Raw genomic sequence first — 244786 nt, 5'->3', positions numbered from 1 at the left:
TATACTATTGTCGCTGGTATCCAAACTGATTTAAGATAATTCTGGCCACACGCACAATTTGATAATTTTGTGGATATTTATAAAAATAATGAAGGCTTAATTACGTAGTAGGTACTTCGTGTAAATCTGCTAAAACATTAGGAATTCTTTCCGGTGGACAATACAGTGGCAACATCTGTTCTGTGATTCAATAATTATTATCATCTCAACAACTTGACTTGTGTTAAAAAAATATTTATGATAAGTCGTAAACCCCAATTTTCACAATGAATAATGAATGATTTTTTCTACAAAAATGTGTTTGGGCCATTGATGGTTTGGGCAGAAAATATTGAATAGCCTTCTGCAGAGTTTATTTATTTGGGACGTTCCTATTGTATTACAATTATTATTACATGCATTGTAGCTTGTGACTTTAAAAATAATAGAAATAATACATAGGTAGTGTGGAGAGAACTTTTACTTAATTTTTGTTTGTAAATTTGTTTAAAAAAAATATAGGAATATCCTTTAATAAAAATGTACGACTATCATAATATCTGTATTGTATGTAGGTACCTATTATCATTTCCATGGCAATAATAACGTGAGTAGGGAAGGACAAACAATATAGATTGAATCGTTTAGAATAAGTAGGTACTAACAAATTAGGTACCTATGTGTCCAGTGCGGACATCTAATTATCTTAGGTGGTGGTAGTCATAGATTATTAAATAAATACGGTGGTAGATGTATATTACAATAATTGTAACCAAAGCATCACCATTGTAACATAACATGCATACAATACAATATTAGTCCTTATAATGTTGAATATAGTAAGTACTAATTAATGACAATTTTATATTATTCTATAAGAATCGCGCTTAGCAACCTGAGTTTCACCTTCCGTCATGTTTTATCTTATATAAATGAAAATGACACACCATTGGTAATTTAATTACAAATAATGCTATGTTTACGTTGTTTGGATGACTTGAAACTTTTATTAGATGTAGGTACGGCCTTCTTATAGTGGAGAAGGTTCAAAATAAATCTTTGAGAATCCTTTAAAGCTGTGTGGATAGTGGATACTATCCATGGTTTTATCCGATTGATTTCTCAAGACGTATGCTTACATACTGTATTCTGAAAGTTAAAAAGAGAGCTAGGTATTTAGGCTACGTACTTTTTCCAACTTATATCTACCCAGTACAGATGAGAACTCTGCCATTATTGGTACTTAGTATTGATTTTATTATATATTATTTTATAACTTTCTTGATAATCTAAGTTGTTTGTTCTGCCAAGGTGCAATAATTGCTAATGATAATTGGGCAGGAAATAACTATGTTCAACCAAATCGCTTCGGATAATCGTATATTCCACCTGCGTGAGAACGAGTTTATGTGAACGCTATTTTATAAATTCTTGGTATAGGTAGGCACTTACTGTTTTTTCTAATACTATTTCTTTATTTTTTAAACACTATTTTAATACTATTTCTTGATGTTTGATATTCTGTGCTCGTATTTAAATGGAATTTGTAAAATTTTCTATAACTACGTAAATATTTTTTTAATTTGAATCTATAAGGTACTTATGTGGATATGTTGTTTGTTATGACTAATTAATTACAAACTTATCTATCCCAAATGAGACAGTAAGTTATAATCAGTGACGAGTGGTGGTAGAGGTATCATGCACTGGTTATAGTGGTAGATAAAATAAAAATAAAGAATAATACAATTTTTGACGGTATACTTTGTTAAAACAAGATTATTTCGCCTGCGGCGCTGACAATCCTTACCAACCTGCCCAATATAGATCCACGTAAGAAGTTTAAAGTTTATTGTTGCATTTTTATATCAAAAGTACGTACGTACGTAAAGAAAGGATTAGCATAAGTACTTAGTTTCGGAAAATTATACAGCGTTCCTGTTCGTGAAATTTTCCATTTCGAGCACTGGGGGGCCATGATCATAGGTACCGAAACACGAAGGCTATGAAGGCAGAATGATAATATTATATTATGTACAAGTTTATTATTGTACCTAATGTAATACTTATATGTAATGTTACTTTATTTGTTTAATTGTGGCATCAAACCTTTGGAGATTAAAGTTTTGTCAATCTTATTAAAATATGTTTTGTTTCTTTTTTTACTTCTTTCTGAATCATCCACACCGGTGCCGTGAATAAACAGAACATGAAGAAATAGAACGGCGACAAAACAGAACAGCGATAAACAGAACAGTGACTAAACAGAACTATGACATTTCAGGAAAAATATAACAATTAATATTGAAATTATTGTCGTATCTCCATATGTTGTAGGTACAGAATTTTAATAACACAGGATTTCAATACGCCGTAAAAAATATAATTTCTGCATTCCTAATCGCTGGAAAACCTCAATTAAACGGGACTCAGCTCGGTGTTGGTGTTGCCGGCAAGCTAGATATTTTATCTCGTCTTAATCAATATAATAATATGTTAAAAATGCTTGGGTGACTAGGTATAACGAAATAACGAGTTTAACAATTCCGTGGAGTTAGTTCTGTATGATTATCAAAATCAAGCAGATAAATTGAGTTTTTTACACCGAAAGGCAGACCGACATGCAGTGATTATAATAAAATTAATATATTAAATATTTATACTTATATATATTTCTTTTTTTACACCGAAAGGCAGACCGACATGCAGTGATTATAATAAAATTAATATATTAAATATTTATGTATATATTTCTTTTAAAATCTTAAGTTTAATAAGTATTTAATTAATAAATAGATACGACAAAAATGAATGTTTTATTTTTCCACTGGATGTTCTGTTTCTTCATCTTCTGTTTATTCATGTTCTGGTTTTATCATGTTTCTTCTGTTTTGTCCGGTTACCATCCACACCAATCCTATGAAAAGTTTCACACGACGAACACGGTGCAGTCATACGTCACGTAGATTGATGTTATTTAGGATTTAGAATTATTTCAGTATGCAATTGGAAGAGAAGCTTCTTTGTCATTTCATATAATTTATTATTATCCTTCATTTCACATTAAAATATCTATAGAAGTTTTGAAGAATACCAAATCTGTCTGATAAATAAAATAAAAACATTTTTAAAGTGATACCATCGATTGTCTATGAGATTTTTTTTCACTGAACCGTTATTTTTTTAAATATTTGATTTTTTTCTAAATATGGATATTCAACCTAATTACATCCAAGGTACATTTTCGATACACATTCCAAACTGGTACAACTAATTTTATTATAGCATTGATTCTGGATTCTATTGCTAAAGTAAAGCTATAATATTCTCATTAGCTAATAATGAAGTTTGTGCGCGTTTTATATGAATCTGTGACTATATTTTCGTAATATTATAAAGTAGTCCGAATATAAGATAGTCGTTGAAATGTTATCGGAATCTTGTATACCTAAAAATATATTAAAATAAACAAAAAATTCAAGGCCGAATTTACTAAAGAGCTGAAGCGGCTAGACGTAATAATATATAGGTATTGCTATGGTCCAGGGCCCAGTGACATCCCTAGACGAAATGCCGCCCTATTTGTTATACAATCTTTTTTATCATCCCTGCTCGTGTCGTTTCTGGTCACCAAGGACATCAAAGGGCAACGGAAGTAAACTAGACATCGCAAACCCGACAAAAAAACAGTCCTGTTAAACCTTTTATGTTAATCAATACATTTTGTTTCCAACCAGTGAGCTGATTTTTTAAAAGGAAAGATATTTTCTTTATTAAGTAGGTACTCAGCTTACGTACCTATTTCTATATATACCAAATTATTCTCCTCGATTTGCCGCCCTTCGAGTAACTGTCACCCCCAAGCGACGCTCAATCTGCCTACCCTCACGGGACGTCACTGCCAGGGCCCCCGGAGCCCGAAAAATATACAAAAATCTACGAAAAACCTTGACGCAGAAGAAGCAGCCGCCTCCACGCAAAGCTCGATAATTAATAGTTAAGTAAGTATGCAGGTCGGTACTCTAATTAAAATATAATATTGAAATCATTAATTAATTAAAACGAAAACACGGCACCGGAAGAAATATTTATTTTACAATGCAAACCTCATAATATAAAAAAACATAACATTTTTGGGTAAGTAACTCAAATTATATTGAGAAAGTCTCGTGTTGCATTATTAAGTTGTTGTTTTTACAACTTCAGCATGTGTAATTTTTACCATATCCGATCCTAAGAATATAGAGAAATGGATGTTAACCACTTGCTCAACTTATTAGGTCCATACTCTGGTTTTGGACCAGACGCACATTGAAAAACATAATGTGAATTTACCAGTGGGTCTGTTCTATACTTATCGACCGCTAAAGTGAGTGATAAATATTATCAAACTTAGGGTAGGTTGTTATCAAAGTATTTGCACTTATTGTAACAATTGCAATAATTTGGTTGTAATTGTTGCAATAAGTGATATATTTTAACAGCACCTCTCTTGGCAGTGATAAAATTTAGAGCGAGATAGACACTTTTGACAGTTAAGACGGCTAACTTATTGTAACAATTATAAAACCTACCTCAATACAAATATGTAATAAATACTATCACTTTAGCGGTCGATAGTAGCCTTAGCCGGCTCGCACATCACAACTCGCCTTGTGTGCCTGACGGCCATAAATCAAATTTTATGAGACCGCCGACGAATGTTGCTTGCTACAACCTCGCACATCTGCCTAGTGGCAAACGTCAAACGCGAAAAAGGAGAGTCTCTCGTCTGTCATTTTTATTGTGTTGATTGTATGAACAAACGTCAAACGCGGTGACCAGCGATGAGCGAGCAATGACAGTGTAGACAGAGATAGAGACAGAAATGGCCGATGGCCGCGGGCTGTGCGCTTGCGCGGACGAGAGACTCTCCTTTTTCGCGTTTGACGTTTGCCGCTAGGCAGATGTGCGAGGTTGTAGCAAGCAACATTCGTCGGTGGTCTCATAAACTTTGATTTAAGGCCGTCAGGCACACAAGGCGAGTTGTGATGTGCGAGCCGGCTTATGTGTACGCAGGACATTATAAGCCGACGCAGTAACCATCGGCCGTCGTAAAAATTACGAATAGGAAAATATACAATATTTTTCATGTAGCAAATACATTATTCTTATTACCTATTATATATTTTTATAAGTATAGCATATTAATAAGTTGCATAAAAAAAATTGCCGTTTAATATTTCGTTTTTCAGATAGGTACCTAGGTAAAGCGAAAATTTTTCAGTTACCTCACTAATAATAATCATTCCCATAAAATCGAACCAATATAAAATAAGCCTTCACGGTCTTTGCCGACTTCTGCAGGAGCGAACGAATGGCTGGGTTTGAAGCGCAGTACTGTTGCTTCGTCGATCGTGCAAAAATAATAATACTTGTCAATTGACATAAGTTAAGAACTGGTGACAATAATTAAGAATCACTGGTTCACGGTTTTGTTATGTGCCATTCAAATTCTGTAACTGTTAGTGAGTCAGCCAGTCGAATTCGACCGGCTGAAATAATGAGATCATTGTTTCTTTTACATGTTAAATCTTGTTCATTTCTTAGGTTTGTTGCATCATCTTTATTGTTCCCTTCTAGTAGTATTCCAATATATAAAACACTCTTCAGCCGGATTTTTCACAAGAAACACACATTGTGTACCTTGTAATATTCAACCTTATATTAGTATACCAGTAAAAATATGTTATGTGATTTTGTGTTATTAAGCGGAAATAAAGGATATCAATAAAATACAATAATAATATCTTTTAATAATTCCAACCCATAACATAAAATTGGTGTCAGGAAGTGTGGGTAAAGCTAAATAACGTGAAATAAATTAACGGTGAATTCAAATTCTTTAAAAATAGCAAGAATCCTAAAAATAAAACACATAATAATATTAAGTATAAACTAATTGTTTTTTTTAAAGTACATCGTTGTGAAAAACGAACGGAAATTAAAAATCTAATTAATAATATAAAGTTGTATATTCTCCTAAATCTTCAAAATCATTAAATCAAGATTCTTCTATATCTTAAAATCTACAAGAGAAGTCCAACAAACTCCTGTCTCCAAGAGTCTTCAAATATCTTCAAATTCCTGAATTCGACGAATAATCTCCAATTCTTCAAACTCCAATCTCGAATTCTTCAAATCTCAAATTCGTCAAACTCAAATCTCGAATTCTTCAAGCTCCAACTCCAATTCTACAAGCTCCAACTCCAATTCTTCAAGCTCCAGCTTCAAATGCTTCAAGCTACAGCTTCATATTCTTCAAGCGTCCATCAGATCTACAAGTCTCCAAGTCTTCAAATCTTCAAAATCTTCAAGACATAATCTCCGAGTGTCAAGTTCTTAGTGTCTGTAACAGTGACAGTGTAAAGTGTAGGTATTTATTCTCCACAACAGAACGGTAAATTAATTATTCTTCATTTATATGAAAATTATCAATCACTACAATAATACAATGTCGTCACTAAGTTTAGATACCTTGATGAAATTTATTTCAACCTTCGATGGAGAAAAGAAAAATCTTTATCCATTTCTTAATGACTGTGATACAGCTTTTGAGATATGTCCGAATGAATTAAAACCCGTCCTGTTAAAATACATGATTCACTGCGTAGTAGGTAACGCCAAATATACAATTTCAAATTATAAATTTGAATCTTATGAAAATTTCAAATCTTTCCTAAACACTACTTACGGTGAAAATAAACATACATCTCAATTAGAATTAGAACTGAGAAATTGCAAACAGAATTATAAAGAACCTATTATCAAATTTATTCAGCGTGTAGAAAATTGCAGAAATAACCTCATCAACGCAATTAGACTTAAACACAAGGATGACGACGAGTTAATTGGTCGCATTAAACAAATCGAGGATAGCGCTCTTAATACTTTCATGCTAGGAATCCATCCTCAAACGTCTATGGTAGTTCGATTGTCTAAACCAACAACATTAACAGAAGCAGCAAACGTGGCTATAGACGAGGATAAGATTTTAAACGATTTCAAAGGTATGCACATAAACTCTAAAAATAATTATCATGATCAGTCACATCATTTCAATTACAATAATCAAAATATAAATCAGTTCAAAACTTCAGTAAATAAAGTATGCAGATATTGCAAAAAATCAGGACACTTAGTCGAAGAGTGCAGAAAACGACAGTACAATAATCGTTTTAAAAATATTTCAAATCCTTCTCAGCTTCAAACTAATCAAACAAATCCAAATGTTACCTTCCATCAATCTCCACAAAATTCTCAAAATTCGCAAAATTCACAAAATTCTAAAAATTCAAAAAAATCTCAAAACTCGCTAAATTCTCAAAATTATCAACTCCCCGCACTCCAGGAGACCTGCCTCCTCCCGGTACGTGCAAAGCATTCAGGCAGAATATTTTCATTAGAACCAAATACAGCGTATGTCGAATTTCCATATACAGAGACAAAAAATCTAAAATTGTTGATTGATACGGGCGCCGACATTTCATTAGTAAAAATAAGTTCCCTAGATGGAAACGAACTTGTTAATGAAACTGAACTTGTCATGCTCAAAGGTATCGATAATTCTCCGAATCCAGTAAAAACTATCGGAACAGTTAATTTAACATTTCCTTTAAAATGTAAGCAACTTCATCATACTATCCATGTCATTTCAAACCATGTCACTAATATTCCTTTTGACGGATTACTAGGTCATGACTTTTTCGTCAATAATAATGCAAAAATTGACTATGAAACGAATACATTACATATTCACGATGAAATTATTCCTATATTCACTAAAATCAATCCTATTTATACTTTAAAGCCTAGATCTAAAACCCTTATAGAATTAGTTGTTCAAAATCCTGAAATTAACGAAGGTGTAATACCGAATATCCAAATACTTCCAGACGTATACTTATCACGTACTCTTGCAAAGGTACTTCCAGGAAATAAAGTATATGCCACAATCGTCAACAACAGTATTAAGTCAGTCAATATCTTATCAAATAAAATAACTCTCGAACCATTTAATAAACACGAAAGTTTCGTTGATTTTACAAACTCAAATACTAACGCTTTGTCTCAAATTGACAACCAAAGTACTGTTCTCATAAATAATTCTTCAGCGTGTAATCCTTCGTATTCATACAATGACTTCATCGAGAAACAAAATGAAAATTTCAATGTCAACTCAAATGAAACCGACGAATCTCTTATAAATCAAAAACAATCGATTGCACACTGTATTTCGAATGATAAATCAATGTCCAAGGAAATAGCTTCAGAAATAAGTACGATAACTAACCCTAATCACAATGAAATTCCACAAATACTTAAAGAATATCATGAGTCTCCCATAAGCGAACATTCCGGATATCACAGAACCTTAAATCGCGTACGTCTAAAATACAAGTGGACGAATATGAAAAAAGACATCAAAGATTACATTAAACAATGTGAATCTTGTCAGAAAAATAAAATCTCTCGACACCTTAAACAGACTTCAAGAACAGTTAAAATCGGTGATAAAATATATTTAAGCGATAACGCCTCTAAAATAAATAAATCAAAAAAATTATCTCCTAATTTCCAAGGACCTTATGAAATTGTCAAGGTTAACAGTCCGTTAAATGTTACAATTAAGGTTCAGAATAAGTTAGTTAAGGTTCACACAAATAGAATTAAGCGAGCTAATTTAGATCCCTCACAATAAATAATCTCATTCAAAGGTTTATGTTATTATTTACATTATTATATTATGTACTAATATTAAGAATTTTATTGTTTTCCTAAATGTAAAAAAAAATATATATATATAAAATTATATGTAATATGACTTCAGTTGTTCTAAATCTATTTGTCACACATCACAATCTATTGTTCACAACAAAATCTATTTTCAAAAACCAATGTACTAGTATGATTATAATTTCTTTTAACCAAACTCATGGTAAAAATTGTGTACCATGAGTTTATTCTTTTGAAGGGAGATGTTATGTGCCATTCAAATTCTGTAACTGTTAGTGAGTCAGCCAGTCGAATTCGACCGGCTGAAATAATGAGATCATTGTTTCTTTTACATGTTAAATCTTGTTCATTTCTTAGGTTTGTTGCATCATCTTTATTGTTCCCTTCTAGTAGTATTCCAATATATAAAACACTCTTCAGCCGGATTTCTCACAAGAAACACACATTGTGTACCTTGTAATATTCAACCTTATATTAGTATACCAGTAAAAATATGTTATGTGATTTTGTGTTATTAAGCGGAAATAATTGATATCAATTAAATACAATAATAATATCTTTTAATAATTCCAACCCATAACAGTTTTTTAAGTCTAAGAAAGGTTGCATTTCTATTTTTAATGTGAAAGAAATGGACCCATTAAACAATTTAAAAATACAAATATAATGTCAATTTCACATACAACGAAAGAGTTGATTCATAGGAAGAAAAAAGACAGGGTATCATAATTAATAACACATGCCCTGGGCAATACTTTCCAAATTAATACAAGACTAGAACCAATTGTCACTTTCATTCACCAATTACCCGTTTGGCAATATTGATGTGGAACAAATGAGAGTATTACTCTTAGTTATTTAATCCGTAGGTATTATTAAAATCTCGTGTGTTCATGGGTATTATGTATGGGGTGTATTTTTTGTAACTACATACTCCTGTCGCTAAAATCTCCTTGTTACGTCCCTGCATGTGGTACCATGTCTATATGGAACATATTATAATATAATTGTAAATACATGCAGTGCCAGATAATCTGATCATATATATTTTATTATATTATAATGGTACCTTATAATTATAATGACTTATATAACTTATTTATTTATTTATAAATTATATAACTTATAAATATATAATGCCACATATATCCTTGCAAAAATTTATAATGATAATACTTATCTATAGGGAACTATGGGGAAACTTGCCAACAATTCACATACGTGATAAAAGAAAATTAAGTAAATTTCTATAATCCTATAATTTCTATATATATCAACAGACCTTTTACGAGGAACGGTTGTTAGCCACAAGCCCAACTCATTGGATTCGTCGATTGTTAATCATTATTTTAATCTTCTGTAAGTAATATATTTGCCATACCTGCCGAATAACGAATAAGAGGTTTTGCCATTGCAGTTTCAAATTGATATCGTAAAATATCATAATCATAGTGGCCCAATATGATTAATAATATTCAGTACAACTGTCTGCCGACAACGAACCACCGGACGCAGTATCTGACCCTCCGCTCGCCTGTAGACCCTTCCGTCATAGACCTATAATTACCAACCTACTTTAAAATATTTTACTTTTAAAAATGAGGTATGTAATCCTTTAGTCTAGTCCTAGTCCAAACTCGGTAAAAACTACATATTTTTATTAAAAATATGATTTTACAAAAATATATTTTTTTGTTAAGTAGGTACCTATCTGTACCTATGTAATTGAACTAAAAGTATATAAATTTATAATTATCAGACTGTCACACGCCGGAACAAACAAGAGTGTATATTAATAACCAATATGTGGGTATAAACAAAATATACAAAGTCCAATGACGGACTTATACAATTATCTAACCAAAATAAATTTAGGGAATAGAAATAGATGAGATACATAAATACTGTCTGGTGACGAACGCCGAACTTTACGCCGAAGTGATGCTGTGTTCGTATAGACTGTGAATGATCAGCGATCAAGGCTCGAGAAGTTACGTGTACGTGACGATGACGCCCATAATATGACGCCGCCGGCGTCGCCTGGTGGGGTGTAAGACGTGGTAAGACGTGGGTGTGAGACGGGAAAGCGAGATGTCACTCCCAAGGCCTCGACGTCTCAGAAATCTGATGGGACACCGGTATCAGCAAATGATGTGTCTCTTGGAAACTCCACTACCGGTGAAGAATGGTCAACGGTAGTGAAGAGGAAGAGGGCAGCCATTGCGATTCGTGGTAGCTTTGGTGGGGCGGTGAGGGGGGCGGAGGTGGTTAAAAATTACCACTTCTACCCCTTTCATCGCGACACCACAGTTGCGAACTTGAACGACTATATTAAAAAAATTACTAATTGTACTGCTGATTTCACAGTAGTTAAACTGAAGTCAAAAGGTGATTACGCTTCATTTAATGTAGGGATCCCTACTAAGCTAAGTACGTTGGTTTTGAAGGCGGAAAATTGGCCCCGCCATTCATTTATTAAAGAATGGGTTGCCAGGATGGAAACACCACGGCTACGGAGTAGCTGACTTAATAATAACAATAAAAATAAGAATTGCCCTAAGCAATTATTATTCTACTACCAGAATGTTCGGGGCTTGAAAACAAAATCTGTCGATTTTTTGAGCAATGTTTTGGCTGATGACTATGACATCATAGGGTTAACTGAAACATGGCTCAATGATAGTGTTTTTAGTCGTGAATATTTTGCAAGTGAGTACTCAGTCTTTAGGAGGGATCGAGACTCCGGCGCAGGCCACAGGCAGGGTGGGGGTTGTCTTTTGGGGGTTAGAAGTATGGAAGGGTTACAGGCCAAACGTTTCCGTGCTTTGGAGACTCAAAATGAGGACCTTTGGGTGAAACTGACCTACGACGGAGACATTATTTACGTTTGCGTCATTTATTTTCCACCAGCAAGTGACTTGGAGGTGTATAAGTGTTTTATTGAGAGTATGCTATCTAATATCAACTTAATTGGAGATAGAAAGATTATTGTAATGGGAGATTTTAATCTAAACTCAGCACGTAGTGGTAAAAGAGTCAGCGATGACCTTGAATTTCTATCTTCTGTTTTTGGATTTTCTCAGCACAATGATGTCTCTAACTCTAGCAATGGACTTTTGGATAGGGTATTTAGCAATATCGACTTATCACTTTCATGATGCACATCTCCTCTTGTACGCAAAGATGTGTATCATCCAACTTTAGTTTTTCTGCTCAGGTTTCGGTCGACTCGTCCGCTTCAGACTCCAATTCCCTCTTACGAAACCAACCAATACGGCGGGTGGAGGTTTGAAGGCGGAAACTTCAAGCTACTTTACTCATTGATGAGTGAAGTGGACTTGAGTGAGTTGCTCGAGATTTGTGATGTGAATGAGGCGGTACAATGTTTTTACAATATTGTGTATAATATTTTTGATCAATGTTTTTCGAGGAAGTCGCCATGTCGTGGTGGAAGGCGATACCCGAGGTGGTTTTCTCGGGAGATTATTGGGGACATTAAGGTCAAGCATAACTATCATACAGTATGGAAGGCTGGGCATGATCAGACTGACTATATCATGTTTAGCATCTATCGTTCGAAAGTGAGACAAGCTGTTCGACGGGCCTATCGAACATATATGGAAACGGTAGGAGATTCCATTCGCGAAAATCCTAAATTGTTTTCGAATTACGTAAAATCGTTAAGAAGAGATGGTGGGTTTACTGATAGGATGAGTTGGAAGGGCGAAGAGGTGACCGGACATGGAGTGGCAGAAGCATTTGCTGGTCATTTCAAGTCTGTCTACGCAAGTAGTATTACAAATCTGGATGTTGCCTCAACGTCAGGAAAACCGTCATGTGGTGCCCAATCCGTCGATATTTTTTCAATTAATGAGGGCGAGGTACTTCAGTTTATTAAAAAACTGAAGAATACTCGCTTTTTGGGACCTGATTATGTTCCTACATTTTTTTAAAGGGTTGTATTGACTTCGTTAAAGGCCCGCTTTCATATATATTTAATCTCGCAATGGAGACAGGTATCTTCCCGGAAACGTGGAAAATGTCGAAGGTTACTCCAATCCATAAGAGTGGTACAGAGTCATCAGTAGAGAATTACAGGCCGGTAGCTGTTCTCTCTGCATCAGCAAAAGTTCTTGAGATGATCATGCACAACATGATTTATCCAAAAATTGAGTCATTCATAATAAATGAACAGCATGGATTTAGAGCAGGCCGATCAACGGAAACTAACCTGATGGTATTTACCGATTATGTGTCATCGGCACTGGATAGAGGCCACCAGGTTGACTGTTCTTACAATGACTTCTCGAAAGCATTTGACAAGGTCGATCATGACATCCTGATGGAAAAACTCCAACTTATTGGATTGTCGGATCGATTTTTGAAACTATTCGGGAGTTATTTTAGGAACCGTCAACAATACGTATCGTACGGCCTTTATCAGTCACAGACCTTTTACACATTTTCTGGTGTCCCCCAGGGCTCAAACTTAGGGCCGTTGCTGTTCACGATTTTTATAAATGACATAGCATTGGTAATAAGAAAATGCTATGTTTTTGTTGTTCGCTGATGAGTTGAAACTCTTTTTGGAAGTTGTCACCTTGGACGATTGTCGTCAGCTCCAACTTGATATAGATAATGTATTAAATTGGGGCAGGCGTAACAAACTAGAATTCAATATTGATAAATGCAATCTTTTATCGTTTACCAGAGCCTCAAAAGTGTTGTTTTTCCAATACTCGATGCATGGCAGAGTTCTGTCACGAATATCATCTGTAAGGGATCTTGGCATTACGTTTGAGAGTAAACTGACATTTATTAGTCATATAGTTACCATTTGTAACAAAGCGCTTAAAATGTTGGGCTTCGTCATGCGTACTTCCCGGGTCTTTTCAGATGTTACGGTATTAAAACTTTTATTTAATTCTTTAGTTCGAAGCAGACTTGAGAGTGTGTCTATTGTTTGGGCACCGCACCAGTTGAAGTATGGCCTTATGGTGGAGAGGGTACAGAAGAAATTCTTGAGACTCCTTTACTTGAGGTTGTATGGATACTATCCGTGGCTTTATCCAACTGACTTTCTCTTAGGCATGCTTACCTACTGCAGTCTGCAATTTAGAAGAAATCTTTATTTAGCTACGTATTTTTTTCGACTTATATAAGGTATAAATGAGAACTCTGCCATTCTGGGCAGTGTTGACCTGTGTGTCCCTGATAACTATCTTAGAAATAGAGACCACCAGTTGTTTATTCTCCCAAGGTGCAGAACCAACCTGCCACTGGTAATGCCAATTGGGAGAGTGATAACTATGTTCAACGAAATTGCTTCGGGTGTTGATATATTCCACCTACGTGAGAATGAGTTTAGGTGGATGCTGTTTTATAAAATCTTAAAATAGGGTCTGCTTAACTCATCCGGTGTACTTCCTTGTACCTATCTAATTCATCTACTGATATATCTCTTTTTTTATGTAATACTGTTATATTTATATATCTTTGTTTCTAAATGTCATGTTGTGAACGTCTTAAACTTATAATTTGTAATGTCCACAATATGTTAAAAAAATAAATGAATTGAATTGAATTGAAGACACGAACAGTTGCCCTGTCAGGGGCTCCGCAAAAATTCGCTAAAGTTTGCCGAAAGTAGATAGGTACAGCTTGAAACATTTTTTTGTAATAGATTAAAAGTGTTGTTTCATACTATTTAAGCAATGAATGCGTATTTTGATATAGCATAATATAAAGTAAGTACTTAGATGATTTTTCTTGGGAAGGGATTTTTTGTAGCGGCGTGAAGAAACAAAAATTGAGGAATTCACTTGCGTAAAAATATATTAAAAATATTAATTAATTATTGTTTGATAACCTACAGCAGTGATACCCGAGTCATGTCATTATAATATAGCCTAAAAATCTAACGTGACGTGGATCCATCGTTACCCTATCATAATTTAAAAGATTTCCTATAGTATAGGTACGTAATAATATATCCGTTTACGATAGCAATGTAGAAAATAGTAAAATGTAGTTGGTGGATAGGAGGCGCGAAGCGGGGGTGTTGGGAGGAGACCACCCGGACGGCGAAAGTACCAAAAACACTTAAGGGGGTACATGCTCAGCGTAGGTCAAAATGGAGCTTTTATTGCATTTTCAAAGCATGATCCTGGACATTCCTTAAACGTTGGAGATAATCTATTTATATAATTTTTAAGCTTTATTATCCTTTATATTTATTTTAAACATTTGATGACAGCATACAGTATTTTTAATACATAAAATAGTATTCTTTTAAACATCTCGCTCTAATGTTTTAGAATATAGTCATATTTCAGTACATGCATGTGCAGTGGTGTTAGGATTTTTTACATTTATTAATTTTTAAACGCATTTATAAAAACATTAGTATAATAATTTATGTCGACATTATTATTGTGAAGTATTTACGATAAAAAAATATATTGATAATCTCTGTGATCCCAAATTTGACAAGAATTAGGCATTTTATTATTCAAAAAATGGGCAAGATTAACACATTTGAAGATAATTCTAAAGATACTTATTATAAGCTATGTCTTTGACCATTCAAGTGTGATAAACATCCTATGAATAATGATTGCTTTATAATAATTATTAACCTATAAGAATAAGGTAGTGTTTTTTTGAAATACGCCATTTCTTTTGGCATTCTCCAGTGGCTAAGCTACAACATTCGGCCGTAGCCATAAATTGACAAACTATAATTGAAGTAGGGAGTAATATTATGCAACAATGAGCTCTGTCGTATTAAGCGTCAATGACATTGAGCTACTTTACTAGCTGCTTGTTGGCGAATTTACAATCTGCCTGTAAAGTCGCCCAGTATCATCATCGAACAAGCTAACAAGCAGATTGTAAACAATCTATTGAGAAAAGTTGAAAGCCGGTCAACTTTACATGCTACACGCAGGCGTGTGGGCCTACTGCGTCTGCGCAGTAGAGCGTAGTAGCGACCTCCCGGTAAAAAAACGAACTAGGTCCGTTCTGTCAAAATAGTCGCTAGCTTGTGGCTTCTCAGCGAATGGCAAGTTTTGTGTGTCATCATCACAATCGAAGTAGCTGAATCGCCCGCTTTTAAATTCGCCAACAAACAGCTTGTAAAGTACCTAGCTCAATGTCATTGACGCATAATGTTATTGTAACCGTGCGGTGTGTATCAGTGCATTTAATTATTTATCTGCGGTGCCCCAGGGCATATTATACTCCCCTGGGAGTCACTTGCACACTCGCACGCACAGTTTGAATACCACTGACATTATACACAATAAACAATCATCGTCAAACTAACAAAAAACGTAGATAGCGTACGCACTTGGCAAGAAATATTATAGTAAAATAATATTTAAATTATTGTTGGATAAATATAAACAAAAGATAAGTTATATATGTTATTGGTAAAGTTGATAATTTTATTTATTGTGTACCTACCTATATTATTTACACAGGGAGACCTAAGTTTATATTAGGGGTATGTTTATAATTTTACTGTCAGAGATAGTTTTACGTAGGTAGCTATATTATTATCTATGGCGGTAGATACAGTCTGTCAGTTTTATTTTGACAAGTAGTGAAGCAGTCATTAGTAAAATTATTGGGTAATTTCAAAGAGGTTAATTTCCTTTAGTAGGTAGGTACCTACCATAAGTTGAAATGCAGAATTTTAGTTTATGGTCTCCCGTGCTTTTGGGAATTGCGGGAGCTTTAGTTTTATTTAAAGTATGGATGAAAGTTACCATGGGAGTGTGTAAATGTACAACTAGACTAGACGGAAAAACTGTGGTTATTACTGGAGCCAATGCGGGTAAGTGTTTATTTAATCATTAAAATATGAATATTTTTACCAAACTAAAATAAAAAAAAGAAGGAATGTAAAAATATTTGTGTTGAAACAATACTATTAGCTACCTATATGTCAGCCCTCAATAATTCACTGGCATATGAGTTACCTACCTCATATTATTTTCCCCCTTGGTTTAGGACGTTTAGGTTGTGTTACCTATTATTTGTCTGTCCATTATCCTATACTATTCTAAAAATCGTGTTATGTCTGCCACCATTGTATAAATTGGTTTGTTATTATTTCTTTTATGACAGTATTTTATTTGAATATATTGTTACAGGTGTTGGCTTTGAGACCGCAAAGGATCTTGCAAAACGAGGAGCAAAGTTAATAATGGTTTGCAGAGATATGAAAAAAGCGGAAGCAGCTAAGGCCACATTTATTAAAGAGTCAGGAAATACTGATATTATTGTAAGTTGAATTCAAATCATGCGATACATAACATACATATCAAACTGATTCAATCTATATTTTTTCCTTACTAGTTAATTTAATGGTTCACTGAAAATTGCCCATCATGGTAAATTATTATTGACTGCAGATTAAAAACAACGCTCACTGTATTATAAAATTACAGGTTTTTTTTTAAAACCATTTCTGTTGCAGTTATTATTCAGTTAGTTGCAGCTGCATTATTCAGATATAAATAAAAAAGAAAAAAATCAGGTAAACTCAAGGCCTGAACAAAAATGAACCATACGTAAGCATTCGGCACGCTTATATCTCCGCTCTATGCATTAGAGTAAGATAGAATTTCTACGGCTGAATTAAATATTTTTTGAAAACGTAGCCGGTAAATATGGATTTGACTGATTACATTCATTTAAAAACTGCGAGCATGTGTTGCTGAAATTTATTGTTTTTGTGTTAAATATAAAGTTAGTGGTAATTATTTTTAGTTAATTTAGTATAAAATATGGTTAACTATGTTGTGTTTAAATTTGGTAGCCGCACTGAGAAGCAACACGATGGTATAACGTTTCATAGTTAAGTTGATAATAATTGAGGTTCTACTGTGCGTTATTCGCAAGAAACACGGCTTCATTTTGCCGAAAAATAGGCGCTCTCTATATATCATTACTCTGAAGGTAAACTTGAATTATTCAAAATTATAAAGGAGATACATAGTTCAATTTGTATTATCAAAATGTTAATCAAAGTGAAACTAGTTGTCAATACACAATTATTCTTGTTTTATAATGTGGTGGTGATTGTTAATTTTATTCAATATCACAGTGAGTAGGTAATAAATTTTTGAAGATGTTTGCTTCTTATCTATCTATGAGTGCAACTCTCTAGGTACATACTAATTTAATCTGTGTCTGTTTTGTAAGACAAGACGCGCACTACCTACTTGGCAACATGTTCTATATTATTGTGCAGATAACTAGCAAATCATCTCATTTGACATAAGTAATGTATTACAATAATAATATATATTTTAGTTGGCACATGTGGACTTCACGTCACTTTCCAGCGTAAGAAATTGTGCAAACGAAATTTTGGGCAGTGTAACACGAATCGACATTCTTTTGAATAATGCTGGAACAGTCTCCGACAGCTTCACTACGACAGATGATGGACTCGACACCTTGATGTCTTCAAATTACTTTGGACCATTTCTATTCACCAATATTCTATTAGGTTTCTATTTACTTATACCAGAATATATTCTCCCATAACATCTCAATATTATTAAAGTGAAAAAACTTGCAGAATAGGTCAAAGCATAAATGAAAATTCTAAATTATCACTCTTATTGCTATGTAGGTGAAGTAATTTTTTTGCCTATGTTCACCATTTACAATAGAATGAAATTTGTATGAGCAGGCTCATTTACGAGATTTCTGCACATGCTATGTCCATTAATCTCAAATTGCATTGGCAGATTCTTGCATTTAAAGTCAAAATATATGTGCGAAGACTGTTTAGTGTAACCACCAAGCTGATCAAGTGATATTTTTGGTTACTGGGTGGTAACTGAGCGTATATCATCAATCAATCAAATCAGGCGTCAACACAATCAAGTCGGTAACCGAATCATTCAGAGTATTTGCTATTTAGGGTCGACGATTGCTCATGACGATCGGTGTGGATTGTTGAATCTCCTTGGGTCTGCGAGTCTCCTAGTGTAACTAGACCTTTAATAAATCGTTAAAAGACAGTATCATATTGTTGCATAAAGTAATATTATTTGTTATTTACTTTTCTAACATCTTTTTTCTTGAAAGACTGAAACTATCTTATATGAATATATAAAATTATAATTTTATTTTATATTCATATCTCAGCAGAATAGTAATTCATAACTAGAAGATAAAAATGAATCTAATTATTACAACAGTCGGAGTTAAGATAATAGATAAGGAGAAAAAGATGAGACGAAAGAAATCCTGTAAAAACTAATAATTTGTTCTGAATTTGGTTTTTAGAATGCATTAAAAAATCATCACCCAGCCGAATAATCAATGTGGCGTCAGACAGGTACAAAGTGGCAAAGTTAGATTTGGGTTGCCTCGATATGAGCAATCTAAAGAAAAGTGGCACGAAAGCCTATGCCAATTCCAAATTATGTAATGTGCTCTTTACAAATGAATTATCAGAGAAACTGAAAGGGACAGGTATGTTTTTTTTTTTTTGTTTTTTACCTTGTCCATAGAGTGGAGGTTTGTATTAACACATTTTTGTTTTATTAGGTCCATATTTTGACTCCAGACACACATTGAAAAACAATATGTGTATTTGCCAGACCCAGGATTCGATCCTGGGACCCACAGCGTATAAAGACGCGTTAACTGCTTGGCCATCGTGGGTTTTAAATTTTAGACATAAAATAATTACCATAATAAGTGTCTTCAATGAATGAGTGGCAACGTGTCCGCTTATTCCGGCAAATTCCCAATGTTGTTTTTCAATATATGTTTGGGCCCAGAGCACGGATTTATTATCAATGAGACAAAAACTATAGACCAAATCTATCTATATCTGATAAATAAAATATTTAATTTTTAAGTAAAATCATTAATTATTACGATAGGTTGAGCAAATGTTTTTCGTCCGTTTCGATGATTGGTTTATGGAGCCAATGAAAAAAAACCATTATTCATTCATAACTATAAAACATTGTGAAGTCTTCAAATTTGTTTTTCAGATCATGGGAAAATTTGTGAATGTAATTTCTGTTCACTTAGACATCAATAGCTCCATTCCAATATAACGCATATCAATAAAAATAGTGATTAAAATGTTATGACGTAGGTATTCCAAGAGTCAACTACTCAAGGTATAAACTGTCAAATCTAATGTTTCCAAGGTAGTTGTGTTAACTATATGGGTTGTCGGCAATATGGAAAACTAACACTCACATCGCGACAATAACACCACCGTGTCGTTTCTCAAGTTAGAGTTGTCATCTTACACACCCACGAGTTGTCAAATGTCATTGATTAGGTAGGTACAGAAAATATTTTCAACAAATTGCAAAGACAATGTACCTTTGTACAATGTTAAATATACAATGTAGTAGGTATATATTATAAACGCGATATTATAATAAAACAATAGTTACTTACAAAATATAGCGTAGGAATACAAAATTCCAGGTTAACCAAATGTCAAAGTGACAATAAAAAAATGTCAATGGTGCAGCAAGTGTTCAGTACCTAATAATTTACTTATATTTTATTTATATAACCACCTTGAATACAGATTTGATCCAGAAGATAATATCGGAGTAATCTCAGATTTAAAAAAAAGTAACGAAATGGTGTTATGGAGTTAACTAGTTAGAATAGATACAGATTATAATAGGTAATAAGGTTAAAATTTTGGCTTCAGAGGCCTGCTATTCTTACGTTGATAGTTCCTGTTATATTTTCATATTGCTTTTTTGGTTTATAGGTGTCACTGTAAACAGTCTTACTCCAGGCGTTGTTCTGACCGAAATATTAAGAGATGCTCCTGCCTGGTTCCGAATATGTTGGAATGGGTTCAGCCGATTGTTTTTTAAGGTATTTCTAGTTTGTTAACCTTGTTTCTTAAATTCCATAAATATTATGATATGTGACAATGTTGATTAACTTTACTTGTTAATATGTAAACATTTCAAGTTATCTCTTTGAATAAAGTGTGAAGTAAGTCAATAAAAATATGCACTGACAAAGATAAAGTTATTTTTATAGGTATAACAACACTGTTTGAGTTGAAGACATATTGGAGTAAATTCAACAGAAGAATTTAATTCAGAAAATTAAATAAAATTTGCACTGTTGCAAATTAAAAAATATCTAAGTACTTACTTAATATTTATTTTATGAAATGCTATAGCTACAGGTAGAAAAAAAGAGCAATATCAAATTTTGATATCTCGAATTTTTTCAATACACAATAATATGTTTTGATACTTACTAAATATTTTTGAGTCAAAAAAACATAGGTATAGAAAGTTGACCTAATGTTATACAGCTACTGGAATATATTACTGGGCGTCTTAGGTGGGTGAAGTCAATTCAATCCTACACTCATGTGTAGGATTGAAAGATTTTTATATTGACAATTGCGCACTATTGCAGTTGTGTTTATTTATTGCCTTAAATTATAAATAAAAAAAATATGTTCTATCTTATGGCTCACATTTTGATATTGCTATTTTTTTATCCATGTAAGTATACATAATCACATTATCACAAGTAGAGGTTGTGATCGAAAAAACTTGCCTAGAGAGTAATCATGAAAGGTCAATCTCGAATTTTAAGAAATAAATTTTCCAAATTTTTGAGAATTCTCATTTCTCAAGAAATCGTCAATGAGATTCTCGAGAATTTGAGAAATTATTATCTACTAGGTAAAAATTAGAAATGGGTAAGAAAGATGAAATGAAAAAGCTGCCTAATTGGAATAATTTAAAAACTTGTCAAGTTAAAAATATTAAGGCATAAAAACGTAAAAACAATCACTGCTAACCTTTAAATTACTACATTTAAATAACACATTAATTATATCTAATGGCCAACAACTGCAAACGCATTAATTATTCAAGCGTCAAATCGATAATCTTTTCAATCCTACTTATGTTTATGAATGTGTTAATCAATCCATCGTATTAATATTTCCAGTATTTATTATTTCATTCGCGTTTTTAAATTTTCATTACAGAATGCCAGCGAAGGTGCACAGACGAGTATTTATGTTTGCGTGTCACCAGATGTTGCTAATGAAACTGGAGTGTATTTCAAAGATTGTAAAGTCATACCTCTAACTACTACAGAGGCTAAGGATGTAGGGTTGTCCAAAAAACTTTGGGATTTGAGCGAAACTGCTGTTAAACTACAGCCCAATGAAAGACATTATTAACATTTGTCACAATTACTTACTACCATATTATTATAGGTACTTGTATCACTTATTAACCAAATTGGTAGTCATTTATGGCATATTACGAGGGTGGGTCAATAATTCCTTAGAAAAAAACATTAAAACAGTTTTTATTTTTGTATTTTTTTTTATTTCTCAACATAATCTCCTTGGAGCTCAATACACTTGGTTAGACGTTTCTCAATTTTTTTTAAACCGTCAGAAAAATAAGTTTTCGGAAGGTCCTCAAAATAAGCATTTGTCCGATCGATGACTTCTTCATTTGAAAAAAAACGTTGTCCACTTAGCCATTTTTTTAAGTTTGGGAAAAGGAAAAAGTCACTGGGGGCTAAATCTGGCGAATACGGTGGGTGGTCGACCAATTCGAACTTCAATTCTTCAATTTTAGCCATTGATCGTAAACATGTGTGAACACGGGCATTGTCCTGATGAAAGAGGATTTTTTTCCTGTTTAAATGAGGCCGTTTTTCTTCAATTTCGTTTTTTAGCTGGTCCAATAAAGATGCATAATAATCCCCTGTTATTGTTTTTCCTTTTTTCAAATAGTCAACGAAAATAATTTCACGTGCATCCCAAAATACAGTAGCCATAACCTTACCAGCTGATTTTACGGTTTTCGCCTTCTTTGGACATGGTTTGTCTTCGCAATCCACTGCTTTGACTGTTCTTTCGTCTCGGGAGTATAGTGGTGTATCCATGTTTCATCTACAGTCACAAAGCGACGAAAAAATTCATCCGGATTGCGTTGCATGAGCGACAACAGGGCTTTAGAGGCCACCACCCTATTGCGTTTATTGTCGACTCTGAGCAAACGCGGCACCCATCTTGCAGAAATATCTTTCATGCCCAATTTGTCATGTAAAATAGAAATGACGCTACCTTTTGAGATTCCTGTAACCTCAATTATCTCACTCAACTTTAATCTTCGGTCACTTAACACCATATCGTGGATTTTATTGATAATTTCTGGTGTAGTCACCTCTACAGGACGTCCTGAGCGTGGTTCATCCTTTGTTGATGTACGACCACGTTTAAATTCATTTAACCAGTTATAAATAGTTGCAAGTGAAGGAGCAGATATGCCGTGAACTAAATCCAACTCATTTTTTATTTCCTTTGCTGTTAACCCTTTTATATTAAAATGTTTAATAACAGCTCTAAACTCAATTTTCTCCATTTTCCATTTTTCCATTTTCCACAAGCAAATTTTTTTTTTAAATGTACGAGAAACACACAACAACCCGACCAATCTGATTGAAACTTCGCAGCATACTGAATCGGTAGTGCCGCTGCATGAAAACAAACCGCTTACAGTACTAGTCGCGCCACCTGTCGGCTTTTCTAAGGACTTATTGACCCACCCTCGTATATACCTACCTGCATGTTGTTTTGTACATTTAATTAATTTGTACTTAATATGTTATTGTTATACAAAATAAAAATATTACCAAAGATCAAATTGTTTGCGATTTTTCATGCCGATTTCATCAGGATAACACGACAGTTTATTTTTCCTATTCTATGATAAAACAATTAACAATATTTGGAAAGAAAGAAATATAATGTAGAGTAGGGATTCCCGATTGTGAAAAATTGTTAAATCGGAAGTTCTTACGCGTCGATGACATTGAGCTACTTTACAAGCTACAAGCCAGCGAATTTACAATCTGCTTGTAAACTCGCCCAGTGTCATCATCGAACTAGCTAACAAGCAAATTGTAAAAAATCTACCTAGAAAAGTTGGAAGCCAGGCTACTTTACACGCTGGTGTGTGGGCGATCTGCGTCAGCGCAGTAGAGCGATAGTGGCGACCTACCGGTAAAAAAACCAACTACTCAATACGTCATGTCAAAATAGTACCAAAAATGACGATATCAACTCGCTAGCTTGTTGGCTACTGAGCGAGTGGAAAGTTTTATGTCACCATCACAATCGCACTAGCTGATTCACCCGCTTTTAAACTCGCTAACAAGCAGCTTGTAAAGTAGCTCAATGTCATCGACGCTTTATAAATACTGGCTATATATATATTTTTTCTTTTAATCATTTATAATAGCTTTTATCGGCGTATTTTTCATAACTATTTTTAATATTCAAATTGATTGAATTATGCTTTATGTGTCCGCCTGTTATTGGGACCATTACTAATTCTTTTATTTTATATATCATATTGTACTTATTGTTCTGTGATGGATCCTGTTGGTTGAATTAAAAAAAAATCAATAGTACAAAAATTTTCATGTTGACTTGGTGTAAATAATATAGAAACGTCAGAATTATTTTGATTTTCGGCTAAAAGGTTTTAGCAATCTGACAGCTTATAAAATAGATTAATGGGTATGTAAGTCTATTTTTATTAGGTACAAGTAAGTATATGCTAGTGAGATCCTTGAAAATTCTTTGCAGTCATGGCATTGAAATAATGATAGTACATGCGGTCCTCTACTTTTGTACAAATTGGTTCAATGTGTACGAAAGTAGAGAAATGTAAAAAAAACATCAAAAAGTATATTTTTAAATATTTATTTATTAATGGGACCAACCATAGTTAACAAGGTTTATTAGCACTAAAGTGTTTTCTTCGTAAACTCGTCAAGAGAGGGAGTGTAAGAGAGGAGAGCGACTGCATGGAAGCACACAGTTTTTGTATTATTGACAAAAATCTAAATTTTAACCTTATCATTGCCAGCCAATTTTACTAGGTGGACACTTGTAAGCCAGCTATTTTTGGAATAAAATAAATCCCTTAAAAAATATGAAATAGGAACAGAATTATAAATATTTGTGAACATTTACCAAATCAACATGTTTCTCGAGTTTATCTTGAATATTTTCACACTAAAATGATAAATATTGTGTGAAAAATGAGAAAATATACAGTTCATTCAGAAGTTATGACGTATACAAGAACACGCGAGTTAACTCATCCATGGCCTGACGCAACATACATGCTTTGGCGAGTTAACTCGTCTGTGGCACTGATCAGGAATGATGAATGAACAGAATTTACGAATGTCGAGGACTGTCTGTATAGTAATTTTCATGTTTGCAAATCAAGAAGTTTATGCTTTAGTAAATTATTGCTAAAATAAAATGTTTGAACTACCAATATCTCTGAACGTTTTCAGGATAACGCTCGTTTTCCGGATATGGGCTCAATTATTTTTACATAATATATCTCCATATACTTATGTTGTACCTACATATTATTATAATGTAATGTTTATATTATTTATTTGTTTTATAATTATGAATACTTTTTTGGGTTCTGGAGCTCACATAGTCAAAATTCAATGTTACTCCAAGATATAGCGTCATTGTAGGGGGCATCCTCTTGTATGGAACGTACAAATATAATATTATCTATGTCTGTTATCTATGGTACCTATTTTAGGAGAAAACAAAAGCACACAAATAAAATGAGTTGTAGTTATTATTCTTAGTTCAAATAAACTTTGGCAATAAAATTCAAACAAATGAAGTAGTACAGCATAAATTCATTGTTAGAAATAATTAAAATTTAATAAACTGATGGTAAAACATTAGATGATTATAACACATAATGTAATTTAGCTAAACATTTTATAGATATCGGGTTGGCTGGTAAATTTATTGTGAATATGAAAGGGCGCTATGGCTGTTTAAAATATTTAATATTCAGAGAACATTGTTGATGTTTTTATATTATTGACAATGACACCGATTAGAAAAAAACCTAGAGTTTCCCGAAGATTGAGATGGTTATCAAAACCGAGACAGAATATTGATGATATTCAGGAAAGCGTAATATTACTATCTGGTGTAAGAAAAGCAGCTTTAAAATCTGTTCTAACTGAAAGAGTACAAGAAGCATCATATCCATGTGTCAGGTAATAATTATATTGATAAGTGTTCTGTTGGTAAGTCTTTAGCACCCACGGTGACCTAGTTGGTGGAGTGGTTGTTTCTCGAGCCGCAAGTTGCAAATTCGTTCCTGCAGCTGGTAAAAAATACATGTATTTTAATGTGAGTGTAAATACAGTGCAAGTACACAATGGGTTGAGTGAATGGTTGACAATCATTCTTTCTAAAAAGTTAAAGTTTACCGTATTGTTTTGTAGTGATAATCATTTGATGCCTAAAATGCACAAAAATTAAACACAATCTAGTAAGTAGATATGTCAGTCGATTGGCATTAGTTGGATATTACATTAAGAAAACAGTGGTTTTGGACCAATTTATACACATTTTTTCATTAAAAGAAAAACACATAAGTTATACTGTATTGTCTTTTATATTTAAGGCGATTAATGGCAACACAGGAACAGTTCGGACATGTGTTAACTGAAAGATGTAAAGCAGCATTGTCTGAAAATATTGAAAGCTCAAATGGCACCGTTTATGCAATAATTTTAAGGCAAAGAGGACGTTCTGGCCTAAACGATTCCTCGGATAAGCGACGCCGCCGTTTCCATAATGAAGATAGATAGAACATACATCAACAAAGATTAGAAATTTTAGCCAAACCTCAGGAATAACTTCAGGTATATATCATAAATAACAGTTTGGGTGCTATTCTTGAAGTAGTGATATCAAACCAATTCCTTTACTTGGATATCTCTTATGAATTTTTATTATTATCTTGGATATCGTATGAATGTAAATAAATTATAATAAAAATTGTATTAAAATATTTACTTTACTTTATTTTCAGGATATGAATATGTTTTCTGCCGAGATGTGTACGGGAAATTGAGGTCACTAGTACTTGGCAACACAACAGTTTAAAATCCAACTTATAATTATGTAAGCTTTCATAATTCAGGGTTAAAGATAAAGAGTCATTGCGAAAATGTAAAATCAAACAAAATAATGATGTTCCAACTTTCTATAATGAAAATTAAGAAGTACATACTGTTAAAAAATATGATGTTCAGTTGTAATCGGTTATTCATTATTTTAGACTAAATAAAATGAAACTAACTGATAATTTTATTCTGTCAACAAGTAAAATTTTATTTACAAATTAATTCACTGTTACAATGATACCTGTAATAAATAAACAAGATTAATAATGAAATTTATAAAAAAATACCCATTTTCAATATAGATATTTTACATACAATAGATATAGGTACTTAAAATTATAGAAAATGGTTTAAATGGGAGAATATATCCATCTAATGTACTTTTTAATGACTTAATGTCTCTATAATATAATATGCAACAACTGATCACTATAGATCAGCGGTTCTCAACTGGTGGCACATTTTTTTCTCTTTTAGCATAACATACCTTGATGTCCAGTAGTGTAGTGTAGTAGTAAACCTGTAGTGTTAGAAGTAGCAATGAAACAATCACAGAAACACCCAGACCTATTGTGACTTCATCGGGAATCGAACGCGTAGGCCCTGGATGTGAAGCCAGTGCCTTACACATTGGACTACTGAGACTCGTGGTATGTGGATGATTTGTGCAATATACACCATCCAAAAATAGTGCTTATTTAAAATAATATTTAATAATGTAAAAGATTTTTTTGTTGGTAGAACTAAAATTTTTGAATTTGGTAGTACACATTTGTGAAAACCTCACTGCTATAAATGATAGTATTTTGGAGTAGTTAATTACTGATTCTAACATACTATGGTAATTATAGTTCATGAAACATGGGTAAGTAATATGTATACTATTACAAGGTCCGTGTCCACCAGATCACAGTTTGCTAATAAATATTGTGTGGTTCAACAAAACTTCAGTAGGTATTGTGTATCAGATATTATTTGTCTATGTATTCAATACAGATAACATTAAACTAATTTTTTCAATTTATAATTCAGTGGCTCAGTGGTTAAAGGTCCAATGTCAAAAATTGATCAAAGTGAGTTAATGCCATGGTTGGTCTTAAAATCGTCCATATTAATATGTCCTACAAGGTCCAATGTCTGATAAGCACCAATAAGGAGATATTAAAAATCTGTGGACCAGTCATTTTGAATCCTTAATATATTTGTGTTGTAAAATGACCAATGTCGACATCAGTCCTTTTTGCATGGGACACATTTCTTTGTGGCAATCAATTTAAACGGAGCAGGTACATACTGTCTATGACCAACGTCACTTGTCAACAGTTTCAAACAATTTGTAAAGTGTTTGAAATCGACTTTGTTGTTTATTATCTCCATAAACGTCGAGATTTGTGCATCATGTCTTCCAGATCAAGACATTTTGTGGAATTATTATGCAGAGATGGCACGTTCATATCTTATAAAAGTAATTGACAAAACTATTCAGGAAGTTAACATGTTCAATTAATTTCTTAAATTTTCAAGCACTGCTTTCAAAAGAATATGTCCACCGTAAGCAAAATACTATTGGCGAACCCGTTCCATGGCTTCGAATGAAGTGGATACAATACCGAAAAAATGATGCAGGCTGGATTTTAGGTCATTTAGGGTTCTGAATGTTATGAGGTCGCGTACGGGCCGTAACCGGCAAACTAATATTATGTCTCTTCACAATAAACCTATTTCTCTGCCGGCTTTAAAAGTAAGAGATCTGCTGTCTCTTTTGCCCTTCATTCACCTATGTAGTCACTATTTCTACCAATCAATGACCAAGGGGGAAGAAAATGTTGCTGAATTTTTTCCTGACAAAGATGAAGCTGATAGAGATGAAAATGAAGATTAATGTAGTTTTGTTCAGTGTTAAAGTATAACATCATTCTACCTACCTGATTTTTTTTATTTCATATTAATTTTAATATTAATTGTACGGCTAATAGTCATTTTTTCTTCTTGTGTATAAATTGCTTAATAAACCTCCTTTATGACTTTTTAAAAATATATTATAAAACTCACTTTTATGTTTAATTTTCCTTTCCAAATCAAATTATAATTGACATTGGACCTTTTAGTTTTATTTATATCCACTGTAGTTCACTGTCCCTCAAAAACTATCTGTGTACAAAAACGTCCAATGTCAATTCTAACTTTTTAAATATATACATATCGTCGCCTAAATGCGCGGAACTTGTAACTCCATATTGACCAACTTTAGAGGGGGAAGAAAAAACTGTTTTAAAATTTAATAATAACATAATTAAAGTGTATTTAAATTAGCTTTCAAATGGCAGATTAGTATATTATATTAGTGATAAACAGCCTCCATACTTGCTTTCAACGGCTGAAGGTATTTGTACTTATTTAATTTAATTTTAAGCCTTTAAGCTTTCTTGATATAGTTGAGGGAGGCTGTCAAAGAATTTCGGTTGCATAATAGTAGGTACTTTAATTTATTCATCACTAAAACGCAGTTCTAAATTAATATTTCCATTAATTCCAGCCATTATATTGCAGTGCTCGAATATTAGTTACGACTGTGTCTTCTAGTTTTCCTACTGGTCGTATGGATGTCTAAAATTTAACATTAATTTTTTTGAAAAAATGATGCTACTCGTATAAATAAATGTGACATGTATGGCTTAGGTTTTTTCCAATTAGCATGAACATATTTTTTTTTGATTTCTCAACCTCTTCAATTACTGAGCGCAACGATCAACCTCAATTTGAGTATGGTCCTTCTCCATTTTTTATTATACAGTGGTGATATTACGTGGCATTGCAATATTTAATGAAGCATTAGCGAGTACTACATATTTTTTCTGGTTTGTAGCTCCATCACTATACAGAATAATGGTTTTATCGTCAGAAAGAGGTAGAAAAGGAAGAATAAATTGACTTATTACACTAGAAAGCTAATTTGTGGTAAGCCCACATTCGACTTCAATCCAAACACAGCAATGACCACCAAATGTTTTTGGTTGTAGAGGGTAAAATTATGAATGTCAAGTTTTTTAAATATGCGCTGGAAACATTAGATTTTGGCTATAACAAAACACAAAACACGTTGTAAGTCCACTGTAAACACATATTTTTCAGTAATTTTGTCAGATTCCTTCTCACTTCTGCTGTATTTTCTCTTTTCTTGCTGAACAAGGTGTACAAGTCAATCTAAATTATTTGTTTTGTATGCCGTGCATACATCGCATTTATATATTTCTTACGCTGAAATAGTTTTCAATTCAGGTATTCAAGTTTCTGACTCAAACTCCCATACCTACTATGTTTAAAATGTTTATTTGTTCCTAAGGTCAAAATCAGTGTTTCTAAACATTTTTACACTTGCGGACTACTGAAAATACCAGACACGTTTTATGCACCGCTAACTCATAAAGACAACATTATTTATAATATAATGGCGTACGATCACAGTTGATTTTGTCACGTAAACCATTAATATATTTTAAGAACAAAAACACAATGCTCGAACACTTGCAGGTGCACAGGTTTTGAAGGATTTTATTGAAATTTTTAGGATAGGCATTTGGACGCCAAAAATTCGCGGACCACCAGAAACTTTCTGAGGACCACTGGTTGAGAAACACTGGTCGAAATTATACATTGGCATAATTAAATATACAACCAAACTTACTGCTTTCCACTTTCTTGGGCCATGGTTAATTAAATTTCATGTAAAGTAGAAATAATGGTTCAGCTTGACACCAGACAACACGCATGATCTTTTTTGTATGACTTTACTGGAGTTGCAAGGTATGAAAACTGATAAATTACAGCGTCAGAGATACAAGAAATGATAAATGTGATTTTGCTGCTGTAAATATTTTTTTGGAGTTACAATATAAAAACAGGTCGACGGAGAATTAAATTTACTATAACACTGCATACTTAACTCATTTTTGGCCAAAAGTGGAGTTACAAGTTCCGCGCATTTAGGCGACGATATACGAAATAAAAAGTGCTCTAAACTGATCACAAGATTGAAATGGAACACTTAAAAATGATATAAAGTTTTGTGTTTATTTTCAACAAAAAAAAATATTTTCAAACTCAGAGAAACTTTTAACTGCATTTGAAAAACAATTGCGAATTATGACACTGGACCTTTAAGTATTGAGCTGCTGAATTCATGATTGCATCCCACTATCCCACTATACTATATTAAAAATAAAAACAAACGTGTTTTGAACTAGTTTGATTATTGCAAAAAACATTTGCTTTCATAATGAATATGTTGAATTTCATTGTTTATAGCCAATCTTGCAGGCTCAAAAATAAATAGATAATAAATAAAATATAAAATATAATAGCATTTTAATAAATATTTTCTATAACAATTAGGTGCAGCACATTTCATTAAATTTATCCAAATAAATTTTTATGATATTACAATTTATAACCCAATTTACTTTTCTATGTATCTTTCATTCGATAGGTATGTAAAACAATGTGGCAATATTATTGATAAAACTTTCATCGAGGATGATATTTATGATACATTCAGAGAAAGCTATTGGAAACACGTACTGAGAAATGAAAGATAAGTGAATAAATATGTCTACTTTGGCATTATTTTCACCTATATTATTTTACTTCAAGTTTGCGATAACTGCATGAGTGAAGTCAATCGTATTTGACTGGCCTCCGATGTCCTTTGTCCTGACCTTTCCTGCTTTCAGGACTCTGCAATTAAACAAAAATACATTATTAATATGAAATTTTTCTTCATTTAGACCAGGCTAAGTGTGAACACGGGGCAAGTGCAAACTCGCCTTGTCGTATTGGTAATAATGCTCGACGGACAGTGACATCTAGTGGATTGATATCATTATACTTTTTCATTTCTCACATTAAATTGTAGTAGAGATCTGCCTTACCGACTTTCGAGTAAACATGACTCAATCTGACGCTTGCATTTTTTGAGATTGGATACGTTAGAGGTGCTCCACAAAAAACTAAATTAAATTGTTATATTAAAAGGCGAGTGAAATGATTCGTTGCTCTCCATTTAATATAAATGTTGCTTTATCCTGTGTGGCAATAGTAAGCTTGTTGCTTTCATACTTTTGGAAATCCAGGCGAGTTCACACGTACCTCGTTTTAGTTTGTCATTTTATGGCTACGGCTGTATGTTGTAGCTTAACCACTGGGGAATGCCAAAAGAAATGGCGTATTTCAAAAAAACACTACCTTATTCTAAGGTCAATAATTATTATAAAGCAATCATTATTCGTAGGATGTTTATCACACTTGAATGGTCAAAGACATAGTTTATAATTAGAATCTTTAGAATTATCTTCAAATGTGTTAATCTTTTTTGAATAATAATAAAATGCCTAATTCTTGTCAAATTTGGGATCACAGAGAATATCAATATAATTTTTTATTGTAAATATTTCACTATAATAATGTCGACATAAATTCGAGGGCTTAGTGTCAAACAACACTATCTACAAAAGTGCAACTTTACAGGAGAGCCAAAAATCGTTATTTTAGATTCTTGTAACTCAACAAGGGAAATGTTTATTTAAAACCTAATGTTAATATTTTATAATTTATTGTGTATTGTACATTTATCTTGCTTATGATGATGCTAAAATTTATAAGGATAGTTTAAAAAATATATGAAAACAAGGGTAACTTATGTAGTTAGCGTTAAACTTTACTGACGATTTAATAAGAAATTAGAAAAGATTGACATAACGTTGTTTGACTATCATGTAGCCGTAAATGTAAAATAACGTTATTTCAAAAAAAAAAAAAAATACTTTTTTGTAGATAACGTTGTCTGACTTTAAGCACTCGAATTATACTAATGGTTTTATAAATACGTTTAAAAATTAATAAATGTAAAAAATCTTAACACCACTGCACATAAATGTACCGAAATATGACAATATTCTAAAACATTAGAGTGAGAGGTTTAAAAGAATATTATTTTATGTAATAAAAATACTTTATGCAGTCATCAAATGTTTAAAATAAATATAAAGGATAATAACGCTTCAAAATTATATAAATAGATTATCTACAACGTTTAATGAATGTCCAGGATCATGCTTTGAAAATGCAGCTCTATTTTGACCTACGCTGAGCATGTCCGCCCTTAAGATTAATAAAAATCTCATTATGGCACTAATGAAATTCATTGAAAACATTTTCACGTCATTTTTTGAAGAAATAGTCTTATTTTATTGTTTATACGACAACATAAAAATCGGGGGTTTTTGATTAGAGTAATTTGGATACTGTCTGTTCGGTACTGGTGTTCAATCGATATCTCGGGATGGGGTGTGGTTGGAATACTCATCCAATTTACATTATTGCCAACAAAATAGACCCTAAAAATTAGATTCACTTATTTTTTTATTATTATTATTGATAACCATATCCTTGCTTTTTCACACAAGGTGGTCGTTAGTAATTTTGAACAATCACAAACACCCAGGCTTTGAGAAAATCACATAAATATATTGTGTCCTCACCGGGTCGAATCCAGAGCTACCGGATGGAAGGTCAGCGCCATACACACTGCACAACGAGAGCCGCCTGGATTCGCTTATTAAGCAACAAAATTTTGTGTAATTTCATTTATGTTTATTGAACCATCATTAAGATTTTCATTTTTACACAACACATGAGGTAGTTTACCCAGGTTTGATGACTCTTGGTGTAGACGGATTCCATTGGTATGAAAATGCTACTCCTTCAAAATCAAGATTTGTAAGAAAAGCTATAGGTAACTTAAGTGTTTGAACAAGTAGGTATTGTAAATCATGAACATCATTCTTATTGTTGGCTATAATATAAAGGCGTGCATTTTTGAAGCAAGTATTAATAGACAAATTCGAAAAGTTTTTAAATAACTGTCAGAATTTTAAATGAATAGTAAGTATTTATTTCAAAGTATCGGTATAAGCCCACCAGTTTTAATGTTGAATGTAAAATATTGGTACAGCAAGAAATAATATTCAAAAATCAGTAGTAAAAATAAATGATCATTATTTAAATGACATGGGCCAATCAATGACATTAATATGGACGAAGCATCCTGAAAAAAAAATGACACTCACTTTTTTGTCGGGTCTGCCAAATGGCATAATCTGTTCTAACGCCATTACAATAAAGGTGATATTGCTATAAATTCCCGATGCTTTTTGTTGGGTCTGCCGAATGGTTCGGTTCGAACGGGTTCGCTCAAACGAACATTGATACTAGAAACACTGTTCTAACGCCATTACAATAAAGGTGATATTGCTATAAATTCCCGATGCGTGATATCGCATAATGGATATTGCGTGACGTCTACCTATGCATGTGCAAATGTCGCTATGAGTGAATTTACTTGCTAGCTACTGTACTGAGTGCGTCGTCCATTAATAATGTCATTGGGGCCAATAGATAAAACCAATATCCATTATTATTTTGATAGTATGAAAAGTAAAAAACATTCAATGGGGCGCACGGCATTTTAGGGTTACCATTATCGCATATAAAGTATATTAGTCTATGCATTCATGAATATCGGTAAGAACAAACTATTTATGATTACATTATTATTAAAAGAAGATCAACTAAGAAGTCGCACAGGTGCAGAAAAAAAGCTAGATGGACATTTCACACAAGAAATGTGAATAACCTCAAAGATTAAATTAATAATTAATCAAAAATATAGGTAATCTAGGTAGGTACTACAAATATTACAGAAATCATATTAATATTTTTTTTTTTTAAAACTAAGTACTTACATTTTTATTACTTATTGTCTAATTTTATAAAAAAAAAATGAATCTCAGTTTGGGTACAACAATAATAATTAATAGTATGGGCGTAATGCTCAATTCGTACTTACCATAAACTTACAGTAAAAATGGTAAGTAGCCGATATCCATCTGTTAACTATAGATTATAGAGATAAGGAATCCTTAACCATAGACTACTTTTGTTATGAACTCGCCCCTTCTGTATTACCATTTACCACTGACAGCTGCTGTCAAAATAAATTTATAATACAGCCCATACACTCAAATTCATTTAACAATTGATCTCAATATGGATATTGCATATTGGAGTTTGCAGTTATTGCGAACAATGATGTACGCATGGTAGAATGTAGAATTCGCGCAAAATGCCGATAATGGACAATCTCGAAAATAGAGAACTGAGATCTTTTGTTTTCGATTGAAACACAATACTTACGATAATATTATATTGTGAATAATTGTCAACAATCCTTAACTCATTCATTACTCATTATTAGGTAGGTAGTATATATTATTATTATAATGTTATGAGTAAGTAGGTAAAATTTCATAACATGACAAAAAAGCCATTGAAAAAGATTAGGTGCCTAGGTTACGTATATTATCTATGCTAGGTACGATGGTAGATATACGATATTTTAATTATCTATTGCAAATTAAAACTGTTGAACAACTATTAAATATCCGTGACATTTAATACGACATATTTTCCTTTACTTTCGTTGATTCTGTTCATGTCTTAATTTAGTAAAACCGATTATCGAATTGAAATGTCAGTGTCAATGAATTATGAATTAACTTTTCTTATTCGGATTTAGATATTTATGTAATATTAAACCAATAGATAGGTAGTTGAAATATATAAGTACTTAGTTACCTACACACCAACATGGTAATATTAGTTTCACATCATGGCATAGGTATTTGTAATAATTGTAAATGACACCATATCTGACATATCAACAGCAAATGTTACCGTATCGGGAAAAACATGGGTCAAAAAATAACATATATTATTCACTAATTGCGGAGACATTTAATCATTTTAATTAAATATTAATTGTGTATTTATAGTTATTGAATTTATTTTGCATATTTTTCATATTTTTGTCATCGTTTAACAATTACAAAATAATTTACCTAAATTATGAAAAAGAGAATTTTTATATATGTATTATTTTCAATAGAAAAACAGAACGAAGCTATTGCAGATCTGGTGGACCATAGACAACTCGATCATAACTATGAAAGGCTTTCTGGATAGTGTTTTGTTGTAAATAAATTTTAGTTATGACAGACGATTGTGCATAGGGCTCTATGATATAAAATTTATCTCAATTAAAATTGTATGCTAAATTAATTAGTTAGGGTTCGTGGATTTTTTATAATTTCACATGTTTTGGACTCATCACTACAAAAAAGGTTTTTTTCAACGTCTTTTAAAATTACTAATTTAAGTAAGTATATTAATTATTTATATATGTATATTACTATTTTTACTATTAGTGTAAATGCCGAATCAGATAATAATTTAATATTGTCAATTTATTATAGTATGTAATGTAAACAAGACCATGAAACTTAAGTCGTCCGATTAAAAAAGTGAGGTAGTATTTAACAGACACTGTACGAAATATTGAAGTTAATATTAACGAGAAATGGTTGTTAGCCATTCGCCTAATCTACTAGATCCTTGCACTTGATCAAACACTGAAAAAACACAATGCTAACTAGGCTATGGTGAGTGCCATATATAAATATATGGGTAGTGTCACCGACAGGTTTTTCCGCCCCTGTGGGGGGCGCTCCCATAAGGAGTAGTGCCACCCAGCCGCTCGGTCTGACCCTGGTAGTCAATGCGCCACCGATGAAATGATGATGACCCTTGGCAAAGCTGAACAAAATATTTCATATGATAAGTCCCGCAGTTTGCTCTGACAGGCCCCACGGCTTCTCAGAGTGAACTGTGGATGGTTAAGTCGGTCGCCACTGACCATGTAAATATAGGTAATAGGTAAAATAGTTTAAGATTGAATTTTGTTTGTCGAAATATATATTAGGTAAAGGGTAATTAAATTAAATATGATTTGTTGGTAATGTTAATGTATAGTGTAAATTGTAAAATATTCATATGTAAGGCAAAGGATTAAATAGTAATAAAGGGGGACTTATGGATGGGCGTTGAGGGTATGTAATTAGATAGTTAAGATGTACGTAGTGATAAGGGCATATAGATCGATGTCGCTACGCGTCGCACGTACACGGCACAGTAATTGTTAATATATGCTCATAGGCCTGTTGCGAAGGCTCCCTTTTGCACGTATGTGCAATCACAAAGCATAGCAACACCTAGGCAATCATCGATCCGATTATAATCACGATCCCGCGCAATTAATTTACATATCAATTCCGTTCATTAATATTCGCGGTCATTCCGCGCGCGGCGTTTCCGAATCGGTATTCTGGCAGCTTTCCTGCTCGCACATACGACGGCGTCTCTGTCGTATGTGTAGAAACCGATTTCGAGATACGAATTTGCTCGCTTTGCAGTGACAGAGCCCCTCTCGCTCGCGTGTATGACGGCATCACGCTCACGCGCGACGGGAGAATCGGATCAATGATTTTGGTCGATCAAGGAGACCACGTACTGGCATAATTCGTCTGGCGGCCGCAGTGAGCGCACATTCATTCGCAGACTGGCACTCACCGCGAACAGTCACTTCAAGCTCCGATACGAAAATTACTACTGAGATTATAATACATACTCTGATAGTAATAATCAACCCGATAAAATAATTCGATACGAATTACGTTACAATAATTCGAACAAAATATATTCGATACGAATTCCGCCACCTATCTTGAACGTCACAACGTCGCCAACTTGCTCCGCCACCTCCGCCGATTGATTTTAATACGAAGCCGCCACCTTCGTCAAAATTATTCCGCCACCTCCGCCGACCCAGCCCGCTACCTTTGGATGCCAACGCCATTACAATCGCCCATCCAGAGGACATTGATGCGAGTTCCGCCACCTTTCTCGAACGCCATAACGCCGCCATCTTGCTCCGCCTCCACTACCGATTGATTTCAATACGAAGCTGCCACCTTCGTTGAAATAATCCCGCCACCTCCGCCACCTTTGGATGCTGTTTCACCGTTATCATCGCCGATCTGGAGGACATCTGGTGAATATCTGCCGCCATTGATGGTCTTTTTCAAGATAATTATCGACGGCCGACCGAACTAGATCTTCTCTGAAGCCTTCATAACGACGAATAGAGCAGACACATTCAGATATTGTTACCGATATTGCGCTGTAGTTCGATAAGCGAGTCAAAATGAGCAAGATCCCCTCGCTTTCCGGGTTATTGAACCCGGACTCACATGCGCCGATTGATGACAACTTTAAATCCGACCTGACGCAGATCCATGAGCTGAAGAGGAAGCTGAGAGCGGCAGATTTTGCCTACATCTACGGCTTTCTCTGCATCGCTTATGGGGTCCCGCCTCATGAGTCACTGCCAGATCTCCAAAAACAAAAGGATAAACCAGAGAGAAAAAAGAAACCAAAATCAAATATGCAGAGAGTCTTGGAGGAAATAGAGGCCATCAAACTGGTTACCTCCGATCACGCCGACACGGAGGACGACGCTGACTATGAGGACCTAGACATAGATGACTCAGACTACTTCAACGACGATTCACAGACCTCGGTTGCTGACAAACCCGCTCAGGCCCCTGCTGAGGCTACAGCCAAAGCCCCGGCCTCAAGCGGCCCTTCAACATCCGCCGCCAAAACCACGACCAGCTCCGAAAAGATGGACACCACTCCTGCGGTGCCATCAATTCCCAGCACCAGCAAAGATACACCAAAAACATACGCAGCTGCAGCCAAATCAAATGCAGCCGCAGCCAAGACCAAAAGGAGCGATGACGAAGAATACTACAAAAGACTAAAAGCCGTCAACGACCGCTTCGATCGAGAAGAAGACGAAAAAAAAGAAAGAAGACAGATCAGGAGAGCTAGCAAACGCCTAGCTACCGAAAGCCCCGATCTCAAAATTGCAAAAAAACCAGCAAAACCGACACCGAAAAAGCCAGACATGCCAAGCTTCAAAACGGCAGAACCAACAAACGACAAAAAAACAGACAGATCGAAAAAAACTCCACCTATCATCCTGCACGATAAAAAAGTATATAGAGATACAATGGCCAAGCTGAAAGACGCTGGTGTCACTATCTCTAATGCTAAGAATATCAAGGTAGGAATCCTACTCACACTGCCAGACTCAGACTCCTACAGGCTAGCAGTACGGATCCTGGACGCAGACAAGACTAAGTACCACTCATATAACCTCCATGAGGAAAAACCACTGAAGATAGTGATCAGAGGTATCCCTGAAGAGACGACTGCCGAAGAAATTTGCAGTGAACTCACTGCACTGGGATACCCGATCAAGAACGCCTTCAGGATGACCCAAGGGAGCCAGAAGAAACAGATCCCGCTGATTCTCCTCGACGTCGAGAAGAGCGGCGATTCCAAGAATATCTTCAAACTCACCTCCATCTTCGGATTATCTATCCAAGTGGAGCCGCCACGCAGAAGAACGGCGGATGGACAGTGTCATCGCTGCCAGGGCTTCGCCCACTCCGCCTCCTGCTGCCACGCAACTCCGATGTGCGTCCGATGTGCCGGTGAACACCTCACCTCGGACTGCAAGAAGAAAAATACGACCGATCCCGCCAAATGCGCCAACTGTGGTGGCCCACACCCGGCCAACTACAGAGGTTGCCCAAGGCACCCAAAACACGCCAGATATGCGTTTACAAACGCTGACAAGCAATTTCAACAACAGCCCAGACAACGCGAAGAACCGCAAAACACATTCAGACCAGCTTGGATGAATACCACCACCAGAAACTCGGAGCCAGACCAAATCAATGAAGCGCTGATGGCGCTCAAGAACGCCATCGATATCGCCAACGAACTCATGAGAAGACTAACCAGCAAAAGGACCTAAATCCAGACCAAGATAGATAGAAACGAACGAGCGCCGACAAGAGTGAAGAAAGAAGAAAGAAGAAAAACACTATTTTAAATCTAACCAACAAGCCATGATGCAGACATTACAGAAAAAAACCCGCAAAGGAGGAGACTTCCATCACACGCCATCATACAGATGAAAGGGATATGGGGCTTGCCCCGGTGCCCTACACGCCAAACATACCACAACAACAAACCACGTACTGGAATAAAGTGCGGGAAATCTTTGATCGGCTAGGTATGAGTATGTACTAAGCAATTATTACCGCCTATATGTTTGGTTGACGGAATGACATCCGTCAACTAGTCGTAAGTATGTGCCCGTGGCGACACCGAGCTATATTAGTTGTTAACGTGAGAAAGATTGCGCGACCAATACGTTTATATATTAGAATCAAGTAACTTCCCCGCGTAATATGGGTTTATATTAAGCTTTTATTTTGTAGTTAAATTACCAATCTACCGAGTTCATATTCTTGGACCAACGTCAATTCAGGCCGTCGGGGCGCCTCAAAGTTGAGCCCCCAACGGTAGTTGGCCGAAGGATTGATATGCGCTGTCGGAGGCCTGGTGCCTCAAATATGCCGAGTTAACCACTGGCATATGACGCCTTATCATCCAGGCTAACTTTGTAGTACCCTTGTTTCTGGGTGAGAGGTACCTTCGCGCCGCTAGGGCCCGCAAAGCCGGCCGCCGCGGGAACGCCCCTCCCTCAGCCATGAAGAGCGCCACCATGCGGGGGGTGTGCTGTATCGATAGGTAATTCAACCACGAATCCGTCGATGCCTTGCACGCCTTTGTAGGTGCGTTTTTCGTGGGGCTGGCCCAGAAACACTGCGGTACTGCTTCATCAATTACACGATCTCAGTACTCCTAGGTACTCGAAGGACGTACGTGACGAGTGAGCGACGCCGCCCGCCGGCGAGCGTCGACTCGCGCCCATAATTTTTCTTAGTCGGCCCTTACGTAGATGTCGCCTAATTAATTTCCTAAAGTAATTCCTAAAGTAATTTCCGCCACTCTCGTAAGGAAACCGTTAATTAATTTTGTCACCCGAAAAACGTTGAGCTAAGGGATGAAATCGGCCAGATTTGCATATAAACCCAATATTTTTAAATTCAATATCAGTCGACGCCCGCATTTACGACCCTGAACCTGCGAAGGTCAGCGGCGTAATTTTCTCTACATTTTCACATACAAGTCGCCAGGACTTGTGAGGAGGTACTCGCCCAGGTCCTGATACCTACAGGCAGATACCTACCTCTCTACCTACTGTCACTTTGACAGATAGGAGTGAAGTGTCACCCAGCGACTTAGTCGTTTTATTCGCGAGTTTATCTTTTCATTACCGGACCCGGTCTCCAACCTTTTATCGCGGTGCCCCGTGTTCGCGCAATCTCGCTTACGGATAAAAATAGATTAATTCTCAAATAACTGAATAATAATTGTGTTAGTTATGTAATTAGTGTTATATCTTAAGGGCCCGCTGAAGAGCCCGCCGTTCAAATATAATTTAGTATAAAAAGGACCTCGGCGTCGTAACTACGTCAATTTAAATCGATCTTTTCGCAAAAATCACTAATCATCGGAGATTTTATTTCAAGAAATATTATTATTATTACTGATAATTTCTGCCGCGCGGAGAATTATTATTATTTTATGAACACCTGCGACATGAAGCCGATCAGAAAACAGGGCTGTCAAAATAATATTAAGCATTCATATTTTTTAAATGTTAATTTCATCATGGTTTTTAATCAAACCTGTGCAAGTACGTACTGATAACTTGGGTGGATTTTGTAGCAAACATACTATTGATATATATACGGGTATATTATTATTATAACCCAATTCAAATTGAACATAGGTTGATACTCAAATACTATTATAGTATGTTTATGATTTCGAGAAAATAATACGATGGTATAATTAATCCATATCAATTATTTGAAAACATTACATTCGCACTTTGCACAAAATTACAAACACATTCGAAGTTTGCCGCACACGTACAGACCACGTGATATTTGTTTACGCAAAATCGTCGCTTTTCAAAATGGCGAATTTGATTACCAGATTTTACTGCGATGAATCAGTATGTTCCTTTTTGTCTTTTTTTATTCGTAGGTTTGTTTACTATGTACACCGAGAAATTTCCATTTATAAACTCGGAAACGATTTTTACAGAAGAGTTTTGGAATATAATGCAACCAAAACTGGAAAAAATTCTATCATGGGTGTTGACTTCCTGAATTAGCTAACCCCAGGTCCATGCCACTACGTGAACCACAGTGGATATTAAGCCATTTCCACACTGGCAACAAGTTGCTGGCAACCTCATTAAATTTTACGATACTTACCATAATTGCTTAAGAAATTTTACAATAATTATCGTAAAATCTAACGAGGTTGCCAGCAAATTAACTTGTTGCCAGTGTGGACCCGGCATTAGATGCACAAAACTTAAATAATATATATTATAAATAAAAATTTAAAATTATAAATATATATTATGATTTATGTCTTCGACAGCCCTGATGAAATAAATGTGAAATATGAGTCGGATCAGTCACAGAGCAAATTTATTAACACAAACAACTTTGACACGACCTTTTTATATTAACTAGTAGACCAGATATTATGGACCACATGTTAAAAAATCATATTTTCAATTCTCAAGGCCATTTCTGTAGAACGTCCTCTTAAATAAGACTTTTTAATAATTTTGTGGTTTCGGACTTAGACAATTTGAACTTTGTGACCTTTGTGGACGCGGAACCTAATAAATTGTTTTAATATCGTAAAAAGTTCTTTTATTGGACTAGACATAGTGCCTACCTGTTCTTCCTACAATTTGAATGTACCTCCACTCCAGGCCCGGAGCTAGCCGAGGATTCGGAGGCCTACATCGTGGCGCCCAACAGTATGGTGCTGTCCAGGTCGCATTAACCTGGTCGGATCCCAACCCTGAGATCCACTGCAGCATCAAACATAAATAAAACAGTGAGTACGATTTTGGTGAAATAACAATTGTGTATCAAGCTCACCGGAAGAGCAGCGTAGTGCGAAAAGAACTTTTGTCGCTAATAAAAACTATATATAAAATAAAAATATATAATTATAAACACTTGTAAAATTTTCGTGAATTTTCAAAACACTTAGTGAAATTTTTGCGATAAAATAAAAAGACTTGTGAAATTTTTCGAAATTATCTAAACACTTATAAAAATTTGGTGTTAAAAACACTTGTAAAATTTTCGTGAATTTTCAAAACACTTAGTGAAATTTTTGCGATAAAATAAAAAGACTTGTGAAATTTTTCGAAATTATCTAAACACTTATAAAAATTTGGTGTTAAAAACACTTATAAAATTTTCGTGAATTTTCAAAACACTTAGTGAAATTTTTGCGATAAAATAAAAAGACTTGTGAAATTTTTCGAAATTATCTAAACACTTATAAAAATTTGGTGTTAAAAACACTTATAAAATTTTCGTGAATTTTCAAAACACTTAGTGAAATTTTTGCGATAAAATAAAAACACTTGTGAAATTTTAAAAATAAAACCCGTAGACTTATAAAAATTTTACGAAAATAAAAAAAACATTGTGAAAAGTTCGCGTAAAATGCCGAACAAAGCGACGCAGCGATGCCAAACAAACGCTGATACCATCATATAACTTGTCAGCATGCGTGGGCAGAGGCCAGGATCGGTGAGACCCTTGTATACAGAATTACGGGGCGAAACATGAACGAGCAGACGAATCCGGACAGGAGTCCGCGTGCGAACGCGAACGCGGCCCCTGCGGGACCAGAGGCATCTGAAGGATGGAAGGCGGCCGTGGAGAGTGCGGCCAACACGCCCAGCACCGCGTCATCAGCCATGGAGCTGACGATGGTCTTCTGTCAAGAATAGTGTCAGTGGGTGATGGGATGATGTCAGTGGGTGATGGGATGAATACGAAATGATGAATAGAGGACATGCGTCGAGTGCCGTGGAGGTGGACGAATATTATTGACTTTTCTTTGAAAGCGTAATAGATATATTCCTTTTTTTGTAAACCTGAATAAAAATTTATATGTCATGTCCAACTTTACTAGGTACTGTCACATGTTATTAGATTTAGGGGTTTTGCATAAGTCCAGCGAAGCGTGTGAGTTACACAGATGTATCCGAACGTGGGTGGCATATTTTGAGCCAGTAACCGTTTGGACCAAAGCCATGTGTCTAACAACACAGGAAATTAAAAAAAAAAAAAAAAAAATATACACGCATCAATTCGCTTCTCTTTTCTGTTGAAAATGAATCATAGCTTGGGATTGTTATTTAGCAAGACTAGTAAACATTAAATCCCATTTCTGGCAGCAAATAATATTAAGAAAACAGACCGTAATATTAAGTCAATTTTTGTATGAAATCGCCATGCTTTGATGTGGACATACCAAGGCCGACGCGGTGGGCGGCGCGAGCCAGCTGCCCGCCCGAGAGGTGGAGGAGGCTGCGGTGAGACTACAATCGAACAGCCGTTCGACAAACGGTAGGTGCTCTGTATCGACGCCGAAGCTGGCGTCAACATTGTGTAGTAAAATAACCGACTAACATTGTGTCAACTCGGACTAATAATTATTATGCTAACCGATACAGCTGAATCTAGCACCCTGTGTAATTGATTGGTGATTAATACTAAAATTGAAACTAACAATTAAAAAAAAAAATAATAGTAATGATAATTTTAAATGTGCATGGGAGATTTTTATTAGACATATAACTGATAGAAGCGGAGGCGGCGTGTTGCATCAATTGCCGTAGCTTCTGGTGGCTTTGACCACGCGCTCAGGCGAGACACGACGTCCCAGAACCTGTGCACCGTGACTGGGATGACCAGGCGGAGGTGGCCGGAGAGCCCCTCGCGTCAAAGACCATCGCCAGGTTCACCGTGACAGGGGAGATGTAATCTTGGTCGGCTAGAAACGATCGCCCCAAGACATGCCATTGAGGGAGCCTGAAGTGATCGCGAGCGCACTGTCGGGGCACACTGGAGTGCGTTGATGTGTGATAGTGACACGTCGCCTCATACAAAATAGGTTCTGGCAAGAGTGGCGAGTTGCGTCATTAGCCGCAGCTTCTGGTGGCTTCGACCACGCACGTAGGCGAGACACGACGTCCCTGAACCTGTGCACCGTGACTGGGATGACCAGGCGGAGGTGGCCAGAGTGCCCCTCGCGTCAAAGACCATCGCCAAGGTTCACCGTGACAGGGGAAGATTTAATCTTGGTTGGCGAGAAACGATCGCCTCCCCAAGACACTGCATCGAGGGAGCCTGAAGTGATCGCGAGTGCACTGTCGGGGCACACTGGAGTGCGTTGATGTGAGACAGTGACACGTTACCTCATACAAAATAAATTCTAGCAGGAGTGGCGTGCGAGCGTCGTCAACCTGAGCTTCTGGTGACCTTGGCGGTGCCCGTAGGCGAAACGCGACGTTCCAGAACTCACGCACGGCGTCTGGATGATCGACGAAGTTGCGCGGAGTAACCTCTCGTCCAGTGATCGCCGGAGGCTGCCGTGGTGAGGGAAGGTGGAATCCTGGGTAGCTGACTCGATCGCGCCCAGGACAGAACGCCGCGGAAGCGTGGACTAGCCATGGACACTTCGTAGGGGGGCGCTGGAGGGTGACGGTGGACGGCCGTCGCACGTAGCTCATGTGCAGCGTAGCAGGATGTGTGACGGTCCATTTTGGTTTCTTTTACAGGTTCTTTCCTTTTCCGCTTGGCGGGACGCACGGGAAAACGGCGCCAAAAAGGGTCCGTTCTACCGGCGTCCGAAGACGTACGGTAGGAGCCCAGAACTATACGTCGTTGTTTACTACCGCTATCCGGATGCGCGCCAGAAGGGTCACGCACGTAAGGCAACTAGTTGTGGGCCAAAGGAGTGCACACCTTAGCCCACTAAAACTCTCAAACAGAAGGCTCTTACGTGACGTGACAGCAAGGACACCGCGCGCATAGATGGGACAGGGGCCCAGGGTAGCGGAGTATTCACACGGGTATGAGTTGGGTTCCACCGCGTCGAAATGGAGTAAGCGGAACGGCGATATTTTTTGTTTTTTGTTTCTTTACTAATATATTGCGCATGTAAATTTTGTCTCTTGTTGTAAATAAAAAAAAAAATACCATGTATGTACCAGCGACGTCGAGGATACGACCGGGGGAATCTCCCTGGCGTATGATTCTGCAAGTCCCAGAACGGGCTGCCTGGCTCACACCGGGAAACCTGTACACCCACCCCTGACGATGGACTGGTGGAAAGGTACTTTCTTAAGACCTTGTCCTAGTAAACACTCCACGTCAGGAGGGTGACAGGCAGACTATTTCGTCACCAGCAGCCCGGGAATGAACTACTTAAAATCCCATTTTTGCCTTATATAAAATTTCGTTTTCTTTTTTTTTCTATATTCTGTACCCGACTCTGGGCCAATAAATAAATAATAATTACCCTTTCCTTGTCATGTGCATGCCGTAGCGTGTATGATTATTTTAGATATTTTTTTTACGTTGATAATTGTCTGTTTTGTCTTGTGCATGTATTGTTTTGTCTTGTGAGGCGGAGCCAAGGGGGGCCGGTGGCTAATTGAGGTCAGATCCTGGCGGTGGTTTTGCTTTGGTTGGGGGGATTTGTCACCGACAGGTTTTTCCGCCCCTGTGGGGGGCGCTCCCATAAGGAGTAGTGCCACCCAGCCGCTCGGTCTGACCCTGGTAGTCAATGCGCCACCGATGAAATGATGATGACCCTTGGCAAAGCTGAACAAAATATTTCATATGATAAGTCCCGCAGTTTGCTCTGACAGGCCCCACGGCTTCTCAGAGTGAACTGTGGATGGTTAAGTCGGTCGCCACTGACCATGTAAATATAGGTAATAGGTAAAATAGTTTAAGATTGAATTTTGTTTGTCGAAATATATATTAGGTAAAGGGTAATTAAATTAAATATGATTTGTTGGTAATGTTAATGTATAGTGTAAATTGTAAAATATTCATATGTAAGGCAAAGGATTAAATAGTAATAAAGGGGGACTTATGGATGGGCGTTGAGGGTATGTAATTAGATAGTTAAGATGTACGTAGTGATAAGGGCATATAGATCGATGTCGCTACGCGTCGCACGTACACGGCACAGTAATTGTTAATATATGCTCATAGGCCTGTTGCGAAGGCTCCCTTTTGCACGTATGTGCAATCACAAAGCATAGCAACACCTAGGCAATCATCGATCCGATTATAATCACGATCCCGCGCAATTAATTTACATATCAATTCCGTTCATTAATATTCGCGGTCATTCCGCGCGCGGCGTTTCCGAATCGGTATTCTGGCAGCTTTCCTGCTCGCACATACGACGGCGTCTCTGTCGTATGTGTAGAAACCGATTTCGAGATACGAATTTGCTCGCTTTGCAGTGACAGAGCCCCTCTCGCTCGCGTGTATGACGGCATCACGCTCACGCGCGACGGGAGAATCGGATCAATGATTTTGGTCGATCAAGGAGACCACGTACTGGAATAAAGTGCGGGAAATCTTTGATCGGCTAGGTATGAGTATGTACTAAGCAATTATTACCGCCTATATGTTTGGTTGACGGAATGACATCCGTCAACTAGTCGTAAGTATGTGCCCGTGGCGACACCGAGCTATATTAGTTGTTAACGTGAGAAAGATTGCGCGACCAATACGTTTATATATTAGAATCAAGTAACTTCCCCGCGTAATATGGGTTTATATTAAGCTTTTATTTTGTAGTTAAATTACCAATCTACCGAGTTCATATTCTTGGACCAACGTCAAGTAGGTATTCAGGCCGTCGGGGCGCCTCAAAGTTGAGCCCCCAACGGTAGTTGGCCGAAGGATTGATATGCGCTGTCGGAGGCCTGGTGCCTCAAATATGCCGAGTTAACCACTGGCATATGACGCCTTATCATCCAGGCTAACTTTGTAGTACCCTTGTTTCTGGGTGAGAGGTACCTTCGCGCCGCTAGGGCCCGCAAAGCCGGCCGCCGCGGGAACGCCCCTCCCTCAGCCATGAAGAGCGCCACCACGCGGGGGGTGTGCTGTATCGATAGGTAATTCAACCACGAATCCGTCGATGCCTCGCACGCCTTTGTAGGTGCGTTTTTCGTGGGGCTGGCCCAGAAACACTGCGGTACTGCTTCATCAATTACACGATCTCAGTACTCCTAGGTACTCGAAGGACGTACGTGACGAGTGAGCGACGCCGCCCGCCGGCGAGCGTCGACTCGCGCCCATAATTTTTCTTAGTCGGCCCTTACGTAGATGTCGCGGGTAATTAGTCATTGTACAATTTCCGCCACTCTCGTAAGGAAACCGTTAATTAATTTTGTCACCCGAAAAACGTTGAGCTAAGGGATGAAATCGGCCAGATTTGCATATAAACCCAATATTTTTAAATTCAATATCAGTCGACGCCCGCATTTACGACCCTGAACCTGCGAAGGTCAGCGGCGTAATTTTCTCTACATTTTCACATACAAGTCGCCAGGACTTGTGAGGAGGTACTCGCCCAGGTCCTGATACCTACAGGCAGATACCTACCTCTCTACCTACTGTCACTTTGACAGATAGGAGTGAAGTGTCACCCAGCGACTTAGTCGTTTTATTCGCGAGTTTATCTTTTCATTACCGGACCCGGTCTCCAACCTTTTATCGCGGTGCCCCGTGTTCGCGCAATCTCGCTTACGGATAAAAATAGATTAATTCTCAAATAACTGAATAATAATTGTGTTAGTTATGTAATTAGTGTTATATCTTAAATAAGACTTTTTAATAATTTTGTGGTTTCGGAATTTGAACTTTGTGACCTTTGTGGACGCGGAACCTAATAAATTGTTTTAATATCGTAAAAAGTTCTTTTATTGGACTAGACATAGTGCCTACCTGTTCTTCCTACAATTTGAATGTACCTCCACTCCAGGCCCGGAGCTAGCCGAGGATTCGGAGGCCTACAGTAGGTATCTATATAAGAATGGAAATTACCATTTCCACCCCTACGCATATGGGCTTCCACAGAGGTGTAATTATACAGACAGTTTATAACAGATATATAACAGTTTTTAAGAGGAATGGTTAGCCATTCACCCATCTCATTCTGTTCAACGGTAAAGCTGAGTTGTGTAGGTAACGTCGTCATTACCATAGAAAATAGTAAGCTTATGAAAATTGGTGTTTTAATTTCTTTATTTTACGGAGATAAAAATAACATCGCAAGTTATTGCAATCCAAATAATTATAGGTACCTACCTAAAGATGGTGTTATCACTCTGAAATGAATAAAGAAGTTAGACTTGCACTCGAGTATCACGGAGTTATGTTGATCACTATATTTTTTTTGAATAATATTATCTATCAAGTAAATATTTTTATGTTCTAACATTAAAAATAGTAAATTTTATAAATATCAAATTAAATAATGGATATGTTAATTTTCGAATATACAGATCGATAATATTTTCTTTATTAACAAATATGAATCAAAATAATTCATAAAAAATCGAAATAAAAATAAAAGTTTTTTTGTATCGATTTTTTTTCTCGGCAACAAAAATAATATAATTAACATAATTATTTTTCATTGTTAGAGTTTCGATATATTTTAATATTGTTATTAAATTAATTTTATTATTTCACTTTTTGTGTTATCACGCAGTTTGGACCATACCATCGCACTTGCCAATTCCTACGCACGAATGACGATGGGTTGCCCCCTTGCGCTCGCTCGTGGAGCGTTCATATGCAACATGTCGCGGATCACGTAGAAAAGCCTTGCTATGTTGCGTACAACGTACGGAACAGTTTGCAACGTTGGGGCAGCTCGTAGACTCAATGCTGCGCGCCATGTTGCGAGACATTTTGTCCTTTAGTGAGTACAAGGCACAAGCGAAGCGACATCGTGTAACATGTCTCGCGTCACGTAGAAAAGCCGCATATGTTGCGTGCAACGATGGGCGACAGGGCGCAACGTTACGCCGGCACGTAGACTCAATGTTGTGCGTCATGTTGCGATACATTTTGTCCCCTAGTGAATTCAAGGCTTTAGGTATACCTAAGATGTTTACACATGCAAACGAAGATTAATTTTATACATAATATTAGGATCATATTTAAAAACGATCTCGCAATTTTCTGACATGAGAAAAAAATGAGAAACAGTAGAAAAACACTAGGTACCTATCTAACACTAAAGATTATAGAAATAAACTAATGGTGTTTAGTTATTTAGATCCTATTTTATCTCATTAATCCACTTATGCAAATAAAATGGCTCCGTCTCACTGACTGGCTTATAAAGCTTATTTTTATACAAATACTGGTTATTGCGAAAAAGCTGTCGTCGAGTCTTTGGGAATTTTCCCAATCAGTGCAATATTATAGGATAATTTTGCTGATAGTAATATCATTATTACTATGTAATAATGATTTCTATATAAGATACAGTAAAAAAGGGTGGCTCAAAATTCGAACTTTCTGTAATAAGTCTGTATTAATATGATTCAGAACCTTTTTCTTGTTTCAACCACTTTTTGTTGTAGCCAAGTAACCTGCGACTCCTCACCTCATTATCATAAACATGAATTTTAAATAGAGTGAGGAAACACGTAAAAAATAATCATAAAATAAAACCTTAAAATGGTTCATCATTAAATTACTTATTAATAATCAAACATTTTAATATTGTCTCACTCTGTCTACATTTCAATGTAAATAATTAGTAATTGTCACATTTTCTTTCATGTTGCAATTTTTTCATGTAGGTACCTAGCTTATCAATTGTTTGGAAACAAAGGTTTTATCAATTCTACAATATTAAAACATTTACACTGTCAGCTATTTCGGACTAAGAACCCATTCGTAGAACACTAGAAGATATAACGAAGATGATTCTAAGAAAACATACTATCTAAAAAAGTCTGTATTCTATAAACTGGCGTCACGTCACACGGAAAGCATTGTGCTATCGCGTTCAACTGTTGCAAGTTTTCAATGGGAGGGAACGAGATGGATGCTGAAGCGGGGGGAAAACGGCACGCCAGCTTATAAAAGACAGACTCTAGTATGATTTTAAATTATCTATCAGCGGTAAGATAGGTTAAAATGTTAGTCTGTAGGTGACATCAATCCTAGCGAACGGACGCACACTATACTATCGCAATAGTCACACTGCACGCTTCGCGCCTCCCTACGTGATTATTAGTCACCTAGTGAGTCTCCCTGCGAACAAACGTGTTGGTTAATTTTATTGTGTCACCTAGTGATTTTGCTGATGGAGGATGTTTCTTCAGTATGACAAACGTCAAACACTGTATAAATAAAGCCTCCCCAAACCAAAGCGAATATTCGCAGCGAATTATTCGCCAATCAAGCTTGTATTGGCCAACGGGACAGAGCACGCTTGCGCGACCGCCTTGCGTCTTGAGTGCGAATTTGCAGCGAATATTCGCTGCGATTTTCGGGAACTCTGTCGACAGCGAATTTATTCGCGGCGGACAATTTCGCCAAGGGAATTAGTAAAATCAAAATGGCGAAGACATTGAGCAGCTGATCGAGTTGGTCCGGAAATATCCAATCCTTTATGATTTCTCTGACAGTGACTACAAAACATAAGAAAGAAAGATAAGATATGGGATGAAATTGGCAGGGAAATTGTTGAAAATGGTATGAAGGTCGTCATAATAATATTATGTACCTAGGTATCTTTGTCTAACCAAAGTATGTAAAGTTTTTTGACAGGATGAATACGCTATTATAAATAAATAACTTTAATCTAAGGTCCCGATATTTAAAAAATACATATTATTAATTTGCGTCATGCACAGCCTGCCATTGGACCCGTTTTTTCCTGTCTTCTCAGAATCGTGGAAATGGCAAGGACGTTTAACACGAATTGACACATAATAAATACTTTATTTATTTTAAATCTAATAAATAATATTCAAATAACACTTTTTGTGTCATTAAAATTTTCTGATTCGCTTTAATTTTTAAAATAAATGACAAATAGTCGGTCCTGTTTTCGAAATTGGCCAAAACGACTGTCACGCCACAGTGAATTTTTGAACTTAATAATAGTTTTGCAGGTATATATTGTATGAAAGAAATGGGTAAAACAATACATTTCATTGATTAACTCACGTATTTTTTTTAATTTCAGAAAAATAAAGATTTTAAAGCCATTTTAGTTTGAGTATACATCAGCCAATTTTGAATGATTTTTTCTCACAAAATAATATATACTGCACAATAAAAATATTTTTTTATTATAATATAACATTTCCGTAATACTATAAATAATAATTAACAATGAAAAAATAAATAAAACCCTATAAATTCGGTACAATTAGTGACGCTATATTACCAAAACACGTCGTACGTTTTCATGTATTTATCCTATTTTCAGACAATTTAGATATATAATTATTTTGCAAAATTAACAAAAAGAGACCATTTGATCGATTAATCCATATAGTTTTTCTAATTTCTCATTTCTAACCTTAGTAGGCTTGTGAATTTCAACGGGTGAGGACGTCTTTTTTTTCCAAAATTTTATCCGTCGCGAACAGTATTTTAACTCATAGAAAAATGACCTTTACTCGCATTGCAGTAACAATCAAATTGGCAAGACCACATAACGTAGACCAGGTGTTATAATTTGTGTTGACAAATCAAACATCATAAAATACCAGTGAATGTCAAACTGAGAAAAATGTAGTTATATTATATTATTTATTATCTTGTAATACAAATGGTTGCAGCATGTGAGATATTGTAAGATAATTGAATCTTATAACCACGATGGCTACAAAGAATAATGTTAACGCCCGGTTACTAAATAGAGGAAGGACAGAGTCTTCTGGCACGACCGAATCACATTGGAACGGTGTTATTGTCATTTGAAAGTAACAATACTGACACCTAAATGAGTCGCCTGCACTGCCAGAATCATCTGAACCCTGTCTACCTATCTATATACAAGTTATTGTTATTTTTTTTCATATTTGTCCATTTTATTACAATATCGTGTTACTTTTAAAGCTCATTGTAATTCTAATAATTAAATAAATATTTTTCTTGTATTCTGTGCAAAAATGTTTATTAAAACTTTCTTAACCTAAACCAAGTATTTTTTATTGAATGATCCTGCAAAAATATTCAAGTACAGTTAAGTGACATATTTTGTTTCGGTGTATAAGCCATAAATAAATATACATAAATTATATTTAATATATACATGTATAATGTATGTATAGCCACGGTTGGTCTTGCACTTGTTGCTGTAGCTATGCGATCTGGTGTGGTCCATTATCCAAAAACACTCAATCACATCCCTGGTCAAACAGCGGGCAGCCGTGTAGTGAGTCTGGCTGGCCTATGGTGGCACTAGAATGATTTCAATATACAGTCTGTTAATTTGAATATGTTTTCGACTGAAAGTTGTAAAAATATTAGAAATCAGGATTTAAATAATTAAAAAACTGTTTCATTAAATATCATATTCATACCTATGCAAAATTTTGATTCCTTTGAAGTACCTATACAAAATACGGATGAATATAAACCAAACAAAAATATTTGTTACTGGTACTGCCATAGTAAAGTAAAGTTTAACATACTTCCCTAATAGAACAAAATTCCCAATTCTTGTCGTTCTGTAGATGTTTCATTTCAGTTTTTACCAACGATCCATTAAATATGAATTGGTCATAAACACTCAAAGGAAATCTGGCACTCACTGCCAGAATGTCCATGTCAGATACCTGCATAAAAATAAATGTCATGTTATGATATTATACGTAATGAATATGAATGTATCCGAAACAACATAGATTTTATTACGAATTTTACATTTACAGAAAATTTCCTGCGCTCATTTTTGAAAGTCTCCAAGTATGACGGGTATATTCGCACATGGGTGCAGTTAATGCACCCAATGATTTTCGGGAAACCTGCCCTTTCTTGAAGTCTGAAATTAAAAAATATTTTTACCGACACAAAATAATATTCCCGTTAAATTCTTATTGAGTAGGTAATTTACTTGTTGTGTCTATGCGCAGTTACTCTAGTTACATGACATGTACATTGTAATATTGTATAAATTGATCAGAGGGTATCAACACAACACTAAAGACTGTCAGCGCTGTATGGCGACTGTATGTAAGTATTACTAAGCACTGCTATTATAGCATCGGACACGTTTCCTATGCATCTGCTTACTGATGCCTGGCTCATTGCGCAGAAGACTTGGCCTACCCGTTTTTGGTACGCTCCCTCTGCGTAGAAACGCAAAATAGTCAAAACCTACAATTCAAATAACGGAGACATGTTATTTCAATAGCATATTACCTTCAAATCCTGTTAACCCTTCATGGTAAATGCTTATTTATAATATGTGCAGTTATGAAACTGAGTAAATCTATCTTACCTATGAGCCATGGCAATCTTGCCCTGTCATAAAGTAAGGTTATATTAAATGTCGATGTAATTTGTCGCACGCCATCTCATTATATCTTCAGCGTGTAATAAGCATTCAGAAGACGTGTACATTTTGTCAACACACAACTGTCACTTTGACATTCGTATATGTATTTAGTCTATGGCTGCATCCAATGCTGCCACCTTGTTTCAGATAATTAAAATACACTTTACGCAAAGTGGGTAAAAGTTGTAGCAATTCTGAAAGCGCTATAGTGTACGTATATTTTTCATATTTTATTCATAAAAATTATAGAATATTTGGCGTAAAATATTAATATTTATACAATTTTAAATCTGGCGCGTAAATAAAATTATTTAGTTTATGGCTGCGTCACTGACGCTTTGGTGTGGGGCCAAACGCGAAATTCGCATCAAATCCAAGCGGTAGCGACAGCGACAGCGACAGCGAGGGCGTTGCGAATTCGCTGCGAATATTCGCTTTGGTTTGGGGAGGCTTAATTTGAGGATGATTTGAGGTCATGAATATGAATGATGTATGGGTGATTTTGCAAGATGGAGGATGTTTTGATAGGAGCGGTTTGTAAAAGAGAGCTTAAGAAATGTGGTAATTAAATAGTAATTAAATGCTCCGCGGTGAAGAAGTTAACGAAAATAACATTAGAAAGTAGAGTTGTTAGAATATTTCTTCAGTATGACAAACGTCAAACACCGTATATTTTGAGGTTATGAATAATGACGCATAGGCTGTAGTATGCCCATAGATGAAAAAATATTGCGAGGCAAGAGAGATGCAAAAGGATTTACCCACCTTAATGTTACGACAAGCTGTTCCTCCGGTGTTATAGAACATCTGAAATGCGTATTAACCTTTTGTAATGTCTCTTTTAATTTGTTCAACAATAAGTCAAATGTTTCCTGGTTCATCCTCAAATAACTAAAAAACTTTTCATCGTATTGCCGAAATTCTTTGTAGGGAAGTTGAAACTCTCCAAGAGTACTTCGAGATGAATTGACATTATGCACTCAACAAGTTCGAATTTGCGACTTTCAAAATTTTAAACTTAAACTCTCTGTGAGAAGTAGCTTTCTGGTTAGTTTTGAGAGTGACATCGTTGTTGACTTGAGCACTCCCAAAGTCAAATGAATTTGTACCTAAGCACGTAGCGTGCAACGTGGCAGTAGTGTTTTTAGTAGACAAGCATAGCGCCTAGCTTAGCACTAGCGAAGCACCTACCTATGTGGCCGAAGCCTAACTTTTCATCGGAATTTAAAAGTAGTTGGCGACCCATTGGTTGAGAACCCGTGCTCTAAAGTTTAAAAAGAATTAAATATAATAATTATTAGCATGTCCTTCTGTGGCCTACCATGACTGTCATAATGGTTTTACTTTCCAGATGTAATAATACAATATTATGTTCATTTGCTTCGCTTATAATGTATGCATTTTGTATTGTACAATGATATGGTTATGTAGAAAAAATAACTTGTGGCAGGATATCCTAACAAAGTAATAATTTATCATTTTTTTCGACCGTGTAAGTACCTACATAATAGTATAATGTAAGGATTATTATTGTCCAATATTGTAATATTTTCACGGAAATCTCATATCAGGAGGGATTCATTACAAATACCATGTTGTACGTATTATTTATTACATTTCACCATATCGGAAAATTAATTAGAGATATACGAAGGCAGTTCCATAAGTTCGCTGAATGGGACAGAAAGAAAAGAATATGCCTACCTATATATTTTTATTTTTCAATATAATCTCGGATCAGACATGAAATACTTAGAGCCATCGATTAATTTTTCTAAACCTTCATAAAAATAATTTTCCGATTTGCCTTCAAAGTGCTCATGCCAGTGTGCCACTGTAATGTGGATGAGACAATTCCTCGAAGCCGCATTTTCTCATAGCAGCCATTGCAATTTAAGCCTTGTGAATTAATAGGTGCGTTGTCATGAAGTAAGAACACACATTTTGTTATTTTGCCCCTCCTTTTTACTTTATTAGATTCTTTTAAGCGACTTAGAATATTAGCGTAGTACTGTCCTGTGATGTTGGTGCCTTTTGGTTTATAATCTATAACAGGATTCCTTGTGAATCCCAAAACACTATTGCCATCACCTTCCCAGCCAATGGTACAACCTTAAACTTCTTGGTCGGGATGAACCACCCTTTTTATGCCTAGTTTAAATCATTAATTAATGTATTCAATCATTAATTCTTTAGAGTTAAATTAACAATTAAATACTTTTCTTAATATCTTTTATGTGGAATTATCCAAGTGGTTTTAAATTCATATCTCCCAGAATATACATTACAGGTGAAATCTTTTTAAGTATTATATTTCAGCAAAAGAAATTTATAGCGTTTTATTAACGGTAAGCAATGTCACCAGTATTATATTAAATAGATTTCTTTCTTAAATTTTAACGTTTTGCATCGTTATTGAAATTATTTAAATAATTGTTTTTGGAAAAGGTCCAATTAAATCTATTTATAAAATAATAATATTAATATATAGGTAGATATAATATTAGTAGATAAGGATATATTATATAATATTAGTAGATATTTGGATAATTTTAATTGCAAGTCTTCCATGTGTATTGTCTTGTGATGACAAAAACGCACAGGTCCATTTTCATATAATGTTAATACTATGATATTTTGATAATTTTAATTGCCAGTCTTCCATGTGTATTGCCTTTTGGTGACAATAACACACAGGTCCGTTTTCATATAATGTTAATATGATAGTTTGATAATTTTAATTGCAAGTCTTCCATGTGTATTGCCTTTTAGTGACAATAACGCACAGGTCCGTTTTCATATAATGTTAATACGATATTTTGATAATTTTATTTGCAAGTCTTCCATGTGTATTGCCTTTTAGTGACAATAACACACAGGTCCGTTTTCATATAATATTAATACTATGATATTTTGATAATTTTAATTGCCAGTCTTCCATGTGTATTGCCTTTTAGTGACAATAACACACAGGTCCGGGTTTATATGCAATATAACTCAAAAAATTTAATTCTGATTTACAAAATTCGGATTTATCAAAATTAATTGTTAAACCAGAATTTTTTAATTCAGTATACACTCTAAAGTAAAACCAAATCATTTATTGTACTGAATATATGTACAATATTATAAAATATAGCTGTGAAACACTTCGTTTCACAACAGCTTGGACAAACCTATTCAAAAATGTTGAATAAAATTGGTTCGTACACAAAATGTCAATTATTAAGTAGGTATATAAGCTGAAAATTACAATTTTTATACTAGATTAATAAAATTTGTTGAAATTGTTTAAATGACCAATGGACGTTAAATGAATTTCAATATAGAATTAAAATCACAACGCTTAAAAATTTCAAATTTGAATTATAAGAAAAGATAGATTGTAAAACTATCAATAATTAAACAAACAAATATTATTTTGCTTGGTAATTTTAGTAATTTATTTTAAATATGAGTAAGTACTTTTAATGTTGAGAAGAAGAAGAAAAAAAATTATTATAGCATTACTAAAAGTTCAATAAAAACAATTCCAATCAATTCTATTTCAATTTACTTAGCTTTTTCAGTTATTTTTCATCCAGTTGTGCTGAGAAATGTAGATTTTCTCTTCAAGATCGAAGATCCAATCAGTGCAGAGAAGTGAAGGAGTGAAGTGAAGTAAAGAAGTAGTTGTAGTATCGATGTCGATGATCTCGTTGTCTCATCAATCACAATACGAACAGTTGAAAAACCCTGAAAACATTTTTTGGCATAGCTTTTTTTTTAGTGATTTGTAAAAAATAACGAGTTTTAAATCATTAATTTCAAAAACACTAAAACAATATAAATTTACAAAAAAAATTATTAAGAAGTTAACTTTAACTTAATTTGAATTTGTTTAGATAGGCATTTTTTGCTTTAAAAAAAAATATAAATACTCCATTATCTTGAAACAAGATTATTAATCATTCCCATATCTTGAAAAAAATAACCAAACATTTATGATATGAAAAGAAAACAATCCACAAAAATAAAAAATATTATTTCTCAAACACTCACTTATTTGTGTGTTTGGAATAGCAACAAGACATTCTATGTACTTGTTATATTTCGTTTCGGCCGCCGGGTTTACTATTTACTATTTATTATATACTAGCTTACTAACCATATAAGCATACAGCTAAAAAAGTACGTACAAATGCAAGATTCTAATTTCGAATTTAATTATCATAGGATAATTTAGAAGGAGACAACAAAATTTATGACTTCTCTTACTAAAATGTTTTATAATTTATGTAGGTATATAGGTACTATGGAACAAAATTTGGCAACATTGTAAATTGGTAATTTTCCATTATAATAATGGCATTTTAACAAATTTTATGGTTTGCAAATGGCGGAATTAATTTCTCTTTTATGAAAATATTTTAACAAAATTAATAATGAATTTTTATATATCGACTGATTTGAAATTGAAAAAAAAATGACTTTATTTAACCGGATTACTATGAAATTATATCTGCTTGATCATTTCCCCAAAACACAAAGATAAGATTTAATGGTTTTTCTTCATTTATATCTTTTTCCAAACAAAAAAACTTGGAAGACAAATCGAGTAGGTACAACATTTTAGCGGGAATTTATGTAAGTAGGTATACCTATAAATGCTTCTACAATTAACTCAACAATATCATTTGTATAAAATAATATTGTTTACAAGAAAGGATTATGTTTATGTATAATACACTCGCGTGATTTGAAAAGTCAATGCATTATTTTGACATGGGTATTGAAACAAAAAAAATACGTTTGAAACAATTTGAAACACAACGTTTTATTGTGTGGCGCGTCTTATTTCACACGACAAAAAATGCATAAATATTATGAACAAGCGATTGACAAAATGAATACCAACACAAAAGACAAAGATTTGATTGTACGCGAGTGTTTCATACGCACACGGAAAAATATTTATTTACGAACCCACGTTTTATCGCATGAGAAGAAATAAAAAGGTAATAATAAGAATACTTTTGTAACAGAAAGAACTATAGTCCATAATATTATTGAATATTATGAAATACAATATAGATTTATTAAATTATAGTACTCACCGTGAAATTTCTTGAATAAAACAACAAAATTGACTATGCAAATTGAAGTGTTTTGTAAGAAGGCACAAACTGAAATGGATTCATAACTAAAATGGCGTATCCTTTTATAATTATATTACTAATCATAGTAATTTTAGTTCAGAAAATGGCTACCTCTTTATTAACGGAAATAGCTTTAAAATTTTAATGGCAGCTATGAAACATTACCATAAATTTAGTAATTATATCATATTTAATAATAGTACTAAAATAGTTGAAAATTAACTAATTCTTATCGAATTTGACAAATTTGAATCAATTTAACAACCAGCTAACATTTAAATCGATTTACTTCATACTTTTCATGTTTTAATGAAAAGTATATAGCAAAACAAACTTTATAATAAGTTTTTATAAAGTTGGTAGGTACCTATGCATTGAATGTCAAAAAACGTAAAAGAAATACGAATCACATAAAATTCATGCAATAGGTAATATACAATAATAAGCAAATTGTCAACATAAATGAAATATAGCATGGAATATAATATAAAATATAATACAATATAATAGGTAATAATTAATTTAAAAGAATTGTACCAAGCAACACATCTCAAAGTTTAAAAGTCGAAACGATTTTACCGTGACATTTTATGAAATGAAAAAAAAACCTTCCCTATACAAGATTAAGTCAACAAAAACACAATATTTCTTAGTTAATTTTATTACATCATAAACTAAAAAAAATTGCACCACGCATTGGTAGCGTCAATTGTCAAATTTTAAAAAAAATGGGAGAAGAGTGTAAAATGTATGATAGTTTCGTTAGAATGATAATAGTAAAAGAAGTTTAATAATTGTAATGCACAATTGTTAAACATGTAGTGCCAACTAATTCAATCAATAAAACATGAAATATTTAGTACTATTAATCTCACAGCGTATAAGATTCGGCTTTCTGCCAACTTAACCTTCTGTAAAGAATGCTTTATAAATCATTTATCTACCTCAAATAAAATGTCATTTGTAAACTCGTTGAAATATTAAATTATAATTTTTGGGCGCCTTAAAAGTGTGTATTTACAAATTAAATATAACAGTATAAAAATAAGAACACAGCTAATCGTTAAAAGTGTTATTTAATTACACACAACCAATTTACATTGAAATTTAAAATGATACGAAAACAAATAGGTACAAATTTTAATATAAATTTGAGAAGCGTTCCTTGGTATGGACATAGAGAATTACTTGTAAGATGGTAATTATTACTTAGCTTTATGTTTAAAGTGTGATGGCTGGAACTTCATCTTGGCTGGAATCTGCCGCCTTGTCTTCTACCTTCCCGTCCGAAAGAAAGAAACGCCATCCTGCGTTGAAACTGTTTCTATTATGTTAACCGAGCACGTCCTATCAGTACTGAATCTAATCTTGGAGTGAAGATCTTCTGGGCGGAAATAAGTTATTTGTTGATATGACGCTTTCAAAAAGGCGGGAAGAAACCTCATTGGCCTATTTTTTTAACGATCATTGTATTCGAAACAAGGTTGACACATAATTTTAACAAGGTTGTGCCAAATTTATTCTTAATTAAATTAACATTATTTATTTAAGTCTGCGTTTGAAATGTAGACATGTCACGTGACATGTAACATGACAATGGACTCCTGTTTTGAGTCAGGGTCATAATGATGAACCCATGTTTCATCTCTCTTGTTAATGAGTTCATCTTGATTGATGCCTTTACACAGCCTATTGGCAGCTTTAAAAACTGCTTAGAACATTCCACACGGTAACTTTTTTGATGTGGCACAAGTATTTGTGGCTCCCATCTTGCGCTTACCTTTGACATCCCAAGATTTTTGTATACAACTCTGGAAATTATTGTTTTGAATAGATTGAACCTTTCTGAGATATCGATTAGATTTAGCCGACCATTTTCCATAAGGGCATCTTCGATTTTTAATACTATTTCATGTGTAGTGACGTCACTTGGCCTTCCACAACAGTCATCATCTTCTAATGACTCCTCTACCTTGTTTAAACAAGTGTGACCATTTGTAAATCATGGTTTTACCACAACAAAGAGTGCCATAAATCAATTTTATTTCATTTTGGATGGTTTCCACACTTCTCCCCTGTTTTGTGAGGAATTTAATTACAGCACAGAGCTTAATATTTCACATTTTTTAAATTATGGTAGACTTGCACTTATTCTTTTGAATATTGTAAGCGATTTAATAGAACAATTAACTTGAAATTGCACTAGTATACCTAAAAAGGATTATTAACCAACAATAATTTTAACCCCAATACTTGCTACTTTCAACACCATTCCGCAAACTTATGGAACTCCCTTCGTATGTATGTACCTACTAGGTATCATAATTATCATGAATATTATCATGTGAATCATCTGTCCACCTTAAATTTTAATGCATAACTTGTAATAGGTACTAGTATGTCAAGATGTAGCATCGTTATCATTATGTTTTAATTATGTATGTCTAGTAATTTATTATGGCTTTACACAAGTATCTTATCAAGATCATTATTGAATTTGTCATTTAGTATGACATCACAGTTTTTTGTTTCCATCTCAAATATTGTCTTGTTTATACAGATATAATCAAAGATATAAATATTCCAGAACGTTTTGTGTACCTATTCTTTATATACAAACAAAAAATAGCTATATTTTGGAAATTATGGTGTCCTTATTATGCAGTATACAGAAAAAGATTGATTAAAATGTAATTGTAGAAATGTAAATTTTGCCGGTTAACATTTTTTATTATTATCATCGATATCAAAAACTATTGCGGGTCTTGACCACCCCCAAGAAAAGTCTCCACTAGTCCTACACAGCTTAGGTCTCCCGACCTTCCTTTCCCTTCCAGTCTATTGAAGAGGAGCCTTTTGAGTGGTTCGATATCTTCCAACCTTGAGCCATGGCCTATCTTATGTAATCAGTAGACTTGTACATGTGAGGCGATAGAGGGATCATTCTTGAACGCATACAGATAATATAGTTTGTGTTTATACCTACCTCAACACATTCCATCTTCGCATATATTTTCGTTTCATACATTTGTTGATGTTGTATATATTTTTATCTTCAGGTCAGACAGTATTCGCTCAAGGAGCGGCTGCGACTCCTCAGCATTTGTTGGCAGACATGACAGAGCAGGGAAAATCAGCCGGACTGAAAGGCATCACTGTCTGCCACATGCACACCGAGGGGAAAGCGCCTTATACCGAGCCAGACTGTGAAGGAATCTTCAGGTTTGTGCTGTATTCACCTAAGCGTACCACATTCTTTCATGTCGTCAAATCTAAAAAATACTTATGAAGTGGCAGAAAATATAAATATATATAGTAAAAAATAAAAAAAATGTGATGAATAATATAAAAATCACTTATTCTGTATAGCTCCTTCAGCCAAACCTGTAAATATTTAAAAACATTGATCCATTCTATAAAAAGGTTGAATGTTGTTAAGAATTGCTCTTGTTTGAATTACGAGCGATTACAGTTGCAAGATATGTATTATACATTCATAGATAGTCTTTCTCTGTTCATTATCAATAATTCTACAATTCAGTTTATCAGTGACATGCTATGCTGCCTTGCTTTGTTGTGACATCAATTTTATGTGCTCCAGTATGAATACTAAATAATATGCGGGCTATCTCTTATTGGTATTCATTGAATATATACATTTACTACATTCATTGACAAGTATGTTCATAAATTAACTATCAAGACACACATTACAAAGCTGTTTATCTTATGTAAGAAAATATACAGGCTTTTACTGAAATTACATAAACAACAAAATAATTCCAGGTCATTGTCTACATTCATGGGTGGGAATGTCCGAAAAGCAGTAGCCGAAGGCCGGGGTGATTGCATTCCAATCTTTCTACATGAAATTCCACAACTCTTCCATAGAAAAATTGTCAAACCCGACATTGCTCTAGTACAGGTATATTATTTTCTACACCTTCACATAAGAAAGATTTTAATTAAATTTTTTGTTTTAGTATTTTTACCCATTAAGCATTCGGTATATTACTAATCTTGCCAAACTTTACCGACCACTATGCGTCCAAGGTTTTATTCCAAATTCCATTAATATTATCAATCAACTTTTTTAAATTTTGAATCAAGGCATTAAAAATAGGTAAGTACTTATATCAAGAAGGTTAGAATTTTCAGGATATTCAACAAAATATAACATTTCCATGGAATCATAATTAAATGCGGCTGATATACACTACATGGTTAAAATGATAGATCCCATCGTTGTATTAGTTTGAGACCTTTAATAAAGTTGTTTTCTACCACGTGTATATATATATACTGTTTTTGAAAATCATGACAACTCAACTTAGGCGGATTCAAAAATACTTTCAAAAATATAATATGGACAAGTTCACTAGGATGAGGGTAGGTAACTGTGTACTGTACGACAACATTATTTAGACGACAACAGGAAGTCGCCCTTGTCGCGTATAGTATATTTCTCAGTGTTGTCATTTTTTGAGAAAACAAATCCTGCGAAATTAGTTTTTTAATTTATATCAATTCTATTCTCAGTAAGTAATTAATTATTTTGAAGTCTAATTATTGTTCGATAAGTATCAATAGAAAAAATATTTCAAATAATTTCACCTCTTAATTATTACTACTATATTAGGTTAATTAATACAGCTTAATTATTGAATTTGGAAGGAAATATATCATTGAACCCACATTAACTGATAATATTGCTGCAGGTATTTATTAATTGAATAATTGGGAGAACACAAATTATGACTAAATAAGTAGAAGTGAAAGATATAACATATTCAATATTATTTTGAGGACCCAATCATATCTTTTTATAATTTACAAATGATGTCTTTTATATCGTATTTTTAGTAAAATTGTAAAAGTGTTTAGTAAAAAAAAAACACATAGGTACAGTGAAAATAATTTTCTATAAATTAAATTATGTCCACCTAACATTATAAATTTTAAAACAATATGTACCTACTTATCGGTTTAAAAATACAAGGACAGTTATTTATTTTAACGCTATGGTAGTTGTATTCATATCGTCATGGTAGTCTCCAGATTTTGATTGAGATTTAAATACTACCAATCTATTATTAATAAACCCATTTCATGGTCATTAGTAATGCGTTTTAAAGCTTTTCATTTTTATTCATTTAGGATAGCTGAGAAAACACTAAAATACACTATGTAGGCAGGTAAATGTATTTTCAAACAATTTCAGACTAAAAATGAAAGTGGGCAGCATTAGATTCTGTTTAAGGCTAGCATTACATTAATGGCAGGGTTCGAAATAGAACTGAACGCACCAGAGCGCCGTTCCGACTCGTGAAGTTTGTAAAATTAACGCTTCGCCTCATGGAAAAAATATTTTGACCGTCCGAGCTAGATTGGACATGTAATAGAAAATCTAACACACTTATTTTCATAAAATACACATAAAATTTGATATCTTAGTAAATTTGTTTAGACAATAAAATTGTCAAGCGCTCCGGTTTGTAAACTTTTCCATTTCGAGCGCTGATTAATGGGCACACTCATCCCACTAACTGGTATTTTTTAGGGCGCCATGAAAAAATGTTTCTACATTTAGATTGTCATGAAATGAAAAAGTTTAAAAACCACTGCTCTAATCCATAGTTGATCTCTTGGAATCCTAAAAATGTGACATAATATTAATAATCAGTTTTAACTTAGAAACAATATTTCTTTGTAATTATGAATTTATTAGATTTTATTTGCTCAATCAATCAATGTGGATTTATAGCATCCTGTCAACTTTAGCATATATGTATGTAGGTACATATTTTTAAATGCATAATATCGTGGTTGTTTTATGGTATTATATCGTGAACGTTTTACGCAAAACGTAAATCAGTTAATATTGACTTAATGCCGGCGCTCCATTGGCACGCAAGTCAGACGATTTACAGTCTTCGGACTTTTTTTTCGCGTGGAGCACCCCAGGTCTGCGGACTTTTTAATCCGCAGACCAGGCTCGTTGGATTTCAAACATGTTTGATATTTTACTCGCCGAGCCGCTGAAATTCGTACGTTCACCACGCTTTACCGTCACATTATTTATATCTATGCCGACGGACGACAGCGCCATCATTATTTTACTGTCATTCAAAGTGTTCGGACATCTCACATCGATAACAACAATGGTAGATCTACGAGTGCATTCGAAAAGTTTCTTGGAAGATTTTATTAGTTGTTTTAAAGACAACCCATCGTTGTGGAAGACGACCAGCCCACTATACAAGAATCGTGATGCCAAGTCCTTGGCGTATGCGGAACTTTTGGAGATTTTAATCAAGGTGGAGCCGCAGGCAAGGGTCGACGATGTTAAAAAGAAAATACAGACATTGAGGTCGGGTTACAGAAAGGAGAGAAATAAAGTAAGGACATCATATCGAAGCGGAGCCGGCACAGACGCAGTTTATCTACCCAAACTGTGGTACTATAAAAATTTGGAGTTCTTGAACGACCAAATGGAAGGTACGTAGGAATGCTTTAAAGCTATTTATTATACACGTGCAGATTATGAAATTGTCGTACCTAGCTCTGAAAGTGACATCGCATTAGATTAGCTACTATTAAGCAATTAAAACATACAGCTATGAATCATTTCTAGTCACAATAAAATTTCTTATTCTTTGCCGAGGTAGGTAATAAATAATAATAATATATAGGTACGAGGGAATGCTTTAAAGCTAATAATTATACACGTGCAGACTATGACATTGTCGTATCTCTGAAAGTGACATCGCATTAGATTAGCTACTATTAAGCAATTAAAACATACAGCTATGAATCATTTCTAGTCACAATAAAATTATTTATTCTTTGCTGAGGTAAGTAAGAAATAATAATATATAGGTACGATCATGGCGGTGGAAGCGCGGCTTATTGAGCCGTGGTCGGGTCCCAGGTTCAAATCCTGGGTCTGACAAGTACACATTGAATTTCAATTTGTGTATGAGTCAGAGTATGGACCTAATATGTTGAGCAAGTGGCTGACATCCATTTCTCGTAAAAACAAAATCTGTCAATACAAACCTCCACTCCGTGGAGGTCCATATTATGATCGGACATGGTCGAAAGAAGAAGAAAAGAAATGATCATAAAATCAAAAATCGCTCGAGTTAGGTTCCTTCAGAGACAATCAATAAATCGTCAATCATCAATCAAAATTAATGGTACAGTTTGGTTATGAGGAATACAGCGGAAAACACATTTTGAAAATACCCGATATACTGGATTACACCAATTATACCAATATCAATATTAACCGTATGAAGGAATGGGTACTTAGGGGAGAGATAATAAAAAACAAGTTTGAGTATTATGTTGTATTTTAACAATTTACATTTTGTTTTACAGAATCGAGCTCAATATCCAGCATGGTGGACGATTTGGAAAACATGTCTCCTGATGAGAGTTACTCCAACTCGTTAAACAACGAAGATTGTATTGAGGTAAAACATTTTAACTAAATTGTTACATTGGTTTAATTTATCTATTGCTTATCATACTTTCTTGCCATGTGACAGCCCCGGTAGTATTAAAATAATTTTCGAAATCTCCTCGCGCTTTCTTAGCATTGGCAGTCAAGTTCCGATTAGTCGTTGCTTCCAAAGGCGCTAAGGTGTCCTGTGACCTCAGTCCGAGCTCTATTAAACCTGTCTCAGGATTTTCCCTATCAAGGTCATGAGAAGGAGTATAAGTATGTGTTGATTTGCGACGAAGAAAGTTGTGCAGCACACAGCAAGTTAATACAACTGTATTGATATTTTCAATTTTCATGTTTATTGGAGCTTGAAAAATGCGGAATCTAGCAGCTAAAATGCCAAAAACATTTTCTATAATTCGCCTGGCTCTGCATGTCCGATAATTATATATTCTTTTACTGTGATTTAATTGCCTTTGTGAATACGGCTTTATGAAATCGTTACGTAATGCAAAGGCTTCATTTATTTCAATTAATTAATTGTAAACAAATGGCAGTGCATCAGAATTAGCAGTAGGTTTTTTTGGTGCAGGTATTTTTAATCTGCCTTCGTCTAAACGTTTAAAAAAATCAGATTTTCTCAGTACGCCTCCATCAGAAATACGTCCATTTGTTCCAACATCAACATAAATAAATTCATAATTAGCATTTGCAATCGCCATCAAAACAATGCTGTGGAAATGTTTGTAATTATAAAAGTGGGAGCCGGCGCCTGCAGGTGGCACGATTGCAATGTTTTTCCCATCAACTGCGCCCAGGCAATTTGGAAATTGCCATTTACTATTAAATTCTTCTGCAATCGTCTCCATTTCTTCGTGCGTATCAGGGAACTGCAACAAAAAATAATCAACATTTTATTTACAGATAGAATATTCGCCTTCAACATCCACGTTGTCGACTACTCCAAGGTCGAATCTCAATAGAGCACCAGAACCCCCATCGTTCAAACGAAAAAAATCGAATGATAGCGCCAACAAAGTGTTAGAATTAATCACCGACAAACTAAGCAAGACTGAAGATGAATTTGATGTTTTTGGCAAAATGATGGCCATGAAACTACGATCGATGTCACAGGGACAAAGATTGCTGGCCGAGAAGCTGATGCATGAAGTTGCCTTTATGGGACAAAGTGACAAAATAATGCCAGCAACTACTGTTCATACTCAACCAGTTTATCGTATATTAAGCAAAAATGTACAAAAGCCGGTATAATAAATTAATGTTTTTTGTATGAATAAATATCTTGTAAAAATATTTGTTTTTTTGTTTGTTTTTATGCCTATAAACCTTAGCTTAAGCGATACAACAAATGGTAAGTATTTGAGCTATGTTAGCAAACCTATATTATTATGTGGCCTCATTTAGAAATCAAATTCCATGCTTGCTTTTCGAAGAATATGACTAGTATTACAATACATTCAACAGGAATAATTAAGCAGCTTGCTTACAGCCTATATGGAGAGTCCTGGCTAGGTACAGCATTCTAATGGTCTATTGAATATTTAGCATGTCAACGATGGCCTTATTTGTGACTATATATATACCTATCTCAAATGCATCTTGTCTGCCATTCTTATGATGTTGCCGTCTATGATTTATATAGGTAAAACAATCCACTAAACGTTCACTTTATAAGACCAACCAATGTCTACTTGTTAATGATATATTTGTAAATTTGCCCAACTTTATTAGATGACGTATAATATAATACACACCTTGAAATATTCTCCTTTCAAAACGTCAATGATGACTTGGCAAGTTTCGGGAATTATCTTGCCCAGAGTTTGTCTTCCAATCGCAGTTCTATAATGCAAGTCAGTGAATGTTCCGCCGGCAGCCAAAAATCGCAGGGTTGCACATAATCTATCATGAGGAGAAATAGCTTCCCTCATCATAGTATTTTTTTTTTTAATAAATGGGGAGACCAAATTATACAGTTCTGTGTATACATCCTCCGGCATTCGCAAATAATTGCGGAAATCGCTCGGTTGCAAACGCAATTCTCGTATTAAATTTGTGTGGGATAATGTCGTTCGTTTCCTTATCCAATGTTTCACCCAGTATTTGTGTACCCTTTGCTTCGTTATTACATTATCTGCCACCCAATAACCCAAAAAACATAAAACGTCGGTATCATTTAACGCCATCACGATTTAACTGTCAGATATACGTATATTATCTATGCTGTCAAAGTCGACTGTTTTACTCGTCAAATTAATTATATACTCGTTTCGTTGAACGTCTGTTGGCCAGTAGCAGAACGTAGAAAAATCTGAAGACTTATTGTCGTCGGACTTTTGGCTCGCCAATGGAGCGCTGGCATTAAAGATCATAGTAACAGTTAAAAAATAAAAATGGCAAACCAATCGATCTAATTGAGCTACCGCATAAAAATACTTATTGGTAATAAATAAACATAGAGTGAAACAAAGCTAGTTTATAATATATTTTTATGTAAAACTTAAAAGAAAAGCAACCACAAAACAAATTAAATTCCGACTACTTGTGAAAAGTAACTTTCTCTGTAACGTTTTCCTTCGAATAAACAAACGAAATATTTGAATAACTATTAAAAAGAATGAAATACAGGCGGACCTCGACTTACGAACGTTCGACTTTCGCACAATTTGCTATTTCGCACATTTCAAACAAAAATCGTTTTTTTAAAACGTCGCGCTGGCCGTGGGGTTAAGATATCCCCTTCTCGGTCGTTCACAGGCAAGTGCATTTCTTGCGTCACTTGCATCCTGCTCGCACCCGTCACTTTGCTTGTGAGCTAGCTAGGATAGGTTTAGTCTTGCGCAGGAGCGCGTGCGGGCGTGTGATGTTGTGCGTTTTGCTAATTTTCTTCATTAATCATTTGAAATATTTCACCCTAAAAATTTATAAACATGAGTGAGAAACGGAAAAAATGCAGTGTTGATACGAACAAAAAGAAATCAAGGACTTATAAAATTCACATGACGTTCTGATTGCGGTGAATCTTTTGCTTCAATCGGACATTCGTATGATACAAACAGGTCTACTATGATATGTTCAATTTTGAAAAATAAAAATAAAATTAAGGAATACGTTCAAAATTGTGGTATTATCTTTAAAGGTTGTTTCCAAAGGACACGGCATAGTTATGGATGAAATGGAAAAATATTTGTCATCATGGATCGACGACCAACATCAAAAAGATGTCCCTCTGAATAATTCAATTATTCAAGCGAAGGCTCTTAGTTTCTACAAAGATTGGAAGGCTAGAAAAAGAAGATTCTAACACGATTTTTCAAGCAAGTAACGGTTGGTTTATATTAAATTCACTGGAAAATCGGCTGATGCGGATAAAGATGCTGCAAAAGAATTTATTTCCTCATTATCCAAAATTATTGAAGATGGAGAATATTCCTCTAGCCAAATATTTAATGTAGATGACACAGGTTTATTTTGGAAAAAAATGCCTAGTCGTACATTCTTATCTAAAGAAGAATCAGTTGCCCCTGGGCATAAACCTTCTAAAAACCGATTGACATTGCTTCTTGGTGGAAACTTGGCTGGTGATTTAAAATTGATGCCAATATTAATTTATCAACCAGAAAATCCCCGAGCATTGAAAGGGAAGGATAAAGAATTGCTTCCAGTAATCAAATAAAAAAAGCCTGGGTTTACTGTGTTAATATTAAAAGATTGATTCACTTTACATTTCGTGCCAGCAGTTAAGCAATATTGTAAAGTTAATGATTTACCATTTAAAATATTTTATTTAAAATAAGAAAAAGAAGAGTGGCAAAGAGTTAACTCTTGATAACTTTTTAATGGAAACACCCGCAAACCCCACTTAAACATGTCTCTTAAACATCTTATATTTACTTGATAAATAAATATTTCAAAATACCCACAATTTAATTTTTTTTACTTCCCTCTACTTTTGAACATTCAACATTCGCACACCTTTTCAGGAACCAATTATGTGCGAAAGTCGAGGTCCTCCTGTACATGAGAAATCCTTATGGTGTGATTTTACTTGCGTGATGATTGCGTGCGAAGATCACAGTGGAGTTGTTCACTTATTTGATCATCGCACTGCATTTCTTCAATTCAATTGCTTAAAGTAATATAAATACAGAATTAATATTACAAGATAAAAAGAACTTTTTATATACAACGTTTTTAAATTTTCTGTTGAATCATATAAACTTGACTTGACTAGCTTAAACAATCAAAAAAAATTGTATTTGATAGAAATAATACTGAAATGTCATTTTGACACTAATATTGATTTTCATAGTAACGCACGTATATATTAATAATTTAGTTGTGCAACCAATAATAGTGGATTGGATTACAGAATTCTTCCGAAATAACTTTTCATACAAAAAAATTAGGTGAAAATGAATTTAATTCTACTTAAAAATGGCTAAAAGTATAAAAAAACTGCATTGGCATCGTGTTCTGGTATATTCTAAAAGTTTCAAATGTCCAGCTAGTCGGGAAGTTAGTTAAAAATCTATTGCAAGATTTGTACCGGAAAAATAACCACCGGACAAACAACCACCAGACAAATAAGAATACGACCTAATAAAAACGTAAAATAGAAAAATAATATATACCCAAATGATCCTATTTATCTCAAATCTAATATTTCTTGTTGGATTTTTTATAACATCCACTTTTAACTCGATCTGACTGAGAGTCCTTAACTGAAATATTTCCATGGAGTTTAGAAACGAAGACATCGGATTGGTTCATTTTTGACCTATTATGGTCTCTATATGTACTGGAATTATGGGATACTGATTTTTTATTAGCGTGTCATCGTATAAGGGAAATCGATCACTCTGATGATTGCATTGCCATATTTCAGCAAAAATGCACAAAATTGTGATGATCACATGCGATCACTGACGCACAAGTAAAATCACACACTACAGACATGAAATTGAAACTTATATTATATAGTATATTATAAATTGCTTTAATGCTATTATAATTGCACCAGTGATTTCATCTACAGGTTTCCCCTCCAGATGCTCGAGGTTACTGCAGCTTGGGAACATCTGTGGACTGTGTTAGGGCCGGATTAGTAAATTCAAAGATTATTATAGGTAAGTGCGATAGTAATTCCATTGAATAATATTTAATAATTGCATCCAAGTTCTGTCAGTGATTAGATTGTATCATATATTTTTTTAATATGATTCGGAAATAATTATGGTTTTCAAACAAAGATGAATTAAGTAACAAAAAAAAATTTTGGTTTTACAATTTGAGTTATTTATGATGACGGATTTTTTGACATGTTAAGGGGGGACATGCTCGTCGAAGGTCAAAATTGAGTTTTTATTGTATTTTCAAACCATTATCCTGGACACTCCTTAAACGTTGTAGATAATCCATTTATATAATTTCTAAGCCATATTATCCTTATCATTCAAGTGTGATAAACATCTTATGAATAATGATTGCTTTATAATAATTATTGACCTAAGAATAAGGTAGTGTTTTTTTGAAATACGCCATTTCTTTTGGCATTCCCCAGTGGTTAAGCTACAACATACGGCCGTAACCATAAATTGACAAACTATAATTAAAATAGGGAGTAAAATTATGTTAACGCGCGTTTTTGAACATGTACCTAACCGAAGTTTTTTTTATTTTTTTTTAAACGGTACATGTTCAAACACGCGCGTCAATATCATTTTACTCCCTACTTCAATTATAGTTTGTCAATTTATGGCTACGGCCGTATGTTGTAGCTTAACCACTGGGGAATGCCAAAAAAAATGGCGTATTTCAAAAAAACACTACCTTATTCTTAGGTCAATAATTATTATAAAGCAATCATTATTCATAAGATGTTTATCACACTTGAATGGTCAAGGACATAGCTTATAATAAATATCTTTAGAATCATCTTCAAATGTGTTAATCTTGCCGATTTTTTGAATAATAAAATGCCTAATTCTTGTCAAATTTGGGATCACAGAGATTATCAATATAATTTTTTATCGTGAATATTTTACAAAAATTATCTCGTAATAAATTATACTAATGGTTTTATAAATGCGTTTAAAAATTAATAAATGTAAAAAATCTTAACACCACTGCACAGATATGTACCGAAATATGACTATATTCTAAAACATTAGAGCGAGGGGTTTAAAAGAATACTATTTTATGTAACAAAAATACTTTATGCAGTCATCAAATGTTTAAAATAACTATAAAGGATAATAAGGCTTCAAAATTATATAAATAGATTATCTACAACGTTTAAGGAGTGTCCAGGATAATGGTTTGAAAATACAATAAAAACTCAATTTTGACCTTCGACGAGCATGTCCCCCCTTAAGAAATAATAGCCTCTCCTGACAATTGACCTCCCGGAGAGATTATTGTAGCAGTCGTGTTTACTGTTAACATGAAATTTAACACCTAATGTGCCCATTATTTATTACTATCGCAATATTGTATGCATGCAGATGTTACATGTTTTATAATAATGGTGTATTCCGGACATATATTAATTATATTTAAACTAATTTAATTCAGAATCTGATGAAAAGTATATAAGAAGTTGTAGGTATTATAAAAATTAAAAACAATAAATACTAAATATACCTATTCTGTCTCATTAAGATTATGTCTTGTTTTCTAGGTCAAATAAACCCGTACATGCCCCGTACATTTGGCGACGGCATTATCCACATGTCTCACTTTGACTATGCGGTTAAATTCGATTCGCCCCTTGTCATGTTATTTTATAACATAACACACTAAGCCAAGGAAGTCTTTACGAGGGCAACACTACGCAAAAGAACGACCGGATCACGCCTGCGCACGGGATAGTTTGTACGGAGTTCGTGACACTATTTCCGGCGCTATACGAGATAGCGGGCTTTTTACACGAAGGTGAAGCAGGAGTCGATCTCTCAGTCTTGACCTTTCGAAGGAAGCAGACGTCTTGGCCAGTTCCGAGCCTCGGATCCGGGGCACAGGGTTTTCGATTTCCTGACGTTGTGGAGACGAGAACGATGGCCATCCGAAGGACGTTCCCCCCACGCCAGGAGATCGGAGGAACTCCACGGTTCCCACACGTTTGAAGACGGACCCCTCGATTCCGTCCTGGAAGGAATCGAGGGCAGCGAAAAGGCTGGAGAGCCTTTTGTGTAATTGGTATTTATTGTTCTTTTATGTTACGGTCCACCGAAGTAGTCTTTGTTTCGAATTAGCTTTTGGGTCTTTGTTCTAATTTGTTTAAATATTATATCGCATTAGGTGCTCGTGATTCACTTAAGTAATTATACTTCTTTATACACTGTAGCCCGCAAGTTATCTTATTTATTAATATACATTCGTTGAAATTTCTCTACTTGCTTTTCATTTAATTTTCCTTATCACTATTGTCTCTATGCATCAACATAGAGTGGCGCTCAAACCGAGATATTTATATTTATTCCATCTTTATGTACTTTATTATTATACAGGAACATCCCACGAATGAGTATAGTAACCGGACAGGTAACTGAGGTCTTAGAGGTAATTGTCAAACCATCCACGACCCTGCCTCCTATTTCCCCGAGTCTCATGCTTATCCCTATCCTATATCCCCATCCATACCTATTCCTTACCCCCACATAAAATCATTCCCAACCTATCCCGTTCCATATCCCATAACCACTCATCTCTTCCTTACGTCACAATCTGATCAATTGTCACATTCCCATCCCATCCTTCCTAAATCCGCATGTCAAATCACTATATGATATTGGCACCCAACGAGCATCGTGTTTCTTTTTGAATATTTCTTTTCCAAAACACGATGACTTACCTCTTAAAGACTCGCAGTTATTTGTTTCGGATTATGAACTCATCCGTTATTTTGTTCTATTTTCTCTAAATTTAATTTGTTCCGATAATAAAAATCTAAATTTTGCTAGTCACGATTTCATACAATAATTGTTATCGTAACTGTATTTTTTTTTCATCTCATTAGTTCTAATTATACAAATTTTTGCCGGCTCACTTTTAAATTTTTTGTTTACTGTCGTGTAGTACAAGCTAGGCCGAACGGCGTGATTTTAGACGCACTTCGATAATTATTATATTTGTTATAACTTATTAAACTTACAAATTAATTAATGACAAATTAAAAAGTATTATTTGGGTAATATTTTCTTAAATTTTTCTGGTTCGGTGGTCGTAACTATGTGTGTTATATTTCATATATTTATATAGTCTTTTATTGACTTACGCGGTACTTGCAACAGACGTGGGACTAGTCTATGCGGCAGTGTTGCCAAGTCAAAAATTTTAATTTCAGTAGAATGTGTAAAAAAAATTCAGTAGATTCGACAAAATATCAGTAGATTTCTGTTTTAGGAAAAAAATTTCGCCGCGGGCCGCAGGTTCCCGGATTTTCATAGTCGGCTTGTTTTTTTAGGAGAAATATTTCGCCGCGGGCCGCAGATTCCCAAGTTTTGCCCAAATGGCTAGTTTTTTTCCCGGCTGGTGGGAATTTTATGAAATGAAGAAATATCAGTAGATTTCAGAAAATATCAGTAGATTCAGTATATTGCCAAAAATATCAGTAGATCTACTGAAATTTCAGTAGACATGGCAACGCTGCAGTATGCGGTACGCGCAGAATGGCGATCTAAATGATAGATCAATACGTCATGTCAATTTTATTACTGTCCTAGTGGAATTTATTTAATTTTGTGTTGTAAGCTACAATTATTCCTTCGCAAATTAATATTAAGAGTGTTATATATGGTTTACACCTAATTTTGAAATACAATTTGCACATTTATCATCAATAAATATTTCTTCTGTATAATTATTTATTTGATACCCACATTATTGGCGAAATGTCAATATTTGGGCATCGGAATTTGTGTTAACCATTAATTGTTTCAGCCAAAAGTTTGTTTAATGTATAGTATGGTGCTAAAAGTGATTTAATAAAGTTCAAAGGAGAAGGAAGGATGTCAAACTTGGACGAGATCGACATGAACATTTATATACCTACTGGATGACAAGAATTATTAACCTCAAATTTGACAGAACCATTGGATTGAAACATACTATGTGGATGTAACACCAAATCAATTGGACAGCTGGATGAACCTTATTATGGAATGGATTTTACAAAAGGTCTTTTCGTTCCATTTCTATATTGTGAATAATTAATAATTTCTATATCTCGAATAAAATCATTATCGGGTTATTCCACTATTTAGTCGACAGTCGAGCCGTCATCGATTATTTGAGTGATATATTTTCATTCTTGTTAAAATTTGACACTAAATTATTCTGAATTCATTTCTTCTTAATTATCAACTTTCTATTCATTTTATTTTGCTATTACAATTAATTATTTGCGACGGTAGAATACATTTATTTCGGATAATATGTTTTTACATTGTTTTTCTTACTAGTTTGACAGTTCGATATTAGTTTTTTCAAATCTGTTCTTTTTATAATGTAGACAATTTAAATTATTCATTTCGCGTTCATTATTGATAAAATTGAAGTAATCTTTCGTTCATTGAAATAAATTTAGTCATTTTTAATTCCTATTCAATTATTCATATTTCAAATTGATTTTTGTTTACAACGTCAAGCGCGTTTCGTTTTCGATCGATAGATGCCACCTTCATAGAATTTATTTGAAATATTTAATTTCAAGATTCTGTTCTTTCGTGGGAATGATTATTTATTATACATAAATAATTATTTTTACAGGTGAATATTTTTAATAAAATTTTCCTTCTTAATTCCTATATAAAACTTCCGTCTACATATTTTTTTGAATCAATTTAATTTTTTCTCTCCTGTCAAATCCTTTCTAATTTAAAGACATATTTTTTTTTAAAGCCTTTTGATTTCATTCTAGATGCTTTCACTCAACTATATGCAACTTTCCGTCCTCTCCCAATTTTTTAAAAAGCATATAAGCTAACATTAATTAATATTTTTAAATTCTTTTTTCTCTTTTAAAATCTTAGCAATCAGCTATTTATTATTCATAAACATTCAATTTACTTTCACTTAAATTATTAATTACATTCTTTTTGATTTTGCAATTTTTTTTTATATAAATAAATAATTATTATTTAAAACTTCTCTATATGCATTTTGAGTACATTTTAATTTTGAATATTCTCTTTCATTGATATTTAAAATTTTTCTTTGGGTATTAAAATATTTTTCTTTCAAATACAATCTTGAATTTGATGTATAATTACATTTACATTTGAACTAGCTAAATTATTTTTTCTTTCAATTTAACTTGAATTTAATAGTTGATTATTTTTTTTTTTGTTGTTCAGCGTGCTTATTTCACTGGGCAAATTTTTTAAAAAAAAATGCTGATATTTTATTTGTTATCAACTATGTTTGAAACTTTTAGGAGTTGTCAAACCTTCATTCATTATGACACACTATGTCAAAGATTTTTTTCTTTTGTTATTATGGAAAGGTGTGTTTCCGTGCTAATGACACTCAACAAATTATTTTGAATTTTGTCAGGGCCGCATTTTAATAATCTTTCATTATTATTATCGTAAGAAATTTTGGAAAATACACCAACAGCTCATTTAAGCGACATTTTATTGTTATTTTTACATCTTCACTTCAAAATGTACGCTACCGATTCATCTACCGTTTGAATCGACCACATTTCACAAATTTTCAATGATTTTACAGGTACGTGACGTTTATAACTGATATTTTCTCATATAGCGTATACAATTCGCCATACTTCTTTTAACATACAGCAGAATGACGTCTTCGTCGCTTAAGACCTTCTAATCCTTTATTTGACAAACGGATTCGATTATTTTTATTCAAATATCGTAATGTAGGCATTGGCGCACTTTTTTCCGGTGAAAAAACCATAATTTTGGTACAATTTACTACGTATAATATCTTTTGACAGCGGGGTACGCCACTGACGGCCATTTCATAGATACCGTGATATTCCAAATTTGATTTTTTTAAAATACTTTGTGGCTGTTCACCCACTATTTTTGTTATTGAATAATTACCTAGGCTACTAATTTCCATACTAAAAAAGTTGCCATTGCAAACAATGAAAGAAATTAATACGAATTGTTATAGTTATCAAAATGTGTGATATTGTATAATATCTACCTATTTTTTTCGTCCCTATCATCATCAATCTTGACCTATACACTGCTGGATGAAGGCCTCCTCAGCCTTATTCTACTCCTTACTTACACATGAATTGTTATATTTATCAAAATCAGTGATATAATATTATTATCTACCTATCTATATATAATGCCATTATTATCACGAGCCTCAATAAATCCACTGCTGGATGAAGGCCTCTCTACGTTGATTGTATTCTTGACAGTATTGAATTTCTAAAGTTATTTATCTACATATTCATATCGTCATCATAAGCATCATCATCATCATCAATTAGGATCAATCCACTACTGGATGAAGGGTTCCGCAACCTGATTCTACTACTATCGGTTTAACGAATTTGTGATATTATACCTATTTCTATCATTCTTATATCATCGACCTGAACCAATCCACTGCTGGATAATGGCCTCCCTAGCCCGGTTCTACTCCTTTCTGTCATATGAATTGCTGTAGGTATTTATCAAAATCGGTGATATTATATTTAAAAACATATTCTTATCGTCGTCATCATCATCAACCAGGATCCATCCACTGCTTAATAAAGACCTCCCTAGCCTGATTCTACTCCTTTTGTCATATGAATGTATGTATTTATCAAAATCTGTGATATTATATGTATCTACACATTCATATCGTCATCATCATCATCACCATCATTATCATATACCTGAACCAATCCACTGCTTAATAAAGACCCCCTTAGCCTAATTCTCCTCCTTTCTGTCATATGAATTTCTGTATTTATCAAAATCGGTGATATTATATTTATCTACATATTCATATCGTCATCATCATCATCATCATCGACGTGAACCAATCCACTGCTTAATAAAGACCTCCCTAGCCAGATTATACTCCTTTCTGTCATATGAATTTCTGTATTTATCAAAATCGGTGACATTATATTTATTTAAATATTCATATCGTCATCATCATCATCAACCAGGATCCATCCACTGCTTAATAAAGACCTCCCTAGCTTGATTCTACTCCTTTTGTCATATGAATGTATGTATTTATCAAAATCTGTGATATTATATGTATGTACACATTCATATCGTCATCATCATCATTATCATATACCTGAACCAATCCACTGCTTAATAAAGACCCCCTTAGCCTTATTCTCCTCCTTTCTGTCATATGAATTTCTGTATTTATCAAAATCGGTGATATTATATTTATCTACATATTCATATCGTCGACATCATCATCATCATCGACCTGAACCAATCCACTGCTTAATAAAGACCTCCCTAGCCAGATTCTACTCCTTTCTGTCATATGAATTTCTGTATTTATCAAAATCGGTGATATTATATTTATTTACATATTCATATCGTCATCATCATCATCATTGACCTGAACCAATCCACTACTTAAAGACCTCCTTAGCCTGATTCTACTCCTTTCTGTCACATGCATTGCTGTATTTATCAAAATCGGTGATATTATATTTATCTACATATTCATATGGTCATTATCATTATCATCATCATTGACCTGAACCAATCCACTGCTTAATAAAGACCTCCCTAGCCAGATTCTACTTCTTTCTGTCATATGAATTGCTGTATTTATCAAAATCGGTGATATCATATTTATCTACATATTCATATCGTCATCATCATCATCATCGACCTAAACCAATCCACTGCTTAATAAAGACCTCCCTAGCTTGATTCTACTCCTTTCTGTCATATGAATTGCTGTATTTATCAAAATCGGTGATATTATATTTATTTACATATTCATATCGTCATTATCATCATTAACATCATCATCATCATCGACCTGAAACAATCCACTGCTTAATAAAGACCTCGCTAGCCTGATTCTACTCTTTTCTGTCATATGAATTTCTGTATTTATCAAAATCGGTGATATTATATTTATTTACATATTCATATCGTCATCATCATCATCATCGACCTAAACCAATCCACTACTTAAAGACCTCCTTAGCCTGATTCTACTCCTTTCTGTGATATGAATTTCTGTATTTATCAAAATCGGTGATATTACATTTATCTACATATTCATATCGTCATCATCATCAACCAGGATCAATTCACTGCTGGATGAAGAGTTCCGCAACCTGATTCTACTACTATATTATACCTATTTCTATCGTCCTTATCATCATTGACCTGAACCCATCTATTGCTGGATAAAGGCCTCCCATGCCTGATTCTACTCTTTTCTGTCATTTGAATTGCTGTATTTATCAAAATCGGTGATAATATATTATATCTATTTATATTTCCATTATCATTATGAACCTGAATCAATCCACTGGTGGATGAAGGCCTCTCTAAGTTGTTTGAATTTCTGTCGGTCATATGAATTACTATATTTATCAAAATTGCTGATGTTATATTTTCCCATTCATAATATCGTCATTATCATCATCAACCAAGATTAATCCACTGCTGGATGAAGGTTATCCCAACCTAATTCTACTCTTCTTGGTCATATAAACTGCAATATTTTTTTAAATTTGTGATTTTATATACCTACCCATTTATATCGTCATTATCGTCATCAACCTGTATCAATCCACTGCTGGATGAAGGCCTTTTTAAGCTGATTCCACATCTTTAGGTCTTATAAATTCCTATTCTTATCAGATATAATATGTATTACTTCATTATTTATCAACATTTGTCTCGATATGAATGTCCCGCACCGGGAAACTATATTGTTTAAGGTTAATTTTTAAAACAAAATATGATTTTTAAAATATTATTCTGTGGCTCCAAGCATTTATTTTTTATAGACAATGAAACAAAATAATGTTTAAATTTATTTTTTATGCTGCTAACCTTTTTCTATTATGTAAATGGGACCCGAAAGAGATTAATATTCGCGTTATATTGGATCGCTATTTATGATAATCACGATTGAGATGTATAACTATTTATCATATTTAAATGCACATACCTACACATATATTGTATTAAAATTAAAATGACAGTGGTAGCAATCGGCGATTGCCAGCTGTTTTGCTAGGCTTAGCAGCCTGAAATGGTGTCAGATGATATTGAGAAGGCCAGTCTCCAGAATAGACTACGCACATGACTCCAAATTTGTATTTGCAGTGACGACATGCATATCGTAAAACTGACAAATCATATAAATTTTCAATTGTCTGACGTGAATGAAAATCCATCCCGAAGGGAAAACTATGGCGCCGTCTATACACACTTTACAATTATTATATTAAAATCCAACACATGCCTATACATGACCTAGCGAGACAGACTGGCGAGAGCCAGCTGGCTCAGCTAGTGCCTATTTATTAATATTCAATTTTTTCGTGAAGGAATTTTGTACTGTTTTGTCTTTTGTCTATTACACACCTCAGATATTTCTAAATTATAATTATTATTTTTGCTCTTTTACAAGCTTCTTTTTTTGGATTGATTTTTATTATCAAATTAATTATTGCAAATCTTATACATATACTAGCTGACCTGGCAAACGTTGTTCTGCCATATAAATTATTTTAGTGAATATTTTGGTTGTTTAATAAAAAATAACGAATGTATCGTAAGTGTGTGGGGTTGGGATCTATGACAGAAAGAGGAATAGAGCGCTGTAGACGATGACCGCCGATAAAAACAAAAAAACATCAACCATTCATTTTCTCAATTCAAAATGAGTAATGATGTTCATAATGAATGAATTACCTGTGACAGGATCTCGTTGTTTAATATTTATGCAATATCCGTCTTGTCCCTTCCAGAAAATTAGCGGATATTGGAGAGCGTCGTATGAACGGTGTGTGTCAGCGATGAACTCCAGATTATTATTTCTTCTTCGAATCACGATTTCTCGCGTCGATGTGCGGTCGCCAACCATGATTCCAGCAATGTCGTCAACAACAGGTGCATTGAATCGACGCACGTGCTCTCCAGCTGGTGTTTTATCAGGATTGATGATAATAGCATGATTGTCACTTTGAAATTCGTGCATGTGTGCTTCGAAGAATTTCAATAATTCATTGTGCTCATTCAACAGGGCGTCCAGTTCACCGACGATGCGCCTGGCATTAGGCGAATTGAGGCTATTGTAGCCGCAACGTGCATCCACATGATTGATGTCCTCACCGCCCATGAAGTAGATTTGTAAAAATTTATGTAATTCGTTTGGCATTGGCAGCAATGAGCTTACTTTGTTGTATACTTGGCCTTTGATTTTGAACGTAGAATGGAATTGTTGACCATTTGCCGCAGTATTGTGAACTATTACTGTTTCCCCTAACGAAGTCATTTGGAAGCATGAATTGAATGTGCGAATGGACTACAGGAACAGGTTTGAATCTGGAATCGTGCCGATGAGCAAGCCGTTCAATGGTTCTGGTGGTATCTCAATTTCTGGTAGTTGCACTTTTCTGATGCGCAACACATCCCGGCTGACTCATGTTTGAATTTGAGCGCATGACAATGGGGACATTCTTTGTCCATAGCACCAGTCAGCACTTTCGGATGAGCGGAATATTCAATATCTGGCTCGTACTCGAATGCGAAACGAAGGAACGAAGCGGATGTAAATGTTCGATGTACTTGTTGGCGTTGTCGGTCATTTGCTCTGCGTGTGTTAACTACGAACCGGCGCGCTTGGCTCCGTTCCAATTGTCGTTGTTGGTTTTGTTCAGCTCGTGCCTCTTGTGATTGAGATGCACGCAATTGCGACATGCTTACACGCACGTTTTTGTTATCTTGTTGGATTTGTTCGTCTGTTCTTTCTGCTCTACTATTTTGCATGTTTGTTGCTTTATTCGTTCGATGGCCCAAATGGCCTCCCTTGCGTCTTGCTGGCATTGTGCACTGTAATACACGCACATAAAAATAGATAAATTAAAATAAATCGTACAAAATTTTGCACGTACTGCGTTGTGATATGCCGAATGAAATGTCAAAATGACGCGACGCTTCTCTTGAATTCTTCTCGGACTTAGCGCCTTCTGTCATTCAACAACATAAATAATTTCGTTCTGTTTGAAATACGAACGACGGTTAAATTTGTTCATACAAAAATAATAAAATCGCGATTAAAAAATGGGAGGGTGGGGGTGGGACGGTGAAAATTTTGGGTTATAAGTATTTTTTGATGCCAAATAATAAAAAAAATACAAAAAAAAAATTGTCAAAAACATAAAAGAAAAATTTTCTGGATAGAGATATCCTAATCACATAGCGGTATGAAATATACTTGTTGACCTATTCTCACACCTAAAAAATATACATAAAAAAAATCATAAAAATCGGTCGAGCCATTTCGGAGGAGTTCGACCACAAACATCGTGACACGAGATTTTTATATATATAGAGATTATGTCATTGAGTAATACTTTCTATTATAAATTCTATATTTCTTTATGTCAATTTCTTAGTGAATTTTTACTCACCTATGGTAAACTATTTCAGCTACTGATTTCTTTCCTGCACATGGCAATACACCCTTGTTCCGGTGAACGTCCATCGCAAAGGTGGTGGTTGCAGACCTTTCGGAAAGGAGGCCTACCCAAATTCATACCACACGTCCAACACCTGGACCAACTTTTGGTAAACAAGCATAGTTCTAAATACTACCATAGAGCCAGGATGAGTGTTACGATGTCCCCGGAAGGTCCAACCGCTGCCTTGGCGTTTGGAAGGGCCTGTCAGTTTAGCTACCTAGTGATAAAATATCTATATTTAAAATTACCTACAATTGTCTAATTAAGTACATCGCGCTGGGGATCATGTGATCTTTATTTATACCAGCTGCCTTTGTACTTGTTTTTGCGTGACGGTTTTGTTTGCTATTTTTCATATTTTTTTTTATTGATTGTAGGATTGGTTATACTTGTTCTGTTCAATGTATCTTTGTCGGTACAGGCTGCGGGGAGATTTTATTATTATTTGTTGGCTGCTAGCTCCTTGGAAGTCGTGGGAACTGAAGGTGTCTCACTACTGTCCGGTTTGTTTTAGTGATCCGGGGTGCCGAAGATGTTCCTCGGACGCGTCTGATTTTTTTTCCCTAGCAGTCAACCCTTTTGGTATTTGGGTTGAACTATCGGCACTGAAGGCGGTTCCGTTAGTCTCCTCTCTTTTTGGCGGTGGAATCTGCCGCTGATTGTGTGGATTCCACCGCACTCTGATGTTTATGGTGATGGTGAGTTGGCAGGCGTGATGCGAATAATAGAAGCGATCGTCTGTCAACACTGATGATGTTGTGCAGCGGCCTGGACTGTATGAAGGAAATCAACCTACTTATCAAAATTCCTTGAGGGAAGAAAGTGGACGTTATTATACGATCTCTTTAGCCTTTCATTTTTTTATTTTGTGCAGCTCCAACTTGAATGTCGGACCAGTTGCGAACCATGTTGTTCTTTTAATTACATTTAGTTTCCGATGTGTTCATGGTTTCCTCGTCGTTGCCTGGTTTTCGTGTGGTGCTTCCTTAACTTCGTTTTCTAGCTCATCCGGATCAGTTCTCTTCTTGCTGTAACACAGGCACCGAGGAGGGAGTTGTCTCGAGATGGCGTCTCGGGTTTGGCGGGATTGAGTTTGTCCAGAATCTGCGGTGTGGTATCTCACCTTAGGTTAAGTTAGGTTTAGTTCATCTTAGAGTAATTTGAAGCGGAGCCGTATATTCTGGAACGGACGATATCTTGCTACACCATTGTAGACTTTAACGTAGTATACTAAAATCGATGATTAATTTTAATATTTTGTACTAGGAATTCTTTTCTAGCCTAGTTTCCTCCTTGTTCGCGTTATTTTATTTGTGGGAGCGCTGCTTGGGATCCGGATCATGGCTTGGAATACCATCACACGTCATTTGTTTCTTACCGGCTTAACAGAGAATCCACATCACAGCTGTTGGTTGTTAGCCACACTGTTATTGTTATTCAGATTAGACATCTGAAAGTAGTATATTTTAGTAATGTTCTTTTTAAATGTTCGGACGGTGCTTGACGCACAGTATTTATAACTTTCCGACAGACTCGCCCTCACGCAAAACCAAACTGGCACTCATTGTTTATTAACTATTATATTATTTGTTCGAACCAAGTTGGTGAATTTATTGTATTTATTATATTTTTTATTATGTATACTTGCCAAAAACCACGGCATATACGATTGAGAATTTATATTTTTTGCATTGTGCACTTTATAACTTTTGCCAACTATTAAAGGTTCATTCTTTTTTTCAATAACTTAATATCATTTGAAATCAATTTATTAAATCATTCACTGATCTATTATTATTTTCAACTTAATTACTCAATGCTTATATTATTACTCAAATTATGGAAGCAATTTTAATTTCTTGAATATAATTCTATTAATTACTTTATTATATAATACTATCTCTGCAATTTTATCAATTTAATGAATTGAATTAAATTTCTTGAACCAAAATATTAATTCATTTATACACAATATATTAATTTATTATACCATTTTATATATTATTATCTGAGGTGCATTTATGTAAATTTTTTGGCTATTATTTCAATTTTTTACACTGATATCAGATCTTTTCAAACTAATAATTATTATACAACTCTTCCTATCTTTTTGGAAGCTTTATCTAAATCAATTTTTATATATTCTAAATATTGCAGTTTTACACTGCTGGGTTGAATCCCCACTATTTGTTATGATGTGAATTATCTGTGATAAATTATAATATTCTATATATTTCCATGTACACGAGCTTAGGTGTTTCTTTTTTATATTTATTAGATTTTTTTCAAAATTTATAAATTATTGGTGGACCGGTTAGGTAGGGTAAATCTACGAGACCTCTCCCAGCTCTTCACTCTTCAGCAAATAATCTTCTTCGTTTTTTGGATTCTTCATAAGCCTCTCCCTCTGTCACCAAATAACAGAGTGGAAATTTCATCTATATGTCTCCTTCGCTTCGCCTGTAGCCGCGCTATCTCTAAGCATGCCGTCCAAGATGCCCAACCCCTGGGAGGATTGATGCTATCAGAAGACCCCCCCCGAGAAGTTGTCAGTCGAAGTCCTCGCTATGGCTTGTCCTTCTCTTACCGAGGTTGGAGGTACTGTCATGTTATTTTATAACATAACACACTAAGCCAAGGAAGTCTTTACGAGGGCAACACTACGCAAAAGAACGACCGGATCACGCCTGCGCACGGGATAGTTTGTACGGAGTTCGTGACACTATTTCCGGCGCTATACGAGATAGCGGGCTTTTTACACGAAGGTGAAGCAGGAGTCGATCTCTCAGTCTTGACCTTTCGAAGGAAGCAGACGTCTTGGCCAGTTCCAAGCCTCGGATCCGGGGTACAGGGTTTTCGATTTCCTGACGTTGTGGAGACGAGAACGATGGCCATCCGAAGGACGTTCCCCCCACGCCAGGAGATCGGAGGAACTCCACGGTTCCCACACGTTTGAAGACGGACCCCTCGATTCCGTCCTGGAAGGAATCGAGGGCAGCGAAAAGGCTGGAGAGCCTTTTGTGTAATTGGTATTTATTGTTCTTTTATGTTACGGTCCACCGAAGTAGTCTTTGTTTCGAATTAGCTTTTGGGTCTTTGTTCTAATTTGTTTAAATATTATATCGCATTAGGTGCTCGTGATTCACTTAAGTAATTATACTTCTTTATACACTGTAGCCCGCAAGTTATCTTATTTATTAATATACATTCGTTGAAATTTCTCTACTTGCTTTTCATTTAATTTTCCTTATCACTATTGTCTCTATGCATCAACATAGAGTGGCGCTCAAACCGAGATATTTATATTTATTCCATCTTTATGTACTTTATTATTATACAGGAACATCCCACGAATGAGTATAGTAACCGGACAGGTAACTGAGGTCTTAGAGGTAATTGTCAAACCATCCACGACCCTGCCTCCTATTTCCCCGAGTCTCATGCTTATCCCTATCCTATATCCCCATCCATACCTATTCCTTACCCCCACATAAAATCATTCCCAACCTATCCCGTTCCATAGCCCATAACCACTCATCTCTTCCTTACGTCACAATCTGATCAATTGTCACATTCCCATCCCATCCTTCCTAAATCCGCATGTCAAATCACTATATGATACCCTTCCTCAACACGGAGGAAAGCCACCGACTGAAGTAGAGACCAAGATCGGTCAACTGATCGGAGACAATCTGGTTGATGACGGAGCCACTCTACAAATGGGTAATATTCATAATAATAATTATAGTCTATTATTTATTATCAAATTCATTTTATAGCCGTTGTGATTAAACAAAGCTCTAAAAATGATAAAATTGAAATTGTGGTGCGAAGAAGACTCTGAAAGTGTGAATTTGCCATGAAAGTGTGGCGAGTTTAAGTTTTTCAGCACCCACATTAAAATAAACTTTTTCCTGATGCGGTGGACGCTTATTGTTACTTAATATTTATTTCATATCATAGCTTTCTTAATGAGTTATTGATGCACCACTGCCATCCAACTATCTGCAGCATTTCATTTGATTTCTGCTGACAGTTTATATCTCGATTTGACTTTGAGCGGGTGGTAGCCAGATGCAAAGATGCCAAATTAGATTATGCTTATCTTAGTTACACAATACATAAAAATAACAACATCCCCTTTTGCAATCGGAAGTGCCACTAGCATTATTAAAATCTCAAATTTCTGTCACTAATTCAATATGTAAAAATTGGCATACAATGCCAAAAGTATTGTATAAAAATACACAGATAATGTAAGCTTTCAATAAATGAATAGTTGCTTTATCAGCTGTATTGAATAAATGCATACTTTAGCAACTTATCCAATGACAATGTTATTTTAATGACAACATTATGTCAGGCGTCAGCGACGTCAATTTTTTATTATTTTTTGTTGATTTCTGTGTACACATTTACTATGCTCAATTATTAATACAATTAATGTTCTTTCATGTCATTCTACTGATCTATCTACGATACATTTTTGTCTTGTCGCATATGAAATATTTACTATTAAGGGAAAGAATCAATGGATTTGACAGGTAACACATTTTTTAGTAGGTATTCTGTAAGTAAGACAACAATACCACACATGTGAAAAAAATCTGGGTCGACGATTTTTGCAAAGGACCAATTTGTGGCAAAATTCATGAATTCTATACTCTATTCCAGGGTTTCCCAAACACCAGTGTTCCGCCGAACCTGAATAGGTGTTCCGCGACCATTTGGAAAGGTTTTATACACTGCAACACATTTAAAGATCTTCTACAAAGTAGAAGTACCTAAAATAATTAAAGAATTTACTTCATATTGAAAGGCGAGTGATGATCAATCTCCACTGATGTTTATGAATTCAAGTATCTAGATAGGTCACGGCTCCCACAAGGGGGGGGGGGGGTGACAGTCCTCTAACCTGGGGCCTGGGGCTCACGGGAGGCCCGGCATGAGAGATCGACCAGCCAAGTGAGATAAAAACACACATCACAAACATGCACTAATAGCAAAAAAAATGTTGTTTCGCTTCAAGCATACTAAAATTTTATAATATATGGTTTTGCCAATTTTTGATTATTGTCAATATTTGACATGTCCAAAATTGTGCATATCAACATAAAAGTGGGTTTATTAGAAATACAAAAAATCGCTAAAAATATCTTTAATTTTACCTCGAACACCATTTGGAATATGCAACTGTAGATCATCACATTGCCTTTAACCTTAGCGATAAGTAGGGGGCCCGCTTCGAGATGTACAGGCGGAGGACCATCTTTTGATGAAAGATGGGGTATATTGTTTTTAACTGACCGGCTGACAAGTCTTGTCAGTTTAAAGACAGTTGCCAAAATTGGCAGAACGGTTAGCTGCGCCAGTAAATAACCTACAAAATAAACTAAGTGTTCCTTAAAACTAAATGTTATTAAACAATCAACACATTAACAGTTTTAAGAAAATTTTTGACGATATTTTAGCTCGGTAGGTATATCCCGATAAGGAGCTCGTTATAAAAGTGAATAAATGTATGGAGAAAATCATAAACTAAAATGTGAACGAATGTTTCCTCATTACTTCCGAGATCTCGCTATATCCGTGATCGTAATAACCGAGCTTGACTGTACTATGTATAATACAGGCTACTCCCCACATAGCCGCACTCGTAACAGACCGAAAACAGGCGAACCGAATTTCAAAAATTTAACGCTTATGTAGTCAAGGTATAATCATCACACATTCTGCTTTACATAAACAATATTCAGGGTCTGACCCAACATGTTTATCAATATTTAATTGTTGGTGAATTTAACTTCTCATTAACCACACCTGTGGCTACATTGAAAGATTGGATTCCCACCTCTTGGGTTAGTCCCAGTGTTGTAATAGTAGTAAATAAATCTTTGTATTAAGGTTGAGCAGCCGAAAAATGGTGAATAAAACAACAATTACCCCAATGATAAAAAATGATGACGAGATTAAAACAATTCATTATTTAATACTATTTTATTTTTTATTCATCTTTATAGGTATCGGTAACATTCCTGATGCAACGTTAGCAGCCCTGAAAGGCCACAAAGACCTCGGAATCCACTCTGAAATGTTCAGCGGAGGAGTGGTAGACCTTGTCAAACGAGGCTGCATTACAAATAATAAGAAGGTCATCCACAAAGGAAGGATCGTCGGGTCCTTTTTGATCGGCACGCAAGAGTTATATGATTTTGTGGACAACAATCCATTTATCGGTTAGTATTCATGACATTTCATATTTTTTGTCATTAGTAAACTTAAAGATGTCAAAGTGAACTAAATCCATTTTGGTGTATGTTCTTCACTTACTATGCTTTACTTTTTTACTGCCTACCTTTTACTGTGTATTGTGGCACTTTGGCTGATCATTGTTAAGCAATAATATTTTTTCTCAAATCACCATCATCAACAGCCGGGGTCAATCCACTGCTGGATAAAGGGCTCCCTGTCGTTCAGTGTTTATTGGGTACCATGTATGACTGGATTTGTCCAGCGTTGTTCACTCGCCGAGCAACATGGCCTATTGCCATTTCATCAGCTTGGTGACTTATATTACATAACATACTTATGTCTGCGTCAATTAACATTTGTTGACCCACTCGATTTGAGTGCCAAATTTGGGTATCATTGGAGGAATAAATTCCTTATTTTCATTTATCATGTCTTCATTACAAATGAATTTAGTTTCTTAGTGTTTGATATCAGTATTGATCTCTTAGCTTACATTACATTTTGTACTAGAGAACCTGCTGAAAACACATTATTTTAATTTCCACATGAAGGTTAAATATTGTTTACATACCTACTAAGTTATGTGTATCATATTTTTTTTAGAAATGTTGGAAATCAGCTATGTAAACAAGGTTGGTGTAATTGCCCAAAATCCAAAGATGACCGCCATTAATTCCTGCATAGAAGTCGACCTTACAGGACAAGTAGTTTCAGACTCAATTGGTAAGAATTGCTTCAGATAATATTTCAATTCTCATCCTTGTAATATTTCAATTTCATTGATATTTATTTACTAGCTTCATTTAATAAAGACATTTAATTGTTATTACTATTGGAAATGAATTGCACTTATTGATACTTTTAACCATTATGAAAATTAATGTGATTTTTTATTATTTTCCAGGTACTCGCATGTATTCCGGTTTTGGTGGTCAGGTGGACTTCATCCGAGGAGCGGCAGAAGGTTTCGACGGACTCGGTAAACCCATCATCGCCCTCCCATCTTCCACGTCTCGGGGAGAGTCAAAAATTGTGCCTACCATTAAAGAAGGTGTGTTTCTCTTCATGTCAGAAAACTATTCTAGCAATAAAATAATATTGACTATAATATTATTCTCTACTCCAAATATTCAGAAGTTCCAGCAGAAAAAAATATTTATAGTAATACAGATTGATAAAGGTGTAATATAATATAATCTACGTGTGGAGTGGAGTAGTGGCAGAGTATCTGCTTCTATAATATGTATTATGTACCTATGTATATGGGTTGCGGTGCGGGTTTGAATTCTGTGTTTTGATAAATTCACATGTTTTTCAACCGGTGTTTGATCCAAGACAAAGACCCATTGAGTTGAGTAAATGGCTTACAATCATTTCCTCATAAAATAAACTATTGCAGGTAAATGGCAATTTAACTTTTTTATACCTATACATAAATGTACTATAAAGAACAGCATTGATAAAGTCAGAAAATGCTGAAACAATGAAGAAGCACTCTTAGTATTATATTATGTATTTTTTAAACAAGTCTGAAAACATTTATTCAGATCTACTAGTATAAGTTGTCTGCTGAGTGAGGATGCTATATGCTAATTGGTAATAGTATTACGAATGAAAGAAACAGTGCTTTTTTACTGTCAGTGGTCAATGAATACAAGTTTGATTTATTTGTGATGTTGACAGGTGCCGGAGTGGTGACAACGAGGGCTCATGTCCATTACGTAGTGACAGAGTACGGAGTAGCCAACCTCTTTGGCCGTTCGCTGCGACAGAGAGCGCACGCACTCATCAACATTGCCCATCCCGACCACCGCGAGATGTTGGAGAAGGAAGCTTTCAAGCGGCTCAAGTGCATGCCTTCTGCGTAAATGCCTCTACGCTAACTCAAATCGATAGTTATTAAACATACCGTAAACAACAATAGTAGTACCTACACATTTTTCATGCCACTGATTAAAATTTTCACTTTATGAAATAAGATTAGTTACCTGTATATCATGATATTGTTTTCTATGAAATTCATTAATATATATTTGTGTAATTACCAGCATGAGCAATTAGCAACGATGAAATAATCAAGTTTAAATATACAGCATGGAATATGAAATTATAATATTATATTTACGGATGATTTAAAAATAAGCCGTTGAATTGAGCAGCTCAAGATCTGTAAAAGTACCTATGCAATGATTGTAGACATGAGTGTAAGAATGAATGAATAAATATATTACATAATAAAAGCCTTTAAATGATGAAAATCAAATTTATTACATAGTATGCCATGTATAAATAATTATCTACAATGGTTTTAAATAACATAATATGTTGACAATCTTGCCACTGAGTTTTTGTTGGAAATGGATCAAATTTTATTATTCTTTTTTTAAAATCCTTTGACATTCCTATTAATGATCGAAATTTGTAGCTTGGAAACATCTATATAATTATTACAAAATGTAAAGAGATACTTTCTAGACGAAACAATAGAATTTATAGATTCACATCAAGTGGCTTTTAGCAAGGTAGAATTGAAATGTTAAGGTATTGTGAAAGATAAAGAAAACTGAGCAATGGTGTAAATCAAATTTTGCGATATTTAATGATTAATAATTAGACTTATTGTGAGTTGGTTAGAAAATCACCTGCACTCACAATAAGTGTGGTCTAAATTATTGTAGGAATGGAAAACCACGCTTAGCGTACTATAACAATATGAAATGATGGGTTACTGTGAATCATCGCAATAAAAAATTCCAATTTAAAATTGGCATTAGAATAGTTACATAAATCGTAATGAGGTTGTTGCCTATGGTTTACTTTCATTTTGTAGGTTTGCTATAAAGTATTTGCTAAGCGAAACATGTTTTAGGAAATCTTCATGAGATTTGAAATTGATTGAAAGACTACATTTATGTATTGTACAATTTTTCTATTCATCATCTACCATGTGGTTTCGTTCATTTTTGGGAAGACTATGTAAAATATCCATGGTTGGCAGGTACCCAACTGTGCTTTGATGATATTTGTCTATTTTACATTGCATGCATTCATATTTTTATAGAAATATCGTCCTAATGATTCCTATATAATTACCAATTCGATGAATTATTAATGAAAAGAGCCATATTTTAAATCTAAATTATGTAATACAAAAATTGTCATGTCAGCCTATGAAATATCTTGATAATAAGTATATTTTTAATCATAAACATATTAATTCGTTCATCTCAAACAATGTCATCAATGAGTTAGTTGTGGAACATTATTGAAATGATGTGAATTTATAGGGGTTTTACACATACATGGATTTATTGTCACAAATATATATGCTCCATAGACAATATACATTGAAATTTCTTGACAATAAAAATTAGAAGGCTCTAATATTGTTCATTATGCACATATGTACACATAATATTTATCTTGACCATTGATTTCACATATGATAGGCTTTTATTTTAGCCCAGTTCGCATAAGTTTGAAGTGTACACAATTCCAAATGGATTGTAATGTAATCAGAGCCATTCATTAGTCGGCATATTTGTATTAGACAGTACGCAGCCAATGAGGTGTCGGCATATTAAGAAACAGTTTTCAGCCGATGAGATTTTATATAATTTGTAAGGGCATTTCCATCGGCGCTATGAACAATTTCAAACCTCATTGGTCGTGATAATGATATTGTCGGCAATCAATCTTAGCATGTGTAAAGTCGCTATCAGTCAAACTAAAAAACTAATGTGTACTGTTTTATTATGGTCTTTCTGTTTAATTTATATTTAAATGAAGTAAAACCATCCTAGTGGCTTGTAAGATATATGATAATTTGAGCAGTCTTCCATGTATTCTTCTAGTATGTACTTGGGTGTTACACTGTGTCTGTTATTCTCTTCTTCGCTTCCTGAGGTATCAGCCTTGTTTCAGAGGTCATTATCATCATTTTTATAATTAGCTATTAACGATCCTCTTAAATAATGGTATAATGTCACATTGTCAATTTTTGATAGTGTAAGTATTAATTAAAATGGAACAATAACCTATATATATGTAGTAATTATTCCACATAATTTTAAAATGATCGAGACTGGTTTCATCCGGTTCATCAGTTGAGAATGTCCTATTGAAGTGTACGAATCCAGTCTTGATTATTATTGAATTATTAGGAATGTACTACATATTATAATAAATATATTTTTGGATATACAATCTGGTGTGGATCTAGGCCGCCTCGCGAAGAGGTTTAGTAACATTAAGTTTTTACGATAAATGGATATTAGTCACTTGCTCAACCTGGTCCAAGCTCTGGGTCCAAACACACTTTGAAAAACAACATGTGATTTTGCCAGATCCGGGATTCAAACCTGAATCCCTCAACATATCAAGCATTTGTTACCTTTGACCATCGCGGGCTATCATTAAATTTTAATTAATACACATCAATTATTGTCAAAGAATAGCCAAAAATAAAATTTGTCCAAGAACAGTGATAATCCAAATACTAAGGAATACAAAAAATAACCATGAAAGTCAGGAAAGGCCATATACCATGCTACGATTTTTTCTGTGATTACAATAATTGTACTATTTACATCATAATATGTATGTAGTTTTTTTCCATCAGTACATGAATACAGCAATATAGATATTCTTAGACATAATAGGTCATAGTAATACACATAAAATGCTTTGTAATAGTAAATGAATACGAGTGCTTAAAGTCAGACAACGTTATCTACAAAAAAGTGTTTTTTTTTTTTTTTTGAGATAACGTTATTTTACATTTATGGCTACATGATAGTCAAACAACGTTATGTCAATCTTTTCTAATTTCTTATTAAATTGTCAGTAAAGTTTAACGCTAACTACATAAGTTACCCTTGTTTTCATATTTTTTTTAAGCTATCCCTATAAATTTTAACATCATCATAAGCAAGATAAATGTACAATACACAATAAATTATAAAATATTAACATTAGGTTTTAAATAAACATTTCCCTTGTTGAGTTACAAGAATCTAAAATAACGATTTTTGGCTCTCCTGTAAAGTTGCACTTTTGTAGATAGTGTTGTTTGACACTAAGCCCTCGAATAGTTACTTCACTTATAACCATAACATGCCTTTAAAGTATTGCATAACTTCTACTAATTTAAATCTTGTATTTTTTATAATTAATCATTGTCGCCTATTTTATGTTAATAAATAAATTTATTTTTGATTTGTTACTATTGTTTTTATTCCATTTTTAACTGAAAAGTTTGATTTTTTCAGAAATTTACTAGTACAGTAGAATCTCAATAATCCGCCACCTCAGAGATATGACACGTACAAGTAATCCGGCACTCTCTGAGCTGGGGCGGAGTGGGAGGTTGTGTCTCGTGCCTCACATGTAACATTTTCAGTAATTATAAAATACATATGTAGGCAATACATGTTATCATAAAAGCATAAATTATAATATTGTGTACTTCGACATTTTAATATTTTTCAGTTTTCCATACATTCCAGTAATCCGGCATCATCAGGTTTTATATAGTGCCGGATTAATGAGATTCTACTGTATTCACTTAGTTATGTATCTGTAATTAAATCGCAGATTAATCTTCATAAATTGCTTTCAAGTTCATTTTAAAAATGAAAAACAATATTTGTGCCTTAGGAACTCACCTCAACGTGTATCATAAGAGTAATAGTCTATCTACAGAAATGCAATACATATATTATTTACCCAAGTAGGTGAATAATTGGCAAAACAACACGTCATAATAACACAAAACCACAATGTTCACATAAACAGATTTACATTTATTAAAGTAAAAACAGCATTATTTTTTTAAGTCTTGTCTACAAAAGTTGGATAATCTAAACAGAGTCTTGGGATTCATATTAACTAATTAACATTAATTTCATAAATTCAATAACTATGTATTGACTTAACTGCGAGTTTAGTGTGAATGCATATTTCTATTTTGTCAACTTATTGTCATTAATTTAATAATATTAAACAACAGAATGTTGTTCTAGTGTCACTTTATATTCAGATTAGTATGATATATTATTACTCATGGAGTCTGTATTCGTTATGCAACGAGAATCAACGAAAAAAAAATGCTCTAATCCCAACCTATATACGCATAAGATGAATCGGACACGATACCATAAATTTTAATGATCTTTTTGTTATTTATGAGTACACAATATTTTATTTTCATCAGGTTGCAGAATATATCTTTAAGTATTTACAGAATAGAATATTAATTTATTCCTACTTTCAAGTACTATATTTCTAAAATCAAAGTTACCTTGTGTACTCATTAGAAACATACCTAAGCAATTGTATGAATACAATGTCGAAAAAGAACAATCTTACCTAAGGATAGATACATAATTTAATAATCTACTTATTTCTAGAGCCTGTTCCATAATAGTAATAGCATTTTAAGGCAGCGTCAGGTAATGCATAAAAACTCATCAGTTTTAAATACTGTGAGTGTCTTCACGGTATTGTTACACTGTCTTACCATACAGCGGTCACATAAATCCGACAAGCTTCGACGCAATATGTGGAGACAGTTTGAAAATGCTTGAATATACTGTACGAAAACATTTTCTTGGCTACGTGTTAAAACTGTGAACTAACATGCTCCGCCCATTTTTAACCGCAATTCCATTATAAGCTCCTCCCATTTAGTAAACAACAGCGCCTGGAAACGTAGCCAAGAAGATGTTTTCGTACAGTAGTACCCAGTACAGCGCGTTTGAGACAGATGCTCTAACAACTACTCCCCCACTGGCCTAAAGAATCAAATTGGTCAAAAGGATCTTTCACACATTATTATTATAGCGTTGAAAGAAATATTTTTTGCAGTTAATTAATTCTAAAGAAAAATATTGGAACAAAGTTATTGAATCCTTATTTTATAAAATTCCAAATTCTTTGTATCGAAACATTGTGTGTGAGACAAACTGTGAAACATTTAAAATAAAATTCTCACACTTTGAGGTCTTTTTTTGAATAAATTTATTGTGATATTAAAATAATATGTAATAGATTATTATTAACAGCATGATAAACAAAACGCCATCTATTAAAGACGTCTTATAATAGGCTAACCACACAATTCAAAGGTTTGTTTGATGTGTCTATTTATAATCTAGTTTATGATAGTAGCACTTTACAAAATGTTTTAATCCTGGACTATGTTATAAATAGATCTCCAATATGTTTATGAGTATATTCAAACTTTAGAAAATTTGATGGTAATTTTTTTTAGAATTCTCTTTGTATGCATGCTATCTGAAAAAAAAAATAGTTTCAATACGAAAATGCACAATACAATTTTAATTCCTCATTCTAAAATGCATAGTCTGCTAGAGTAACATGTAAAATTAAATTAAACATATTAAGGTGTCGATTGAAAAGGTGGAAGAGATTGAATGCTTTATTTGTTAGCATGCATGTAAGTAGGGATGTTGGCTTCAGACAGATTCATTTGAAATTTGTGTATTTTACAATATTAAATTGATTTCAATAAAATTATTATATAAAAAAAAATGAATGTCTTTTATTTTGTTACAATACATTGACTACAAAAACCGTTCTATCAAACTGATCATCAAATTCATGGATTGGTAGAAATTTATTATCCTCTGCGACCATTTTAAGACACCACATAACATGATATACTATGCCATTTATTACAGCCCTAACCCAATGATAATTTTCAGTGAAACATGGTGAAATCCTTTCATTACCTACTTGATTGTAACTTTTAAACACACATAATTTAAAACACCTCAGATATAATATGTATACCTACTAGAAAAAATCTTTTGATATGAAAAATTGGGATGTCCTGTTAGCTAATTTAAAAAAAATAAACTATCTTTTGCTAGATTTACCCCTCGAAAATGATCTATGTTAAAACACGCTGCTAGACTCACTGCAGCACTTTCTGAGGCCTTTGAATAAATGAAATTATTAGACAATGGATAAATTTTCTCAACTGACAAAGTTAGTGCGCCTCTAATCTACAGTGCAACTTCTAGATCGAGTCTTATGTCATTACGGTCGTTTCTGGAATTAAAACCCTCCCCGTATTAAATTTTACCGTTACAAACGTTCCCAGCGCCCGTAATTCAGTATGTGTTCGATATCGCATGAAGTTTTATTGACATTAAAACGCCTAAGCCCTAAACCTTAGCGGAAGCGGACGAAGATCATTAATATTAATAGAAGTATCTATTATTAGGAGAAGAAACAGAAAAGAGAGCTTAGTCAACAGACAAAGAGCATATGACGTAATAGTATCAGCGCGCAAAAACCATGTGACGTAATAGTGTCAGCACATGCAGAGTTGTGACGTAAAAGACTTAATATAGAAGGTGGTCAATAGGAGCGTTGTTGTGAAATGGACATTGTTCTTAGCAGTATAATTCAATATACCGTCGCTGTAGGATTTGTTTCCCGAATAGACCAAATGTTCAGGAGACGAAAAACAAATTTCATAATCCTATATTTAAATACATGGAGATCTTTAAATTGTTATTTTTACAGCATATGAATGATGTATTCATTACCATTACAAAGTAATTTAAAGAAAGGGATGGTTCTAGTCCAATTAGATACAAAAAAACATTGTGGATGAAAAGGTCGATTTTGACAAAAAAGGATATTCGGGAAACCAATCCTATAGCGACGATACATAGGCGCGATGTCACCAAGTGATCATTTATAAATGGTTGATCCAAATTTAAAAAAAATATCTACCAACAATGCGTGCAAATGTTTATAAAATTATTCTTTTCTCATGACAGAGACCTGAAATGCTATTATATCCGTTAATATGAGGTCAAAATAATAAATCAACCATAGTCGAAAAATATTCTCACAGCCAAACGGTCCATGTGAGAATGGATGTACCTATGTGAAAAGTGCCATTGATTTTGATAGCTACGTAAAAAATTAGGTAAGTAGGTACTTGAATTCAAATGAATTATAATCAATTATTGCAGTGCAGCCCTGCCTTGAATATTGAAAGTCAAACATAAATATCTCCTTGTTAAATGCAGTTTGTAACCTTTGCCAAGCGCAGTAAACAACTTAGTTAAAATTAACTCGCTTTTCTATAAATATTGCGGCATATTTAGTAGCCTTGCAACTTGCAACACTCGTGAGGTAACGCCATAATACCTATTCCAAATTTGAAAAATATTCGTCTATAAACGCGCGGTATATTTTTATAATGTGACGTATAATTTGATTACCGGCACAAATGATTATGCAAATATTTTAACGAAAAAATTAAACTGCTTCGATCTCTGTTGACCTGTTTTGGATCGGGTAAACAAGTCGCCTACGATTTGGTATGGTGTAAAGTTTTTTTTAGTTTGTCAACACACTCGGTTTGATAACATTCTGTTTTACTTTTCGTCGGCAAGAAAAATATACTTAACGGAATAAGTGTTTTATGTATAAGAAATATAATCTGAAAACAATCATGTAAAACGGAAGTACTACATTTTTTCAGTTCTTTCATAATTACGATACATATGCAAAAAAACTCAAGTGAAACAATATCTCTACGTTTTTCTTTCTAAATTGATCGAAACTGACGATCGTATTAATTCATATCAGTGAAAGAAAAACATCAGCTTAAGAGTTATAAGTTATAATAATTGCGGATGTAGGTGTGCATGAGGAACTATGAACATATTAATAATATTATGTGACGTGGTAATATAGATAGATACACAATATAGGCATATTATTTACGTAGGCAGGGTTGTGCAGGACGCAAGGTTCTTTTTTCCAACGAGTAGGTATCATTTCCGGGGGTTTCGGGTTTCGGGTTTCGGGTCCGGACCCCCCCCCCCCCCAGAGCCGGAATTTACATTTTTTATAAACTATTTAGGTAAAAGGAATATTTCTTCTTTTTCTTCGTCAGGATCTCATGATCGTGACCAGAATAATTTGGCCATTGGCAAACCTTAGTACCTACCTACCATCGCTTTATTGATCTGCGTTTTCAACCAGGGGGCCAATCGATTTTTCTATTAGAATTTTATCAGCCTTCACCGGCATTCTACAACACGCAATATCTGTGGCCACTGGAAGACATTCGTGCAACTATTTGAGCCAACCAATGTTTGCTTTAGTATTCCGATGCGGCATGTATAAAAGACGACACTGACGGTTATAATAATTCTTATGCCCGTTAAGCCAATTGTATTCGATAACCACGTGTGGATGTAACAGCTTGCACAAACTCGTACGTGTGCACCACAAAAAAGAAAAATCTGAGTTCCCTGGTGTGCACCCTTAGTTATACTATTGTATTCTGGTGTTTATTGATCGAGCTAAAGTGCGGAGTGTCTGCGGATGGGAAATATAGCTGGAAATTAGCGATATTCCGCGATTAAAGCGACTAGAATCTAAGAGTAAACATGAAATTCAGTGGCACCTACTCGAGTTTGTTAACCGCCGATCTAAAAATTAATAAAAAATATGATTTTTTTTCAAAATACACCTCTCCCCAAACATTTTACTGTGTACACGCCGGAACATATTATTATACTACGGTTTCTTACTAGACTAAAATAGGTAGAAGGTAGGTAGCTACATTCATATTATTTAATTATAACTGTACAAACAGTGAAGGAACCTAATCAATCGGAATTTTCATAATCATTATTCAAGGTTTTTAGACATCAAAACATGTATTCGCCTTAACAATTAATAGGGTGACCATTGTTACAATTAGATCCATGTAAGTAGGTACCTACATATACATTTTATTTTCTTCTTCTTCTTGTGCCACCTCCAACCGGAGGTCGCCCATCGTCAGGGCGATCTTCTCTCTATCGACTTCTACTTAGAACAGTGCGCTATACAAGTACTTACCCATAGTATATTGATCTATGCACCAATCACGGAAATTCTTATGCAACGGAATGCTGTGTCTTCGTCTGAGAAAGGCTCTATTTCTGCCCTCTCATAATGTGGACGAGGTATTGTGGTTTTTCAGCATAAGAATGTAATACTACGCAGAACTTCTCGTTCCTTCCTCATTGTCCAACCTGTTTGTTGACGTTAAAAATAATCAACAAGTCAGTTCAAGAGATTTTGATCATAGGTACGTATATAATACAGAGTATATACTCTATCTATAGGGGCTGGTCCTTCACCCGGGAGCCCCGGGTTCGACTCGGTGAGGTGGGTTTTTTAGATTGTTTTTCTTCTGTAACTAAAATACACTACTTTTTAACTACACTGCCATCTTTGGGCCATGGTCTGTTGTAGTGTTAATCAATTATAATTTACTAAGGATTACATTTTATTTTTATCTTATAATAGTTATGATGAATCAGTGGCGGATTGGTATCTTTAGACCAGCCCGGAAAATTATCTAGTCAATTGACTCAAAATGAAATAACAAATATACCTATAAATTAATGCATGTACCTACTGTACATCGGATGTACATACATGTAAGGACAATAAGCATATATTTTTTTCAAAACAAAATGTAGATCTGAATTATGATAGGTAATGACATAATCATATTGATATTCGATATCATTTCTGGACATATCTAAGATAATATTATATTGTGTTGTTCACGATTAAAATGTGTAGAAAAAAAAATCATTTGGGGTTCGGCATACCGGGATTCTGATGGCCCAGCAGGCCCACCCCGAACTTTATATAAATATGAATGTTTTATTGCTATGGCTTTCAAATCCGAATAGCATATTTCTTTGATTTTAGTTAATTAATTATTCAAAAAAAATAATGGTAGATACAAGTATGTTTACTGGAAGCCAGGTGAGAACATCGGCAATTTTCATAGCCGATTTCGGAAAAAAAATCATGAATAATTCAAGAATGATAACGTAACCCAATCTAACAAATAATCCAGTATATTGGCTATTTTCAAAATTTGTTTGCCTCTGGCTTCCACTAAACAGACAAAAAAATGTTTATTACAAAGGGTCCTATTATTCGAAACCTATTAAACCTATAAACAATGTTAAAGACAATTTTCTTCTATGTTTCAGTATCTAGTCGAAATTTTTTGTTAAGCAACATATTTTCCGTGATAATAATAAAAATGTCTGCTTACTAACTTACTTACGCATACGTCAATACGTATTAGGTATATTATGGTTACCCCACATTCTACATAAGAAGCCATACGGGGGCCTTAGTAATTTCTTACATTATACCTACCGAGTATTTCCTCAGTATTATTCTATATTACATAGGTTATTACCTACATAGTATAACATATATTTTATGTCGATACACCGCGTCTTGTCTTCAGCTAGTTAATAGTAATAGGTATTAATCCAATTTAGAAGTGTGCACAAAGGGTGATCCATAAATTTTATATATCATAGTCGGTATTATTCTAGATTATAGGTAGCTATTATTTTGATAGTAAGATGTTTACAGCTTACAGCATTACAGCGTTTGGCTATTCTTTGCGCCCTATATTATACAGTTTAATTCAAAATAATACAGTTTATAATGTACCTATGCAAGATAACATACATCTTCGAATCAAAAAATCATTTTACACGATATAATCTCAATTCTAAACTAAAACCGGTACTGATGGTTGAGCATGAATGTACCTACCTACATTATAGCGCCGCCAAAATATTATCTGTGTAAGTAGGTACCTAACGAAATTAGTCTGGTCACCAGCCCATACAAACTTAGCATGGTATGGTTTTGGCGCAGGACAGAGATTTTTGACAGATTCCGACGCAGTTTTATCCGCTGATTACAAATCTGCTGGGTGCCACTCTGGTACCCCTGGTCAAACGACGCCATCTTGGTGAAATGGCGTATTAAAACAGTTTTTGGGTAATATTTCAATAACCATTATCCTTCCAGAAATTTTATTCCGAGTTGAAATAAATATCGTTAAATTATACACAAAAAAGATTTCCAACATATTTTTAGTAGGGTAAACGGTTTTAGCACAATTTAATAAATTAATGTTTTATAGTTTTTTGGACTTTACTAGACCCATTTCTCTAGAAATTGTAATTCGAATAATTCGTAATAATTCGAATTTAACGACATCGAAAATTTATTAAAAGAAAATGTGGAAAAAATGAAAAAAAGAAGCTCGCATAGAATTGGAATAATTCATTATTAATAAATATTTCCCTCGCATAAGAAAAACTTTACATCAAAACTTGTCGAGCATTCTCGAGAATCTCAAGAAGTCTAGAAGTTATTATTTATTAATCTCGAATTCTCGAATCTTAAATGATCTAGCCGATACTTAGATATCTCTATATGCTCTCGTGGTGCATTGCGTAAGGCGCTGGTCTTTCATCCGGGAACTCCGGGTTCGATCCGGTCAGGACACAATATACCTATGTATGTGATTTTTTCAAATGTGCTTGTGATTGCATCACGTATATTACACTGTTAAACTACACTAGTGTGATTGGGCCTCTAGGTCTGTTGTGGTGTTAGAAAGAATATGTACCTATATTATATTATTTACTATAATTTCATCGTCAGAATTAATGTTAAAAAAAATGTCTGAAGAAATATTATTTTCGGTAATGTTTGAGATTAATTAATTAACACGCATATAATAATTATGTAGCAGCGTTGCCAGATAATTATTTTACCAAATCGGGATGTTTACCATGTGAAATAAAAAAAAATCGGTACAACCTAAAAAACGCATAGATAGTTCAATATTTCTAATGCTTATTTCTATAATATCAATCATAAATGACACAACACAAACTAATAATATTAAACAATATTTTTCCCGTCAGTCGCCTATTTGTAGGTACTTACCTACTTGGCGGAAGATTTTACTTCCTGAAGAGTCTCTTTCTGCTGCACAATGTATTGGTAAAATCACATGGGTGCATCATGTTGAATTGAACAAGTAACATAAACGTCTTATTTGTTTTTGTTGAATAATCGTGAATTTAGCTATCCCGCGCGGGCACCGACATCTTTAGATTAATAAAGGCTGAGCATAACTTTTTGCACAAGCAACGAGTGGTCCATTTTTCAGCTGTCAAAATCAGATCCCACATTGCTTGACACATTGATTCACCCTTTCTCGTTTCAAATTGAATTATAAAAAATTCTCACATCAAATATATTAACTATCAGTGTTATTTATATATAATATACATTCCTGTTTTTCATCAGCTGTCAAAGTCAGACTAGTCCTTCACACAAAACCGGTGGTAATATCGATTTTCAAAAAATATGTAGCATTGATCTATGCATTACATTTGTAGAAGGTGTATTAATGCTAGTGTATTATTTATCATTTAACTCATCTATAAGTGAACACGAGAGACGCGTCAGTATCAGCACTCTATCAGGGCTCGAAATGGATTGGAACGCACTGGAGCGCCGTTCCGGTTCGTGAAATCAGTAAAATTATCGCTCCGCCTCGTGGAAAAAATAATTTTACCATGTGAGCTAGATAGGCAATATAAAAATAAATCCGGAGGGGCGGAAAGGTAGGACCAGTCGTGAATGTATCGGTTTTCTCTTCAGTCGGCTGTGGCGCGGGACAATCTATTACCTGTCTCTACAATGCTTGAAAAGTGGGACGTCCCGCAAAAATCGGGACGTCTGACAACGCTGATATGTAGGTACCTGCGTAGTGTCTTCTTATCGTGTTGATTAACGGACTCTATTTTAAGTTTACATAGGTACATCGTACATCTACAATGATAACCAAGTGATAAGGTATACAAACAATAAATCGAGGTACGATACACCCCACGACTGACTTATCATTAACAAACCGAAGTTATTTTCATCCGATGTACGTAAGATTGCAAAATATAGGCATGATTTAAAATAAAAGGTTGCTTAATAACTATAAAAGTTATCCCTACATGTAATAGATCAAGAGTTCATATTGTTCCATAATCCTCACGTATTTTTTCAAAAGTAAGAAAGTGGTGTAAATTTAATAATCGGGTAAAAATGGTTATGATGGAAATTGTGAATAATGTGGCGATATTGTACAGACAGAAGTAACATTATCTTCATTATTAAAAACCATGAGAAAAAATGAATCTTAATTGTTTTAAAAATATAATATGTGGACTAAGAAAGTATCATGGTACTAATACAAAGATGGTAGAGATAGTGTTGTAACTACCTACGACGTGACAACAACAATGTTGCATTTTCGTTTCATAAGCTGTGTGAAACTTTGTTTGTTGATCAATTTAGTCGTTTTTTTGATCACAATACTGGCAGTTTTAAGAGAGATGTTATCGGGTGCTTTGTCGGACAAATCAGAACAAATCACACTGAGAAAAGATGATTTATTTACCGACGATATAAAACATATCAAATGGAGTTTACAAAATGGAGAAGAAATGCGACACTTTAATTTAAAACTAGAGAGAGCTTCAGAGAACGATGACACACAAGTCATTAATTTAAATGAGTTCAAAGAAAGTGGGGAACAATATAAGAGAATCGATGAAGGAAGAGCTGAAGATGATTTATCTTTTAATAGTCAAATAGAAGAAGAAGAAGATTTACACGAAACTGGACAAAAGGACGTCGGCGGCGTTTTCAACAATGTCGTTTTTAAACAGTCGCCGAAAAATTTGCAACAGAGAATTGTTCACCTGGATTTGAAGGGGGCACCGCCTAGATTGGCATTTCTGCGCAATTTATTACCACTTCTTCAATCTGCCGGTGCTACTGGTTTGCTGATTGAGTACGAAGACATGTTTCCTTATGGCGGTATTTTGGAAAGCATTAAAGCGAAGAACGCATACGATAGGAAAGAAGTAAGAAGTTTGTTCATCATTATATCTTCATTTTGTGGTTTTGAAGTATATTGCTATTGAGAATAGTATACGGAATCCATAACTTGGGTCAAAATAATATGGTCCAGGAAACAGTATTTAGTATTCAATACGCATCTGTACCTACAATAGAACTGTACTCAAGTGGAATGATTGGATTTAATAATAAGTTTATGTCTAATCGTTAACTTAAATTTAGTCTATTACTACATTAAACGATTTTGGTTTTCGTTTATCATGCAAGTGTTTTATTTATGTTAAAATTAATGTAGTCTGGTTGAGATTAAAAAAAAGATTTTTATGAAACCTCTTATAATTTATTAACAAAGCATTATTTCATAAATTTGCTTTGTCGACTGAAAGAAATTTTGACTACGTTGCTAATAAAAGCATAATCAATAATAGGTAGGTTTTATTATAAAGACTTCATATAATGAATGACTTGAATAATGATCTAAAATTCTAAAATATATCCACCATATAGGTAGGTACCTATATTATCTATATTTTAACACATTAGGTACCTACACAATTTATAAATTAATTCTCATATTCTAAAATGTATTTGTCTACTTATAGCTTTTGGAATTCCTGGAAGCAACAAAGTCGTTTGATCTCCAGGTGATTCCACTGGTCCAGACTTTCGGCCACATGGAATTTCTTCTGAAACTGGATGAATATAGAGATCTCAGGGAGATGGATGAGCATCCGGATTCTATATGCCCAACCAATTCTCGGTCATTTGACATAATCAAAGAGATGCTGACACAGGTTTGTTTAAAAATCAAAATTAATTTTATTAATTGCCGAATGCTCATATATATTGTACATATTGTATTTTAAAATAAGTAGATAGAGAGAATTATAAAAATAATTAGTTGTCGCTTACATTTATATAAGTATTTAAAAAAAACTAAATTTTAAACTAATATTTAAGAGCGGACTTGCTCAGCATGGGTCAAAATTGAGCTTTTTTTCTATTTTCAAAGCATGATCCTGGACATACCTTAAACGTTGTAGATAATCTATTTATATAATTTTGAAGCCTTTTGAAACATTTGATGACTGCATAAAGTATTTTTATTACATAAAATAGTATTCTTTTAAACCTCTCGCTCTAATGTTTAAGAATATAGTCATATTTCAGTACATAAATGTGCAGTGGTGTTAAGATTTTTTACATTTATTAATTTTTAAACGCATTTATAAAACCATCAGTATAATTTATATCGACATTATTATAGTGAAATATTTACGATAAAAATTATATTGATAATCTCTGTGATCCCAAATTTGACAAGAATTAGGCATTTTATTATTCAAAAAATAGGCAAAAGTAACACATTTGAAGATAATTCTAAAGATACTTATTATAAGCTATGTCTTTGACCATTCGAGTGTAATAAACATCCTATGAATAATGATTGCTTTATAATAATTATTGACCTAAGAATAAGGTAGTGTTTTTTTGAAATATTGATCTGACTATTATAGTGGGCCTCGGTATAAGTACGGTGAACATTCGTTCATTATTTTTGGGGGACGTTCCTTTATTTGCCCATGGTGGTCTGGTTGGTAGATAAGTCATGTATGAAGACGTAAACACGTGGGTCACATGGTTGATAGGCTGGACACACAAAATCCATGTTTTTTTTTTTTTTTTTTTTTATATGTATTTTAGATTAAATTGGTTGGGTTGGTATGACTATATAATAACCATGATTTTGTAAACGGTATGTTAACTCTGCAGTCCATAATCCATATTATGTTCCTTTACGAGCGAACGAGGTGGTTTACTTTAAAAATACCTGCAATAATCCAGTGATAGTATTCTAAGTTCTTTCTAGTTAGTAGATAATATTATGTGATCAATGTAAGACCACAGAACATGTAAGACCTCTCTTCTATGTGTAGTGTACCAGATAATTTCACAGTACCTACTAGTGAAAATTATTTTGTTTTTTAAGGTGATGGAGTTACATTCTCAAGTGTTGGATCTGAAGTGGTTTCATATTGGGTGCGATGAAGTCTACCACATTAATCAATGTGACAGATGCCTCAAAAGAAACTTGGCATCCCGGTAACAAAAACAACTTTGCATAATAAATATTATTGTTATTATCTCTAAAATTATGTAAATATCGGTTATAATTAATTTCTTACTGAAATATGTTTTGTAGGCTATCGACGAAGATAAATAAGTACAAACTTATAAAATCTACATATTATATGAAATACCTTTACTTAAACATCATAATGAACGCGTCGTTTACCTAATCTATGTAGTTATTGTTAATAGGTATGTAGTGTCAAGGGGCGATGTGTTATTTTTATTAATGGTAACTCACGCTGTCCTACAGAGGCGTATCCAGGAAAAGAGTCGCCCATGCACAGACTCAACACGCCGCCCCTGACAAAATTAGTTTCAAATATTATTATTTTATTTTTTGTAAAAAAAAAAAAATAATACTCATCTGTTACTAGGTCGTTGTAAATGACAATTTTATTGAACTACGATTATTAATTATCAATTTTGAGAAATGATAGTTAAAATATATGATTTCCTATATCATGACATTTATAAAAACAGGACACCGCGGCACGGACATAAAAATGAGGACTATTATGCCTTGCGCACACGATAACCTTGTTTGGGTGTGACTGATCACAGCGAGTCGTAAGGGAGAATTCCACTAGGCTACAGGCCAAGTTTTCATCGCTAAAGTCAAAGCACGGAGTATCGGGGGTTTTTTAAGCTAATAGAGCTCCTTTAAGTCATAAAAAGTGTCTCATTCATGTTTAATAAGCTTAGTTTCGTGGTCACGGAATGGAAAATTATTATGTCCAATTTCATAATAAAAATGATATTAATATTGTATTAATCAATATTTTTCTGAAAAATTGCTGTCACTAATTCAGCAAAAGAACAAGGAATCTGCTTAGCTATATAAAAATGGTTAATTTGAGTGAAAAAATAATATTACCCAAATTTCAACATGTATAAACTTTGGCGAAAATGCCCATATACTGTAACGACAAGGCGCAGTAAGTAGTAGGCGGGTAAGAGCAAAAGTCAGTCAATAATAATTTTTAGGTAGGTATATTTGTTTGGAAATAGTACACCCTTATACCATGTTCAGTGTGCGCACTAGACCCGCCTACTTGCTATTCAGTGGTGGGTTGCTACGATAATTTTATTATTTATAATACATAATAATATCACAAAGCTTAATGCAGGTACCGATTGGCGAAGTTTTTCTAGTTAGTTTTGTTAATTAGGTTTTATCACCATAATATTTTTCACAGTTCAATAAAAATGTTAAAAAAGGTTACTCTTATTAAACGATTAATAATTGTATACAGGAACCTATGTACTAGTATTTAAAGACCTTTACACTCTACCCCTTTCTTAGCACATATTTATTTTTATTCCAGGGAAATTTTTGTTGCCCATGTGTTGAAAATTACCGAACTCTTCAAACGAAAGTACTCTAAGATTACTCCGTTAATTTGGGATGACATGCTAAGAAGTTTTACACCTTCCGACTTGGCGAAATCTGGGCTAGGTGACAAGGTGCAACCGGTTGTGTGGATTTATTCAGATTCTATAACAAACCTTGTACCCCACAGATTATGGTACCAATATACGACGATGTTCTCCAAAGTCTGGATCGCTTCTGCTTATAAAGGGGCATCGGGTGCCATGCAAATGATTCCGGATATTAAAAAACACTACGAAAACCATTTGGCTTGGTTAAACTTTGTTGGAAATTATAAAATTTCAGGTTCCTCTTTTACGTACAACTTCCAGGGAATATTTTTAACTGGCTGGTCAAGATACGAACACTTTGCGGTGCTATGCGAAATCTTGCCGGTATCGCTGCCTAGTTTAATTTTAAATCTGTTATTAGTAAATATGTTTTTGGCTGAAAACAAAAAAGTTAGTTCCAAATTAAAAAGATCACAAAATTATCTTGACCTTGACGTATACAATCATTGGACAAAGATGCTGAAATGCCCAAATAGAAAAGAATTCAAAATAAATCTACCACGCTCTAGTAATTATTTCTATTTGAAAACAATCGAAGAATATTTTCCGTGGTGTGATTTTTACGGAAATCGTCTTTATGATGATATGAAAAATCTCATAATAATCGAAAACAGTGCGATAAACTTTCACGTTATGTACAAATTTAAAACAAATGGATTTCTAGACTATAATGTCGACCACAATTCCTTAAGATCTTTCCACAGTTCTGAAGCTATTGAAAAGGCAAATAGAATTGAAACTGATATTAACATGATCGCAAAATATTTGCAGAGACATTTGTTTACGTTTTTTGACAATGCTACTATCGAAGAATTTATAGAGTATAAAGTTTCTCCTATGAGGAAGATTGTCAAAAGAGTCATAGATATAACAGATAAAGCTAACAGTATAAGAGTTTGGCAAAGAAGACCTTTTAATAATATAACCAAAGGAGTTGTGTGAATCAGTACTGAATATGAATTTAATAATATATTTAAAAAATAATTCTGCGAAGTGTGTAGAAAACTTTTACATTTATAACTTAGGATCTCATCTACAGTTTAGAGAAGAACTCACCCACTATGAAATGGAACGCAGCATAGAGGCAACATTCATTTATATTGATTGGACAAAAAACTTCGAAATGAATACGGGAATCTTCAATCTGGTGATATTATTTTTAGTTCATATCTCAAGTTTTCATTGTTCAAGAAGACTGAGAATGTAGATACTTAAATTTTTACATGCATAAGTAGTTCAAATAATATTATTCACAAGTGCCCTATACAGTGTGATATTAAACACAATAACTGCTGACCTGTTAATTAATATTTAATTACCACACTTAAATATCATGTTAATTATATTTAATCCAAACGCGCCAGTCGTGGTGTCAGTACTAATTAATATACACGGAAGCCTCGGGCGTTAAATAAATTTGACGCCCGTCACAATATACATTACCTAAACCGATAAACCTTTGGTGGAAAAATATATAAATGATCAATTACTTTTTGTCGGTAAATACAAAATTTGCAAAGTTACTCGTAGTTTTATTGCAATTTCAATTTGCGTAAGCAGAACGGTGTGCATTCGTATGTGTGTGTCTTATAGTTATTTCATTTCATCTTATTTAATAAGCAATTAGTTTACACTTTGTAAGGCTTTGATTATCAAAAATACGGAACATTCTGATGAAGCGTGCGGCGCGTGCGCATCAAGTGAAACCGACTGGTTTTTTTTTTTTTTACAAAAATCAATATATTATAATTACCTCAATGAATATCATTGCCAGCATTATTCAACCACATTAATTTATTATCCGATATTAATTGTCGATATGTAAAGAAAATGATATCTAGTTGTAATAATATAATATTATCATTGGCATGGCCCCACAAGGCGGGGGGGGGGCTGACAGGGCTCTAGCCTGGGGGCCCGGCGTGACGGGTCCTCTTGATAAGCGAGATAAACATTCATCACAAATTTGCCCCAATTGCCCTAATTTTTTTTTAAATCTAGTCCTGTAACACAATTTTTGATTATTCTATGTTCTTAATAAATTGACAACTCCATAATTCAAGTGAATTTATTCAACAATACAAAATAATCGCTAAAAATACACCGAATACCTTTAATTTTACCCTTAATACCTTTGATAAACCGCTTCTGTAGAGCGTCTTACCGCCTTTAAGCCTAGCGATGGGTAGAGGGGTCCGTCAAAAATTCTGCCTGGGGGCCCGCTTTAGGATGTGGGGGCCATGATCATAGGTACCGAAACACGAAGGCTATGAAGGAAGAATGATAATATTATATTATGTACACGTTTATTATTGTACCTAATGTAATACTTATTTATGTAATGTTACTTTATTTGTTTAATTGTGGCATCAAACCTTTGGAGATTAAAGTTTTGTCAATCTTATTAAAATATGTTTTGTTTCTTTTTTTACTTCTTTCTGTATCAATGCTATCCACACCGGTGCCGTGAATAAACAGAACATGAAGAAATAGAACGGCGACAAAACAGAACAGCGATAAACAGAACAGTGACAAAACAGAACACCGATAAACAGAACTATGACATTTCAGGAAAAATATAACATTTAACCCAATGCTTACGGGCCCTTTTAATTATTTTTTTAATTAACGTGTTAATTTGCATTTGAAAAGCAATTAGCAAAAACACAATTTTGTGCGGCCCGTAAGCATTATTGTCGTATCTCCATTTATGTTGTATGTACAGATTTTTAATAACACAGGATTTCAATACGCCGTAACAAATATAATTTCTGCATTCCTAATCGCTGGAAAACCTCAATTAAACGGGACTCAACTCAGTGTTGCCGGCAAGCTAGATATTTTATCTCGCCTTAATCAATATAATAATATGTTAAAAATGCTTGGGTGACTAGTTACAACGAAATAATGAGTTTAACAATTCCGTGGAGTTAGTTCTGTATGATTATCAAAATCAAGCAGATGAATTGAGTTTTTTACACCGAAAGGCAGACCGACATGCAGTGATTATAATAAAATTAATATATTCAATATTTATACTTATATATATTTCTTTTTTTACACCGAAAGGCAGACCGACATGCAGTGATTATAATAAAATTAATATATTAAATATTTATGTATATATTTCTTTTAAAATCTTAAGTTTAATAAGTATTTAATTAATAAATAGATACGACAAAAATGAATGTTTTATTTTTCCACTGGATGTTCTGTTTCTTCATCTTCTGTTTATTCATGTTCTGGTTTTATCATGTTTCTTCTGTTTTGTCCGGTTACCATCCACACCAATCCTATGAAAAGTTTCACACGACGAACACGGTGCAGTCATACGTCACGTAGATTGATGTTATTTAGGATTTAGAATTATTTCAGTATGCAATTGGAAGAGAAGCTTCTTTGTCATTTCATATAATTTATTATTATCCTTCATTTCACATTAAAATATCTATAGAAGTTTTGAAGAATACCAAATCTGTCTGATAAATAAAATAAAAACATTTTTAAAGTGATACCATCGATTGTCTATGAGATTTTTTTTCACTGAACCGTTATTTTTTTAAATATTTGATTTTTTTCTAAATATGGATATTCAACCTAATTACATCCAAGGTACATTTTCGATACACATTCCAAACTGGTACAACTAATTTTATTATAGCATTGATTCTGGATTCTATTGCTAAAGTAAATGCTATAATATTCTCATTAGCTAATAATGAAGTTTGTGCGCGTTTTATATGAATCTGTGACTATATTTTCGTAATATAATAAAGTAGTCCGAATGTAAGATAGTCGTTGAAATGTTATCGGAATCTTGTATACCTAAAAATATATTAAAATAAACAAAACATTCAGGGCCGAATTTACTAAAGAGCTGAAGCGGCTAGACGTAATAATATATAGGTATTGCTATGGTCCAGGGCCCAGTGACGTCCCTAGACAAAATGCCGCCCCTGCGCAGGGCCGTAATGCCGCCCTATTTTTTATCATACCTACTCGTGTCGCTTCTGGTCACCAAGGACATCAAAGGGCAACAGAAGTAAACTAGACATCGCAAACCAGACAAAAAAACAGTCCTGTTAAACCTTTTATGTTATTCAATACATTTTGTTTCCAACCAGTGAGCTGATTTTTTAAAAGGAAAGATATCTTCGTTATTAAGTTGGTACTCAGTTTACGTACCTATTTCTATATATAACAAATGATTCTCCTCGATTTGCCGCCCTTCGAGTAACTGTCACCTCCAAGCGACGCTCAATCTGCCTACCCTCACGGGACGTCACTGCCAGGGCCCCCGGAGCCCGAAAAATATACAAAAATCTACGAAAAACCTTGACGCAGAAGAAGCAGCCGCCTCCACGCAAAGCTCGACAATTAATAGTTAAGTAAGTATGCAGGTCGGTACTCTAATTAAAATATAATATTGAAATCATTAATTAATTAAAACGAAAACACGGCACCGGAAGAAATATTTATTTTACAATGCATACCTCATAATATAAAAAAAACATAACATTTTTGGGTAACTCAAATTATATTGAGAAAGTCTCGTGTTGCATTATTCAGTTGTTGTTTTTACAACTTCAGCATGTGTAATTTTTAACATATCCGATCCTAAGAAGATAGGGAAATGGATGTTAGCCACTTGCTCAACTTATTAGGTCCATACTCTGGTCCAAACACACATTGAAAAACATAATGTGAATTTACCAGTGGGTCTGTTCTATACTTATCGACCGCTAAAGTGAGTGATACATATTATCAAACTTAGGGTAGGTTTGTATCAAAGTATTAGCACTTATTGTAACAATTGCAATAATTTGGTTGTAATTGTTGCAATAAGTGATATATTTTAACAGCACCTCTCTTGGCAGTGATAACATTTAGAGCGAGATAGACACTTTTGACAGTTCAAACGGCTAACTTATTGTAACAATTATAATACCAACCTCAATACAAATATGTAATAAATACTATCACTTTAGCGGTCGGTAGTAGCCTTATGTGTATAATAGACCCGCAGGATATTATAAGCCGACGCAGTAACCATCGGCCGTCGTAAAAATTACGATTAGGAAAATATACAATATTTTTCATGTAGCAAATACATTATTCTCATTACCTATTATATATTTTTATAAGTATAGCATATTAATAAGTTGCATAAAAAAATGCCGTTTAATATTTCGTTTTTCAGATAGGTACCTAGGTAAAGCGAAAATTTTTCAGTTACCTCACTAATAATAATCATTCCCATAAAATCGAACCAATATAAAATAAGCCTTCATGGTCTTTGCCGACTTCGTTAAAACATCTAACTTATGCTGGAGCGAACAAATGGCTGGGTTTGAAGCACAGTACTGTTGATTCGTCGATCGTGCAAAAATAATAATACCAATTGACATAAGTTAAGAACTGGTGACAATAATTAAGAATCACTGGTTCACGGTTTTTTAAGTCTAAGAAAGGTTGCATTTCTATTTTTAATGTGAAAGAAATGGACCCATTAAACCATTTTAAAATACAAATATAATGTCAATTTCACATAAAACGAAAGAGTTGATTCATAGGAAGAAAAAAGACAGGGTATCATAATTAATAACACATGCCCTGGGCAATACTTTCCAAATTAATACAAGACTAGAACCAATTGTCACTTTCATTCACCAATTACCCGTTTGGCAATATTGATGTGGAACAAATGAGAGTATTATTCTTAGTTATTTAATCCGTAGGTATTACTAAAATCTCGTGTGTTCATGGGTATTATGTATGGGGTGTATTTTTTGTAACTACATACTCCTGTCGCTAAAATCTCCTTGTTACGTCCCTGCATGTGGTACCATGTCTATAAATGGAACATATTATAATATAATTTTAAATACATGCAGTGGCAGATAATCTGATCGTATATATTTTATTATATTATAATTGTACCTTATAATTATAATGACTTATATAACTTATTTATTTATTTATAAATTATATAACGTATAAATATGTAATGCCAGATCTATCCTTGCAAAAATTTATAATGATAATACTCAGGTACCTATAGGGAACTATGGGGAAACTTGCCAACAATTCACACACGTGATAAAAGAAAATGAAGTAAATTCCTATAATCCTATAATTCCTATATATATCAACAGACCTTTTACGAGGAACGGTTGTTAGCCACAAGCCCAACTCATTGGATTCGTCGATTGTTAATCATTATTTTAATCTTCTGTAAGTAATATATGTTTCGTACCTGCCGAAAGACATAACGAATAAGAGGTTTTGCCATTGCAATTTCAAATTGATATCGTAAAATATCATAATCATAGTGGCCCAATATGATTAATAATATTCAGTGCAGCTGTCTGCCGACAACGATCCACCGAACGCAGCATCTGACCCTCCGCTCGCCTGTAGACCCTTCCGTCATAGGCCTATAATTACCTACCTACTTTAAAATATTTTACTTTTAAAAATCAGATATGAAATCCTTTAGTCAAGTCCTAGTCCAAACTTGGTAAAAACTACATATTTTTTATTAAAAATATGCTTTTACAAAAATATTTTTTTTTGGTAAGTAGGTACCTATCTGTTTCAAATAAAAGTAAGCGAGTAGGTAGCCATTACTCAGATTCATCTGTCATATTTGAATGTAAAATTGTGTGAGTATTATTAATTATGTAATTGAACTAAAAGTATATAAATTTATAATTATCAGACTGTCACACGCCGGAACAAACAAGAGTGTATATTAATAACCAATATGTGGGTATACACAAAATATACAAAGTCCAATGACGGACTTATACAATTATGTAACCAAAATAAATTTAGGGAATAGAAATAGATGAGATACATAAATACTGTCTGGTGACGAACGCCGAACTTTCGTTCGTGTGGACTGTGAATGATCTAGGCTCGAGAAGTTACGTGAACGTGACGATGACGCCCATAATATGACGCCGCCGGCGTCGCCTGGTGGGGTGTGACACGAACAGTTGCCCTGTCAGGGGCTCCGCAAAAATTCGCTAAAGTTTGCCAAAAAGTAGATAGGTACAACTTGAAACATTTTTGTAATAGATTAAAAGTGATGTTTCATACTATTTAAGCAATGAATGCGTATGATATAGCATAATATAAAGTAGATGATTTTTCTTGCGAAGGGATTTTTTGTAGCGGCTGGTAATGAAGAAACAAAAATTGAGGAATTCACTTGTGTAAAAATATAAATTAATTATTGTTTGGTAACCTACAGCAGTGACACCCGTGTCATTTTATTATAATATAGCCTAAAAATCTAACGTGATGTGGCATCCATCGTCCACACTTACCCTATTATAATTTAAAAGATTTCATATAGGTACTGTGACGCCCCCGTATGGTCCCCATTTGGGTGTGTCTTTATGTACCTGGAGACGCCCGAATCGGTATCAAAGCCAACAAATAATAACGGCTGATTGCGAAAATAATTAAATAATGTATAATACCACTAATAAATAATATCTGACCGGCAACATTGTCCAAAAAAAAAACACGTATGGCAACGTCGCATTGTGCACAGCTCGCGAGTCCAACGGTTTTTTTTTTTTTGGCGCTGAGATCGCGACAAGCAGCAAAATCGCGAACGCGTACATTTTGCGCTCCGTAGAATTAAATGATAAAAAATGTAACCATATAGTATATATTAACACCAAATAAACCTCGTCGTTTCCGAAACCATTCCAGTGTGTCAATTATCCACCTTCATCCCAAATACAGACGATAAAAAAGAAAACTAAAAATAAAAGTGACAGTTGAGAAAAATCCACACACGCCAAAATGGAGGGGAGTGATAAGTGGCCCCAGTCAACGTGGGACTACGCTTCTTGATTTTGATCGTCTGGAATCAAGAAGCAGGTGGAATTTCTTTCACCCGGACACACAACCCTGAGATCCAAACACCGGAATAGGAAACGGCGAGGAAGAAACATCCAGAGGCTTGCCTCTGGTGGCGCTCAACAAAGTATAATAATAAGCAGTAGAAATAGGATGCTGCCAAAGCCAAGCCAGTGAAGAAAAGAGCAGAAACACCCGGATTGCGAAGTCATGGCTCCCGATGTACTCCCGACCAACTGCATCCGCCAGCGAACTTGGCCCACGGACGAGTGTATCGGGCAAGACCCTGGCTCCAACGAGGGAAAACGGCATCAAATGCCCTGCATCATCAGCCGCTTGAGCCCTCTTCGTCAACAGCAGCGTGTCTGTGAGCCTTGCAATCAGCCCTGGCCCAGATGCACCATGATGAAGAGAGCTACAAAGCGGCCTTCTTCAGCTGAGCAAAGCAGCCTCCATCAGCGGAAAGCAGCCAAGCAGCATCCTCAGCCATTAGCATCATAGATTAGTTAGTTTTAAGTGTTTTGTGTTTGGAAGCGATGTATAATAAGTTATTTCAGTGCTCGAAGTGGAAAATTTTACAACCCGGAGCAGTTGTATGAGGCAGAATGGCATTCCGGTCCATTTCGGGCCCTGATATATTTTTAAAATTATTTTTATAAACTTTAAAGCCATTTTAAGTATAAAATTAAGTTTTCGCATATTATATTAGTATAATATCAGTGCAGTGCGTGTAATTCGATAGCCGCGGCAGGGCAAGCGAGCAAAAAAGGGGGTCAAGTAATGCGCCGGTATGCACTTTCGTGAGGGATCGACTGATTTTCGGACGGTCGCTGTTGGGAAAGCTGGGTGCGACGTCCTCTCTCAGCATCCGCCCGTACGGTAGGCCTGGGAGCCGCGAACCACTACGCCCACAAAGCGGCGTAGTGCTGCATCCGAAACTCTCTGGTTGCCGACGGTCCGAGGGTGTTGAGAGGGCTGGGCGCGACGCCCTCCTCTCTCAGCAGCTTTACGGTGGGCCCGGGAACCGCGAACCACTATGCTACAGTGCTGCATCCGAGTCTCTCCGGCCGCCGACGTACCGGTGGGGCTTCGATCCTTCAACGTCTAGAGACGCAACCACCCCTTATCAAGCCACCGCACTGTCCAGTTACACACGCTATCGTAATCAGCCCTTAGTTGGCCCGACCCCATTCGGGCCTTTCCAGAGAGGTGCGCTTGTGACGCCCCCGTATGGTCCCCATTTGGGTGTGTCTTTATGTACCTGGAGACGCCCGAATCGGTATCAAAGCCAACAAATAATAACGGCTGATTGCGAAAATAATTAAATAATGTATAATACCACTAATAAATAATATCTGACCGGCAACATTGTCCAAAAAAAAAACACGTATGGCAACGTCGCATTGTGCACAGCTCGCGAGTCCAACGGTTTTTTTTTTTGGCGCTGAGATCGCGACAAGCAGCAAAATCGCGAACGCGTACATTTTGCGCTCCGTAGAATTAAATGATAAAAAATGTAACCATATAGTATATATTAACACCAAATAAGCCTCGTCGTTTCCGAAACCATTCCAGTGTGTCAATTATCCACCTTCATCCCAAATACAGACGATAAAAAAGAAAACTAAAAATAAAAGTGACAGTTGAGAAAAATCCACACACGCCAAAATGGAGGGGAGTGATAGTACGTAATAACGTACCTACGCATATATCTGTTTACGATAGCAATGTAGAAATAATAAAATGTAGTTGGTGGATAGGAGGCGCGAAGCGGGAGTGTTGGGAGGAGACCGCCCCGCGCCCGGACGACGAAAGTACCAAAAACACTAACGATTTAAAAAAAAAAAAAAAAACATATTATTCAATTGCATAAACTAATTCTTTGAGATATATTATTAAATACATAATATATACGTTGCCTACTGCCAAAGGGCGGAAAAACGAAGAGTTAAAGCTAATAAATATACAATTAATATTACAAGTACCTATGTAGGTATATTCTTATTTAAGGTTTAAATATCTCCGATCTGGAAGTAATTCGGTTGTGTGCAAAACCACTGAACACCATTCTTTCAAAATCTCAATTTGACGGATCAGTGTCATCGCATAATAAATAAAGCATTTCTACACCTATTTTTTTGTATGAAAGGGCACCAGAAAATTAATTGAGCCATAAAAATACTATATCAGAAGAACATCAATTTGCCTCACGAATAGCAAAATAAACTTTTTATACCTTATCTAGATCTAGATTATTTAGATATAAAAAATAAATAAAATGTCTTCAATTTGGTTATTTTAAATCGTGATGATGCAGAATGATAAATAATGTCACATTTTTGTTGTATCTAATTAAGTATTTTGTTAAAAACATTTTTTCCAATTATTTTATATCTACACTGAGAAATAGGTTTTTATTTGGGGGGGGAGGGCAGCAATTTTTGGCTGGTGGCGGCAGTCATCCGTGGCACTGCCCTGTTGGTGGATAGCAATGTGGATAGTGAATTTAGATTAAATTTGAGTATGTCATTGGTGTCGACACTCGTGTCTAGTGTGACTATTTTCTAGTGTCATTAATGAGATAACACGGGGATTATGTAATTTATCCCATGATCTTAATGTGTAGGTAAATGTCAGGTAGTGGTTCCGCGGGATTTATAAAACATCTCAAGGGTTTCACCAAACAAAAAAGGTTGCGATCACTGCACTAGGCCCACAAGGGTGACGCCACGTTCATAAAGAAAATTATTTGCCTTCACATCTTGTTTTCCACAAAACTATGTAGGCACGTAATTTATTTGTTTGTTCGCTTTTAAATACATCGTGATTACTGATTAGTAATATTATAGTACGCGAAAAATGACACAGGTAGGTACCAACTATTGATTTTTAAAATTATTTACGCCAAGGCGCCCCAAGTGTATGATGATCTCTAACGGCGCCCCAAAGTGTAGGTACCTATACTCACCTACTATAAGTAGGAGGGGCGAGTCCAGTTACGTCCCTAGGAAAGTAAAGTTAAAACGCTGCTCCCCTTTTTGGTCTGAAATATTAAGTACCTATCTAACTAAAGTAGGTACATGAATTTCTTAATGTCGTATTTATCATTGTAACCATGCGGTGTGTATCAGCGCATTGAATTATATCTGCGGTGCCCCAGGGCATATTATTATACTCCCCTGGCAGGGAGTCACTTGCACACTCAGGCGCACAGTTTGAATACCACTGTCATTATACACAATAAACAATCATCGTCAAACTAACAAAAAACGTAGATAGCGTACTCACTTGGCAAGAAATATTATAGTAAAACTAGCTGACCCGGCAAACGTTGTTCTGCCATATAAATTATTTCTAGTGAATATTTTGGTTGTTAAATAAAAAATATCGAATGTATCGTAAGTGTGTGGGGATGGGATCTATGACAGAAAGAGGAATGGAGCGATGTAGACGATGACCGCCGATAAAAACAAAAAAACACCAACCATTTTATTTATCAATTCAAAATGAGTAATGATGTTCATAATGAATGAATTACCTGTGACAGGATCTCGTTGTTTAATGTTTATGCAATATCCGTTATGTCCCTTCCAGAAAATTAGCGGATATTGAAGAGCGTCGTATGACCGGTGTGTGTCAGCGATGAACTCCAGATTATTGTTTCTTCTTCGAATCACAATTTCTCGCGTCGATGTGCCGTCGCCAACCATGATTCCAGCAATGTCGTCAACAACAGGCGCATTGAATGGACGCACGTGCTCTCCAGCTGGTGTTTTATCAGGAATGATCACAATAGCGTAATTGTCACTTTGCAATTCGTGCATGTGTGCTTTGAAGAATTTCAATAATTGATTGTGCGTTTCAATATGATTCAATAGGGCGTCCAGTTTGCTGACGATGCGCCTGGCATTAGGCAAATTGAGGTTATTGTAGCCGCAACGTGCATCCACACGATTGATGTCCTCACCGCCCATGAAGTAGATTTGTAAAAATGTATGTGGTTCGTTTGGCATTGGCAGCAATGAGCCTACTTTGTGGTATACTTGGCCTTTGATTTTGAACGTAGAATGGAATTGTTGACCATTTGCCGCAGTATTGTGAACTATTTCTGTTGCTCCGAACAAAGTCATTTGGAAGCATGAATTGAATGTGCGAATGGACTTCAGGAACAGGTTTGAATCTGGAACCGTGCCGATGAGCAAGCCGTTCAATGGTTCTGGTGGTATCTCAATTTCTGGTAGTTGCACTTTTCCTGATGTGCAACACATCCCGGCTGACTCATGTTTGAATTTGAGCGCATGACAATGGAAACATTCTTTGTCCATAGCACCAATCAGCACTTTCGGATGAGCAGAATATTCAATATCTGGCTTGTACTCGAATGCGAGACGAAGAAATGAAGCGGATGTAAATGCTCGATGTACTTGTTGGCGTTGTCAATCATTTTTTCTGCGTGTGTTGACTACGAACCGGCGCGTTTGGCTCCGTTCCAATTGTCGTTGTTGATTTCGTTCAGCTCGTGCCTCTTGTGATTGAGATGCACGGAATTGCGACATGCTTACACGCACGTTTTTGTTATCTTGTTGGATTTGTTCGTCTGTTCTTTCTGCTCTACTATTTCGCATGTTTGTTGCTTTATTCGTTCGACGGCCCAAATAGCCCCCCTTGCGTCTTGCTGGCATTGTGCACAGTAATACACGCACACAAAAATAGATAAATTAAAATAAATCGTACAAAATTTTGCACGCACTGCGTTGTGATATGCCGAATGAAATGTCAAAATGATGTGACGCTTCTCTTGAATTCTTCTCGGACGTAGCGCCATCTGTCATTCAACAACATAAATAATTTCGTTCTGTTTGAAATACGAACGACGGTTAAATTTGTTCATACAAAAATAATAAAATCAAGATTATAAAATGGGAGGATAAGGGTAGGAGACTGAAAATTTGGGGTTATATGTATATTTTGATTGATTGTATTGAAAAATACAAAAAAAAATTGTCAAAAAAATAAAAGAATTTTTTTTCTGGATAGAGATACCCTAATCACCTAGCGGTATGAAATATACTTGTTGACCTATTCTCATACCTAACAAATATACATAAAAAAATTCATAAAAATCGGTTAAGCCATTTCGGAGGAGTTCGACCACAAACATCGTGACACGAGATTTTTATATATATAGAGATAATATCTAAATTATTATTATTGGATAAATATAAACAAAAGATAAGTTATGTTAGTAAAGTTGATAATTTTATTTATTGTGTACCCACCTATATTATTTACACAGGGAGACCTATGTTTATATTAGGGATATGTTTATAATTTTGCTGTCAGAGATAGTTTTACGTAGCTATATTATTATCTATGGCGTAGATACAGTCTGTCAGTTTTATTTTGACAAGCAGTCATTAGTAAAATTATTGGGTAATTTCGAATAAAGAGGTTAAATTCCTTAAGTAGGTAGGTACCTACCAAATGTTGATATGCAGAATTTTAGTTTATGGTCTCCCGTGCTTTTGGGAATTGCGGGAGCTTTAGTTTTATTTAAAGTATGGATGAAAGTTACCATGGGAGTGTGTAAATGTACAACTAGACTAGACGGAAAAACTGTGGTTATTACTGGAGCCAATGCGGGTAAGTGTTTATTTATTCATCAAAATGTGAATATTTGGCTCTATGCTAGGTACCTATATGTCAGCCTTCAATAATTCACTGGCATATGAGTTACCTACCTCATATTATTTTCCCCCTTGGTTTAGGACGTTTAGGTTGTGTTACCTATTATTTGTCTGTCCATTATCCTATACCTACTATTTTAAAAATCGTGTTATGTCTGCCACCAATGTATAAATTGGTTTGTTATTATTTCTTTTATGACAGTATTTTATTTGAATATATCGTTACAGGTATTGGCTTTGAGACCGCAAAGGATCTTGCAAAACGAGGAGCAAAGTTAATAATGGTATGCAGAGATATGAAAAAAGCGGAAGCAGCTAAGGCCACATTTATTAAAGAGTCAGGAAATACTGATATTATTGTAAGTTCAATTCAAATCATGCGATACAAACCTATCATACATATCAAACCGATTCAATCTATATTTTTTCCTTACTAGTTAATTTAATGGTTCACTGAAAATTGCCCATCATGGTAAATTATTATTGACTGCAGATTAAAAACAACGCTCACTGTCTTATAATAATATAAGACAATGGATACAATTATTATAAAATTACAGGTTTTTTTAAAAACCATTTCTGTTGCAGTTAGTATTTAGCTAGTTGCAGCTGCATTATTCAGATATAAATAAAAAAGAAAAAAATCAGGTAAACTCAAGGCCTGAACAAAAATGAACCATACGTAAGCATTCCGCATGCTTATATCTCCGCTCTATGCATTAGAGTAATATAGAATTTCTACGGCTGAATTAAATATTTTTTGAAAACGTAGCCGGTAAATATGGATTTGACTGATTACATTCATTTAAAAACTGCGAGCATGCGTTGCTGAAATTTATTGTTTTTATGTTAAATATAAAGTTAGTGATAATTATTTTTAGTTAATTTAGTAGAAAATATGGTTAACTATGTTATTAATAATTTGGTAGCCGCACTGAGAAGCAACACGATGGTATAACGTTTCATAGTTAAGTTGATAATAATAAAATTGAGGTTCTACTGTGCGTTATACGGAAGAAACACGGCTTCATTTTGCCGAAAAATAGGCGCTCTCTATATAGGTATCATTACTCTGAGGGTAAACTCGGATTATTCAAAATTATAAAGGAGATACATAGTTCAATATGTATTATCAAAATGTTGATCAATGTGAAACTGGTTGTCAATACACAATTGTTCTTGTTTTATAATGTGGTGGTGATTGTTAATTTTATTCAATATCACAGTGAGTAGGTAATAAATTTTTGAAGATGCTTGCTTCTTATCTGTCTATGAGTGCAACTGCCTAGGTACATACTAATTTTATCTGTGTCTGTTTTGTAAGACAAGACGCGCACTGCTTGGCAACATGTTCTATATTATTGTGTAGATAACTAGCAAATCATCTCATTTGACATAAGTAATGTATTACAATAATAATATATATTTTAGTTGGCACATGTGGACTTCACGTCACTTTCCAGCGTAAGAAATTGTGCAAATGAAATTTTGGGCAGTGTAACACGAATCGACATTCTTTTGAATAATGCTGGAACAGTCTCCGACAGCTTCACTACGACAGATGATGGACTCGACACCTTGATGTCTTCAAATTACTTTGGACCATTTCTATTCACCAATATTCTATTAGGTTTCTATTTACTTATACCAGAATATATTCTCCCATAACATCTCAATATTATTAAAGTGAAAAAACTTGCAGAATAGGTCAAAGCATAAATGAAAATTCTAAATTATCACTCTTATTGCTATGTAGGTGAAGTAATTTTTTTGCCTATGTTCACCATTTACAATAGAATGAAATTTGTATGAGCAGGCTCATTTACGAGATTTCTGCATATGCTATGTCCATTAATCTCAAATTGCATTGGCAGATTCTTGCATTTGAAGTCAAAATATATGTGCGAAGACTGTTTAGTGTAGCCACCAAGCTGACCAAGTGATATTTTTGGTTACTGGGTGGTAACTGAGCGTATATCATCAACCAATCAAATCAGGCGTAAACACAATCAAGTCGGTAACCGAATCATTCCGAGTAAATGCTATTTAGGGTCGACGATTGCTCATAACGATCGGTGTGGATTGTTGAATGTCCTTGGGCCTGCGAGTCTCCTAGTGTAACTAGACCTTTAGTAAATCAATAAAAGACAGTATCATATTGTTGTATAAAGTAATATTCTTTGTTATTTACTTTTCTAACATCTTTTTTCTTGAAAGACTGAAACTATCTTATATGAATATACGAGGGTGGGTCAATAATTCCTTAGAAAAAAGCATTAAAACAGTTTTTATTTTTGTATTTTTTTTTTATTTCTCAACATAATCTCCTTGGAGCTCAATACACTTGGTTAGACGTTTCTCAATTTTTTTTAAACCGTCAGAAAAATAAGTTTTCGGAAGGTCCTCAAAATAAGCATTTGTCCGATCGATGACTTCTTCATTTGAAAAAAAACGTTGTCCACTTAGCCATTTTTTTAAGTTTGGGAAAAGGAAAAAGTCACTGGGGGCTAAATCTGGCGAATACGGTGGGTGGTCGACCAATTCGAACTTCAATTCTTCAATTTTAGCCATTGATCGTAAACATGTGTGAACACGGGCATTGTCCTGATGAAAGAGGATTTTTTTCCTGTTTAAATGAGGCCGTTTTTCTTCAATTTCGTTTTTTAGCTGGTCCAATAAAGATGCATAATAATCCCCTGTTATTGTTTTTCCTTTTTCCAAATAGTCAACGAAAATAATTTCACGTGCATCCCAAAATACAGTAGCCATAACCTTACCAGCTGATTTTACGGTTTTCGCCTTCTTTGGACATGGTTTGTCTTTGCAATCCACTGCTTTGACTGTTCTTTCGTCTCGGGAGTATAGTGGTGTATCCATGTTTCATCTACAGTCACAAAGCGACGAAAAAATTCATCCGGATTGCGTTGCATGAGCGACAACAGGGCTTTAGAGGCCACCACCCTATTGCGTTTATTGTCGACTGTGAGCAAACGCGGCACCCATCTTGCAGAAATATTTTTCATGCCCAATTTGTCATGTAAAATAGAAATGACGCTACCTTTTGAGATCCCTGTAACCTCAATTATCTCACTCAACCTTAATCTTCGGTCACTTAACACCATATCGTGGATTTTATTGATCATTTCTGGTGTAGTCACCTCTACAGGACGTCCTGAGCGTGGTTCATCCTTTGTTGATGTACGACCACGTTTAAATTCATTTAACCAGTTATAAATAGTTGCAAGTGAAGGAGCAGATATGCCGTGAACTAAATCCAACTCATTTTTTATTTCCTTTGCTGTTAACCCTTTTATATTAAAATGTTTAATAACAGCTCTAATCTCAATTTTCTCCATTTTCCATTTTTCCATTTTCCACAAGCAAATTTTTTTTTTAAATGTACGAGAAACACACAACAACCCGACCAATCTGATTGAAACTTCGCAGCATACTGAATCGGTAGTGCCGCTGCATGAAAACAAACCGCTTACAGTACTAGTCGCGCCACCTGTCGGCTTTTCTAAGGACTTATTGACCCACCCTCGTATAAAATTATAATTTCATTTCATATTCATATCTCAGCAGAATAGTAATTCATAACTAGAAGGTAAAAATGAATCTAATTATTACAACAGTCGGAGCTAAGATAATTGATAAGGAGAAAAAGATCAGACGAAAGAAATCCTGTAAAAACTAATAATTTGTTATGAATTTGGTTTTTAGAATGCATTAAAAAATCATCACCCAGCCGAATAATCAATGTGGCGTCAGATACATACAAAATGGCAAAGTTAGATTTGGGCTGCCTCGATATGAGCAATGTAAAGAAAAGTGACACGAAAGCCTATGCCAATTCTAAATTATGTAATGTGCTCTTTACAAATGAATTGTCAGAGAAACTGAAAGGGACAGGTATGTTTTAATTTTTTTTGTTTTTTACCTTGTCCATAGAGTGGAGGTTTGTATTAACACATTTTTGTTTTATAAAGTCCATATTTTGACTCCAAACACACATTGAAAAACAATATGTGTATTTGTCAGACCCTGATTCAATCCTGGGACCCACAGCGTATAAAGACGCGTTAACTGCTTGGCAATCGTGGGTTTTAAATTTTAGACATAAACATAAGTGCCTGCAATGAATGAGTGGCAACGTGTCCGCTTATTCCCAATGTTGTTTTTCAATATATGTTTGAGCCCAGAGCATGGATTTATTATCAATGAGACAAAAACTATAGACTAAATCTATCTATATCTGATAAATAAAATATTTAAATTTTTAAGTAAAATCATTAATTATTATGATAGGTAGAGCAAGTGTTTTTCATCCGTTTCGATGATTGGTTTGTAGAGCCAATGAAAATATCGGAGTTATCTCAGATTTAAAAAAAGTAACGAAATGGTGTTATGGAGTTAACTAGTTAGAATAGATACAGATTATAATAAGGTTGAAATTTTGGCTTCGGAGGCCTGCTATTATTACGTTGATAGTTCCTGTTATATTTTCGTACTGCTTTTTTGGTTTGTAGGTGTCACTGTAAACAGTCTTACTCCAGGCGTTGTTGTGACCGAAATATTAAGAGATGCTCCTGCCTGGTTTCGAATATGTTGGAATGGGTTCAGCCGATTGTTTTTTAAGGTATTTCTAATTTGTTAACCTTGTTTCTTAAATTCCATAAATATATGATAATGTTGTTTGACAACACTGTTTGAGTTGAAGACATATTAGAGTAAATTCAACAGAAGAATTTAATTCAGAAAATTAAATAAAATTTGCACTGTTGCAAATTAAAAAATAATATCTAAGTCAATGACATATTAAATGGACGACTCACTTCATACCCGGCGCGCACGAGAAATTGTGCATGAAAGTCATTTACAGATGTATAGGTAGACGTCACGTGACCATATGACGTATCCATTTCCATTATGCGATACAAGCTTCGAGAATTTATAGTAATATAACCTCTATTGTAATGGCGTATTAGTGTCATTACTCATTACGTTAGAAACAGATTCTAGGTTACTTACGACTTCTCGGAGATTAGACGCATGTGAGCCCAGCACATCGCAGGCGTCTGAGCAATGGTTTCTGTCATTCAATTGCATTGAATAAACATATCTTAAAATGGCATTTTATCAATAGTAAATAATACTAACACATGAAAAGTGATATCCCATCTTTCTTGGAGTGCTTAGTAGATTTATTTTACAATTTTTAACTAGACACATTGGCATTTTGTAACACAACAATAACGGCGGAGTCGAAATCTGACAGTCAGAAATTTTGTATGGGCAGACCCAGCGGTGTTGCCAGACCGTTTGCAAGCGGAATGTTCATTTGAGCGTAGGATACAGATAATAAAATATGAATTTCACCATCCGGCAGACCCGACACAAAGTGAGTGTCATTTTATTTTCCAGATGCTTACACTCATGTGTAGGATTGAAAGATTTTTATAGTGACAATTGACGACTGTGCACTATTGCAGTTGTGTTTATTGTCTTAAATTATAAATAAAAAAATTATGTTCTACTAATAAATAATCCATTTGTGTGGCGCTCATAGACAATGTAGATGTCATTATTGGCTCACGTTTTGATATTGCTATTTTTTTATCCATGTAAGTATACATAACCACATACCTACCATATACATAATCACATTATCACAAGTAGAGGTTGTGATCGAAAAAACTTGCCTAGAGAGTAATCATGAGAGCTCAATCTCGAATTTTAAGAAATAAATTTTCCAAATTTTTGAGAATTCTCATTTCTCAAGAAATCGTCAATGAGATTCTCGAGAATTCGAGAAATTATTATCTACTAGGTAAAAATTAGAAAGGGGTAAGATGAAATGAAAAAGCGGCCTAATTGGAATAATTTAAAAACTTGTCAAGTTAAAAATATTGAGGCATAAAAACGTAAAAACAATCACTGCTAACCTTTAAATTACCACATTTAAATAACATGTTAATTATATCTAATGGCCAACGACTCCAAATGCATTAATTATTCAAGCGTCAAATGGATAATCTTTTCAATCCTTCTTATGTTTATGAATGTGTTAATCAATCCATCATATTAATTTTACCAGTATGTACTATCTATTTCATTCACGTTTTTAAATTTTCATTACAGAATGCCAGCGAAGGTGCACAGACGAGTATTTATGTTTGCGTGTCACCAGATGTTGCTAATAAAACTGGAGTGTATTTCAAAGATTGTAAAGTCATACCTCTAACTACTACAGAGGCTAAGGATGTAGGGTTGTCCAAAAAACTTTGGGATTTGAGCGAAACTGCTGTTAAACTACAGCCCAATGAAAGACATTATTAACATTTGTCACAATTACTTACTACCATAATATTATAGGTCACTTATTAACCAAATATGTAGTCATTTATGGCATATTATGTACCTACCTGCATGTTGTTTTGTACATTTAATTAATTTGTACTTAATATGTTATTTGTTATACAAAATAAAAATATTACCAAATATCAAATTGTTTGCGATTTTTCATGCCGATTTCATCAGGATAACATGACAGTTTATTTTTCCTATTCTATGATAAAACAATTAACAATATTTGGAAAGAAAGAAATATAATGTAGAGTAGGGATTCCCGATTGAGAAAAATGGTTAAATCGGAAGTTCTTATGCGTCGATGACATTGAGCTACTTTACAAACTACAAGCCAGCGAATTTACAATCTGCTTGTAAACTCGCCCAGTGTCATCATCGAACTAGCTAACAAGCAGATTGTAAACAATCTAACTAGAAAAGTTGGAAGCCGGGCTTCTTTACACGCTGGTGCGTGGGCGATCTGCGTCTGCGCAGTAGAGCGATAGTGGTGACCTCCCGGTAAAAAAACCAACTACTCAATACGTCAAAATAGTACCAAAAATGACGGTTTCAACTCACTAGCTTGTTGGCTACTGAGCGAGTGGAAAGTTTTGTGTCATCATCACAATCGCACTAGCTGACTCACCCGCTTTTAAACTCACTAACAAGCAGCTTGTAAAGTAGCTCAATGTCATCGACGCTTTATAAGTACTGGCTATATATATTTTTTTTCTTTTAATCATTTATAATAGCTTTCATCGGTGTATTTTTCATAACTATTTTTAATATTCAAATTGATTGAATTATCCTTTGTGTGTCCGCCTGTTATTGGGACCATTACTAATTCTTTTATTTTATATATCATATTGTACTTATTGTTCTATGATGGATCCTGTTGGTTGAATTAAAAAAAATTAATAGTGCAAAAATTTTCATGTTGAAATTGGTGTAAATAATATAGAAACGTCAGAATTATTTTGATTTTCGGCTAAAAGGTTTTAGCAATCTGACAGCTTACAAAATAGATTAATGGGTACGTAAGTCTATTTTTATTAGGTACAAGTATACGCTAGTGAGATCCTTGAAAATTCTTTGCAGTCATGGCATTGAAATAATGATAGTACATGCGGTCCTCTACTTTTGTACAAATTGGTTCAATGTGTACGAAAGTAGAGAAATGTAAAAAAAACATCAAAAAGTATATTTTTAAATATTTATTTATTTATCAATGAGACCAACCATAGTTAACAAGGTTTATTAACACTAAAGTGTTTTCTTCATAAACTCGTCAAGAGAGGGAGTGTAAGAGAGGAGAGCGACTGCATGGAAGCATACAGTTTTTGTATTGTTGACATTCATCTAAATTTTAACCTTATCATTGCCAGCCAATTTTTACTAGGTGGACACTTGTAAGCCAGCTATTTTTGGAATAAAATAAATCCCTTAAAAAATATGAAATAGGAACAGAATTATAAATATTTGTGAACATTTACCAAATCAACATGTTTCTCGAGTTTATCGTGAATATTTTCACACTAAAATGATAAATATTGTGTGAAAAATGAGAAAATATACTGTTCATTCAGAAGTTATCACGTATACAAGAACACACGAGTTAACTCATCCGTGGCCTGACGCAACATACATGCTTTGGCGAGTTAACTCGTCTGTGGCACTGATCAGGAATGATGAATGAACAGAATTTACAAATGTCGAGGACTGTCTGTATAGTAATTTTCATGTTTGCAAATCAAGAAGTTTATGCTTTAGTAAATTATTGCTAAAATAAAATGTTTAACTGCCAATATCTCTGAACGTTTTCAGGAAAACGCTCGTTTTCCGGATATGGGCTCAATTATTTTTACATAATATATCTCCATAAACTTATGTCGTACCTACATATTATTATAATGTAATGTTTATATTATTTATTTGTTTTATAATTATGAATACTTTTTTGGGTTCTGGAGCTCACATAGTCAAAATTCAATGTTACTCCAAGATATAGCGTCATTGTAGGGGGCATCCTCTTGTATGGAACGTACAAATATAATATTATCTATGTCTGTTATCTATGGTACCTATTTTAGGAGAAAACAAAAGCACACAAATAAAATGAGTTGTAGTTATTATTCTTAGTTCAAATAAACTTTGGCAATAAAATTCAAACAAATGAAGTAGTACAGCATAAATTCATTGTTAGAAATAATTAAAATTTAATAAACTGATGGTAAAACATTAGATGATTATAACACATAATGTAATTTAGCTAAACATTTTATAGATATCGGGTTGGCTGGTAAATTTATTGTGAATATGAAAGGGCGCTATGGCTGTTTAAAATATTTAATATTCAGAGAACATTGTTGATGTTTTTATATTATTGACAATGGCACCGATTAGAAAAAAGCCTAGAGTTTCCCGAAGATTGAGATGGTTATCAAAACCGAGACAGAATATTGATGATATTCAGGAAAGCGCAATATTACTATCTGGTGTAAGAAAAGCAGCTTTAAAATCTGTTCTAACTGAAAGAGTACAAGAAGCATCATATCCATGTGTCAGGTAATAATTATATTGATAAGTCTTCTGTTGGTTAGTCTTTAGCACCCACGGTGACCTAGTTGGTGGAGTGGTTGTTTCTCGAGCCGCAAGTTGCAAATTCGTTCCTGCAGCTGGTAAAAAATACATGTATTTTAATGTGAGTGTAAATACAGTGCAAGTACACAATGGGTTGAGTGAATGGTTGACAATCATTCTTTCTAAAAAGTTACAGTTTACCGTATTGTTTTGTAGTGATAATCATTTGATGCCTAAAATGCACAAAAATTAAACACAATCTAGTAAGTAGGTATGTCAGTCGATTGGCATTAGTTGGATATTACATTAAGAAAACAGTGGTTTTGGACCAATTTATACACATTTTTTCATTAAAAGAAAAACACATAAGTTATACTGTATTGTCTTTTATATTTAAGGCGATTAATGGCAACACAGGAACAGTTCGGACATGTGTTAACTGAAAGATGTAAAGCAGCATTGTCTGAAAATATTGAAAACTCAAATGGCACCGTTTATGCAAGAATTTTAAGGCAAAGAGGACGTTCTGGCCTAAACGATTCCTCGGATAAGCGACACCGCCGTTTCCATAATGAAGATAGATAGAACATACATAAACAAAGATTAGAAATTTTAGCCAAACCTCGGGAATAACTTCAGGTATATGTCATAAATAACAGTTTAGGTGCTATTCTTGAAGTAGTGATATCAAACCAATTCCTTTACTTGAACATCTCTTACGAATTTTTATTATTATCTTGGATATCGTATGAATGTAAATAAATTATAATAAAAATTGTATTAAAATATTTACTTTACTTTATTTTCAGGATATGAATATGTTTTCTGCCGAGATGTGTACGGGAAATTGAGGTCACTAGTACTTGGCAACACAACAGTTTAAAATCCAACTTATAATTATGTAAGCTTTCATAATTCAGGGTTAATGATAAAGAGTCACTGCGAAAATGTTGAATCAAACAAAATAATGATGTTCCAACTTTCTATAATGAAAATTAAGAAGTACATACTGTTAAAAAATATGATGTTCAGTTGTAATCGGTTATTCATTATTTTAGACTAAATAAAATGAAACTAACTGATAATTTTATTCTGTCAACAAGTAAAATTTTATTTACAAATTAATTCACTGTTACAATGATACCTGTAATAAATAAACAAGATTAATAATGAAATTCAATAAAATAAAAAATATAATGAAATAAAATTATTTTACATACAATAAATATACTTAAAATTATAGAAAATGGTTTAAATGGGAGAATATATCCATGTAATGTACTTTTTAATGACTTAATTTCTCTATAATATAATATGCAACTGATCACTATAGATCAGCGGTTCTCTACTGGTGGCACATTTTTTTCTATTTTAGCATAACATACCTTGATGTCCAGTAGTGTAGTGTAGTAGTAAACCTGTAGTATTAGAAGTAGCAATGAAATAATCACAGAAACACCCAGACCTATTGTGACTTCATCAGGAATCAAACGCGTAGGCCCTGGATGTGAAGCCAGTGCCTTACACATTGGACTACTGAGACTCGTGGTATGTGGATGATTTGTGCAATATACACCATCCAAAAATAGTGCTTATTTAAAATAATATTTAATAATGTAAGAGATTTTTTTGTTGGTAGAACTAAAATTTTTGAATTTGGTAGTACACGTTTGTGAAAACCTCACTGCTATAAATGATAGAATTTTGGAGTAGTTAATTACTGATTCTAACATACTATGGTAATTATAGTTCATGAAACATGGGTAAGTAATATGTATACTATTACAAGGTCCGTGTCCACCAGATCACAGTTTGCTAATAAATATTGTGTGGTTCAACAAAACTTCAGTAGGTATTGTGTATCAGATATTATTTGTCTATGTATTCAATACAGATAACATTAAACTAATTTTTTCAATTTATAATTCAGTGGCTCAGTGGTTAAAGGTCCAATGTCAAAAATTGATCAAAGTGAGTTAATGCCATGGTTGGTCTTAAAATCGTCCATATTAATATGTCCTACAAGGTCCAATGTCTGCTAAGCACCAATAAGGAGATATTGAAAATCTATGGACCAGTCATTTTGAATCCTTAATAAAATTGTGTTGTAAAATGACCAATGTCGACATCAGTCCTTTTTGCATGGGACACATTTCTTTGTGGCAATCATTTTAAACGGAGCAGGTACATACTGTCTATGACCAACGTCACTTGTCAACAGTTTCAAACAATTTGTAAAGTGTTTGAAATCGACTTTGTTGTTTATTATCTCCATAAACGTCGAGATTTGTGCATCATGTCTTCCAGATCAAGACATTTTGTGGAATTATTATGCAGAGATGGCACATTCATATCTTATAAAACTAATTGACAAAACTACTCAGGAAGTTAACATGTTCAATTAATTTCTTAAATTTTTAAGCACTGCTTTCAAAAGAATATGTCCACCGTAAACAAAATACCATTGGCGAACCCGTTCCATGGCTTCGAATGAAGTGGATACAATACCGAAAAAATGATGCAGGCTGGATTTTAGGTCATTTAGGGTTCTGAATGTTATGAGGTCGCGTACGGGCCGTAACCGGCAAACTAATATTATGTCTCTTCATAATAAACCTATTTCTCTGCCGGCTTTAAAAGTAAGAGATCTGCTGCTGTCTCTTTTGCCCTTCATTCACCTATGTAGTCACTATTTCTACCAATCAATGACCAAGGGGGAAGAAAATGTTGCTGAATTTTTTCCTGACAAAGATGAAGCTGATAGAGATGAAAATGAAGATTAATGTAGTTTTGTTCAGTGTTAAAGTATAACATCATTCTACCTACCTGATTTATTTTATTTCATAATAATTTTAATATTAATCGTACGGCTAATAGTCATTTTTTCTTCTTGTTTATAAATTGCTTAATAAACCTCCTTATGACTTTTTAAAAATATATTATAAAACTCACTTTTATGTTTAATTTTCCTTTCCAAATCGAATTATAATTGACATTGGACCTTTTAGTTTTATTTATATCCACTGTAGTTCACTGTCCCTCAAAAACTAGCTGTGTACAAAAACGTCCAATGTCAATTCTAACTTTTTAAATATATACATATACGAAATAAAAAGTGCTCTAAACTGATCACAAGATTGAAATGGAACACTTTAAAATGATATAAAGTTTTGTGTTTATTTTCAACAAAAAAAAAATATTTTCAAACTCAGAGAAACTTTTAACTGCATTTGAAAACCAATTGCGAATTATGACACTGGACCTTTAAGTATTGAGCTGCTGAATTCATGATTGCATCCCACTATACTATATTAAAAATAAAAACAAACGTGTTTTGAATTAGTTTGAATATTGCAAAAAACATTTGCTTTCATAATGAATATGTTGAATTTCATTGTTTATAGCCAATCTTGCAGGCTCAAAAATAAATAGATAATAAATAAAATATAAAATATAATAGCATTTTAATAAATATTTTCTATAACAATTAGGTGCAGCACATTTCATTAAATTTATCCAAATAAATTTTTATGATATTAGAATTTATAACCCAATTTACTTTTCTATGTATCTTTCATTCGATAGGTATGTAAAACAATGTGGCAATATTGTTGATAAAACTTTCATCGAGGATGATATTTATGATACATTCAGAGAAAGCTATTGGAAACACGTACTGAGAAATGAAAGATAAGTGAATAAATATGTCTACTTTGGCATTATTTTCACCTATATTATTTTACTTCAAGTTTGCGATAACTGCATGAGTGAAGTCAATCGTGTTTGACTGGCCTCCGATGTCCTTTGTCCTGACCTTTCCTGCTTTCAGGACTCTGCAATTAAACAAAAATACATTATTAATATGAAATTATTCTTCATTTAGACCAGGCTAAGTGTGAACACGGGGCAAGTGCAAACTCGCCTTGTAGTATTGGTAATAATGCGGTCAGTGACATCTAGTGGATTGTTATCATTATACTTTTTCATTTCTCACATAAAATTGTTGTAGAGATCTGCCTTACCGACTTTCGAGTAAACATGACTCAATCCGACGCTTGCATTTTTTGAGATTGGATACGTTAGAGGTGCTCCACAAAAACTAAATTAAATTGTTATATTAAAAGGCGAGTGAAATGATTCGTTGCTCTCCATTTAATATAAATGTTGCTTTATCCTGTGTGGCAATAGTAAGCTTGTTGCTTTCATACTTTTGGAAATCCAGGTGAGTTCACACGTACCTCGTTTTAGTTTGTCATTTTATGGCTACGGCCGTATGTTGTAGCTTAACCACTGGGAAATGCCAAAAGAAATGGCGTATTTCAAAAAAACACTACCTTATTCTTAGGTCAATAATTATTATAAAGCAATCATTATTCGTAGGATGTTTATCACACTTACATGGTCAAAGACATAGTTTATAATTAGAATCATTAGAATTATCTTCAAATGTGTTAATCTTTTTTGAATAATAAAATTCCTAATTCTTGTCAAATTTGGGATCAAAGAGAATATCAATATGATTTTTGATCTTAAATATTTCACTATAATAATGTCGACATAAATTATACTAATGGTTTTATAAATGCGTTTAAAAATCAATAAATGTAAAAAATCTTAACACCACTGCACATAAATGTACTGAAATATGACAATATTCTAAAGAATTAGAGCGAGAGGTTTAAAAGAATACTATTTTATGTAATAAAAATACTTTATGCAGTCATCAAATGTTTAAAATAAATATAAAGGGTAATAAGGCTTCAAAATTATATAAATAGATTATCTACAACGTTTAATGAATATCCAGGATCATGCTTTGAAAATGCAATAAAAGCTCTATTTTGACCTACGCTGAGCATGTCCGCCCTTAAGATTAATAAAAATCTCATTATGGCACTAATGAAATTCATTGAAAACGTTTTCACGTCAGTTTTTGAAGAAATAGTCTTATTTTATTGTTTATACGACAACATAAAAATCGGGGCTTTTTGATTAGAGTAATTTGGATACTGTCTGTTCGGTACTGGTGTTCAATCGATATCTCGGGATGGGGTGTGGTTGGAATACTCATCCAATTTACATTATTGCCAACAAAATAGACCCTAAAAATTAGATTCGCTTATTTTTTTATTATTATTATTGATAACCATATCCTTGCTTTTTCACACAAGGTGGTTGTTAGTAATTTTGAACAATCACAAACACCCAGGCTTTGAGAAAATCACATAAATATATTGTGTCCTCACCGGGTCGAACCCAGAGCTACCGGATAGAAGGTCAGCGCCATACACACTGCACAACGAGAGCCACCTGGATTCGCTTATTAAGCAACAAAATTTTGTGTAATTTCATTTATGTTTATTGAGCCATCATTAAGATTTTCATTTTTACACAACACATGAGGTAGTTTACCCAGGTTTGATGACTCTTGGTGTAGACGGATTCCATTGGTATGAAAATGCTACTCCTTCAAAATCAAGATTTGTAAGAAAAGCTATAACTTTAGTGTTTGAACAAGTAGGTATTGTAAATCATGAACATCATTCTTATTGTTGGCTATAATATAAAGGCGTGCATTTTTGAAGCAAGTATTAATAGACAAATTCGAAGTTCAGTTTTTAAATAACTGTCAGAATTTTAAATGAATGGTAAGTATTTATTTCAAAGTATCGGTATAAGCCCACCAGTTTTAATGTTGAATGTAAAATATTGGTACAGCAAGAAATACGAGGGTGGGTCAATAATTCCTTAGAAAAAAGCATTAAAACAGTTCTTATTTTTGTATTTTTTTTTTATTTCTCAACATAATCTCCTTGGAGCTCAATACACTTGGTTAGACGTTTCTCAATTTTTTTTAAACCGTCAGAAAAATAAGTTTTCGGAAGGTCCTCAAAATAAGCATTTGTCCGATCGATGACTTCTTCATTTGAAAAAAAACGTTGTCCACTTAGCCATTTTTTTAAGTTTGGGAAAAGGAAAAAGTCACGGGGGCTAAATCTGGCGAATACGGTGGGTGGTCGACCAATTCGAACTTCAATTCTTCAATTTTAGCCATTGATCGTAAACATGTGTGAACACGGGCATTGTCCTGATGAAAGAGGATTTTTTTCCTGTTTAAATGAGGCCGTTTTTCTTCAATTTCGTTTTTTAGCTAGTCCAATAAAGATGCATAATAATCCCCTGTTATTGTTTTTCCTTTTTCCAAATAGTCAACGAAAATAATTCCACGTGCATCCCAAAATACAGTAGCCATAACCTTACCAGCTGATTTTACGGTTTTCGCCTTCTTTGGAAATGGTTCGCCTTTCGCAATCCACTGCTTTGACTGTTCTTTCGTCTCGGGAGTATAGTGGTGTATCCATGTTTCATCTACAGTCACAAAGCGACGAAAAAATTCATCCGGATTGCGTTGCATGAGCGACAACAGGGCTTTAGAGGCCACCACCCTATTGCGTTTATTGTCGACTGTGAGCAAACGCGGCACCCATCTTGCAGAAATATTTTTCATGCCCAATTTGTCATGTAAAATAGAAATGACGCTACCTTTTGAGATCCCTGTAACCTCAATTATCTCACTCAACTTTAATCTTCGGTCACTTAACACCATATCGTGGATTTTATTGATCATTTCTGGTGTAGTCACCTCTACAGGACGTCCTGAGCGTGGTTCATCCTTTGTTGATGTACGACCACGTTTAAATTCATTTAACCAGTTATAAATAGTTGCAAGTGAAGGAGCAGATATGCCGTGAACTAAATCCAACTCATTTTTTATTTCCTTTGCTGTTAACCCTTTTATATTAAAATGTTTAATAACAGCTCTAAACTCAATTTTCTCCATTTTTGTAAACAAGCAAAATTTTTTTTTAAATGTACGAAAATAAAAAACAACAACCCGACCAATCTGATTGAAACTTCGCAGCATACTGAATCGGTAGTGCCGCTGCATGAAAACAAACCGCTTACAGTACTAGTCGCGCCACCTGTCGGCTTTTCTAAGGACTTATTGACCCACCCTCGTAATATTCAAAAATCAGTAGTAAAAATAAATGATCATTATTTAAATGACATGGGCCAATCAATGACATTAATATGGACGAAGCATCTGGAAAAAAAAATGAAACTCACTATTTTGTCCGGTCTGCCGAATGGCATAATCTGTTCTAACGCCGTTACAATAAAGGTGATATTGCTATAAATTCCCGATGCTTTTTGTTGGGTCTGCCGAATGGTTCGGTTCGAACGGGTTCGCTCAAACGAACATTGATACTAGAAACACTGTTCTAACGCCATTACAATAAAGGTGATATTGCTATAAATTCCCGATGCGTGATATCGCATAATGGATATTGCGTGACGTCTACCTATGCATGTGCGAATGTCGCTATGAGTGAATTTACTTGCTAGCTACTGTACTGAGTGCGTCGTCCATTAATAATGTCATTGGGGCCAATAGATAAAACCAATATCCATTATTATTTTGATAGTATGAAAAGTAAAAAACATTCAATGGGGCGCACTGCATTTTAGGGTTACCATTATCGCATATAAAGTATATTAGTCTATGCATTCATGAATATCGGTAAGAACAAACTATTTATGATTACATTATTATTAAAAGAAGATCAACTAAGAAGTCGCACAGGTGCAGAAAAAAGAGCTAGATGGACATTTCACACAAGAAATGCGAATAACCTCAAAGATTAAATTAATAATTGATCAAAAATATAGGTAATCTAGGTAGGTACTACAAATATTACAGAAATCATATTAACAATTTTTTTTTTAAAACTAAGTACATTTTTATTACTTATTGTCTAATTTTATAAAAAAAAAAATGAATCTCAGTTTGGATACAACAATGATAATTAATAGTATGATATTAAATTTATCTCAATTAAAATTGTATGCTAAATTAATTAGTTAGGGTTCGTGGATTTTTTATAATTTCACATGTTTTGGACTCATCACTACAAAAAAGGTTTTTTTCAACGTCTTTTAAAATTACTAATTTAAGTAAGTATATTAATTATTTATATATGTATATTATTATTTTTACTATTAGTGTAAATGCCGAAACAGATAATAATTTAATATTGTCAATTTATTATAGTATGTAATGTAAACAAGACCATGAAACTTAAGTCGTCCGATTTGTCTATGCTCTGATACTGATCAACGAACGAATAAAAAAGTCGAGCTGTCAAAAGTCAAAAGTTGCGATTATCGGAATGTCGAAATTGAAGGACAAGATTTTTATGTTATCGTTTGACTGTAAATAATTTGTTTCCCATTGTTTATTCGAGGGATGTGTATTCTAGATTATCATTTTCAATCATTCACATTGATCGACATCGGTCGTTTTTAGTAATTGGTTGTATGTAATTGATACGTAATTGAAGGAAACGTCCTATTCTGTCATATATTTGTTACCATTAATTATTATTGTGAATTTATGAACATAAGAAATATATTTATTGTAAACAACTGAAGTCTGTCTTATTATTTAATTCTGATATTGAAAATAATATGTAATAAACACTATACAAGTCTGAAGTATGTCTTGTTATTATTGCAACGATGAAAATATATATAATAGACACTACAATTGTATTTAACTCCGCAATGAAGTAGAGATTAAGGGTTGGAATCTCACATGGTAAGGTTACATATATCTTTGAAGTGCGCTTAGATCAAGAGTGTATGCCTAACAGCTACCTACAACTGATGGTTCGGAATGTGCAGTGAAGTTACAGCTGATAGTTAAAATGAAATAGCATCTTAAAGGCACTAGAAGCTTGCTCAGGAGACTCACATTGCATCATTGAGCCATTTTATAGATACACAAATGCTGCTACACTAAATGAGCGTAAGGAATGAAATAATAGAGAAATACTATTCAAATAGTACAATCTGTTCTGGAGAGCCAGATAGAAAGAATAATACTATCCTACTAAATTTAACATAATAAAGAAGCTACTAAATAAGTTATTTCTGTAAAAGAAAAAATCTGTCCAAAATAGATTTTATTCTGACAAATTTATACTTATCATTAATTTTATTATTTAAATAATTCCCGAAAATTATTTAAATAATTCCCTATAATAATTTAAATACTTCCATTGTTATTATTTTAATACTTACCAACAATCATTTTTTTACTTGCTGTTCATATTAAATAATTCCCCACTTTTTAATAAAATACTTGCTAGATTTTTTATTAAAATACTTGCTGTTATTGCATATATATACTTACTCAATAATTTTAAGCCTAATATAAACAAATGAATCAACGGAAAAGAAAAACAAACATTAAAATGTCAATTTGCGTATTATGTCATTATCTAAATTCGAGAATATAATTTTTTTACTTTCAAAATCAATAAAAACAAACAATCTTTCCTCCATAAACACCACCATCAATCTATTATTGTATAGACAACCTAAAAATGGTAAGCGTACACATTCAATAAGATAACATAGGTAAAAAAGTAAAAAATGGGTACACTATAATAAAACTCTTAATAAAATTATAAATCTTACCGGTCTACTGCATTTTTGATCAACATAGAATACTGTGGCAAATTGATGTGAGCAAGCATGTTGACAGCGCAAAGAAGCATAGCAGTTGGGTTGGCAACATTCTTGCCGACAGCTTCTGAGAAGGTGTGACGCGCACCCTAAACAATTAGAACACATACAGTAAGTTATTATCAGCGTAGAGGAATGCATAAAAATTAAATACATATTATGCTGGTTATATATTTAAGACGTGGAAAGTTATAATCAAGACGGAATTATGTTTATGATATGTTCAATTGCGATTTATATTATTGATCTACGATAATAGTAACTATTGAACAAAAAAAAATGAATTGATATATACAAATAAAACTTACTGGTTCAAAGACGACACATCTTGCGCTGAAAGAAGCACCGGCCACGACACCCGCACCGCCCACCAATCCTGAAGCCAGGTTATCCACAATGTTTCCATACAAGTTTGGAGTTACCATCACATCAAATTGGTGAGGATTGGAGACCATTTGCATCGTACAATTATCCACAATCATCTTTTCAAATTCAATCTTCGGGTACATCTTCGCCATCTATATTTGGGACAGGCAAATAAATAGACTAATGGTTCACAATGTATAATTTTTACTGCTGAGTTTTTGTTTAGGCAGTATGCTTACTTTTCTCATAAAATTATAGTTATTTTATTTTAAAGTCAACCCGATCACTGCCAGATACGAGATATCTCGGCAGTAGAGTCAGTGCAAATTTAAAGACGGTTTGGTGCAGATCGGCTCAAAAATAATTGTTTATACTAAAAGATTAAATTCAAATTCCACGAAGTTTTAATATTACAATAAAATTTAATTAAAAAAAATATTTTTTTGGTTCAAATATAAATCTTAATGAAATCAAATTATAAAACATAAAGCTTTACCATAAACCTTAGAGCTGAAAGTCTGGAAGTCACAAATTCAATATTTTGCAGGAGAGCAGTTTTAACCAAAAACAATCAGTCAAATGTCGCTACAAATGAAACTTTTCAGATATCCTCAATTATTTTACTAAATTTGTAAATTGTAAAGGCCATTCGAGGTTAGACTTTTTTTTTTTTGATTAATTCATAATTGGGAAATTATTGGACTTCAGCACTATCTGCTCTGAAGTGTCCATTGTATAATGTCGATACTATGGACTTGGGATTTTAAATATGTAATAAAACATGTAAGATAATATCATTTAAAATTATATTTTTGTGATGTAAACATAATAATAATAATAAAAAAATAAAAAAAATAACAACAAACTTGTGTAATATTGTCAAAATTTTATGAATTTTGGCTGAATGAGGCTGTTAAAATCCGACATAAATAGTGCACACTAAACTTTGCCAGTCATAAGTATTTGTTTTCATTGAACCAATACTACAATAGGCAGATAGTAATAGTTAGTTTTTTTAAAAAATAATTAAATCCTGCATAAACCAAGCCAAATAATATTTGATTATAGTTTAATTTTAAACCTTAAATACACTAAAACACTCGACGACACGGGTGACGGCCAAAAACACTACAAGTGTGACTTCAGTATTGCTAATCTACTTAAAATACTCTCTCGCGTTCGGACTAAAACCCCGTATGTTGGACTTCCGCACTTTTCCAATTAATCTTTTTGCTATAGGTTAAAGCAAAAATGACTTAAGCTGGACATCCACTCTTTCAGCTCTAAAGTATAATAATTGTACTACCGTCGTTTTAAGAGTAAGTCTTTTGAAAACATTGGACTCCCTAATTTTCAGAATTAACAGAACGTGAATACACATTTAAATCTGCATACTTAACACAAAAACGATAAAAATGTGACTTCCGCTCTTTCTTTCGCTTGTGTGAAAATTCTTTAAAAAACCTATTGCATCAATAATAACTTCCTTACTCTGTCATTTCAAAGGAATACCACGTCCAATTTTTGATAACATCGTAGAAATATGTGGATAGAGATATTACTGGTAATAATAAAAATTAGCATAGGTAGTTGAAAATTAAAAAAGAAAATGTCCGAATAACGTGTATATTCAAGCGCTTTGTTTTAGGCCACACTGTTATATTAATAACAATTTTGACGTCAGCCAATGAGGGAGCTTGACTGCATATACATATCAAGCAAATTCTTTTGGATAACAAAGATTATGTTGGTGTTAGTGACCGTCTTAACACATCTTCGTCGGAAAATGGCAAATGCCGTTTTTCGCAGATTGTCAGTCGAATGCGGAACATGGCAAAAGTCGTTTTTGTTGACTGTCGGTTGTTTGCGGGAAACGGCTTTTCACGGGTTTGTATATCGGCGTGAAATAAAACCCCGCACCTAATTATCGTTAGTTCTACTTCTTCGCTAGATTATAAGAGTAAACAAAGAATTAACTGTCGTATAGATTTGTTTTGCTATCTCAATCTCTAGTTCAGTTTGAGTCGTTTCACGTGTCGGACTATTTTTCATATCGCTCGCTTGATTATCAACAATGGAGTGTATTGATTCTTTGGAAGAATAAATACTGTGATTCATAAGTTGAATGGTTTTTTCAAATTAGGCGCGACAACCGCCAAAGACCCTTTTTTGACAAGAAGCAATAAAACTCATGAGTTATTATACACTGAATGTTCGCCAACAGCATTTAGGCGACACGTATTTCTCAAATATTTACGCGATCAGATTTCACAGATCCGACGATTGTAAACTTTAATATTGAGTGCCATTTACTAAATTGATATCAGGTTTTTATATTCAGCTTAGAAATATAGTGAAATTATGATGTAATCAAAGTATTTATAATTTATTTTTAATAATCAAATGTCACATATGATTTCTTTGAAAATTTCAATCGAAAATATTGTTTGGTTTAGAAGTTGTGTCAATTTTAAGAAAGCAATATATTTTTGCGCTGAGCGCGAAAAACGCCCGCCACAGGATAGTGTCTATTGTTCCAGGCACCCGATTGAAGTGTTAAATATAAAATTTACCTCTACCAATAATTCGGTCAAAACAAATAATATCAAAATTGGACACTTACTGACATCTATCGGAATGTTCCTAAAACATTTTACCATTGATTTTACCATCGATTTACCTTGAATTTTGTCAAGTGTTACAACTGATATTTTAGTTAGTTTTTTAATTTAATTTTTCGCAAATTATATTTGGCCTGTTAGGTAGTGTTAAGACCTTTTTTACAGCAACCAAAAGGAACAATAATGTAAAATGACTAAATAAATTATTATTCTTTTATTCAATACTGAATACATATTTAAAGATATTAGAATCTTATTTTGAAAGTATATAATTGTGAAAAATCTCAGAAACATACTATGTAGAAAAAAATTGGACTGAGTGGGATTTGAGTTCACATTTTTCACTGTCCAGGTGACTGATTTTATTCTTTGAAGCTATCTGTCCGCCCATGACTCTACGAATTAATTTTAGTAAGAACGCTGTAAATATGGAGATTTTTAAAACTTCAAACATTGAAAACATTACCTCTTCGCAGCTTCTCAAGAAAAGACCGTCTCCCAATTTCATGATATTGGCTTTGTGTACTGCAGTCACCTTCTTGCGGTTATTTTTGGTGGCATAGTCGAATGCGAACTTGGCAATCCTTTGAGACTTGGTTTTTGTAACAATCTTCAGACATTCCACGACACCTGTGCTCGAATAAACCGAGACAACAAATTTAGATTATACATACCAGTAAGTTTATTTTGACAATCTAGTATACATAATAATGAAATAAAAATCAGAGTTCAACCGCGTAAGCACCAGTTCAATTATTTAAACCACTTTGAAACAAAAGCATTACTACATATTTTAGCCTACAACGACAATATATGATATATTAATCATACCAGGAACACACTCATGTTCGAGAGCAGAATATTCTCCTTCCGTCTGCTCTCTGATGATGACACAATCAACATTGGAATGACGGCTCCTTACTCCGGGCAGAGATTTAACATGAACCACGTTTGCGTACAGATCCAATTCGTTACGCAATTTCATGTTCAGCGTCTGGAGTTCACCAGTGTGGGAGAAATCTGGGGTGGCCAAAATACCCTGAAAATATTCATGCGAAGATATTAGTTATCAATTAATCTGATATTAACAAGATTCTCATTGGCAAATCAACAGTGAATACAGATTACCCATGATAAATCGTGAATGAATACAAATCTAACATAAACTTGTCCATTATGGACCAAGCATGATATTTGAGGTTATAATGCATAGAATAATCTTTATAAGCAGAAAGAAAAATCCTGAAGCAAAGAATAGATGAAATTACGTCTATTATTACATTACATAGTATGAAATGACATAATGCCTAATCAGAGTCCTCAATTTACTTGTTGTACAAAATGAAATTAAATAACTGGTTGGGCCATTTATATTCCCATTCCGTTCCTTTATTTCCCCACATCCTAATCCCCGGTGTTATTGTCACCAGACAATCAATAAGCAATTACGGGTCAAAAGAATACCGTAATTGCAAAGAGACACTCAGTTACTACCAACCAATCGACGCGAGCGGGCTTCTGACAGCTTACAGTGGCTAGTAATTCCATTGAAAACTCAAAACATATCTGAAAGATATTCGTTCAATCATAAATACAAATCATTATCATTCATCAAGATCATAATCATCCATAAACTGTGAAACAAGTGAGCGAACAGGGTGACCCAAAACAACCAGTGCGTGTGTGTATGACCTGGGACCAGTGCCAGTGCGCGCCTGCCCTCATCTCATCAAATGGTCAATGCCACATCTTCGTGTTCATCACCCCCTTCCCCTATATCCGGAATTCCCAGCATCACCACCTTCTAAATAATACAGTCCACTTTTCGAAATGCTCAACCAATAACAAAGTATGTAACATAATCGAGAATGCGTTTCTAGGCTTTTGAGTAGAAAATAATATTATGTAGTGTTTTTTTTAATCATAATTTTTCCTGGATACAAGAATTGTGAGATGCTTGATCTATTTATCATAATAGTGGCAATCATGTTCCACAATACACTAAATTCTTGGGAACTATTCTCTCGGCTGGCTTAAAACTTATTTCAAAGAGGATACCTGGAATATATAATAAGTACAATGGTTTTGAAACAAAGTTTTAGTCAACTGTGTGATATTATAGTTATAGAGTTCTCCTATGTAAAAACGAGTTCAATTAATTATGGTATACCTTAAGGCAAATTCTGTTCCTTGTGATTGATCCAGCAACATCTTCAAGAGGCGCGCTCAGGGTCGGGTTCACTTCAGAGAAGAAATAAGGCTCAAAGTCAACAGGGACATTGGCTGCCTAAAGTCACAAACAGTCAATACCACAATATTAACAAGGTTTCTAAGAAAAAAAGGAATATATTACATAATATAAAGTGAAACATGTTGCAGTGGCTATTAAAGGTTAGTTTTTTGCAACTAGACATAATAATTATCTTATACCCCATTTACACACGCATGGATTTACTGTTGACAGTAAGAAAATGTATGGGTAAACATGTATTATCCTGCAGTTGGCAATATTGCATGCATGAATCAAACAAGTTTGGAAGCTTCTAAATTTTCATGTGACAGAAAGATTTTTTCGATTTAGTTAGTAGAACAATAGTGGCGAACCTGCCGGAAAAAAACGACTTTTCAGGTTGACCGATTTTCATTAGTTGTCAAATAGTACAAAATAGTACCATAACATCGCGTATTGCTCACTCTTAAAGAATGAATTGGAGAGACAGTCAGCAATTTATGTGTAAACAGTTATTGTCATGATAGTTTAAAATAAGCACTATTGCCGCCAGTAAATCCATGCACGTGTACAGGCGCTATTAAGGTGTAACGACAATGTCCTGAATGCCAAAATCGCGAAGCTGATATCCCAAAACATCTTAATTGTTATCTAAAACTGAAATAACAAAAAAATGAAACTTTCTATTTTTTTAACATGACATGTCTGATCCTCATAATATAGTATATCATAATAGATCATAATATAGGCCTCCACAGAGTGAAGGTTTGTATTAAGATTTTTTTGTTTTTGTTTTTATGAGAAACGGATGTTAGCCACTTGCTCAAACTGTTGGGTACATTCCCTTGACTCCAAACACAAATTGATAAACAATATGTGTATTTTGCCATATCCAGGATTCAACCCTGGAGCTGTCTTACAATTTGGGAGATTTATTAAGGGTGTAAATTAATCGCAAATCGCACTAGTCAAAATTCACATTAACAAAAAATATTCAAACATTTAAAAAATAGTTTTCACATAAACTAAATAATACCCAACAAAAGTAACGAATGACATTTTAAAAATATAAGTAAATTTGGTTTTGAACAGGTCACATAGAAAAGACAGGAAATTCACAAAGCGAAACAATATTTCACCAAGCAAAATAATCCCATGTCTAGTCTTTGGTCATGTCATGTTTCAGATCAAATAAAGTATGATAATTACTGTAGAAATTGTTGTTTTCACAGCCTCATATCAATAAAATAGAATATAAGAGAATATGGATAGATAATAATATTTTTTAAGACATACAAAATACCATTGCTCTATCTATATAATAATTATAAACTTTCATCAAATTATTTCTTCTTGATTGAGTTTGGTCATAGACTTATATACAATTATATCTGAATATAATATGTATGTACCTACAATACTATTAAGTACTATTAGGTACTCTATAATAAAATATTCTTTTAATTAATTTAACTGCAAAGAAGAGCAAAATATATTTTCCGTTGATACACCTATTCATTTTTGAGTATTACAATAGTCTATTTATTGACAAGTGAGAACTATTTCTTTTCATAGTACTAGTTAAAATCTACCTTTTGACAGTAAAGTTGTCGATCATTTGTGAAAACTATCTATTTAATAGTTTATTAATACCTATTATGTTAGTGAAAAATTATGAATGATTTTGTTGATAAAAATGCAAGAAAAATATCACCTTGACAAGGTAAGTAAGCACGTAATACAACCACATTATATTCGCGCCCCATACCTAGGGGTCTCCCGCACAATTTCTAATTTGGCGTGCCCTGCTCATATAATAAATTAATAACATAAGTATGTACAGTAGAGCCTAAATTATCAGGCACATGATTATGGAGTGATTATGATCTGGAGTATCAAATAGAGATTGAGCAACATTGGCTAATAACTTTGTAAATAATCGGTTGATATACTTGAAAATCTGTGAGGCCTTTAGACCACTGAGAAAAAGCTGAAAAATTTAATAAAAACATACCTTGAAGACTTCTTGGACAGAATATACAAGTTCTGGCCCCACACCGTCTCCCGGGATCAGTGTGCATTTTGTTCTGCCTTCCTTTTGAGATTTTCCTTGCTGAAAAGTTGATTCATAGAAATGAGATAATTTCATATGACAGACATATTAACCTATTTTCCCATTATTCAGGCATCATGTTGACATCCTAGAAATGTGGGGATAGCAAGACATTGGTTGCTATTGGAATAAAAATATCAAAACAAATCTTGCGCTAAGAAATCATTTTAAAATTTAGACAAAATTAATAATCTATTTTTATTCAAGAGTGGTAACAGTATGGAGATTGTTTTAAATCAAATTATAATAGGGTTATCAGCCCGTTGACTGGGATATTTATATATTTTTTTGATGTGTAGCATTAATGTGAATACACAGACATTTTGTCCAGGGTGATTTGATTTAATTATTAATCAATCATGTAATGATTTTTAAAAAAGAATGTGCACCCATAAAAAGCACCAAAATAAAAACATTGCTCTGTTGAAATATTAAAATATAATCAATCATAATATCCAAAGCGCCCCCCAAGCTGTAGGTAGAAGAAAATAGCATAGGTAAATAATTCCTTTAGAAAATGTAAACCATATTAGTTTATTTATTCAATAAGTACGGCATGTATGTAGACATTGTACCTTTTAAACCCTTTGTGATGATGACGTATTCAATGAAATTTTAGAAATAAAAGATTGAATAGCGGCAACAAGTTTGATCGTGGAAATGACAAGAAAATATTATATCATGCCAAAAATATTCAAACATGCAACCAAGCGGTGACACTTTGAATCCTGGTATATTTCGATTATTGAGTACCTATGCAGCACTCAAGTAGTATTTAACATTCATTTGATGGATTAATTTAAAACACCAATGTTTTATTTTGACCAGAATTCAGAGTGCTTAAGGGACATAATACATCTTGTTAACCAAAGCATAAATGTTTAAAATCCAGAAAAATCCAAATACCTTTCAAATTATTCATTAACTAAAGATTACACAACTGTGATAAATTTATTGAAAGTATACTTGTGTAAACACATCGTAAAAGCATAGTTCAAGGCAGAGTCACCAATAATAAGAATTCCTTATAATGTCATCAAAAAACAATGATAATCTGTCAACCGTCAAACTTTAATTTAAAAAACACAAGAAGCCATAGCCGAAGCTATCAAGCACCCTGTAACTAATAAAACTCAAAAGAAATTTACCTTACGCAAAGAAATAGCCATTGATTGAAGTGTGGTCCTTACAGGAACCATACGAGTCTAAACATTTATTTTCAGGTTTGGTATGGCAAGATAAATGAAATATTTTGTTCATATAAGAATCTAAATTTTTTGAATATTTTCTTGTACTGTACACTAAAATAATAAATAGGTGAAAATATTCGTCAACTACCGGTATGTTTGCTTGTCATTCTTAAAACATTATAAGAAAAAAGGAATACTAAGATATTTAGTTAAATTATGAAATAAGAGATGTGGATAAGTTTAGATAGGTATGTAAAAAAACAGGCTGGAAATTAATATGTAACAATTTACCTAATCATAAAAGATTATAGGAATGGAGACTTATTAGTTTTTATTAGTGGTCAGTTATTCATATTATTAATAAAAGTGAAAATTAAATTATTAAAATATGCAAGAAAAATACCTTAATTTTTGTGTTCAATAAGAATCAAGATAATCAGATGATGAAAATTCAAAAGAAACCTATATTTATTATTTCGCAATCCCGGCATTTATAAGGCAAAATATTATTTGTAATTTAGGTTTCTAATATCTCCCAAAATCTTATTGAAGAAAAGGCTTTTGGGATATGACATATCTGCACCGTGATTAATGGTGAAGATTGCTTGATATATTTTAAATATAGATTACATCGTATTATATACCTATATATGATTGAGTCATATTAATTAATTGATCTCGCTATCTAGTTAATTATTGCTGCTAATATTAAACAAAATATGTTCATACATTTTTTTTATTATTTTGACTGTGACTTGCTGTCATACCACCTCTTTTCGTTTGAGTGAGGATTCCTTGTTCAGGACCCCCCTCCACTTCTGTTAAAGAATTGAGATTTTATCGAGCTCTTCCGTCAGCCCTGAAGTCAGATCACATTTCAGTAATCGACTTCATTAAAATTAACACTTGAAGTTAGAAGACAACCTCAACAAACATAAATAAAACATTTTTAGCAATTGGAAGAGTTATTAATATTTAAAATTTATCAAGTTTATAGCATGGTTTCAATATTGAAGGAAGTTCAACTTCGTGAAATATACACATTTATTTGTGAGATGCAGTACTCCTTGGAAGTTTGGTAAGGAATCTTCAGATACGACAATTTTGAGTAGTTGCAGATTTCACTATAAAAAATAATGCAATGTAATCAAATAAATTGATAAGATCTATTGCACAACTGAACACTATAAGATTTCCAATTTATAGTAAGTATGATATTATTAATCAATTGGACTGTGTTCGATTAACACTGTCCAATTGATTCAATTTGTAAGTAAAATTTTGCATGTTCAATCACACAGATGAGTTCTACATTAATTACTAGTAGTATTCAATGTACTAAAAATAAGACATTGTTGACCATTTGGCTACCAAAGTATAATTCTTAGACCAAGGGAAGCGTGAGGATAGAAACCGCACGCAGAATTCAATGATACACTTTTGATATTCTATGGAATGTTGTTTACAAAGCCAGATTTGAAAAAAATAAATAACTCAAACCTTTAAATACTTACAAAATATTGAGGTAAGTAACTGATCAACAATGATTTGGAGTTATTTGAAATTTTCTTTGATGGTAATGTTAAGTTACTATTACAATTAAAGTAATTTTCAAATAACTGGAATAGCCACATCTTCTCTAGCGCCAACAAAACTAAGAAAATATTATTCTATTTAGCCAATCGAATTACTAATAAACAGGTAAACCTTTCATATCATTAGTGGATATTTAATATAAATTATATTCTGAACACATGTATGCTTAGGAGCAAATATATATGAAGAAAACAATAGATACGAGGGTGGGTCAATAATTCCTTAGAAAAAAGCATTAAAACAGTTTTTATTTTTGCATTTTTTTTTATTTCTCAACATAATCTCCTTGGAGCTCAATACACTTGCTTAGACGTTTCTCAATTTTTTTTAAACCGTCAGAAAAATAAGTTTTCGGAAGGTCCTCAAAATAAGCATTTGTCCGATCGATGACTTCTTCATTTGAAAAAAAAACGTTGTCCACTTAGCCATTTTTTTAAGTTTGGGAAAAGGAAAAAGTCACTGGGGGCTAAATCTGGCGAATACGGTGGGTGGTCGACCAATTCGAACTTCAATTCTTCAATTTTAGCCATTGATCGTAAACATGTGTGAACACGGGCATTGTCCTGATGAAAGAGGATTTTTTTCCTGTTTAAATGAGGCCGTTTTTCTTCAATTTCGTTTTTTAGCTGGTCCAATAAAGATGCATAATAATCCCCTGTTATTGTTTTTCCTTTTTCCAAATAGTCAACGAAAATAATTTCACGTGCATCCCAAAATACAGTAGCCATAACCTTACCAGCTGATTTTACGGTTTTCGCCTTCTTTGGACATGGTTTGTCTTCGCAATCCACTGCTTTGACTGTTCTTTCGTCTCGGGAGTATAGTGGTGTATCCATGTTTCATCTACAGTCACAAAGCGACGAAAAAAATCATCCGGATTGAGTTGCATGAGCGACAACAGGGCTTTAGAGGCCACCACCCTATTGCGTTTATTGTCGACTGTGAGCAAACGCGGCACCCATCTTGCAGAAATATTTTTCATGCCCAATTTGTCATGTAAAATAGAAATGACGCTACCTTTTGAGATCCCTGTAACCTCAATTATCTCACTCAACTTTAATCTTCGGTCACTTAACACCATATCGCGGATTTTATTGATCATTTCTGGTGTAGTCACCTCTACAGGACGTCCTGAGCGTGGTTCATCCTTTGTTGATGTACGACCACGTTTAAATTCATTTAACCAGTTATAAATAGTTGCAAGTGAAGGAGCAGATATGCCGTGAACTAAATCCAACTCATATTTTATTTCCTTTGCTGTTAACCCTTTTATATAAAAATGTTTAATAACAGCTCTAAACTCAATTTTCTCCATTTTCCATTTTTCCATTTTCCACAAGCAAATTTTTTTTTAAATGTACGAGAAACACACAACAACCCGACCAATCTGATTGAAACTTCGCAGCATACTGAATCGGTAGTGCCGCTGCATGTAAACAAACCGCTTACAGTACTAGTCGCGCCACCTGTCGGCTTTTCTAAGGACTTATTGACCCACCCTCGTAAAACAATGATTATAGTATTTGGTGAAAAAATTATTTCACACATAGCAAAGTTGTCATAACGTCACTATAGGATTGGTTTGTCGAATATCCGTTTTTGTCAAAATCGACCTTTTAATGCAGAATATTTTTTTGTATCTAAATGGACTAGAACCATCCTTTTCTTTAAATTACTTTGTAATGGTAATGAATACATCATTCATATGCTGTAAAAATAACAATTTAAATATCTACATGTATTTAAATATAGGATTATGAAATTTGTTTTTCGCCTCCTGAACATTTGGTCTATTCGACAAACCAATCCTACAGCGACGATAAGTCAATACTACATTGTATGTAATATGTATATTTACTAAGGTCTTGAACAAAATGTTGTCAATCATATAGATGTTACGTTTTGAGAAAACTTAATTTCTATCCGAGTCAAAGCTAGGTACCTATGAAAAATTCTTAATATAACTACTTCAGATAGTAATGGCATTTAATATCACATTAGAATTGTATCACAATTATACTGAATTAAATACCACCAATTATATTTTGAAGTTTACATCTATTTCAAGATTCACTAGACTCTAGAGCAGGGGGGGGCAAACTTTTTGGATGGAGGGCCAAATTCAAGAACTCAAAATGAGCGGCGGGCCGCAAGTAAAATACCATTTTTAGATATACACTATTTTATTATCACGAAAAATAAACACCACAAAAAAATTAATGAGACGAATGAAACTGTTCTACATTTTTTAACATTTTTTAAATTCAGGTGTTAATTTTGTAGTTGATATTCTCAAAACTGCTTGTAAATGGGCATCGGAGATATTTTATCGTAAAGAGTTTTTATTGAGGTTCATGATCGAAAATGTTTGTTCACATATATAGGTTGATCCAAAAATAACGAACATTTTTCTTGCATAATCTTTAAGTTGATCGAATTTGTCTGAATTAAGGGCATTGTAAAATTTGGAGATTTCTTCACGACGATGCAATTCTCTTAAATCAGTGTCAATAATCTCAAGTTGTAGCGCTGTTCGTACACTATCAATATCTATTGAAAATGGATCGCGTACTATTGCTAAACATGTCTCAATTTTTCGGAAGTCACCAAATCCTTGTGAAAAATCGTCATTCAGAGCTTTAATAATTTTACCATATTCTTCAAATTTATATTCTGATATATTCAGCAACTTTTTCAGTTGGAAAGTGGTCCACGTTATTATTCGATATTTGTCGAAGGAATAACTTGGGTTTTAATTGAAATCCATTCAAACTTTTTACCATATCATGGGCATATATTTTTTTCCTTGCAACGCGGAGTTTAAAGTATTTAAATGTGTCACGATTAGGGAATCCAATCCCGAGCCAAAATTCTGATCCCGGGATTTCGGGATTACAAGTTGACAATCCCGGGATCCCGGGACTGGTCCCGGGATTGGCATTTTTTTCGATTGTTAATATAAAATTTTTATATTCACAAATAACATTGATAAAATCGGTCAAAAATAAATCTAGTATAATTTATACTATTTAATACATTTATTGTTAATATTGTATACGTTCAATCTTGGAAATACATAAGTTTAATGGAGTAAATAATATTCTTATAAGTATAAATAATAATGTGAATTTAATATGAGATTGCTGTTTCTGGTAATAAAGACTAATCGAATGGATTAGCGAGATTTAAAATAGTAAAGCAAATAATCATGGCGTACTTATGGCCTTTCCGCTTCATAAATCTAATTAGTCAGCCAAATATGAAACTGCCGTAAAACGTATGAGATCATGGTGGAATTACTTTGTTAAAAGTGCGAAGCATTGTTTTTTTCAATCTTTCTCATTTTTATAATTTATGTGAAAAAATAAAATAAATCGGCAACTTACCTACACATGGGTATAAATCAAACTTCACTCAAACTCAGTTTATTTCTAATGTAGTTATTTTTTATTATAAGTATTTTTTCTGTTATATTTTTGCTTTTATTTTATGTTCCATCTAAATTGATAAAAAATCAATCCCGAAATCCCGGGATTATGTTTATCAATCCCGGGATTCATAGGTATCGAAAATAGCTTGGGATCCCGGGATCCCGGGATTCGGGATCCCGGGATTGGAATCCCTAGTCACGATGTTCAACGTAGAAAATAGTGGGTACATAGTGTGAGACGAGACTGCAAAGAAGACGTACTGAGATAATACATTTACGAAACAACAAATTCTTCAAATTCTAATCAATTGTCAATATTTTTTAAAAAAATTATTCGTAATCAGAAGTACAATTAATGATGTCGGGCCGCAAAAAAATACCCGGCGGGCCACATGCGGCCCGCAGTTTGCCCTCCCCTGCTCTAGAGTAAGAATTATTTTGGAAGAAAACGTAGTATGTACAGAAGGTTTCGTCAAGTATAGGATAACACTGATGATTTCGAGGGTTACCTGTATAAATTTAGAAAACATATTCAGAAATTTTGACACAAAAATTTTCAAAAGAAAATCAATGCGGTTTAGTGCAAACGTAGTGTGATAATATTGCCAATTTTTTGTCATTTTTCTTGGCCGCTTGTTAGAAAAGATGAAAAAGAAATTTCAAAATAAAATAAGTCATTAGTTACACGCAACACACAAGCAGGCTCACCGGGAATGTATTGAAGTGATCTGATGATATACCTACATCTTTCTGATTTGATACTACCGTGGAGTGGACACCCCTCTTGCAGAAGGTTTGAGACCCCTGGAACAATAAAAAATTACAGTTTAAAAAAATGGATGCAAATATGTTGAACAAAACCTTCATCTTTGAAGATGGTGACTAAATTAAGATGGTATTCACAATGATCCTGAAGACAAAACTGGAAGGTTACGCGGAAAACATGGTAAGTGAATACCAAGCTGGCTTCAGGGCAGGAAGGTCTACAACGGATCAGCTCTTCACAGTTCGCCAAATACTGGAAAAATGCTGGGAATTCGATGTGGACATTTATCAGCTCTTTATTGATTTTAAGCAGGCATATGACAGCATCGACCGGGAAAGTGAAGGTGAATGGCCAACGGACAGAGGGCTATGAAGTATCTCGGAGTCTTAAGCAAGGAGACGGATTGGCTCCCATGCTGTTCAACTTAGCCCTCGAATCTGCTATCAGAAAGTCTCAAGTGAACAGGAGCGGCACTATAATAAGCAGACCGAGCCAATTGGTTGGCTACGCAGACGACCTCAACATGATGGGTAGATCCATACAGATTGTGAAGAAAGAATTTGACCACCTCCAAAGGGCCGCACTAGAGATTGGCTTAAGAGTAAATGAAAACAAAACTAAAGTCATGGTACAAAGCCGACAAAATCAGAGTAGGCTGGGCCAAAGTTCCAGTTTTGGAAACCATCAATTTGAGGTTGTCAACCGGTTCACATACCTGGGTTCCAATATTACAAAAGAGAACGAGGAACTGGAAGAAATATAAGCCCGAATAACCGCTGCAAATAAATCGTACTTCTCATTGCTGCCCATATTCAAATCCAGAAATGTCCACAGAAAAACTAAGACGTGGCTCTATAAAACCGTCATACGCACAGTCGTTGCATACGGGTGCGAGACATGGACGCTAAATGTGAAAGCAGCTGAAATGGTGGATTATTTTGAGAGAAAGATCCTTAGGCGGATATACGGACCCATGAATGATGGTGGGAAGTGGAGAATTAGGTACAACACGGAACTATACCGCTTATACCAAGATTCAAAACTCTCTAAACTCCAGAGGCTAAACTGGGCAGGCCATGTCCAGCGCATGCCTGAGTCACGGATACCGAAGAAGATCCTCGAAGGAAACCCAGGGGGGAAAAGGCCAGTGGGAAAGCCACGCACACTATGGGGTGATAATGTTACAAAAGATGCCAACCAGCTGCTAAAAATCAGGAACTGGAAAAGACGTGCGGAGGACCGTTCCGGCTGGAGGACAGCGGTGGAGGAGGCCAGGGCTCGACTTGAGCTGTAGCGCCATCGAAGAAGAAGAAGATTAAATTAAGCACTGGCTCCTGACTCTTGAAAGTGGAGGTTCACATTATTTACTGAATGGATTAAAAAACAAATAATAATAATTAATAAGCCACTCTAATCAACAAAAAAAGGTCACATGCAATCCAAAAAAATTAGCAGGCATACAAGGTGTGTGACGTTTATACCCTTATATATATTATTATATATTAATATTATGCTATCATGTTATGTCTCAGAAAAGTCCTGGGATTAATATCACAATGAATTAAATGTCCGCTCAAGAAAAAGTATTTAATTATAATAAACAATATTTAAAAAATATGCTTACAGTCTAAAAATGAGGTCACTTTTATATCAAAAATTTTGGCTTATTAAAAACTATTACATGATCTTTTATAACATTTTCTCTACAATTAAACTAGATAACAAGTCAATTAAATGCTAGGATGCAATGATAAATAATATGTGTGAGTATAAATGTTATAATATCATATAAATATGTACATATGAGACTTGAATGACATAATAGTTGCGCTGGTGCACAGAAAAAAATGTGTGTGCAGATCGCTGCTTTAGATTGGCTCCATGAGTCTTTCTGCAGAGCATGTGCTCTGATGGCTTACCTTTCACTAAAATAGAGTTTTGCAAAACTGCAACTCGATTGCATTTCCACAATTTATTTACATTCAAGATTCGAGAAGTAAATTAAAAATATCACATTTTATAATGTTTAAGACTTTCACGGTTATTTGTTATCGTATTTATAGATATCTGGGTTTTCTGGATATGTTTTGAAAATGGCCCTTGCAACGAGCCCGAAACGTTGAGGAAATAAGGTAGAAGTACACATGGTGTAAACCCAGAAATCTATAAATACGATAAGAATAACACATTTATTTTTATTTGGGGGATCAGATGCTCATGTGCTCTAATGGAGTAACCGATAGTGCCTAAATACATAAACGTCATACCGAAAAATGATTATTAATGCTATGATTCAAACAGCTGCAAGTTATTTCAGATTATAAATTCGTTTATAGTCAGTGGCGCGTTTCTGTAACACAACAGGACTCAATTGAGTCATCACAAGATAGGTAGGTATCTATATTTTATCCACATTACATGTTTTTCATAAGCAGTTGAATAGGTATAAATACTGGTGTGCATATGCTCCGCCTGAAATGGGTATGAAGTATAGCTAACTACTCATAATGCTTGAATTTAAATATTAAGCTTTTTAATATAAAACTACCTATATACTTAATATACCTTTTTATGGAATCGGAACCGAACCCAAAGCAATTTTTTTAATGGAACCGAACCTGGAATCAATTAAAAAAATAGTGTTTCTATGGATCTGATGGAATTAAAAATAGCTAGTAGTTACAGATAGGAAGAAAGTACATAACCTTTTATTTTGAATAAGGAAAACCTGCAAGTACCTTGTAAATAATATGAATTTAGATTTCACTGTTCAATCACATTAAAATCAGTATAGTAGTGTTAGAAGTCTAAAAAACGTTTTGGTAAATATAATATGGTGTCCTGTATTTATTTGGATTTACAAATTAAAAAGTAATGGTTATCAAATAAGTTTTTTTTGGCAATATGGTACACTATATTTTACACAATGAATCATCATTATTTAGATGAACAATCATATAAAATCTCAAATATTGATATGTAAGTAAGTAACCAAAGCAAGACATCAAGACAGGCTGCCATTTTCTTTTTGATTTACAAACAAATGCTGTTATAGTGGAACAACTTAAATCTTGAAACTGCGCAGATTGCGATTTCATATCGTCGGTGTTTTGTAAAAAGGGCGAATTAACCAAAATCCTACTTTACAGGAGGAGGATTTTTAGCTTTTGACATTTATTTGATTTTTACTTGTAGATGTGTTTTGTAAAAAGGGCGAATTAACCAAAATCCTACTTTACAGGAGGAGGATTTTTAGCTTTTGACATTTATTTGATTTTTACTTGTAGATGATTACAAATATCTAACAAGTTTATAATAAAGCTTAGAAAAAATACTGTCATTATAATAGGTATTATTATATAATATTTTAAAAGGCCTGATATGTCACATTTGCTTTTTATTTTGTAATTTTAATTAATTTAATTTTAGTCGATTATCGTTTTTAAGTACTTTCCTGTGGAGATAAAAATTCGCCGTTTTTACACAACAAAGCTAGTACGGTACATATTGTATTTTCATTAAAATCTCGATTTCGCCAAAATGGTTGATTCGCCCTTTTTACAAAACACCGACGATATAAATACTGCGCATAAATTACAAAGGGTAACTTTAATTATTGTTTGCTCTTACGTGAAGCCCATTGCATTGTTTTCTTTTGCTCGGCATTGCCCAAACTACGTCATATTTTCGATCAAAATTATCGAACTTTACGTTTATGTGGTATGTTTATAACAGAGCCTTAAACTCAATGGCGGCTGGCCCTTTAGGTCAAATGGTCATTGACCCTCCAAAAATAAATATCTTACAATCTACATAATAATATTAATCAGTGTTGCTTTGAAATATAAGGCATGCGATGTGTTAGTACGCTGTATAGCATGGGTGGCCAACCTTTTCAGCAGCCAGGCCAGATTCTAAAAATGAGATTTCCTACCGGACCGCACAACCGATTTTTTTCATAATACAAAACGAAAAAGAAATATATATTATATATTAATAAAATAAAACAAATATGAGAATTAAACATATTTATCAGATTAGACTTTTTTTAAATATTAAAAATAAACAAAATAGGTACCTAATATAAAAATAATAAATTTTAGTGATAAGTTTGATTTTGTGTGGCAGAACTAAGTGCATCAATATCGATATCGAGCAGTGGCGAAGGGTGACTTTTGGAAAGAGGTAAGCTGTGGAGATCAGAGAAAAAGAGCACACTTGTCAGGTAACTTACGAGAAATAAGAAGATAATACTTACGATATTACTACTGATGAATAGGTGCACACTAATGACAACGACACACTGGTCATAGGTTTCACCGCTGAATTTGTCAAATTATTTAAATCACTTATGGCAGTAGAATTCCACGCATACTTTTCTTTACCAAACAATAGGCATCGCCAACAAAAAAGTTTGTTTAATGTATAACTGCCAGTTAAAAACAAATATTTATCATATAAATTGTTGTGAAAATGTCTAATATAAGTTTTTTTGCTGTATTCAAATCTAAATGAACCCTTGGAAGGTCAAGCTTTGATAATTTTAAATTTTTGAAGAAACGTCAATCTCAGGAATGATTTTTTTAAAATGCAATCGTTCGCACATTTTCTATCGGGACACTATACAATTTAATAATTAAATTAAATTAAATATATTTAAAGCACTGGCGAATGATTTCGGTACAATATGAGATAATTTATCCACATTCAAAACACAGTAACACAATGAATTTTGTATTATAAAATAAACCTTTTTCACCGCTTTGAAATGTCAAAATGACATGAACTGTGAATAGCATGTTATGTTTGTCTATGACTGAAGTAACCTAAATAATAATCGCGAATTAATACAATATTTATTTTTAATAACAATTTATAAATTATATGTGATCGAACACAATAGTTATTATTTTTTTTGATCATCCTTATTATTTATTATTTGCTTTAAAAGATAAGCATAGACAATAAACAAATCAACATAGCGCATAAGCTTGTCCTGTTTACGCTTCCGAGTCAGGAACAAAAACGCAGACATGCATGAAGTTGGCAACTGAATTGCGGTAGAAAATTCGGCTTGGATTATCGTTGAAATAATTCTAAAAATAGCACTCTCGTTGTGACGTTCCGTCATGTATTTTTGATTCGAAACTTGACTAAATTAAACGCTCTACTTATAAATAACGACGATAGATGACAATCAATATTTTTATTATAACCTACAATATAGATATTTATTTATTTAAATGAAATACTTGAAAATAGAAGGTAAGCTTTAAATAATCGCTTAGTATGGCGCCTTCGCCACTGATATCGAGTGAGGTTGTTCCTACACGCAAACAGTTTTCCAAATGCACATGAGTGATTTGTATTCTCACTCGGGGTTTGATATGGTTCATCCGACTAAAAAGCTGTTCACACGTGTAAGTGTTTCCAAATAGCGAAGTCATTATTAGAGCATGTTTGTAAAATGCAGGATATTTCTCCTTGACCAAATATGTTTTGTAAAACTCTTCCAAACAAACCTGATGGAATTTCTCCTTTAACTGTTCATCGCAACATATTTCACAATGTTCCATTTGTAAATTTCCCAATAATAAATTCACGTCTGCGGAGAATGGCGTTGCAAATGCAGCAAAAGCCACACCGTGGTTTTTAAAATCTTGAGCCAATATCGAATACCAATTTCGAAATTAGCACATCTAGCGGCAGCATTTAATATTACTTTTATTTTCTCACTGCTCCACGGGCCACAAGTTGACACCCAGCGGGCCACATCTGGCCCGCGGGTTGGCCACCCATGCTGTATAGTGTTTTGTATTCCCAATGATTCACCGCCCAAACCTTAGCGAACGTGAGTGTTCACGCGGTCAATCGGAAATATGACGAAAAATTAAATATTTCTTTCTCTCTCATTTTTCATATGTGAGATGGAAAGAAAACACAAGGTTATAACACAATATTTTGTCGTAACACTCGCAACATGACGCTGCATTCGGCCATTGTCCGAGTGTGAAACAGATAGACATTTTCAATGTGTCAGATGAAACAGAAATATAACGTCGACTGACTCGTAGGTACCACGCCGGCAGTCTGTATGCAGTGTGTTCTGTTAGTTGAAAAGGTATTATTAAGGTACATTACATACATTACAGTAAAGGTACATTAGGTATCGACGAGTATTAAATTTATTAGATTGTTTAAATCTTATGTAATTAGTATTAGGTGCAGTTATTATATAAATACAAACACAAAGTTTGGTTTTGAGTGGTTTATAACATTTTTGTGATGTTTTGTGGCATTGGTGATGGTTTATTTGTTTGAACTGAAACTACAAAATGTCTAATTCAGTGGATTGTATTTTAAACGAAATAAAGAATGAGATATTTAATTATGATAAACGTCTACAAACAAAGATGTTAAGCAGGTACATGCCGGATATGAAAATAGTTCAGACAAAGAAAGAGAAAAGCAAAGATGTGAACAGATATTTCAACAAGAAAAGTTATAATTTTTGTGATTGGATCTGTGGTTGTCATAAAAGAAATATTTTTTTTTTTTTTCATTGTTTAATTTTTGATTAAAAACGAAAAGCAATGGACAGAATTTGGTGTTGGTGATCTAAAACCTCTTAAAGAAAAAATAAAAAAAAAACGACTAACAACAATTTTTATAATCGGGTGATTGATAATTTTTCAAAAAGCAAAGAAAGAAAAGTGGACTTTACAATTTACAAACTAACTAAATTATAACGTGTTGTGTGGAATTTTGGTTAACAATGGGTTGGCGATGTGAAAAACGGACATTTTTTGAAGGGTAAGTACCTACCTATAACAATTTATAGCACTTATTCTATAATGCATAAAAAGCCAATTTGCAATACGTCTTTTAAGTATACAAGAAAAGGCAAATTAAAATAATATATTCAATTGACCTACCACTTTTACGGGCCTAAGGCCGCCAATGCCGACTATAAGTTATAGTCATACAGGATTAAAGCCTTGGGTCTTTTGGAAGACATAAAGTGTAAAAATGATGATAGTGTTGATACTAATACATTCACTGCAAGCCACAGACGGTTTCAAAATTTTAAATGCCATAATAAACTACACAACATCAATGTAACAGGTGAGGCTGCCGAGTAATGCAGATACAGAGAAAGCTATAAATGTTATAAAGAGTCTAGCAGAAATCATAAAAATGAGGATTACCTGCTACAACAAATTTTTAATGTGGACGAAACTGGGCTCATTGGAAAAAAATGCCAGATCAGTCATATTATATATCACAAGTAGAAAAATCTATGCCAAGTTTTAAGGTGTCTGAAGATAGGCTAACCCTTTTACTTGGTGGAAATGCTGCTGGAGATTGCAAAATCAAACCACTTCATCAACCAATAATATTTTCTTAAATGTATGTATGTAGGTCCATTTTATTTTCACTTATCCTTCGAAACGATTTATAAGTTTTATTCGACTTACACGAAAACCTTCGGAACGAATTAATCACGTTAGTCGAGGACTTACTGTATGTTGACTGGCTTCGAATAAAAAATAGTTTGTGTGGGGTAACTGCACATTTAATTATATTTAGGCAGTCATGATTTAAATTATTTTGTGCATTGACTTAATACAATAATGGTACTTACCTATTGTTTCACTAGTATAAAAGTAAACTTGCATTACTAATTTGTACAAAATAAAACAAAATAAAACTATTCACTACAAACGCCAGCGTAAGATGTCACAAATTGACATATTGAGTATTATAATAAAAATGTTGCGAATGTGTAACCAATGGTGCGGGGACATTAACTGCTTGCATACTTAATACAAACAGATTGTGGTTTATGAAAAATAAACTAATAATGTAAATTGACTCACATATTTAATAAGTTAAGAAATCAATAAGTTGGAATGACTACTAATTATTACTTATAGACCCAGTATTCTTGTTTTAAGGTCAATGAATAAAAACAATAATTTTAGTAAGTACTACAAATTTCTCACCAGGCTCGATAGATTTTGTAGTCGTTTATTATTAATGTAATTATTTAAAAAAAAAAAAAAATATTAAAGAAACCTTGTGAATCCTATCATCATAGGTAAAGGTACGCACTATAACCAATGACAGCTGAAGTCTTTCCTAATTACATACAATACATATTTGAAACTACACTATTATTTATTGATTTTAAACATATTCCATTGAGATTCAATATATAATTTGCACGTGACATTAACATGGAATTTTGTGTTTATATTCTGTATGAGTATTAAATTGTCGCTGATATTATGTATGAAAGAATTTAATTGCATATTTTTGGGAATTTTTTATTTTTCCAATAGTGAAGACCTACTTCAATACAGCAGATGTGATGATATAAAATTTAAATCTCACCTGACACAGAGCTCGGCTCAAATTTCGTGTAACTAAAGACATCCTTGGATTTATAGAATTTAGAAATTTCAATAATATAAATCTTCTATCAAACCCAAAATAGTTTTCAGACGTAACACATGAAGACGATGTTGCCAGTCCTTGTTAATTTATCCCTGATATATTTTGTTAACCATTAAACCTCTCTACGCATTTACGCACGGCGTTAATCTCTTTGATAAGAGCACAATGCACAATCGTATGTTATAACTAAAATTTCCTAATATTTTTTATCATCTAGGTACCTACCTACTGACAATTAAATTACTAGTAGTAGGTATATTATACAAAAATAATTTGTCGAAATAATTGTAATAGGTACTAAGGCGATTTACGAAATAAATAAACATATGTATATTAATGAAGCTGCTGATGTATAAATGAAATGTTTCGTATTCAAATAGATTATAGGTCAAAGAGATTTCTCTTTGTTAAAGGTACATACCTATTTAAAAACACAATATGTTTTTAAAATACTAACTATTATTTTAATTATTAATGATACTTTTTACAAATAAAATTTGAAATAATTTAAAACAAACAAAACTTAGGTCCGTTTCTAAAGTTAGTTCGTGATGATTATGCAAAATAAAATGATTGTTATTTTTAAATTATACAAAATAAATATTGATCTATAATGTTCAGGTCAGAAAATTAATAAAAAAATAACACCTACAGCTTTCTGGATTTATTAAATTAGAATGGCAATGCAAAAAAAAATTACTGGCTGCTTCAATCAATTTTCTGATTGTTGGCCATGATCGTGAGTGACGTCACTCCGAACAAATGATTCGTGAATCGTGAGGGGAGATGTCGGCGTGTTGAAAAGAGTGCTACGGTGGGAACAGTGAATGTGTTTTAACATTTTACGTGATAGCATAAGTAAATTTTTAGACTGTTAAATTTATATTTAAAATATAATCATGGCGTACCGGGTGGCAGTGAAAAAAGAGACAATGATCGCGGGGAAGTATCGAATTGTGCGAAAAGTCGGAAGTGGCTCCTTTGGTGACATTTATTTGGGCCTCAATATCACAAATGGAGAGGTAATGCAATCAAGACGTTATTCTACTATGGCTGTGAATTGGCCGACCGAATTGTTTAAATACTAGTTTTAATGTCATTCTTTGTATAATGGTTGATAGTGGTTACATAAACTTTGAGCCATATTGAGTGCAATATCTTGGTAGTCTCTTGTGAAATGCAATTTCAATCGGCGGCCATATTTTATTTATCAACCGTACTGTTAATCTTTGTGTTCAGTTTGTTTGTATGTCCAAGTGTACGTTATGTTTATTTTTACGAAATTATTTTCAAACTCTAACTTGACAATATTCTATTGGGTAGTAGAGTACCAATTTTCTGTCGATGGGTTTCAGAATTTATGGTGATTTGTCAATCATTACTACATACTACAGAACAGTTAGCTTTCGAAACTTGTCTATTTCCTGTACTCGCTCAAACTTCAGCTAAAGATTGCTTGCACACAAGTATCTAATATCGATAGATTTATTGTGTTGCATTCATGATATTATAAGTAATTTACTCTGATCTCTGACACGAGAGTGTTATTTATACTGAACTTTTGCAGCTTACTGAATACTGTCTATCTATATTTTATGAGTAGGTATAGGTACCTATGTATGGATCTCGACCTCGAATGTTATTTACGCTTTTGAATGCAATGTTGGGTATTCGATGTACAGTGCAGTAAAGTAAGGAAAGTATTAAGATGGTGCAGTTCTAATAAATCTTAAGTTTATTACTGATTTACCAATGAAATACTATGGAGCTCCATCACAAAAATTAGATAGGTGGTTAGTGTTATAATTACTATTGATTTACGAAAAATAAAAAAAATTAAGTAATATTAATAAAAAATAAAGAAAAATCTTAAATATCACAATATTGCGTAGGTTAAATACCTACCACATTATTGATAAGCGACACTTACGTCAATCTGTTTAGATATTTTAAAGATTCTGAATTGAAATTAGACGTCACTTATTATTATTAAATGACATACGAGTACATGGGCAACGTTTATTTTTGTTGATATACCTACCTAGTTATAGGTAATGGGGTTTGAAACTTACTATGCATATTGTATCGACTATAGTACAACTGTAGGCACCCCATAGATAACAGACGTATATATATATATATATATAGATTCGTAAGTTCCATACAAGAAGATGCCCCCTATAATTGGCACCATCTATTGGCGTGACTAGAAGTTTTGGTTATGACAGAACCATAGATCCGAACCCAAAAAAGTATTTATAATTATAAAAACGAAATTGTGACAAAAATGAATAAAAGTCGATATTTCAATTCAGATAGGTACACTTTATTGCAATGATAATCATATTGACAAATTATGAGTAACAATATAAATTTATGAGGACATAGTTATGTAATAATAATAATAGTAATGCACTCCCACCATGGAAATGATTTGTCAGCACTTCCTGTCAGATTGATGACTTCATTAATTATTTCATATATTGTGTAGCTTGAAGATTTCTTTATAAATTTTCATCGCTTGACGATCAACAACATATTGATGTAGATTCTGAAACAATAATTTTATTTTAAAATCTACTTAATCTCAAAATATAAAATGACAATGGTCGCCATTTACACTTTTGTAAGAATGCGCAAATATAATATAGACATTGTATATAGGTAGGTACGTAATTTACTCAAACATAATCTTCTTTATATACCTACCTATTTTTTATGTTTGCCTTGGTAGATTTGCAAACGTGAAAATTACAATAGGAAGGTACTATCATTATTTCGATACCACGACTGCAAAGAAATTTCAAGGGGCATACAATTGTATATACCTATAAACATAATATAATAAAAGTAGACTTACCCATTAACTTATTTTATCAGCTATCGGATTGCAAAACCTTTTATCAATATGGTTTAAAAACGCCGAACAGCAATATTATTCTGACACTTGACACTTGGACGACTGCTTTTATTTTGAAAATATCATGTAGAATTGACATGAAATTTGAAAAGACTGATCGAAAGCTCGAATGTTAATTGGCTGGACCATGGGTGAGCTCTGATTGGTCATTGAAATGGCCTTGTATCATGCGACTTCGTGTGTGACCGTGCTACCATCTATTCTGAAAACTGAGTATTAGGTGGTCACGTTCGCTGTATGGAACTTTCATCCCCCTGAGGCACCCTGATGGAGGCAGTGGAATGTGGATAGCTGATTTTTCACGTGATCTTTTTTTGTAACTATGGTTACCAACTAAATAAACAAATATTTTTATACCAAATAGGTACTTATAATAAATTAGGTCCATGACTTTTTCCTTTAACTGACGTCATGTCAAAGATGACATGCCTAGTCCCAATGACATTGCCTAGTCCAGACCGAAATATGTAGGTACATCTTCACGTGATTAAATGAAGATTCTATATATAAAAGAAAACTGTTTTAAAGTTGTAGAAAACCGTTTACAAACATTTGTATTATAACTTATAACATTTAAAATTGTTTTATGCAAAGTCCCAAGTTTTAGTCCAGGGCTCCTTAGTGTAAGACCGACCCTGACCATGTGATTATAATTTGGTTAAAAAAACATTTTTTAGCGCACCTCAATACAACTTACTTCATACGTAATAAATAACACATAATTTGTAGGTATTCAGGTAGAATGTGTTGGCGAATATTTAAACCAGTGATGGGCAAGAAATATTAATTCTTTAATTGGATGGAATCTGAGTAATCTGAGGAATTTTCACCGACTTTTGCCCACACTGATTCTTACAACTATAGAAAAAGGTATTTGATATTATAATTGTCTACGTCGAATAAATTACTATTTCCGCAAAAAAAAAAAAATGATTAAAGGTCACGCGGTACCTAAATTCTCCGACATATACCTAACCCTACTTTCTAAAATTATAGAGGAAAACATAGGTAGTATGTACATATTTTCATGTGACTCTTTAATTCAGAGGCAGAAACAAATTGACTTGCTGTTTTTTCAATGTTAACTTCGGCCCAAAAAAAGTTTGTTCGAATGGTTAATCGATTTCTCGTATAGCAGCTGTAACATTATCATAATTCATAACATTCAAAAAGTAACATTATAACTCGTACAAAGTAGGTAGGTATGTAATTACTATTTCAGTGTAAACTTACGTCTTATATGGGTTGATTGAGTGTTGTGTAAGCATTCCTCGCAAAAACGTGTGTTAATAATCCTCGAATATTGAGGGGTCTATATAGGTACTTTCTCCCTCTTGTTTTACCAATGAAGTTTTCTTATACAAACCTACATAGGTAATTCTATAAATCTATATTATATCTAGCAGAATAAATCAAATTAGATTAGATCAAATAGGTATTAGGTACAGCTGTAATGAATATAATTGAGAGTTATTGAAAATGGTTAAAAAAGAACACATTAAGATACCTAGTAATCATAAGAAAAATAGTGAGAAAAAACATTAAGTATTTATACCTATAGGTGTATAGATATGACAGGCAATATAAGAAAAGAAAAACACAATTTTAAAAATTACTATAAAAAAGCAGTCGTCTAGAACTAGATACTAAATGAGTCGTACATTTTGGAACAACTTAATTTGAAAGAGGCAAGAGAACAAAACAGATCCACTCGATCAACGAAGATTCAAGGAGTCAAGCCACCGGACAACTGTAACATACTAGATTGGTTTTATATCTATGAATGTATAAAAGTGAGAAAATGTGAGGACGAATATTGACTTGGGGCACATTAAATAATATGTAATGTTAGACAGCAATTGTGGGGAATCTGAATGGTTATTAATTTTGTTGAACATAATAAGGTCAGGAATAGTGCGCCGTATTTCTAAAGATTGGATTTTGAAATGTTCCATTAATTTGATGTAAAAAAAAAAGTAGGTACCTGTGGCATTTACAAATGGGTAGTGGGTGGTTTACTATCAACTGAGAATAATATAGGTAATAATATGTGAGCAATACGTATTTATTTTGTTGGCTTATCTCTATGCCCTATGGATCGGAATGTTATAAAATATAAAACATAGGTAAACAACATAAACAACGAAATATAGGTGGATAGGTACATTTCAAAGATGTCAGATAATTAATAGGTACCTATATGATGGAACCTTATGAGGTTTTCCTACTGAAAACGCTGATAATGATTTCAACCTATTTTAAATGCGTGGTTCCATACAATTCAATAATAAATTCTGACGTTTCAGCATTTTTTATGAAAAATAGGGACATGGCGGAACTATTTCAAATACCATAATATATATAGTACTAATAATAAAATCTGAAAACGTAAAATAATAATATAATGTTGATTACTATTGTTTCCATAAGTACCTACTTACGTACTTAACACAGATTAAAATTAGAGCTTATACCTAAGTAATTTTTTTTTTTTAATAAATATATCTACGAAAATACCTAGTAGTATCTTAAAAAAATGTGTTGGACATTGCTTTAATTTTTAATATACAATAAGTGTACCTACACTAGTATACAGTTTCATTAATGCCCCGCGGCGTCCTTTGCTAAATCCTCATAAAGGTAAAGTATGTACATACGTAGCTACGTATTGCCAATCTCGGTTTTTTCATAATGAATAATTTATTGAACATACAAAATTATTGAGAAATAAATGTTTTAAAGCTAAATACCTAGTTTACGAGTTAAATAATGGTATTAAGATAGCGTCATTTTGGCACGAAGAACTTCGGAAGTCATTGGCGTTTTATGTCTATACCCTGTTATAAAACATGCGAGATTGACCTGTGGCTAACCTAATCGTTGATCTTAGTGGTTCTTTTTGCCACCACTTTCATACCTTTGGGCTAATCTCCTATATACGTGGTTTTCTTTAGTATCTTTGGTAGGTACTTACATATTCTTTCAATAAAAATAACTAGTTACGTAGTCAAATCAATAATGATAAAAATCATAATTCATTGTACCTACTTACCTAGTATTTTTACATAATATTATACTATCATAATGTAGGTAGGTCTGGTTGATTCACATTCCTTCTAATCTTTCTGTTTTGTGTGTAGGCGGGATTTCACTTATTTTTTGTTGTTTAAATTTAATAAAACGCATTTTTTTTTGTATTACTTATTCCACTTTTAATAGTATATATATATATATATATATAGTATTAACTATGTTACCAGTCAACAGTGTTGCCATCTTTTTCTATGTTGATTATAGAAAAAAGGGTAAAAATTATAGTAGGTATTTCAGAAAAAACTGTAGTACAGGAACATTTTTCGTCTTGAATCCTTCAAAATTATAGTATTTTTGGCATATTTGCAAAAAATATAGTAGGTATTTTACATTTTCCACGGGTTCAAAATTATAGTATTGTACTATAATTATAGTACGGTTTGCAACACTGCCAGTTGATGACATTGAGTCAATAATGACTGCCGACATCCACCGTCCACCTTGTGCAAGCCACTGGCGTAATCATTACTAGGGCCCGGATTTGTATGCACCAAAAAACATGATATGCATGCACTTATGCGCTTTAAATCATTAAAATATGCACTAAAAACTATAAAATATGCACTTAAAAATTGACAGTTTTTTATGGAAAAAAAATCTAGACCTCTATACCCAATATTACCGAGAAAAATCGAATAAAAAATAATAATTATAATTTAATTTTACACAAATAATCAATATAAAGTTACATACAATTTTATTTTCAAAATAGTTTTTTTTACAAGTTCCTACCTACAATTGAATAAGAAATGCAATATAAACTAAATACAATTTTTTACAAAAAACAGAAACGACACACTTAACTAATTCTTAAATACTATTTATTGCTGTTTTTGTCCAAAACAATAAGTTATAATAATTTTTTCAATGTGTTCTGGTGTAAAACTTTTCCGCATTTCTGTCAGTATTTGTTTATATGCAGAAAATGACCTCTCAACATCCACAGAGGTGATTGGGATTGGGTGCATCTAAACTACCTACCTACCTAGTTAAGCTATATTTCGATAATAATAAGTTAAAGAAACTAAAAATATAAATGCAAAAGCCCTAAAATATGCATTTATTTATGAAATATGCACTAATCTCCGAAATATGATCTAACGTCTCAAATATGCATTTATATGCACAATAAAATTTTATTTTTGGATTATGTGTGTTTCAAAATGGATTTCTGTGCCACTCTCATAGCTGTGCATACACCCTAACAAAACATGCACTAGCATATAAATCCGGGCCCTAATCATTACACTGGACGCATACCTACAAAAAACTAGATGTTTGCTTGATAACATACTCTGAAATATATTTTTGTTATGTTAAATACATTCGGGATTGGATTCCCTAGTTTGGAGTCAGTGTATGGACCTAATATGTTGAGCAAGTGGCTATCATCCATTCTCGTAAAAACAAAAATCTGTTGATTAAAACCTGCACTGTTGAGAGTGGAGACTAGGGATCCCGAGCTATTTTCGATACCTATGAATCCCGGGATTGATAAACATAATCCCGGGATTTCGGGATTGATTTTTTATCAATTTTTATGGAACATAAAATAAAAGCAAAAATATAACAGAAAAAATACTTATAATAAAAATAACTACATTAGAAATAAACTGAGTTTGAGTGAAGTTTGATTTATACCCATGTGTAGGTAAGTTGCCGATTTATTTTATTTTTTCACATAAATTATAAAAATGAGAAAGATTGAAAAAAACAATGCTTCGCACTTTTAACAAAGTAATTCCACCATGATCTCATACGTTTTACGGCAGTTTCATATTTGGCTGACTAATTAGATTTATGAAGCGGAAAGGCCATAAGTACGCCATGATTATTTGCTTTACTATTTTAAATCTCGCTAATCCATTCGATTAGTCTTTATTACCAGAAACAGCAATCTCATATTAAATTCACATTATTATTTATACTTATAAGAATATTATTTACTCCATTAAATTTATGTATTTCCAAGATTGAACGTATACAATATTAACAATAAATGTATTAAATAGTATAAATTATACTAGATTTATTTTTGACCGATTTTATCAATGTTATTTGTGAATATAAAAATTTTATATTAACAATCGAAAAAAATGCCAATCCCGGGACCAGTCCCGGGATCCCGGGATTGTCAACTTGTAATCCCGAAATCCCGGGATCAGAATTTTGGCTCGGGATTGGATTCCCTAGTGGAGACCCATATTATGAACTTATTAGGATCGGATATGGTCAAAAAAAATACTTACCTAAGTATTACGTGTATCTACTTTTATGTCAACTTCTCTCTGATTTAGATTTGAGATTATAGAGTATATTCAATGTATTCAATAATCTGGAAACGAATGTAAATTGGGTTTTATTTATGTCCGGTTGATGTGCTTATCCAATGCTTAACTTTTAGGATCTGATAGGGTAAGAGCTACAATTATTGGCCAGTTAAGGATTTTTTCAACTTTTGTTAATTTTTTGTGGACACATTAGTAAGGTGAAATAAAAAAAAATATAATTTGTTAAATTGTTTATTTGTTTATAATAATCAATTATCAGAAGATTTAAAAAAATATATTTTACATAAAAAAAATAATCAAAAAAAGGCAGAAATCTACAATTATTGGCCACCAAAAGATGCAATTATTGGCCACCCCAAAATTGCTGTAATAATATTATTTAAACAAAAATTAAAAAACAGTTTATGTAATATTATGATCACACATCATTATTAAGTGTTCTGTCAAGTACTTAATGCAACTTTATCGTAATTTTAGTAGACATACGTAACATATTACTGAAAAATACAAAGAACACATTGAGTTACAGTGAGAGACGCATATTTAATTAAATACGTAGAGCTTGTTGAAAATTGATTTCAAAAATTCAAAAGAATTCTTATACCTACCTAATAGAAGTTAACAAACATTTTGACGTAGCATAGAGGATAAATGAGAATCATTGAAGTTTTCCCACAGTCGGAACAGCATACAAAACTTTTCAGTCGAGGATTTTTGCAGAAGGAATTTTAGTTTTGAATTTTAGCGTGCTTGGTATTTCAAATCTTCTTGTTACTGAACGCAAAGACTCTTCACTATGGTCTTTCATATACCCTATTGCTTTTTTATTCTTCCGTTCTTGACTATATTTTATTCGTTTATTTTGATGCATTTTTATTCTGAAACAATCAAGAAAAAAGTTTCTATTATCGGCCACCAAAACTACATATGGGCCAGGTGGCCAATATTTATCTACGAATGTCGGAGAAATATAACAAAAACGAAGATGATTAGTAATACTGTTAAAACACTATTCAACTAATAAAAATAAATGTAATACTTTACTAATTAGTCACATATTCTATTAGCCAGGCCGGCCGATAAAGGAAAATCGACGTATTTTGGAATCAGTTAATGGCCACCATCATAATATACCTACCCACCTATTTTTTACAAAATATATGTCTAATGATGTATACATAAATAAAATACATAGGTACTTGTCAATTGGATTAGCATTTTGTATGATATTAAATGTTTAACATACCTTTTAACAGAAGTCATGTCCTTGTACAATTAACAACAAATCCCACTTATTTCACGGTTTTGCACGAACTGTCGGATAAAAATGCGGTTTTAAGGTTGTTTTATAATGCTAAAAGTAACAGTTATCTGTTTTACCAAGGGAGGAACAACTGACGAGATTTTTTTAATAAGTTAACAGATGGCAATGTTGATTTAATATCTTAAAAAACTAGATTTTATCTGCAAGTGGCCAATAATTGAAGCTGGCCCATAATAGTAGCTCTTACCCTACTAATTTTATTGATATAAACAACATATTTGTTAGTGAGGTAGGGACCTGAAATATGGCAGGAATGCCCTCAACCAAATTGACTGCAATAATTGTAGTAATAATGTACCTACCCTACAACTAATTTATTTTATATTCTATTAAAAATACGCATTTATTAGTTAATATTTAACCGTTTAGTGTGAGGCCTCAGTGCCAGCGTTCGGCGCAGCGTTGAGCGTTTTGCGCAACTCAAACGTATAACCGTATAAATGTATAACAAAAAAAGACATTGTCTACGAACATTTTCACACACGGTTATACGTTTGAGTTGCGTAAAACGCTCAACGCTGCGCCGAACGCTGCCACTCAGGACGTACACTTAGTGTTTAGTTTATAGTAATTAGACTAATAATACAAAAACAAATTTAGAAATATCAATTTCGCGTATTTGAATTTCGGGCTTTTCGCATAGACGGTACTATATTTACGTAGGTATGTAGTAGAGGTGGAAAAACTGGTCGATTTTGAAGACTATGTATACTACTACCAGTATTAAAAAATACTTAGTATCGAAACTTGTTCCAAAATACTTACTAGTATTTGAAATATCGGCTATAATAGAATCGTTAAAAATACATCCGCTTTTCGAAAAGTCTCATTTTCGAGACAGGTACCGCTGGAACTATGGCACTAGTCACTCCTGTTTCAGTAGAAAATACTGAAGCATTAATAGCACTGGTTTCATTTATCTGTAAAGCATTTTCATTTACAGGTGGAGCTATATTTTGCCTGGCAAATTCAATATGAATAGTTGGGTGCTTGCGCTGTAAAAGTTTATTCAAATTTGACATTGACTTGTATGAATTTTTTATTTTACAAACATTACAGATGGCACAATATGTAACTATTTCTTTGGAACGATTCCACACGAAACTTAACCTTTTAGTAGCCATTTTTACACAAATTGTTTATTAAGTATAATATAATTATTATCCATTTATACAATCACGCATACAATTTGAATTCAGTTTATGTTTATAAGTTCCAATTATAACACTAAAAAATCGAGAAACTCGACGTGACAAAACCAGATAACCGTGTAGTCAGTTAGCGTTATCAGAACTCCGCTATTCCGGCTTGCGACTGACGTCAACTCGATGTAAATGTCATACTCAACTTAAACTAATTCCGTAGTATTATACTAAACATACGCGAGTCGCGAAGTCCGAGGCGATTATTTCATACGTAGCAAGACTAGGAACTAGCTAGTGTACGGCGAGATCTCATACCATGCGTCGAACCCCTGGACTCGATAAAGTCTCATACTCAACTGAAACCAAAACTCTTAAAACTAAAACTAAGGCGAACTCAAATAGTATACTATAAAACGAACATGTGACCATTTCTGTCCTTCACTATACCAACTTTACAACAGAGGAGAAAGGGAGAACAATGACAGTTGAGTATAATATCACGGCTAGACATACGTGTATCATGATATCTCGCTCGCGCGCATTTAATATCAATAGCGTTGAAAGTCAACCAGCATTACCGAATGGCGAGTCACGGCGATGATATTATTATCATCGAATGCGTTTGAATTCGAACATCTTATACGTTTCAAGTTTCTTGAAACAAGTTTATTGGGCCACAAATACTTAGTATGGGTAGTTTCATCCGAAACTTAAGTACACAAACTGGTGACAGTATTTCCAACTCACCTCTAGTATGTAGGTAATTAAATGAAGATAATATGGAAATCTGAATTACTTCCTACTAATTAATCCTCCTCAACGTCATTTATGGTACTACTTACAAACCCTTGGCAGGTCTTTACCTTTCAAAAAAACTACCTCCATCCTGGACGATTCAGCGCCGACACTCTCCAGTCTTAAATCTCCTGTGGCGCAATCCCCCTATCCCTCAGTCGGTCAATCAGTTTCGGCCGTCAGGTCTTCTCTTGCCCTTAGTGAACGCGTACATAGCCCGCCTCGCTGCCAACTCCGTCGGTATTTTATACACGTCGCCGATCTAGCGAATAGACTGCATTTTCTTATGCTACATGCTAGTTCCCATAAAGTATTATCTACAGGTCATTTTACTACCGTTTAAGACTTGGTGCATATGCATAATTTTCATTAGAAAAGACTTCATGGTTGTTTATAAAATTGAGTTTAGATACAAAAATTCTGCCGTCGGATAGATTGATTCTATTCGATAGAGCACAGTTTTTCAACCCATGCGCCGCGACCCTTAGTGGGGTCGTCAACTACTCTTAAATTCTGATGAAAAGTGACTTCATACACTTTCTAACAAATTAAGCCCTATGAATAAATATTAAACAACGTCGCCTGCGGCGCTATTTTGTTTCTCGTTGATTAATATTAAAATATGCTGTGCGATAAGTACTTAGTTATGTTTTTAACCTATGATTTTTTAATATCTTGATTGTTGCGTGTATTTTTAATCCGGTAAATCTGTTATGCAGAAAAACGCTGATTACTGGAAACTACCGTATTTTTTCGTCTAAACGGGAAAGGTTCTTTGATAAATTGTTTAAATTATCTTACCTGACAACTGATTTGACGACATCTATTATTTCGGAAAATGTTCCTTGTATGCTTCCTTGTTTATGGGATTCTTTTGTGGCATTCTTGATTGTCAGAGTGATGTTCATAGAAAATACGAGGCCACTAAATATTTAGAACTGGTGGATAAAAGGAACTAATGGAGGCCTTCGTCGGGCAGGGGATCGATTAGACATTTTACCATATCTTATAGTTTCAACTATCTCACCTTACTATGATACGTATATAATATCTTTCTTATTATCTTATTTGGCTTTAAAACTGTTTTTTCGAGGTACTGTGGCGCAGTGTTTGGTTCTTCTACGGCTTTGCTTTTTGATATAAATAATATTTCTGTAATGTTTTTTTTTTGCTTTTCAGGAAGTCGCGATTAAAATGGAGTCCATCCACTCAAGACACCCACAACTATTATATGAAAGCAAATTATACAGAGTACTACACGGCGGTATCGGTATTCCGCACATCAGGTTTGTAACGCCTATATTGATTGTTTGGAATTTCTCAATTAAAATTTTTTTTTGAGATTCGAGAGTTCTCAAAACCAAGAATAGCCATAGCCCTTTTTTATGTGAATATGTTTTTTTTGATTATTATGTTATATCTACTTTTAGTTTTTCGTCAATATTTTTTTCCATTTTACCGATTTTGGCATGATTTAATATTTTTACAACTATTTGAACTGTTTTGAGTTCAGGATTAAGGTATTTTTTGGTTTTTCCGGCAAAAAAAAATCCACCGCGAGAAATTTAAGAAATCTGCAGAGATTGCGGGATCAGGATAAAAATATACGAAACGCTTTTGCCTGTAATATCATATCACCACTAGACGTTAAATATTGTCAGCCAAAATTATTACCTATCCATATTTCAAAAACTGAAAAAGGGTACCTAATGGTTAATATTTTATTTGTTGGTCAGCAGTGCTAGGATCCTGGAATAGGATTGTAAAACATTATTTGTTGTGCATGATATGTTTTTAAAATACAATGTATTATTTATAATATTAAGTATATTATATATCTCAAGTGGCGCGTTTAGTGACGTCGAGGTCGGACGCACTGACTGATTTTGAGCTCCCTACGATAAAAAAAATCTCGTCCACGAAATCTATATAAGTATATAAAAATGAATGTTTGTATGTGTGTCCCGTATGCGTTCCCGTACCATTAATCCGATTGCAGTTGTTGTGCGCACACCCGCCAAGGTTTCTTAATTATAGCAACCATATTCTCCTTCATTCTATCTTCTTTTATTCGTATGGTTCCTATACCATTCATCCGATTGCGATAAAACTTTCGTCAGATATTGTGCGCATACCTGCTACGGTTTTTGAATTAGAAAAGCCATATTTTTCTTCATTCTATCTTCTTTTATTCGTATGGTTCCTATATCATTCATCCGATTGCAATGAAACTTCCGTCAGTTGTTGTGCCCACACCCGCCAAGGTTTCTTAATTAGTACAGCCATCTTCTTCTATCTTCTTCTATTCGTATGCGTTCCTATATCAAATTTGGAAAATATATGCTTCTCACATGTACAGCTGTATGTGGCCTGCTCACGCGTTGGAAAACCTTCTGATTTATTCGTGTGCGCACCAGACGGAAACACAAAAAATTATTGAGTATCCAAAAGCACTTCAATAAACAGAACAAACACTTAATTTCTTTGAGTGGCATTGCAACGCATGCCGGGTACTCGCTAGTATATTATAAAAAAATGTAGGCCTTAGCAACGCATGATTAGCCTAGCGTTTATTCTGTAAAATAAAATCGATTACACTTATAAAAAAATAATCATCGATTTGTGAGAAATACGCATCTTTTATAGATTTTGGTATAATTAATATAATATTTTATAACTGGTTTGAACTGTCAACTTTCCGACGAGTCTGTTGCGTCATGTGTGTCAAAGAAAATCGCTACTGCATCTCTTGGATAAGAACTATTAAAAAATATTCCTGCACGATTGCTGATGGGTACTTGGACCCTTTTATCTATCATTGTAGTTATTAGTCATTGTAGTTATTTATATTATTATTATTATTGAGCACCTATACCTACTCGTTGGGAAGTTAACTACCTTGAAGAAAGAATAACCATTTATACGAGGTTAACTCAAAGTGAACTCGCTACACGCAGTTTCTATCATACTCGATCATTTCCCATGGTATGAGAATTTTATTGTAAATGAGCTCCATCAACATTTTGTCACCACGACGCTTGACAAACGGTCAAGCGCTGGCTTGGAAACCACATGTTGAGTTGCCAAATTAAATGTCATCCCAAACCTTTATTGTCTCACTTATTAACCCCCTTTTAAATCAGTTCATTTTAGATAATTTATATTATTTGTGACCAATGACAATAATATGGACGAAGCATCTGGGAATAAAAATGACACTCACTTTTTTGTCGGGTCTGCCGAATGGCATAATCTGTTCTAACGCCATTACAATAAAGGTGATATTGCTATAAATTCCCGATGCTTTTTGTCGTCTGCCGAACGGTTCGGTTCGAACGGGTTCGCTCGAATGAACATTGACACTAGAAATGCTGTTCTAACGCCATTACAATACAGGTGATATTGCTATAAATTCCCGATGCGTGATATCGCATATTGGAAATTGCGTGACGTCTACCTATACATGTGCGAATGTCGCTATGCGCGAATTTACTTGCTAGCTACTATATTGAGTGCGTTGTCCATTAATAATGTCATTGTTTGTGACATATCTTTGTAGAAAAAAATCGGGCCACCGGAATATTAGTCAAGTCATATTAGAGCAGTGGTTTCCAAACGTTATGTTACTACGCCTCCCCCCCTTTATTTCAATAAATAATACAGACACCTTTTTAAACAGTCAAAATTGTACCTACTAACACAAAAACGAAAAAAAAATATAAATAATTACAAGATAAAAACAACTTTTTATATACAAGGTTTTTAAATTTTCTGTTGAATTATTATGCTCTATGCTCAATCTTGTACTTGATATGAAGTAAATAAAAAACAAACAAACAAATATAGAATACTGAAATGTCATTTTGACATTTCATTTTGATTTCCATAGTAACGCACGTATATATTAATAATTTAGTTGCTAGGACCACCAACACCAGCAACCAATAATAGTCTTACTTTTTACGGATTTTTCTGAAATAACTTTTCATACGAAACAGAATTAACTGAAAATTAATTAAATTCTGCTTAAAGATTGCTAAAAGTATTAAAAGAATGCATTGGCATCGTGTTCTGATATATTCTTAAAGTTTCAGATGTCTAGCTAGTCGGGAAGTTAAAAATCGATTGCAAGATTTGTTTGTACTGGACAAACAACCACCGTACAAACAAGAATACGAGCTAATAAAAACGTTGTAAAATAAACAAGGTTTTCCTACTTATATTCATTTTTAAATTAATTTGTTTTTCATGCGATGAATGTGCTTGTTTATTAGCACAATCAATTTCAATAGTAGTCAATCCAAATTCATCATCGTTCATTGACAGATGGATTCTATCATGGGCCCTCAAGCCAAGATCTTTGACGGGCCCACCTACCTATCGCTGAGGTTAAGTGCAGTGTGGAGCTCTAATGTAGTGTTTCCTAAATTATACACAGGAGTTATCATTAAAGTATATCAATCATCATACCTATAGGTATCACATCAAATTGCAACGCACAACCACATATTTAAAATATTTAATAGCCTTCTAACAAAGCATTAATAAAATAATGTGAAAAGTGCATTAGCAAACTAACTAAAAACTCAGTAAATAGATTTTTGTTTGCTTCAATATATTTGGCGCAGAAATCATTTAAAAGTGGAAACATGGCGAACTTATTTTTTTTTGTAATTTTGATTTCTAAACCTCCCATTTTTTTATGAATGCCTTCACTTTGTCTTTTTAAATCAGTGAATGCATTAGTGGTCCTTACATTGATTTATTCACTCATTTTTTTAAATTTCAACCAAAATTATCGTTCCTAAACAAATTTTCCTCAAATTTCAACATTATGATTTGACCATTTTATTTCATTTTCTCACGAGATAGTCAGTGCCTTGGGTTACCCCATCCCCCACACGTTTATAGCCCATGAATGTTTATGATATTATGGATTTAGTTATCATTTAGAAATCATGACGTATTGAACGCCTACGATTGTCCAAATTGATAATATGTATTATTTGTAGTTTTTCATAAATTCAAGATATTTTTTTTCGAAAACTAAATTTTCAAACCTAAAATTGTCAGTCATGTCACGTGGTTTCTGCTTGTTTGTATTTATTTTTATATTATGAAATAGAAGAGATGTTAATTAATTCGATTTATTTAGAAATATTAATTCTGGTATTTTCACACCGGGCGTGACGTAATCATTATTTTATTAACAATGCACATGCGTCAGGGAAGCTCAACTAATGTGCTTGCTCCGAGAAATGGAAAGGGGTGTGCTACAAGATTTTCACGATTGACTGCTTCATGATGATTGATATTATAAGGACATTTTATGTTTTTATGCCTAGTCCAAGGCCATGTCCGCTAAAAAATTATACAGTGGTTTGTAAACTTTTGTCAATACACAAATGCATGTGCAATGCACAATCGTTTGTTTGATAACCAGTGCATGTCGCATTTAAACATTGCTATCAAATTAAATGCAGCTTGGACAGTCCATATCGTTTCATAACATTTCACAAGGTTAGTAATAGCATACCTAATTATGGCTGCACTTGCGTATCTGTTTGTGCATTTGCCCAAATAAATACGCTTCTTTCTGTCCACAGCGGAATTTAAAAAAATGTTTTTAAACAGTTACATAGGTACCGTCTACGGGCAGATGTTGCTAGAATGAAATACGTATACATATATTATGTATATTGAGTGCAAAGGGTTAATGACCACCTTTTATTCCTTAACACAATCGCTGCGGACCTTTTAATTACGTTTTAATTACCGTATTTAAATAACATGCTAATTGGATCGATCGGCCGCTTAACGGGGACACGGCAGCCGTGTCGTTCGCGTCGAATGAGTTAATCCACTGTTGCCACAATTTCCTCTCCTAAGTATAAATCTCTCTAGGTACTTCAATGATACCTACCCACGTTTGACGCGATATCTCTTTTTTTCAAAATACTTTTTTTTTTTTTTAATATGTCATGTTGAACCTTTCTTTAGTGACTAGTCACTGTCACTTTAGTATATTTCCAAAAAGTTTAAGCGAATTCTCGCGGAACCGTCACTACTGGTTCCCCATGGTTCCACGGAATCGGTTGGGAATCGCTAGCCCAGTCCGAAGTAGGTATTAAAATTTTCGAACAGCATTTGATGCGTTAGTCACTAACAAGTGTTTCTCAACCTTTTTACAACTGCGAACTACTGAAAATAGGAGAAACATTTTACGGACTGCTAACGCAGAAATAAAAATATATTATTTATATGGTAACGTATAATGGCGGATCCAGACGCGTGTAATGTTATGTAATGTAAATTTGTATGGGCGGTACGCGATTTCGACGCGAATCCTGTTCGAGTTCTCGAGCACTGCGAGCGCCTTTGTGTTCGTGTTAAAAACCGACAGCCGATGGATCAGCGTGAACGTCGCTACGAGTATTACATGTAATGCCGGGTCCAGACTATGTGTAATTTAACATGTAAGGTAACGCGAATTGTATGGACGGCACACGATCTCGACGCGAATCCTGGTTGTTCGAATTATCGAGCACTGCGAGCGCTTTTGTGTTCGTGTCAAAAACCGACAGCCGATGGATCAGCGCGAACGTCGCTACTGGCATTACATGTAAGGATCGTAGCTACGTATGGACGACAAATTCGTGTTACATTACACGCGTCTGGACGCGGCCTAAGGATCGTAGCTACGTCCATACGACAAATTCGCGTTACATTACGTGTCTAGAATCTGGACGCGGGCTTATGACATCTTATCACGGTTGATTTCATCACGTAAAACCGTTAATCTATTATCCTTTCCATGCGGACGGCACGCCTGTTGTGCCCTAATTTATTTTTCATTCGATATAATTAGCACGTTATTTAAATGCGGTAATTAAATGCTCCGCGGCCAACAAGGAACGAAAACACAATGCACAAACACAAACACTTGCAGGTGCACGGGTTTTGAAGATTTTATTAGAATTTTTATCATTATGCATTTGGATGCCAAAAATTCGCGGACCGCCAGGAAATTTCTGCGGACCACCAATGGTCCATGGACCACCGGTTGAGAAACACTCGGCGTGAGTAGTCCGTCGCCGCACCAGTGATGCCAACCGTACTATAATTATAGTACAATACATATAGTACAATTTAATTCCGCGAAAAATGTAAAATACTATAATTTTAAAGGATTCAAGACGAAAAATCAGCATAGAAAAAGATGGCAACTGCGCCGCACACACTTTTAAAACGATTGACTTATGTTATGGCCGTTATGGGTAATGGGCATGGCTATAACATCATCTAAACCTGGCCACGTTTGTTCGACTTATTTGCCTTGGCGTAATGCCGTATGACAATATTCTTCAACTTTAGCAGCAAAGAAAGCGAAGCCTTGCGACCTACTGACCTTATTTTGTATCTACTGAGGCGTGATTATTGTGTATTATAAAATAATAATAATGAAAATTAAAGTATATCGAAGTTTCCCTGCAAACATATCTACGCGTAATGGACGCGCAATATGTAAAATTAATATTATCACATTCACAAATTAATATTATCGTATTTTTTCATAAATTGAAACTTTTGTATGGCGTTGTGACGCTATTTGAAATGTCATTCGGTCTGTGGGTGGCACATGTTTTATAAAATACAGTTTCTTACCACCTCGGGGTATTGACCATTATTTTCATCATGGATTCATCTATCATTATTTCTTGTATCCGCTGATTGGTGATTTTGATTATTGAAATCGGCGAATAGAAAAAAAGTTCATATCGCAAGTTGGGAGTTAACCGAGACGTCAAATTTCCGAGTATTAAATTAAAATATGCCAACAAAGGGTTCGGGATTATAAAATAGAGATTGAGTGAAATTACACAAACCGATTTACTAAATATTTATTGTTCATTTATTACCGCAATATTTCTAAGTCGCAGTGAGTCACTGTCGCTGAGTCAGCCATAATAATGTGGAAAAATGTCGAACGGGCTTTTTCGGTCCTGTCAAATAGGGTTATTCCGCCTACCAAGTATAATTCCGCCTAGTACACAATATTTTGTTTGTGTGGCCACTACTTATTTTTACACTCGGACAGATAAATTATTTCTTTCTAACCTTATTCTCAATTGTCAGTTAGTCATATTGTACATTTTAAACATCTATAGCTTTACGTTAGTTAATATTAAACTTGACTTTTGTAAATGGTATGTGCATAACAGCATATGCGTCAACTGTCGAAAAATCATCATTTATCTACCAGGAATACTAAAGGTACGTTATTGATATTTTTACTCTCTGTTCCATTATATGTTAGCAATTAGTATGCATAGCTATCTATACTATAACTTCGAAAATATATTTGTTTGTACCGTCGTGTCGGATTTTCTTTATACAAATCCACGCGCGCAGTCGGATTTCGATAAAATTTGGACGGTAGGCGGAGGCCGACGAGCCGGAGTGCGTGGTGGGGGTCTCGAATTTCAGATTTATTCCGCTTCTTATTCACTTTATCTTTTATTCGTATGGTTCCGTCAGTAAAGTTGTTGTGCGCACACCTGCGAAAGTTTCTGAATTAGAAAAACCATCTTCTTCTTCTTCGTCATTCTATCTTTTTTTATTCGTACGGTTTCTATACCATTCATCCGATGGCGATGAAACTTACGTCAGTTGTTGGGGCAAAGGTTTCTGAATTAGTACAACCATCCTCTTCTTCTTCGTTCTATCTTCTTCTGTTCGTATGGTTTCTATACAATTCATCCGATGGCGATGAAACTTACGTCAGTTGTTGTGCCCACACCCGCAAAGGTTTCTGAATTAGTACAACCATCCTCTTCTTCTTCATTCTATCTTCTTTTATTCGTATGGTTCCTATACCATTCATCCGATGGCGATGAAACTTACGTCAGTTGTTGTGCCCACACCCGCAAAGGTTTCTGAATTAGTACAACCATCTTCTTCTTCATCATTATATCTTCTTTTATTCGTATGGTTTCTATACCATTCATCCGATGGCGATGAAACTTACGTCAGTTGTTGTGCCCACATCCGCAAAGGTTTCTGAATTAGTACAACCATCTTCTTCTTCATCATTATGTCTTCTTTTATTCGTATGGTTCCTATACCATTCATCCGATGGCGATGAAACTTACGTCAGTTGTTGTGCCCACACCAGCAAAGGTTTCTGAATTAGTACAACCATCTTCTTCTTCATTCTATCTTCTTCTATTCGTGTGGTTTCTATACAATTCATCCGATGGCGATGAAACTTACGTCAGTTGTTGTGCACACATCCGCAAAGGTTTCTGAATTAGTACAACCATCTTCTTCTTCATCATTATATCTTCTTTTATTCGTATGGTTCCTATACCATTCATCCGATTGCAATGAAACTTTGGTAAGTTGTTGTGCGCACGCCCACGAAGGTTTCTGAATTAGTACAACCATCTTCTTCTTCTATTCTATCTTCTTCTATTCGTATGCGTCCCTATACCATTCATCCGATTACAATGAAACTTTGGTGAGTTGTTGTGCGCACACTAGAGATGGGAAAACTGGTACTTTGAAGACTAAGTATACTTACTACCAGTATAAAAAATACTTAGTATAGAAACTTGTCCAAAATACTTACTAGTATTTGGAATACTATATAGAGCGTTTGGCGTGCGTATGCGACAAGAGTTTCATACTCGACTGAAACTAAAACCACATTGGTATTTGAAATACGTATCGGCTCAGGGAACTCAGACTGTGTATCGGCTTCAATAGAATCGCTAAAAATACGCTGAGCTCCGCTTGTCGAATAGTCCCATTTATTATAAAATTTTAAACACATTTTAAATTTATGAGCTGTTTTTCTGTTAGGTTACAATATTCTTGTAAACAAAAATGAATAACAGTGATTTTTTTAAAATTTTAAACATGTTTTGAGTGGTCGTATAACAAGCCTAAGCCTGTACGTCATCTCACCACTGTGTTGCGACATAAAATTTATGACCTATTATTCAAACATTCGAACGCAATAGACTAATAAATTAAAATATACCTATATTCGAGTGCTATTTCGTTCGCGCGCATTTAATGTCAATAATGTTGAAAGTCTACCAACTATCGAGTGCACAGAACAGTGACTCGCGATGACATCACAAGTTTTTTGGAATAAGTTTATTGGAAAACACATACTGAGTATGGGTAATTTCATCCGAAACTTGAGTACACAAACTGATGACAGTATTTCCAACTCACTTCTAGCGCACACCCGCGTAGGTTTCTAAATTAGTATTATATAAAATACAAAGTTTGTTTGTTCCATCCAATTTTGATTTTTTTTTTACTGCATATTAATACTATTTATAACGTTTGCATATTTTGGATTCGATTTTAATTTAGTGTTCTTTTGTTTGACCTTCACTCCTATTAGAATTATTTTCATATTGCCATATTGTATTACACAGATATTTTAATATTAGAATTTTTTTTTTATTATTTTTTAAATATCTAAGATAAATGTATCCACGAAGCGACCCTGTGCGAAGTCGGGTACTTCAGCTAGTATTTAAATAAATTGAATTTTTAAGACTTAAATACGCCAGGCGGACTTGTACCGAAGAGCGACATGAAGTTTTGGGGTTATTCCGCCTGGGGTAGGGTCGTCAAAACATGTTTTAATAGCATTATTTTTTAATGTCAATAAATACAATAAATTGTCTATTATTTAATAGTGGAACGCCAAAATAGGCAATACAACACGATTATTATTATTTGTTCGTTAATAAACCAATTTGATGGATGCATGATGAAATTGATATTGGCGTCTTATAAAATTATGTAAAAAGTACTAAAATATAAAAATACACATAAGCATAATAATTGTTTTGTTATATATTTTAGATGTAAGAGGCTTCATTAAATCAGTTTTTGTATTCAGTTACAAAAATACTTTTTGCTATATTTCTTTCAAAAAAACAAAAATAAGCATAAAAAACAATAGTTTCATACAATATATTCCTACCTAATTAATATGGGTGTTAATTTGTTAGAACATATAGATAATATTAAGAACATAGTTGATGTACAAAAAATAATTAATTATATTGTTTGCACACCCCTAAGTTCAATCTACAAAATGTATGCACGTGTCAGTTCAAGGGCAATTCCGCCTAGAAAATTTTGACGATGCAAAAACACACAAAAAAGATTGATGTAGATGGGTTATGGTATTTAACATGTTTACAGCACGTGTGATGAGTATTATTCTACTACATTGCTGTTCTCTTGTAACAGTGATAATGACTTCGACGGACTTTTTTTTAAATATAACAGCCCCAAGACAGTGTAATTACGCCTACATATTTTTATCAGTAAAATCAATGTATTAGAATGTAGATTAATAATATTAAATATTCTTAATAATTGCAGTTATGTATATATAACCATAAAAATCACATAACAATGGGTACGTAGTACAAAAAAAATAAAAATACAAATTAACAACATGCAGCAGAAAAACCAGGCGGAATAACCATGTTTGACGGTACTACATATTGCAATGTTTTTTGTTTTACCGCAACTTAGAAACTCCGCGCCCTCACTCACATTCATTTAAATTTACTAACCCATTGTTTATAATGTTTATATATATGTTACGCCGAATGTGCGAAATTGACTATTACATGAAATGGGCTAAATTTTGCCTAAATCATGAAAAATGCAAGCCCGTTGCCTTATTCATGAATTAGACAAAATATCTGGTGAGTGCATGAATTCCGCAGTAATTTTTCTGCCTTGTAGCGCTACGGTGGTATTTTTTGCAACTAAACTAAATGTGTGAAATGCTCGTGGATTGGTCAAAATATACGTATATTATCTATGGTCAAAATAGGTGGTCGCGCTCCGGTGGTATTTTTTGCAACTAATCAAACTAACCAAATGAAATGTGTCAGATGTCATTGATTATAATATAAAAATATACCAATCAATAACTAAAATGACGTTCATATCCATTTACTATGCGCAAAAAAACTAGAACTATAATATGATAACGGATGAATTTTATTAAAAGGTATTTTCGCGATTTGATTCGTGCTTGGGTATCGTACATGCAATGGTCGATTGTACGTTTTTGATAGTTTGTTGACACTTGTTAGCTAACCTCAAAATGGACATTCAGTTGAATAATTCAGAATTTCAAAACCTTACCTAACCTAACCTAACCTTTTTTTTTTTTTTTTTTTTTCGGCGGGGGGAAATCTTCTTAAGACACCACCAGCAGTCAGCGGCGACTGACTGATGGTAGTGTGGGATTCTTACCCACTAAAACCCCCCTCCTCTTCTCAGCTGCCCCCCCGGAATCCGCTTTTATGCATTACTTCAGGGAGGCAGCTATGTCCTTGCCTTTTGTTAGGCCACTTCTACCTGTTCTCCTCGCCGAGATCTTTCGTCTTCTTCTTTGGTCTTGAGGACGCACGATGCGAATTCTGCCCATGCTGACCATGCAGCTGTGCTTTCCAGCATTGAGGAAACCATGTTCGTCAGCGACATTGCTTCCTCGCTGACAATCCCTTTCAGGGTGTTTCTGGCTTCCTCCCAAGCTGGGCAGTCAAACAGCGTGTGCGCAGGGTTATCGTCATGGCCTCCACAGTGATGGCATTCGCGGGTCACTTCTTTCCCTATCCTGTGAAGGTAGTTGGAGAAGCATCCATGACCAGTGAGCATTTGGGTCAGGTGGTAGTTCAGCTCGCCGTGTTTCCTTTCGCACCACGCGTTTAGGTTTCCGACGAGCTGATGTGTCCACCTGCCCTTTGTGGAGGCATCCCACCTTTCTTTCCATTTTTGCATGGTCAGCTCCTTAGCGTCGACTTTTTTTTGACCGTTGTACACTGCTTGCCTTTCTTTGGCAAGCAGGTCTATGGGCGGGGTGGCAGTCAACACAAGGATGGCGTCCTCCGACACCGTGCGGTATGCCGAAGCGACTCTGAGTGCACTTCTTCTTTGCACCCTTGCCAGAGTGAGCCTCGTGCTCTCTATTTTCGTGGCATCGGCCCATATTGGGGCGCCGTATAGGAGGACGGAGTGGGCCACTTCAGAGTAGAGTTTCCGTCTCTTTTGTTTTGGTCCACCGATGTTGGGCATCAGCCTGGCAAGGTCTTCTGCAATTCTCGTTGCCTTGGACGCCGCCTTTTCTGCGTGCTCTGCAAATCGCAGCTTGTCGTCGATCTGTACTCCGAGATACCGTAATGATCTGGAGAACGGCACCTCGAAGCCGTCGACCTCAAGTTTTGGCGGCGCCAGCTTTCTGCGCCTTGTGAAAAAGACGGCTTCTGTTTTATGGACAGCGAGTTCGAGCCCTCTGCTGTCAAGCCATCTTCTGACTTTTCTTATAGTCTCCTCTGCAGCAAAGCGTAGTAGCTGGGTTGTTTTAGCTGTGACGAGGACGGCCACGTCATCGGCGAAGGCAACCAGAGTCGCTTCTTCGGGCAAGGGGATTTTAAGAAGGCCATCGTACATCACATTCCACAGAGCTGGCCCAAGGACTGAGCCCTGTGGAACACCCGCCGAAACGTTACGTTGGCACTTCTTGCCCGTGCACTCGTACTCGAGTACTCGCTCCGTGAAGTAGCTCTCGACGAGCCTGACGATGTGCACTGGTGCGCCGATTTCGACAAGCGCGTTGAGGGTTTGTTCCCAATTTGCCGTGTTGAAGGCGTTCTTGACGTCCAGTGCAATCAACACGACGTGCTTACTTGCCTTGACACTTCCTTGCCAGGCAAGTCGGATCGTCGCTACTACCTTCGCTATTGCATCGATGGTAGATCGACGAGGACGGAAACCGTGCTGGTTGTGTGACAGTCCTTTGTCTTCATCCTCCAATGACACCTGGAGTCGCTGAAGGATTAGTCTTTCTAGCAGCTTTCCGGCTCCATCGAGCATGCAGAGTGGTCGGTACGAAGATGGGCCAGGTGGCGTCCCCTTGCCCTTTGGTATGAGAACTAGTTTTTGCCTCTTCCAGGGCGAAGCGAAAGTTCCTTCCCGCAGACATGTGTTAAAAACCGCCAGCAGCAGCTCAGGGTCAGTCAATGCGATTCGTTTGATAACCGCGTTTGGAATGCAGTCTGGTCCTGGTGCCTTTGCGGTTTTTATGCGCTTGGCAGCTATAAGCAGTTCTGCTTCGGAGAATGGGCTGATCACCTCGTTCATCGCAGCACAGGAACTTTCTCTGGGCTGGTGCTGTGGAAAAAGTGTGCTTATTACCGACTCCAAATTGCCCGGACCCTGGAGGTAGGGATCTACGACTGCAGTCCGGAGCCTTTTTCTTACAATTTTGTAGGGCATGCCCCAGGGATCTTCATTGACTGAACTGCACAGCTCGGCCCAGCATCTTGCCTTGCTCTCTTTGATGGCTCTCCGTAGCGCCTTCCTGTGGTCTTGGTGATTCCGTTGGAGGTCGTCGTTGCTAGGTCTCCGTGAGCCCGGCGTCTGGAGGAAAGGCATTCGCGGCGGAGCTCAGCAATGTCTTCGTTCCACCAGTAGACTGGCCGTCGCTGGTTTTGGCTGCTACGTCTGGGCATTGAAGCGTCACAACTGTGTTGCAGAAGGTCATTCAGAGCGCTGGTAATTTCCTCAGCACTAGCACTCTGTGATTTGCTTAGCACCGCACTCCTTCTTTCAGCAACGGCCTCATCAAGTGCCGTCAGGCTGAGCTTTCGGACCCCCCAACCGGTATTTGCGAGATTTGTTTGGAGTCTGGTGAAGCACGCTTCTAGATCAAAACTGATATAGCGGTGATCGCTGTGGGAGTATGCGTCGAGGACTTGCCAATTTCTGATTCCCCCCACGACTGATTCGTCCGCAAACGTGGCATCAATGACCGAACCGTTACTGCCTCGGATGAAGGTGTGACGACTACCAATGTTAGCCGCATGTAAATGCAAGTGAGACACCATCTCAGAGAGCAAGACTCCTCTTCTGTCTGTTGTCGATGAGCCCCATTCTGGAGCTTTTGCATTGAAGTCTCCGGCAAGGATTACAGGTAGGATTGACGTTTTCACGTCATCTTCGAGGCGTCTGAGGTCATTTGCGAAAGCGTCTATGGGAGAATTGGGAGAGAAATAGCAGCTGTAAAGTCTAAGCTTTTCGATCTCTACCCATGTCCAGCCGCCTCCGTTATCACAACAGACGCCTGTGATGCGTAAGTGAGTAGTCGGCACGTAGATTGCAGACCTCGAACCTGAGCCTGAGTACCACCGGTTTGGGGCATTGCGATGCTGCTCAGAAATTATCACGAGGTCTGCTCGCCGCTCCTCAGCTATCTGCACCATCAGGTCCTGGGCAGCCTGGCAACCATTCAGGTTAATTTGGAGGACTCGGATCATTTTTTCTTTTTCTTGTCCTCCAATGCAGCTCTGAGGGCTGCGCAGTTTCTGCTCCCTGTCTGGTGATCGCAGCTCTTTTTGAGGTTGGCGCATGTCCTGCAATTGGGCTTGTTTGTGCAGGCGGCGGCTTTGTGGCCTTCCGTCCCGCAGCGATTGCACTCCTTGCTTCTGTCTTCAGGGCTTGTACAATCCGCTGCGAGGTGCCCAAATCCATGACATTTGAAACACCTTGGGAGGTGAGCCCGAGGTCTTAGTCGGCAGTTCACCCAGCCGATCAGTATTTTCCCTCCCTTGATAAGGTCTGCGGACGCATCTCTAGGTAGTCTGACGACCGCCAACTGGGTGCCACTAAAGGCAGGCCTAAGAGAGATGACTTTTGCATCCTTTGCCATTTGGGGGGACGCAGCCGTCAAAGCTTCCATCAGCTCGATGGTATCAGTTGCTCCGTCGATATCACGAATTTCGACAGTGACGCTGGGGGTAAGCTTTCTCACCTGAGCTCCTTCTCCCAGCGCCTTGGTGATCGCGTTTGCGAGCTCTTCGGTTTGGCTTGTGCCTCTTTTCATTTGCAGGAGCAAGTCTCCACTCCTGGTTTGTCGAATTCCTGCTACCTCGAGATTCGGGAGAACGACGTTCTTCCTGATGCGCCTGAGAGTCTCCGCGTAGGAGGCGTTGCCCTCAGCTTTGACTTCAATTGCGTCGTTTCTGGGTCCAGGAAGTTGTCTTGTCTTCTCTTTTCTTGGATTTTCTTCTTTCCCTTTCTGGGACTTTTCTTCTTTTCCGTTCTTGTTTTTAGAGTCTTCTTTTCTTTTTGGGCCATTTGGTGATTTCCTCTTTGGTATGGATTCTTTTTTCCCCTCCTTGGCCTTTTCTGCTTTGGCCGTTCTCTTGGAAGTTACCTTGCGCCACTTTTCCTCTTCTTTTGGAGACCCAGCTTCCGTGAGTGATGAAGTCTGGGTAGCCTTGGTTTTTAGCTTCAACCCAGTCTCAGCCACGTCTTGGCAGGTGCCCGTGTCATGCTTGCGGAGGTCAGCCAATATCAATACCGCATTGGTGATCACCGCTAGTCCCTCCTTTATCGGGGCGTGGACGTTGGTTTTTTCCTTGATGTACGCCATCAAGGACGTGACCTTTGCCTCCAGCAAGTCCACCGTCTCCCACATCTTCGTTGTATTTGTTTTTGTTTTATAAGTGTCCATAGTTGATCCCACGAGTGGCAAGGGAAGAGAAGTCCATCCGACCAGAGCCCCGCATAGCCGGATAAGCCAGAATACTCAGAGGGGTTGGCAGGTACCTCTGAGGGATCGTTTGCAACCTGTTATTTTGCGTCTACAGGCCACTCATCCATCAGCACGATGCCTTACACTATATCTTGGGTTAAAGACGTTGTCTGTTCTTAGTAAGCTGCCGAGGCAGCGGGAGCCCCCCTACCACGACAAGGTGACAGACGCAGGGGGGAACCTAACCTAACCTAACCTAACCCAACCCAACCTAACCTAATAATATTATATTATGTCCAATTATAACTAATAAAATCATCCGTATTAAATTTACTTTTTCTGCTTTCATGTTGACAGTTTAAGAATTCCATGCCCTGGCGACTTCATGTACTCGGCAGAAAATTTACCTTATTCATGAATAAGGCAACAGGCTTGACTATTACATGAATTAGCCAAAATTTAGCTCATTTCATGTAATAGTCAATTTCGCACATTTGGCGTAACATACGAGGGTGGGTCAATAAGTCCTTAGAAAAGCCGACAGGTGGCGCGACTAGTACTGCAAGCGGTTTGTTTTCATGCAGCGGCACTACCGATTCAGTATGCTGCGAAGTTTCAATCAGATTGGTCGGGTTGTTGTGTGTTTCTCGTACATTTAAAAAAAAAATTTGCTTGTGGAAAATGGAAAAATGGAAAATGGAGAAAATTGAGTTTAGAGTTGTTATTAAACATTTTAATATAAAAGGGTTAACAGCAAAGGAAATAAAAAATGAGTTGGATTTAGTTCACGGCATATCTGCTCCTTCACTTGCAACTATTTATAACTGGTTAAATGAATTTAAACGTGGTCGTACATCAACAAAGGATGAACCACGCTCAGGACGTCCTGTAGAGGTGACTACACCAGAAATGATCAATAAAATCCACGATATGGTGTTAAGTGACCGAAGATTAAAGTTGAGTGAGATAATTGAGGTTACAGGGATCTCAAAAGGTAGCGTCATTTCTATTTTACATGACAAATTGGGCATGAAAAATATTTCTGCAAGATGGGTGCCGCGTTTGCTCACAGTCGACAATAAACGCAGTAGGGTGGTGGCCTCTAAAGCCCTGTTGTCGCTCATGCAACGCAATCCGGATGAATTTTTTCGACGCTTTGTGACTGTAGATGAAACATGGATACACCACTATACTCCCGAGACGAAAGAACAGTCAAAGCAGTGGATTGCGAAGGCAAACCATGTCCAAAGAAGGCGAAAACCGTAAAATCAGCTGGTAAGGTTATGGCTACTGTATTTTGGGATGCACGTGAAATTATTTTCGTTGACTATTTGGAAAAAGGAAAAACAATAACAGGGGATTATTATGCATCTTTATTGGACCAGCTAAAAAACAAAATTGAAGAAAAACGGCCACATTTAAACAGGAAAAAAATCCTCTTTCATCAGGACAATGCCCGTGTTCACACATGTTTACGATCAATGGCTAAAATTGAAGAATTGAAGTTCGAATTGGTCGACCACCCACCGTATTCGCCAGATTTAGCCCCCAGTGACTTTTTCCTTTTCCCAAACTTAAAAAAATGGCTAAGTGGACAACGTTTTTTTTCAAATGAAGAAGTCATCGATCGGACAAATGCTTATTTTGAAGACCTTCCGAAAACTTATTTTTCTGACGGTTTAAAAAAAATTGAGAAACGTCTAACCAAGTGTATTGAGCTCCAAGGAAATTATGTTGAGAAATAAAAAAAAAATACAAAAATAAAACCTGTTTTAATGCTTTTTTTTAAGGAATTATTGACCCACCCTCGTATATAAAAATATCATTGTTGACTTTGCACTGCGTACTATGTTAGTCATCGTGCTTAATGTTATATATGTAAATGACTTTGTCGACACAGGACTGGGTTTTGCATCTCCCCCCATACGATGATTTTATTGTAAATTAAAGTGTATTTTTTTCCATTCTAAATGGAAAACAAAGTAGCAGCAGTGTAGTGTTTCATATTTGCAATTCAACCTCTTTTATGCTTCGTTAAAAACGTTAAGGCCATGGGTATCATGACAACATACACAAAATGTCAGTTTTGTAATGGTATTGAAAATGAAAACAATTTAGCTGTTGCTAAGCAACGCATAAACTAATTTTGTACCTAAATGTGTTTATTGTAATATAATTAAGCTACTTACACTTCTTAGTAATAAGCATATCGCGATTTTTAAATTAAAATATCTACCACGATAATTTTTGATTCACCCGAAAGCTAAGTCCTGGATATTGAAAACGTTGCTGAAGAGCTCGACGTTCAAATATAATTCAGTATAAAAAGGACCTCGGCGTCGTAACTACGTTAATTTAAATCGATCTTTTCGCGAAAATCACTAATCATCGGAGATTTTATTTCAAGAAACATTATTATTATTACTGATAATTTCTCGGAGATTTTATTTCAAGAAACATTATTATTATTACTGATAATTTCTGCTGCAGAGCATTATTTTTTTTTTTAATGAACACCTGCGAGATGTAAAGCCGATCAGAAAACAGGGCTGTCAAAATAATATTAAGCATTCATATTTTTAAAATGTTAATTTCATCATAGTTTTTAATCAAACCTGTGCAAGTACGTACTGAACTTGGGTGGATTTTGTAGCAAACATACTATTGATATATATACGGGTATATTATTATTATAACCCAATTCAAATTGAACATAGGTTGATACTCAAATACTATTATAGTATGTTTATGATTTCGAGAAAATAATACGATGGTATAATTAATCCATATCAATTATTTGAAAACATTACATTCGCACTTTGCACAAAATTACAAACACATTCGAAGTTTGCCGCACACGTACAGACCACGTGATATTTGTTTACGCAAAATCGTCGCTTTTCAAAATGGCGAATTTGATTACCAGATTTTACTGCGATGAATCAGCATGTTCCTTTTTGTCTTTTTTTATTCGTAGGTTTGTTTACTATGTACACCGAGAAATTTCCATTTATAAACTCGGAAACGATTTTTACAGAAGAGTTTTGGAATATAATGCAACCAAAACTGGAAAAAATTCTATCATGGGTGTTGACTTCCTGAATTAGCTAACCCCAGGTCCATGCCACTACGTGAACCACAGTGGATATTAAGCCATTTCCACACTGGCAACAAGTTGCTGGCAACCTCATTAAATTTTACAATACTTACCATAATTGCTTAAGAAATTTTACGATAATCATCATAATTATCGTGAAATCTAACGAGGTTGCCAGCAAATTAACTTGTTGCCAGTGTGGACCCGGCATTAGATGCACAAAACTTAAATAATATATATTATAAATAAAAATTTAAAATTATAAATATATATGATTAATGTCTTCGACAGCCCTGATGAAATAAATGTGAAATATGAGTCGGATCAGTCATAGAGCAAATTTATTAACACAAACAACTTTGACACGACCTTTTTATATTAACTAGTAGACCAGATATTATGGACCACATGTTAAAAAATCATATTTTCAATTCTCAAGGCCAATTCTGTAGAACGTCCTCTTAAAACAGTATCATTCCATATCAACGATTGCAGTGATTTTAAACTTGAGATGATAGGTGGTAGGTACCTCGATAGTTTTTAAGTCAAATGATCATATTAAACTATTAAAGGAATACCTGTTATTAAACTTTATAGTATCCAAAACTTTTTTTTTTATTAAAACTACATGTCACTATATCTCAGATAGCATTGATAATATCTAGCCATATCCAACATTTTTTTAAATATACGTCTAGCGTTTAAAATACGCATATGGCGCATGGTCTTACATCTAGTGGTTTTTAATACTACAAATAGCTTCGAATTTCCATAGAGACCTTGAAAAAATACTGAAAAAATTTGCTTAAAACCATCTTGCTAGCTTTTTGTACATACTAGAGTGTTGCCAACCATACTATCATGTTATAGTACTTAGAGCGAGAAAACAAATTCGTAAGTTGGAACTTGCTGATTTTTATCCGCGTAAAAAAATGGTCTGAAGAAACCCTTGGGCGAAAAAGTTAGGATCCCGACCATCAGTTCGAAACTGAATTTGTCTAATGCCTAAGCAAAAAAAATAGCCGGAGGAGTTAAAAAAGGTCTCGACTTTGATTCTGAACGGAATTTTTTAAATTTCTTGACAAATAAAATTTTTGGCCAAGCTAAAAAAAAGTCAAATAATTTTGAATTTGAAATACCTACCAATTTCTCGTAATTTTTTTATATAGAGAAATCTAGAACTCTTATTGCCATCTATCAAGCTTATTTTCTAATCCTATCTGACAATTTCGTAAATGATAGCTGGAAACACTAATCACAGAGTCGACATTTCTTAGTAATTGTATTAAAATCCAGAGGCTTCTCAACTATTATTACTTCTAAATCAAATGGATTTAAATTCAAATTCCATCTAGTCCATATTATTAATATTATTATTTCTTAATTTTTTTATTGTCATTAAATATAAATATAATTTAACATTTTAAAATTAAATATGGAGGTATTATTTATTTTGGATGTTTTGTTTGCCTTTTGTTTTTGTTAATATACCTGCGTAAAGTGCGAAAATTATGACTTTGAAGTGTCATGACGCTGCGATATATTGTGAAAGGATTGCCAGTATTAGGAGACTTTTTCCCTCCTACTTTGGTTCGGAATGTGCTACCTACCTACAATGAAAGACAATCCCAGATGACAATATTTTTCCAATCTGTGTCGGGATATTTTTAGTTATATGGTAACACTGAAATGTCAAAGAAATCTGGCTGTCATTGCAGGGACTCTTATCATCGACCTTATCATTTTGTTTTTTCTTTGCAGTAGGTTATAACACGACTTATAATCCTGTTTAAAAGGCCTGCTAGGTATTCTGCCTATTGTGCTTGATGGATAAGGTGACTCTGGCTCTAGGTTCATATTTCATATCACTTAGTTTATGTTTGAAATCAGAAATGAAAGCCAGATAAAACAACCATTCTTCATTTTCTGAGCATACTTATCTCTTCCCCTCTCTACTCCTTCAAAAATGATATTATTTCTCTTAACAAAGTACAAGTTTGTTACACAGAGGTCGCTGTCAAACTATTCTACTGTTTAAAGAGCCCACTGCGCAATGGTAAGACGAACTACGCCTCAATTAAAGTGCGGTGATTCACATCTTATATTTATCTTAATTCTGTGGCAGGCCGTGTGTAATGTAATATGAATCAAGTCATAGAGTCAAGAGGTCATGCGAGCTTCCTTGTGGTTACTGACTTTAACGTAAGCTGGTTAAGGAAATAATAGGAATGGTCAATGCTGTTCCTTTGAAATCTCAATGAAAACATATTTTATTACAACCAGTGGCATGCGGCCCGATGCTGGAGATGCGCATCCCTCAATTATTCCAAGATATTCATATATTTCATACATCCATATGAACAATAAATAAATAGTTAAAAATACAATCATGTTACAGTACTCTCTCAGTAATCCACCACCCCAAAAACCAGACAAGTGTCCAATTAGTGAAAGCAGCGGATTATAGTGCATATATACAAAATATGGTAAAAATTAAAACAGGTATTTCGTAAAAATATTTTTTGAGAAATTTGTACTAGCAAATTATGGTTTTATTTATAATCAAAATCAAGCATTTACTAAATTATACATATTATTTATAAACTAAGTTTTTTAACTAAATTTTAAACAGAAAATCACTGGAAACAACCAGTTATTCAGTGAGGCAGATATTCTTGAATGGCTTAGGATTCCTGGCTTTCCCTATGACCAAAAACTTCAGTTTGTGTGTCCCGGTTGCATTAGAGCACGGCATAATTGTGATGCGGTCCTTCGGCACTTTCCTCCGTGGTACATTACTTTCTTCACGATGCACATATGTCTTATGAAGGAGAAGTTTCCAAAAAACCCGTCACATCACCGTTGTATATGGGCATTTTCGCCAAAGTTTGTACATGTTTGAAATTTGGGTAATATTATTTTTTCACTCAAATTAACCATTTTTATATAGCTAGCAGATTCCTTGTTCTATTGTTGAATTAGTGACAGCAATTTTTTAGCAAAATATTGATTAATTATCATTTTTATTATGAAATTGGGTATAATAATTTTCCTTTCCGTGACCACGAAACTAAGCTTATTAACCTGATAGCTGCCCGTAACGTAACGTTTACGTCATACACGGCGGCTATTCAGGCGCCTGTACCGTACGATATACGCCGAGCCGTTCTACACGCTTGTATGAGTCAAATATTTATTTATTTAATTTTAAAACTACATTTCTGATCAGACCTTGCAAGCAAAAAACATTTGTACGGCGCATACATCGAGAGAATAAGGGAATTTCCCGAGAGGCCAAATCAGGGTTAGCTCAAAATTCCCCTGCACACTGGGATATCTTGTACAATAGGCAGTTGGTATGATTCGATAGTGATGAGTCAGTTGTCGCCGGAATATCATTTAGTCGGGATGCTAATTCGGAATGCTTTCTTATTCAGATTTGCGTTATAATTGGAATGTTTTCAATGTTTTTACATTGAAATTTAATTTCTATTGAGTGACCAAGTGTTTTTATTTATATTTCATATACAATTTGCTTATAAAAAGTGTTATATTTACGAGTTTTGTTTTAGATTTTACCTACTAAACTTGAATGAAAAGAAAGATTTTCGATGTTTTTAGATAGAAATTGACAAAGGACTAAGTGTTGTGACTATTTTTTATTTGTATTTCGGATTCGATTTGCGTATACAAAGTGTTTTATTTACGAGTTTAGTTTTACAAATTTTATTATTCAAAATGGATGAGATCGACGAAGTTGGTGAAATCGATAACCTTATCGAAACAGTTGAATCTGAAGACGATGGAAGTGATGATTCGGATGTCGAACTTGAGGAAACTTTGGAAGTCGATGAAAGTGAAATTATCACACCGGAATCCACTGAAAGACCGACATTTGAGTGGAAATCGGATATGTTTGAGCCACGCGCATTTTCCTTCGATGCTAACGTTTCGGGATGCAAAGCTGATAATTTGACTTCGGATGCACTCGAAATGGACTATTTCAAATGTTTCATCGATATTTCTTTTATTGAAATGTTAGTCCGAGAGACCAACAGACAATTTGTATTTGCCACAAAAAATATCACAGTTTTGAGTGATCGTCTACGGCGATGGGTAGACTGCACAATTGATGATATGTACACATTTTTGGGGCTGTGTATGCTAATGTCAAGGAATTCACGGAATAAAATATCTGAACACTGGTCTATCCACAGATTGTTATTTTCACCATGTTATTCCGAAACCATGTCCAGGAATCGTTTCGAACTGATGCATCGAATGTTGCATTTTTGTGACAATGAAACGCAGGTTCCCGGAGATCGACTATATAAAATTAGACAGGTCCTGAAGGAACTGAAAATTTCTTTCAAGCAGTACATGTGTCCATATCAGAACATATGTATTGATGAGAGTCTTCTCCTTTTCAAAGGCAGACTTTTATTCCGCCAATTCATCAGGACGAAGGCTAGTCGTTTCGGAATAAAAATTTTTGTAATGGCTGATTGCAAAACTGGTTTTGTCTTAGATGTAATCATTTATACCGGAAAACAAACTGAAATTGAGAAAAATAATTACATCGGTATATCGGGCAACGTGGTGGTAACGATGCTTGGACCATACTTGGAACTAGGGCATACATTGTACATTGACAACTGGTACAGCAGCCCAACGTTATTCAAGTATCTTTATGATCACCGGACGAATGCCTGTGGAACCGTAAGGAGAAACAGAATTGGGATGCCCAAATTTACTAAGAAATTGAAAAAAGGGGAAACCGATACATTCCATACTGACGAAATTATGGCTTTGGCGTGGAAGGATAAAAAGGATGTTACAATGTTGTCCACAATTCACAACAATACTTTCAAACCTACTGGAAAAGTAGACTATAAGACTCCAAGCCGGAATGCATTGTTGATTACAATAAAAACATGGGTGCTGTGGATCGTAGTGATATGATAATTTCTTCTGTAAATTCGACAAGAAAAACTGTCAAATGGTACAAAAAACTTTTTTTCCATTTGATAGATTTATCTCTGCTGAATGCCCATGTATTGTTCCAACAAAAAACTGGAAAAAAACAACCGCTGGGTGAATTTCAATTGAAAGTCATCGGACAACTGATCGAAAAACATAAGTTAGAACCAAAAACTCTTTTGAAGCGAAAAGCACCCTTACCCTCTAGGCTAACAGAAAGACATTTTTTGGGTAAAATACCACCTACTAACAATAAAATTAATGCGGCAAGAAGATGTTATGTATGTGCCAATACAAAAAATCAGAAAAGACGGAAAGAAACTAGGTATTTGTGCAAGCAGTGCGACATTGCTCTGTGTTTTGAACCGTGCTTCGAAATTTTCCATACACAAGAAAGTTTTTAGTGATTTTAATGTGTTTAGTATACTTCTTAGTGCTATAAGTATTTATGGTGACATTTTACAAAAATACCATAAAATTTATTTTTCAAAATACTTATATTAAAAAAAAAAAAAAAATTCAACTAATTCTTGTAAGTGCAGTGTTGTGACAACCCTACCATACCTGAAAATTTTCAGACATTTTCACGAAATTGTGTATGAAAAACTTTTTCGCCGAACTTCAATTGAGGTCTCATATATGTAAGTGCATTATATTGGACTTTTCACTATTCTTTTAATTTTTTTATAATATAATTAATTCCTGGGCCCTGGGGAGTATACCTAGTACTTTCAGCTGGGCTGTTAAAAGGTTAAACATGAATGACACTTTTTATCACTTAAAGGAGCTCTATTAGATTAAAAAAACTATACACTACAAATAGTCAAAAAATATTATTGAATTTTAATTCTTGGGCACATTTCGTTCCAATCCGTTACCCTATGTCTATAATGGCAGAGCATTTTTCCGTTAGTATTTGAAAATAGCAATCAGTATTTGTATAATCAAATGAAAAATAGTTAACGTTCAACTTTTTTTGGGACATTTTCGGAATGGAACGGAGTGGTAACGGATCGGAATTTGTAAAGCTAAAGTTACATGTTACCATAATAACAAATTTTTGTTTTATGAAATTTATTTGAATTTTTTGATAGTCAGATATTTATATTCAACGTGCGTCACAATAACAAAACAAATCAAACTTAATTACTAAAATATACATATTTTATAATAAATTTCACAATACTAGTAAAATAAGGTAGGTAATAATTTTGACACACTATAAATTATTGGTAAAAAATCGTCACTGTTCTGGCAGAAAACACTAATTCGAAAAAATGACATTAGTGATACCAAAATGCTCCTTATTTCAAACTTTACCATCTGGAAACCTTCTTAATGAATAAAGTCTTTATTTTAAAGTCATCCTTTTTATGATACCTACTTAATAAACTCACGTGATAGACCATTTCAAACATTTTAACAACTTCAAAGTCAAATTACTCAAAACTAGTATTCTCCAGTTAGTATGTTCTGCCAGAACAGAGACAAATTATTATAAAGCAAATTAACAATATATGAAAAAAATGGAAACAGCAAGGGATTCGGACGTGAGTTCCTAGCGTGGAACAGAGTATTAAACTTTTACGAAAATAATTACAGTCGAACTCGGTTATTACGATCTCGGACATAGCAAGATCTCGGATGGAATGAGGAAACATTCGTTGACATTTGGTTTATGATTTTCGCCATACATTTAATTTATTCACTGTTATAACAAGCAACTTATCGGTTATACCGAGCTAAAATACCTACTGTTAATGTGTCAACCGTTTAAAAACATTTCGACTGACCCTAAGCAATAAAATCCGATCAGACAGGATGCCGCCGGGGTCGGAGTACGTTTATGACACTTGTTAAGTGTCTAAGTACCTACCTAATTGGTGTTTCGCCGACAATAATGTAAAAGTATCCACGCATATGGTTGAAAAATCCAAGGTTTGTGAATTCCGTAGATACCTACCAGCGTTCATTACAATAAACAACTTCTTTTGTAGTTTATGAATGCTATGCTTGTTTCGGGGATTTTTACGATGGTTTTCAGATTTTTTATTTTCGACTTTTTTCAACTTTTTGTGTAATGTGACCGCTCATTTAAAAATACCTGTCCTCTGATATACACGAGTAACACTTATAACAAGCAAATTCAGTCGGTCCTATCTTCCTCGTAATAACCAAGTTCGACTGTATGTTGTCTTGAAATTGACTTGTGTTCATCAACATAAAATGTAGCTATACAGGTTGATTGTAGTCAAGACGTACTTTTCTGACATTTCGCGAATACCTACAGTTCCAGGTATTAAATCTAATAGGATACACATTTCTGTTAAACGTGACAAAAAAAATACTTTTTCATACATATTTATAAATTTCTATGCCTAAAATGATGGAGAAGTTTTAAAATTTTGGTGGCGTATAACAGAAATACATATCCAGTCCGATTCAACACCTGAAACTGTATCCCCCAAATATCAGAATTGTACATCGTAAGGCTTTATTGTATTTAAAGGCTTTATTGTATTTATTTATATTTATTTTTTGGTTTGAAGCTGCTTCTTGTGTTATCTTCTCTTCTTTGGTTTTGATGAAGCCAATGCCTGTCTTGCAATTATTTCAGTCTGGTGTTTTTTCTTTTCCTTCTGTTGTTTTTTTTTATTTCTCCATACTTTTATCTGCCTTAGTTTTGCTTATTCAGACATATCACATACTTTTTTAATCTTGGGTTTTATTCTTTTCAAATTTTTTTTTTTATATTGGTCATATTTTGCTGGATCGTGTTTTAATCTCTTCCTATAAATTCTCATTTTCTGAGCAGGAGTGAGTTGCATCTAAAAAAATGAATTGGTACAACTAAATAAAAACATAATTTTTAAAGAGAAAATAATGCATATCTATATCGTCAGGTTATTTTCTATATTTTTTACTGAAAATATTTTTGTTTTTCGTACGAAGACAAAATAATTTTTTTTATAATCTATGAAGAACTAAACACACAGCGTAAACCCAACTTTATGCATTCCATTCCGTTAACTTTTACATTCCACATATACGTTTCCACCAATCTAGTTTCGGAATGGAAGTAACGGATTCTTTTTCGGAAGTGTTTGAAGCCAAAATTTAGTTTAGTTTTATTGTTAAACCTGCGATATGTTTTATTATATCTATAGTATGAAAGATAAGCTCCATATGTATAGTATGTGAAATAGAAATATGTGATTTCTTACCTTACAAATCGTGGTGACAGTAGTGGAACTTCTTAAATGAACAACCCAGAAAGCAACCTGTTCCGATAGCGATACTGACACACACCAACAATTTAAATTTTAAATGGCGGTCAGTGTTATACAAAAGTGTTGCTAGACTAAAAAAATACACATTTATAGTGGAAATTTTTCGCAGCCATGCTAAAATTGTGGTAACGGAATGTGGAATTCCACCTTTTCAAATATCCTGATAGATATACATACTTTAAACGTGATTTTTTTCAATATTGGTCCAAATTTACGGAAAAACTGTATATTTTCCAAAAATATATAATGTAAGCTGTTGAAGACACTACGAATTTAATTTTACACAATCAAAATTAATGACGAAATCAGACTTTGTTTATTTGAATTTAGGGGTGGGACATGGTAAAAACACACTACCTTTCGATCTAAATAATCAATTAAAAATATATACAGGTCAGGCAGTTGTATTTAACTGACCAAATAAAGTAAATTAATAAATTTGCATGTTAAAAATACATAACTTTCTAATATTCTATAACAGTGCTCCACAACCTTTTCTCACCCACGGCACACCATAGGTCTTCTGAGAATTCCACGGCACACCACACGTAAAACAATTTATACACCAAAACATGGACCCCACATCCTGAAGAGGGACTCCAGTCCAAGATCTCTGGCGGGCCCCCTACCTATCGCTAAGGTTAAAGACAGTGTGATACTCTAAAATAGCGTTTTTCAAATGGTGTTCGAGGAAAAATATTGGTATTGATTGTATGTTTAGCAATTTTTTGTATTTATTAATACATCCACTTGAATTATGGTTAGCTGTCGGGTTGAGAACAATTTTATTATTTGTCGAGTATTGTATATTACAATCGCATGTTTTAATATATTATCAGCGTAGTAAAATAGCGCCACAGGCGACTTTTTTTACTTTTCGAGCAAAATTGTAATTTGTGTTTATCTCACTTTTCTGGTTGACCTGCCACGCCGGCCTCCCCTGAGCCTGGGCCCCCAGAGAGCCCTGTCAGCTCCCCCTTGTAGAGGGAATGCACCATAATTACATTAGTTTATGTTTTTTTATTTGATAAGTAATTAAATATACAAACATAACACATGACGAAGAACTAAATGTACAGATTGCCATGTATTTGTATTATCGATAACTAATTAATGTGATAACTTGGCTTTTTTCAATGAACGTAAAAGTTTTATATATTTTGACTTGATGTTTGAAAGAGTAACCCGAAGCCGTCGGTCAAGACCCTTCAAGCAAGACTGTGTGACAACCCCGTATGGTCCCCATTTGGGGATGTCTTTGTGTATCTTGAGAGGCCTGAATCGGTATCGAAGCCAACAAATAATAACGGCTGATTGCGAAAATAATTGAACAATGTTTAATACCACTAATAAATATCTGACCGGCAACATTGTCCAAAAAAAATACGAATGGCAACGTCGCATTTGGCACGGCTCAGAAAAGGTAACCGTTTTTGTTTGAGCGGGAAAAGCTTCCTGCTGGGCAAATCGCGAACACGCCGATTGCGTCCTCTGCAAAATTAAATTATAAAAATGTAACGATTATAATATTAACACGTAATATTAAACAAATTTATAGGGAAAGCGCTTCTATAGAATTTTCGGCATTATTTTTAAAAGGGTTTCGAATCCAGTCGTTTTGATTGTATGAAGTAATGATGAAATTTCTTTTGCAGCAAAGGTAAATGTTTTTGAAACGGATCCAAAATTAATTGTTTGTTTTCAATGGTGGTCTGATAGGTTCTTTGGTACATTTGTAGAGATCCTTGTCTTAAAATTATTTGTGTTTCTTTTGGGAGCAATGTACCGCGGTACACCTAGTATCGTCTCACGGCACACCGGTTGCGGAGCACTATTCTATAATATAATAACTATGGAAAAATCAATCGAAGTCATGGAAATGCCAAAAACGCAATGTATAAACTTTGGCGAAAATGCCCATACTTATATGTAGGGAATCCAATCCCGAGACAAAATTCTGATCCCGGGATTTCGTGATTACAATTTAATTTGACAATCCCGGAATCCCGGGACTGGTCCCGGGATTTGCATTTTTTTCCATTGATAATATAAAATTTTTATATTTACAAGTAGCATTGATAAAATCGGTCAAAACTAAATCTAGTTACTATTCAAGACATTTATTGTTAATATTGTATGACTTCAATCTTGGAAATACACGAGTAAATAATATTGTAATATAAATAATAATGTGAATTTAATATGAGATTGCTGTTTCTGATAGTAAAGACTTAATAAATGGGTTAGTGAGATTTAAAATAGTAAAGCAAATCATGGTGTACTTATGGCCTTTCCGCTTCATAAATCTAATTAGTCAGCCAAAAATGAAACTGCCGTAAAACATGAGATCATGGTGGAATTACCTTTTTTAATAGCGCGAAGCATTGTTTTTTTTTTCAATCTTTCTCATTTTTATTAATTTACTAGCTGACCCGGCAAACGTTGTTCTGCCAATAAATTATTTCTAGTGAATATTTTGGTTGTTAAATAAAAAATAACGAATGTATCGTAAGTGTGTGGGGATGGGATCTATGACAAAAAGAGGAATAGAGCGCTGTAGACGATGACCGCCGATAAAAACAAAAAAACATCAACCATTCATTTTCTCAATTCAAAATGACTAATGATGTTCATAATAATTGAATTACCTGTGACAGGATCTCGTTGTTTAATGTTTATGCAATATCCGTCTTGTCCCTTCCAGAAAATTAGCGGATATTGGAGAGCGTCGTATGAATGGTGTGTGTCAGCGATGAACTCCAGATTATTGTTTCTTCTTCGAATTACGATTTCTCGCGTCGATGTGCGGTCGCCAACCATGATTCCAGCAATGTCGTCAACAACAGGTGCATTGAATCGACGCACGTGCTCTCCAGCTGGTGTTTTATCAGGATTGATGACAATAGCGTGATTGTCACTTTGCAATTCGTGCATGTGTGCTTTGAAGAATTTCAATAATTCACTGTGCTCATTCAACAGGGCGTCCAGTTCGCCGACGATGCGCCTGGCATTAGGCGAATTGAGGCTATTGTAGCCGCAACGTGCATCCACATGATTGATGTCCTCACCGCCGCGCCCATGAAGTAGATTTGTAAAAATGTATGTGGTTCGTTTGGCATTGGCGGCAATGAACCTACTGTGTGGTATACTTGGCCTTTGATTTTGAACGTAGAATGGAATTGTTGACCATTTGCCGCAGTATTGTGAACTATTACTGTTTCCCCTAACGAAGTCATTTGGAAGCATGAATTGAATGTGCGAATGGACTACAGGAACAGGTTTGAATCTGGAATCGTGCCGATGAGCAAGCCGTTTAATGGTTCTGGTGGTATCTCAATTTCTGGTAGTTGCACTTTTCCTGATTCGCAACACATCCCGGCTGACTCATGTTTGAATTTGAGCGCATGACAATGGGGACATTCTTTGTTCATAGCACCAATCAGCACTTTCGGATGAGCGGAATATTCAATATTTGGCTCGTACTCGAATGCGAGACGAAGGAACAAAGCGGATGTAAATGTTCGATGTACTTGTTGGCGTTGTCGGTCATTTGCTCTGCGTGTGTTAACTACGAACCGGCGCGCTTGGCTCCGTTCCAATTGTCGTTGTTGATTTCGTTCAGCTCGTGCCTCTTATGATTGAGATGCACGCAATTGCGACATGCTTACACGCACGTTTTTGATCTCTTGTTGGATTTGTTCGTCTGTTCTTTCTGCTTTACTATTTCGCATGTTTGTTGCTTTATTCGTTCGACGGCCCAAATGGCCCCCCTTGCGTCTTGCTGGCATTGTGACTTTAATACACGCACATAAAAATAGATAAATTAAAATAAATCGTACAAAATTTTGCACGCACTGCGTTGTGATATGCCGAATGAAATGTCAAAATGACGCGACGCTTCTCTTGAATTCTTCTCGGACGTAGCGCCATCTGTCATTCAACAACATAAATAATTTCGTTCTGTTTGAAATACGAAAGACGGTTAAATTTGTTCATACAAAAATAATATAATCGCGATTAAAAAATGGGAGGGTGGGGATAGAAGGGTGAAAATTTAGAGTTATAGGTATTTTTTATGCCAAATAATAAAAAAAATACAAAAAAAAAAATTGTCAAAAAAATAAAAGAAAATTTTTCTGGATAGAGATACCCTAATCACCTAGCGGTATGAAATATACTTGTTGACCTATTCTCATACCTAACAAATATACATAAAAAAATTCATAAAAATCGGTCGAGCCATTTCGGAGGAGTTCGACCACAAACATCGTGACACGAGATTTTTATATATATAGAGATGTGAAAAAATAAAATGAATCAGCAAAACTTACACATGGATATAAATCAGTTTATTTCTAATGTAGTCATTTGTTGTTAAAAGTATTTTTGTTATATTTCCGTTTTTATTTTATTTTCCATAAAAATGGATAAAAAAAGTCAATCCCGAAAGTTTCGGGATTATGTTTATCAATCCCGGGATTCATAGGTATCGAAAATAGCTCGGGATCCCGGGATTGGAATCCCTACTTGTATGTGGCGGACTACTAAATTTGACAATTGTATTATTTGAATTATAGAACTTAATTTTGTATTTTCAACTAGTAAAAATAACGGCGGATTATAGTAGTTGTCAGATAATCGAGCGGCGGATTACTGAAAGTGTACTGTATTACTAGCCGTGGAGATGAGTTAATGTAAAAAATATGATTTATAATTTTATTTTTACTCTAAGTACCAACATATTATATTATGCAAGGCCTGAACAAAAACGATGCATAAGTGCGAGTGAGAAAGTATTCGGCACCCTTATAATCTCTGCGACACGCGCTGGAGTAAGATAAAAGGTTTACAGAGCGCGTGTTGCTAAAATTGATATTTTTTGTGTTAAACACAAAGTAAGTTGTAAATATTTTTAGTTAATTAAGTAGAAAAGATGGTTCTGTGTGCTGTATTAAAATGTGGTAGCCGTACTGATAAGCAAGAAGATGGTATTACGTTTCATAGGTAAGTTGATACATGTTCGTGATATTTTATTTGTATATTATTATATATTTTAATATCAAGTGACTGTGTTTCTTTAAAATAACTTAAATTATGGATATTTTTACCTAATGGCTAATAATTCTTAGCGTCTGGTGCGAGCACTAGCAAAAAGGTCTATGGTCTCGAACATTTGTATACGAATGCGTTCGCTCGCCCACAAACCAAACGCACGGCACGCAGCTTCATTTAGCAATGCAATGGGTGGCGTCTAGATGTATCTATAGATATTATGTATTTTCGCTGCGTTATGCACTGTGTAATATGTATGCGACCGGTTGACACAAGTGACTCACACAAGCGTACAATTTGGACACATAAATTTCTTTTGTCGGTGCATCCTTCATGATTATGTTGCATATGAATCCCTCCATATCAAAAGTTGTGGTAAGCCTGCTAGTGATCGTGGGGTATGAGTGTAACGGCTCGTCTTACGTGAGCGACGTCGGCGAAGCGATGAGTGGCGTATAAATGTACAACCGAAAAAGACTGTTTACGAACATTTTCACACACGGTTATACGTTTGAGTTGCCCGTGCCGCTCAACGCTTCGCGTGACTTTGTCCACGTAAAACGCCCCGTACGAATTTAGACTCAGTCTAAAAGAAATCCGTCATAAGTAAATATATTATATACAGTCAAACTCAGATATTACGATCACGGACATACCGAGATCTCTGATGTAATGAGGAAACATTCGTTGACATTTTAGTTTATGATTTTCTCCAGACATTTATTCACTTTTATAACGAGCTACTTATCGGATATACCGAGCAAAAATATCATCAAAAATGTTCTTAAAACTGTTAATGTGTCGATCATTTAAAAACATTTTCAACTCTTAAGCAATAAAATCCGATCCGAAAAGACCGATGCCACCGGGATCGGATTACGTTCATGACACTAGTTAAGTGTCTAAGTACCTAATTGGTGTTTTTGCCGACAAAAAAATATTATATTTTTTTCAGCAATTTTGTCGTATTATACGTGATATGAAGTTACCGCTGCACGTAAGCACGCAGTTAAATTATCATTAGTCAATCGTGAACGATGCTTCGTTTTGATTGCATTCATTGAAGAGAAAGCTGATTCGCACAGATATGTAGAACCAAAAAAGCAAGTTAAATATGCTGCAACTTTCCGATGTGGATATTTGTTTTCATAAATTAGGCTCCAAAAATTATTAAGACTTATCGCTTTCAGGACCACATCGCATTTTAGTGTCAATATTTCTCATTCAACTGTGGCAAGGTGCATAGAATCGATACCTAATTAAACACTCATTTTATGGCTATTTCTTCCGCGTTTATACTTATCATTAAATGGGAACGACATAAATGTAGCAACGTCTTCTAATTTAGAGACATCCTTAAAGCTCACGTTAAACTCCGTTAGCAACATTGATATATATATGTTTGAAATACTGACTAACCATTATATTTTGCATATCTACACTCCGACCTCGTTATCAAAATTTTTAAAATAACATTCCTTTAATAAAATTGTTGTTCATACAGTGAAAGGTTGGTTTTACGAGTAAATGTATTCACTGCACTACTCAAATCAAAAAATGACTGTTTTCCCTTGAAGTTGTAGATTTAATTGATTTAAGTTTTCTGTAATGTCACAGTCATTTTTACAAACAATTACGTTTTTTCATCTAGATTCTAGTTTTAGTATTCTGTTAACTTCTTTGTTAAATTCTGTTTAATGTCAGGTAACATATCTCTGAATCTTTTCAAAAACTTAGGCCTTATAATATACCGACGACTTAAATTCATTAAATATATCTTCTCTGGCTCATTCCTTCAGTGGTAAAACTGTTAATATTGAATAAGAAATAGGTAGTACAATATATTATTATGTCCGCGATCGACGCACTGGCCATCCCTGCTCTATATAATATCCCAAATACTGGTAAGTATTTTCAAACAAGATTCGATACTAAGTATTTTTTATGCTGGTAGTAAGTATACTTATGTCTTATAAATCAACCAGTTTTCCCACCTCTACTCGCGATTGATCAACGTGTTGGATATGTCTGCCATAAGGTGTAGACTTTCCACATAGATTTTAATTTAACATGATAAATGGAAATGAATGGAAGTAGATGTCTCTTTGCAATTTTATCCTGCTGTGATATTTCTCTTAAAATTGTTATACATACTTACAATAAATATTGTTTATTTCAGATGGTTTGGTCAAGAAAAAGATCACAATGTCCTCGTAATGGATTTGCTGGGTCCTAGCTTAGAAGATCTTTTTAATTTCTGCACACGGCGGTTCACAATTAAAACTGTGCTTATGTTAGTGGGTAAGTGGATTGATTTTTTGATAAATTATTATCTTATTTTGTTAATGTTTCATCCACCTTTAAGTTCATCTGTTGGTCTTAACGAAAACAGTGGATAGTTATTCTGCGGTTTTTGGTAGCTTCACTGGCAAAGTGTAGAGTGTAAATTTAATTATGTGAATACTTCCATCTTTCTTTTAAATCCTGTGCATAATGAAACTGTGAAATATTATGATATTTTCAATAATTGACTGAAAAGTATTATGTGGATGTAATGTCATAAATTAATATAATGTAACATGATGTCAACTTTCTTGTACACTGAAAGGCTGATTAATTGCTCTTTTAGATTATAATTTTGAAATATTGTCAGTATTTAAAACATACAAGAATAATTTCAGTCATAGTAAAATTTTTGTAGCATGGCACTTGCCGAAACAAATATTCTATCTCTGGTTAATGAGAGAATCCATAAATACTAAAATGCTATAGATGGTTTTAAATAATGTAGAACCTATATTTTTGTCCATAAAATGTTATATTAAATCCGTGGAGGGAAAGTGACAATGATATTCGTGTTCATGAACTGACTAGCTAGACAGTGGGGGACTAGGATATAATAGTATTCTCATCATCAAAGAAAAATTATCCATTAAATTTGTTGTATCCATTTATATTTTAGAAAATCAATCGAAATGACCATTGTATTTTACAATGAAAAAAAATTTTATGAATTATAAAGTTGTTTATTGTGTATGTATGATAATTAATTTTCCAGACCAAATGATTGCGCGTATAGAGTACCTCCACTGCAAGCACTTCATTCATCGAGATATAAAACCGGACAACTTCCTGATGGGCATCGGCCGCCACTGCAACAAGCTCTACCTCATCGACTTTGGTCTAGCTAAGAAGTTCAGAGACCCACGCAACCGCTTACACATTTGCTACAGAGAAGATAAGAGTCTCACAGGTAATATTTTAAGCATTTAACAAAAAACATCAATATGGCTAGTGTTTTAAGGGTAGGGGTTGCATTCTCAGACTCGATTTTTAATTCCAGTGCCACAAGTTTGAGTAAAAGTGTTTATGCAGTTTTTTCGCAAATACGATTTTTTAAATAATAAAAAGTACATTTAGTGCTTTTTCAAACATTCCACTGATGAAAAAGATTAGTGGAGTTTCACAAAAAGAGAAAAGACTTTTCATAAAAATTTACAGTAAACTCTTTGAATGACAGATTGGTTACTATTTTCATATTATATAGGTACTATTTAAAACTTAATTAGTGATTCATCGCGTCGTGTATTTTAAAATTTTTATTTCCCTATAATTAATTTAAGAATTGTCAAGAATGCTAAAAGTATGCATTTATATTACGCACAATATAAATTGAGTAATATAAGTTAATAGTTAATATAAACTTCAAATGCTTGCTTTCTTAACGTGGTGTTTTAGTTGTTATTTAAATACAAACATTTTGATAAAGTATACTGAAAATCTACTTATAATTATTGTGAAAAGATCTAATGACTTTTTAAATCTATTATAATAAGAAGCGCCTAGTTTCAAAAGCCCCTAAAACGGTTTTTGAAAATTTTTGAGTTAGATATGTAGTTAGATGGATATTTTTGTGATCTATATGATGGCCTAAGATTGAACTTTAAAAAACGCCAAAATTCGTCAATACGTTTGATCAAAAATTAGAGTAAATTTCAAATCCCGCAAATGGTTGGGTATGCTTTTCAAATACCGCTTAAATGGAAAGCCAAAATACTCTTTAGAATGTAACGAATTAAATAATAAATACATATATAAAGTTCACAGATTTAATAGATATGATTTTTTCTCATTTTTCTCAAAACCACCTAAAATCGTTTTTCTCATTTTTCTCAGAACTACCTAAAATCGTTTTAGGGGCTTTTGAAACTAGGCGCTTCATATGTCCCAATGAGCATTTTAGATAAAATCTTATTGGCTCATGAGTGAGTTATTCCCAATGTGTTTGACACTATTGTCTTGTTTATTACACTTCCCTTACAATTAACTCTCATAAAATAAATGTAGGTAATATTTTCCAATGTAGTTTACTTGAAGAATACCAAATGTTTCCAGTGGTATTATATGTTAATGGTAGAATAAAAGTAACTCTGGGGTTATATGACGGCTCTTTTGCATAATTTTCCACAAATCTGTCTTAACTATAAGAAATATTACATAGTTTTACATCTTTGGTGAACCCAAACTTCAATCAAAATTCTGTTTCATTGGGTTTGGATCTTGCATATTATCCCTGATGTACCTATCTCGTTTGTAACCATATGATTCCTTTGTTTCCAGACCACTTTGAAAGTATTTTGAGAAATCTACAAAATCAACAAGGTTATTAATTCCCACGGTTAATGCTTGCAATGAACCCATGGGCAGTGCACTGTCGTCACTAACAGCAGTCTGCTATCATCATTAATTTCATGGTTTTGTTTAATTTTTTTTCGCCATTTCGCCACAAAGTTGCGATGACTGCATCATAATATAGGAAAGTAAATTGATAATTCATATGTTTATGTTGTTAATAATTAGTTTATTTTTGTCACAGGAACTGCCCGGTATGCTTCTATCAACGCACATCTCGGTATTGAACAGTCAAGAAGAGATGATATGGAATCTTTAGGATATGTACTTATGTACTTTAACAGGTTTGTTTTTTAATATCTTTAATTTATTTTGTATTCGGTTGGGTTATAAAAGTATTTAGAAGATTGATTGAGTAATAACTAAGTAACTGAGCCGAGGCTGATGGTCGCGTGTCACAGCATGCTTCGTAAAGACTGACCGTGGAAGAGTGTTGTTTCAAATATGGCAATAGATTCGATATGCCATTAAATTGGTCCCCCAGTGGACCCAAAATAAATGCCACAAACTAATGGAACTGGCGATAATTAAATCTCCCGGTTTCTTCACCGACTTTATGACAGTGTTTCTGTTTCTTGTGGCATTGACAAACTTCTGCCATATGATCGTGTTCAAGTGATCAGTGAAAAAACATTCTGTTTTCAGTTAAACTATTTTTTGATTCACTTTTAATAAACAAATTAATAAGAGAACTCATTTATCTATAAAACATGGAAAATTTTCAGTTACTATGAATATCAATTTTTTTTGTAGGGGTACATAAAAGTTTGTGATATGTTATGTTGTCAACTTAAAAATGTGATTTATTTTACTTTGTTTCATTGATATTTAATATTTAATTCTCTGTGTAGTATTCTGTAACTAAAAGAAAGAACAGACAACCCCAAAACTGCGCATTGATTCCGATGTAGTGGGAACCGGAGTCGTTTTGCTTTTGTCCATTTCATAATTTTTGTCCTCTTCATTCTCATAAACAGTTTGTTTATCAAGAAGAAAGTTTATTAGAAGCTAAATTTCATCATTATCCAAAAGTTCTATACTCATGAACGTATTTATTTATTTTTGGTTCATAAGGTTATTAACCCATTCCAGACAGAATTAATTTTTCAGGATCACTTAAAAAGGCACACTGATTACTAAAATTGATATAACTCATGTATTATTCATTCAATTCAAATAAATCTTTTAAATATTTATAGGTTTTGAATTGTTCTATTAAGTATTTACATTTTAAGTAAACTTTGTGTATAAGTGGAATGAAAAAAACATGTCAAATATAGTTTTTTGGGTTTTTTTAGCCTTTTTTTATACAAAATGACATAGATAAAAAGTCCATGATAGAAGTAAATAATAAAAGGAAGATATACTAAAACTGGAGCTAAATATAATACTCTTCAAGATATTTAGAAAATGGAGGGCCATTTTATGTTTTTTACTGTCTCAAACACCTCATACCTAGCGAACTGATCATTATTTTGACAAATTTAAATAAAAATAGATTTTATAAATCAAATATTTGTTGAAAAATATATTGGACTGTATATAACTAACATCATAAAATGATAGCTACATATATTATTAAGTAATTTCAACTTTAAAAAAAATCAAAATATGATTAAAATTTTTTGATTTTTATCATGTCCTGCATCCTGTAACACCGGAGGGCGCGATGGGTTAAACCGGGAAAACTTAAAATTTTAACTGTTTAATTTTAACGCTATAAATGAACAAAAAATACAGTTTATATGGAATTTTGATTCAACCTTTTCAAATTGCTTCTTACAGATATATGAGATGTTTATTAAAAAAAATATCCATATATGGGCAAAATCTAACTAAAAACACTTGTGCAATTTCACTCAATATTTAATCATGTATTTAACTAAAAGCATTTGAACAAAATCTTTAAAACTTTATGGATAACTTGCATATGTATCGGCTGATAAATTGTTAAAAATAAATTGCTTGCAAAATAATACGATGGAAAAAAGAAACTAACATTAAAACATACCAACTCTCGAAACACAAAACTATCGTTTACCAAAAATATTCAATGTGTACATGTGGAAATTTGGAAATAACCGTCTCATATTGTATGAATAAATGTTGGATGAATAATTATATCCAAATGAATGTATATTATGTTTTTTCAATATGATAGAATGGAATACTGAGTCATTTTAAAATAAAATAATGTGAATTGTTTCAGGGGCACATTGCCTTGGCAGGGTCTCCGAGCTGCGACCAAGCGGCAAAAATATGAACGCATCAGTGAAAGAAAAATGTCCACACCTGTTGAAGTATTATGCAGGGTAAGGTTTTTACTAGTTTGTAATTTCAGGAAGTATGTAAGTTGATTCACTTGCAAGCAGGAAAATACTATTTTTACTCTTAACACATTGATCGCCAGATTCACTTGCAAGCAGGAAAATACTATTTTTACTCTTAACACTTTGATCGCCAACTAGTTTTACATAAAATAATTAAAAAATGATTATTTGTCTCTAAGGTATTTGATAGGTTATGAAAGAATATTTTTTTTTCTTTTTCAACCATTTCCGATCTTCTTAATTTTTTATTACGTAAATATTGGTTTTTATGATGTGTTGGCCTCATGTGTCCGTCGTGGCACCAACAGGTTAATTTATTATATTGCGCCGGGCCGGTCGTTTTGCCTGTCACCTATCCATATCCATATAGAGCATGGTGCCATTTCGAGTCGAATTATATTCAGATATGTAGTATAATAAACAGAAAAGGCACAAATACGGAATAGAAGTTTTCAAATTGTGTAGGATAACTTGGATACACATATAAACTGGAAATATACGCATACATTATAATCATTTTTGTAATTCTATTTTTTTATAATTTACATAGTTTTTGTAACTTACGTTTTTATAATCTCTTCAATTCTCATTTTTATATCAATAAAAACACATTTACGATTTAAAAGGAAAATTTTTTTTTCATTACCTACTTACATTCTTTACATTAGTGAGCCTATCTTTAGTTACTTTGAAGGAATATTCTCAGGCCAAGCTGCAGTAACATATAGAAGAGCCATGCCGGCCACGCTAAAAATCTATTCAAACGTAGGTCTTTCTTGCCGGTCACCGGTGACCCCCACGGCTTTCTTGGACTAACCCAGTGCCGGCCACCGGTGACCCCCATGGCGATCAACGTGTTAAGCGAGTTTTTTTTAAGGAATTGCTATGGTATTTTTATTTACTTTTTAGATACATTCCTTTTCGCAGGCACTTCTATCTATATGAAAATACAGTAGAACTCGGTTATTACGATCACGGATATAGCGAGATCTCGGATGTAATGAGGAAACATTCGTTGACATTTTAGTTTATGATTTTCTCCATACATTTATTCACTTTTGTAATGAGCTACTTTTCAGATATACCGAGCAAAAATATCGTCAAAAATTTTCTTGAAACTGTTCAATGTGTCAATCGTTTAACAACATTTTCGACCCATAGCAATAAAATCAGACCGTAGACCGATGCCGCCGGGATCGGATTACGTTTATGACACTAGTTAAGTGTCTAAGTACGTAATTGCCACGCATACGGTTGAAATTTCATGTACAAAATCCAAGCTGAAGTCAGTCGGTACCTACCAGCGTTCATTACAATAAACAACTTTTTTTGTAGTTTATGAATGCCATGCTTGTTTCGGGGAAAAATTCTAATTGTGTATTTTTGTTTGAATTGCGATTTTTTGTGTTATGTGTCTGCTCATTTAAAAATACCTATTCTCTGATATAACGAGTAATGCTTATAACGAGCAAATTCAGCCGGTCCCATCCTCCTCGTAATAACCAAGTTCGACTGTATTTATACATTATTTATCTACCTTTATGTTTGTCACTATCGTGTTACCTGTAGTGAACTGGAGGCAAAATGTCCGCTTTTGAAGTAAAGCCATCGAATAGGGATTCCAATCCCGCATCTGACAAATTTACATATATTTTTAACGTATATTTGGATTTACAGTGATCGATCTAATATGTTGAGCGAATGCTTAACCATTTTCTGTAATAACATTTGTTAAGAAATCTCCTCAGTAGGTGCCAAGATCCACATCAGATTATAGAGTTGATGATGAGTTTATTAATATTATTCGTCCTAATAAAATGATTTAAAGGTCTTGTATCTTTGGGATCTCAGTTATTGTTGTTTCATGTAATACCAATATTTATTAGAAAAATTACTATTTTTCAGGGCGTACCCGCAGAGTTCTCAATGTACCTCAACTACTGCAGAGGGCTGGCATTCGAGGAGTCGCCTGACTACATGTATCTCAGACAGGTATGCCGTCATATTATGAATACCTATACAATATATTATGAATTTAAAAAATATCAGTGCTATAATGTAATATTGTCCACTGAAATGTTTTCAGTTGTTCCGCATTCTGTTCCGCACGTTGAATCATCAATACGATTACACCTTTGACTGGACCATCCTGCGGCAATCCAATGATGAAGAGCCGGCTGCTACGGGAACTCCGCAAGCCGCTGGATGCACTCTCGGAACTGCTCCCGCCGCACAGCAGCAGCTGCCAACCGGTAAACGACAACCCGCCCCCAATGCCACCCCCACCCCCACACCCCCGCCAACCGCCACTGTCAGCTCTAACAAGCCGTGATCCGTCATGTGCCACCTCCGCCCAGCACCATGCACTCGGTTACTGCTGTAGACACTCTAACCAAACAGTTAAATTTGTCGAGCACACTTTTCTTTCTATTGCCCAATAGATGATTATCATTTTCAAGATTCTTTTAATCCTCTGTTTACATTGTCGGTGCCATTGGTGAAATGAACAATTTTGCATGTATTCCTCTGCTCGACATTGTTGTTTGATGGGCCCCGGTTTTTTGTTTTAAAAAAATATTTTTGTAGCTCGAATGAACAGATCAGTGTAAAGAAAAAAAGAGTACCATATAAAAAGAATTCTTTCTTGTAGGTATGTTATTGAATGTGAGTTTTTGAAATGGCCATTCCTTTATATGTGCAGAATGTCCTTGAAAAGATTGAGTTATGTCACCGTATTATGGTAAAAAGGCAAGCGATTTAATTTATCTATTGTAAAATTGTGATTGTATAGATACGCTTTCATAACTCTGCTGAGTCAGAATTATTTCAATAAATTCATATTCAAGTCAAAACGGGCTTGAAATCATACTTACAAAACAATTATTGGCAATTGTTTTACCACCCAATGGAGTGGCCTCGTCTACGGAATGGAATGTCATAAGGCGAAGCTGTTTAATTAAACTGACCAAAATGATAACAAATATTTATAACAAAAACAGCTGGTCTGATTCGATATTCCGAGGCCCAAAAAGGTACTCGTCTTGTAGGCAATAATGTTCATGACGATCGTACATCAGCATTATGATCGCAAGAGCACTGCCACTTTATCACATATCGCATAATATCGTCATACCCTCTTACCATATAATGTTATGATAAGAGTAAAATTAATTATGTTGTCAGTTATTTTATTAATGTTCCACCCCCCTTTGGGTTTGAATTAAAAACTGTTTAAACGTTGTTGGTTTTTCTTGTATTTAGAAATTCTAATTATTTATTATTTTTTTTACTAATAATTAATTTTTAATTATTGTCGAACACAGACCCATTATTTTTAACATTTATGTAAACTCTTCTCAACGATTTAGTAACCCTGATTCAAAATATTTGGAATTTTTATTTGATTTGCTTATTCAGGATTAAGTATCTTAAGTCAGCTTTCACTATATTTTCGTTCCTCTGCCTTGGGTCAAATTAACATTTTGTTTTTCCAACACTATGTGTTTTAGATCCAGCGCATAGACAAAAATGATTTACCGGATGGCTAATGACCAATCCTAATAAAAATGTTTAGATGATATGCAGCGAATTTACTCTTTTCCGTTAAATTTTCCCTTTAAGTTTCTTTGTGGACAATAGTTTTTGGCCATCCGTGTTTTAACCTAAATATTAATGCAATTTTAAATGTTGATGTTCACATTTTATTCAGGGAAAATGTGTCATGTCTGGGTTATGTAAAATGTTTATCTTCACATGGATATGTTCAGCTCATATTGCAATCTGTTATATAAACCTATTGCTGTTATGTGTACACTTACTAAATAATTTTAACAATAAATGTATGTATAAATCTTTATTTCAGTAGTTTTTATTTTAACTTTCGTACTCTTTGAATAATTCTGTTTCTCATTTATATGCCATCTTGCCTAATGTATTATATTATTTATCACGAGGATCTAATTGATTCATTGATACTTACATATTTATTTTTTATAATAATGTTTGTGGTATATATAAACTATGCCACCAAACATTTTGAAAGGGTTAAAGTTAACTAATAAAACTTGATGTTATTATAATAGCATATGGATAAAAAAAACTCATCATTTATCTGTTATAAAGTATTTTCATTTGCAGTGAAATACTGAAGTGACTGCACGCGATTTATTCTTATTCTTTTTGACGTTTAACACCAGCTGTTATGTCTGCATACAATTTAGAATCGTATTTAAATTTTAAGGAACATATTGTCCATTTTGTGTCTTTCTACAGTTCATTCAATTATACTCAGGTAATGTTTAAGTCATACAAATTTATGGAGTCTCATGGCCTGTAATGATAAGCATTATTTCAATCTGTAGACCTTTGTTAAAAGTTTAATGGCAATGTATAATGAGAAATCTACATTATTCTTTCCAAATATATCCAATTAAACCAAACCATTCCTTCCTTTATTGATATAGTATGTAGAACAAGTATATATTATATTTTTAAATATCAGTAATGTGAGTATGTAATGAATATATTGTATTATATTTTACTCTTTACAGTGTACTTACATACTTAAACATGACATATTTTCATTTAAAAAAAACACTAAATTAATCTTTAATATATTTCATTAAAATTATAGTATTTTGTACTATTTTTAAAAATTGTGAGTAGAGTAGTTTTATTTTTTAACTTGCTTGATGGTTAAAATAAATCAAATTTAATACCTTCTTCATTAGCTTTGTAAGCTGGAATTCGCATAGTGAATGATTGTCTTATGCTTAAATTTCAAGTCGGGGTATGGATTGCCTAAAAATAATTTCTAGCTAAATTGTATATATATAATGCTACTTTACTCAAAAGGAAATATGTGTTTTTTTTGCTTTAAATGAATTGTTATTATCAGTCACTGAAACATTAAAAAAGATGTTTTGTGGTAGTATTTTGTAGGTATACAGTAGGACCTCAGTTATCCGGATTTCATTATGATCATCGGTTCCCTATGAGCAACAAAAAAGGCATGGATGAATGATGTAGCTTTCAAAGAATGGTATGAGAAATGTTTATTGCGGAAGTAAAGAGGAGTTTTTTTTATGTTATCCATATCTATTGGCCAGAATAACGTCTGACTCAATTTTTAGTCTAGATAAGTATGGTTCTGCCATACTGTTAGTAAATTGAATTTCATATACATGTTGATCTGCATACTAATTACCGTAATGATTATTTTCAATCCTAAATTTTTTTAGAATCTCAACGTACTGTTCAACAATTAATGGTGGATGCTTTTATAAACATATAGGTACTTAATATGGCATTTTTCTCATTCTAAAAAGTTACTTTCTGTGTAACATTTTTAACTGATTTTCTGGATGGGTGTTTTTCTACTTTGACACAACATAATATCTTTGGAATGATTAGGTAAATTGATGGTTTGTCATTTTCAAAAATATCTTATTAATTTCCTCGGTGAGTAACATGTCCACATTTTCAAAATCTGATTATTACTCATTCCTTTCCCAGTGAGAAGGATAAAATCTCAAGGCACCTTTACAACCTCTCCTTTGACCAAAAGCGATATGACAAGTCGCCAATGTGCTGCTACATCCACGATCAAGAAAATTTGTTCAAGTTGCAACTCCCGTGGCACTAAAAGAATCTAGACTAACGATAGTTGATAGTAGTGACCGTTATATGGAATAATGTATTTTATATTTTTGTTAAATTTTACTGACTGCTGTAAATTATGAGATTTTTTCTTTTTCATATAGCAAGTTTTTTGAAATATATAATAATATTCTCATCCTTTTCATAGGATATATATTTATATACGTATTAGATAATGATCAATATTTCGTTTTTCAAAATCCAATATTTATGACATCATCTATGACAGGCATCAGGATACTGTAATAAATTTGGCAAGTGTTGTGACAAAATGTGAAATGCATTTCTGGTCACATATTTCATAAACACCTTCAAAGTTTCACACTATAGCATAATACATTGTACTATGGTAACTGAAGTATATTATATGACATATTGGAGCATACATTAGAAGAGAGATAGAATACCCTCTATTTTAAATTCAAAACATTGTAAACATGTGTTTGCTATCAGAGTTCGAGTCATAATGATAAAGGTCTATTCAAAAATAATTTTAGTATTTTGTTTTTATTGTCTAATGTCTGTGTCTCGGTAATGTTTAAAAATAGTATATTCTTATTAATTTTTACAAATAAATTATTTTTACACATTGAATATTATTGTTTGTTGCCATAGAAAAAAATATTTAATTTAAGTAATATGAATTATTTATTTCATATGAATGGATCATAATTTTAATTGAAAATTGACAAAGTTTGATATACACCATTTCACTGAGTCGACACTATCTTTTATAAAGTGAAATGAATTGAAAAAGACCATTTATAATTTTCATCGTCATATTTGGTGGTACACTAGGTGATTATTTGGTAGTTACGTGTCAAAATCCATGTACATAATATCCTGCTTCCCTTCCCTTTGACACAGGGCTGATTAGAGTTTTGTGATGAATTTAAATTCTATTTAAGAAATTGTGAGTGGTACATCCATTTGCTTTAACTAGTACATAATGATATTGTGTTTTTTATTTTGTATATATTCACACATAATATATTTTTTTTCTCTCTATGTACACTAAAAAGTAATGGGATTGAAACATATTTTTGATTTTATATTGAAATATAATTTCTGCATGTCTACAATTTGTATTTAATAAACTTATAAACTTCTTGGGAATTGAAAATTAACTGCTATATGTGAAAGTTTTCATAAACTATATCCAAATTTTGTATGGAATGCAAATTTCCAGTTGTCGTTTGATGCATGGTTATAGCAAGAAAAACAGTATACAAAACAAGCTCATAAACATTACAGCATAAGAAAGAATAAAACATCCGGATCAAGAATCGTATCAATTATTTGGCCATGGTGAGTTTTTGGAAGATAATTTTATTTTAATTTGTCACTACTGTTTTCATTATAGGGTTGGCAATGACATTGGACAGTCACATGCTATCGACAAAATAAATCTTAGTAAAATATTAGATAAAATGTATAAGGGGTCGGGGTCCTCGGCATTCGTACTTAATTGGTTCCTGAAAATGTGTACGAATGTTTAATGTACGAAAGTAGAAAAAACATCACGTGTATTTTTAAATATTTTGGATATCGAACAAATAAATTCATTTGCAGCATATTTATCTGCACTGGCAGCTTCTCCAGTGAATTTAATACATATTATGTAGAATACCTCAATTTAAATTTGTCAAACCAACCTTTGCTTGCATAAATGAAATTCCATGTCTTTGAAGATACGTTTTTATAATTTTTAATATATTCCTTAAATATAATCTTGTTTTTCAAAATTGTAGACCAGCTTACGTGGCTTACGTTGTATGAACGGCCGATTGAAGCAAAAGATTTGCCGTTTTCAGAACACCTAATTATTTCCATCTTTGTCTCAATCGTATGAAGTTTATGAGTCTTTAATTTCTTTTTGTCTGTATCAACTCTGCAGTTTCTCACTTATGTTTATAAATCTATAAGGACGAAATGCAAAATATTTACACATACATAAACAAAAAACTGGCAAAACGAACAACCCATTGGCACGCGTCCTAACGCAAGATGACCGCCTAAACATTTTTTATATATTGGTTGTACAATTCGATATGGATTTTGGCCGCATCGTGAAGAGGTTTCTTAATAGATTTTTTTTATGGATATTAGCCATTCGCTCAAGCTATTGGGTCGATGATTTGGGTCTATTCCAGTGGTGAAGGGTGCCTGTTGAAGGTGGAGTAGGTTATGGTAGGTAACTCTATTTCATGAAAAAAGACAGCATGCATTAAAATAAATATAAAAAAGTAATATCATTCTTATATATATTCTAATTAAAAGTCGCACTAAAAAATTCTTTTGTCTAGTTCAGCGTTTTGTCGAAGGAACCATTTTGTATCGAATCCAATGTTAAAAAATGAATGGATATAAACTGGTTTTATAAAAAAAATTACATCACTGCGAACATGTTAGGCTATTATACCTATAGCCTCAGGTTTTGACATTGTGTGTGTGTTTTTTACAATAAGTGTAATCGTTTGTATGTGTTGTTTGGGTAAAATGTACCAAATTGGTTAAAGTTACACAATCGAACAAAGGCTTCCATAGCTGGTTACGTATTAATGGAATTGCTACATGCTGTCTGGTTGACCAAGTCGACAATTTATAATGCGTACCTACAGATAGATAGATGTCTTTGGCAAATTGTTTATGTTATATATTTTTATTAAGCAGGTAGGCTTCAAATAATGACCTAGTATGGAGTCTTCGCCACTGTTTATACATATATTTGGACCCGAGATCCACACCCACAACTTCATAAGCGGACATGTTACCACTCATCCATCAGATTAATAAATTGTAATTTTTATTGTTTTTGGTGAATTCATTACAATATGACAGAAAAGCATTTTATGAGTATGTATTGTGAACTGCGATGTTACAAACCAATTGTAGATTGTGTGGAATGGGCATGTTTTTTTTTCCTGTATATATAATATAAGGATAATGCTGACTAATTTTGAATCTTTGTAACTTTTTAACGTAATTTAATTTTTTGCAAATTAAAATATGCTTCTGACCAAGTCAGATATATACGATGCGGACAGTGAGAGTGGGGTGCAATGCAAAGAATGACCATCATCATCATCATCAGGGGCGCGACAACCCGGTGTGGGTCCTGGCCTCCTCCAACAGCTCCCTCCACCTGTCCCTATCCAGTGTGGCCGCTTTCCAATTTGGTACCCCCAGAATACAGTAGTCACTGGCAGCTCCATCTAACCAGCGAATCTTTGGCCTCCCTCTTCTTCTACGTCCTATTGGATTGCTGGAAATCACTCTCTTTGCCGGTTCATTGTCATTCATACGGTGCACATGACCTAGCCATCGCAGTCTCCCAATCTTAATTGATTGAACTGCGCTGCAATCTTCGTACAGTCCGTAGAGCTCAGCATTATATCTTCTCCTCCAATTGGTGCCATCCCTGATCGGTCCATATATACGGCGGAGAATTTTTCTTTCAAAGATGTTCAGGGCTCGTTCATTTCGCAGAGTTAATGTCCAGGTTTCCGATGCGTAGGTGAGCACTGGCTTTACAAGTGTCTTGTAAAGAGTGCTTTTAGTTCGACGAGATAGTAAGCGGGACTTAAAATGTCTTAACAGACCAAAGTAGCATTTATTCGCAGACATGATTCTCTTGTTGATTTCTTCTGTAATATCGTTATGTCGAGTTACAAGAGATCCAAGGTATATGAAACTGTCGACCGTATCAAACTTGTATGCACGAATATCTAACTTTGGTGCGACTTCTCGTGGTGTGACATAGACAGGCATGTATTTAGTTTTTGCCTCGTTTATTTGTAAACCCATTCTTTTGGCAGAGGCTTCTAGTGCTGTGAATGCCTTTTTCAGCGCTAATTCTGATATGGCAATGATGTCGATATCATCGGCATACGCCAGCAGCTGCACAGGCTTAGTAAATATCGTGCCGCTGCCACGGGCATCAATCTTTGCATCCCGTATCGCCTTTTCTAGCGCAATATTGAAAAGAAGGCATGCCAGAGCGTCACCTTGCCTTAAGTCATTCAGTGATACAAATGGCTCGGATATTTCCGCTTGAAGCTTTACCCGGCATTGTACTGGTGTCATTGTCATCTCTGCAAAGAACGACCAATTAGATAAAATTCTGGACAACCAACGTGAGAAAACATAGATGGTGTAACATTCGATCCTATAAATTTTTGCATATTGTATGTGAAAATTTGTCCAGATCCTACAAATTTACGATACTTGTAAAAAGATAATCAGTCAAAGAATGATGGGTCGAGATTTGGTAAATATACTGTATATCGTATCGTTTTTGCGGTTGTGGTCTTTTGAGACCTAAAAACATCGGAACCTTCCACAACCTACTGTAACCCAGAAATACTTAGTTTGTATGTTTAAAAACTAGTGATTTCCGACTCTTTTCTTTCTGGAAAAGATGATACAGTATACTGGATATTTCTCCAAGATATTACTGTAAAATAAAAAAAATGTTTGGTGGACTGCAGTGAATGATATCATCAGGTAAGTGTTGTATTGAAAAGTCCAATAAATTTGTATTAAATTATATCCTAGTTGAGAATACCTTTTATTTACATCTTCAAACAGATAGTTTGAATTTTTAATGTTGATTTTTAAATTATATATGTAAAACTTTTTTGTTCATTGCCAACCCATCAATGGAATGTTGTAAATATCCATGTTTTTCATTTGTTTGCAATTGATATGAAATTTTATACGGGCCCATCCAAATTGTCATTTGTTTCTGTTTTGTGTTTTTCTGAATATTGAAAGATAAAGGAATGTAAAAATTAGCATCAACAATTGAGTCATAGGTAACAGACGTATATATTATTAGATTCGCAAATTCTATACAAGTGGTGCCATCTCATGGAGTGACATTGAATTTTTATAATGTGAGTCCCAGAACCCAAAAAAGTATTCATAATTATGAAATTGCAATTATGGTAAAAATAAATATGCGGTATTTCAAGTCAGGGTAATTATGCCGCAGAGGTGGACATGAGATTTTACAACTTTCTTTTTAGACTAAACCAAACCTCATCTAATCTAACCTACCCCAACCTAATATTACCTCATATAATCTTAGTTTGTGATGTGAATGCAAAATGTATGAAAATTTCAAATTTTCAATTAACGATTGTTGGATCGAAAAGCCGATGCACCGACAGAAAAAGGTAATTATTATAATTGTCTACATGGAATAAACTGTTTTCGTAAAAAAAAATTATAAAAACTCATATCTACCTCTGCGGCACAATTACCCAAGTCAGATACAGTCTATTGCAATAATAATAGTATTGACATAAGTTTATGAGGAGATAGGTAATATTACAATAATCATACTGTAGGTACTCTGACCTTAGGTGTTAATTCAGCTACTTCCTGTCAGATTGGTAAAATTCAATAATTATTTGAAGACCAAAGTTTTTATTATTATTTTTTATTGCTTAGTGTTATTCTACGCACCCAAAAACCTGACAATCTACAACATATTATGTAGAGCTGGAACATTAAATCTCAAAATGTAATATCAAAAAATAAAATGACACCGGTCGCCATTTCGACTGTCATTATGATATGAATGTGCAAATGTAATTATAATATAAAGTACACTCTCAGTAATCCGCCGCTCGATCATCCGACAACTACTATAATCCACTGTTTATTTTTACTAGTTGAAAGCACAAAATCAAGCTCTATAATTCGCTGGTATTCGATTGTCAAATTCAGTATTCCGCCGCATACAAAGTATACAACGCAGTAAAACATACGTTCATCGCGAAGAAAGTAATGTACCAGGGAAGAAAGTGCCCAAGGGCCGCATCACAATAATTATTATGCCGTGCTCCAATGCAACCGGGACACATAAATGAAGCTTTCGGTCATAGGGAAAGCCAGGAATCCTAAGCCATTCAAGAATATCTGCCTCACTGAACAACTGGTTGTGTGAAGTGATTTTACTGTTTAATATTTAGTTAATAAACTTAGTTTATAAAATACGTATAATTTAGTAGATACTTGATATAAATACTTGTTTATAAATAAAACTGTAATTTCCTAGTATAAATTTCTCAAAAAAACTACTTTTAAGAAATACCTGTTTTAATTTTTTCCATATTTTGTATGTATGCTCTATAATCCGCCACTTTCACTAATTGGACACTTGTCTAGTTTTTGTGGTGGCGGATTACTGAGAGAGTACTAGTGGCAACCGGTGAGTTATTTTACTGGGAGCTCATTTTATTTTTAAGTACAGTATAACCTCGTTTTTACGTGCCCGGAATTCACGTTTTCCCGGCAATTGCGTGTAATTTTTTCAGTCCCGATGTATTTCAGTACATTTAATACCCGCATTTACATTTTTCTTTCCCGCGATTTACGTCGGAAATATTCAAAATATGCGAGTTACGCGCACTTCACAATGATTGGATCGTGTCTTTAGAACGGCGCACGGTGATTGGTCGGCGAGCGACGCTGTGATTGGCCCGAGTTCGGCGCTAAACAAGGTGGTTGGTCCATTGGTCGCCATCTTTTCTTTTGGCATCGTGTTTGTGTTTTGTATACACTCCGTCTGTCATTATTCTGTCATCAGTCTTACAAGTTACAAGTTCGCGGTTTATTTATTTCATATTGTTTTCGGTTCAATTATTATTCATTTTTACGTCCTCATTCTTTCAAACACATAATGTCTAACCAAAGGAACAACAAAAATGCAACAAACTAATATACATGATTTTTTTAATAAAAAATAAAATAAATTTCAATAAAAAATTTAATTGAATGTTGTTTTTTAATAAAACGTTATTTTTTTAGAAACATAAAATTTAAATGTTCTTTTTTTCAATACCCCCCCCCCCCTTTTACATTTTCCCTCCAATTAGGTTTTTTTTTCCAGTCCCTTAAAAAACGTAAAATAGGGGTTATACTGTACTTACATAATATGTAAGTACTCATATATTATATTATTGTTCATTTGTATGAGAAATCCATTCATCTGTTTTTCATTGACACAAATTTTTCAATCACGTTTGTCAATCATGAGAGATGGAAAACAGAATAGTGCATTTAATTTGTCACATCCACGAATTTTGTTCTATTGTTTTATGTTGAATGTTCTTTCGTACTTTTTAGTTTTTGAAACGCATTGTTGTTTTAATTTTAGGTTAGGTACAGGTCTACCGCTATTTTTAATATGAAGAGAACGTCAACAGTATTAGAATGTTTTTTTTATGTATTCAACATCAAACAGTGCCATTTTAAAACCAAAACTAATGTAGGCACACAATAACTAAAAATATGACATTGGAAAATAATTTATTTATCGTGCAAGCACACATTAATAATTATTTGACAGCAGTCGAGACTAAATAATATGTGCAGAAACCATTTTTCTTCCTGTGCGTAATCATAAGACGTCAGCTGGCTGCATTGTCACGTAAACAGCAGAGCTCGTTTCACACGGTATAATAGTAGCCAACGCGGGACATTCCTACTCAATGTGAACACCGCAAGCAAATGTCACTTCTGTATCATTTTGAGTAAATGGATTTTTAATGTTTCAAAATCTGAATAATAGTTACAATTAATCTTTCACTATAATTTTTAAATGATTTTTATTTATTATTATATTGCATAATAGGACATGCACTTAAAAATATTATATTTCCATTTCCTATTTCTGAAAAAAAATCTTTTTCCAGTCATCATTTTTTTGTGGGAAAAAAACATTCCATGTGCCTTTATTGTGGTCAGATCACATCACTAAGAGTTAGTAATATAGTACTAAGTAAAAACGTTCACATTGGTCAAAAAATGCTATATTTCAATTGTTTATTATTTAATTATTATATGTTATTGAGATACAATATTATTATTAGCGACAATGCCCATCAAAACAAGCGGATCAGGGCGCTCGTGGCCAAAGTGCTTTAAGCGACGTATTCTCGCCAGAAATCACACACCGCGTCCCGCGCAACACCTCTTCGCCTATAGTATTTTTATTGGTACAGGCGCAAGGGGCTGAACAAGCGTTATTGTTATTATAATTGTTGTCCTTTGTCGGCTCTTATTCACTCGCTCGCGATTCATAATGGAATGTACAATATTTTATTATCTATCATTCTATCGGAATTATTTCATTGGCGGCACATACTTATACGCACATAATAATTATTTTAATATTATTAATAATTTGCAAAGACTTCGAAAATATTATAAGCGCGCACTGTTGACGACGCTCTGGCATGCGGCTAAATTAAAGACCCCAGCGCCCCTTTCGCCTGTGAATAAGTAATATTGTCAGCGCTGAGAAGCAAAATTATTCGTACGCCCCACCTGTGTGCTTTGTATTACGAGGCGGGCGGACGCAGCACCTTGATAAATCCAGTGTACTCTGCCGTATTTGTTAACGTTGATTGAATTGAACCGGCGCGCCTAATGATACATTAATCTTCATCAATTATTGTTAGGTAACATAAAAATATGATTAATAAACACTAACATTTATTTGAAAATATTACTCATTTGACAAAAATACAATACATATTACTCAGTATTCATGCACATGGAATGATCTTTCTCTGACAACTTGTACTAGAAACACGTTTTTAAAGGACAAAGATTTATTTTTCCGAAAATGTTTATACACAGAAAAAAACGTTGAGAAATTCTCCACAAGATAGCATTTACAGTTAATTTTATACAAAAAATGAAGTTGGAATTATATTTGCTTGTGGTCTTCACGTGTAATACAGGCAGTCTGGTTTTGACGCCGAGGATTAACGTCATTATACGAATCCGAATTCGAAGGTGAGAGCGGTGCTCCCAATACGCATATTAACATATACAATATTATATCAGTATTGCTATTTCACTCATTCTCATTATCTCAAATTAGGATTACTGGAGCGCTTAGACACATATTAGAATTTGTTTTTGTATATGACTACGGTGAAAGATCAGAACACTGTCTTTTAATAAATGAAATATTTAAAAAAAAATATTTTCTTTTCTCATAAATTGGGTGGGTGTTCAGTGCTCTAGCGCTCTCAAAGGCACATCGCCACTGGAGAGTACTGTACTTACTTATTTAACCGGATGGCTGCTTATAACGTCTTAAGACGTCCGACTTTTCCGTGAACGGAACGCCGCTCATACAAAAATGACGTCTTTGGACGTCCAGTTTTAAACGGGAAACGTGGTAAATCAATTATTTTAAATATACAAATATGTTGAACACACGAAGACATATATTGGGAATGTCATCACATACTCAGAATTGAAACAGAATTCGTTTTTACCATTTGATTTATTTTTGCAACAAAATTCGCGGCGTGCAAGGTATCGCTATACACACGCCTACCGGCAGTAAAAAGGTTAACTGATTTACTAAAACAAACTTTAAATTTATTTATTTTTATGTTGATTGATTTGCAAATGTAAAAAATACTATACATACATCATTATTTCGATGACATAACTGTAAAAACATAATATTGTATACTTTAAAAAAAATAGACTTACCCATTAATTTATTTTATCAGCTTTTAATCTTTTTTAAACATATTGGTTTTGAAACAAAATTATTTTTACCAAAATTACAAGTCCAAGTTGAAATTATGGAGAAGAGGGTGTGGTAATCATTTCAATGATCTGCCCTATAACTGATCTTTATTCCACCCATCTTTGAATCGCAGAAGTTCCTCGTGAAATCATTCACATGTGGAATGTCTTCATTCCTGCTGCTACAACTGCGAAGAGTTTCACCTGAGGTACTGCGATACTGAGGAGTAACTTAAGTAGTGGAGCAATTATTTTACCAAGATATAATGTTTATTACGGTGGCAATACTGGCAAGTTGTCATCATGCTCTCATGGTGATTGGTGAAATGTCATCTCAATCCTCAATAGATAGAAAGAAGATATAGAGAAACATAATTGGAAATAATTCAAACTGTATTAAATTTGGTCGACAGTTATGAAGGCTTTTATTTAATTTAGTTTATAGCTAAGCTTAGTACAATATAAAGGTGATTCAAAATAGTATGATTATGATTTAGGTATGTTATTGATGTAATTAATGTATATTAGAACGGAAGTAGTCATTAAGTTTTATGATATTTTGGATTGTCAATCCTGCAAACCCATTGGAGACAATCGGCGCCAAATTGGCGATAGGAGGGCAGTATATGGTGAAAACCAAACAATTTTATCATATTTTGACTTTTTTTGTTAAAAAAAAAAACTTTAGTTGAAATTACTTAATAATAAATTCTAATGGATTTAAGTTTTGTTCTATCAAGTACCTTCGGTCGATAGTATTAATACTTAATAATAGATGTGTCTTATCATTTTATGATATTACTTATATAGTATGATATTTTTTTTAAGAATTTGATATATAAAATGTATTTTTATTTAAATTTGTCAAAATAATGGTCAGTTCAGTAGGTATGAGGTGTTTGAGAGAGTAAAAAATGTAGAAAGGCCCTACATCTTCTAAATATCTTGAAGAGTATTATATTTAACACCAATTTTAGTCTATTTTTCTTTCATCATTTTTTATTTAGTTGTCATTTCACAAAAAACTATATCTGACATGTTTTCTTTATTCCACCGATATACAATTAAAAAAAAAAAAAACCGTAATTACACCAATTCTAATGTTAATTACACCAATTGACAACATATTTAACAGATTAATTAGAATTAAAGGAATAATAAATGAGTTGTATTAATTTTAGTAATCAGTGAGTCTTTTTAAGTGATCTTGCAAATCTAATTTGTCTCTAATGGGTTAAAAATCCAACAGACCCGAAATGATCCACCGTCAAGAAATATCCTCAAGGTCAAAACTCTCGTCCGATAGTCCAAATTGGATCATTTGACAATTATTGTTGATTTGGGATAACCATGTAATTACTATCTGATCGGTCTTTTTAATGTTGATTTTGTTAAGGGGGACATGCTCAGCGTAGGTCAAAATGGAGCTTTTATTCTATTTTCAAAGCATGATCCTGGACATTCCTTAAACGTTGTAGATAATCTATTTATATAATTTTGAAGCCTTATTATCCTTTATATTTATTTCAAACATTTGATGACTGCATAAAGGAGTAAAATGATGTTAACGCGCGTGTTTGAAAATGTACCTAACCGATAAAAAAATCTTTTTTTTTAAACGGTACATTTTCAAAAAAACACTACCTTATTCTTAGGTCAATAATTATTATAAAACGATCATTATTCGTAGGATGTTTATCACATTTGAATGGTTAAAGACATAGCTTATAATCAGTATCTTTAGAATTATCTTCAAATGTGTTAATCTTGCCCATTTTTTGAATAATAAAATGCCTAATTCTTGTCAAATTTGGGATCACAGAGATTATCAATATAATTTTTTATTGTAAATATTTCACTATAATAATGTCGACATAAATTATACTGATGGTTTTATAAATGCGTTTAAAAATTAATAAATGTAAAAAATCTTAACACCACTGCACATTTATGTACTGAAATATGACTATATTCTAAAACATTAGAGCTAGAGGTTTAAAAGAATACTATTTTATGTAATAAAAATACTTTATGCAGTCATCAAATGTTTAAAATAAATATAAAGGATAATAAGGCTTCAAAATTATATAAATAGATTATCTATAACGTTTAAGGAATGTCCAGGATCATGCTTTGAAAATAGAATAAAAGCTCCATTTTGACCCACGCTGAGCACGTCCGCCCTTAATATAACATTTAACGTACTTATCTAACTATCCTAGTACATATGACAATTTAATTAAAACATTGTTTTTTTTATTTACAGCAACCAAGGACAGAATAAGAAAATTACCTGAATCATAAAAGGTCTCCGAGACATTCACATAAGATTAATTCTCTTTAAAATTATAAAAATCCATCAAACTCCTACCAGAAATAAGGTGATTTCACGGCATCCAACCAACGTGGTGATATGGATACCACACAATATGGATTAAGTCTTCGATGTATAAACAATTTGAATAAATAAAAAAAATAAATCTGTGAAAAACTAATTTTTATGTTTTGTGAGGTGACTAGTTTAACATTACCTATGCCACTTTCATGTTTTAAAACTGTGCAGTTTCATCTTTTGAACTTTAAATACATCTAATAACAAACTATTGACATTCAGTATCACAATGTATTGTGGTTTTAAAGTGTGGAACAGATTCCATTTTATCGGTTAGAGATGCGGTCAGTTACTCTGCTGATTGAGCGACTAAGGAGTTTTGTTGTTTCTTGAGTTGATATTGATTCAGGGTTATACTTTTTGCATTATATTAGAGAAGGCATACAACCGTTGGAATGAGTTGCCAGCAAAATGTTATTTTTCCTATCAATTTCACGGTAATGGAGCTTTGAGTTTTAATGTTTTTAGTTTAAAATTTTATTTAACATGCATAAAAATATAATATAGAAGTCATCCGGGTTTTGTAGCTCTTTACCAAACATACATACATATTATGTAAGAGTATTGAGAAAAATCAAAAGGACAGAATATGAAAATTACCTGAATCATAAAAGGTCTCCGAGACATTTACATAAGATTAATTCTATATTATCTGTATTAAGAAAAATCAAAATGTGAATTTCTATTTACTACCCTCAAAATGACAACACTACTATTTATTGGTTGTGCGTGTATTTGTTTATGCTTTTTAAGTATATCTTAGCAGTGAATTCAATTTATGCTGGAATGGAGTTATTTCAAAGAATGAAGTATGAGTAATAAAGATCTCAAAAAAAAAAAACAATTCAATGTCGAAGAACGATGTGTAGGAAGAATGATTATCAATGATATCAGTATCATTGTGATTGATATTGTAGAACTAAAAGATTGAGTCAGTCTCGGTCCATTGGTGGAAATATAGACCAATATCCCATGGACTTTGATGAGAAATGAAATGGGCATCTATTATGTTCCTCACCACCATGTGCCCATTGAGAACTACCACTACTAAGAGTGTACAGTAAGATCCATCCTTTAAATAGAAAACAAATCTTTTGTTACTTCTACGCATTAATTTGACTTCAGGGTGAAATGAGTATGTTAGAAAACAATGGTTTGCAATTAGTATTAAGACTAGTGCTTATCATGTGAAAATCACCGTAAACATGCTAGTTTTCATAAGTTTTTTTGTTGCTAAATAACTGCCCGTGGAAAGTTGATTAGGAGTTTACATTTGACTGAAAAGTGATGTGTTTGATTGTTATGCTATATATTGAAATCTTTTTTATTCCTAAAAATACTCTGAACATATTACACATTAAACAATTTACATGTATGTAAATATTTTGTCGATATGTATGGGCAGTAAACCACATCAAACAAATTGCCATGTATGAATATATTCTGTCATTTCGTTTATGGTGAACTGTCATATTCCACATTTGTGAATTTCAGAGATATGGGTGTTTCAAATTAAACAATACAATATTAAGGCTATACTTCAACTGACGCATGGTCTAAAAAGATTGTGGCTAGGCGATGCGCGGATTGTGCAAATGACGCGTGCCGAACTGAATATAATTTGTCATAAAAATCCAACATGCATCCATTTAATGTTATGTTTATTGTTATATTACTAATAATAATAGTGTATACATTGACATGTTTTCTTTTTTACGTACATACGTAAAGTTTTTTAGTCATCTTTACACGATTTAAGAATATTTTCATCTGACGCCATGACAAAACAAATCGATGTGCAGACACCTCGACTGTCGGTCTCCGATTGGCGACTAGTGAGAAATTTCATCGCACCTACTGTTGAAAATTATTTGCCGTTTCACTGAAGTACGCTCTTAAAAAAACTACACATTATGTTTTTATATAAAAACATTGATAAATAATTACATTTTTCTACAAATAAATATCAAAAGTCACTATCATTTTAGTATTTTTAAATTCAATCTGTAAAATGAAATCTTTTTAGATGTATGTGGAACAGTCAGTTCACCACCGAGGCGACAATTTGCAATGTACACCATAGCAGAAAAATATTTGCAACCCCTTTCTTGAAAATATAAACAGATACGTAATGTTCCATTTTTACATATATGCGATGTTTTATTACATTTTGAGATCTAGTTTATTTTTAAATATGTTCCAATTATCAAGATTAGTAGGTTGTATCCAAGTTGATATCCAGCATAATTTTAATATTCTAATAGTAGTATATTTTTTAAGCCTAAGATTATTTTCCAATGATAACAACTTGAGCATATTGAACAAAATTTCAATAAAAGATTACCTTCATTAAAAGATATTCAGTAACATATTTGACTCAGTAACCATAGAGATCAACAATTAATAGTTTAATAATATTACTGAACTAAATTATACCAGTTTGTTAAATTGAAAGGTACTTTTTATTCGGCATGGAATTCTACTATGTAAAAGCTGGCTCAATAAAAACATTTTTGCTGTCACCTTTATCCAAAATTACAAAAAAAAAAATCAAAGACTTTCATTAAATTCAATTTCAAGGGAATTATCTGATCTAATATCAACCAATTCTTTTGAGTTGCCCACGTAATATGATCATGTTTTAAGGATTTAGCAAATGGTCTTCTTATGCAATTGTACTTTTGGTATTCATTTAAGTTTGGGAAATATATGTTGAAAATCGTTGTGATTCAATGTTGATATCTTTTCCCTGAAGAGAAAGATTCAATTCATTTACTAATCCGCCAAATATTAAGCAAAACACATCCATCACTAAAGTGGGAAGAAAGAGCCGAAGTTCATTACTAAGTTCTATAATTTTTATCCATATCGGATAAAGTATTGTAATCGTGTAAAAATTTGACCTTGAGATTTTGATTGATTTGTATCAGATATCGTTCAGTTATCACGTTATGATTTTTGTTTTTACAAATACTGAAATATTTCGCGGCTCCCTGGCTGGAGCTCCACAGCCCCCTGGGGGGCCGCACCCCGCAGTTTGACAAGTACTGATCTAGATAGCCGAAGAATTAAATAAATAAAATTTTAACTAACTACTCTGGGATGTGTGTACATTAGTAATGATGAAATATTAAAATTATTGTACTCAAAATCATATTGATAACAAAAGCCAGCCTTAGCCTGTTTTTTGAAGGGTTTGAAAATCAATTACCTATTTGTTGATTCTCAAAGTTTTAGCATTACGTAAAATTTTTATTCTGACTATTACAAACTTCTGTCATTTTGAAAATTTAATTATGCGTTATTTGCTTATATATTAGTATTGGCTTATTTGAATAGAAACGAACATAAATGCAGTTTGGAATTATAAATTAGAAACGGTTTTGAAATACCTACTAATAATGATGAAACATTTGCTAATGAGAATATATTTTGTTATTGTTAATTCTGCTAAAAACTTTAAACTAAAAACTAGCTGCTGTGCATCCGTAATCTTTAGTAGCTTTAGATGATGATTCCTGATACAAATTTGACTTGTGTATACTAACTAGCTGCGCATTAAATGTTCTCAATGGTTGGCAAGCGATAGAGTGGATATTGACGATGTATGTATGGAGCTTAATTATATTATTATTATTATTAAAATAATTGACTAGGAAAGGCTGTTTTGATGAATAGCTGACACTCATTATTTAAAAAAAATATATCGAAACCCACCTAATTCAAAAGAATCTTGTTCCTCGGATAAAATGAAAATTATTTACATGGTTATTTGTATTTTTCTCTCGATGAGAGATTTATAATAGATCTTTTATATTATGCATCTAATGGATTATTATGGAATCCTGAGCAAAATCATTAAAACCTATTTCGTCTACAATATGGAAATATTATTAGAATGAAGTCTCACTATAAAAGTACAAGTTGTTCAATTGGTCATGCAAATATTATTTCGAGTGCATGAGTTCTTTATTATTGTAAAATGTATGTTTGTGTTGCGAGTTTTTCCATGATGGCAAAACTACGGTTTTCATGAGTGCGTGTTGTTCATTTATTTACATGTGTGACTGATGAATATCGAATAAGCAATTTATCTACAGCCGGAAATTTATTTTCCGTGTTGCCGTTGCAGACTTATTTTCCTTAAAGGCTATTTACAATGATTATTATATGGAGCATTAAAGATATTGCATTACAGTATCTGATTTTTAGTTTATAACATCCGATGGTCAGGTCTGTTACTGCATACTATAAATAATTTTTTGCAATTCGCAATGGCAAAATGTATAAACCCATTTTATTATATAGGCCATAGGTGTATTATCGAAGGTTTTCCGCCCTTGAATCCTATCCTGTATAATAAGATATTGTAATTAAGGGAAATGGGGTTATATTGAAATGTATGATATATATGTATAATATAATTATAACTCTTCAAATCACATAAATTTTCACAAACCATTCAATCATTTACTTAGTTATTACTATTTTTGTTATTGTCAAGATGTGAAATCTATGTAATATTTTATAAACGGTCAACGATCAATAACTTTTTTTTAATTGTATAGAAACCTTTTATCATATTTTCCAAAGATTCCTAGATAATTTGATGACATAAGTATAGGTACCAGTAAATACCTTTTAACATCATAACCAGATTCACAGACTCATCTACGTGGGAGCAGTGTGAAAGGAAATCTTAAAGAATAGGAGGTTTTATTACAATTGGAGAAATGTTTTGATTTCTTGTGTAATATGATAGATTGCATAATTTATAATGATTCATCAATTGTAATATATTAAAATTGTCATTATCATCCAAATTTACAACCTATAATCCGTGTTATACTAACATTTGAAAATGTTCATTCTTTATAACCGAGATGCGATGATTCTTGGTTTTTGATTGGACAAGTTAATTTTTCTCATTCTTAGGATTAATACATAAAACCAATCATTTAAAAAAAAACCTAACAATTTTATGTCTTATAATATATAATCATCTTTCATTATGTAAAAATAAATTGAAATTATTATTTTATTATTCATAACAATGTTAATATTTAGACTGATTTGGTAGAATTATTATTTAAATATAATACCTATATGTAATAATTAAGCTAATGGGCTAATGGGCTATTCGTACCTAATTATTGATTGGGCTCACTGTCAGGTTGGTCGTACATGTCAAATAAAATATTCAATTTTCTTTTCTCTATTACATGCCATCATTTTTTTTCAATTTTCGTTGACAACTACATTTGTGTATAATAGAAACACCAAATTAAAGACTTCACAATGTAAGAAACAAAAATAATAAAAAAACTGTTGAAATAGTCTTCTTTGTTTAATATAAATAATTAAATATATACTTTCATTAAGTTAATTTTCTATTAGTTTTTAATTGATCACTAATTATTTACCGATGACACGTTAAGGAATATGTTCATAAATATTTTTATTATAATTTTTTATATGCCCACATTTGGTTATGATATTGAAGGTACAAAGATTGTAAAGAATAAAATAAAATGACTTGCAACTGGCAGCTATATTTCTCAATTATCAAATACTGTCAGCATTGATCTGAAATGAGCTAACAGTAAGTTATATAATACTTTTTGCTACTTGTAGTGATACGAATTAATGATATAAATATTAACCATTGGATTTATTTTGATTCAATTGGGTGATTCAATTGCTACTAAAACTATACTGGCACCATCACCATCCAAACCAAATTTGATACCATCTTAGGATCGCGCCTGTTTCTGGCGTATACCGTTCAATGAACCATAAGAGCCATTTTTAATATTATGAAAAATTTCAACTCAACCAAGAAACGATTTTTTTTTTATTTTCTGTACTTTCTTTTTTCAAAACATAATAAGGATGATAAGGTTTCAGATCATTGAGTGATAGTATTAGGTATAGGGGTGCAATTGCATGACATCGCAATGGTATAGAAAGGATGCAATAAAGGATATTTGTTAACACATGACATTGAAAATTATTTTATTGCAGACAAGTTTAACTGTCAGTTTATTGTGGATAATTTCCATTGGATGATGGGTTTTATTATTTTGTCATAATATAGGAACAATAAATACAATTACAAACAGATATATTTTATTTTTATTTTTGACATTATTACTTACCTACCTACTCATTTCTGAATGGCTTGCCTGTTCTTGAAGCCAACTGGATTTCGGCATCCTGGAATGCCGCTAAATACTATCCTCCGAGTGTATATGACTGAGGTATGTAGTGTGGTGTTAATATGCTCCAACTAAGAGGCAGACGTGGTCAACCAACAGCAAGTTGGCAGTGGATGAGGTGTTGGACCAGAGTGATGACGTTAGGGGTTGGAAAATAATAAAATTATACATAATTTATATAATATGTAGTCTGGTGGCATAGCTAAATAATTGTGTAACAAAAATTACAAAGTACATGCGAGTCAGTATGCTGAAAGATGTAATACCCCATTTGCGCGTGCATGGTTTTACTGTTGACAGTAAGTATTATCGCGGCCATAATAAGAAAATGTATTGGTAAACATGTATTATCCTGCAGTTGCAAGCTTGCATGCATGAGTCAAAAAAGTTTGGAAGCTTTTCTAGGGATTTTTTCGATCTGCGCCTGCGCAGTAAAACGATAGTGGCGAACCTGCCTGCAAAAAAACAAACTACACATTTTGAGGATAACCGATTTTTACTACCTGTCAAATATTATCATAAAATGACAACATCGCGTCTAGCTTACTCTTCAAGAAGACGGTGTACAGGTGCTATAAGTACAAGCGCCCCTCGCCTTTCGTATGTAATTGGTTCCTGGAAATGTGTATGAAAGTAGAGGGGTGTAAAAACAAAACTTCCAAAAATGTACTTTAAATATTTATTTATCAATATGTATAATTAAGTTAACGAAGCCGAGCCGTATCAGCAATCAGGTGTTTTCTTTATAAACTCGTCAAGAGTCCTTCTTTTCTTTCCTTGATGTTTATAAATTTATAAGGGTGAAATATTTACATAAACAAAATACACTGGCAAAACGCACAATGCATCGGCACATGTCTTGTTGCAAGAAAACGACAAAAATCTAAATTTTAAGGAACGTACGAAAGTCGAGGTCCGCCTGTGTAATCTGTTTTAAGAATTCATAAAACAATGTACATACACCTAAACTCGTCTCACTTAAGTGGAATATATCAATATCTAAAGCGATTTGGTTGAACGCAGTTATTGCCTGACGAATTGGCATTGCCAATGGCAGGTTAGTTCTGCACATTGGAAAATAAAAAAATCGATGTTCCCAATTTCTAAAATAGTTATCAGGGATACACAGGTCAACACTACCAAGAATGGCAGAGTTCTCATGTACACCCTGTACAAGTCAGAAAAAGTAGATACTTGGCCAAATATAGATTTATTTTGATTTTTAGACTACAATATGTTAGTACACCTAAGAAAGAGAAAGTCAATCGAATAAAGCCACTGATAGTATCCATACAGCCTCAAGTAAAGGAGTCTCAAGAATTTATTCTGAACCTTCCTTTGCACCAAAAAATAGACCCACTCTCAAGCCAGCTTCGGACTTTATTAAGAATTTTTACTTTGAATTTTTATTAAATTTTGGGGTACTTTATTAACAGTGAGAATAGCATAGAAATCAAAATTAATATAAGAATTGTGCCAGGCAACAAAATGTTGTTTCGGTCTAATAAAAGTGATACATTTCAAGGAATTGAACCGAAACCTGAAATGCATTTTGTACGAAACACTGTGTGCATAACCAAAAGCATGGCAAGATTGTTGTGCTCATTTAAAAAGGGTGCTGGAGAATTATTACAAATCATTTTTTTGCCGTGTTTTATTGGCTTTCGATGTCAATGTTTAAAATCATTCTGATAATTTTCATGTTTGAGGGGTGCCAGGGCCCCTTGCCCCCCCCTGGGTGCGCCACTGCTTCGGACTCATCAATGACACAGTTGGGGTGGCGACGAAGATAATTATTACGAGCTGTACGCTTTGTACTGGGCCCCGCACATCGTACCTACAGTCCAGTTGGATTTGGATTTAAAGACATTGGACGTCCTAAACTGGAGGAAAACGACTTTGGACAAAATTGGATGTCAAGGTCAAGGAGGTTAAGACTTCCATAGGGTTGGAGTGCCAGGAAGAAAAATTAAAGTCTTTGACAGTACCTACTACTTTAAATAGATCTTTTTTTAAATCTTGGCTTTTTAATCTTCTTCTTCTGTCGTGCCAGTGTGAGTGGTGCGCCCAGATTCTTCCTAACCACGCCTTGGCCACTGCGATGGCCGCGTCATTGTTTTAAACATAATATCATCGATCGAGCGGACAGACCATCAAATAATGCTCCATAGTTTCCTCGGCACTGCATTCGCAGTTTGAAGGATCATCGGAGTATTCCCACTTACTTCATATTGTTTTTAGTTCTACTTACTCCGGTTCGTATCCGATTCATCGTCCTCTAAACTTCCTTCGTGACTTCAGGTGATAGCTTCTCGCTCTGTCACGTTAATTTTTCTGTTGGTTTACTCGGTGGATTTTCCCGAGGGGTGCGGGGGGGGGGGGTGGTCGGGGAATTAGGTCTCTTTCGTTGGTTTGTCTCGGTAAAAGTATAACCAAGGTCACCAGTTTTTCTCAATTATTATTTGGCAAATGCTCGTCGTAGGTTGAAGTGACTTTTTTATGGACACAAGGGGTGTATCACCTAGGAACCCGCTAGACCAGGCACGGGCCAACCGCGGCCCGCGAGCAATATTATATTTTTGAAAAAGATTCACGTCAAACTACAAAATTAACACCTGGATTTAAAAAAAATGTTAAAAGACGTAAAACAGTTCCATTCCTCTCTTTAGATTGTTTTTTTTGTAATATTTTTTTTTCTTGATAATAAAATAGTGTAAGTACATAATGTAAATAATTACAAGATAAAAAGAACTTTTTATATACTTACAACGTTTTTAAATTTTCTGTTGAATCATATAAACTTGACTTGACTAACTTAAACGACCAAAAAAAAAAAAATATGTTTGATAGAAATAATACTGAAATGTCATTTTGACACTTATATTAATTTCCATAGTAACGAACGTATATATTAATAATTTAGTTGTTAGGACCCTAGCAACCAATAATAGTGGTTTGGATTACGGATTTCTTCCGAAATAACTTTTCATACAAAATTGAATTAACTGAAAATGAATTTAATTCTACTTAAAAATGGCTAAAAGTATTAAAAAAATGCATTGGCATCGTGTTCTGATATATTCTAAAAGTTTCAAATATCTAGCTAGTCGTTAAGTTAGTTAAAAATCGATTGCAAGATTTGTACCGGACAAACAACATATCATATTATATTCATTGCTATATTTATCAGAATTTATTATTATTATTTCTTATATCTATTTATATCATGCCGGGATCTTTCCACTGCTGAATGAAGTCCTCCTCAAGCTGATTCCCACTATACGCGGCCCTACGAATTGCTATACATATAATGGTGACAGTACATATTTTATATATTGCATTATATCATTATAATGATCAGTCCACTGATGAATGAGGGGCTACTCAAGCTAACTCCACTCCTTTCTACTATATATTGCTATATTTACAAAAAAATCGTCATTATATTCCTATCTATTTCATCATTATCATGATCAGCTTGATATACTCCATTATTCGGTTCTCGAATTGCATTACAGTATTGAATAGCGAGCCAGGGCCGTTGCCGGAACGATTTTAGTGTCATTAGGAAGTAACGATACCACCACCTAAATGAGTCGCCTGCACTGCCACAAAAATCTGACACCATTGTAGGCATAATTTTATATTATTAATTCAAAACTGTGGTTTCGGGGTAAAAGTGGAAGTAAAAGTCAGTTTGGTTGCAGCTGAGATAATCGGTTTTCAAATAAATCACAGTTTTCAAAATACTCTTGCTTAGAAGTTAATTATTGGTGTATCTTTTTTTTATTTCTTTCACATTATTTATGTATAATAACGTTTTTGATATTGTGTTATATTCAATGTTTTGAATAAGTAATTTTACTTTAATGATTTTCTCAATATAAACTTTTTCTACAAATTAAAATAAGTATCTATTTATTTTGTTTAGACTACAAAATCTATGATACACAATAAAAGAGCACAATAATTTTTCTTTACACACATTGGTTTTAAAATCTTAATTTTTTGCAAAAACGCGATTCAAGAACTTTTACCCTGCAACCACAGAAATATGTACAATATTGTTTAGTACCTGTAAGACAGCACGATATTTCATAATATTTTTTTTATAAATATGAAAAAATTTAAAATTCTACAAGCATAATATTCCTATTCTATTAACAAATTATGTCCGATAAAAATTATATTATTGTTCTAAATTTAAAAAATTCTAAATGTAAATACCTACCTACGTAGATACTTTTATATTATTTATAATATTATAAAAAGTTTTTCACGTAATAATCATTTTATTTGATTTTTATACAAAATTCTGGTTGTTGCATATATTATGATAGTGTGAATTCTGGTTTGTAGTAAGTATATTATTTTATATCGACGTTGAATGTATGTGTTATTCATAAAAATCATAGCATGTCGAGAAGCCTTACATAATGAATTCGGTGGTAATTATAATTATTATCATTGACATGAATGATACATGATAGATTATAATGATACGGAGCATGAACTTTTCTGACAAGGATTTCTCCAAAGGCAAAGACTTTGAGATGGCAGTCAGCGGCAAGTTAGATAGCAATGTATTTATTTAAAAAATCTTTATTATTGCATTAATATTTGTTCGTTTAAGGTGGGTAGGTAAATAGGTAGGTACATAACAAAAAAGACATATGATACGCACTATTGCACATGTTTCTCAGCGCCGCAGGCAAAAATCTTTTTTTTACGAAATATGCTGCCAACAATGGTATTATTATTTTTCCTTACTTTATTCAGGGGTAGTCAACCTGGTCCCTACCGCCCACTAGTGGACGTTCCAGCTTTCATGGTGGGCGGTAGAAGCAACAGCCTCAGGGATCTTAATAATAATAATTTAATTAATTAAATGTAATTTCATTAGATTTCATGCTTCTATGTATGCAAAGTATGAATAAAAAGATACATTTAACTACAGTAAGTTGTTTTATTAAAATTTATACTGCCAAACTTAGTGAAAGTCTGACATAAAGTATTTGGTAAAGCCGCGTTGACACGGTCCAAGTACGATCCAAGTACACTTGGACCGAGTGCCATCCAAGCGCACTCGTATGTGACATCTTCATACTAATTATTCCTATCCAAGCTAACTTGGATGAGTAAAACGCGGTCCGAGTAGCTTGGATGTGAATAATTAGTATGAAGCTGTCGCTTGGATGGCACTCGGTCCAAGTGTACTTGGATCCTACTTGGACCGTGTGAACGCGCTTTAAGTAATTATTATTATATGCTTTAACTTGCTGTAACTCTGCTTTATAAATTTTATAAAATAAAGTTACTTCCCTACTTTCTAAATCACCATTACTGTGGAACCGGTGGGCGGTTAGAAAATTTTACTACTA

At 34.0% G+C, this 244786-nt stretch overlaps 9 protein-coding genes across 15 annotated transcripts; 7 read left to right on the top strand and 2 right to left on the bottom strand.

Annotated features, from left to right (window-relative positions):
• Nucleotides 1–16331: 16331 nt before the first annotated feature.
• On the top strand, nucleotides 16332–22367 carry LOC147067111 (retinol dehydrogenase 12-like). Its single transcript, XM_085954456.1, has 6 exons — nucleotides 16332–16594; nucleotides 16914–17044; nucleotides 18079–18277; nucleotides 19066–19254; nucleotides 20534–20643; nucleotides 21788–22367. The coding sequence occupies exons 1-6, from the start codon at nucleotides 16444–16446 to the stop codon at nucleotides 21983–21985; spliced, it is 978 nt and encodes a 325-aa protein (XP_085810582.1). The 5' UTR covers nucleotides 16332–16443; the 3' UTR covers nucleotides 21986–22367.
• A 30512-nt stretch (nucleotides 22368–52879) lies between these two features.
• LOC147067110 (uncharacterized) lies at nucleotides 52880–55152 on the bottom strand. 2 transcript variants are annotated; one of them, XM_085953909.1, is made up of 4 exons: nucleotides 54142–55152; nucleotides 53565–53682; nucleotides 53333–53476; nucleotides 52880–53099 (listed from the first exon to the last, which is right to left on the bottom strand). In XM_085953909.1, exons 1-4 carry the CDS (start codon nucleotides 54150–54152, stop codon nucleotides 53052–53054), a joined length of 321 nt encoding a protein of 106 aa, XP_085810035.1. In that variant the 5' UTR covers nucleotides 54153–55152; the 3' UTR covers nucleotides 52880–53051. The 2 variants fall into 2 exon arrangements, with proteins under 2 accessions (XP_085810035.1, XP_085810036.1); XM_085953910.1 differs by having other exon boundaries at nucleotides 52887–53099; nucleotides 53571–53682; nucleotides 54142–55116.
• A 7218-nt stretch (nucleotides 55153–62370) lies between these two features.
• Nucleotides 62371–73611, top strand: LOC147067108 (succinyl-CoA:acetate/propanoyl-CoA:succinate CoA transferase-like). The gene is made up of 4 exons (XM_085954831.1): nucleotides 62371–62558; nucleotides 63123–63261; nucleotides 71846–71936; nucleotides 73490–73611. Exons 1-4 carry the CDS (start codon nucleotides 62371–62373, stop codon nucleotides 73609–73611), a joined length of 540 nt encoding a protein of 179 aa, XP_085810957.1.
• LOC147067109 (uncharacterized) lies at nucleotides 65445–68093 on the top strand. The gene is made up of 3 exons (XM_085955004.1): nucleotides 65445–65834; nucleotides 66720–66814; nucleotides 67711–68093. The coding sequence occupies exons 1-3, from the start codon at nucleotides 65498–65500 to the stop codon at nucleotides 68056–68058; spliced, it is 780 nt and encodes a 259-aa protein (XP_085811130.1). The 5' UTR covers nucleotides 65445–65497; the 3' UTR covers nucleotides 68059–68093.
• A 13492-nt stretch (nucleotides 73612–87103) lies between the features above and the next one.
• LOC147067107 (succinyl-CoA:acetate/propanoyl-CoA:succinate CoA transferase-like) lies at nucleotides 87104–97266 on the top strand. Of its 2 annotated transcripts, none has more exons than XM_085954305.1 (5): nucleotides 87104–87199; nucleotides 89497–89712; nucleotides 90332–90451; nucleotides 90633–90779; nucleotides 91412–97266. In XM_085954305.1, the coding sequence occupies exons 1-5, from the start codon at nucleotides 87196–87198 to the stop codon at nucleotides 91594–91596; spliced, it is 672 nt and encodes a 223-aa protein (XP_085810431.1). In that variant the 5' UTR covers nucleotides 87104–87195; the 3' UTR covers nucleotides 91597–97266. The 2 variants fall into 2 exon arrangements, with proteins under 2 accessions (XP_085810431.1, XP_085810430.1); XM_085954304.1 differs by lacking the exon at nucleotides 87104–87199 and adding an exon at nucleotides 87824–88020.
• Nucleotides 97267–104081: 6815 nt separating this feature from the next.
• On the top strand, nucleotides 104082–110841 carry LOC147067106 (uncharacterized). The gene is made up of 4 exons (XM_085953905.1): nucleotides 104082–105546; nucleotides 106144–106335; nucleotides 107532–107644; nucleotides 109000–110841. Exons 1-4 carry the CDS (start codon nucleotides 104920–104922, stop codon nucleotides 110054–110056), a joined length of 1989 nt encoding a protein of 662 aa, XP_085810031.1. The 5' UTR covers nucleotides 104082–104919; the 3' UTR covers nucleotides 110057–110841.
• An 11535-nt stretch (nucleotides 110842–122376) lies between these two features.
• Nucleotides 122377–129187, top strand: LOC147067105 (retinol dehydrogenase 12-like). Its single transcript, XM_085953997.1, has 6 exons — nucleotides 122377–122635; nucleotides 122908–123038; nucleotides 124111–124309; nucleotides 126403–126591; nucleotides 127209–127318; nucleotides 128821–129187. The coding sequence occupies exons 1-6, from the start codon at nucleotides 122485–122487 to the stop codon at nucleotides 129016–129018; spliced, it is 978 nt and encodes a 325-aa protein (XP_085810123.1). The 5' UTR covers nucleotides 122377–122484; the 3' UTR covers nucleotides 129019–129187.
• A 1952-nt stretch (nucleotides 129188–131139) lies between these two features.
• On the bottom strand, nucleotides 131140–164021 carry Idh3b (isocitrate dehydrogenase [NAD] subunit beta, mitochondrial). Of its 4 annotated transcripts, none has more exons than XM_085953566.1 (10): nucleotides 163908–164021; nucleotides 155489–155548; nucleotides 148430–148528; nucleotides 146356–146472; nucleotides 145017–145224; nucleotides 144652–144815; nucleotides 141507–141716; nucleotides 141151–141287; nucleotides 135337–135440; nucleotides 131140–131702 (listed from the first exon to the last, which is right to left on the bottom strand). In XM_085953566.1, exons 1-9 carry the CDS (start codon nucleotides 163947–163949, stop codon nucleotides 135347–135349), a joined length of 1131 nt encoding a protein of 376 aa, XP_085809692.1. In that variant the 5' UTR covers nucleotides 163950–164021; the 3' UTR covers nucleotides 131140–131702; nucleotides 135337–135346. The 4 variants fall into 4 exon arrangements, with proteins under 4 accessions (XP_085809692.1, XP_085809690.1, XP_085809689.1 ...); XM_085953564.1 differs by having other exon boundaries at nucleotides 131141–131702; nucleotides 155453–155548; XM_085953563.1 differs by lacking the exon at nucleotides 131140–131702 and having other exon boundaries at nucleotides 135055–135440; nucleotides 155453–155548.
• Nucleotides 164022–164746: 725 nt separating this feature from the next.
• On the top strand, nucleotides 164747–235726 carry LOC147067103 (casein kinase I-like). Of its 2 annotated transcripts, XM_085954472.1 has the most exons (9): nucleotides 164747–164992; nucleotides 176718–176824; nucleotides 210728–210849; nucleotides 211607–211801; nucleotides 213425–213524; nucleotides 215450–215552; nucleotides 217476–217562; nucleotides 217657–217822; nucleotides 233062–235726. In XM_085954472.1, the coding sequence occupies exons 1-9, from the start codon at nucleotides 164870–164872 to the stop codon at nucleotides 233097–233099; spliced, it is 1041 nt and encodes a 346-aa protein (XP_085810598.1). In that variant the 5' UTR covers nucleotides 164747–164869; the 3' UTR covers nucleotides 233100–235726. The 2 variants fall into 2 exon arrangements, with proteins under 2 accessions (XP_085810598.1, XP_085810597.1); XM_085954471.1 differs by lacking the exon at nucleotides 233062–235726 and having other exon boundaries at nucleotides 217657–218811.
• The last annotated feature ends 9060 nt before the right edge of the window (nucleotides 235727–244786 follow it).

This window comes from Rhyacophila brunnea, unplaced genomic scaffold, assembly GCF_057557595.1.
Source record: "Rhyacophila brunnea isolate RB1 unplaced genomic scaffold, BYU_Rbru_1.0 scaffold_4, whole genome shotgun sequence".
NCBI lineage: Eukaryota > Metazoa > Arthropoda > Insecta > Trichoptera > Rhyacophilidae > Rhyacophila > Rhyacophila brunnea.
This window is presented reverse-complemented; position numbering and strand designations above follow the sequence as displayed.

What these genes read in the sequence shown, in the direction of transcription:
- LOC147067111 (XM_085954456.1), top strand. Translation starts at nt 16,444, where the DNA reads ATGCAGAATTTTAGTTTATGGTCTCCCGTGCTTTTGGGAATTGCGGGA. An exon ending in ATTCACCAATATTCTATTAG is followed by an intron (nt 18,278 to 19,065) that starts GTTTCTATTTAC and finishes TTTGGTTTTTAG; the next exon opens with AATGCATTAAAAAATCATCA. An exon ending in AGAGAAACTGAAAGGGACAG is followed by an intron (nt 19,255 to 20,533) that starts GTATGTTTTTTT and finishes TTTGGTTTATAG; the next exon opens with GTGTCACTGTAAACAGTCTT.
- LOC147067110 (XM_085953909.1), bottom strand. An exon ending in GCAGGAAATTTTCTGTAAAT is followed by an intron (nt 53,477 to 53,564) that starts GTAAAATTCGTA and finishes ATTTTTATGCAG; the next exon opens with GTATCTGACATGGACATTCT. An exon ending in AATTTTGTTCTATTAGGGAA is followed by an intron (nt 53,100 to 53,332) that starts GTATGTTAAACT and finishes AAATCATTCTAG; the next exon opens with TGCCACCATAGGCCAGCCAG.
- LOC147067108 (XM_085954831.1), top strand. Translation starts at nt 62,371, where the DNA reads ATGTTGTATATATTTTTATCTTCAGGTCAGACAGTATTCGCTCAAGGA. An exon ending in GACTGTGAAGGAATCTTCAG is followed by an intron (nt 62,559 to 63,122) that starts GTTTGTGCTGTA and finishes AAATAATTCCAG; the next exon opens with GTCATTGTCTACATTCATGG. An exon ending in CCGACATTGCTCTAGTACAG is followed by an intron (nt 63,262 to 71,845) that starts GTATATTATTTT and finishes TTTCATCTACAG; the next exon opens with GTTTCCCCTCCAGATGCTCG.
- LOC147067109 (XM_085955004.1), top strand. Translation starts at nt 65,498, where the DNA reads ATGGTAGATCTACGAGTGCATTCGAAAAGTTTCTTGGAAGATTTTATT. An exon ending in CTTGAACGACCAAATGGAAG is followed by an intron (nt 65,835 to 66,719) that starts GTACGTAGGAAT and finishes TTTGTTTTACAG; the next exon opens with AATCGAGCTCAATATCCAGC. An exon ending in ACAACGAAGATTGTATTGAG is followed by an intron (nt 66,815 to 67,710) that starts GTAAAACATTTT and finishes TTTTATTTACAG; the next exon opens with ATAGAATATTCGCCTTCAAC.
- LOC147067107 (XM_085954304.1), top strand. An exon ending in GGACAACAATCCATTTATCG is followed by an intron (nt 89,713 to 90,331) that starts GTTAGTATTCAT and finishes TATTTTTTTTAG; the next exon opens with AAATGTTGGAAATCAGCTAT. An exon ending in TGTGCCTACCATTAAAGAAG is followed by an intron (nt 90,780 to 91,411) that starts GTGTGTTTCTCT and finishes TGATGTTGACAG; the next exon opens with GTGCCGGAGTGGTGACAACG.
- LOC147067106 (XM_085953905.1), top strand. Translation starts at nt 104,920, where the DNA reads ATGTTGCATTTTCGTTTCATAAGCTGTGTGAAACTTTGTTTGTTGATC. An exon ending in ACGCATACGATAGGAAAGAA is followed by an intron (nt 105,547 to 106,143) that starts GTAAGAAGTTTG and finishes GTCTACTTATAG; the next exon opens with CTTTTGGAATTCCTGGAAGC. An exon ending in AAAAGAAACTTGGCATCCCG is followed by an intron (nt 107,645 to 108,999) that starts GTAACAAAAACA and finishes TTTTTATTCCAG; the next exon opens with GGAAATTTTTGTTGCCCATG.
- LOC147067105 (XM_085953997.1), top strand. Translation starts at nt 122,485, where the DNA reads ATGCAGAATTTTAGTTTATGGTCTCCCGTGCTTTTGGGAATTGCGGGA. An exon ending in CAGGAAATACTGATATTATT is followed by an intron (nt 123,039 to 124,110) that starts GTAAGTTCAATT and finishes TATATATTTTAG; the next exon opens with TTGGCACATGTGGACTTCAC. An exon ending in TCAGCCGATTGTTTTTTAAG is followed by an intron (nt 127,319 to 128,820) that starts GTATTTCTAATT and finishes TTTTCATTACAG; the next exon opens with AATGCCAGCGAAGGTGCACA.
- Idh3b (XM_085953564.1), bottom strand. Translation starts at nt 163,949, where the DNA reads ATGTCTTTAGTTACACGAAATTTGAGCCGAGCTCTGTGTCAG. An exon ending in ATCACTTCAATACATTCCCG is followed by an intron (nt 148,529 to 155,452) that starts GTGAGCCTGCTT and finishes TCAACTTTTCAG; the next exon opens with CAAGGAAAATCTCAAAAGGA. An exon ending in GATGTGTCGTCTTTGAACCA is followed by an intron (nt 141,288 to 141,506) that starts GTAAGTTTTATT and finishes CTAATTGTTTAG; the next exon opens with GGTGCGCGTCACACCTTCTC.
- LOC147067103 (XM_085954471.1), top strand. Translation starts at nt 164,870, where the DNA reads ATGGCGTACCGGGTGGCAGTGAAAAAAGAGACAATGATCGCGGGGAAG. An exon ending in AACTGTGCTTATGTTAGTGG is followed by an intron (nt 210,850 to 211,606) that starts GTAAGTGGATTG and finishes TTAATTTTCCAG; the next exon opens with ACCAAATGATTGCGCGTATA. An exon ending in CTGTTGAAGTATTATGCAGG is followed by an intron (nt 215,553 to 217,475) that starts GTAAGGTTTTTA and finishes ACTATTTTTCAG; the next exon opens with GGCGTACCCGCAGAGTTCTC.